General features: G+C 35.4%; 5 protein-coding genes and 2 long non-coding RNA genes across 21 annotated transcripts; 4 read left to right on the top strand and 3 right to left on the bottom strand.

The window, feature by feature from the left end:
• Positions 1-18681: 18681 nt before the first annotated feature.
• LOC127839035 (uncharacterized) lies at positions 18682-21137 on the top strand. Its single transcript, XR_008030122.1, has 3 exons — positions 18682-18714; positions 19921-20609; positions 20799-21137. It is a non-coding gene; the product is annotated as an uncharacterized LOC127839035 (long non-coding RNA).
• A 20109-nt stretch (positions 21138-41246) lies between these two features.
• On the top strand, positions 41247-80638 carry LOC127838912 (uncharacterized). The gene is made up of 11 exons (XM_052367007.1): positions 41247-41266; positions 54521-54687; positions 61064-61335; positions 62816-62908; positions 63867-64028; positions 64571-64730; positions 65483-65814; positions 72456-72595; positions 75307-76028; positions 76249-76449; positions 78395-80638. The coding sequence occupies exons 2-11, from the start codon at positions 54558-54560 to the stop codon at positions 78427-78429; spliced, it is 2247 nt and encodes a 748-aa protein (XP_052222967.1). The 5' UTR covers positions 41247-41266; positions 54521-54557; the 3' UTR covers positions 78430-80638.
• A 4778-nt stretch (positions 80639-85416) lies between these two features.
• Positions 85417-105637, top strand: LOC127838879 (uncharacterized). Of its 10 annotated transcripts, XM_052366952.1 has the most exons (13): positions 85680-85838; positions 85999-86087; positions 87034-87144; positions 91210-91466; positions 93199-93303; positions 93405-93572; positions 93707-93878; positions 95665-96005; positions 96150-96289; positions 96454-97133; positions 97334-97534; positions 99001-99115; positions 104203-105637. In XM_052366952.1, the coding sequence occupies exons 3-12, from the start codon at positions 87039-87041 to the stop codon at positions 99093-99095; spliced, it is 2265 nt and encodes a 754-aa protein (XP_052222912.1). In that variant the 5' UTR covers positions 85680-85838; positions 85999-86087; positions 87034-87038; the 3' UTR covers positions 99096-99115; positions 104203-105637. The 10 variants fall into 10 exon arrangements, with proteins under 10 accessions (XP_052222905.1, XP_052222885.1, XP_052222920.1 ...); XM_052366945.1 differs by lacking the exons at positions 85680-85838; positions 85999-86087 and adding an exon at positions 85417-85510; XM_052366925.1 differs by lacking the exons at positions 85680-85838; positions 85999-86087 and adding an exon at positions 85455-85641.
• Positions 105638-109613: 3976 nt separating this feature from the next.
• On the bottom strand, positions 109614-124173 carry LOC127838974 (coiled-coil domain-containing protein 92-like). Of its 3 annotated transcripts, XR_008030092.1 has the most exons (5): positions 124032-124169; positions 120362-120538; positions 117997-118044; positions 111376-113398; positions 109614-110937 (listed from the first exon to the last, which is right to left on the bottom strand). XR_008030092.1 is itself a non-coding variant. In XM_052367127.1 (4 exons), the coding sequence occupies exons 2-4, from the start codon at positions 120486-120488 to the stop codon at positions 112593-112595; spliced, it is 981 nt and encodes a 326-aa protein (XP_052223087.1). In that variant the 5' UTR covers positions 120489-120538; positions 124124-124173; the 3' UTR covers positions 109614-112592. The 3 variants fall into 3 exon arrangements, 2 of the variants coding, with proteins under 2 accessions (XP_052223087.1, XP_052223075.1); XM_052367127.1 differs by having other exon boundaries at positions 109614-113398; positions 124124-124173; XM_052367115.1 differs by having other exon boundaries at positions 109614-113398.
• A 240-nt stretch (positions 124174-124413) lies between these two features.
• LOC127838918 (E3 ubiquitin-protein ligase DTX4-like) lies at positions 124414-185021 on the top strand. The gene is made up of 9 exons (XM_052367063.1): positions 124414-124546; positions 150459-151368; positions 173045-173121; positions 173981-174058; positions 176285-176349; positions 176813-176959; positions 177626-177787; positions 179309-179398; positions 180806-185021. The coding sequence occupies exons 2-9, from the start codon at positions 150497-150499 to the stop codon at positions 181058-181060; spliced, it is 1746 nt and encodes a 581-aa protein (XP_052223023.1). The 5' UTR covers positions 124414-124546; positions 150459-150496; the 3' UTR covers positions 181061-185021.
• Positions 185022-195430: 10409 nt separating this feature from the next.
• LOC127839024 (uncharacterized) lies at positions 195431-200069 on the bottom strand. Its single transcript, XR_008030119.1, has 3 exons — positions 199858-200069; positions 197482-197597; positions 195431-197203 (listed from the first exon to the last, which is right to left on the bottom strand). It is a non-coding gene; the product is annotated as an uncharacterized LOC127839024 (long non-coding RNA).
• A 4949-nt stretch (positions 200070-205018) lies between these two features.
• Positions 205019-232782, bottom strand: LOC127838862 (uncharacterized). 4 transcript variants are annotated; one of them, XM_052366891.1, is made up of 8 exons: positions 232700-232782; positions 229568-230389; positions 225316-226196; positions 224052-224401; positions 220044-220113; positions 210774-211319; positions 209473-209606; positions 205019-208344 (listed from the first exon to the last, which is right to left on the bottom strand). In XM_052366891.1, exons 2-8 carry the CDS (start codon positions 229900-229902, stop codon positions 207424-207426), a joined length of 3237 nt encoding a protein of 1078 aa, XP_052222851.1. In that variant the 5' UTR covers positions 229903-230389; positions 232700-232782; the 3' UTR covers positions 205019-207423. The 4 variants fall into 4 exon arrangements, with proteins under 4 accessions (XP_052222851.1, XP_052222852.1, XP_052222846.1 ...); XM_052366892.1 differs by having other exon boundaries at positions 232695-232743; XM_052366886.1 differs by having other exon boundaries at positions 229568-232735.
• Between the last annotated feature and the right edge of the window lie 4064 nt (positions 232783-236846).

Genomic DNA, 236846 nt, shown 5'->3' with positions numbered 1-236846 from the left:
GTTGAAACTAAACTTCACATATATAATCCTGGGTTCAAAACTAACCTAGCATGAAAATTTAAATAGAATTAGATCAGTGAATGTTACTTAATGAACAGAAAATGATGACATGTAAACTATCCATTTTCTTAGGTTAAATGTACCTAAAAAATCGGCCACTTTTCAGTTTGATCTGCAGATAAAATTACAAAGCATTATCTTTTGACAAATGTCCTCAAATTCAGAGTATTAATCAATGTTTATACTATTAAAATGTTTGACTTGAAATTTAAATAAATGCGAAATTATTATACCAGTTACTCCCCCTACCTATTTTAATAAATATAAACAATGGGAAACTGCTAATTCATTAAAAAAAATATTTCTTTTGAATGTGTTTAATAAATTTTTTCAAACATAGCTAAAAAAGTAAACACATTTTGTTTGAAAAGTTGACTTCAGTTTTGATGATTAGTAAACGCTTATATATAATATTAAAACATGTAATCTAGTAATATTCTTATAAAGGGAGGTAATTCATATATTAAAAAATATATTTAGGTTCTGATTTTTATGTTTTGAATATAATTTTTTGTACAATTAATTGGTAAAACTTTAATTTAAGTTTATTAGATAAAATAAAAATAATTTTATCAAATATATTTGTTTCTTATATGAATATAATTGTTGAAACAAAATGATGACATCACTTTCCCCACGAGCCAAATATTTCCCGCTATATTTGTGACATTTTAACACAAACGTTTACAGTGATGTGGTTCTTACATTTGCAAAACATTGAGAGTAGGGATGGTTTTCATGTTGATTTTTCTAAATAAAAACAAAATATGTGCGTTAAGATCATGAAAATGATTTTACATAGGTGGCCGATTTTTTACGTACAGGCCGGAATTACGTACATGACCAGTAGGCCAATCTCCTCTCCCCTTGGCCAAATTTCCCCCCTACTTAAAGAATTAATTGCAACATGACTCTTGGCCATGCCCCTCGGCTAATTTTTCCACCCCTACATAAGAATTTATTTTAACAGGACTCTTTGCCATTTTTTCGTAAGTATAGACTCAGATATATGATCATGTAGAGGTAATTATACACTCAGAAATATGATCTTACAGACCTAAGTACAGACTCTGAAATATGACCTTGTAGACATAAGTATAAACTCGGAAATATGATCTTGAAGACTTACGTTAGCTAATTTGCATAATTAAACAATTTTTAAATGAGTTTAAAGTTGATATGTCTTATAGTTTTCAAGAAAAGTACTTAAAACTAAACAAGAGCTGTCCGTAAGACAACGCACTTAAATTTTTCGTGCTAGACTCTCGAATAAGAGCTTTGTCGGCAAAGGGCTTTACTCAATCGAATATAGTATGTGTTTTTAAAGGACTAGAGCAATATATTATTTGAATGCAGTTCAAAAGTATTTGGAGAAGTCGGTTATCTTTTAAGTCGAAAAGTCTGTTTTCTACATATCTAAGAGATGTAAATCCAAAATTAGGTGACCTACGACCTTGATAGTGGGTTAGCTTAATATGCAATTCTATTACAGTAGTTTAAGTTATTAGCTCTACTGGCCAGAGGCCAGCGGGGCTTATGTCATGGTCCTGTGTCCGTCGTGCGTGCGTCCGTGCATGCGTTAACTTTTTCTTTAAACATCTTCTTTTCCTAAACTACAAGTCCAATTCTGTTAAAACTTCTCACAAATGTTCCTGGGGTGAACCTCTTTCAAATTTGTTCAAATTATGTCCCTGGGGTCAAATTTGACTCCGCCCAGGGGATCACACAATTGAAAATTTGCTTATATAAGGCCTTTTTTGTGAAAACTTTCAAAATCTTTCGGTCCATAACCATTGAGCCTAGGGCTATCAAATTTGGTATGTATAGACATCTAATAGTCCTCTTCCAAATTTGCTCAATTCAAATTATGCCCCTGGGGTGAAATTTGACCCTGTCCTGGGGGTAACAAAAACTAACATATGCTTATATAAAGCCTATTTTGTGCAAACTTTTAAAAATCTTCATGTCCACAAACGTAGGGCCTAGGGCTACCAAATTCGGTATTTAGTGACATATAATAGTTCTCTACATAGTTTGTTCAAATTATGCCCCTGGGGTCAAATTTTACCCTGCCATGGGGGTCACAAAAATGAACATACGCTTAAATAAGACCTATTTTGTGCAAACTTTAAAAATCTGCTTGTCCATAACCGTATAGCATAGGATTACCAAATTTGGTATGTAGTGACATCTAATAGTCCTCTACCAAGTTTGTTCAAATTCAGTCCCTGGGATCAAATTTGACCGTCCCCCAGGGGTCACAAAATTGAACATTTGCTTTTATTGGGCCCATTTTGTGCAAACTTTAAAAATCTTCTTGTCCATAAACATTGGGCCTATTTCTACCAAATTTGGATGTATTAAAATCTTAAAGTTCTCTAACAAGTTTGTTTCAAATTATGCCCCTGGGGTCAAATTTGACCCTGCCCCGGGGGTCATGAAAATGAACATATGCTTAAATAAGGCCTATTTTGTGCAAACTTTAAAAATCTTCTTGTTCATAATTATAGAGCTTAGGGCTACTAAATTTGGTATGTAGTGACATCTAATTATATAAATAGTCCTCTACCAAATGTGTTCAAATTATTATCCTGGGCTCAAATTTGACCCTTCCCCGGGGGCCACAAAACTGAACATACGACATTTACCAGGGGAGATTACGGCGGCCGTGTGACTGTGACCAACAACAACAACATTTTGTAAACATGAGATAAAACCATGTCATTTAGTGCCATTTTAGATCAGATGGTGACTGCTTACAAAGCAATTGAAGTAAGAACATGTGTTATGCATGTTTTTCTTATAAACTGATAGAAGTCGGGTTTTCTTTAAAAATGTCGAAAGTGACCATATATCCGTATAAAAATATTTCGCATGACATGTTAATTTCATGTCTTTTTTGTAGTGTTTAAACCAGTTTAATAATATCTTATTGATTTAAAAAACACAACTTCCATGAACATAATTATTTCAAGAAAAGTCAATATATGATACTGCATGGTAAACTCAAACTTTGTATCCAAGAGAAGGTGTTGGAATTAATGAAGTGCAATGTTCTTAACTGTGGTATATGCTGCTTTTTAATTACTAATGATTCATTGTTCCATTTGTGAATCGTGACTCATGAATTGAGGATATGATTGTCAATTGCTCAACGATTTATTTATATTTCTGACCATTTTATAATTTCCTTAATATAAGTTATGAATTGATCTTAGAAGTCAAATGTATTACTTAATTAAGTACATTTATAAATATAAAGGAATAATCTTTAGATTATCATAATATTCTCAGGCCTTTTGGTCTTAGGGACGTGTGGGTTGTTCATTATATTTTGAGATGATTGTTTACAAAGAAAGATGCTACTATTGTAATTGTTATAAATGTGTGAAAGGCTATAAGAAGGAACCAGATTATTTACCCTTTACCAAACACTAACAGAATGTTACGGGTTTGTAGATGACGACTTTATAAATAATTGTGATAAAAGGAGAAATTGCTCAAGATGAGCAATTTCTCCTTTTATCACAATTATTTCTACCCTACCTGATCATTTCCTTCATATTCCATTACAATTTAATTGTCGTCTGCAACCTCTTTCAAATTGGGAACAGTCCAAAATGTGTCGTTTGGTAAAGGTTTAAGGCATTTTGATTCCTATGAGTCTTGTGAATCTGTTTCAAATCGAATGCTTAGATTTGATCTTCAGCATCTAAAAATATGTGAAGTAGAAAGAACGACAATATCTTTTGGAGAAATAAATGAACCTACGTTATAAGCAAAGGACCTGTGCGACAATTCCCGGGCTTATTAGTGTGTTTAGTTAACACCGTAGTAACAGTTTCCATGTATAAAAATGCTCACCCTAACAACTTTAAGCGCCCAGTGGGACGAGGGATAGAAAGAGAAAGTCACATGCTTGAGTACATTTCAACCTATGAGCATTGCACGCTTTTTTCGCATAAAAATAGTGGAGCGATATAGGGCCATCAAAGCCCTCTTGTTTTTTTTGTTTGTTTAAATTTTCCACTAAACAAAAGGATGCCAGCAAATGTTTGAGAGAATTTGTTTTTATTCAACAAAAAAATTACCTATCTACCGAACCTTGAAGGCAGATATATGATCGTATTTGTTCATTTCATTGATCCGTTAGACAGTTTAGATTCTGATGGATTACACTTATATAAGTTCATAAGGCGCTTATTGCATATTATAATTTCTTTGGGAGTATGTTTAAATTTGATTTTCCTATCCTGGTTGCTCAACTTATATAGAATTATCTGAACATGTGTATTAATTCTATCAAACGAATAATCTATGTGATTTATAGAAATTTCAAAATGCATTTACTATTTTTTTTACAAATATACATTATCAGTAATATATTTATGCCCCCCTTCGAAGAAGAGGGGGTATATTGCTTTGCTCATGTCTGTATGTCGGTCTGTCTGTCGGTATGTCGGTCGGTCCGTCCACCAGGTGGTTGTCAGATGATAACTCAAGAATGCTTGGGCCTAGGATCATGAAACTTCATTGGTACATTGATCATGACTCGCAGATGACCCCTATTGATTTTGAGGTCACTTGGTCAAAGGTCAAGGTCACAGGTGAAGGTCACAGTTACTGGAAATAGGCATTTTAAGGATTTAGCATGGTTCAAACAAGGGAAACAACTACCGTTTATGCATGTTCTTTTTGTTACAGCATTTGCCTCCCTTTAATTTATTTAAATTTTACCAAAATGTAAGGCTAACTGCATTTTTGTAATGCATTGTATCAATAAACATCGGGCAAAAATTAAATTAAGATTCCACCACCACCACCAACACCACCACCACCACCACCAACACCACCACCACCACCACCACCACCACCACCACCACCACCACCACCACCACCGTTGTTCACAGTGACAAAAAACGTATTCAGACAATGGCTGCTACTACAACTTATAGCCCATATGGGGGGCATGCATGTTTTACAAACAGCCCTTGTTCATTAGAAATCCCTTAGAAACCCATATTCGTAAAATTGTTATTGCTTCCCTTTGTCGATATTTCTATATGATGACCACAGGATATACTAGGAATAAATGGATATTGAAGCTCTACACTGGTTTAGTGCGTAGTCTATTTGTTTTGATTGTTAAAGTAATTGTAAAAAAGATAAAATGCATGTGTAAAAGTGGTCTTTGGAACAAAACAAAAAGGTAGGGGTGAAAACTGGCCAGGGGGTAAAATCGCTTAAAAGTAAATAAACAAGAGGGCCCTGAATCGCTCACCTTAAACTCCTTCTAGGGTGCAAACAAACTTTGTATGATTTGACTTAATTTGATAGTTGTAACCAAGCTTTTGCCTGCACATGACCAACTTCAATACTCAAGTAATGATTTGATAAAGATAGACATTGTGACCAATTTTTTTTATGAAGATCAGGAGGAAAATTTGACATCTAGAGAGTTAAAGAGTTTGAGCAACTCAATCAAATTCTGTTGTTAAAACTAATTTACAATATAGGGGGAAAAACTCGCCAGGGGGGAAAATTGGCCGAAAGGTGAATATTAAATGTAAAAGATAAATAAAATAAACGATAAGGGTTTGAGGCAGTTTTAGCAACTATCAATCAAATTTTGCTGTTAAAACTGCTTTTTCAAATTAGGGGGGGGGGAGGGGGGGGGGGGAAACTGGCAAGGGGGAAAACTGGCCGAAAGGTGAATAATAAATGTTAAAGATAAGTAAAATAACAGATAAGGGGGTGGAGGCAGTTTTAGCAACTCTCAATCAAATTCTGTTGTTAAAATTACTTTTACAATGTAGGGGTTGAAACTGGCCAGGGGGAAAAACTGACAAAAAGGTAAATAATAAATGTAAGAGATAAGTTAAATAAAAGATAAGAGGGTGGAGACAGTTTAAGCAACTCTCAATTAAATAATGTTGTTAAAACTGCTTTTACAAAGGTAGCAGGACAAAAACTTGCCTTGGGGAAAAAAACTTGCCGAAAGGTGAAGAATAAACGTAAACAATGAGTTAAATAAAAGATAAGGGGGTGGAGGCAGTTTTAGCAACGCTCAATCAATTTCTGTTGTTGAATAGCAAATATAAAAGATATGTAAAATAACAGATAAGTGGGTGGAGGCAGTTTTAGCAACTCTCAATTAAATTATGTTGTTAAAACTACTTTTACATTGAAAGGGGGGGGGGAGAACTGGCCAGGGGGAAACTGGATGAAAAGTGAATAATAAATGTTAAAGATAAGTAAATTAAAAGATAAGAGTGTGGAAGCAGTTTTAGCAACTCTCTTTCAAATTAAATTGTTAAAACTACTTTTACAAGGTGGGGGGAACTGGCCAGTGGACAAGTCCATTTTTCCCCGGGGAAAAAGTGGCAAGGAGGACTGGGCTTGGGCTCGCAAGTGGGACTGGGCTGGGGCTCGAACCCGCAATCCTCGGATTTTTAGTCTAGCTTTACAAATTGAGCTAGTCAGCCCATTTGTGCGTCATCAGACGTCGTGATAGGACAGGACGAGGAGGATGCTTCCTTCAAACAAAATTGCATCTTTAACATCTCAGTAATTATCATTCTGTCATCCTCTTTCAAAATTGAACAAATTGTTATGGTCTGATTCATATGTAGGTCACTAGAGCTGAGAAAAAAAAGTCGTCTTCTATCAAACTAGAAGGGTCAGGAGATTTATATTTTATGTGCAACATAAATTATGGTCCTCTACTATCTTTATTAAAATTATTTCGCTGGTGTAAAAACTGGCCATGTGCCAGGGGTCATATATGAGTTATATAGGCTTGTATAGTCATTTATTTAAAAATCTCTGATACTGCGAGTGTCAGGTGTTTAATATTTGGTGTGTATCTGTGAAACTGCAAGGGTCTAGCTTTCCAATATTTTGTGTGTAACACTGTATCAATGGACTTAGTTTCGTTCAACTCAGACCGCTGGGGTCAAAACTGGCAACGCCCCAGTGACAAAATGATTTATTCAGACTCTTCGAGTAAATAACTATGAAATTGCATAGTTAGAAGGTGTTATGTTTGCCGTGTATGATCGTAAACGGGTCCTTTACTAAGTTTGTTCAAATTATGCCTCTGCAGTCTAAACTGGCCAGGAATCAGGGATGACCTGATTTGTTGAGACTTGCATATTAAAAAACTTTAAAAATCAATAGAAGAAGAGATTAAATATTTGGTGTTACATCATGTAATGGTCCTCTACACAGTTTGTTAAAATCATGTGCCAGTGGTCATGTGATTAACTAAGACCCGCATAGTTTTAAATCTGTAAAACAACAAGGCTAATAGGTGTCATATTTGCCATGTACCATCAAATAGTGGTCCTCCACTGAGTTTCTTCAAATCATTCCACATGTTTTAAAACTGACCCTGTCTGGGATATGGGTGTGAGATGTTTTATATTGCATTACATGGCATTAATTAAATTATCCTATGAAAAAATAAACAATTCGCACAGCTTTGATATTTGGGATGTAACATAGATTGCGGCCCTTTACAAACATTGTTCAAATCATGTCCCTGCATTGGAAACTGATAACGCCCGATTACACAAGTGAGCATATAGAACCATCTTTGCCCTCTTTTTTATTTTTATTATAATGTTATTTCAATTCCGTGTTCAGCTAGTAATGGTCTGCTTTCCTGACGAACATATGCTATGGGGGGATAAATCACATAATTGTGGCATAGTCATTGACACACATAATCATAAACATACACAAGTCCTTTTCATTGTTCATAACGATTTATTTCTATTGATTTAATTTCAACACATTGCTTCCAATGTTCGTAAAATATTCTAATCTGTAATTTAAAAGTAATTGCCTATTAGCCCCATGACATTAACAACTTTTGTGACCGAACTGACCGGCCGTCTCTTGCTCTCTCTAACTACTACCCTCCCTCTACTGACGAACAGTGTATTAATATAAATTGGAACACCAAATGCTGACGTGTCGATTTCCGAAGGGATCTTGTATATGACCTAGACAAATAAGGAAGTATACTATTTCTATGAAATCATACAACATTCGATCTGCAGGTTTCATACCACAAGGCATGTTTAATTAACGTGATAAGCAAAGATTAATTAACTTGGTGTGGTATTCTGGTCGGTTTTGACGTTATTTATAATTACCATCTGTGCTGGTCATATGATATCGTTCTGAAGCATGTATTCGCTGATTCATTAATTAGCTGGTCTCTTTGTTTGTAAGATATTGCTTATAGTAGGAATTTTAGCCCATTGAATTTTTGTTGTTTACACTTTTCTAATGCGTATAATTTTTTGTATACTAATATTTAATATTATATTTAACTTGTTACGTCACATAATGTGATACACCTTTGTTCTTTTGATAAAATTGTCTCAGAAAGGTATTGGCTTTCGACCTGTGTGTAATGTTATTTTTAGTAATGATATATCGTTTCCGCACTGTCTGTCACTCTGTCAGTCATTTTTCACTTTTTAGTTTACACTCTCTAACTAAACCCGTTTTCATCATTGGCGACGTACTGAAGTGCGGCGACTCGTTTGTAATACGTTTTTTTTTCGCTTATGGGAGAAGTTATTTTACGGATCAATGTATATGTTTTTGTTGTCAGAATATCTTGCATAGTGGTGATTTTTTGTGTAATTATTGTAAATAAGTACTGCATTTGTGCCTATTACATGTACTACAACATTGATTGCGAATAATGCAAAGCTTATTCTTTAAATTAATAACTGATCACAGGGACTGGACAATAATAAAAGATCACAGGGACTGGACAAGTACGAGAACCGGTGAAACTTTCTGGTTTTGTATAAAAACAAAACATAATCAAAATAAATTTATTTTGTGGTTTTTCTAACAATAGCGCAGACTTTTGCTGTTCGAGTTTTGGTTAACGCGTATTTTCTTCAATTTTACAAGACGACAGCGATTACTCGGTTTATTGCTTTATTGATAGCCGTTACACTACAGTCACTTATCTTAGTTAGAAGGTGTTTTTTAAGCGGTGCCGTAGTGTAGTGGTTACACGCTCGCTTCACATGTGAGAGGCCCAAGGTTCGAGCCCCAGTAGAATCAAGTTGTTTTATTTGTGTTCTATGTTAACTTTTTGTTTTGATGTAGACATTTTAGTTTAAATATATATGCTGTTTTATTGTAACCATGTTTTGTTTTTATTATGCCCATGAAATATATGTGTGAGAGGGTGGGGGAGGGGGGTTCGTTAACACATTTAAACTTTTACAGTGTTTTCATATCAATAAATACTCAACCCCTTTCGTGCATGAGCAACGTAAGAATAAGTTCAGAATCATCCCCCCTTGAAGTTGAGAAAAATATGAAATTACGCTTACAAGATGAAGCAGATTTTTTTAAACCTACACAGTTCTGTTCCATTCATGAAAACTTCACACGGATGCCAGTCAAAAAGGAAACCAATCTAAATAAAAAGAACTATAAAATATTTGGGGGTTATAACACAAAATCATAGATAATGGTTATTTAGGGGTTATAACACTACATCATAGATAATGGTTATTTCGGGATTATAACACAAAATCATAGATAATGGTTATACTAGTATCTTTTTCTATTTTGTTTAAAATAATCGGCCAATATATTAATATTTACAGTAGACACAAGAAATATCTTTATAAAAGATATACGGCGTTGATTGTGGTTGGAGTTTGTGAAAGCTAAAGAGTTCAATGAATAAGATCAAGATTTATGAAAAAGAAAAAAAAAAGATCAAGGATAGCGAATGACTTTTTCTGTTCAGTTCTTAGCTGCATCACACGCAGTACGGGATGTTACGCGGAGTTTTCGCGGCTTATTTTACATTATTACATATTGCTGGTCATATTCCTATACTATACAAAACAGAAAACCCAAAGATGAATGGAAGTGAAATTAAAACAAATGAGTCAACCGGCCACACGCGAAGTATCCGTACATATTTTAAATATGTATTCGCGCGTTTTTCGAACAAACCTGTTTTAGTGGTTTGTCGGGCATTGCTATTTGATTCGATTATTATCAGTGTCGAGAATCATCGCGCTCATGCTTAATACATTAGTCAATATGGTGGAATAAGTCTTGTTAAATTAATCAAAAATAATATTTATCATGGTAATGTCGAAAACACATTAAGAATCTACTTTTGATATACCATAATTGTATCGCTGAATATCTTCATTTAACATATGTCTGGTCTAAAGAAAATTCCAGTTCACCTAGTTTACGCGATAGCGTCTATATTATATAACGATTATTTTACTGACCGCGAACTCAGGTCAGCCCATAAGGTAGTCGTGATCGAAGACACAGCAATGAATTGTAAATAAAACTCTGACATTCACAAACACTGGCCGCGAACTGACCCTGATACCTCGCGGGTTGAAATGCAATACATTTAAGTGAGGCCACGCTTCCACTGCTCTTTATACTTTAACATGTTAACATGTTGACAGGAATATGGAAGTAAGTACTAAATATGAGAACATAGCCTTTAAGTACAAACGCTCTTGCGCTGGAAATCCTCTGAAGATAAAAGGTGCACGCACAAACTGTATTGATGTCGAGAGTTGAGTGTAAAACTGTTCAATCTATTAAGCCTTTTCATTAGAATTACAGTTGCTTCATGAAGTTAAACAGTGTTACAAAGACGCGGACATGTCCTGGTGGTATACTCAAATCAGCCAATGGAATAAATGAAGTGTATTCATTCGTGTCTGGCCGCGGGAAATTGTATTTAAATTTTATTGGGCACTAACACAGGTCAGGTAAGGTCAAAAGTGACGTTAAACAGCTACGTCGACAAAAATCGTTCCATGTAACTTCATTGAGTGCCTTACACTGAAACTCCCGACGCCCTTTGATGCTTTGCATCAATACTTATCTTGTATCGTAAATCAACATTCTGGTATTCTGGTAATGGGGGCAATATAGGAGTCACTTTGTCGGTCGGTCAGTCTGTCTGTCCCGATAATTTCACTCGATCTTCACCAAACTTGGTCAGAAGTTGTATCTAGATGATGTCTAGGTCAAGTTTGAATATGGGTCATGCCGGATCAAAAACTAGGTCATGGGGTCACTTAGTGCGTTTAAAACGGAAAGTTTGTCCGGACCATAACTATGTCATTTATCGTTAGATTTCAAAATGACTTGATACATTTGTTCACAATCATAGGATTGTGTGTCATGCGAAAGAAGTACGTTGATATCTTCAAGGTCAAGGTCACACTTGTAGTTGCCCTTAAATGAGCTTGTCCAGGCCATTACTTTGTCATTTATTGTGAGTCTTAAAAATACTTTGAGTTTAAAGGTCAAATATGGCCATAAATGAGCTTTTACGGGCCATAACTATGTCGTTCATTGTGAGATTCTAAAATCATTTGGTACATTTGTTCACCATCATTGGATGGTGTGTCACGCGAATGAATTACGTCGATATCCGCAACGTCAATGTCACACTTTGAGTTCAAAGGTCAAAAATTGACATAAATGATAATGTCTGGTCCATAACTATGTCATTCATTGTGGGATTTAAAAATTACTCGGTTCGTTCGTTCACAATCATTGGATGGTGTGTCATGCGAAAGAATTACGTCGATATCTCCAAGGTCAAGGTCACACTTTGAGTTCAAAAGTCAAAAATGGCAATAAATGAGCATGTCCCGGCCATAACTTTGTGAATCATTGTGAGCTTTTAAAATGACTATGTACATTAATTTTGTTCATAATGTCAAGATTTATTTTTAGCTTGTCAAAAACGAACTTTGCAGCAATAACTATGCTTATTTTGATTTCAGATTTCCAAAACTATGTCTACCCAATATGTGGATTTGACACACATTTCCTTTGTTTCAGTTCAAAGTAACTTTACGTTTATATAAAATACATAGCGCTTTATGGAAATAGGAGCAGAAGTTTGATTCCATTATCTGCACTCGATTCATGATGGTGAAATACATGCGACTGAAGTTTTATGTAATTGCACTCAAAATTATGTAGCTACACTATTTATAGTTGGTTTTCACAAAATACCTATACTAATATTATATTTTAATGACAAAACACAGCCAGTATAGTTAATCAGTAGTTGCCACAACATGTGATTCATTTATAAATATGACATTATTCGATTAAAATGACTGTATTTGACATAAAACAGTCTATACGTCAATTATACTTTAACTCCCTTAATTAGATTTGCCTTTTTGTCAACTGCTTACGCATTTCATGATAGTAAGTTACTCGTGTAATTTGTAAATAAGTAGCTCAATACGTACTATTTCAAGAAGAGCCAATTATCACACCTAATATTGCAGGCACGGATTAACCGGGGGGGGGGGGGTGAGGGCACAAGGGGCACGTGCCCCCCCCCACCCCCCCCCCAGCGTATGAAGACAAAATTTTTATTTGTGTGTGTTTGTGAAACCAACTTGGCCAGATGTTCTGATTTCCCCGATTTCCGACAAAGGTAGTGCCTCCCCTCCCTGCTTTTTATCTTAACAACCTTACCGTCTACTATCCACAGGGGGCACATTTTAAACGTTAACACTCAATTATCACCGTAGCAAAAACAATTTGCGGCCGTAGATTTAAAGCGTCTAAATAACAGTGAGCGTCTGTCATTTACATTTAATAAGCGTCTGGTTGATCTTGAACGTTGTTTTGAAGGCAAGTATATCAATTAACAGTGTATTGTCATAACCATGGGGACGTTATATATGGAGACGTTTCTTGCGGTATATAATACAGCGTTTCACAGCATTGTCTTCATCACAATGAAGCGAAAGGCAACAACGCTGGATCGATTTTTTGGTCCATCCAAAAAACCAAAAAACACAGAGACAGACTCAAAGCCAAAGTTATTGAGCCTAAGGTGAGAAATTATTTAAAAAATATTTTGGTATTATAATCCGTTATTTGCGTGAAGTTTACTCAGTTTGTAAAATTTTTAACTCTAAAATATTGCAATAAAAGAACAAAAAGATTGAGTTTAAATTTATTAACAACTTTCTTCATACTGACAGTATGATAAATAAGACAATTCAATTAAATATGCATGTTCTGCTCTATATAAGCATTGTAGAAATAAATTTAATGACAGTAATTGAACTTTATTGAATATTTTATGCACTTTATGCACTGTACAATACACTGATCAGGCAGTATTTACGCATGAAATCTCCAGTTGTAAAGACACACCTCCGCATTGGACCAATGAAATCACTCGTGTGTTTAAAATGTCAGTTAGTTGAAATTATGTAAACAAAGGTTTCAAACGGCACTGGACAGTTAGTTTTGATGCATTATGTAACAGCAAGCACGGTTATAATGTTTTTTTCATACGTTTTAATGAATTATGGTATCGAGGTTCGTGAACTTTGTAGGGAAAATGCCCATTACTCCGTGAAGATTTCAGTCTTAAATACTGCCTGATCAGTGTCAACTGGGTCATACGAGTTGTTTTCGTGTTATTTCTTAAGAGTTGACCCAGCATTTGTAAAACTATTGCAAGACATATACATTTCCAGAAAGGACAATCATTTCTGCGTTGAATAAGACCGAGATCGTGAAAATCGCTGCACAATTGATAAAGTAGTGACTGTTCAAATCGATGTACCCCGTTTTCGGATGATTTCGAGTTGGATTCCTTGTTATATATATTTGATAGTGATATTTTTTTCAGAAAAGTTAATTTTTCGTTATAATATGATTATTAATCATTCAAAATGATGTTTTCACTAATTAATATCATAGCCACACGCTAACCACCTGTGAACTAGGCTTCAGATTTAATAACAATTTTGCCCACTTTCAAATTGCATCTTTATGTATTGATTAACATGTATTTCATTTCAAGTTAAGAAGCAAAGTGTGTGGTTTAATTTCACATAATACGTTTACTTTATTGTATAAATAACCGACGTGTGTTAATAACCGACGTGTGCATATGTTAAGACAAAGTTGTTATTCATATTCAAACCAATATTTTATTAAGGTGTTAAATATATATATGAAAATTGAAACGCCGGACAAATTAATATGATAAAAATTCGTGTAATCCTCTGGAAGTCATTTATTTTAGGCAACTAACCGTTTGCTTTTAAACACTTATTAAGGACAATGCATACGACACAATATTAAACATCCAGCAATAATTAAAGCTGGGGTCACCACCTTGCGAACTTTTAATGCAAATGTTTGATGTCAAAGAGGTTGAAATGCATGGAATGCCTCACACTTAGTTTAGATTGTATCACTAAACAATAAGTGTTAATAAGCATTAATTTAAATGAAAAAGTGATGAAAGGAATATTATCTTGATTTTATTGTTATTATTTACTCGATAAATGGTTAAATATACACAAGAGCAACATAATTAAAATTGTCTGGGGAACTTTTAAGAAACTTTTAATATTGGTTTTATTTTAAAATACCGGCGGTTGTATTGACTGCATTCCTGAAGCTTCACTATTGCTTGAAGGTATTTTGAAATTGACGAAAGGCGTTCAGGTTACAGTGGATATTGTTGTTTTTCTAGAGGATTCGATAATGCGTATACCAAAACTAGCTGTGGAGATTTTTGCATCGTATTCAAAACAGGAAAGCGACAGTATAAATGGGGAAATCAAGAAGCTATCTATTTAAGAACAAAGCCGGCTTTCATGGGATTGTTTTCGATATCTAGCAAGGTTATCATATATACGTGTATATGCCTCAGTTGAGTTTACAAAAAATAGAAGTGGTCAATAATAACAATAATACCTTTCAGTTTCTGTGTTCGTAATAGTATTTTTGATTAATATTTATATTTCAAAGTTATTTATCAATCATTGAACGATTTAATTGTATTCCTTTACAATTGCACAATAGGGTGAATCACCGGTGTACGAACACGAAATATCGTGTTACAATCTTCAATCAGCCATGACATCTTTGCTCCTCGCCTTATGTTCAGCCGTTGTCTTCGTTGTTTTCACCGATGAGGTTGTAATATTCTGTGTTTGATGATAAGTTGTGGTTTTATATAAAGCGCTTTACGTTGCTCCAGACTTGAGCCAAGATTCACTAAAGTTATGTAATGTTAACGTTGCAGTGTATACACGATCTTCGTGATGTAGTGGCCTCCGCAAGATTTGAAACAAAATTTGTAGTTTACAATAATAGTTCGAAAACATGCTTTCGACATACAGACGGCGTATGGAAATGCGCGGAGCTGACCGACGCGTCATTAGCCAATACAATTCAAATGGTTTTTGAGGTTAACATTAATGTTGTCGTCATTACACATTGCTTTAGTTTATATGATTGTGTTTACTTTTATGACACGAAATACTTTGTGATGTTGTATCAAAGGGAAGATTAATAGAAATCTTCGAGAAGATCGCGATGTTAGTGGAGAAATTTGTCCTTCGAAGTAGAAAGACATTCACTTGTTGCCCTCACCTGGTAGAACAAAGTATACGCGGAATTCTAAAAAATGAATATATGATGAGGGAAATAGCTTCTGTCGATTGCAAGCAAGGTAAGTTAATGACAATAGTTTGATTAGTTCAAAATGAAGACAATGTATCTTTATTTTACTCAGGGTAGGGGAGAATAAAGTCCCTTCCTAATTCGTCAGTTCGCAAGATGAACAATGGATTATTGTGAACGCTTATAATTATCTTACTCCATTTCCGCCCGGTAATCATTATGCCTGTCCGATTCTTTGCCCTTAAATGGGCCTTTTCACGTTTTTTGGTAAATTCACAAAATAAAAAAAGTGTTTTCAGATTCGCATATTTTCGTTTTAGTTCTGATATTTGTGAGGAGACAATAATACTGAAAATTTACGATGCTCTGAAATAGCCATTATATGCATCTTTTGACGATTAAAAAACCTGAAAAATTATAAAGCATTGCAACGCGAAATGACTGAATATTTTGGAGAGTTCTGTTGTCGTTATATCTTTTTTTACTACGAGGATTGCTTATATAAAGTATAAAATACATCCATCTCTACTAGCACGGATGGCCGAGTGGTCTTAGTGGTAAGACTATTACTCCAGGACTCCAGGGGTCAGTGGTTCGAGCCCTGTTGAGGGTCACTTTTTTATATTTTTTTTTATTTTATTCTTGATTTTTTGTGCTGGATCTTGTTAGATTCAATGTTTACATTGATCAATATAAAGCATTTAATGACAAACTTCAATACATGCAAAATCTGTGAAAAGGTCCCTTTAATTACTCGCATGATATTTGTCAAAGAGAATTTTCGTCTAGTTTAGCCAAATTGTTTCTCCGCTCTTTTTTATTATCCCCTGTTATAGGCGGAGGGATATTGTTTTGGCGCTGTCCGTCCGTCCGTCTTTCCGTCCGTCCGTCCGGAGCCATATCATGGAAGTATGAAGATCGATACGGATTTCATGGTGACAAGATGTGTTTTTTTCACAGCTCATGGTAATCGATTTTTGCTAGCGATGTAAACGTCAATTCTCGCTTGGATGGTATATGGTTTATTATTTAGCTACATGTAATTTAACGCGTAAACATTGAAAATGCGGTTGGTTTGAAAAAGGGCTAAAGTTGAAATTATGCTAGAAGACTTGTAAAATGTTGTGATTGTGATCGTTCCGATCAAAGTGATCTGTGATGTGCTAATGAAAGTGATTGCAGGGGATTGCGAGTGTTTGCGAGTGTTTTGCGGGTGATGGACCTTTTAAAGTCATCAGATTACGTTATGCTGGTATTTTGCAATTACTCGATCTATTAACAGCTTAGAGTTCTTGGATTCTTGTGGTTGAATACAGTGTCGTGATAAATCGGGCTATATCTTAGGCTATAATCAACAGGTATGATCTCTTTCTTTAAACAGTTAAACGTAAAGCCCTTGTGACTTATCGATTTCTAGTAAATGTCGAATTAACTTGAGACCCGAGATCGCACCAGGAACAGCAAGCTAGCGCTTGGTTCTCCTGATAACGAACTCATATACGATCATAAGCGGCCTAATTATATCCAGACCATCATGGAGTCACCAACTGCACCATCACTTAGTGAGTCGACTTTATCTCTGTCTGAAGAAGCCATTCAGAAAATATCTGACACCTTGGTAGCGACATTTCGTACCCATAAAGAATCAATCGTCGAGAATGTGATGTCGAGCATTATTGCCATATTCATCTCTGAAGGCCACTATTTGTCTATTTGAAACGAAACTAGACGAATTTGCTTCTTTCTGTTCATTTGAAGTTCTTTAAGCGACTTTGGTCGAATTAAGCAATACGATCAAAAACTCGACCAGGAATTCAAAACAAAAGTTTAGAGTCGGCACATGAAATTAGGATCGGGTTGGTTAGTGGAAACAGACAACTTTTTTAGATTGCATGAAGAGAACATGTACCAGATGCGTAGGTCAAAGGTCAAGTTACCAATTCAAAGTTCGATTTTTTTTCCAACTATTCCGACTATTCATCATGTATTTGTTTTTTTCCATGTATATAATCATAAGTTTTTTAATATAATGGCACAACTATGTTTTAATGTTTTGCCTTGTGTATGCGTCCTGAGTGTTGATTAAAGATCATACTTCATGAAAGAAAGTCTCAAAATTTGATTTTGCTTGTTTGGACTTTGAGTAACTTAACACAAGGATTTGCGTTACGGGCAAATTTACACTCCCAATCGTTATCATTGAACATCCAAAAATTCAGTCAGTTATGGAAGTCTCAAAGCTTTCCTAAAACAAGTGTAAAGACTTCTAATATAGCCTTGGGATTCCGAGCAGGCTCTGTTAAAATTCCCAGTTAACAATTTATCGCAGAAAACTTCAAAAGGTCAAAGTCCGGTGAACTCAAGTATTTTTTTCGAAAGAAAATGATGCTCTCCTTTAAACAATTGTTTTTGTCACCAAGAGAATGTACGCATTATGATGGAGATGCATAGGCAAAAGAATCATACCAAACTTAAAGCAGATTCGTGCGCGTCGAAATTGATTTTACTGGTCTTATTGGTAATACACACATTTAAACCCATGTACTGTTATGACGTAGCATGTGCTTTATCGTCCATATAATTTAGTAATTATACTATTTTCATCTTTTTACAGACGATGATGTGGAGGAACAGATTGAATGCTTAAAGCAAAATATGATAATTGTCATAAAGGAACAAATCAGGTGTACGTTGGTGGAAACGTTATTTGCAAAATATGGTATTCCACAAGCAGTAGTGCTATCATTGCTTGGCGATGGGCACTTCGAGCTTGGCGAAAGATTGTCAAAGCAACATTGGGATCTAAATTTTTCTGATCGGAAGAATATTGACCTTTATATCAAAAACTTATCGAACCACAGCAAAACATATGTCCTTCAATTTAATTCTGCGAAACTAATTGAAGACGTGGAAAACTATATACAAGTTATAATATGTTTCATAGTTTTAAGATGTTATCGTTACTATATAAGATTATGTATGTGATATTGGTTGAATTTAGTGGTAAATAGATGTAGAAAGCTACATTCTGATTTGTTAAAAATGCTTACAAGATATTCATATTATTTGTAGGTTAAAGCCAGTTCCTCTCTCGATAGTAATTTCGAAAATACCAAGACTGAGTGGAGAGTTACAACGACATATACTCGGGTAAATATGATCATGTTACCATTTCTAAATTTTTTCAGAAATGTGCCACTTTTTAGGGACTCTTACTAAAGCGCGTATATAACCCAATGCTATACTTTTGGTTCAATATTAACATTCTGAATGTCACTGTACATAGAAGGTATTGTGTAAATGTGTCGTACATGAGCATTGTTATTATAACGATGAGTAACTTGAAAGTGAGAAGAGATTACACAAGTCGAAATAGACTTAGATTTTTTGTTTTGGAACTGTATAATACCGACATTATTTTGATGACAGATAAACTTTGTATAGGCAATACAGTTAAATGAACATTTTCACGTTTGTATATTTAACAGTCACGTGTTCTATGATAAAGAACAGCTCACGTGTAGTGCTATTTGTTTCCGTTTACCATTAATTTGTTGCTAGACACGTTCGTCATCTTGTTTTTGTTTCTTTGCTGTACACATTGATGCGTGTATTGTATTTTATTGACCTGGAACGAATTCATTACCAGAGGTGTCAGACTCTTTCATTTAGAATTATTCAACATTTTGTCAGTTTTAAGTCCGGATATGAATCACAGCCATTCGAAACGCGTTAGAGTGATAAAAATTTCGCGGCGGATATTGTTTTATACTTCGGAAACTCTCCTTGACTCTGTTGTTCCATTTCAAAAAATCTGATAATGGTTTATAATTGTCATTTCTTAAAGCTCGTGACATTTGTAATCTGTTTCATATCTTTATTTGTTATTTTTTTACGTTTCATTATTTTTCTTACTTCATACAATGCGATCAAAGCGACTCCGTTTTGATCGTATCATCAGCGCTTTTGTGTTAGAACCGATGTTGTTTTTAAGGTCGATGATCCGGATTTGTTTTTATTCCATCTGTGTATACTTTTTTACTAAGACACACTCGAAACAAATAAAGGTTTGATTAAAGGTATTAATTCAAAGCAAAAATTAAGGCCGATACGATTTAATACTTGTGTATTTTTACTAATAGTATTTGCCTTAAAAATCTTCAAAATGCACGTTGTCTGTTTTGAATTGGTCCATCGGGAGTTTTATTTGTACCTATACCCATATTGCTAACGTTGAATTCAATTTGAAAGAAAAATAACATCTAAACTTAAAGATTGAAAATTGAATGTTCAAAAGTGATAATAAAAACGAAAGTGGCCGTTTGATAGTTTTGTCCAGTATACATCGTTTTGCAGGATTCCGGACGTGAACGGCTGTGGTCATGTGAATGGCAAGCTTACAATTATGGTTAACAAACTCGACGAAGCCGATGAAAGATACATACAGTACCTGCTTAGAACGTAGAACTATTTTCATGGATACACAATACGCAAAATATAGTCAGTCGTGCAAGCCGGATCAGATATCAGGAATGGGCATCACCTCCAAGTGCAGAGTTTTGGCAACCCAACTTGCTTTAGTTTGGGTTGTTTCGTCCATCTCAATTTTCGAGATGGACTGGTAATTGATGACGTGTATGCTATATCTTGTGGTCACTGTATTTAAACATGTGGGGATGTGGTTGTAGCGAGCTATCGTGGGGTAATGCATGACTTTGGCAAAGTAGAAAATCTCTTGCTCCATAAAAGTCATTTTCTGGACGTCGTTGCTATAAAAATATTAAAAACTCTGTTAAGAAAATGCAATTTTAACGTGAAACAACGTGACTATATTGAAACAGTGGCAACTTTAAAATACTATCAAAGGAATAATTACGACAGGTTAGAGGTGTACAAACATGGCCATGGAAGTGGCTTCACTACTGGCATTGTTGTAAGCTCTGATACTGTTATAAAGACCATTGGTGAACAAGAACAAGATAATTACAATGCCAATGACTTTATGTGCCAGATACTCGTGGAACCTAAAACTGACGAAACACAAGGTTGGAAAGAATGTCGTGTTCACTTTAATATACACATATGTTCAATTGCTATATTTCACTGGAAAATAAAGATTGATATTAGAACTTTCATTTAATGATATTTAGTGCAATTCTTTCCACAAATTTCAAAGAGAAACAAGATTAATACAAGTTAACACTTATATATGTCACATGTGTGTTTGGTATCAGGTTCGCCGTTCTCCAAGCAGGGTGACAGCGGTTCCATTATTTGCGTGTACGGGCCCCCGACCGACAGTGTGGAAGTACTGGCGCTACTTTGTGGAACTTTTGTGGATCGCGAAACGCAAGCGTATATATGCACATACGGAAGTCACTTTGTGACGCATATAAAAGAGTTTGAACGGCATTTCAATGTGAATGTTATATTAGGTTAGAACATATGACATACTTTACAACTAAATATGTCTGAATAAATTAAAATACTTTTACGTTTCTAAAGAAAGTAGTAAGTTGTCTTTTAGAATCTTCGTCTGATGTGATTATAGTCAAGCTATTTGAGTGCAACGCAATTTGTAATACTGAATACTTTCATCACTTAGTGTATTGTGATTTTCTGATTCGGTGCCCTCTACGCTGACAGTTGTATATCCTGCTAGTTTGCGTTGACCAGCCTGTACAACTGATATATCTTGGTGCATTTCAGTGATAGAATGATTTTTTATTAATCTGTACAATGATGACTGACACATGTTTAAATTATCATACTCAATGGTTGTGTTTTATTTTCTCTAGCCTTTGACTTTATGTCTTGTTTATAATGTAACAACAAAGTATGTTTTATAGTAAGCGCAGTATTGCTTATGTCCAGTTTTGCAAAGTTATTTCATCTTTCAGCGTCTCAACATGGGCGGAATTTTCAAAGAGGATCTGCATTTGACGAAGTGATATAATTTGATAAACTTCGAAGATATGAATATGCTCAATAAAATATATATAACACGTTCATGATTGGATTTCATAACAGTCACAGTTAACCGTCACGTGTAAATGCATATGAGTGCATTTGGCTCAAAATTTGATTTTAAATAACTTCTTATACGAAAGGTATTTAGGATATACTGTTCTTAACAATCCTGAAAAATGGTAAGATGTTTGAATAGTACTGTTTTTATGTGTATGTCGATCCAGTTAAAATGTATATTGTTATATTAAATCAGTTACATGTATTTTGTACAACAATATTTTAGAATACAGCTCGAACAGGCTCTATCACAGCATTAATCATGCATGAAGCGCACCATCTGAAAAAAGATCATTGGTCTGCCGAGTTGCTTTTGGAATTCTTAAATAGGGAAAATGGGCCCAAGACACGCATGATTTAAACTGTACAATGATCTTTTTTAACCTTTTACCTTTGAGTATGGCATAACCTTAATGATGGCGAACGCCACGAATTATTACTATAAGATGTTCGTTACGCTAGAGGAATCTTATCGTCAGATGCCCACGTTCGACCCATTCCGCTCCTCTCCATTTATCGACCGTGGGACATGACGAGCTCCTTTCACCGTTTTAGGGTGTGTAAAATCCAGTAATTTTATTGGATCCCTCACGCTTTCATGCGGATTTTTTTTACCAATGATAAAACTCGTTCTATAGAGACATCGGGTATGGTGTCAAAATAGCGTCGTCCTTAGAAATGGAATTTCTTCGTGCATGCGAACACTTTAAAATTGACAATTTAGACGACTTTCAGAGTATAATTGTTCCCTTTATTAATTCTACAACAAAACACACTTATTTTCTATGGCGGCCGCCATCATCCAGGCTAAGCATAGACACTTCCAAAGTGAAGAGTATTATTTTTGTAAACTGCGATTTCATTGGTCTTCTGAAAGGTTTCAGTTGAGGTCAAAACGGCGTGTATTGCTTATATTGTCCCACGGCTAATGCCCCTTACAGAAACAGAATGTTTGCTGCAGCTTTGCGGCAACTTTGCGGCAAACATTTTTGTTTGCGGGAAGGTTTGCAAGAACTTTGCAGGACTTTGCGGCAAACCGCAAAGTCTCTGCAAAGTTGCCGCAAGTTGCAAGAACTTTGCGGCTAGCCGCAAAGTTTGCAAGAAGTTAGCAAGAAACTTTTTCAAAATATTAGTGTTTCAGGAACTTTGCAAGAAACTTTAATTTAAAATATTGAAATTGCAGAAATTTTGCAAGAAACTTTGATATAATATTGATGTTGAAGGAACTTTGCCAGAAACTCCGGATTTTATGACAAAATGTATATTCCTTACATGTCAATATACGAATATGAACTGAGTTTGATCCTATCAATATTACTGTTGTAAAAACTCTTAACATTGGCTTACTATAGTAATAGTAGTTTTATAGTAAAATGGGCACTCTTTCAACAAAATGCATCAGAGATTTGCCTACTCTTGTCTGATTTAAATGTGAGGTCATGATTGAAAACAATTGCGCAACATTACAAACAATAAAATATGTCAATGTACTAAATCTTATTTCAAATAAAGTAGCATTAAGACATGAATGCAGAAGCTCTGGTGATTAGTATGATAGCTCTCCTTTTTATTTGAATAGTACGTAAAATTAAATAAGGAAATAATATAAAAACATTAATTGTATGGTTAAGTATGTAGAATCCCTTCCTTATTTTGAAGTTATTCGAAAGACGACAAAAGCACTGACAAAGGATGCTGGACGTTCGACTTCAGGTGTTTGACGAATACTAATTTTTTGTCGCCTCCAGTCAATAGAATTATATAGGCCATCGCATCATAATGTGCATAAAGTTTCCAGTTGAAAGATTTGATAGTTTTTGAGAATCCATCTAAGTTGAAAATGGCCATTAAAGTTATGTTTTAAGTCAAAACAAGGGTAGATAACTTTATGAATACAGGTCACAGGGTTACCAGCATGGACACTATGGAGTGGACAGATGTTCTGGGTCCAAGTTTGAAGTGGATATCTAGAATAGTTTTTTAATACAAAATTGTCTTAAAGAAAAACTTATCTAAATTTTGACCTCACACGTGCCACTGTATATTTCAACTTGTAACAGTGAACAATATACTAGTATATAATACTACAATTTTCTATCCTTATCCCAGATTTACAAGTTTCCTCTTTAGCCAAGAATCTTAACAATTCACGCTGACTCAGATTGAAGACAATAACGGCATTGTTTTTCTTACAAACCTTCCCGCTTTTTTTTTGGTTTGCTGCAAAGTTGCAGCAAAGTTGCCGCAAAGTTGCAGCAAACATTCTGTTTCTGTAAGGGATCTCTTCTGATCGGCACTTTACAGATTGTGAGCCAAATTTCAATGTGTATACATGTATAGATCCACGCAGGACTTAGCTGTTACTGGTTAAAATGTAGTTTGAAAGCAATGTTTGGACTTTTTAAAGTTAAAGTTTTAACAATATATCCTGAAATACTGACTTTGATGAACATTCTTAAACAATTAATGTGGAAATCAATATTTAGTGTGTTGTGTGTCAATACGTCTAAAGGAGTAATTCAGTGAGTTATGAAGTGGCCCTTTTGGAAATGCTTTGAACTATTAAACGGGTTTGTATTGTTTTTCTGGAATTGTTTTCTTATAATGCTAAGTTTAATTAAATTACATTGTACATGTATATATAATATTTTATGCACAAATAAAAGATTTTATGTCATTGTACGCCTTCTTAATTGATACTTGTGTGTAACCTCAGTGTGTGGTCACATGGGCTCTTTTGACCTATCTAATTCGGTCATAGCCATTGTGGCCCCTTTGTTCTTTTAGACTGTGACGAGGTAATCCAGTGTGGTCAAAATTAACAATTACGCTCTTAAGCGATACTTTCAAGGATTACTTTTAATCCGATATGTCGCCGTTCCATTCCGTTTATGTGAAGGACTATCTTTCGTTGTAAGAAGTCTTACACCAATGGTGTTATTCCGTGTGATATTTTTAATAATTTAAAGGGCCGTTGTAAGTGTACACATGATTATTAGTGCCGTGTGCAGAGAACCTTGTTGACGTTTATTACAGTCTACCGAAAAGGTATCCAAGATGGCGGCGCCCAGAGCGTTATAAGCGCATATCGTCAGTCACTTTTTCATGATGGTTGTTACCCTTCACCCCGGGGTCAGCTACGCGTCTTCCACAATAGCCGAGATGCAGTTGTCGCTGCCCTGTATCTGTCATACTGATTCAGTTCAGATAAGTGTCCAAATATCGTTTTAACATTTGTGCCCGACTTTAAGATCTAGCCGTTTACTAGCTAAGTTACATGTTTTTCTTCCTATTTAAGAATAACTTTCAATTCGGGCCAGCTCTAAATATCTTGTATATTTATTTATGTTCGCCTTATTTAATTTTTAGTTCAGCCTGGGCTTAAACTTTTTTAATAGTTACCACGAATTTGTATTATCAGTTTAGCTGGGGTTTCCACTGTCACAATAACAGATGTCATCATGTCTTTGCGAAATAAACCCTAGGTCGCCGTGGTGTAATGGATATGGTGTCCGCCTAGCGACCGGGAGGTCACGGGTTCGATCCCCACCGTGGGAGCGTTCTTTAAATCTCCCCCAATGACACCAAGTACTGGTTCAAGGCCCAGGAAACGGACTCGAGAGCCTTAGGCTTTCGATGCAATCGAGCAAAAATAAAAAGGTTTAAACTAAATAAACGATGAAATACCCTTTCATTAGGTCTATATTACCATACCTCATTTATATGTCACATCTGGTCAGTCTATTTGTCACTTGTAGTCACAATATTTCAAATAAGGTTAAACCCAAAGAGTGTCCGTAAAGGTGACAGGTGACCGGTAGCTGCGGAATCCGACAGCCGGAGCCAGAGTACAGAAATAACCATTCACGTATCCTTAAAGTTATTGAAAAACAGTGTCTTTATGTTGCCAAAAATTTGCTCATAATATCGTCAGAATTATTGTCTGTATACATATAACATTTGTGCAAATTATATGCAAGACATATGTATTTGTATCTCTCTCTAAAGCACACTGTCAAGGGTTATTGTAACTAAAAGCCTTGATCGTTATTAAATATACTATCATCTATTTGTCTTTATGTATTTAAGTCATGAAAAATGTGAATCATATTCTCAATCTTGAACTCGTGTGTTTACTGTATGAATTATAAAATAGCGGCTCTTATTATCATTTGATTATGTTTTCGACTCACAGTATATTTTAAAATAGGATTTTGGAGACAATTATTTATTATCTCCTCTTTTGCAATATTTATCTGTTATAAATTGTAATGTGTTATTACATTTTCAAGATTATACTAAATTTTAATGATTTTAATCATCTGTTTTGTATGCTGTTGGTGTTATAATATATGCACACTTTTAGTTGTCATTTCAGGCCATGCCTACCTCTCAACACCCCAATACATAGGACCTGTCCACTGGCTGGTACTTCCTGTACAAGTACTACAAAGGGGCGATAGGGCACGTTTCCAGCCCTTCCTATTGAACACAACATTAAGCCTCTAAGGACCCTAATTTACGTTTACCGCTAGAAACAGGAATGCACTCTTCAGAGCATTGTGTTTTATCAAGTGAACATAAGTTGTTAGTTCTCATTAAGTGCTTATAAGTTTTTAATGTTATGTTTGATTATATTTACATGTATCAGCTCACGCTGAAACTGATTTTATAGTTCTCTACGAAGTATGTTTATGCCTGATTTGAGTTATATAGTTCTCTACGAAGGCACTATTTTTATGCAGGCCTTGCATTATTTGTCAATATTCGGCCCGATTTTGCTTATACCTTTTAGGCTGATATTGTTGTTATAGTTCTCTACGGAGGAACTATGTTTATGCAGGCCTTACTTTTATTTTTCAATATTCGGCCTGACTTTGCTGATACCGTTCAGGCTGATATTGTTGTTATAGTTCTCTACGTAGGAACTATGTTTATGCAGGCCTTGCTTTTGTTTCCCAATATTCAGCCTGATTTTAGTTATACCGTTCAGGCTGATATTGTTGTTATAGTTCTCTACGAAGGAACTATGTTTATTCAGGCCTTGCTTATATTTTCCAATATTCAGCCTGATTTTATTTTGACCGTTTCAGGCCGATATTGATGTCATAGTTCTCTACGAAGGAACTATGTGTATGCAGGCCTTATTTATATTTTTCAATATTCAGGCTGAGTTTAGTTGGACCGTTCGGGCCGATATTGGTGTTATAGTTCTCTACGAAGGAACTATGTTTATGCAGGCTTTGCTATTATTTTTCAATATTCAGCCTGATGTTATTTAAACCGTTCAGGCATGTATTGATGTTATAATTCTTTACGAAAGAACTATGTTTATGCAGGCTGTGCTTATATTTTGCTATATTCATCCCGATTTTAGTTATTCCGTTCAAGCTGATATGGTTTTTATGGTTCTCTACGAAGGAACTATGTTTTATGCAGACCTTGCTTATAATTTTCAGTATTCGGCCTGATTTTAGTTATTCCGTTCAGGATCATATTGAGGTTATAGTTCTCTACGAAGGAGCTATTTTACTCGAGTTAGGTACCGGATCAGGTCTTGCTTGTACTTCTTACATGGTCTGCATGATTCAGTTATCGGGAGACGCCATGCATATATTTGTCTTTCATTACCGCCCAGTAAGGTTTACTCTACCCCTCCAAATAAACTTATTTTTATTTCTTATTACAATGTTTTTAACTTATTTGCCCTGTTTTTCTGATTGGTTTATGCCAATTTTACCGTATATGCCAATCTTTATGGGTCGTCTTTCTAACAGTTCGAGTGTCTACACATTTTTCCAATTGGTACTTGTTTAAATACCAATTCATTTGATTTATAACGTCAGTAAATTGCCTTCAATTACCATCTGTTAAACTTTTTGATGTATCACGTATGGTCACCAAACGAACTATAATCCTGACTGGGTCTCCTCAATGTTTGCTCCCTGGTGAAAACCATTACTTATATTTTCCATCATTATCCATTACTTCTTTTTACTTTGCTTACTCATAAGCGATGATCGTTAGCCTAGTTCTGTCACGTTTTTAATCACGAGGCTAACAAGTTCTACATATGTTTTGATTCAGGTTACATTGTACATACCCGAATTGTTCCACATGGTTATTTACACAGATATTCCTCGCGATTATTGGTACACCCATCAGGCGTTGGCATGAATCTTCGGCAGCCGTTTACAATACGTTTTCATAATCATTTCTATGCCAAAAATATATATAAAATATCTCCTATGTTGTCTGACGGTTTAGGGCCGCAGATCCATTGTTTTACTATTTTACTGCCTACTTTTATACCGGTACATTTTTTATTATTATTTTATTTTACATTTCGTTGCTTTGCTGTACATTTTATGTTTACCTGACGGTTTAAGGCTGCAGGTAATTTTTCACCTGTAGCAAGGTTAAGGCCAGTTTCTGTTGTGGATATCTCATATGTTGTCTGGCGGTTTAGGGCCGCAGATCTGGTGTTTTACTATATTATTTATTGCCTACTCTTTTACCGGTACATTATCTTAGTTAACTTGTGTTGCTTTGCTGTACACATTATGTTTACATGACAGTTAAAGGCTGCATGTAATTTTTCACCTATAAACAAGGCTGGTTTTTAAGGCAAGTATCTGTTGCTTATATCTCCTATGTTATCTGACGGTTAGGGGCCACAGATCCGGTGTTTATCCGGTGTTTTACTATATAAGTTATTGTCTACTTTTTTTACTGGTATATTGTCTTAGTTTACTTGTGTTGCTTTGCTGTTCAATTTATGTTTACCTGACAGTTTAAGGCTGCAGGTCATTGTTTCACCTGTAATCAAGGCTGGTTATTAAGGCCGGTATTTGTTGGTTATGTCTCCAATGTTGTATGACAGTTTGAGGCCGCAGATACATTGTTTTACTACATGATTGCTTACTCCTTTAAGGGTGAATTTTCTTATTTTACTTTTGTCGTTTTGCTGTACAAGTTATGTTTTCGGACAGTTTAAGGCTGCAGGTAGTCTTTCACCTTTTTTACTAGTGCTTTTACTTGTACAAATATTTATTGTTGTTGTTTTTTGTCTGACCACTTAAGGTCTCAGCTCCAATGATTTACTTATAGTCTGTCTTTGTCACTTTTGTTGACAATTATATTGTGCAGTTCTTTTAAACACTATTTTTTCCCGGCAGTGTTTTTCTTATAGAGCATTAGAGCTGTAACGATTCACTCATCATTTGATTCGATTCGATTTCGATACCAAATGGTCCGATTCGATTATTTTCGATTCGATTCAAATTAAACTATTTGTAGCTTATTTTGCAAACTATTTCATGTTTGGATTGTCCAGGGCATGAATTATTATGTTTGGTATTTGTTAGTAACTTATTAATTAATTATGTTGTACATTCAAAGTGTTTGATTTTTTAATAAAATTTAAAAACGCACATTGTTTTATAAGAAAAAAAATTATTGAACAAAATTCATTGTTGAGTTATTCTTAAATAACATAAAATGCACAATCTATCACATGTGTTTAACAGAAAAACAAAACAAACAAAAAACATGTAAGTATATAAACAACTTCCAGTTGACTTCTTAATAGAATGCACACAGTTAAGTAAACAAACCAACTAGCTGATTTCAACTTACGTCCACAAAACACGTTTTGCAAGTTGCCTTTGCATCAGAACATTCGCGAAACCCAAAATGTTTCAATACTTTTGATTTTAATTATGACGGTGCGTCTTTCAGCGTGGTTTAAGAAGCCATTTTACCGGCTGATGTAATGCTCTGCATGTTATTTATTCATTCATTGGATGCCATATTGGCTACTTACCAATCACAAGACGTATTACAAATGACAAGAAAGTTTAGACGACGGATTTGAAAAGTAAGGTTTAAAATGCGGATCAATCGGGATTGCAACGAATCGAATCGAAATTGGCCGTATTGGTATCGAAATCGAATCGGCGGCGTTGAACCGGTTTTTCGATGCATCGAACTGAATTGTTACAGCTCTGTAGAGCATACACTTCTATTAAAGTTATGCCTATTTTGAGTGATTGTTTAAGACCAATCCTATTGTTTTCAATTAAAAAATTTCACTCTGTTCTATGTTTTGTTACCAATCAACAGATGGATGGTTTAAGCCTAAGGCCTCTTTAAAAATCAAAGCTTATAATGTTTATCTGTCCTTAATTTTTACATTACCTGCCCTCTCGTAACGTTTCTTTTTTATCAATTCAGGGGCAGCTACCCCCTTTTTGAATTGCGGTCCTCTCCCGTACTCCATGGGCGGCGGGGTTCCCTTTCCGGTCCCCTTTTTGGCGTATTTTTACCACCCATTATGCCTTTCTGGAAAGAATCTGTTCTTATTTTTATCTACTTTATGGTATTTTATAAAAATGCCCCTTTTCAATCAACACTATGGTGTTTGTTCATTCCTTCAATATAAAGAAGCGAAACTCCAGCTGCTGGAGCAGTATTGAATTCTCATTATAAACAATTAGTTGGTCCTTTATTTAAGGCAAGTGACCGATTGCCCAAACAGTACAAAACAGCACAATACATCACAATACAAACCAACATAAACACAAAATATGAATAAAGCTGGGGTCACCGCCTTGGAACGGTCAATGCAAAGCATTGGGGGTTTAAACCGGTTATAGAGCGCTCAACCTCACACTTGACCAAGCAATGTTCATAATACATTTAAGTGTAAATAAAATTTAACGTCATAGCATTGTAACTCAAATTAAACAATAATAAAAGGGAATTAAAACGCATTCAAGTTAATTACAATTTAATTACTCAATGGTATTGAAGATACCAGAGCAACAGAGTTACAACTTTTTGACGAACGATCAAATGAAACTACAAACAAGTGTCAACTACATTCCTTCTTTATAGAAAAAGATTTAAGAATATAGCGCCATTAAGTTAATATTTCAGATAATCATCGGGCAAATACAGGAAGAAGCAGCAATAATGGGTGTAAACATTTCATATAACATTGTTTGGTTGTTTATGTGACTGCTAAAAAATAAAATTATAATAATTAAATAAAACAAGAAACGCCTATCAGAGAGAAAATATAAATAAAATTGAACGTTATAAACCCAATGACCTATGCATGTAGATTACAACTGGAAAGTTGATCGTATGACGTCAAAAAATCCATGTACCCAGGAACAGAGAAAGAGTTAGGACGTAATTGACAAGCGAAGACACAATGACGTGAACAAAATCCAGGGGCAGTACTGTAAAGTAATAATAAAACTATTAATGGGGGGCTACTGCAAAATTGAACTTCTAATAAAACAAGTTAGTTGATTAAATATTAAGAATCAAATGTATAAAAATGGTAATTCCATTAAAGCGACATTATTGGAATCAAACAGTATATAGGTGTTTATACAACTGACGACAGAAATTATTTGATGTACGATGTGAGTCCAAATGTAGTTTTCATGCAGATTTGTGCATACGACACAAAGACACAATTTTGTTCAATAGTGAAAAAATGCCTATAATATCACTAATGATTCCAAATTTTAAGAGAAGAAAGATATAGTGAATCGAAAACCATCAAACACGTGTTTTTAAGTACATAAGCCTCGTATCCTTTTGATAAAAACAATTGAATTAAATTGAACAGTTTAATAAGAACATTTGGTTTAACATATTTTAATTTGCGGACACGCTTCAAAACATCTCCATAAAATGATGGATGGGAAATTCCATTATTTAAATGCCATTTTAAAGAAACATTATATTTTGAAATTTAATCACCATACTTAGAGTAAAATTTAGCGAATTTACTTCTTAGGTTATGATACAAAAAGCCTTGTTTTAGCATTTTTTGTTAATATTAGATTTCGATCATTAAAATCTTTAATACATGAACATGCTCTGGCATAACGTACCAACTGCGAAATGTAAATACCATAGGAAGGTCCTTTAGGGATGTTGCCATTTAGGAACGGAAAATTCACAATTTCAAAATTAAAGTCGTCCCGTTTGTCGTATAAACTAGTTTTGATCAAATTATTATTAATAGTTAAATGTAAGTCTAAATACGCAGCGTCTGTATTGGATATACACGATCTATTTAAGACTAGTTCTTTTGGGTAGATTTTGTGAATATATTGTTCAAATAATGGATTATCTAAATTAAGTATGTCATCAATGTACCTACTAGTAAGGTTAAAACAATGAATCAAATCTACCTGCTTAGTTTTAGATAATTCTAACATAAATTCGCTTTCATAACAATATAAAAAAAGGTCAGCTATAAGTGGCGCACAATTAGTACCCATAGGAACGCCAATAATTTGTTTAAATATTTTACCATTAAATTCAACAAACAAGTTATCCAGAATGATGTAATTATCTAATATCTGATTAGTAAAAAAGCTGTTTTAGTGTTTAAAGCTAGATACAAACACTTCTCTCTAGCAAAAGTTTTTTCAATCAAAGAAACAAGTTTGGAGTTTATTAAAGCGTGAGGAAGCGTTGTATTTAGTGTAGAAAAATCATAAGTACTTACCTGTGACACCTTATATTTTTTCTTTTCAATTTTATCAATAACTTCTAAGGAGTTTTTTATTGACCAAAATAGGTTAATATTACTATTTTCATAAACTTTATTACAAAATTTAGCAATATGATATCTAACAGCACTCAATGCAGATGTAAGATACACTGATAATTGTTTGGTGGTACAAGACACTGAATTGGCGATAAAACGACTTTTATATGGCGTCTTATGTAATTTCGGTATCCAGTAAAGTGATGGCAATTTCTTGTCAGTAATATTGACTATTACATTTAATTTTTTGCATTGGGCAATATGGTCGGCAATAATTTCATTAGGTTGCTTATTGTACTCACAATATGATGTAGTTTGTGAAAGTTCTTGTGAAATAGTTTGAACATTAAACACTCGTCATATTATTATAACATTACTGTATTAGCAGCCTTATCAGCAGGAACTATACGAATTTAGATTTTAAGTCTTCAAGCAATTTACAGAGATTTTGTTTATTAACTTTAGGTGAATGTGGTAGGGCCAAAGGATTTGTATCATAAAAACATATTTTATTCATGGCCATACTAAATATTTTTATTACGCTGCGAACTAGAACCCTGCCGCATTGTACATCTAATGAAAGATGTTCGAAGTAAACTTAAAGTCATACGAGTCCGTCCGGTCTATGGCCTTTTCATTACCACAGAGGACAATACATAAATAAAAGTTTATGCACACATAAAAGATTTTATGTCATTGAACGCCTTCTTAATTGTTACTTGTGTGTAACCTCAGTGTGTGGTCACATGGGCTCTTTTGACCAATCTAATTCGGTCTTAGCCATTGTGGCCCCTTTGTTCTTTTAGACTATGACGTGGTAATCCAGTGTGGTCAAAATTAACAATAATGAAACAAATTATCTTTGCAGTAGGTCACATAAAAGACATAAAGTCAGTCAAAGGTATCTATATTACAAAACCAACATAGTTGTAACAATTCATTGCTTTATCAGTGACCAAATGAAATGGCGATGTAACAAATACGTAGATTTATTTATGAATAACTACATACTCTGCCAAGAAATGTTAAGCCCTTTTTTCACTTACATATATAAGGAAGCTATTGCTATCGCTTAAAAGGTGTAAAGCAAAAACTTAATATAATATAGTTTGTAACTTAATCAAAATTATAAAATAGTCAATCAAACATAAAACTTTTCTGTTTTAGTTTTATGTTTGGTGAAGCATTCATATGGCATTTCTAACATTTACAAAAGAAAGCTATAAATATTTGTATGCTTGCAATTTCATTTACAGAATATTCACCATGTGACAACTTTGCAAGAACTTTGCGGCATCTTTGCAAGAGCTTTGCGGCAACTTTGCAAGAACTTTGCGGCAAAGTTACCGCAAAGTCCCGTATGCAAATGAAGTTTGCGGAAACTTTGCAAGAACTTTGCGGCAACTCTGCACCAACTTTGCAAGAACTTTGCAGCAAAGTAACCGCAAACTCCGATATGCAAATAAAGTTTGCAGGAACATGGCAAGAATTTTGCGGCAAATTTGCAGCAAACTTTTACCATGTAAATTAAGGTTGCGGCAACTATGCTGCAAACCCATATGCAAATGAAGTTTGCGGCAAAGTTGCCGCAAAGCTCATCTGCATGGTAAAAGTGTGCAAGAAAGCATGTTTGGGCAACTTTGCTGCAACTTTGCTGCAAATTAGCAAGAATAGTTTGCAGGAGGCCTGTTTTTTTCGGTGAGGGGTGGAGAGTAACGGAATGAATTAGTACTTAGTGGGTGTCCGACGATGGAGGAATCTATTCGATACAACTTTTAAGTTATCAGTGTGCGATGTATCGCAAAGTTTACAACGTTTATTGATGTTTGTTAGACTAATTCAGACCTTATTCACCGAATGATTCATTCTCTACTGAAATATATATCTTAACATTTAGTATTAGTCAAGTAATTGACGAATTAGAAAACCTTTGTTTGCGCAGCTTTTTTGTTGGCAAAGATTTTCTGCACTAAGATTAAAGAAAATTAAAACTCAATGTACGTACATATATATTGAAAGGTCGCATCTGATAAATTACCTCGATGGCATTACAGTGTCGTTGCCAGATATACGTTTTAGCTCCGGCAATTTCAGGTGGTCCGGGCGGATGCCCCCTCCGAAATTTGTGTTTACCTAAGACATATCTGGTGTGTTTTGGAGGCCACTTGAACCTGGTGGTAACACAAACTAATTCTATTCATTTGCATAAGGTACAATTGGTTAAGTACTAAACACTGTTCTTTCGTACATGCATGTAAATGTACATTCTTTGCTCAAATTATGCATCAAAAAAGGAATTATGGATCGATCAAGCGGATCTAGGAGTACACTTCTACGTAGCCAACTTGAAGCGTGCAACCAGTTATCAATCATACAATAAAAACATTGTCTTAAATAAAAATCAATGTACAACCAATTAGATGCATTCCACAATAGCAGCGATTTCCTAAACGTGCCATATCGCCGCTCGGCGATCACGGTCATTAACTTCTTCATAGAATGTCGTAAGTTGACTTTGTACTTCCGGGTTTTTGCAAATGTTTGTCAGAGAGTCGTTTGTGCCAATTCGAATCAAGTCCCTAAAATGGATCTTGTTTATCTTTTTTACTTTCTGCCACGTCTGTGGGTGCTTATTTTTGACAACGCATATTTCAACGAGGTTATTGTGCACCGCAAATTCATTTGACGTCACCATTAAACGTGTTTTTTCATCAAGAGCCTTCGTAGCAAATGACACTGATGGTTTTCAACACGCAATGCTCTTTTGTATAGTAATGTCGTTATTTCAAAAACCATAATAGATAAGCATTTATACATTCAAGCAATATACAAAATCAAAAAATTAATTCAGACTCTAAAGCAACGCGGTTGGAACGCAAACAGGTCAGACTGACGATGGCGCGAAAGGTTTTCCGTGGAACAGCACAAATGATGACCGTTCGAGACTATACAGCGAACCATGTGTTTAAATATATATATTTGGTGGATTCTTGTCACAATCTAAATATTCAGTTCGTACTGCAGTGTCTGTGAGTTTGGTAAAGACTCTTTGGGAGACCCTAAAACGTTCATCATTCGTCCTTTGAAAATTCATGGCGTTTCTTGTGTGTTCCGTCTACGATATTTGTATTTCTTCTAAGGTTGCACTGCGTTCCTAGCGCGTTTCTAGACCGACCAGTTTTCACCATAAATTTTATGGTAAAGACAGAGTCCTGTTTTTACAAATGCATTAACAAAAGGTTGAATATTTTTGGCTGATATTAATATATTTTCTTGCTTTTTTCATGGTCATGGATGTTCACGTGAGAGTGTCAAGAGTGTCTCGATTTAGAAACAATTTATTGATTTTGCATCATTTTACATGTTTACGGACGTATTTTATTTCTTCTTTTTTTCGGTCTGCAAACTGTACAAACGTCCAACTTAGGGTGGCTACGACGCTGCATTATTTCATATGTTATGTGATAGACACTCGTTCTCGGAAAACTAGGCTTAATGCACGTGCGTAAAGTGTTATTCCAGACGAGCCTGTGCACTCCACACAGGCTTATCAGGGACGACACTTTCCGCTTTTATGGAAATTTTCGTTTGACGGAAGTCGCTTCTAAACGAAACTCTAGTTGAGGCGGAAAGTGTCGTCCCTCGTTGGCCTGTGCGCAGGGGCGTAGCCGGGCCGGGCCTACATTTTTTTGATACATGAAAAAAATAAAAATGCTTCAACTTCGAAAAACGCATTAAAATGTGAGGGGTGAGGGCTTAGAAATCTGCATTTCATACTGACATAATCCTCCGACAATGGATTCTGGTCGTGTTCAAACGACATATCTTCCAATTATCAACTCTACTTCTTTCTATGTGCATAGATTCTAGCTCGCTTCTTTTCACGTGACTTACTGTTACAAGTTTACATAGATCCAGAGGCGTATTTAGGTGGGGGGCTAGGGGGCTAAAGCCCCCCAGCTGGCTGGCTAGACACGATTTTTAATAAAAATGAGCCCCTTACAGTTTCAATCCACTTGTGTATTTCCTGTCATATGTCCCTAATTAAGCCATAAACGGCTGTCGATTTGTGTGATTAGCCCCCTGGCATGTGTACAGACGATCTAACCTTCGTCAGCTAAAATGCACGCTTCATTGACTGTAAGTAATAAACTGCGCTATTTGATTGGCTGAAGAAGATACATTCAACTAATGAAATTCATCCATACATTTAGCTATAGATAAATGTTTACAAATGGCTGCCGCATGAGACCAATCTCTTGCACGACGGTTACATTACATTCACCACTGTGTTGGGCTCAGAACGGACTATTGTTATGAAAGAGTCTCATTTATGTCATGATCATTCCAAGAGTTCATCATTGAGGTTACAGAATACTAAACAATCTCTTGCACGACGGTTACATTGCATTCACTGCATTAAAGAAAACCATCTCATACCATGATATCTTATATCAGTCTTAATTCATTATTATAAAATTGATATGATTTTTTTTATGTTAAGAAACCAACATACATACACACGTCGAAGCAATTCCTAACGTCACTCACAAAAAAATATGTTCAATTGTTTACATTTGTGAAGTGCGTGGAATGATTCCATCTGCGTAAATGGGCAATAAATTAGTTCCAAATAGTTGCATTAAAACTCGCAAGTTTTTGCACGATTTATCGTACATTTAAAAGTCATATTTCTTAATTTAACGCATTCGATCTTAAATATCCAATCAAATATACGTTGAATGCGTTTGTTCAGTTTTATCTATTTTATAGACAAAATGGAGGGCTGAGCCTTTCGCAGAGTTGTATGTGAGAGCAAGAAACGACAACTCTGCGTGGAGATTGGCATGAGACTTGTGAAAAACAATCTTTCAATTTGTAGCAATAAAAGAGTTAAGACGAACGCAATGGACAATCATTATTATTTTTTCGGTAATTTCTTTGATAAATTTAATTGGTATTAGCTCTTTAGAGTGATAATCCTTTTGAGTAACAAGTTATTGCCAGTGAAATTCAACTGCACACTTAATGAATGGCAATTATTTTTTTTGTTTTGATTTGGGTTTTTTTGCAAATCGGGCTAACTGCTTTGATGTTCATCCATAGTTTTTAAAAATTAAAAAAGACTCAAAAATGAAGAATTGCTTTGCTATATGAAACTAAATCATTTTCTTAAAGCGTGACAACATCGAGGCAGCAACACCCGAATTAAGCTACACAAGACACCTAACGACTCCCTTTGTTGACACTTTTGTGAACGAAATGGACACCCGATTCAGTTATGTGCAGACTAAGGCAGCCATGGGATTGAAGTTTATACCTGAACAAACGTGCTCCTCTCCTGTCAGTGCTAGTGACCTTGAATGGTTCAATGATGATCTCCCTTCCCCTCAGTCCCTCCCTGCCGAGTTGCACTTTATATGGCAGGCTAGGTGGAAAGGTGTACCCAACCCACCTACTTCCCTTCAGGGCTCTGATGCACGTTGTGATTCCCAGCTGTACCCCACCATTTACACTGTTTTGTCCATATCATGTGTGTTCCCTGTCACATCATGCGAGTGTGAAAGGAGTATCAGTGCCCAAGGACTTGTTAAGACAAAACTAAGATCATCAATGGGTCAGGACAGGTTGTCCGCTGTGTGCCTGCTTTCCATTCATAGGGATATGGACATAAACATTTTAATGTTGTACCTAAGTTGACCTAGTAGGATATCCAACAAGGCTAAATAGGAGGTCCACCCATCTTACACCGTTAAAAAAGTTATGGATAAAGATAATGTCTCCCACCACTTTAGTGGTTTGAGAGACATTTGATTTACCCCTGTGTGTCTGTCTGTCCGTGTGTCTGTCACGCTTGATGTGTGAACTCAAGTTCTTATTTGTTTCACATACACTTTTATCATGCAAAATGCTGATTAGATAGCAGGAAATCGCATCATTTCAAGGTGCCATTTAAAAAAAAAAATCAACGACGGAAGGGGACACCCCTCCCGGACCCTCCCCTGTTGAGCCCCCCCTCTAAAAAATTTCTGGATACGCCACTGAGATCTACATGTAGATATACTTGTCTCCCTTTCAACACTACAGTAAGTTGTAATTGATTATCGTTAGATTTTTAAGAAATATTCCTTTTGCTGTTTATGACCGCGGAAATTTAAAATGGAGCACTTGCCCCCGTATCCCGACCCATTGACTGAATCCGGATCGGCTCGGTCACTTGATGCCGCACAAAAACAAAATTTAGTTCTCTGACATTGAGATAAAACATTAAAATAAAAAAAAGGCCAAAGTCTTATATTTTGTTATCATATTATTTGTCTTGATATACTTTCAATCTCACCACAGGCGTTATAGGATTTAAAAAACAATCCGGGGGAGGACCCCCAGTTTTAATGTATCATAATCGGGCCTACAGCTCAAAAAATGCTACGCCCCTGGTGCGGACTGCATATGCTAATCTTGGAGACACTACGCATATGCATAAAGCCCAGTTTTCCCAGAACGAGGATTAATTTATAGCAAAAAGGCATTACAGCTTGCAATAACTTGTACATGTTCAAAGCAATGGTTTGATTTCGTTAGCAATTGAATTGGGTGGAAATTTGCTTTTCAAACAGGAAAAATACATTGATTTGTTTTAAACCTTCCCGATGACACAACTAATTGTTGCACATTTGTGTAAGAATAAATCTTCGCTTAATCGCACAACATTTCCAATTTTTTTACATAATGCATTTAAAAAAAACATACACTTGGAGACTTTTCTAACGTAACACTTTTCAAACTTGAATATCGCAGTAATGAGTTAAGATTTTGATTTAAAATTGCACATGTGCTCATTTGACCATATTCTGTGCAAGATTACGATCCAATCATTTATCCCTGACACTGGGGCGCCTTTGCAAGTGGGGTAGGTGTGATTTCATCTTTTTGCACGTGAAAATGGTGAATCGCGATATGATTCTTATTTTATTTCAATTTCTTCGTTTTACGTGGGTTAATACACAAGGAAAACATCAAATTAATTTAAAAATCGATATGTCTCGTATAAAATTGTATGAGCGCAACAGCGCACTCGGAATGCTGCAGGCTACCTTCCCCACTTGCTGAAGCATCCGCTCGTCACGGATAAATGATTTTATCGTTTGCTTGCACATACTGTAGTCAAATGATAATGTACATTTATAAATCAAAATATTTACTCATAAGTACATAACAGAGATATTTAAGTTTGAAAAATGCTGCTTTCGAAAAGTCACCAAGTGTAGTACAACGCTATATAATTCTTCCAATTAAATTTCAATTTCATCATTCTCGGTAGCTTGTAACACCAGAAAAACATAAAATTAATTAGAAAAACGATATGGCTCGTATGAGTATTCATTAGCGTAATGCTGCAAGCCGGTCGGTCATTAAGAAGTGTTAGTAAATGCCTTTTACTTATCACGTTATTATTTTACGATGTACGATTTTGAGAATTTTACTTTTTTTGAGATTTTATAAATTTGTTATGTTTGATTTTTTAATGTTGATCAATTTCATTGAAATTTACATGAAGTATTAGATATGTGTTGATCTAGTCTGAGTCCAAATTTCAACAAAATCCGTTTTTACATAAGGGAACTATACTGATTTGAATACGTGTTGCGTTAGAAAGTCTCCAAGTTTAGTATTTTATTGGACATACCGACCGATTGAAAGATATGAGGGCAGACAAAAAAGTAACGGACGGCCTGAGAGCAGATGGCGGGATTATTATAATAACCCTCTGCCAAAAGTAATTATTGGTTGAAATTTTGGTTCAAAAGACAATAGTTATGAATATCATGCCTGGCAAATACCCTTCCCATACCCACGCAAATTGAATGCACTGTGGTCAAACATGACCCCATAATTTAACACTTAAGAAAAAACTGGATTGAAGATGACTATCTAAATTAGGTTTTTTTTCGAGTCCGGTAGTGATTACCTCTATATTGCTCTCGGAAAATCCAACGGAAATCCAGTGAACGTGCGTGTGTTATGTACACACCTAAACATTATCACACTAACAAGCAAATAACTTTTCACAAATGATCAACATGTGCTGAAGTCGTGTCGCGAACTTTGTGTGTCCCTTCAAGGTCAATGTCATGCCTGAAAGTCAAAGGATCAAATATGGAAATTATACTGGGAAATTTTGAAATAATTTTCCATAACTGATTATCTTCTGAAAAAAAGCGTGTCACGTCGGAAAGTTTACACTTACAGGGCAAATTGACACTGAAAAAGCAATCATGAATTCACAGACACATGTTGTTTTCGTAATCAGGGATATGTGACGTACATTAACAGTTCCCAGTGTATGTCTAATATTAACCAGTAAATATCAATGAAACCAATTAATGCCATCCTTGAATGTGACAGTTTACTAATCCTCACCCTAACCACAACCCCTTGGAGCACTGCTTTGAAACATATATTTACACGAATTCACACATTCATTTGTTATAGTTGACATATGATTTATCTTTTTGTAAGTAATGGAGGACAGCAATAAGACTTACATGGAAGGACAAGTTTATGTTACGAGTGTAACTGGTATGAAGTTAGTGACATGTAACCTAACAGATAATCACGAGTCGAAATCGAAAGTAGAAAAATTTGGAATTTTAGCACTTTCTTGGATTTGTTTTGAGGGAAAAGCAAAAAAATCTTCTGAAATAGGTACACGTCGGCACTTTGCGTGGTATTTAATTTGAAAGTTTTCCAAATATGATTTCTGTAAATAGAATTTCACCATCCATTTAAATTACCCAATCTACCTAAATCTACCCATATCTACCGAAATCGACGATAATCTAAATAAATCTTTGTAAAAACAATTATTTTACATCATGTTTGTGTGATGGGCATAATTGGTTTGTTTCATGCTTCATCTTTACTCGTGACAATATGTAATTTCCTAATAAAATTACTTTAATAAATATAGGTTACACACCACTAACAAATTGATATCTGTTCTGGCCACCAGGACCCAATATAATATGATTATAGGTGCTACCTAATTTACGGGCAAAAGCTTTTTAGATGGTCGCCTAGGGACCGTCTAAGTTGGTAAGTCTAAAATTCAGGTCGATACGACTTAGCTACTAGGAGCCCAATATCGGCTTACTACGCGTATCCACGCGAGAAAGAGTTGTATAATTTATGCAAGAGGTTTGAGTTCATTCACAAATGGAAACATGATATTAATATCGTGTTAAATGCAATAGTTTTGAATGGTGCTTTTATAGAAAAGAATCCATAAACAATGATCGTATTGTACGTGTCGCGGAGGAGATTGTTTATGAATGAATAAAATAGTCCACTTTCTGCAGCGTCTTCATGACGTAGTATTTTTGCTCAGTCCATTCATAATATGAGGCTATTAATAGATGCCCCTGTCGATAAACAAAGGAAAGTCCACGGGCGATAACAACGCAATAGGTTACGCTCTCACATACACCTCAATGACGTAGTACAGGTCGTAAATTGAGGCTATCACTAAATAGATTCGGGAAAATGTTAATGCTTTTTTATATTTTCAATTTATAAAACGTTGACCATAAGTTCAACAATAACTTCAGTGATACGATAGACAAAAACAAAAAAATGTTTCATAATCACTAAACCCGAATATAACAAACAATTTATAATAATAATACGAATGACCTGTTTCGTAACCTCGTTCATGCTACTACAGCGGGTATTACTGGAAAACGTTCTTTGGTTCTCAACAGATGGCGGCGATCTTTTGTATTTACGGGTGCTAGCAACGCAATAGTAGAAGGTTAGTAGAAGGTTTAGCTTGTTTATATTCACAGTTCTCAATACATAGACAGTTGGATATGAGTTCATCAATTACTACAGGCATACTATAGGCAACCTCGAAAATGATTTATAATCGCTAAAACCGAAAACAACTAAATATATTATATTAAATATATTTATAACAATAAATATCTTTTAAAAATGTAGTCGGCGTATACGCTGACCTTGAAATAAAGTTTGCAATTTACTTTTCTAAATAAATAAATACAATTAAACAAAAGTTAAACTATTGTGTTGTGTTTTTCTCTTGTAAGTTGCATATTCACCGCATGAAATGTGTGTTAGCATTGTCAAACCACACATTAGTGTGAGTAGATAAAACATTATACTACTTCACATAGCACTTCATATGTGTCCTCATATGCCTTGTTATGAGTATCTTTCTTCACTATCGAAATATATCGTATGTTGATATTTGATTTAAACGCAGTCTTCTTTCGACACAGTTAAATCACACGTCAATAGTGCCGTCATGCGAAAATGGGTCTTATGTGTTTCGGCAAGCGTTTGTTAAACCCAACATGTGCTTTTGCGCAGTCAGGCCATAGGCGATGCTGTTTGCTATAAAATCACTCAATACAAAATGTATGTTATGTTTTCTCCTTACCAGAAGGAGAGATAGCTGAGTGGGCTATTTATATGATGGGCGCATATGGAATAAGACCCATTTTCGCATGACGAGGGTCGTTAAAAATCTCATTGCCAATTGAAAATGCCACATTTAAGAACAATGCGTTTTGATACAAAATTGAATTAAAAATAGCAAACTTGTTAATAATGGCAGCCTATCCACACATCAAGGAATGATTTCCAGACGTGCTGACCAAGTACAGCAAACATTTTGGTATGATAATTAAACAATTTTCTCTTATCGTGACACTATACTATTTCGCTAATGATTGTTTTCTCATCTTGGAGGCGAAAGTGAAATTCTGCGAGATGGATTGTAACGCGTAATTGTAACAGGGCCACAATTTGTGTCGTTTGAGCATACAGAGAGTAGTCCGGAATTCCTTACACTGAACAGTGCTACATCCTTTGAATTGAGCACATATGCAGTGATGTAGCAAAAATTCAGAGGTTGTATCTCGAATCAGCTTATTAAATATTTGAAAATATTCATGCGTGTCTGTTGGCGTTATGTAAAAGTCACTAAGTTGAAAACTGAGTAAAACTGCTACGCCTAAAAGTGCATTAGTGCTCTATACCTATGTTTATGTCAGCGTTGTTGACACCGTGTGAACTGCTCGGGTAACAAGTAAAGCATAAACAGCAATGTACATTTATTCTTCCATATACAAGATACGAAGATTATTGTATATTTTGAATTTGTATATGGTGTCAAAAATCAAAAGTTTTGTACACGGAACTTTCATTATGAATTTATATTCTTGGAGAGATAGTTATTTGATATTAGAAAAAATATTCTTTTAATATGATGGTGACTGCAAATTTTCTTTATATTAAGTTCTCATTACCATTTTCATCATACTTTCTATCATACATGCCATAATTTTTTAGGTCTAAAGCGGGACATTCCATAAAAATTGTCGGGACATTTGACCAAAAAGCGGGACACCTAAAACGATCTATCATTCCACCTTTACTGTAGTCAGTATAGTATAGTACTAACAAATACTCTTGATACTTTTATTCAAGACACAAAACATCTGATATGAAGAATGGAATCTAAAACATAACAATAACAGTTTTATAAAGTAATACAATAGCAAACAACGAGGATAATATTCATCTTTTATAGTACAAAATCTGGAACATTACGACAACAATACTCATTATATTAATTTCAATGGCAAACATTAACGCGAGGGAGGCTATCCAGTACACTGAAGTTACGGGTTACAGTAAACTATCTACCGAACAGTTACATCAGTTACACACGGAATGCGCGGCCGTACACATTTCCGAGGTAGGTTTTTGGTGCAAACCGTCTTTGTGTTCATTTTAACTCTCAACAACGCCTCAACCGTTTTTACACCAACAAAAACAAAAGGACAAAAGAAGTCTATGGATGCTTTACTCGAATTATTTTTCTCTAATGTTAATAATCATATTTTGTTTTCTTCTTATATATACAGATTAAACTGAATTGTGAATTGTCAGGCGCTGTATTGGGGTAGTGTCAAACTGTCATGAATAACAACACGTTGTTTTTATTACAATAACACAAGACAAGATGGGTACCACTTTTACTGTTTGTTGCGATGTTTTTTAAGCATGTATCCATGCGCAGTTTGTTACTTGTCAATTGTAGCGGCTTAATTGGAGTAGGGTCAAACTGTCATGCATAGCACCCCGTTGTTTTTAGCTTAATTGGAGTAGGGTCAAACTGTCATGCATAGCACCTCGTTGTTTTTATTACAATTACATCCAATTACACTAGACAGGATGGGTATCACTTATTGGACTGTTTGTTGCGATTTTGGTATATTGCACATTCGGATTATCCCGCCATTTATGAACTAAACATTGAATGTTAAAGACTCATTAATGACGCAGCGTTAATTTTACAAAACAATTGTTTTGTAAACCGTTTCCAACAAATACAAAAATAAACACAATTTCAACATTTATTTCATTATAATACAACTATCGATAGCAATAAGCGACCACTATCTTCAAGACCACCATGGTGTGAATGCCTGATGAAATCAATAATTAGCCGATAAATCGCAGATAAGGTGTCATAAACAACACTGGTACACACGATAAGTAGAATCGGATTGTTAATTGGGGGCAATAAAGGGATTAGCGGGAGTAAGTGTTAGCGAAACAGAGCTTGAATAGCGAATTTTATTGGGAACCTATAGACCTTACATCGTTTTTTACGAATGTCGGGACAAATCGTCTCATATCGGAACGGCGGGACAAAGGGCCCAAAAGCGGGACTGTCCCGCCGAGATCGGGACGTATGGCATGTATGTTTCTATGCTTTCAGAACGTCCAAAAAGCATGTTGTTTTTATTTTGTCTAAGTTATTTCTATGAAATAATAAGGATGATAAAAAGTGCACACAAAACTCGACCCGTGCGCTATGACTTACACTTTATAAAGTTGAATGGCGTGTGTTCATTTCAAACTTGCGATTGATTTTGAAAAATGAATTGCGTGTTAAATTATGCAATACCGAACATCTTCAGTGCCTTCAGCGCTTTGATTAAGTTTTTTGATAACCATGTATTTTTAATAATATATGGACTTTATTGTGTTCAAAATATTATAATTGTTTCAATAATAAAGTAATTCATCCAAAAACTCAATCTTAAAACAAGTAACATGTTCCTAGCTTTAAGATCTAGCATCTTATAATTTTGTGTTTTCTAGCTGCAGAAATTTAAAGCTGGTTCAGTGGCTGCGGTATAGTGGATATGGTATCTGCTTACTGGTTTAGTCACTGGGAGGTCTCTGTATTCACTATTGATCCCTTAAGTGTGAGCATTCTGTACATAACCCTTAAGACACTAAGTACTGGTCCTACCCAGGAAACAGTTTGTTTCATCAAATGTCTCAATTAAACTTAACAGCTTGCTAAAGCAGTTGATTTAAGCATACAGTACACTGATTTAACATAAGCAAAATCATGTGATGTGTCAATCAATTTTGATTGACAAATTTGAAGGGCTTTTTTTAATCCAATAAGTTTTAGACTGTCAAATTACACACACTAAGTATTGAAAGCCATATCTGGAGCTTTCGTTCGTATACTATGGACTTCATCAGCAGAATGATTTCTACCGTTGGGAAACGTTAACACCTCTAATTGTCTTTTTTTAATTATCAATGTATTATTATGTGGAAAAGCATGAAACGTACTTGTTTTGCAATTAAAATATTTAATAAATACAGGTATCTTGCAGAGTTCTTATTTTCTTTTGCAAACTATTTTCGAATAGTTTAAATTTTGTCGCCACTAAAAAGCTAGCCATTTTGCAGCAATTCTTAAATCACAGTCTTAACAACATACACATAGTTCTATAGTTACAATTTGAATGCAAATATTAGAATGCATAATGTTATATCATCCGTGTTTTTTTATTTAAAACATTCAAATAACACATGCAATAAAACATAGATAATCAGTTATCATATGAGCTTATTTATATGTCAGTCATTGCCTTTCTTGGCTAAGCCGCTAGCAGAAGCATGTAAATGATGTAAGTATATATACACATGTATATTCAGTACATATTTAAAAAGGTATATGGTATTGTGTGGAGATACAAAACACTTCACATAATTTATTTGCACATAAAATAATAGTTACACAATAAGTAATACTAGAACAATGTCATCAACCTACAGTACAAGAATATTTACGTATATGAAATTACAAAGTGATGTTATCTTTTGAAAAACTGTGGAATCAATGCAGTAACATTTTATTACCTTTCACAAAATAAACAATGCTGGTTTTGTACTCTAGCGCTGCGCATAAAACTTTTATCATGGAACAATAAGTAACAACCAATTTATTTATTACACAATGGAAAGGAAATCATGTTAATGGCATTATGCATTAACTAAACAAGCTTTTTTCTACTGTTTAGAATTACACTATTTTACTAAAATTATCACAACAGGTCAGGGATGGAAACTACAATTGGTTATCTTTAGTATTTTGGTTGCCCAGCTAGAGACTAACGAGCCCAGTATGATGTACATGTAGGTCGTGTGTATATAAGAATTTCTTTAAATAAAATGAAAGATAAGTAAACAACAACATTGCTTAATTGACAAACTTAAAATTCTGTGTATTATGTCCTAATATAAGCCTTAGTTAAATCATTTCATTGGCTTTGATAAATGAATTTTATTAAACAAATTATTAACTCACAGTCACTAATTTCATTAAATGTTTAAATGCACTGAATTGTTTCAAGCTTAAAAAGCAAGTTGCCCAGTCTGACTTTTAAATTTGAGTTGCCCAGGCCAAAATGCAGTGGCCCCGGACTCACGGGAAACCACTAATTTCCATCCCTGCAGGTACTTAGTGCTAAATTTGACATACTTGTGGTAAGTTTTGTATTACTAGTTTGACATTAATTGGCAGACACTTGTGGATATACAGACTAAATTTGCATGGGAACCTTCATATTTCTTCAGCATAATTGCCTTCAAATTGTTAATTTAACAACCCTCTGACCTTGTTTGCCCATCTGATCTTATAATGCCATAGCTGGTTTGTGTTTATAGATAGACATACAAAGGCTTTTCAAAGTTCTATAAAAGTTCACACATGTTCCATCCAAGTAAACCAACAGAACCAATAAATAAGATCACCACAGCTTATAATAACTGTGTGTATAGCTTGGACATTTTGATAGTTCAGGAATCCCTACTTTGTTGATTTCTGGAAACCCAAACTGTCAGTTTTGCTCTATAGAATGGCTTGTGTGAGACAGACGAAATGACACTGAATTAATAATCTTAATATAAATTGCTTTCTGAGAGCGAATTGAAAATGCGTCACTAATTCTGACAAGTATACTGTAGGGTGTCGTTATTGAAATACCGCGAGAATACTGGGAGAATATAGATGCCAAATTAAATGTTTATAACAAATTATTTTTTAACAAGCGTTTGTGATTTGTCAGGATAATAATAACAATAAGATATCGAAAAGCTCAACGCAAATAAATTCGAAAGACATCTGAGAATCGGGAAATATATTTAAGACGGGTTATGTTTACCCAAATTGTGTTTGGTAAAGACTGTCACTATATGTAGTGAACCAGTCTATGGCTTATATACCGACTGAAGACGAGTATTTAGATTGGTTACCTCCCCTTATCTATCGCATACTCTCTATATAGGGATCGGTACAGGCTAATTTTACCGGTCCAAATTTGGACCGGTTAACATATCGCTAGATTATACGAGGTTCAGGGGAAGTAATCCGTGTACCATTTCCAAACCGGAAACAAAACATTTCCCAAACTTTTTGACAGCTGACAGGTAAGAATAAAAGATCGTTATTATTGCGTATGATGATCGTATGGTTTTAAAAAACTGCGAAATACGAAAACAGTTGCCTTAGTGTCGACATTTTATTAGACGTTCATACGAAGTTGTTTAATATACAACATGAAAAGTGACGTCGATAGTATACATGACGTCGCGTGCATGTTAGCGGATAAACGTTAACGTCATGAATTCCCGACAGTAATAAACAACGTTCCGATTGGTTTTCGCGTTATCCAATTAAAATCGCCGATACATTAGCCTGTACCTGTTGTATATTATAGTCAACGGAGTCAACGGTTATATTCAACGGGGGACCAGTTAAGACGAGTATTCAGGAGAGATAATTGAGTAATGACTTAATTCTGGAACGGTCTATATGTAGCGAGAAAAACAAATAATGCGAGAATATTCAGCGCGATTATCTACACAATTATGATGTCATTTATATACTTTTTTCCTGAGGTATGTATTTACATGTGATTTAGCATATGTCAAAGTGTTTTTGATTTGTTCAATGTCATAAATAGCATCGCAAAAATATATGTCGCGTGGCAATTTTTTTTTAGATGCATCCCTAGGTCTATTTTTGTCTAAATTTCCATATGTATGAACGGTCAACGCCCGCTACGCTACGCAGGCTTTTGCCCGTATGATACCCAATATATTTTGGTGTAAAATCATTGTAGTATATGTAACTGTCCTTTAGATCAAACTTTTTCCACATTTTAAAGTTCACTTGTTTGTTGCAGTACTTCACATTTTCAACAATCAACTCGAACTGCCTGCCTATTCAACTAAACAAAATCATACCAAATCTAAACAAAATCTACACAAATCTGCACAGAAGTTATACAAATAATTATTTTACATCATGTTTGTGTGATGGGCACTATTGGTTTTTGTAATTCTTCATCTTTACTCTGCACGATATGTATAATTTCCCAATAAAAATCAAATATAGGTTACACACCACTTTACTTATTGATTTCTATTCTGGCTATCCAATAAACAGTGGTCATAAATGTTATCGCTGTAGTATATGTCCTTGTCCTTTAGATCAAACGTGTTTCACATTTTTATGTTCATTTGTTTGTTGCCGTACTCAACTGTTTCAACAATCAACTCGAAACTGCCTGCCTATTCAACTACCCAAATCTACCCAAATATTGCCAAATCTACCCAAAATTGACCCAAATCTACACAAAGCTTTTTAAAATAATTATTTTACATCATGTGTGTGTGATGGGCACTCTTGTTTTTTTAATACTTCATCTTAACTCGTGATTATATGTTATTTCCTAATAAAAAAATACTTAAATAAATATAGATTACGCACCTCTTACAAATTGATTTCTTTTCTTGCAACTGTGCTACCGAATAAATTGTGGTCATAAATGTTATCGTTGTAGTATATGTTATTGTCCTTCAGATCAAACTTGTTTCACTTTGTTATGTTTATTTGTTTGTTGCCCTAATCAACAGTTTAAACAATCAACTTGAAATGCCTGTTTTCAACTACCTAAATGTACCCAAAATTTACCAAATCTACCCAAAATTGCCCCAAATCTACACAAAGCTTGTAAAAATAATTATTTTACATCATGTTTGTGTGGTGGGCACTATTGTTGTTTGAATGCTTCATTTACTCGTGACAATATGTTATTTCCAAATTATTATTTTATAAATCAAATACATGTTTAATAAACACAATTGATTCTCCCTCTGCTTTTATAAGCAAAACGCAAAATAATAGATCACTTTGTAATGCTCAATAAAAGCTTGGAAGCATTAAGATGTGTTTTTTTCATTGTAACTTTAGTTGATATTAATTCTGTTGTTGTTTATAGTCCAAAGCACAGTGCCAGATTATTGAGCTTCTTGTTTAGAGACTGTGCGGCTTGTTTAAAGTTAATGATAGAATTCCATCATTTAAAATGTCGCTTTCATGAGAGTTTACATGATGATATAGGTTAACATTATTTTGGGTTTCTGCATTATCTCCTGCGTTATATACATTTTCAAAATCTGTTTTTCATTGTCTGTTTTTACATCACCGTTTTCTGTAACTGTAAGACAATTTAATAAATACTACATGTTATGATTTTAATGACTTAACGAGTGTTGGTTTGTAATTAAATTTGTTTAATAATTTGCTCTTAATTAAAACTCTTAAACGGTTGTGTTGCCATTGTTGATGACGTAAATTAGTTCGACTATAAGACGTATAATAATAATTTCTGATTACGCAAATATGACGCTAACTGATCATGATTTCAACAAAAGTGATAATCTTCATACAATTTATATTTCTATGCACTTGTTTACATGAGCAGTCAGTATTGCAAGTTGGTTTACAAAACATCAAGTAATCAGACCAAAGTCTCAATCGAGTGCCTTTAATAGTTTTTATACGCCCGTCTATGACGGGACGTATTATGGTATACCCCGCGTCTGTCCGTCCGTCCGTCTGTCCGTCCGTCCGTCTGTCCGTCCGTCCGTCCGTCTGTTAATGTCGTACGCTACGTCAAATATCCTTTGACAGATTTTCTTCAAATTTTAACACAATCTTAATATTGATAAACCCTGATCCCCTTTCGTTTTTGACGGAATTCTGAATTGTCGTTCCAGAGTTATGGGACTTTGTTCGTCAAAATTTCGTGATTTCATTGAATGTCCTACTGTAGCTCAAATATCCTTCGATGGATTTTTTTCAAATTTCAACACAATCTTAATATTGATAAACCCTGATCCCCTTTCGTTTTTGACGGAATTCTGAATTGTCGTTCCAGAGTTATGGGACTTTGTTCGTCAAAATTTCGTGATTTCATTGAATGTCCTACCGTAGCCGTCCGTCCGTCCGTCTGTTAATGTTGTACGCTACGTCAAATATCCTTTGACAGATTTTCTTCAAATTTTAACACAATCTTAATATTGATAAACCCTGATCCCCTTTCGTTTTTGACGGAATTCTGAATTGTCGTTCCAGAGTTATGGGACTTTGTTTGTCAAAATTTCGTGATTTCATTGAATGTCCTACTGTAGCTCAAATATCCTTCGATGGATTTTTTTTATTTTTTTTTAGTATCCCTGAAAAATTGAACAAGGTGAGCTTTTTTCTATTCCGATTGTACACTACCACTTACCCATCTACATTTCTCTTTTATTATTGGTCAAAATATCTATAACAGGTTTACTTCAACTCCATATCCTCTAAAGAAATGCATACATATACTCAAAAAAAGATATGGTATGAATGTCAAGGAGACGGCGCTCCATGCTCATGTACTTATAAAATAAACCATGTATTCAAATACAAATAAACTGAAGTAAAAAAATGATTCAAAGGGTTATTTATTACCTTACTACTTCATTGGCGAACGACGGGCGTATCATGCGCTCATGGCGCAGCTCCTCAGTTAATAAATGTGCCATTTATAGTGCTGCAACAATATACCGGTATATCGGTATATATCGCAATACGCAATCTGCATATTGTATTGCGATACGATTTTCATCATACCGGTACGAAAATTTTACAAAATTCATTCACATTTCGTCAAGAAAAGCCATCCGAAATAATGATAACAAGGTAAACAAAACAAAGCATTGTAAATTTTTTTTCTTCTTAAAAGTAACATTCTGAAAGTGTATTTTACGGAGTAGCGTTGTTACATCGGAGCATTCGTTCGATGCTTTTGAACAGATTATCGTTGAATTAATTGCGAACAGCTGTAAATGTTTCGTTCGATTCTGAATTGAGCATTATTAAATTTGTAATCCGAATTTCGAAAATACGCTTCCAAATTTTAATGCTTATGCGACAATAAGAAATTCTAGCGTCAAATTAAAAGTGCTTTATCCTTTGTCTCAATAAAAAGCGCGCGAAAATTATACAGACATGTAGAACGTCGCATGGAAAGTATGGGTGTATTTTGTGTTGTATAAAAATGGGAACATCACATCAGGTGAATTACGCGTGTTCAGTGGAAAAAAACGCCCCAGTTGGACGTTATTTCATCACATCTTTAAATAGTAACAAATGCCAAAATGTATTTGATACTTAAGAAAATTTGCAAATGTTTGTGTTTCTTGTTATTCTTGAGTACATTTAAAGTAAATATTTACCAGAATTTGCTTTAAAACTGGAATATACGGGATTATCGGGTAATTGGCAAGTTATAATTTTGGTACAAGTTAGCAATATATTGCGATATATTGCAATACGGGTTTTTGAACTGACAATATATTGCAATACGGTTTTTGGCGTATTGTTGCAGCACTAGCCATTTAGGTCTACGCTAAACGCCCCTACCCGCCCCGATCTCAAGTTAAATTTGTACGACTAAACCATACGAATGATACCAATTATCGAAACTTAATCCCTGTCTGTAACAACAAAGTGCTCGTTCGTTGCTGTATTAATGTGTTTATTGTCATGCAATTGATTCCCGTCATCATTGTGGCATGTTGTTTTATTGGCCGACATCGTTAATTGACATTAAGTATCGCGTTTAAGATTGAATTTGTACGATTAAGTCCATGAAAAATGAATTCATAAAAAAGTTTTATGTTATTTAATGGAAAAATTAGCTGGTAATCTGATTATTTCAGTACTTACATTTAACAGTTCGCTGTTGATAATGACACTGGGCAATTAGTACGCAGTTATTGACTTTTCTATGTTTTATGACGTTCCTTGATTGAGCTCTATCTTAGTTTTTTTAGACATGTATTGGTCTTTTTGACACAATTCTATCCCAAGCACAGGAAGCAATATATATTTGTCTCAAAATTTATGACAAAAGTAGCTTGAATTAGTTTGAATGGTGTGTATTTGGGTAGATTTGGGGAGATCATTTAGTAAGTGGTGTGCAACCTTTATTTGATTTAAAGTATTTTTATTGGGAAATTACACAATTGTCACGAGTAGAATGAAGCATTGAAATCAAAACAATAGTGCCCATCACACAAGCATTATGTAAAATAATTATTTTTAAAAGATATGTGTAGATTTAGGTAGATTTGGGAAGATTTGGGTAGATTTGCAGTGTTCGACACTAACTAATCTGAGTAAGTAGTCCAAGGACTCTAAACTTTTGACATTTAGGAGTCCAGACAGATTTCAAGGAGTCCAACAATTAAAACACTTTTTTTATATCATTTTCAGCTAAAAACACATGTCAATCCATGACATGTTAAATTTTAATTGCATGTTTGTTTTAAGATAGAAGTTGTAAGTGACTGTTGTTCAATATTTGTTATATCACATTGCAAAATATTTGACGCATTCCAGTAATATTTAAGTTAATAGTTTACTAAATTATTGTAAGATTTCAACATATACTATTTTCTATTATGCATTATGATTGCTTGTTTTAACCTCGAGGTTAGGTTTAAAAAAACATTCTTTGAGCCTTCTGTTTTGTTTGTGTCAAAGATAAGAAATCACATCGTAAGGTGTAACAACCCTTTATTTCTCATTGCTTTTTATATAGTCTTTATACTATTAAGTCTATTTCCAAGAACGTGGAAATTGGGAAACGCAATATACTAGTAATTCTAATTTTATTTTTATTTCATCATTTGGTTTTTACACTATGAAAACATGTTAAGACAATATTTTGCATGCAAAGCACAATCCACGAGGAATACACCATGTTGCCATCATCAGTCTCTTAACTTGCCACGATTTTATCATGGAGGAGTACACGGCAGGAACCGATTAGTGTGGTTGGTTTGACAATGCCTACAAACTGAATTAAACCACTGAAATCATCGATTGATAGTGACACGGGTTATTCACGCTCAAATAATTCACAGCCGGTCCGATCTTCAGTACCTTGGGGCCATAAAACGTACAATGTGTAAAAGAATTCCGTTATGAGGATTTTTATAGTAATGAGAAACTTTGGGGCAAAGCTAGTTTACTACAGCAAAAATATTTGTGGAAAAAAACCCGGGCCATGATCATTTCATAGTTTGCATGTTCCCCTATTACTTCTTGCACAGACAGTGACAGGGAACCAAAATAAATACTTTCGGGTTCTTTTGTTTTTGTCCATGTGTTCAAGCAGAATGATTTGTGTCACATTTTGAATCCACAAAAGTTTGGACATTTTGATCTTGCGAAACAAATAAGGAAATCAACTGATTTTTCTAAAATTCAAGGATTTTCAGATATGCAGGCCCAGTATTTAGGCTTTATGCATGCATAAGCTATTTCTCCATTTTAATTTTATTTCATGACAATTTGAGTCTAGTTTTGGAAAATATGGGCTGAATGCATGTGTGTTAAGTGTCAACCCATATTTACCTACACAGGCTTATTAGGGACGAAACGTTCTGCCTTGACTAGATTTTCGTTTATAACAGACTTCATTTAAACAAACAATTATATAAAGGCGGAAAGTTCTTCCCTTACTGCAAGGCTTATCTGAGATGACGCTTTACACACTTGCAGTAAGCCCAGTTTACCTAGGACTAGGCTCATTAATTATTTTATCCTTCATTCAGGGTAGATATTGTGGACAGCCTCCTTGGGTTATATTCCATGATGGCTCCCCCTGCAAGCTATCTAGATCTGGGAGAAAAATATATCTGCCCTTTATGGATGTTCAGGCGGTATGATTGCTTTCAACGACGTCTTCAAGACTTCCTCCCGAGATTTCAAAAGATTATAGGTAGTACAACTGCTTGTTTTTCACTGGTGCAAATTGACTGTTTACTGATCAGATACTAATTTTTACCCATTTGGAGTCCCTTTGAAAATCAAATTAAATTAATGTACTTTCTTAAGAGATCCAAGTTTTTAAGGCTTCATTGCCTTACCTAAGATACTGATGAGCAGCAAACAGCATTAAACCTGAACAACCTACGAGTTTATTGCATGCTGTTCTGGTTTTACATGTATGCTGGTTGCATACAGTAATTTTGACTTTTCTTCGGAAGGATTCACTTAAAGTGACATTCACCAAGACAAGAAAGATCTATAAAATGTTCTTGAAGGCTATTGCAATGAAGTGATCTTAATTGTTATTACTGCTGTATTCCTGTCATATGCAATTTTTAACAAACATAAGAAAAGCAAGTCTAATTTACATATTTAAGAACATTTTATCATCAATGAACATGTTAAATGTAATTTGTTTGTTTTGCTTCATTATCAACATTTTTAAACTCGAGCTTTAACACTGATTTATTCTTTTTCTTTGGCACAATTCTATTGTAAAATGTCTGCAAACAACACTTCCTTATCTCTGTTTTTTTACTGCAGATATAATGGTATTTAATTTAATTGTCGCACATGTTTTCAGGGTTATTAGGCCCAAGTGAGGTCCTGGCACAATTCCATAATTCTTACATGAAATTTAGCACTAGTATGACTCTTTTTGTTCTACAGAGAATTGTGATTAAGGTATTCCTATTTTTTTTCTCGATATCTATGGCTGAAAAAAAACTACACAAAATGTCATGTCTGTATGGTCGTCAATTAAGGCACTGATGAATACCTACAGGGCCTTCGTTTGGCCGTTTTTGGGGTCGAAATTCGACCCCATTCCCCCCTTAAAATAGTATACTTTTTCCCTCTATGACAGCTAAAAATTCCCCCCCTCCAAAATTTTTTTTTTTTTTTTTACTTTTATACCTATGTTGTCAGCTGGTATTGTGCTATAAACCTTTAAATAAATTTATGTAAATTACATTAAAATAGAGCAATGTTATTAATTTATTATATATATTAAGTGTTGAATGATTGGTGAAAAGATCTTGTAAAATTCCCCTTTTCGCCCAAAACGACGTGAAGTTCCCCCCACTAAGGGCCCCGGCCCTAATCCCCCAAAGTGTAGCAAGGGCCCTGACCCATAATTTTGTTTTGCTCATGTCGGTCTGTCCGTCAGTCCGTTTGTTGGTCCGTCCACCAGATGGTTTTCTGATGATAACTCAAGAACGCATAGGCCTAGGATCATGAATCTTCATAGGTACATTGATCATGACTGGCAGATGACCCCTATTGATTTTCTGGTCACTAGCTCAAAGGTCAAGGTCACAGTAACTCCAAATGGTAAAATGGTTTTCAGATGATAACTCAAGAAAGCTTAGGCCTAGGATCATGAAACTTCATTGACTCCAAATGGTAAAATGGTTTTCAGATGATAACTCAAGAACGCTTAGGCCTAGGATCATGAAACTTCATAAGTACATTGATCATGACTGGAAGATGACCCCTATTGATTTTCAGTTCACTAGGTCAAAGATCAAGGTCACAGTGACTCTAAATAATAAAATGGTTTTCGGATGATAACTCAAGAACGCTTAGGCCTAGGATCATGAAACATCATAGGTAGATTGGTCATGACTGACAGATGACCCCTCTTGAGAATTTCAGGTCACTAGGTCAAAGGTCAAGGTCACAGTGACTTAAAATAGTAAAATGGTTTCCAGATGATGATTCAAGAATGCTTACGCCAAGGATCATGAAACTTCATAGGTACATTGAACATGACTGGCAGATGACCCCTATTGATTTTCAGGTCACTAGGTCAAAGGTCAAGGTCACAGTGACTCGAAACAGTAAAATGGTTTCCGGATGATAACTCAAGAATGCTTACGCCTAGGATCATGAAACTTCATAGGAACATTGATCATGACTGGCAGATGACCCCTCTTGAGATTTTCAGGTCACTAGGTCAAAGGTCAAGGTCACAGTGACTTAAAATAGAAAAAATGGTTTCCGGATGGTGATTCAAGAATGCTTACGCCTAGGATCATGAAACTTCATAGGTACATTGAACATGACTGGCAGATGACCCCTATCGATTTTCAGGTCACTAGGTCAAAGGTCAAAGTCACAGTGACTCGAAACAGTAAAATGGTTTCCGGATGATAACTCAAGAATGCTTACGCCTAGGATCATGAAACTGTATAGGAACATTGATCATGACTGGCAGATGACCCCTATTGATTTTCAGGTCACTAGGTTAAAGGTCAAGGTCACAGTGACAAAAAAAACGTATTCACACAATGGCTGCCACTACAACTTACAGCCCATATGGGGGCCATGCATGTTTTACAAGCATCCCTTGTTACTTACAATTCAGCAAAATTGTGCTCTTTGTGAACTTTGATATTTTTAGCTCACCTGATTGCTCAGGTGAGCTTTTGTGACCGGTCTTTGTCCGTTGTCCGTCCGTCCGTCGGTCCGTTAACATTTGCTCGTAAACATGAAACTTGGTCAGAAGCTTTGTCCCAATGAAATCTCGGCCGAGTTTGTAACTTTGTCAAAATGTTTGTCTTAATGATATGTTGGTTGAGTTCAAAAGTGGTTTCGATCCATTGAGTTTTTCTAATTTGGCTATAGAGAAACCTTGTAAACACTCTAGAAGTCACAATTTTTTCCCAATCATCATGAAAGTTGGTCAAAACATTGGTTTGAATCGATATCTCGGAAGAGTTTGAAAATGGTCCAGATCGGTGAAAAAACATGGCCGCCAGTGGGCGGGGCATTTTTCACTCTATGTATATTGAGGCAGTTTTCCCTATTTGGCTATAGAGAAACCTTGTTAACACTCTAGAAGTCACAATTTTTGTCCAATCATCATGAAACTGGTCAAAACATTGGTTTTATTGATACCTCAGACGAGTTCGAAGATGTTCCAGATCGGTGAAAAAACATGGCCGCCAGTGGGCGGTGCATTTTTTTCTATATGTATATAGTGGCAGTTTTCCCTATTTGGCTATAGAGAAACCTTGTAGACACTCTAGAAGTCACAATTTTTGCCCAATCATCATGAAAGTTGGTCAAAACATTGGTTTTATTGATGTCTCGGAGGAGTTCGAAAATGGTCCGAATCGGTAAAAAAACATGGCCACCAGTGGGCGGGGCATTTTTCTCTATATGTATATAGTGAAAACATGTGAACACTGTAGAAGTCACATTTTCGGCCCAATGTTCATGAAATTTGCTCAGAAGATTTGTTTCCTTGATACAAGCGTTGATTGTCTTAATGATATGTTGGTTGAGTTCAAAAGTGGTTTCGATCCATTGAAAAACATGGCCGCCAGTGCGCGGGGCAGTTTTTCTAATTTGGCTATAGAGAAACCTTGTAAACACTCTAGAAGTCACAATTTTTTCCCAATCATCATGAAAGTTGGTCAAAACATTGGTTTGAATTGATATCTCGGACGAGTTTGAAAATGGTCCAGATCAGTGAAAAAACATGGCCGCCAGTGGGCGGGGCATTTTTCACTCTATGTATATTGTGGCAGTTTTCCCTATTTGGCTATAGAGAAACCTTGTTAACACTCTAGAAGTCACAATTTTTGTCCAATCATCATGAAACTGGTCAAAACATTGGTTTTATTGATACCTCAGACGAGTTCGAAGATGTTCCAGATCGGTGAAAAAACATGGCCGCCAGTGGGCGGTGCATTTTTTTCTATATGTATATAGTGGCAGTTTTCCCTATTTGGCTATAGAGAAACCTTGTAGACACTCTAGAAGTCACAATTTTTGCCCAATCATCATGAAAGTTGGTCAAAACATTGGTTTTATTGATGTCTCGGAGGAGTTCGAAAATGGTCCGAATCGGTAAAAAAACATGGCCACCAGTGGGCGGGGCATTTTTCTCTATATGTATATAGTGAAAACATGTGAACACTGTAGAAGTCACATTTTCGGCCCAATGTTCATGAAATTTGCTCAGAAGATTTGTTTCCTTGATACAAGCGTTGGGTTCTGGTTAGTTGAATAACATGGCTGCTGGGAGGGGGGGGGGGGGGGGGGGCAGTGTTCTAATATTTATATAGTAAAAAAAGCTTGTGAACACTCTAAAAGTCACATTATTTGCCCAATCATCATGACACTTGGTTGAAAGATTGATTTTATATATGACTCGCAGATGACCTCTATTGATTTTTAGGTCAAAGGTCAAGGTCACGGTGACCGAAAACAGTAAAATGGTTTCCGGATGATAACTCAAAAACGCTTATGCCTGTGATCATGAAACTTCATAGGTACATTGATCGTGACTCTCAGATGACCCCTATTGATTTTCAGGTCACAAGGTCAAAGTTCAAGGTCACGGTGACTCAACTTAAAAAAATGGTTTCTGTATGATAACTCAAGAACGCTTACGCCTTGAATCATGAAACTTCATAGGTACATTGATCATGACTTGCAGATGACCCTTATTGATTTTCAGGTCACTAGGTCAAAGGTTAAGGTCACAGTGACTAAAACAGTAAAATGGTTTACAGATGATAACTCAAGAACGCTTACATCTAGGATCATGAAACTGCATAGGTATATTGATCATGACTGGCAGATGACCCCTATTGATGTTCAATTCACTAGGTCAAGGGTCAAGGTCACAGTGACTCGACACAGTAAAATGGTTTTCGGATGATAACTCAAGGAAGCTTACGCCTAGGATCATCAGACTTCATAGGTACATTGATCATGACTGGCATGTGATCCCTATTAATTCTCAGGTCACTTGGTCAAAGGTCAAGGTCATGGTGACTCGACATCCGGATAATAACTCAAGAAGGCTTACGCGTAGGGTCGTGAAACTTCATAGGTACATTGATCATGACTCGCTGATGACCCCTATTGATTTTCAGGTCACTAGGTCAAAGGGCAAGATCATAGTGACAAAAAACGTATTCAGACAATGGCTGCCACTAAAACTGACAGCCCATATGGGGGCATGCATGCTTTACAAACAGCCCTTGTTATTTTTGTAAGCAATTAAGTTTGATGTTTGGAAGGGGGGTTAACTCAAAATATAGGTAACCAGGTCAAATCTTACAAAAACAATAACACTCCATATGCCAGAGTTTTGGTTCAATAATGATGAAACTTGACCAAGATGTTTGTCCGGACAATATCTAGGTCAAGTTTGACATTTGGTAAAGATTGAATGAACCGACTCCTCTCAGGTGAGCGAACTAGGACCATCTTGGCCCTCTTGTTTGTAAAGGAATTCCTGGAACAACTTCATATCTCAGTATCTACTAATTGGATATTGAATGGAAACTTCCTTCATATCTCCAGGGTAATTTGTTCAAGTCACCAACTAAGGCCCTTATATATAACTATTACATGCTACTCAGTGGAAATGCAGGTTAATTTTCTCATAAACTGTCACTGAAAATAAACTTAATCTTCAAATATGTCTTTGTGGTGAACATTTTATGTACATGTAAACTACAGAAAATGTGCATTATTGTATAAAAGTAGAACAATAAACGAAGATTCTGTCGTGTTAGAGAATTTAATTTAGCATAATATTTTATATTGCTTGCAGTGTTAACGAACAACAACCAAATAGTTAACATTGTGTTTTTAGCTCAACTAGAAAAAGCTTGTTAAAACTCTGAAGGCTCTTTTTCACAACATTTGGGCAGAATGTTTGTCTTAATCTCTCGATGAAGTTCGAAACTGGGTCATGTGGGGTAAAATACAAGGCAACTATGTTTAATTAAAGGAAAAGCTTCTCAACACTCTAGAGTCCTTATTTATTGCCATATCTTCTGGAAACTTGGTCAGATCAAATTTCCTTTTTGATATTTCTGGCGAGTTTGTAACGTTTCATTAGGTCAAAAACAAGGTCACTTGGTCAAATTAAAGAAAACTCTGGTTAACACTGCATAGGCAATATAGATTGCCAAAACTTCAAGAACCTTTGTCAGAACAGTTCTCCCATTTATATCTTTCCTGAGTTCAAAACTGGTTCTAGTCCATTAAAAAAGTCTTGCCAGTTGGCGGGTCAATTTTTAGTATATGGCTGCGGTGAAACCTTTTGAACTCTCTTGAAATCACATTCTTCATGAAAGTTAAACAAAACATTTGTTCTAGTGATATTATCTGACAAGTTCAAAAATGGTTTTGGAGTAACCTAAAGGTTAGAACTTAGAAGCCACATTTATTACGTAAACCATTCAAAAGGTTCTGAGAACTGTTCAATGTATTTTGGTCTCAGGTGAGCGACTAAGGGCTTTTAGCCCTGTTGTTCCTATGAATGGTTATTATAATTATATTGTGATATGTTTTAGAAAATGGTGGTCTGACAGAATCCTTCCTCAATGGGCCAGTGATGAAGAAAGATATAGAGCAGCATAGTCTAGAATTCAGCGACACTGTGTCAGTATATGTGCTTGGTCATGTTAACTCCCTGAGCCTTCCTGACAGTCTGTTAGTATCCAACACAAAAGAACCATCAGTCCCCTCCATGAAAGTGGACATCTCTGAGCCCATGGAGACAGATGAACCCATCTCCATAATATCTAATAACAGAAGGGTGGATTCATTGCCTAAGCTGTCACAGGTAAGGGACGAGGTTACTCTGTTTGATTTATAACTTGAATTTGTGAAATGCCATGGCTAAATTTTGGATTGCCATAGAAGCCTTAAATCCTTAAAATATTTACATAGTAGTTTCTTTTTAGCTTTGCTGAGCATTATATGCTCATGGTTCGCTTTTGTGATAGTTTTTTGTCCGTAGTTGAATATCTATGATGTGTTTTACCTTGTGAACACTCCAGAAGCCACATGAATTAATCAATCTTCCTGAAACTTGGTCAGAACATTTGTCTCAATTATATATTGGCTGTTTTAAAATTGGTCACTTGGGGTAAAAAAACTAGGTCAAATTGAAGTAAAAGCTTGCAAACACTGGAGGCTAAATTTAAGACTATGCATTATAACCAATAATAAAATAAAATAAATGTAAATATAAATCATATCACGGGAAGCTATTATCTGAATTTGATAAAATTGTGTAAGCACTATCCATATTGGGAGGGCATAAGCATCTTGGCTTTTGTTCCACTTCAGTGTGTTATAAGGGAGGTATTGCCCCTTTCATAATAATTTGTTTCCACACATTTAACCCAAACACCAGGAGGCATCCGTCAGTTTCAATGATATAATTGTTTCCTATAAATCTTAAGATGTAAATACTAAATAACTATCTGTTAAACTTACCTCATTCATATATAATTTTAAATAAAAACTGTTGGAAGTAATGTTTCATCATTTACCCTTGTTAACTCTTTACCTGTTATTTATTACATCCCATTCTTATTGTACGTCTGACAAGCTCCTATTCTGACTGTGTTCTGACAGGTTCCCATTCGTACTGTGATTCTGACCCGTTCACATTCTTTTTATGATTCTGACTGGATCCCATTCTTACTATGATTCTGGTGATTCTGACTGGTTCCTATTCTTACTAAGATTCTGACATGTTCCCATTCTTACTGTGATTCTGACTGGATCCCATTCTGACTGTGTTCTGACAGGTTGACATTCTTACTGGGATTCTGATAGGTCCCCATTCTGACAGAGATTCTGACAGGTTCCCATTTTTACTGTGATCTTGACCAGTTGCAATTCTGATTGTGATTCTGATTGGTTTATATTCTTACTGTGATTCTGACTGGCTCCCATTGTGACTGTGATTCTTGCTGGTTCACAATCATATTATGATTCTGACTGGTTCCCATTCTTACTGTGATTCCATCTGTTCCCATTCTAAGTGTGACTCTGACCTATTCATATTCTTACTGTGATTCTGACTGGTTCCATTCTGATTTTGATTCTTACTGGTTCCATTCTGACCTTCTATCATGCTGTGTGAATCTGACTGGTTCTATCATTCTAACTGGGATTTTCCATATTACCATCTTTCTGAATGTGATTTTTACCACTTCCATCATTCAGACTGTGATTTTGCCCATTTTCATCTTTCTGACTGGGAGTCAGAAAGGTTCCATCATTCTGACTGAGATTCTGACCGCTTCTAGGAGACGTCATCCTGGTCAGATTTCAAGGCAGCTATGTCCGGTGCCTCTTCATATAGAACATGCTTTGCAGTGTTTGGGATCTCAAATAAACAGGTAATTGCGGCTCTAATGAACAAAAATTCAATTTGCTGGTTTGGTAAACTTAGAATTATACCATGTTGTAAAAAGTAAACTCGGGGCCCGTATTTGTTTGTTGTCAACAAGTTCTATGGTTAATAATATTTTAAACTTTTGTAACTAGAAAACATTTCTTACAGATTTCTTACAGAAAACGTGATCTGAAATTTTCCCCCTAGTGCAACTTAAGTTTTCCTTGAGAGCTTTGTAAATATCGGCCCTGTTGTTTGAATAGTTTTGGGTTCTTTCTTATTAAAGAGTTCAATACAGGTTAAAGTTACAGCAGCTTTAAGTCAAGACAGGTTTAAGTGTAGATAGGTTTAAGTATGAAGACAGTTGTAAATAACACGAGAGTATTTTTTGTCAGTATGTTCTAACTTTTAAGGCTGTAATGACACGTGTAAAAGATTCCAAAAAACGTAAATAAAACATTGAAATTCAGTTATCATTTATGTTGGAACCTAGTATCTATGCTTCTTTGATAGTGTATCCTTATGCAAATATGCCTTAAAGTGTTAAATAATGTGCGGATTTGTGCTTTGTTTTTGATCCCATACAACCCAGCTATAGCATTGGTATTATATGTAAAATTCATATGCATTTCAGGAGTTTTTCACCTTATGTAAAAGTGATATATAAAAGGCGTCTTTCTACTATAAATTTTGTTTATAATCATGCAGTTTTTTCCTGAATCAAAGCTTACATCAGCCTTTCAATTTTTTCTTGAATCAGCTATATAGATCTATATGAGTGTTAATTTCCCCCCAAATCACGCAATAGGCTTAGGCGTAATGTCAATGAGAAGAGAAACCCCCCAGAATTCACTTCATTAGTTCTATGCCTTTGAACGTTGTGTCAACTGTAGACATTTGTAACCGTTGTGCCATGTGACTTGAATTAAGCATAAATTTACTATTTTCTTTTACATTGCTAGGAGGAAGAAGAGGCCATATCTTTATCAACACAACTGACAAGTTATCAGAGGAGAAATGTCCTCATCTTTAGCACTGAAGATCAAAAGTGTTATGAATTTCACAATGGTAGCCTTCAACCAACAGACCTGGCTTTGGCAGAAACAATTCAGAGAATGTTGGAGGTCTGCATGAAATATATGATGATTATATCACAAAAATTGAAGTTCTACTGTAGAAATGTTTTTAAAATAATATAAAAATTGTATATATATTTAAACCTATATTTTAGCCCAATGCATCGAAACGCCTCAAGCTTATTGAAAAGCTCTTGATTCCCTTTCCTGGGTAGAGCATAACGTGTATGGGGGACAACTAAAGAAGGCCCCCCCTTAATGGTGATTGAACCCCTGACCTCCTGATTGGTAGGCGGACACCATATCCATTACACCACCTAACCTTATTAAATCAATCTTTAATGGTTCAATACAGTTTAATACCAGCCATGCATTTTTCTATTGCATTTGGGTTTACAACACACAATTATCTCCAGTTATAAATTTTTAAAAACAAACTCAAGAGGAGTTTCTATTCTTGTGAGGCTATTAATACTATTCAAAGTTTGTGGTAATACGGTTTTACATTTTATATAAATTGATCAACGAAGTTGATAAGAAGTAGTTTTTTGCATCAAATCATACTGGTGTTGTGTGTATTATCCCTCTAGGTGAAGATCATGGCCTTGTTTGATAACATCGCTCAGTTCTTAAAAAAGTTTCGACTCAAGGAAGGGTGTCGTCCGGACGACCGGCTCTACTATGCTGTAGATTTAGGTCTTCGTAACAGCCTGATGGATGAGTACACGCTACTGGACATCATACCGTTAGGTTGGTATCAAAATGAACCTTGTTCTGGGAAAATCGAGCTTAATGCATGTGCTTAAATTGTCGTTCAACATTAGGAACCAAACTTTCCACGTTATGGATTTTTTTTATTAAAGAAAGCCTCTTCGAAACAAAAATAAAAGTTTTCCAGTTTTCCAAGAATGAAACACATATGATAATGACTGTACATGATTTTGATAGAAGAGTTAAATTGACAGGAACTTGTTGTCTTAATGATATATTCTATGATAGGTCTTAAACAGCCTGACATTAACTTATTTGGAGGCTCCAATCACTTGTTTTATACTTGAAAACAAATTTGACTTTTGGTTGCATAACAAAACATGTTAACATACTTATTTCATTGACATGAAGATCTGTTTTACCATGGTAATAAAAAATGATAATGCTAAGGGTATAGCATTGATTTTTTGCATGAAGGATGGCTTAGTGGACCTCTACAAATATTGTTTAAATTAAGGTCTTGGTGTAAATTCGACCCAGACCATTCATATGATTCTATGATTCTTGTCATCAGTTTTAGCCTTAGCAGAGTTGTAAAACCTACACCCATGTACATAATGCTTGATTTACTTTCATGTAAATCAAACAGCTTGTAGATTTTAAGTGTAGACCTCTACCAGTTTTGACAAATGGTTAAGGTTACATGGGAATGACATGTCAAATATCTGTTTACAAGTGCACTTATTGATGTCTTGGAAATATATATTTTCACAAACATGTCTTTTTTCCAGTAAAAGATGATTCAACTGAAGAAGAAATAAAGAATAAGCAAACTGAACTCGACCACAACCTCACCGAGTTTGTCAAAAGGAAAACAAAGTGTATACTAGTGCTGCATTTTGCCTCAGAGCATGGCATGTCTCAAGATATCGTCCTCGAATTCTTCAATGACGGGTATTTTGTGCTGGATTCGAAAATATCTGAAGTGTTAGAAGACGTCAGTAAACCCAGGTTAGAGGAGGTTAAAGAGAGAGGAGCAAATAGGTGGAAGTTTAGAGAATTTGTACAATCGTTTACATGGAAGGCCTCAAAGGACCTTGATAAAGCTCAAGAATATATACAGGTTAGTGTTCATTTTTAAGTGTAGAATATATACAGTCCTTAATTTCGAAGGCCTCTACTCAATTTTTGAATTGCTTGACTGATATCAGTGTCCCAGATAATTATTTGGGAAATAGGGTTTTCACCCATTGATTTTAAAAAATAGGGTGATTTCGGTCTTGAAATAGGGTGAAATGAGTTATCAAAATTCACACCTTAAAATTATTGCAAATCTTGGTCACTTCAACGTATCCATTCAGATTCAGATTACTTCTGTTGAAGCTGCAAATTTGTATTGATTCAATAAAACTGTAAACTATAATAATTAACTTTAATAAACTGATGTTTCATAACATCTTTAATTCTTGAAACTGTACATAATATAAACTTTAAATTATAAAAATCGATAACACGAATGATTTGTCACTTAATGGCTCTTGCTTTCTTGGTTCAAAAAGTTTGCGATCGACTGATATTTTGGCGCAAAAATCGCGAACGTTTTTCGACCTCTCTTAGACATTTTTATTTCGCATCGTTATAGAAACTGAAAGTACAGACGCTTTACAAATACATGCACAACGAGCGACGTATTAAATCAGATTAAAAACGCATGTATGTCGTAAATAACTTGGTCAGATGCTGTAATTAACTATGAAATCTAGTCCACAGAGCGTTTGAATAACTTTGACTGTTTTCCTGCTCCTTCATCCAGACGCTTGCTGAATAAAAGTGACGTCGCATTACGATAATAATTGCAAAGAGGATATACCGAAAATGAACAAAGAATTTTCGATTGAAGCAATTGTATAGTAAGCATCGAATTTAGGAATTCGCGTAAAAGTCAAATTGGTTGCGTTTTCAATACGCATGATATTGTATTTCTTTGCGTTTTTAAACATTTTAATAGGGTGAAAGACGCAGATACGCAGCTTATCTGGAGCACTGTGATATTGCTCAAACTTTCACAACTGAAGAATCTTTGTGTGTGGGTGAACGTAAAGGATGGAATTCAGCTGAATATTTGTTGTCTTTTTTTTCAACTAAATTATATACGAACAGAAAACTATGGTTGCCATTCCTCTTTAACCGGTTGATGAATTTTCTCGGAATTTCTTACTTGAACAATAACATTGATAAGATGATTGCCATAAAATGTGGATAAGGTTCATAATTGGACCTTAATGTGGACTCAGTTTTCTTAATTTTATAATTTAATATATCACCAATATTTGCATTCATTTTTAGCTCCACTGGCCAAAGGCCAGTGGGGCTTATGTCATGGTCCTGTGTCCATCATGTGTGCGTCCGTGCGTGCGTCCGTGCGTGCGTTAACTTTTTCTTTAAACATCTTCTTCTCCTAAACTACTGGTCCAAATCTGATGAAATTTCTCAGGAATGTTCCTGTGGTGAACCTCTTTCAAATTTGTTCAAATTATGCCCCTGGGATCAAATTTGACCCTGCCCCGGGGATTAAAAAAATTGAAAATTTGCTTATATAAGGCCTATTTTGTGCAAACTTTATAAATCTTCTTGTCCATAACCATTAGGCCTAGGGCTACCAAATTTGGTATGTATTGACAGCTTATAGTCCTCTACCAAGTTTGTTCAAATTATGCCCCTGGGGTCAAATTTGACCCTGCCCCAGGGGGGTCAAAAAATTGAACATTTGCTTATATAAGGCCTATTTTGTGCAAACTTTAAAAATCTTCTTGTCCATAACCATTGGGCCAAGGGCTACCAAATTTGGTATGTAGTGACATCTTATAGTCCTCTACCAAGTTTGTTCAAATTATGCCCCTGGGGTCAAATTTGACCCTGCCCCGTGGGGTCAAAAAATTGAACATTTGCTTATATAAGGCCTATTTTGTGCAAACTTTAAAAATCTTCTTGTCTGTAAACATTGGGCCTAGGGCTACCAAATTTGCTATGTAGTGACATCTTATAGTCCTCTACCGAGTTTGTTCAAATTATGCCCCTGGGGTCAAATTTGACCCTGCCCCGGGGGGTCAAAACATTGAACATTTGCTTATATAAGGCCTATTTTGTGCAAACTTTAAAAATCTTCTTGTCCATAACCGTATGGCATAGGGCTACCAAATTTGGTATGTAGTGACATCTTATTGTCCTCTACCAAGTTTGTTCAAATTATGCCCCTGGGGTCAAATTTAACCCTGCCCCGGGGGGTTAAAAAATTGAAAATTTGCTTATGTAAGGCCTATTTTCTGCAAACTTTAAAAAGCTTCTTGTCCATTACCATGTGGTCTAGGGCTACCAAATTTGCCATGTAGTGACATCTTATAGTCCTCTACCAAGTTTGTTCAAATTATGCCCCTGGGGTTAAATTTGACCCTGCCCCGGGGGGTTAAAAAATTGAAAATTTGCTTATATAAGGCCTATTTTGTGCAAACTTTAAAAATCTTCTTGTCAATAACCAATTGGCCTAGGGCTACCAAATTTGCTATATAGTGACATCTTATAGTCCTCTACCAAGCTTGTTCAAATTATGCCCCTGGGGTCAAATTTGACCCTGCCCCGGGGGTTTAAAAAATTGAAAATTTGCTTATATAAGGCCTATTTTGTGCAAACTTTAAAAATCTTCTTGCCCATAACCATTGGGCCTAGGGCTACCAAATTTTGTATGTAGTGACATCTTATAGTCCTATATCAAGTTTGTTCAAATTATGCCCCTGGGGTCAAATTTGACCCTGCCCCGGGGGGTCAAAAAATTGAACATTTGCTTATATAAGGCCTATTTTGTGAAAACTTTAAAAATCTTCTTGTCCATAACCATTGGGCCAAGGCTACCAAATTTGGTATGTAGTGACACCTTATAGTCTTCTACCAAGTTTGTTCAAATTATGCCCCTGGGGTCAAATTTGACCCTGCCCCAGGGGGTCAAAAAATTGAAAATTTGCTTATATAAGGCCTATTTTGTGAAAACATTAAAAAAGTTCTTGTCCATTACCATTGGGCCTAGGGCTACCAAATTTGGTATGTAGTGGCATCTAATAGTCCTCTACCAAGTTTGTTCAAACTATGCCCCTGGGGTCAAATTTGACCCTGCCCTGGGGGGTCAAAAAATAAAAAATTTGCTTATATAAGGCCTCTTTTGTGCAAACTTTAAAAATCTTCTTGTCCATAACCCTATGCCATAGGGCTACCAAATTTGGTATGTACTGACATCTTATAGTCCTCTACCAAGTTTGTTCAAATTAAGCCCCTGGGATCAAATTTGACCGTTCCCCAGGAGTCACAAAATTGAACATATGCTATATCGGGCCCATTTTGTGCAAACTATAAAAATCTTCTTGTCCATAACCATTGGGCCTATTTCTACCAAATTCGGTAGGTAGTGACATCTAATAGTTCTCTACTTAGTTTGTTCAAATTATGCCCCTAGGAACAAATTTGACCTTGTCCCAGTGGTTACAAAAATGAACATATGCTTAAATAAGGCCTTTTTTGTGCAAACTTTAAAAATCTTCTTGTTCTTAATTATAGAGCTTAGGGCTACTAAATTTGGTATGTAGTGATATCTTATAGTCCTCTACCAAATTTGTTCAAATTATTCCCCTGGGCTCAAATTTGACCTGGCCCCGGGGGTCACAAAACTGAACATATGACGTTTACCAGTGGAGATTACTGCGGCTGTTTGGCTGTGACCAACAACAACATCAACATCTTGTAAACATGAGATAAAACCCTGTCATTTAGTGCCATTTTAGGTCAGATGGTGACTGCTTACAAAGGCATTGAAGTAAGAACATGTGTTATGAATGTTTTTCTTATAAACTGAAAAAAGTCGGATTTTATTTAAATATGTCGAAAGTGACCATATATCCGGATGAAAATATTTTGGATGACATGTTAATTTCATGTCTTTTTTAGCTCATCTTTTTTTTGAAAAAAAATTATGAGCTATTGTCATCACCTTGGCGTCGGCGTCGGCGTCTGCGTCGGCGTCGGCGTCCGGTTAAGTTTTGCGTTTAGGTCCACTTTTCTCAGAAAGTATCAATGCTATTGCATTCAAACTTGGTACACTTACTTACTATCATGAGGGGACTGGGCAGGCAAAGTTAGATAACTCTGGCATGCATTTTGACTGAATTATGTGCCCTTTTTATACTTAGAAAATTGAAAATTTTGGTTAAGTTTTGTGTTTAGGTCCATTTTATTCCTTAAGTATCAAAGCTATTGTTTTCATACTTGCAACACTTTCTAACTATCATAAGGGGACTGTGCAGGCAAAGTAATGTAACTCTGACTGGCATTTTGACAGAATTATGTGCCCTTTTTATACTTAGAAAATTGAAAATTTGGTTATGTTTTGTGTTTAGGTCCACTTTATTCCTACAGTATCAAAGCTATTGCTTTCATACTTGCAACACTTATTAACTATCGTAAGGGGACTGTGCAGGCAAAGTTATGTAACTCTGACTGGCATTTGGACGGAATTATGGGCCCTTTATACTTAGAAAATTGAAAGTTTGGTTAAGTTTTGTGTTTTGGTCCACTTTACCCCTAAAGTATCATAGATATTGCTTTCATACTTGGAACACTCGCAAACTATCATAAGGGTACAGTAAAAGGACAAGTTGCATAACTCTGGATGTCATTTTTACGGAATTATGGCCCTTTTTTGACTTAAATTTTGTGTTTCGATCCACTTTACTTCTAAAGTATCAAGGCTATTGCTTTCAAACTTCAAATACTTTCATGCTATCATGAGGTTACTGTACCTGGCAAGTTGAATTTTACCTTGACCTTTGAATGACCTTTACTATCAAGTTCAATTTATTAATTAATTTTGCTAAAATTGCCATAACTTCTTTATTTATGATTAGATTTGATCGATACTTTGACAAAACTACTCTTACCTGACATACCACAATAGACTCCACCTAAACCATTGCCCGTGCCCCCCCTTCCCCCCCCCCTGAATCCCCCCCCTATTTTTTTTTTTTTTAAGATCATCTCACAAATGACCACCACACCCTCACACTATACCCCCCCACCACCCCACCCCCTCCCCAAATTTTTTTAAACGGTTAAAAAACAAAACTATTTTGATTATTTTATGTTTGAAATACCGTCTAACCATCGCACCCAAGAATCCCCCCCACCCCCCCTCCCCCCACCCGAATCCCCCCCCCCTAATTTTTTTTTTTTTTTTATAGATCATCTCACAAATTACCACCACACCCTCACACTATACCCCCCCCCATCCACCCCCCCCTTTTTTTTTGGAAACGGTTAAAAAACACAAATATTTATTTTTATTATTTTATGTTTGAAATACCGTCCAACCATCGCACCCAAGAATCCCCACCCCCCTCCCCCCCCACCCCCCCACCCCCCCCCCCCCCCCCCCCGATTTTTTTTTCCTTTTTTTCGCATTTTTGGAAGATAATGAAATAAATGTCCACACCCCCACACAATGCACCCCTCTTTACTCCACCCCTCCCTTCTTTGTGATTGAAAATGAGAGTCCCTTCACCTTTAAAAAGAAAATAGATGAGCGGTCTGCACCCGCAAGGCGGTGCTCTTGTTATAGTGTTAAAACCAGTTTAATAATATATTATTGATTTTAAAAACACAGCTTCCATGAACATAATTATTTCAAGGAAAGTCAATATATGATACTGCACGGTAAACTCAAACTTTGTATCGAAGAGAAGGTGTTGAAATTAATGAAGTGCAATGTCTTAACTATCGTATATGCTGCTTTTTAATAACTTATGATTAATTGTTCCATTTGTGAATCGTGACTGATCATGAATTGTTAAAATGATTGTCAATTGCTCAACAATCCATATATATTTCTGACCATTTTATAATTTTCTTAATATTAGTTATGAATTGATCTTAGAAGTCAAATGCATTACTTAATTAAATACATTCATAAATATAAAGAAATTATCTTTAGATTATCATAATATTCTCAGGCTTGTTGGTCTTAGGGATGTGTGGGTTGATGAGCAATTTCTCCTTTTATCACAATTATTTCTACCCTACATGATCATTTTCTTCATATTCCATTTTAATTCAATTGACGTCTGCAACCTCTTTCAAATTGGGAAAGTCCAAAATGTGTTGTTTGGTAAAGGGTACAGGAATTTTGATTCCTATGGGTCTTGTGAATCTGTTTCAAATCAAATGCGTAGATTTGATCTTCAGCATCTAAAAATATGTGAAATAGAAAGAACGACAATATATTTTGGAGAGATAAATGTACCTACGTTATAAGCAAAGGACCTGTGCAACAATTCCCAGGCTTTTTTGTCTGTTTAGTTAACACGGTAGTAACTTTTTCCATATATAAAAATGCTCATCCTTCCAACTTTAAGCGCCCAGTGGGACGAGGGATAGAAAGAGAAAGTCACAATTTGCTTAAGTACATTTCAACCCATGCTCATTACACGTTTTTTTCGCAAAGAAAAAACAGTGGAGCGATGCAGGGCCATCATGGCCCTCTTGTTAAAAATAATTACAGTTATTTATCAGTGTATGTAATATACACCCCTTTTTGTCTAGTTTTAAGTAGTTACATTTTCAGTTGTTTTAACAGTTTTCTCAAAAGCTGTTGTAGTTTTAAAAATATTTCGTTCTTTAATTGCTGGTTTGTGTACTCATTGGCGGATAAAATATGTTTTTTTTGTTTAGGACAAAGTCCAGTATTTCAAAAAAATGGGAAAGCTTGAGTTTGAGATGAATGGTATCCTGCAGTTGTCAAGTGTCCCCATAGAGACTGAGATTCCTGCCCTTCCTACCATCAGCCTGGAGTGCCAGTGCAAGATACTCGAGTATGTTATCATTTTAATTACGAGCTCAAAACATTAACCTATATTTAACATTTGTTTTCCGTGTTTTGTTATCACCTGATGACAACCTGCTCACGGTAAGCTTTGTGATACTCTTTTGTCCGTTATGCGTTGTGAAAATTTACATCGTGGACTTTCTAGAGGCCATCGAATTGTCCCTCTTCATGTAACTTTTTCAGAATATTTGTCCCGACAGTATCTTGACCGATTACGCAACTGGATCAAGTGAGATCTAACACTAGGTCCCTAGGTCACTTTTTTGGTCGAAACATTCGTTCTAATGAATTTTCAACTAAGTACAAAAGTGGTTCCGGTCCTTTGAACACATGGCAGCCATGGAGTGGGGCAGTTTTCTAGATATTGCTATAGTGAATCCTAGTCAACGCTCTTTAAGTCACGTTGTTTTGCACAATCTTCAATTAACTTGAACTTTTATTCTGTGATTTCTCGGCAGAGTTCGAAAACGGTTTTGGTCCATTGAAAAACATAGCCACCAGAGGGGATGGGGGCAGTTTTCCTTTTGTTGCTGTTTTTGTCCAATCTTCATGAAACTTGTCCAGAACATTGGTTCCAATGATATCTTGACTAGAAGATGGTTCAAGACCGTTGGAAAACATGGTCGTAATGAGATGTGGCAATTTTCGTTATATTTCTACTGTGAAATCATATGGCACTCTAGTAGTCACATTTTTTGTCCAATCTTTATATAACTAGTAAGAACATTTATTATAATGTTATCACGGCATAGTTAAAAAAGTTTCTGGTCTATTGCGGTGGATTAAAAATCATGGCTACAATTGGGTGGGGCACTGTGCCTTTTATGGTTATAGTGAAACATCGTGAACACTTTTGAAATCACTTTTTCAATCAGCGTAAAACTTTATCAATGCATTTGTTCTTATGATATATCAGCTGCGTTAAAAACTGGTTCCAGTGAAGAACAAGGTCGTACGACACATTTTATTATACAATCATTAAAAAAGCCGCTTATATTTTTTAGATACTGATTTTGTCGTGTAAGAAAGCTAGGGCCCTGGCTTTCTTGTGTGATAGACATATAATACCGTAATTACTCTAAGTATTCGGACACTCTAAGTTTTCGGACACCCCCTTTTTTAGCCAAAATAATTATTATTCGTGACATACGGGTTTTCGTCCATAATTAATGTATATTTACAGCGCTATTTTACAAGATTTCTGCCCTTTTTCCCCGTATCTGGGACCCTCCGATCATTGAATTTTAAAACTGGATAAGGTCATATAACATGGCATAGAATGTCCTGAGGCCAATGGACAATTACAATTACGATATTGGGTAGATTACCATGTATACCGGTAATAAACAATGGTTTCACCCAACATTATTTGAAATGATATCGTATTCAGGAAGCAGTATAGTTGTATTTTATAACGTTTTTATATACCATTTCAGGTAAGAGATTGCAAATAAGTGAAGTAATATTTAGTTTAAGCAGAAAAGGAGTGTGCAACACATTACAATTATTACACATTTATAAATTGGTTATATTTCAATATAATAATTGACAAACAGACATAACATATATGTCTGACAATTTTCGGACACTCGTTGTTTTTGAATATGTTTCGTATCTAACTTTTCTGGTACAAAAACAAAATTATTTTTATGTGTCCGAAAACTTAGAGTTATTACGGTAATTAGTTGGATTTTTTTTCTCTTACCCCTTATATAAAGCATTGATACATCTTTTGTTTAATTTGTTTATATAATCTGCTTAATATCCATTGAAACGTAATTATTTGTTCTATTATGTGTAGAACAAGTTTATTTAAACTACCTTACAGGTGACCTTTTGTAACGATTCGTTTTTTTCCTTAAACAAATCTTACTTATGAATATTTCTCAACCTGTTAATGTCCTGTCTCTAGTGAATATATCCCACATCATTTGTTCCACTGATATCTTGGACAAATTAAAAACCAGAACATGTGGTGCGAAAACAAGACCACTGGTTCAAGATTAAAATAATAGTTTGTTGCCTCTCTAGTTGTCGCATTTTGTCTTCTTGGTACATTCTGATGACATATGTTTCAACCTTAGACATGGCATGGAAACTGTGTTATGTGGTTGATAATATTGGTCATCTGGTTTTTAAAAAAACAATCATGAAACTTATTCAAAACATGTGTACAAGTGGTATTTGAATCAGTTAGAAACTGGGTAACCTTGAGTATAAAGAATATTTTTCAAAAGTCAGCTTTATATTATGATTAGTTTCTTCCTAAAATGCCGAGTGAACTAACATGCGTTCATATATATTAAGGCTTTAAGTATGATCAGTTAATAATGCATTACTCGGGTTGGAGTATTCTTATTAAGAAGATTTAAAACAATATGTTTGTTCTCTGTGCTATTTGTGTAAGTTTGATATAAATGTCTTTATATATATATAAAAATTTTTTTTTATTGATTAATGAAAGTTTAAAATTAGGACATTCAAGTCAAGAAATATGTTTATTCTTTATTATCATATAAATATTATGTTGGTACATCAACAGTTAATCGATGTGTATTTGCCTTACAAAACCCTGTTTTGAATACAAGTGAAAAACAGACATGCATATTAAGCATGAAGTTGTACTCAATTTATTCTTTAAATAAGTGGCATTGCTATGTTATTGAATTTCTTGAAAATTTTATGTTAATTTTACAGGATGGAAGAGATTTGGGCATGTGGTCATCTGTATGGAAAGTTGACACTCTTTGTTGACAAACCATTAAGCATCCCCAGCCAGACGGAAATCGAATTTCTCCTGAAAGAGTACAAATACACATATGGTTACATTTCTGTCGAATCATCCTCGGCAAAACAAGGAAAATGTTTTGGTCAAATTGCATGTGGCCACCTTTTGTGTGGTCAGAAACAAAATGCAAACGATCCACATAACAGCTATGTTAGCTTCTCATTGGGCTGTTTCGTAAACATTAAAAAATTAAACGAATCCGAAAACACAGACCTGTATGCAATTTCATGTGGACATTGTCTTCAAGACTGTATTGATGAAGTGTATGAAGGAGATAATAGAGCACACTTTGGACAGAAAACATATTTACTTAATAAATATCATTTTTATGATATTGCTGCCATTCAAGTCACCAAATCTGTAAGCGAAGAATGTACAGGTTTGCTTTACCAATCTGGCAGAATGAATGAGGTTCCATGGGGTATTTGGAGGAACAATCAACCTATTGTTGGTCAAGAAGTATACAAGTACGGAAGTAAAACTAATTATACTAGTGGTATTGTGGTCAGCACAGATACTATACTGAAGGATGTAGCCGAGAAAGAAAAACACGAGTGTGCAAAAAATGCTGCCGAAAAAAGTGCTTTATTATGTCAGATTCTTGTTCAGCCTAAAGAGGATGGAATCAATAGTGAGTTCATATAATACACACAATTGTTTATTTGTTGAGTAATAAAGACATAAGCGTTCGAACGGTTGCTATTTTTTGTGACCGAAAACACTTAAGATAATTGAAAAAGCATATACCTTTTAATGTACGTCTCTATAATGAGATACAGTTTAATTTCACCACTGGTGTACCAGTTTTGTAATTTGACACTTGTCTTATTCTATCAATTGATTATGTACAGGGGATGTGTTCTCGGACGAGGGAGACAGTGGATCTGTTATCTGCATGCAGGACCTCGACTCAAATGATGTGAAGGTGTTGGCGTTATTGATTGGTGCATACCAAAGTAAAGACGAAAATAAATATATCTGTTCATACGGCAGTTGTTTTGCAGCATTGATTGAAGAACTGGAAAAGGAGCATAAAATTGAAATAACACCAGGTATATGAAGTAATCCGTCCTTATGTGTTTTTGCAACGCCTCCTTAATTATTTGGTGGATCTCGCTCAAGCTTTCGCACTTGCACGACTTTCATCTGAAGATGATGTGTAATAAAGGAATTAAGGCTGAGACGATTTTTGACAGCATTATCGCCCTTCTTCTGTTTTACCTCTTTATAATATATAGTACCACAGTTGTGTGTGGTCAACTCCTCGCTAACGTTAGGGTGGATCTAGTCAAATGTTCACAGTTAAACGACCTTAATCTGTAGATTAAACAGGGTAGTTAGTAAAAGAAAGACATTTTGGCTCCGACCTATTTGGAAGAACTATGGCACTATGTCTGTTTTTTTTCTAAAGAATTATGTATTTTTAACTCACTAACTGTTGAGATTTTTATCCTACTCACCCCGGCGTTGGCGTTAGCGTGCAAATGTTAAAGTTTGCGTACTTCCCCAAATATTTCCTGTGTCCCTTGACATATTGCTTTCATATTTTGCATACTTGTTACCATCATGACCCCAACCTATAAACAAGAGCAGACAACTGTATCAAGCATTTTGACAGAATTATTACCTCTTTTATACTAAGAATATGCATATCATTGATAAATCTATGTTAAAGTTTGCGTACTACCCCAAATATTTCCTGTGTCCCTTGACATATTGCTTTCATATTTTGCATACTTGAAAACAATCATGACCCCAACCTATAAACAAGAGCAGACAACTGTATCAAGCATTTTGACAGAATTATTGCCCCTTTTATACTTAGAATATGCAAATTATTGATAAATCTATGTTAAAGTTTGCGTACTACCCCAAATATTTCCTGTGTCCCTTGACATATTGCTTTCATATTTTGCGTACTTGTTTACCAACATGACCCTAACATATAAACAAGAGCAGACAACTGTATCAAGCATTTTGACAGAATTATGGCCTCTTTTATACTTAGAATATGCATATTATTGATTAATCTATGTTAAAGTTTGACAAAACAACACTTACCTGACATACCACAATGCACTCCACCCAAACCACCCCCACGCTCCCCCCGAAACTGCCCTCTTCCCAACCCCCCTCCAAAAAAAATAAATTATTTTTTCTTATTTTTGAAAGATCATCTATTAATTGATCTCACACCCACATTATACCCCCCTCTCCCCCCACCCCCTATTTTTTTTTTCGTCTGATTTTTGAAAGATCATCTATTAACTGATCACACACCCACATTATACCCCCTCTCCATGATGGCTTACGTTATACTGTCAAACACTCGAATAGTCGAGCGCGCTATCCTTTGACAGCTCTTGTTATAAATTGTTTCAGTTGAGTGACCTTCATTTGTTGATAACTGCGACCAGGTTTTGCTAAATTATGGTCCTTTATCTGTTTGTTCACTGTAGAATATATAGTGGAGTTGTATGTGTCCAAACATGTGCTGTGCGGAATCAGTGTCTGTTATAAATTTCTAGTTTACCATTCGTTTTACATGACATTGTTACGGAATAGTTTTACCACGTTTAATGCACATATCGGATGTATGCCTGCATGAAACTTAGTCTATGATATGTTTTATCCGTTAGAGCTGAAACCTTCAGCATGCTATTTTCAGAGAAGTTAGATAACTGTATCATATGTCTTATAATAGTTGTTCGCATTTCCGAGGAATTAGTCTGGTAAATCATGGTGTATTTTGACATCCATATTCTCCTTATTAATATATGAGGTCCAATTTGGCGCCACGGGTGTGTATATAAGTATGGTCAAGGGTTCAGACTGTAGGTTATTTGCTTTTATAGATTGTCATTTTAGCATGCAAGTATATTGTATATATAAATTAGGTTTCAAAACAAGTTTTGTAGTATTACAGTAAGGTTAAGTGGTTTAGTTTAGGAAATACAAAGCTACCGCTATACAAGTGGCTGTGTGTATCTTTTTCAGCTTGCGGGTCTACGGCCAACAGACAGCAAACATAAAAAACTTTTCAGAACCATGAAAAGGAAAGGCTCTTTGTAATTAATAATGGAGATGTAAACACCTGTGGATTTGTCTGTTGTTGTTATCTTTACTAAGAATACATTTTTGTTTTTCTTGAGCATGATTACTCAATGTGAGCTATTGTAATCTCCCAATGCCGAGCGTTCGTCAGGATGCGAATTTGACGAGGCCACATTTTTCATCCAAACTTTTAAAACTTTTTCAGAATATGTATCTGTACAATGTCTTGGCCGAGATCGAATCTGGGTCACGTGTGTCTAAAAACTAGGTCTCCAGTTCAAATCTTAGAAACACATTGTTACCACTCTAGAGGCCACATTAATGATTCAACTTTAATGAAACCAGATCAGAATGTTTGTTTTGACAATATCAAACCCGAGTTTGTATCTGACTCACGTGCGTCGAAAACTGGGTCACTAGGTCAAAAGTTTAAAAACTTTGTAACCATTCTAGAAGCTACATTTATGACTATACTGTAATGAATCATGACTATAATGTGTATCTTGACTATATCTAGACCGAGTTTTAATCTAGTTTACGTTCGTCACTATATTAAATGTTCAATGGAAAATAACTTATTAGTTTAGATGCATCATTTATGACTCGATCTTGATGAACCTTGGTCAGAATGTTTATTGAGACACCATGTTAAAAGTCTGGGGGGTTTGAATAATAAAATTGCCATATTGACCTGGTGATGTTTTCCGGAAAAAGGGCATATTGGAACATCACAGATGAACACAGAGGGAGTCAGATTAACAGATAGAGTGCATGTATCACGAATTTCATTGAATGATGATGAATTACCCATCGGATGGAGACGGAATTGATGCCGTTCAACCCAACGGAGTTAATGTGTCATAAGTACTTGTTCTTTTTCTAGTGCGACATACCTATTAGAAACTAGTGATGAAAAGTTAGTTCTTGGTGAAAGAAATTTATCTTCGTAGAAATGTAACGTATTTCACCAGTTATTCGCAACAGCTCCAAACTATTTAATAAAGGTGTGATAAATCGAACAGGTACTGACTTGTTTTGATGCGATGAAGCTTTAAACGGCATCGCTTTTATATATGACATAATGATGAAAATGTATTTGGTTATAGCATATTTTAATTATTTTTTAAAATTGTAATGTGATAAATTGTTAGTTCTTATAATTGGTATATCGAACTGCTTGCATAATTGTTTGTACATATGCCCATCCATTTTCATATTATTCAACAATTAACTCGTTTTTGTTTGCTGGGCATCTACCGGTAATTACAGATATCAGAATCACAATAATTAGGGATCATTCATTGTGTACGTTTGGTGGGGCATTGCCCATTGGACACATAGCATGTGCAATTGTGCAAACTCGTTACAAAACATGCATTTCGGCGCTTATTTACTAGATACATGGTGTAGGGTTTGAAGCTTACCAATATGTTTAATTCATTTAAAACAAATAATAAATCGCCCATCTCATATGTTATTTTCCTTTTTTTGGGCAAGAGTCAAAAGTTTAACTAAAGTTGAAAATTGCTAAAAGTATAATACACAATTGAAACGAAATTTCCATTCAGGTAAAATTGTATTAATGAGATTTAAGCTAAATTTATATCCTGCGTTTGATTTTATGGACATTTACAATAATTGAATATTTTCCAATGAAAACTTTTAATTAACACTGGTCACTTGTATTTACTGGTGTGAAGAAGTTCACAGAGAACATACCTTCCATTTAAATCTTAGCTTCTAATCGTCATGAGCTGGACAACTCATTTTGACTGTCCATCAAGCGTTCTGTACAGAATTTAATTTATTCATTTTACAGGCTTAGCTTGTGTGGACACCGTTAACAATTGCCAACAATATTCCTCAAGTAAAACTGTAAACATTACTGTCTATTTTCCTTAGTGTTGTTTATCTTACGTGTCATACTTTTCATGCAATATTCTTCTTACCACCATAAGCTACACTAGCCCCTTTGCGGGCTGTCTATTACACTTTATATTTTCCTTAATAACGATATTTCTCCATGCAAACATCATGTCTGTGATATAAATGTTCTTTTGAATCCTATACAACATTACTTTGTACTAAATATGTTTTCTACAGCTTCTAGTTTGTAAAGATTTTTATCCGTTTGGTAATGTCATGGATAACGTCACTTAAATTTTGAATAAATTGTTTCAAACCTTTTGCAATGTTTCCACGTCCCTATTAGAGATTTGCCGTATGTACGCATAAAATCCAACACAGGATTATATACTGTATATATCCACAGACGCAAATAATCCACCTTAGGAATATTAGTACGCAGAAATGTCCACGTCCCTATTAGAGATATGCGTATGTACGCATACAATCCAACACAGGATTATTCACTGTATATATATACAGCCGCAAATAATCCACCGGAGGAATATCTGCGCATGTACGCAGAAAATTTCCACGTCCCTATTAGAGATTTGCCTATGTACGCATAAAATCCAACACAGGATTATTTACTGATTATATCGACGGACGCAAATTATCCACCGGAGGAATATCTGCGTATGTACGCAGAATTTTTCCACGTCCCTATTAGAGATTTGCGTATGCACACATAAAATCCAACACCGGATTATTTACTGTATATGTCGACAGACGCTTATCCTCCGGAGGAATATCTGCGTATGTACGCAGAATTTTTCCACGCCCCTATTGGAGATTTGCGTATGTACGCATAAAATCCAACACAGGATTATTTACTGTATACATATATCAACAGACGCAAATAATCCACCGCAGGATTTTCTACGCCCTGCGCAGAAAATCCGGGAGTGGAATACGTATATACCTGGATAAAAACAAAGTATAAGTATGATAACTTTAGCAAAGTATCAATTAAAAGATCATTCAGAATCGGTTGACAATGAATGGGAATTGTTTAATTCTGTTGTTTATTAAACATAGTACGAAAAGTTAAACATGGCAGGTTGGAATATAACTGTACTAAATTCCGGACATTCATTGCCACAAACAATTAAATGCAGTATTGTCATTATTTCATTACGAGAAAGCCTTCCATCCACTTTTTGTGTGGGATGGTGACGATGTTGAACAACATTTCCCTAAATGCGCAAATTCATACTTACATGATCGGGCTGTTAAAGAGTGTGACGTTGTGTAATATTTTATTAATTTTCGTTTGTAACAGAAAAAGAATAAACGTTATAGCTTTCTGCTCACTTACATGTTTTTCTATACTCGCTTCATCTGTTATATTTGTTTTGGCAACATTCTGTTAGATTCCGACAGTTCTTAAATTTTTTAATATTCTTGCATTTCCCAAAAATAGGTTATAATGTTTCTCATTATAAAAATATGTTCCTGTTTTTTTATTTCAATGTCGCGGAACATAATTTCTCATTTACTTTCGGGCAGTTTTTATCTAAAATAATTAATGGACCTTTTTTAATCAAAAAGAATCCACAATGTCAAAAAAGTATATACATGTATTTGCATATCTTGTATAACATGTTTGAACATTATTGCTGCTACATGATATCACCTTGTTTTATGATCATATAAATGTATTGATTATATGTCTTATTTTGAATATAAAAAAATATGGCTACTTATCAATGCTTCAATTGTTTAAATTATTTATTTCAGCGCAATTGCATCGAAAGCATAAGGCTTATTTAAACGATTTCGAGTATTTTGAAAGGTTAGAACTTGTATTTCGTTTCTTTGAGTGGATTCTAAAGAACACTCCCATGGTGAAGATCGAACCCGTGACTTCATTGTCGCCAGGCGGACACCATATCCACGACGCCTTTAAAAAAAATATGCTAAAACTTTCAATACCATGCTAAAACCATGATGCGGTTAATACAGTTTTAGCAATCGTATTTTTTTGCTATCGTTATGTATGTCGTGTGTGAGTAATCTGGATAATTTAGGCCTCAGTTGAATATTTTATCAAGGTAAATACTGTTAGCCATATGTATCCATGTTCCATTTCTGGAGACAATGCGACATATCCAAAAGTACTATAGTGAATAAAAAAATCTTATATCGACCTAATTTAGTCCGCCCTTATCAAAATCATTTATGAATGTTTTTGGTGATTTCTTATTAACCACTCAAAACTTATCTTAAAATTAGTCGATTATTTCTGCTAGTAGTTTAAATTGCGGATTTGGAAGGGCTGCAATGAGATGAAAGGATATAGGTAGAGCTAGCGTTTTATTTACTAGTAATTGGTTTAAGTATTCCTATTAACCAGATTGTTATGCCCCCGAAGGAGGGCATAGAGTGATCTGTCCGTCTGGCTGTCTGTCTTTCCGTCACACTTTGCATTTAGGTTTCTGCGTTTAGGTTTCGAAAAATGCTCATAACTTAATGTCCCTTCAGATAGCAACTTTATATTTGTCATGCAACATGTGTATCTCATGGAGCTGCACATTTTGAGTGGTGAAAGGTCAAGGTCATCCTTCAATGTAAAAAAACAAATCCAAGGGAAGTATTAAGGTTCAAAGGGAGATACTTATCTGTACCTGCCAAATGATAAAAACAATTATTAAATCAAAGCGGCGCAGTAGGGGGCATTGTGTTTCTGACAAACACATCTCTTGTTAATAATATTTTTATTCTGTTAATTCCGTCTATGAAATTCAGTTGTAGAAACGGCATCGTAAAACCTTGATGGTTCCGTTGTAATTTTCATTGCTTTTTTTGCTTTCATACCTATATTTAAGTCTATGAATATTGTGAAATATGAAAAATACATATATTTCATTGAGAGAGTATGCAGAGTCATCTATGAGTATTGACGCCGTCGTCCGCAAATCAAGAGTTTGTATCCAGTAGCATCAATATTTATGCCTCTTATTTAAAGATCTGACTGAACTTTTTGGCACAAAGTTTCAGCACAAGGTATAAAATACAGCAAATAAGCGGATTGTATTGTTCATTTACGTTGTAATTTCCTAAGTTGCCGTCGTCAATCTATCAGTTCAGTAATTCGATGATTATTATCCCACAACGAAATATAGGGAATGATTTGAACATTTAACATTTTACTACTTTATATTCACTTTTTTTAGCAGATAAATATAAAGTCGGATGCTTTATTTTACGCAGCATGTTAACCATCCACAGTTCTTGTTATTTGGCAATCATAAATCTAATCCGTTATATCCTATATTTCAAAGTGTTCATTAACAGAGGGGCGAACAAAATATTCCGTTGACGTAACTTTTCAAAAGACGAAAACACAATAACTCGTTGAACTGATGTGATTTTAGTGAATGCAATTTTGAACGGCATTTGTGTAACAGAAAACTTGCATGGGCCAAGTTAATGTTTCTGATATAATATTAAGTTAACTATGTATAATAAAATCAAATGTATTTTGCAAAATTATTAACTGATCTGACGTCAGATATAACAAAAAGAAAGGATCATCCCGCGTCAATTATAATCGAAAAGAAACTCGCGTGCACGGTTTTCAGTGGTATCTAAACTTTTTTCTGAATGTATATTTTACTTTTTTCCTAATAAAAACACGCTGTATTTAATGGATTTTTTTCTAAATTTATCAGGCCGGCATGCTCAGATGAAATGAAGCTTGAAGCAAATCTGAGGATAGCGGTGTTGACCCTCAGCCCACAGGTGGTTAGCGTGTGGCTATGATATTAATTAGTGAAAACATCATTTTGAATGATAAATAATCATATTATAACGAAAAATTAACTTTTCTGAAAAATATATTTCACTATCAAATATATATATAACAAGGTATGCAACTCAAAATCACCCCAAAACGGGGTGCATCGCTTTGTACAGCCATATCTTCATCAATTGTGCAGCGATTTTCACGATCTCGGTCTTATTCAACGCAGAAATGAATTTCCTTTCTGGAAATGTATATGTCTTGCAATATTTTTACAAATGCTGGGTCAACTTTTAAGAAATAACACGATACACAACACGCATGACCCAGTTGACAGTGATCATGCTGTCTTTATGAATGAAATCTCCAGTTGTAAAGACACACCTCCGCATTGGACCAATGAAATCACTCGTATGTTTAAAATGTCAGTTAGTTGAAATGTATGTAAACAAAGGTTTCAAACGGCGCTGGACAGTTAGTCTTGATGCAGAATGTAAAGACAAGAACGGTAATAATGTTTTTTCATACGTTTTATTGAATTATGGTATCGAACTGCATGAACTTTGTAGGGAAGTTGCCCTTTACTCCGTGAAGATTTCAGTCTAAAAGACAGCATGATCACTGTCAACTGGGTCATGCGAGTTGTGTATCGTGTTATTTCTTAAAAGTTGACCCAGCATTTGTAAAAATATTGCAAGACATATACATTTCCAGAAAGGAAATTCATTTCTGCGTTGAATAAGACCGAGATCGTGAAAATCGCTGCACAATTGATGAAGATATGGCTGTACAAAGCGATGCACCCCGTTTTGGGGTGATTTTGAGTTGCATACCTTGTTATATATATATTTGATAGTGAAATATTTTTTTTTAGAAAAGTTAATTTTTCGTTATAATATGATTATTTATCATTCAAAATGATGTTTTCACTAATTAATATCATAGCCACACGCTACCCACCTGTGCCTCAGCCCGGCAAACTAATATAATATCATGCATGGGAATTGTTCATAAAATATTCCCCCCACCCACCCAGCACCACTGATGTAAGAAGGCAGCTTTTAGTAATGGGCAAAAGTATATGCATTTACAAGCAATAAACCAGACAACTGAAGAAAAATGAACCCACCGCCGTGATATGAAAATACTGTTGAAAACGGCGAAAATAAATCATACTAAACAAACAGATCATTACAACGGGTGATTTATTAACGCTTACGAAAGTAATTGAAGTTTTTGTTTCTCGGGAATATTCATCCTAAAAAAACTACATTATTAACGCTCGGAGAATCCGAAAATCTATGTGTGGCTTGAACGGGGAGCCGTATTCACAGTTGGCTAGGAAGTGGTTTTATTGGTCAATTCTTCAACATAAATTGTTTGGAGTTATCGAGTTTCAGTCAACCATTGTATGTACGCGACAATAGTTCTATTTAGTGTGCTTTTTGTTTTGTATTGTTCAAACCATAGAGATATAAAATGGTCTAGTTACTTGTACGAATATATCGAAAACGAAACTACTAAACAGTATTTCTATATAGTGAGTATATTGTTGTTGTTTTTAAAGCCGTAGATAACGTTTCTCGTAAAGTGACGCGTATACGGAAAACGAAACTACGTTACACAAAACAAAACTAATAAAAAATATTTAAGTGTTTGAATCAGATTCGCGTATTGTTTTGAAAGCTTCCATTAATTTTCTTAAGATGATTAATATTCAAAATGATCTCAAATTAGGTTGTAGCCATAATTTTGATATCGGCCATTCTATTAGTCAGCAGTAAAATTACTATTTTCACAGTGATACGTGTCATTTTCTTTGTTGTAAGGTTTTGAATGGATTCAATTTAATATAACTGGAATTTTTATATTGGGATTTTGAATTCTTTTGTATTAGTGTTATAGTCGGTCGTTAAATAAAGAATATGCTTAGACAAGAAATCGAAATCGAAAGTAGAACTACTGTTTACCATTAAAACTGTATTGGTAACGATTTACTATTTTTAAATGATGATGCATATGTGATTGAAGTGAATTTGTGAATTTTAAAATTGACGATACATGCTCATGAAAAGTTGCATGTATATGCTTTACGTGATAAAATGTTTACAGGATTGAACACGAGTCGTTATTTATGGAAGCGTGCTTTGCCAACTGTAAATTCAATAATTAACCAAAACGCTCTTAATAACGACACAGTATCTCGAAAACGACTTTTAAGCTCATAATAACGTGTGCTCTTTTTATATAGTATGTCGTTATTAGGACATAATATCTCGTAATTTCGACTTAGTATCATGCAATTACGACGTTTTCTTTCATAATAACGACGTAGTTGTTCTTATTTATGACTTTTTGTGTCGTAATTTTGAATTTGTATCTCGTTATAACAGTTTCTTTTTAAAATCTTGTTACGACTGACAGTTTTACAGCCAATATATGAGTGCCCTTAAAACCCTATAATTTAATCTTCTAAATTGTAACTTTCGTATTTACTTAGGTTATTTTTTTTATGAACGTTACAATATACAAGCTTAAATTTAAAGGGTTTATTTAATAAGTAATGTGTAATGACCGACAGGCTTACAGACAGACGGACGGACGAAAACTTATAGTTCCATATGATTACGTGAAACTTTTATCTCGTATCCACGACTATTAATCTCCTTTTTGCGACTTTTTATCTCGTATTCACGACGTGTACATAAGTACACAGCAGAGAAAAACAGTCGTGAATACGAGATCAAAGTTGTCACTTTCCTGTTGTTTTTTTAATCTCTGGAACTCTTTTCGCTGATTAAAGTTTTTACTTGCGATGAATAATTAAACTTTTAATAATGTCAAATGATATGCCAGCATTGCATACACGCCTTTTAAGTATCAAAATACGTGTGTATTGTCACGTTTCGACCACTCATATTGATGTTTGCAGCTAAAATGGACGCGGGGATACACTTAAGATACCGAGCGGAGTGTTATCCCAGATACGAGTACTTCAAACGTCGCTTGAAAGAATTTGTGCCAAGACTGGAACGGATTATCAGTAAGACATTACACTATGTTTCCATTGCTTTTTATCTTAAAAAAACGTTTTTATTTCCAAATTCCCAATTCAAAACAAATAAGATATGGACATATTGTTGTTACTTTACTTATTATATCTTTTTATCACGATCGGTTTTCTCTTTTTTGGAATGATCGATTTTTATATGGCAGCTTAGTTAAACGAAAACGAGAATTTACATGGACTGAACTTAAATGAACAATCCCCTAATCCCGCAATTTATTAAAGTTATCAATATGGCTCATGCGTAAAGCGGTACCTCATGTATATTTTATTTAACGGTTTTACTATTATAAGCACTCTAACTTTTTTCATGCGCGTGTTAAGCACCCGTTAACTCTAACGGTAAACAATAGTTATTGAAAGATAATTATAAAAAGCTGATATTATTTTTGAAAATATGATATCATATCGGCTATTGATATGCCCTTTAAAACACGTTAAAGATGCCCTTTTATTGGCATGAAGAATGACATCGTTCAAAATATAATGATTTTTTATTGTCCGTTAATATGCTTATCCAATTCCTTATTATGCATTTATCAATCTAGACAATTACTTATTTAATTAAAACTTTTTGACGATGCTGCGAAGCATCGTCTAAGTTATCATATCATGAAAAAAATTCTTCATAATGGCAACCTATGTAAAAGACCGAGCCAGTCCGATTGAGATAGCTCGATTTTTCTAATCGGCATACCTCGCTGATTATCATTGATAAAGGTATAGGAAGCTCAGCTATAAATAGGACAGAATATTCTGGGAAAAGATTTAATAACAGTTTGAAAACGTTAATTTTAAATCAGTTATATTCAATCCATTATATGTTTATAGATCAATGAAACAACTATGCATTTTCTGTATTGTATTCGGCATTTGTCGTGATTCAGTAAATAAATTGCGAATTAAAACGTGTATAATTAACTTTCAACGCGATCATGAGTGTAAAGAAAACGAATTATTTCGAACCTGACATTTGTAAACGTTATAGCGACTATGGTTTATAAACAGCTTAATAGCCGTATCATATCTGTGATACTCGCTCTTCTGTGTGCTTTTTCATTTTGCATATTTTATAAACCTTTCAAACATAAATTACAGAGCCACAGCAGTGCACATACTTTGTTTGACAATTCATGCGTTTGTTGGATATTGTTTGCTGTTGTAAACACATATTAGGTCATTATCGCGGAGATTTAGTTAACCTTACCATGTGTTCATGGGCGAACTCACGTATTCAAGTGCTCTTACGACTATGTGCTCATACCCACTTTCGATCGGGAATCATCATGAAATTATTGCCGTACTTAACAAACAAACATGCCTAAGCTTATTGAATTAGAGAAAAAGAACAATAATCAAAAGAGAAAAAGTATATGTTCATGCACATTGGATTGTGAAATCACGTCCGTACACATAGCATCATTAACTTAGGAAAGAAAACAACGAAATATAAAGTTTGGTATGATATACATGTGAAATTAAAGAGCATGGTGTAATTAAAGAGCATGTCAAGTTTTGAATTTATATGCTGAAACGTAATGTTATAACCCACAAACGTTTTACTGTAACAGACAGTTTTTTAAGATAAGTGGTACAGAAAATACACTTCGAATACCTTTTTAAAGATATTTCTTGTTATATTTGATCGAGAATGTAACCCGCCTCCCAGTTTCGCTGAAATGATCAAGTTCCCCACGGGTACTACTTCCCCGTACCCCCAATATTTTTTTCGTACCCTACATTTTTCGTACCCAATTTTTTTCGTACCCATTTTTTTTTTCGTACCCAAATTTTTGCTCGTAACAAAATTTTTTTTCGTACCCAATTTTTTCCTACCCAAATTTTTTTCGTAACCAAATCTTTTTACGTACTTAATTTTTTTTTTGGCATTATTGTTGTACCCAAAATTTTCGTACCTATTTTTTTCCTACCCAAAATTTTCGTATCCGCATACACAATTGTGGTGATGTAGATAAACTTAAATAGATGCTTTTATATCAATCCTGTTCAAAAGCATCGTCACACCAGTACTGTCAGTACTTTGATTTTATTTAAGCTTTATTGTGCCCTATCGTTTACGTATTGATACACATATTGATGTACGTATATTGACAAAAAGCATGCGCAAGTTCGATAACAAGCAAAATATCAATCTCCATGTCACCGTCGTTAAGCGCCGCTGTAAGACTGTGCAAAGTTCATAAGTGTATCTAAGGGACCGGTTCAAAGATTTTCGTATTTTTTAACAATTTTTCATTAAATGAATATACTCACACAAGTGTTATATTTTGAATAGTTTTCAATAATAATAATCACGAGAAAAAAAGATAAAATAAAAAAATGAGCCAGTCCTTGGGTTCGAAGCGAGGATTTATGGAAGCAAAAGCTTTTCAGTCGACCACGCTTTTACTTTTGGTTGGTAGTTTGAACACAACGTTTTGCTGAATTTTCGAGGGATAACGTTTCAAACGCGTTATGTTTTAGATTTCGTTTGATGATTAACAATAAGATAACGTATATATTTGTTTACGTTTTTATTTTGACAGTACCGTTAATTTACTTGTTTGAATATAATGCATACATTATTTTTCTAATCTATGGCTTTTTTGGGAAGATTGTCCTTTTGCCAAACTGTGGAAAGTCCGTTTTAGCTAACATTTAGGATGTGCGCGTACGCCAAGCAATGTTTTACAGCATACGGAAAAAGTAACATAGCAGCATATCCATTTTATCAAAGTGACTTATTTTTGTTAAGATTTTTTTTATAAAAATGGTATGCTACAAATTAATCAAAATTTTATTTTTCCGAAACTGTCTTCGCATTATTATGCCCCCTTTTGAAGAAGAGGGGGTATCTTGTTTTTCTGGATGTCGGTCGGTCTGGCGGTCCGTCGGTCTGTAGGTCTGTTTGTAGACCCGTTCGTTTCCAATCCATAACTCGTCAACAAATTGACCGGTTGGCTTGAGACTTCACATATGCTCTGGCCTTTGACAGTAGATGATCCCTATTGAAATTAGGGTTAATAGTTTTAAGGTCAATGTCACTGTCACAATAGGTGTAAAAATGGTTTTCGATCAATAGCTCTTCAATCAATTGACCGATTGGCTTGATACTTCTTATCAAGGGGTGAACGGAAACTGTCGTATCTATTTCTTTTTTTAAAATGAGTTACAACAGTCTTCCGTTCACCCCTCGTTATGTAAATTGACCTTGGACAGAAGATGACCCCTGTTGAAATATTGTCCATTAGGAAAAGGTCAAGGTTATTGTCACAATAAGTGTGAAAATCGTTTCTGATCAATAACTCGTCAACGAATTGACCGATTGGCTTGATACTTTCCATGTACATTGGCCTTGGACAGTAGATGACCCCTATATAAATTGGGGTCACTAGGTCATAGTTCAAGGTCACTGTCACAATAAGTGGGAAAATCGTTTCCGATGAATATCTCGTAAAGGAAAAGACCGATTGACTTGATACTTCCCATGCGCATTGGCATTGGACAGTAGACCCTATTGATATTGGGGTCACTAGGTCAAAGTTCAAGGTCATTGTCTCAATAACTAGTAAAGTCATTTTTGATCAACTCGTCAACGAAGTGACCGATTAGGCTTATACTTCACATGTGGATTGGCCTTGGACAGTAGATGACCCCTATTGAAATTGGGGTCACTAGTTCAAAGACCTTTATTTTGGGGGAGGGGTGGGTGGGGGGTATATGTCTCTGACCGCGGAACTCTTGTTCGTTTAATAATACGTGTACGTTATATAAACATTAATTAAAGAGTCGAAGTAAATTTCCTTTCACACTTTTTGGGGCAATTTTAAACGGAGAGTGTGTAACGTGAAGTAAAGTGAGCATTTTTCAAATATTATCGTTGATAAGTATATTCAAAATTGACTGATAAATACAGCATGCTATAACAAGGTCTCGATCCAGCTGGTCAAGCTGCAGTTTTACTGTGTTTATAGTTAGGAAATTGTCTTTGTATATACATTTTATATACAATACTCTGTAAATGTATACTTATTCTTGAAGATGCCAGCAAATGTGCGGATTATATACACGAGGCGTCATCCTTGCTCGAGATGATTTTGCAAGAAGCAAAAAACGTCCAAGACACAGTAGATATTTTTGTGTTCCGAGAAGACGTGAATGTATGCACACCAGAGATTGCAGTGAAGTTTGATGTGACCCATTCAACACAGAATCGAGACAGCCATCAGCAACACGAAGACACCAAGATTATTTTGTCAAAACCGGAATTCGTTGGGATTTTTCCGCCATCAGCAATGGTATTTTAAGCTTAATTTAATTGAATAAGAGTGTTCAAAAATATGATACTACTAAAATATTTTTTTATGTTTCATAGTCAGGCGCTAGTACAACATTTTTGGTAACGGGGGCGAAACCATTACTAACCCATCAAACAAATAAACAACTGCACAAAAAATTTAATAGTAACGTTTTATACGAACGAACTCAAATTTTGCAAAATTGTATTACTTTCTACGTCTTTAAGATATTACTTTTATTGTTTTTATGCGAATCACACAATAAATCTGCCAGTTGCCAGTTTTTATCAGCAACACGTTTATTTGCTTTGGCGCAGGTGGCATTTTGCAAGAACTTGTTATTGTAAGTTTATTTAAAAAATCGCTCAACGAAAAGGTGCAGTTTGGCGAATTTAACTTACTGCAAAACATGCTTACAAGTAAATAACTAACAATTACTGTAAATTGATAGCGTGATTGAAACGGGAGACGGAAAACTACAACGGGCGAGGCATGGTCAGGGGTGATAACCCCAAAAAAGGGTTAAGGTAAGGGTTAGGGTTAGGGGTCGGGTTAGGGTTAGGGTTGGTTTTAGGCTAACCCAAACCCTAACCCGACCCCAAACACTAACCCAAACCCTAACCCTAACCCTCAAACCCCCCCTTGCGCAATACCATCCATGCCTCGCCCGTTGTAGTTTTCCGTCTCCCAGATTGAAACATAGGCGAACATCGGCAATTTTGAGGAGGGGTCGAACGCTGCCTCATTAATCTGAATCCACCTATGACGGCAGTAAATAATCAATACAGCTTATTTATAAGTATAATTATGCCCCCCTTCAAAGAAGAGGGGGTATATTGCTTTGCTCATGTCGGTCGGTCTGTCGGTCCGTCCACCAGGTGGTTGTCAGATGATAACTCAAGAACGCTTGGGCCTAGGATCATGAAACTTCATAGGTACATTGATCATGACTCGCAGATGACCCCTATTGATTTTGAGGTCACTAGGTCAAAGGTCAAGGTCACGGTGACCCGAAATAGTAAAATGGTTTCCGGAGAATAACTCAAGAACGCATACGCCTAGGATCATGAAACTTCATGGGTAGATTGATCATGACTTGCAGATGACACCTATTGATTTTGAGGTCATTAGGTCAAAGGTCAAGGTCACGGTGACCCGGAACAGTAAAATGGTTTCCGGATGATAACTCAAGAACGCATACGCCTAGGATCATGAAACTTCATGTGTAGATTGATCATGACTCGCAGATGACCCCTATTGATTTTGAGGTCACTAGGTCAAAGGTCAAGGTCACGGTGACCCGAAATAGTAAAATGGTTTTCGGATGATAACTCAAGAACGCATACGCCTAGGATCATGAAACTTCATGTGTAGATTGATCATGACTCACAGATGACCCCTATTGATTTTGAGGTCACAAGGTCAAAGGTCAAGGTCACGGTGACCCGAAATAGTAAAATGATTTTCGGATGATAACTCAATAACGCTTTTGCCTAGGATCATGACACTTCATAGGTACATTGATCGTGACTCGCAGATGACCCCTATTAATTTTCAGGTCACTAGGTCAAAGGTCAAGGTCACAGTGACAAAAATCGTATTCACACAATGGCTGCCACTACAACGGACAGCCCATATGGGGGACATGCATGTTTTACAAACAGCCCTTGTTATCTATTCATTTTATGAATAAATCTGTTTAATATTAATATTGACTTAATTTTACACATAGGACGACAGCCGTGTGGAAACAAAAGAAATCTCTTGGAGAAAGGATCAGTCTATGATGAAGGGATTTCCATGCGCTGTAGTTGTCTTCGTTTTCTCCACGGATAAGGTTTTGATAATTTTTTAGCTTCCTTGATTGGTTGACATTTGTTTTTGTAAAGTATCGCCATATGTTTCCTTTTTTCTTGAAAATTAAATGTATATTTTCAGTGTTTGCAAGATCTTAGCAATAACACACATTTTGCACAACATGACACGAATATCCTCGGGTATAATACTACAATGGAAACTTGTTATAGAACTACGGAAGGCATCTTACAAAGAATGACACATGAAGATACAAAGTCATTCGCTGAAAATATTCAGAGAGTTTTTGAGGTAACTCATCGATTTTTAGATCTAAAGGAGAATAATGTGTCTTGAAATTATATACAAATGCATAAAAATGCACGATAAGAAATATTAACCTTTCATACCGTTAAATAACAAGTAACTTGTTTGTGCCTTTGAAGGAAATAATCATTGACATCTTTCTGAAAATTGAGATATTGATCGACAAGTTTTCCCTTCGAGATGGCAAAACGTTGCCGTCCTCAATAGACGAACTTCTTGAGGAACGAATCCGTCGGATTCTCAGTAATCGTTTGATGATGCAGGAAATAGAAGGTAGCGATAAAGAACATGGTAAGTTCGTTTGTTAAGAGTATCCATCGTATATATGTTTAAATGTTGATGAGAAATTGTATCACAAATGAAAGATGTTCGCACTATCATGACACTGAAAATACAAGTACTGTATTTAAACTTATTTTACACTGGTTGAACCTAGCAAACTCATTCTATATGCATTTTGAAACATTTCAACAGAGCAGCTGCTAAGTCTATATGCCGTATAGCACAATAGGCTACAAGCTTTTTTCCAAAGATATCCAAAAATAGATGGGCGAGACGTTTAAAACCTAAAAATGTCAAACATGTTTACTTTAAATAAATCGCTGTACGTAACTACTTTTATTTAAACGATAGAAAAATGCGGAAAGCAGCCTATGAGAGTAAATGTCCAGGTTGGAGAAAACTATAAAGTTTGATATTTAATTTGTAAAACTAACTATTGAATAAAATTTTGACAGACAATTACAAATTTGTTCGGAAAATAGTGAACTAGAGAGGAAACGTAAAATAAATGACATAATGTGTCGCATCTGCTTTTGATACAATGTCACGCATTTGCACTCTGGAAATTGTGCGTCAAATGAACTTCCCTCCACTTGACATGTAATCATGCAACAAGTGCAACATTGATCACAAATTCAGTAATGTTCTTTGAATAGTCAATCAATGGTAAATGGACATTTTTGTATTTAAGAGCTCTGTGCAGGTATATATAAGTGTATACACGAAGTGTGTGAAAATATAGGTATATTGTAGGTGTTTTTAGGTTATTCTTATTTAAGGTAAGAGAAGTATTTGCAGACATATGTGGTTCATATTGGGTTGTTTATTCGCATAATCGTCAATAAATGCTTTTTGCAAAACACAATCATTATAAAAACAAATACGCAGTGAGATGAAGTTAGCTTATACGAAGATAAGGTGTATGCGATTCTGATGATTGATTATATTAGAAGTAATGTCTGGTGATTGACACGAATATAACAAAAAAGTGTAGTTAGCAACAGGAGTCAATGACATTAGAACAAACAGGAGAAAACAGGTTTTACCTCAATAGTTAATCTTATTCAGAAGAGCCACTCTAAAATGTTTGGCAGATGTTTTTTTAATGTGACACACATTCGGTTAAAGCTTAAGCTGGTAGTTTGGGAAATGGTGTGGAATAATGTTGGAGACAACCAAATGAAAACTAGTGTTTAATTGTTTGATTAAAAAACATTACTGTAATTTGTATATGTAACATTCTGTGGCCATCCGATGCAGCGAATCGGAACCATGTGTACATGTTTGGTAGAGGACCATCCACGGTAGCTCTGGATTCTATTGAATTAAGATTTGCCACCAACATAAGTCAAATAAACCCATCTTAAACGCGACTTCTATTATAAGCAGAGGCGACCATGTGCGCGGAACATTTCAAATAAGTTTAGGAAAGGACCAAAAAATTCATATTTGTGGTACAAGTATTTACAATCGTTATCATTGGCTTAGAAAACCAATAGTGTTCAGACATGTTTTGTATGTGATTAATGTTGACAGTGGTCGACAAATATAACCATAGTCTAGGCATGTTGATATATTTAGCTATGTCGACAATATTGTATGATTGTTCCTATTATATTTTATTCTCTAAACATGTATTAGCAGTATTTTAGCCCGATTTGTTAATGAAGAAATTCAGCTAATAGTTTAACAAAAACCAGGCGGGCGGGAAGCCGTAACGATGTAGTTTACTCTTTGTGATATGTTGCGCATACATTTATTATTCGATGTGTTCATTAAGATTGGCTACTTTCAGAGAGTTCCGTCTTTCCTGAAACAATTGATCAGAGTGAACCTCCAAAACGAACATTGATTGCAGTTGTGAAAATACAAACACGATGCACTCTTGTAGAAACCTTATCAATAAAGAATGGTTTATCACAAGCGGTGATCTTATCTTCGCTCGCAGAATTAAGATTTGACGATCAACTGGTCGTCATTTGTCGCAAAGTCTTCGTGCAAAAAGAAACAGAAGATTTTCTTAAAGACATTATATGCAAAACCGACAGATATCTTAAATGGAAAAGCAACAAGTTTGCTCAAACTTTCAAAACAAAATCCTCGAAATTGTTTGAAACTGCGGATAATTATATACAAGTAAGGTTATTACAATTCTCGTTTCCGTTGATTTTTATTAGTATTTATTGTTAATATTATATTGCATTTTACGTAGATCTATTAATGATGATACTACATAAGTGTGTGTTTAGAAACTTCGCTAATTAACAATTTTCTTTTTAGTCAAAGGTCGAGTTTATTCAGAAGTTGAACAGACTGAAATTTGAACTTCACGGGATCTTGCAAATGACTCCTGTTCATACAGGAACAGTTATACCAAAAATACCTAGCATGGATGTTCGTTTACAAAAAGAGATAATGCGGTAAATATTCTAAAGTAATTAGATTAAATTGTTGAACGAAACCTCTATTCATTATTTACACACGCGCATAAGTAGTAATCGGAAAGTGTATGTGTTCAGTGTTTGAAACCTTTTATATAAAAATAAAACCAAATGAAATATGCGTTCTTTTGTGTTTTTTACAGTGTCCCTAACGTGCAGTTTTGTGGTCATGTTTATGGCAAGCTCACGATTTACGTAACCGATCGCAAACGCGTCAATGAGAAAGACATATGGAATTTGTTACGAAAACACAATTACTTACACGGATACAAAATACAAGAAGTAGTATCAACGGTTCAAGCTGGATCAGATATAAGATGTGGGCATCACCTTCGAGTACGAGGTTTTGGAAACTGTACAGACTTTAGTTTAGGTTGTTTTGTCCATCTCGATTTTGGTGCCGGTGGGTCATTAGATGACGTTTATGCTATATCGTGTGGTCATTGTATTTGCAATGGTTGTTACACGGTTTTAGCGAGCTATCGCGGACACATGCATGAATTTGGAAAAGTAGATTGTTTGCTCGATAAAAGTCGTTATCTGGACATCGTTGCTATTAAAGTATCTACATCATTTACTAAAATATGTAACTTTAATTTTAAACAACCTCAACACGTTGAGACAGACGCACGATTAACATATTATCAAGGGACTAACTATGACAGGTTGGAGGTGTACAAATATGGTCATGGAAGTGGTTTAACTACAGGTATTGTTGTCAGTTCTGATACTGTTATAAAGACCGTGGATGATCAAGAAAATTATCATACCGATGACTTTATGTACCAGATTCTCGTGGAACCTATGACTGACGTAACGCAAGGTTAGGCAGAACGTCGCGTTCTCATCAATATAAACAACATATAAATTGTAGTATCTCAATTGCAAATACATGTATAGTTTGAGAATTTCCGTTGAATGATATGTCTTGCAATGATTTCCGTAATTTTCGAAGAGAAACATATTAATAGATATGCTTTAACATCAATATATGTTACATGTGTGTTTTATATCAAAACTCAGGTACGCCGTTCTCAAAGAAGGGTGACAGCGGTTCCATTATTTGTGTGTACGGGCCAGCGAATGACTGTGTGGAAGCACTAGCGCTACTTTGTGGATCTTTTGAAGATCGTGAAACGAAAGCGTATATCTGCACATATGGAAGTCACTTTGAGAGGCTTATAACCGAGTTTGGAAGGCAATGCCATATGAAAGTCACATTAGGTAAAATATTTTTTCTGTACAACCACATTGAAAAAACCCTTAAAAATTCGACATCTCGATTTTCGCTGGAGGATTAGTTCTGCCATTTTGTCGACTCCAACATAGGGGCACTTTAGAGACGACACGAGGTGGGCTGTCCAATGCATGTGGTGGTTACGTCTTTTATGGCATGTAAGCAGTCGGAAGCCGAAACACCTGTTCTAGTCTGGACAGAGAGATACGGTTTTTCTTTACATTTTTTGTTCCGAAAAGGCTTTTGATTACAAATGTTATTTCTTCTAGACTGGCTATGTTCACGTTTTGTTCTTTTTCGGCTCCCAGCTTTGCCATTCTGTCTGCCATATCATTCCCATGCATTCTTTGCACAGCGAGAGGGGATCCGCTTGAGTACAATTCTGAAGCATTTAAAGCGGGTATTTACGATCTTGTCAAATATTTATTAATTAATATAAAATGTGTAAAAACTTATTATACATATATTTCAATATAAACAAAAATTAAAGTAAAGAAGAACATATGTCGAAAAATGCGAAATAAGCCAGATATTTTATTCTGAAATCGAAAAAGGCTGTACAGTCGAATTCGCCAGCATGTATATCATGCATGTACGATGTGAATCTAAATTTAGTTTAACGGTTCTTTTTAATTTCCTGCAGCGATATCGATTCATACGACACACAAACACTCACTAAAAAGACGAATGCATCGGTTATTGTAGGAAAATATGTACGAATTATCTTCGTCACAATCGGCTCGGGTCGCTAATTTGTATTTGCTGCATTTTATGAAATTCGTCTTAAATGTATCACTTTTTCTTGCATAGTGTGTGTTATAATAACATATTTGTATCAATATATACAATTTAACACATATAAAAATCGTATATACCCGCTTTAATGTTTGGTGGTGTTGCTTCTGTTATGCGAAGCAGTTAATTTTGTTTTGAAAGTTTGAGGACTAACGAAGCATCTGTTAGGAAGACAACCTACTAACAACTATCTTGTATCTGCTAATAATGTTTGCAGCATGGAATTGTGCTTCCGCCTAAAGTCTGTACTTTATGTAGTGGATGCCTGTTGGTATTTCCTCTGTCTCAACTTTCCGCGTGGGTACTGCACGAATGCTCCGGCTTTACTAGTCTTGACTACATTTATTGTTGACCCATCTGTGTAGGCCCATGCTTTTTGTTGGAACCTTTATTCGAGCATATCCAGTGTAATAACTTTCTTGCTTGCGTTTATGTGTCAGTCTCTTTTGCAAATATGAGTACTATTGTACAGTTTACTTTGTGTTTTTTTTTAAGTTGTGCGGGTCTTTAGTACGGTTAAGATCTTTTCTAAGAATTGCTTTACTTTTTCGAAAAAAAAAACACGACCGTTTCCTTCTTTTTACTCCGAGGCTGTTCACTCTACATGTCCCGGCTTCATGATCTGCTTCATGTCTTTACATTATCTTCTTTTCTTTAGTCGAGAAATACCGTTTGTTCCCTTATTTGCACCTCACAACAAGAGCGATGATGCGAAAAGCCTGCTTCTGGATTCGTCTTGAGTATGCTGGTTAGACTGGGCAGCCCCATCTAGAGTAAGTTTCTCTCTGGATTTTTCCCCTGCCATCTATTCTGGGTTTTTAAAAATCTCATTCTCGTTTGACGGTAACCGCCAAGTCTATCTGCTAGAAGAGTATTGTTGTCATATGTCGACTTTGCAGACTGAAATGTGGGGGGAAGAGTGTAAAAAATGGTTGAGGATTTCTCCTGTACGTATTACGCATCTTTTTCTCAGCATTATAGATAGATAGATAGATAGATAGATAGATAGATAGATAGATAGATAGATAGATAGATAGATAGATATAGATAGATAGATAGATAGATAGATAGATAGATAGATAGATAGATAGATAGATAGATAGATAGATAGATAGATAGATAGATCGATAGATCGATAGATCGATAGATCGATAGATCGATAGAGATAGATAGATAGATAGATAGATAGATAGATAGATAGATAGATAGATAGATAGATAGATAGATAGATAGATAGATAGATAGATAGATAGATAGATAGATAGATAGATAGATAGATAGATAGATAGATAGATAGATTGAGCACTAAAATATCACAGATTTAATTGATATCATGAGGTATACATTTACATACCTTAATTACTTTTTACAATTTCACAGAAGCTTAAAACAAATTAGCTTAGAACAAACACATACATTGAGCACAACAATATCACAGCTTAAATTGACTTTATGAGGTTAAAATTTGAGATACATGTACACACTTTAATAAAATGTACATTTTTTACACAGTGGCTTAAAACAATTCAGCTTAAAGCAAACAACACATAAATTGAGCACAAAAATATCACAGAATAAAGTGACTAAATGAGATATAAATTTTAGGTACATTGACATAAGACTGATAACTTTTAGTTTATTTTAGTCTGATATAAAGACATGCACTGCCAGGAAAGCCCTTGAAAGTCTTGCGACTTATTTCCAAAGGGGTCCTTTACATTACTGCTTCTTATAGCACATAGACTAAAATTGCAGCCAGCTATAAACATATTAATTTTAAAGGGTTATAAAACTATTTTATAATGGTGTTAGCATATCTAAAGTTTGTGAAATGTATGTGCTTTCAACAATTTGAGCGAGCATTTCATTTCATAACCTCGTTAAAAAACAAAGACAGTGGATATCTAAGTACTTCAAAAAACAACAAACAACAAATAAAGACAGGGGATATTTTCTAAATACTTAAAAAAAACCAGTCGGCCATGCTCAACCCTAAAGGTACTTGTTAAGAAAATGTTTTTTGACTTCTTTTTTTAATTTGAAGTGACTATTTATACTTTAAATAGATTCTGGAAGAGCATTCCAGGTTAAAACACCATTATAATAAAAAGTTGAAGCTGTCGCTGAATTATGACAGGAACACAGAAATTACACTTGCTCTTTCTTGTGAAGTAGCTATGAGCATCTGATTTCTTAATAAAGTTATTTTTCATGTACCCAGGACATTTGTCATAATTTTGTTATGTACATGATTTAAACTCAGTTGTTTGACTCTATCATTAAGTTTTAACATTCTTAGTTTGTGAAAATCTGAGCAGGTAAGTGTGGTTCTTGGTAGAACATTTAAAATGAATCGCACAACCTTGTTTTGTGTAATTTGTAATTTAGACTTGAGTTTTCCCCCAAGTTATTATACCAGGCCGAACATGCATAATCAAATAAGCACTGAATTAATGATTAACATAGGGTTTTCCTGGTGTTAAAATCGAGTACACTGTTGTGTCTATACATGAACTTAAGTCTCGAATTGACCTTACTGCTGATGTCGTTTGCACATTTATTTCCTGACAGGGTGTTAACTAGAACATGACCCAAATATATCACCGATTGTTGAGACTTTATAGTTTGATTATTACATATGACTGAGAAATTTTCAACCTTTTTAATTTTCCGCTTACTTCCAAAAAGTATACATTCTGTTTAACCTATATGAAGAGACAACTTGTTGTCAACTAGCCAGTTATTGCAGTTTGCTAATTCACATCCTATTTTTTTTTACTTATGACTTTACATGCATTGTTTGCTTTCTCCCTGTTAAGTATAAGTGAAACCATTCTACAGATTAAACCCCCATGGTCATAAGTTTTTCACACAGTATAGTGTGATCTACTATGTCGAATGCTTTTTGTAAATCAATATAAAGAAGTGAAAGTCCAGCTGCTGGAGCAGTATTGAATTTTCATTAAAAACAATTAGTTGGTCCTTTATTTAAGGCAAGTGACCGATTGCCCAAACAGTACAAAACAGCACAATAAGCATGATAATGTCTGTGTATAACCCTTTAGCCGTTTGTGATTTGACGAAATCTGTTAAATCTGTGCATTAAATAATTTGCGGTTCTTGCATACTCTCCTTTAAGGCACCAGACCATTAAGGCTTCTTGTATTATTTATGCAGTTATGTTATGATGTCGTTGATGAACAGTAGGAATAGAGTGATCCAAAAATGTCCACCATGTGCAAACCCTTGTCGAAGCCCATACGTTTTGCTGATGAAGACCACCTACCGAAACACGGGCTCTCCTGTTGTGCATGTATTACTTGAACCACCGGTTTATGTTGCCTGGGATACCACTGCTGAAAAGCTCCGCCAATAGCCCGTCCTTCTACACTAGCAATGGTCGTCTGTATGATGAAGACAACAGCGGGCACTTTCTGGTCGTCTTCTGGTCTTCCATGATCATGAATCTTCATAAATCAGCTCGTTTTAGCGCCATCGTGCTCGTTGTCTTCAGGTACCACTGCATACGCCCTTTGAAAATTCGTTTTATGGTATTGCAGATGCTGCTTGTAAGCCTCATGGTTAGGTTGCTCAGCAATGTCTCCTTGTTCTCCCCTTTGTTAAGGGCAGGAATCATCCTGACTACGTATCATGATTGAGTTATCTGACCTTGCAAGCAACTAACATTCCAGGTTTCCAATAGATTCTGGAGAACTGTTGTACCGGGATGTTAGATAATTCAGTTCTTGATGTTGTCATGTATTTAATATTTCTTTTTCTTCAGTTGCTTGATATCTTTCTTCGTTTCTTCAAGTGGGATCTCTTGCGCCATTGCTTCATATGCGTTGTTTCTTTGATTATCTTTTTTATTTCTTCCCGTCGGTCTTGGTACTCAGGTGGTGCTCTCCTTTGCGGATACTTGAGCATGAGCATTTGCGGCTGCTCTGTATGTAAAGGCCCTTCCATCTGTATTCCAGAATGATCTTCTGAATCTTCAAAGCTTTGTTAAGTCTCTCTCAATGTCCAGTTTTGATATTTTTTCTCTCAGCTGTTTATTTACGCTCCAGCTTTATCTTTGCGTATTGTGCACTGCTTTCTTGTTGTTGTTTTTAGTCATTCTTTTCGCTGGAATGGCAGCCTGATGATGCCTTTGTTTAAGCTTTGCGTTATTAGGCCTTGCGTACGTTCGTTGTTCCGGATGGTAAAGGCTTCCCTTTTGGCTTCATTGTAATTCAATTTGTGTGTGGGAGGAGGAGAACAATTTGGGATGTTGCTGCAACTGAGATTAAGAACTAGTCAATTGTGACATCCTTCTAACTGCCGAAGCCCAACAGTTTAAGTGATATTTCTATGCACATACTCTGAACTCAGAGCCGAGTCAAAGTGGAAAAATGCTTGCCGCGGGAGGAGAATGCAGGATCAGTTGGGGCAGTTGACAAGTATTATGTAATGTTGATTGTAAATGGTGTCATATCCCAAACTCTGAGATTTGCTGTTGAAGTCGGCATCGATGACGAAGCCACTGTCATGAGTGTTGTCTAGTGATATCATATTCTCGTTGGTACCTGACCAGTTAAGTGAACAATTTTTGGCGGTGAACTGCGTGCGCATGTCATGGCATGTAGTTCTTCTGTTTGCTGGTGTTCATGTTTTCACTGAACAGGGTCGTTTCTCATCCCATCTTCTTTCCTTGGCGATCACTCCAAACACTTTGTACCCTAGTATATTGAAAGGCTTCTTCTCTTGCATGTGAGTTTCCTGTATGCAGCAGATGTTGATGATGAAGCAGAAAATTATCTGACTGTGTCCTTTATTTTTCCACTTCTTTTGCATGGCAGTACATGAATTTTATACTTGGTGTTCCTCTTCCTTTTTTTGTGTTACCCATCCCCTGGTTCTTCAAAACAACTGAAAGGCTCACCAGAAGCTGAATGTGGACTCTACATGCACCTGGGTTGTGGGATTTCACGGGGCTATCATCTTTTTAATTGTCTTCAACTTCAAATGTCATGTTTTGCCTGTTGTGTGGTACAATTGTATTTTTTTCGAGTCCGCTGTGCAGCCTGCTACCTCGTCTTTACGACTCGGTGTTTCTGTCAGGGTAACCTTACCATTAACTCATGGCCAAATAACCTCCCCTGTGAAAACATGGACCATGTGCTTTCAGAGATCCGTACCTAGAGGGAATAGCGCAACTCGCAGGCTGTTTTTGTGGTGGTATTTCCATTTTGCTTGATATTGCCAAGTTGTCATCCACCCCCTCCCCACACATAATTGTAGGAGCACCGCCAGTTGGTCGGGAGCTGTTTATGTTTCCGATAAGTCCTGTGTTATCTCACAGATAAGTCTATATCTAGAGGCTGCCCTCCTATCCGCCACATGGGGGTCCAAAGGATTGAGGATGGAGTCCCCACTACCTAATTTGGGGAAGCTTAGCCCAGCGAATTTTGATATTGATTATAGCCCCTTTAAATGGCAAAATAATGAAGAGGTGATCTACATAGATGCATGTTTATTTAACGTACATCAGAGTATTTCCTTTTAACATCATCCTCTGTGTTGTCCCAATATTTAACAGCAGCAAGAATTCTTATACTGATGAAACTGTACTTTCTACTTTAAAGTGCATTGCCCCTGCTATTATTTCGTGTTTTTTTCTCTGGTCTATACAACTTATAATATTTGGTGTAATTCAATGAAAAATTACACGTTTGAGAAACATTCGCAATAATTATTTATAATTGTTTAACTGTCAAATTAAATATGTATCTTTCTATTTCGTATAATATTACAACAGGGTATTTTTGTCGTAATATCAGAATTGCTAACGCCCTGTTATGCAATATTTTTTATATTTCAGCGCATGGAAGGGAATCAACAGAAGAACATACTGTTGACGAGGTGATCTAATCAGATTTACCTCGAAGAAATGAACATGCTGAGTATACAAAAATAATGTGCATTCTTCATTCCACCTCATACACGTCTCTGGTGGCCCACAACGTGTACATGCATTCGAGTGTGTTGCATTTTAGTGAATTTTCATACGAAAGCTATTAAGGATAAAACGGTGAAAACATGATAACATGTTTGATTTGTACTCTAGTTATGCTTATGTCGATGGCGTTACAATTTCGGTTTGATATAATTATATATTAAAAAAATAAGTTCTTCAAAAGCATAACGCTTTAAAATTAAAAATTGTGTTACTTTCAGTGTTCAAATCGTAATATACCCCTTCGTTATGACATAAAAGGGTATACTTAAATCACCATGTATCTGTCTGTCTGTAGAAACATTTTTTCTGCGGACGTTCCCCTTTACTGTTAAGCGTAAGTCATTTATTTACTGAGGTCATCTTGACTATTTGTTTAAAATATGCCCCTTGCTTACAAACTAGCCACACCCTCGGGTCACGTCGTATAGACTTGTTATAACTAGTCCAATATTGTTGAATCAGGCCTGGCCCAAAGAATCCTTTTGTATCAAATATTGGGAATGTTTCGTCGCTGTTGTGACAAGCTATTGTTTTGAACAGTAATTTTTACATTTTTTCCAGTATCCATTACTTTTAACTCTTAAACTGATTGAATAGAAACATGAATTGGCCTCGGAGATGACGAAGTGATCATTAACCAAAGTGACTAGAAGAACATGAAAGGCATTCAAACACAGTAATAGGCATTAATTGCATTATAATAAAATGAAAAAAAAAGATAAAAGATCTTAATTTGTTGAAATAATTGTTTAGAGTAATAAACCTTGATAATAACTTTGAACATTGTATTATAGAGTAACGTTTTTTTAAGACGAGAAACGACGATGAATCTAAATTCGTCAAATTCGAAATAACAAAAAACAGAAAAATTTGTATTGGATTAAAAGAAAATCTTGATCATTTTCTGTGATCGGGCGATACGTATATCTTATAAATATTTAGAGTTAACCGACAAGAATAAATTAACACTAATTCTAATTTCACATTAGAAAGCTCCACTGTTTGCATTTCAAAGCCATAAAGGTCAACAAGCGCTGGACTTCAGTGAGACTCTGTGTACATGTATTTGCTTTTTCTGCTAGGCATGAAAATAATTGATCCGAAAACTACTACAAAACTTGCTGATAATTATGCATTAAAAAATGTTTGTAAATATACCAGATGAAATATGTATAAAATCATACCTAATCAATGTAAACAAAGTATTCTCTGCGAAATGTTATACATCGAATGTGTTTTGGAATGTATACCTGTGTAATGGGTTAATTTCAAAACAAATATATGAGACGCTAACATACATGTTTTGTTTTTTATGAAGCAATGTTAACAATATGAGGGCTAAGATTGCCCTTATCCCTCTGGAAACAACTAATAAATTGGTTCTCCATTAGTCAGATAACCAACTTTATTTCTTAAGATTATTGACTGTGTTATAAAGTAAGTCATATATTAAATTCGTTCGTGATACACTCTGCTTTAGAACAAGTCAATTACTGTTAAATATTCAATTTTAAAATCGAAAGGTCAGGTAAGAAAAAAATCTTTTGAATTTATCACAAATACGCGAGTTAGATATATATGTCTTGTATGCATAGAAACAGACACAGCTTCTGTAATTCTGTTCTGATTTGGTATTACTTTGATATAATAGTAGTTTGAAAAAGTACTTTAAAGGAACTCTTTCCTTATGAATATAAATCTAGTTTACTGCCCATTTACCAAAAAATAACTGGAAATTAATGAAAATGGATGAATATAACGAGTTTCGTGTGGATAAGGCCTTATTTTTAAGCTTAATCAAAAATTACTTTTGCCGATTTATCTCTGATCTAGTCAAGATTTACATTCAAGTAAAACGGCTCTCTTAAAGTTTTCGAAGAAAAAGGGGCTATAACTCAAGTGTACGTGAATCAATATAGCTTATACGTGATATCCACGATTCGTCCAAGATACTACTGGGACAAATCTTCTGACCAAGTGTCATGAAGATCTGACAATAAAGGTGGCGTCTAGAGTTTTAACAAGGTTTCACCATAGCCATATAACGAAATATGCCCATCCCCTGGCTGCCATGTTTTTCAACCAACAGGAACCATTTTCAAACTTGTCCTAGATATTATTGGCACAAATCTGACAAAATGTAATGAAGATCGGGTGGTAAATGTGGCCTCTAGAGTGTTAACAAGGAAAATGTTGACGCCGGACAAAAGGCGAAAACAAAACCTCACAATGAGCAAATTGTGCTTAGGTGAGCTAAAACCTACTGTGCCACGCCAAACTGCAAAATACTCGGCAAAAGTAACTTTCATGGCAAATATGTCCCATAAATCAACCTAGGGTAGGGATGAGCAAAGACCGTATACAGGGTGTAGGATCACGTGACTTAGTGGGGTTTCCCCTTTCAACTTTAATGGATGTATACACGACGGTAAGTGGTGCTTTATTTCAAATAACTTTGTAAAAAATCTAAAGAATTTAAACTAGCGCATTAAAGACAGATTTTTATGCTGCTTATGACAATGTGAAATACATCGGATTACTTTATTTAATAAGCCTGTGTTCTTGTTAAAGAAAATTGGTATCTACTGCATTAATTGTACATGGTAATGCTTCTCGCAACGTGAAATTTTGTCAACGATTTCAGACGTATTCAATGATTTATTCTTATACCTTAAGATATCGACACAAACTGCAAGAAAAACGGTCTTATGCACTAAAGAATTTTGCAAATGTATTTAAATAAACTTCAGATATTTGCAAAAATAAAATTCTCAACGGTGTGTTTACATTCTGTCCAGCCCGTGTGTTAAACCGGGAAACCTCGTTGATTCTGCACCCTGTACAAGCCAGCGGCCTTCTAAGGACATTCAGAACATTTTGTATTTGTTCTCGCATACCAGTGTAAAATACGCAAACCTGATATCCTTTAAGGGAATTTGAGTATGATGATTATATCGTTTCATGAAATTTCACAGAATCAATTGCGTGGCGATGTGCCATGAGAAAGTTTATTTTCGTGCGAAACGTGTGCTTTTGTCTTTTGTTGATAACGTTTTCATTGAAACGTAAAAATGTTTCAGGCTAAACTTTTAAAATTGTTCATATTCATTAAATTTTAACATGAACGATCATACACATTACATATTTTTGTTCCGAATTAGTCGTCATTTGCAAGACTCTTTGGTGTATGTTTGCTCCAAAATGTGAATGCGCACGCTCAAAGTATATGCGATCATCGAAAATCATTTAAAATGAGATATGTTTGATATAAAACGTCAAGCTTTAAAATATGATAAAACCAAAATGAATATTATTTTGGGATTATGTCTTGTAAACAATATGTTTATTGTGTAACCAACGTCTCGCAACATCAATATTATGTAAATGACGCCAGCAATCTTACGCGTAAGTATAACAAACTCCTGATTCGTGCACCACATGCAACCTTGCTTTCATGGAATAAAATAATTATTAATTTTTATTATATATAAATTAAAATGTAGTACTCCTTTCACGTATTAAGAGAGCTGCAATGCTTCCTTTTGGAACGATTGTGAAGCTTTTTAAAGGCTTCCTCTTTTCATTTGTCCAGGATGTGTATATGTCACAACGTCAAGTATTTATTAACGAGAGATGAACTTCCCATCACCGGATAGTTAAAACACTTGCGCGTTGTAAGAGTCCGGTTTTACATTGGTTCAGGTGGCACATTATTATAGTCCGTGTATTGGTGATTGTAAGAATCTTTCACATTATATATACGACCAGTTTTATTCGAGTCATTCGTTTAACCTAGACATTCGGCGTTTGATGATACAGTTTGAAATATAAATAATAAATAAGGATGTTTAACTCGTTTGACAATTTTCAGCACTTGGAACCAATCGTTCTTAATTATGCAATAACAAGAGCTGTCACCATAGGATGACATATGCCCCCTATAAACGCTTTGATAGAAGTTATGAGCATTTTTCGAAACCTAAATACTAAATCCTTGAAATGCACTAAGTGACCCCGTGACCTAGTTTTTGACGCGGCATGACCCATATTCGAACTTGACCTAGATATTGTCTAGATACAACTTCTGACCAAGTTTGGTAAAGATCGGATGAAAACTATTCGAATTAGAGAGCAGACACAAAAAGTGTAACAGACAGACTAACGGACAGTGCGAAAACTATATACGCCCTTTTCTTCGACACTAAAGCCGTTTCATCCTCATAAAAAACACATGTATGAATATTGGGATGATTAGGAGTATCTTTAATGGATGGCATTTCTGTCGGACGGAACTCGCCATACATCGTCAACCCAAATCCAACTACCAGCTCAAGTTAGTTTTGTTAGCGGGGTTTCCTCCGGACATTCGGTTAATGCCACGCTGGGATACGTTGTAGGTCCTTATGAATGACCTCATTAACTTTGAAATACTCTTGTATTCAATCAAAAATGGCCTGCTCAGTTAACCCCCTGATGATGCACATGGAACCATTGGGCCACTCAAAGCTTTACCAATATTTGAAGTATTACTCATCCCAATAGTTGAAGACTTTTTAAACAACTTATTCCTGCGATTTTCACCACGCTGTAAAAAATGTTCCTATACATACTACTAAGGTTGCTGTTCCTTAAGATTTTCCATCCGAGTAGTTACTGTACAAACATTTGTGTACATTACGTACGATATACAACATGACAAACGAATGTTGACGGAAACGTTAATTTTGATGTTATATGTAAGCTCAACTATACACTCAAACTAAGGGTCATCTACTGTCCAAGGCCAATGCACATGAGAAGTATTAAACAAGTTGGTCAATTGGTTGACGAGTTATTGATCGGAAAAAGTTTTCACCCTTACTGTGATAGTAACCTTGACCTTTGACCTAGTGACCCCGATTTCAATAGGGGTCATCTACTGTCCAAGGCCAATCCACATGTAAAGTATCAAGCCAATCGGTAAATTCGTTGACGAGTTATTGATCGGAAACGAACTGGTCTACCTACAGACAGACTGACTGACTTCCAGCATCACACTTAGTGTGATTGTGACCTTGACCTTTGACCTAGTGACCCCAATGTCATTAAAGGTCATCTACTGTCCAAGGCCAATGCACATGTAAAGTATCAATCCAAAATGTAAATTTGTTGATGATTTATTTATCGGAAATGAACTGGTCTTCCGACAAACAGACCGACCGACATCCAGCAAAACAATATACCTCTTCTTCTTCGAAGAGGGGCATAAAAATGTCAATATTCAAACCGCAAAAAAATATTTAGTATTTTATTGTGCCCATTACAAAACATGGTAACATCACAGTTGATGTGGACCCGAACAATATTAATGATATGATAACAAAGCACGTCTTTAAGCAAAGGCAACTTTGTGCTTTAGCCTTTATGCATTTCTGTAGTATAAACAAAACCGAGAAGCAACATAACACGTAATCTCTACTTTAGCATATGTCAGCACATTTGGTAAGTATATTAGGAATGAAACCTAGTGCAGCCTCTCAGTGAAACAACATTTAGTTAATTTGGGATAAACAATAAATGGAATATTTCAAAATAAAGCATATCACAAAAGTAATGTTCTTGAACATGAGAAGATCTTACAGCAGTCTGTAAAACTTTAGTTTAATTACGATCAGGTAAACAAATAGGACAACAATAATTTCACTAAACTAATTTAAGCTGCACTCTGAGAAAACCGGGCTTAAAGCATATGCGTAAAGTATTGTCTAATATTATCCTGTGCAGTGTGCACTGGCTAATCAGGGATGTCCCTTTCCGCATTTATGATTTTTTTTTGTTAAAATGAAGTCTTTTCTAAATGAAAATCCAGTCTAGGCGGAACGTGTCTTCTATGATTGACCTGTGCAAAGTACACAGGCGAATCTGGAAAGACACTTTACACACATGCATTAAGCCCAGTTTTCCCAGAACGAGGCTTATTTGTTTTACTACATGACATGAGATCATCTCGAAGTGATAAATGGATAATGGTGACAGCATACGAGTGATAGAGCACACAAACAACACAACTTGAAAAACAATCATTATCACCATGAAAGCACGGTTTTAAAGTCAGTCAAGATCAGAATTGATGAACACAAATATTTAAGATAACTAGCTTTATTTGTTTCAACTTTTTTTCTAATTGTTTTATACCAGACAAGAAATCATAACACGATAATAATCCAAATAGCAAACCAATGCATAAGCAACAAGATGTGTTTGTGAAACACAATGTCCCCCTATATGACGATTGACCTTGAAGGATGACCTTGACCTTGACCCTTCACCACTCAAAATGTGCAGCTCCTTGAGATACACACGCATTTCAAATATAAAATTGCTAGCTTCAATATTGCAGAAGTGACATTACATGAGCAATTTTGACCACATATATTTGACCTTGAAGGATGACCTTTACCTTGACCTTTCACCACTCAAAATGTGAAGCTCCATGGAATACACATGCATGCCTAATATCAAGTTGCTATCTTCAATATTGCAAAAGTATTCATAAAATAAGCGATTTGGGCCACATATATTTGACCTCTGACCTTGAATGATGACCTTGACCTTGACCTTTCACCACTCAAAATGTGCAGCTCCATGAGATACACATGCATGCCAAATATCAAGTTGCTATCTTCAATATTGCATAAGTATTCATAAAATAAGCGATTTGGGCCACATATATTTGACCTCTGACCTTGAAGGATGACCTTGACCTTTCACCACTCAAAATGTGCAGCTCCATGAGATACACATGCATGTCAAATATGAAGTTGCTATCTTCAAAATTGCAAAAGTATTCATAAAATGAGCGATTTTGGCCACATATATTTGACCTCTGACCTTGAAGGATGACCTTGACCTTTCACCTCTCAAAATGTGCAGCTTCATGAGATACACATGCATGCCAAATATGAAGTTGCTATCTTCAAAATTGCAAAAGTATTCATAAAATGAGCGATTTTGGCCACATATATTTGACCTCTGACCTTGAAGGATGACCTTGACCTTTCACCACTCAAAATGTGCAGCTTCATGAGATACACATGCATGCCAAATATGAAGTTGCTATCTTCAATATAGCAAAAGTTATTGCAAAATGTTAAAGTTGGCGCAAACCAACCAACCAACAGACCAACCAACAGACAGGGCAAAAACAATGTCCCCCACTACTATAGTAGGGGACATAAAAACTTTGATTTGTTTGTCAGTATTGATTTTAACTTAAGATTTGCAAGTACATGTATGGCACTAATGCCTTGTTTGACCTGTCAGCTTGTACATTATACAGTTACCTTATATGCCATACTGTAAAACATGCTTAGCTCGTCATAATTTCAGCAAATAACTCCGCATTCATTTTACTTGGTTGTGATTCTATATATGAGCCTCTTATTGTGAAAACAGGGCTTAATGCATATGAAGGCACTTTACCCGCATGCTTTTTCTCAGATTGCCACTCATTATGATCTAGCAGTTCACACTTGTCCTAACTTGATTTGATCAGCCAATTAGGTCCAGTATTAAACAGTTTTTTTTTCATCGATCTTGTTTCTAAACACACTGTGAATTAAATCAATCGAAATCAGTTAAAGCAAGATAGAAAACAAAGACTACAATGCGATGATCAATGTCAATTGAATACAAGACCAACATAGGACAAAGAATATATGCCCTATAATTTTACTACCTTAACTTATTGGCCACAAGGTTAAGATGTCAGCAATGTTTTGTTTTACTTTATTCTATGAAGGTGAAATAAAATTTATGTTGTTCAGCTTTTGTGCATCACATCACAAATAAGTAGGTTACTATCACAAAGAGACAGCTGTTAAAATTCACAATATCACAGTCTGAAAAAAAATCAAGAACAAAGAGAATCTTATAAACATAGCACAAACACTTAATAAAAACATAATAGAATCTGTATAAAAATAAAACAAGTGAGAAAAATAGATGAAATGATAGGATGAACATAATCTGTATGTAGAATTACAGGGGGACTGAAAATAAAATTAACACATCTTTCAGTTTTATTTAAAACAAAAATATCATAAAGGAATAATGAAACCTTTAAAATACTTCTTAATATAATATGTAAAATCTTTCCAAGCAATCAAACAAGTATACACAGTTTTTTTCAAAAATAAGCCTCGGTCTGGAAAAACAGGGTTTTACTCACATGCATTAAGCCCCATTTTCCCAGACCAATGATTTGTTACTGCCTATCTGTACTCTGAGCTCCGGTGCTCCTTCCTCCGCTGATGTTTCCAGGCGGGGTCGGCGTGGGTCACTTGACCAATGGCAAGAGTTTCCACTTCCTGTACAGCGACGGAGGTGACAGACTTCTTGCTGCGTGACAGGGGCTGTGGCACGTTGTGAACACTGAGCTGTACAACCTCGACCGGTTCCCCAAACACGACCCGGCCGGACGAGGTGCGTATGGGGGGAAGTGGGTTTGACTGCTTGATCTGTACAACCTCCTCCTCCCCACCCCGCAGGAACGGCCTGGCAAGCTCCGCAGTGGGGGAATCAGACCTACTGGTGCTTCCAGAGCCAGCCCGAGCAGCGCCACCACTACTTCCCGGTCTGACGGGCGTTAGAATCGAGTCTTTACTAGAATTGTCAGTCAATGTCCGACGGATGTGAAACGCCCTCTTTGGGTTTGACCTGCTCTCCTTCGGAGGTACAGGGGCATGATTCACAGAGCTGTCTTTGTCTTTATGAGTGTCAGAAAGTTCCTGATTAGGCATCGGGTGAAACTTTGCTTTTTTGATTTTCAGAAGTTCATTTTGATAGTACGCACTACTGTTTGCTGTTGCGTCCAACTCGGCTCGGAGCTGTTCCAGTTCCCTGTTTTTGGCCCGTATTTCCTCGATGTGTTTCATCTTCTGCCTCTTGTACGTGTAGTCATTCTCCTTAATCAGACGGTCCTTCTTCTCCAGCTCCACCTCAAGCTCATGCTGCGTCTCGCGCTGCGCGTCCATCATTTTCTCCAGATGCTTGATGTGCTCCGTAACCTCAGGTGGAACTGCAGCACATGTGAGATATATATAGAATACATGCATAGACTGGACCAATATACCTTGTTAGATCATGTATGGGTATATAGTATACTGCAGCACACGTGGGATACATAGTATACATGCATAGACTGGACCAATATACATAGTTATAACATATAGGGGTATATTTTGTTTACAGTTACCTGCAGCACACGTGGGATACATATAGTATACAATAGACTGGACCAATATACATTGTTATAATGTATACGGGTATATTGTATACTGCAGCACACATGGGATTAATATAGTATAGACTGGACCAATATTTATTATTATTATATATATATTGTGCTAAGAAATTCTAGAAAATATATGAAATATAACTTTTAACAATAATATATGATAGTGTGCTATATTACAGAAAAGCATGCGCTGATAATATATGGGTTATAACTCCTGTTTGGTATTGTTTGATCACATGCTTAGGGTTTTTGCATGTAATTACACTGTTGTGGATATTTGTGATATCATCTTGACTCAAAAACGCAGATTTGTGATCTATTTAAATGACTTCAGTTTAACTCCTTAAATTGTATGAACCCAACATAGCAAGGAATGTACTTTGGTGAACTGACATTGTCAAAACACAACTATTGTGATTAAGATAGATACATGCAAAATCAATGTTTACAATACGAGATCAGTACAACTGAATAGTTTTCAGATTACAATTTCATTAGCAGTAATTAAGACAGAATATTTTGCTAAAGCATTTTTAATAAAATATTTAACAAGTTTGAAAATGGCATTAACATTTTATTTTTATTACAGATTTGCCCATTTAAACTTGTGTGAGCTCACTTGACTGCAAGTACACATGTCATACACAGATTGTTCAATTGTAGCCTTATTTTATAGAAAAGCAACAGAGCATTTTACATGTAATTGGGTCAATTTATGCTAATATGTGATGAAACTCAAGGTTCTACATGGTGGCTGCTTGAAGGTTTTTAATATAATTTTCGGTGAAGCAACACATGTTTTTGATCACCCGTACACTGGTTTAATTGTGTGGTCAGTGTGTCTTGACTTATATAAGGCCATTATGACATAAACCAGTGTGTCTTGACTTATATAAGGCCATTATGACCTAGACCATCAGCTTTCGTAGCAGGATTGTCAGTTGGCTGAAAGCTACAAAGGGTATTAATATTTGCCTGCTGATGTTTCTATGTGCATATTTTAACAAGAGGGCCTGAAAGGCCCAAAGTCGCTAACCTGAGATAACAAGATATTATTGGGACAAATCTTATGACCAAGTTTCACGAAGATCGGAAAATAAATGTCGCCTCTACAGTGTTAACAAGGTTTTACTATAGCCATCAGAGCTACAGATAAGCTTTTTAGGGTAATTCGGTAATACCCTTCAAAATAAGAATGAATTGGGTAATGGAAAACGTGATTGGGTATCCAAAAGTATGATACCCGCTCATATAAAAAAATAATTGGGTATTTGTACCAAAACAAACAAGAGAATTGGGTAATTGCATTAAAACATATATTTAGCTTCTCAAAACCTTACCTACATAAAGTCACTGTTATGTATTCAATTGCAGTATAGGTTGTTCCATCTTTCTGCTACCAGATTCAACAATCTGAAGCCAATGGAATTTCTCAACCCACTCATCGAATGTGTTTCTAATTGTTTTTGTTTCAATATGGGCCAGTACTTTTGTTTTGGAAACATAACACACCCCATCTAAGGGGGCTGGAATGGTGTTTGGATAGTATAATATAGTGTATTTTGACCGAAAATGCCAAAATCCAAAATTAAATATAATAATAGTAACACGGGTTTCAACTCATTTGTTTTATTTTCTGACAGCCATCAATCAGAGTCCGGTTGCATTGCCAAAATATAATACAAATAAACCACTTTGGCATTTAGACGTAGCGAAGACATAGCTCTATCAATAAACAATAACAACTGTTAGCACAAAGCACTGAAAATCTTATTTTGGAGAACTAGGGTTATGGTAAGGGTTACTATTATTATATTAAAAATTATTTTTGGGGCATTTTCGGTCTTAACACACGTTATTATACTTTCCCAACACCGTTCCAGCCCCCTGTTCATCCCATCAACAAGTTCATCTAAAATACTTCCGCAGATGTCCACGGAACAAAACATGGAGTTAATAATGTCCTTAACTATATCCTTTGCAATTGTTTTAGATTTAGATTTATTTAACACAACAAAGGAATCTATTTTGTTTTTTTGTATTTTTTGTGAAACTTTTCGTCTGCCTCGAGACGCCATTTTGTTTGACTCGCATATGTTATCATCTAAACCATTGGTAAATACGTTACCAGATAAAACAAGCGCTTGTCGATTAAGACTCGAGTCAAAACGGCCAAAACAAAACGGGATTTTTCATTACGCATAGAAGGCGGCTCGAATTGGGTATCGGCGATTTGTTTTGAGTACCGGTATGCAGAGATTTTGAAAAAAATTGCGTATCCACCTATTTTTGATTGCGTATTTACGCAAATACGCAGCTTATCTGTAGCTCTGATAGCCATATAAGGAAAAATGCCCCGCCCCCTGGCAGCCATGTTTTTCCACCAACCGGCATCATTTTTGAACTCATCCAAGATATTATCAAGATGAATCTTCTGACAAAGTTTCATGAAGATCGGACAGTAAATGTGGCCTCTAGAGTGTTAACAAGATTTTACAATAGCCAATTAGCCATATAAGGAAAAATGCCCCGCCCCTTGGAATCAAACATAATTATTTTCGAACTCATCCAAGATATCATTGAGACCAATCTTCTGACCAAATTTCATGATTGGACAATAAATGTGGCCTCTAGAGTGTTAACAAGGTTTTACTTTAGCCATATATAGCCATATAAGGAAAAATGCCCCGCCCCTAGTGGCCATGTTTTTAAAGCAACCAAAACCATTTTCGAACACATCCATGATATCATTGGGACAAATCTTCTGACCAAGTTTCATGATGATCGGAAAATAAATGTGACCTCTAGAGTGTTAACAAGGTTTTACTATAGCCATATAAGAAAAATAGCCCCGCCCCTGTGGTGGCCATGTTTTTCAACCAACTGGCATAATTTTTGAACTCGTCCAAGATATTATTGGGATGAATCTTCTAACCGAGTTTCATGAAGATCGGACTATAAATGTGGCCTCTAGAGTGTTAACAAGATTTTACTATTGCCTTATAAAGCCATATAAGGAAAAATGCCCCGCCCCTTGGCAGCCATGTTATTCAAGCAAACGTAACCATTTTTGAACTCATCCAAAATATCATTAAGACAAATCTTCTGACCATATTTCATCAAGATTGGACAATAAATGTGGCCTCTAGAGTGTTAACAAGGTTTCACTTTAGCCGTATTAGGAAAAATGCCCCACCCCCTGGCGGCCATGTTTTTCAACCAACCTGCATCATTTTCAAACTCGTCCAAGATATTATTAGGATGAATCTTCTGACCAACTTTCATGAAGATCAGACAATAAATGAGGCCTCTAGAGTGTTAACAAGATTTTACTATAGCCATATAAGGAAAAATGCCCCGCCCCTTGGCAGCCATGTTTTTCAAGCAAACGTAACCATTTTCAAACTCATCCAAGATATCATTGAAACCAATCTTCTGACCAAATTTCATGAAGATCTAGAAATAAATGTGGCCTCTAGAGTGCTAACAAGGTTTTTTTATTATAGCCATATAACTCATAAAATCATTATAATTATTGTCTTAACCCTAGTTATATCAATTTATTACATAATATTTTACTTTTACTGTGTTTTAATAGTTTAGCCGGTATTGTTTTATTGCTTAAGTTTCTTACAGCATTATTATTTATATCACACATATTTAGATCATTAATCCTTTAATTAATGCTGCATAATATTATCAATACCACTTATTTTTTATCAATATTATGTACATATATATGTTTCGTACAACGCCATTGAATATAATTATATAAATAGGCGTTTCATCAAAATAGCAAGTTTCAAGCAAGTTTCAAGTTTATAAGGAAAAATGCCCTGCCCCCTGGCGGCCATGTTTTTCAACCAACCGGCATCATTTTCGAACTCGTCCAAGATAATATTGGGATGAATCTTCTGACCAAGTTTCATGAAGATCAGACAATAAATGTGGCCTCTAGAGTGTTAACAAGATTTTACTATAGCCATTATAGTCATATAAGGAAAAATGCCCCTCCCCTTGGCAGCCATGTTTTTCAAGCAAATGTAACCATTTTTGAACTCATCCAAGATATCATTGAAACCAATCTTATGACCAAATTTCCTGAAGATTGGAAATAAATGTGGCCTCTAGAGAGTGAACAAGGCAAATGTTGACGTCACACAACGGACAACGCACGACGGACAAAAGGCGATCACAAAAGCTCACCATGAGCACTTTGTGCTCAGGTGAGCTAAAAAAAGAACTTCTGGTGTGTTCAAGTAGGGGTTAAAAGTGCCTCAAATAGGGATGCTCCTGAAGAAACACTATTGGGGGAAGGTACTGCATTATCAATTCAGAATACAATTGTATCAAAACAAGGAAAACTTTGCCTTTTATACCTCCATCATTCACATCTAGCCCTGCCATATTCAACTCGAACGTCAAATCTGAAATGTAAGCAAATTGACTTAACTTAAGGCCTTGTGAACGGTTAAAATAAACATACTATAATGTAATCTATGAGAGATCATTACCTGCCTGTTATATTCCAAATGGATAAAACCGATCAATACGATTAAATTATGCAACAAGAGGACCTGAAAGGCCCAAAGTCGCTCACCTAAGATTCAAAGTAACTGACCTGTTCTGTGCAGCCCAAGATGTCATTAGAACAATATGTTTTTACCAACTTTCATGATAAGTGAACAACCTGGCAGCCACGTTTTTCAACAGACCAGAACCATTTTCATACACATCCAAGATATCATTAAAACAAATATACTGACAAAGTTTCATGAAGATTCATAAGTCCATATAAGGAAAAATGCCCCACCCACTAGTGGCCATGTTTTTCAAGCAACTGGAACCACTTTCGAACTTTTCCAAAATATCATTGGGACAAATCTTCTGACAAAGTTTCATGATGATCGTACAATAAATATGGCTTCTAGAGTGTTAACAAGGTTTAACTATAGCTATATGCGGAAAAATGCCACGCCCCCTTGGCAGCCATGTTTTTCCACCAACCAGAACCATTTTCGAACTCATCCAAGATATCATTGGGACAAATCATCTGACCAAGTTTCATGATGCTCGGACAATTAATGTGGCCTCTAGAGTGTTAACAAGGTTTTACTAAAGCATGATATATAGCCATATTAGGAAAAATTCCCCGCCCCCTGGTGGCCATGTTTTTTAAGCAACCGAAACCATATTCGAACTCATCCAAGATATCATTAGGACAAATCTTCTGACCAAGTTTCATGAAGATCGGAAAATAAATGTGGCCTCTAGAGTGTTAACAAGGTTTTACTATAGCCATATAAGGAAAAATGCCCCGCCCCCTGGCAGCCATGTTTTTCAACCACTTAGCATCATTTTTGAACTCGTCCAAGATATTATGTGGGTGAATCTTCTGACCAACTTTCATGAAGATCGGACAATAAATGTGGCCTCTAGAGTGTTAACAAGATTTTACTATAGCCATATAAGGAAAAATGCCCCGCCCCTTAGCGGCCATGTTTTTCAAGCAAACGTAAGCATTTTCAATCTCATCCAAGACATTATTGAGACCAATCTTCCGACCAAATTTCATGAAGATTGGACAATAAATGTGGCCTCTAGAGTGTTAACAAGGTTTTACAATAGCCATTGAGGAAAACTGCCCCGCCCCCTGGCGGCCATGTTTTTTCACCGATCTGGACCATTTTCGAACTCGTCCGAGATATCAATGAAACCAATGTTTTGACTAAGCTTCATGATGATTGGGCAAAAATTGTGACTTCTAGAGTGTTCACAAGGTTTCTCTATAGCCATATAAGAAATACTGCCCCGACCCCTGGCAGCCATGTTTTTCAACTGACCGGAACCAATTTTGAACTCAACCAACATATCATTTAGACAAACATTTTGACAAAGTTACATGAAGATTGGGCATCAAATGTGAATCTACAGTGTTCACAAGTTTGTTTGTTTTTTTACCTAGTGAACTAGTTTTTGACCCAGCATGACCCAGTTTCGAACTCAGTCGAGGTATCAATGGGACAAATGTTCTGACCAAATTTCAGGAAGATCAGACAATAAATGTGGCCTCTAGAGAGTTCACAAGGCAAAATGTTGACGACGCACGACGGACAAAAAGTGATCACAAAAGCTCACCATGATCACGTTGTGCTCAGGTGAGCTAAAAACAACAACAATAGAATGTTCATGTTTTCATTTAAATACGACATAACTGATTTATAAGAAATTAAGTGTTGCAGTCTCACAAAAAGATTGCCCTACACTGCCTTGCGCGATTATCTGCAGTTTAAGTACCGGGTACAAGGTGAAATTATCCAAGATTGCAAAGTACCAAAAAGGAATCACTATCTGATAATCAGCGTGAATTTACAGTGTATGTGCATACAGAAACGTGTTCCATGGCACTCTGCTTGCTGGGTACCAGAACAAAGATGCCAGTAGAACATGGATCGTGACAAGGGATATGAGCCTTGATCAGGGACAATGGGGCACAGCTTATGCACGTTCATAAAGTGCAATCCCAGATTGGCTAGTGCAGTTTGCACAAGCTAATGCAGGACGACATTTTTCGCTTTTATTGTATTTTTTGTTTAAAGAAAGTATCTTCTTAGTAGTAATCAAGTTAAGGCGTAAAGTGACATCCCTGATTAGCCTGAGCAGACTGCACAGGCTAATCTGGGACACTAGTCCCCAAATGCATGTAACCCTATTTTCAAGAGCAAGGCGTTTATCAAAACCAACCTGAGCATTTTTTCTGCAGTGTTTGTATTTCCTCATGGAGGGCCTTCAGTGTGGCTGCATGCTGCTGCTGCATAAACAGGATGGATACCTCCAGGTTACGTTTGTGGATTGCCTCTTGCATCGACATGGTGACCGTGATTTTGACTTAGTCTGAATCCACTGGTGTTTTTTTTACATCTGTTAAAAGGCAATATCACATTAAGAACAGAGATGTATTTGTATTGCAAAAAAAATCTTTTCTTTTTAAGAAAACAATGCACAAAACGTCAAAAGGTCATAACGAGACTGTTTATAATTATTAACAAGAGAGCCAAACTGTCATAAGAGACGCCCGTTTAAAGGTTTTGCAAAGTGTGAACCATGAATTGCATATATGAAGTATGAAAAAAAAAAGTAAATAAAATGCCGACTGTCAATTTCCTCAAAATCGTGGAAAGCACGAACGAAAACCGGCGATACAAGTGTAGCATGATATCACAACTAATGGACTAGGGTAAAAGACACAATGGTGATTGTTTTAAATGCACTATGTGACCCTGTAAGAACAACTTCTGACAAAATTTGGTGAAGATCGGATGAAAACTACATTAATAAAAGAGTGGACACCATGCTAAATAATTGAAATGCATTAAGTGACCCAGTGACCTTGTTTTTGACCCAGCATGACCCATATTCCAACTTGACCTAGATATTGTCTAGATACAACTTTTGACCAAGTTTGGTGAAGATTGGATGAAAGCTACTTCAATTAGAGAGTGGACACCATGCTAAATCCTTGAAATGCACTAAGTGACCCTGTGATCTAGTTTTTGACCCGGCATGACCCATATTCGAACTTGACCTAGATATTGTCTACATACAACTTCTGAACAAGTTTGGAGAAGATCAGGTGAAAACTACTTCAAGTAGAGAGCAGACACCATGCTAAATTCTTGAAATGCACTTAGTGACCCCTTGACCTAGTTTTTAACCCGGCAATACCCATATTAAAACTTACCCTAGATATTGTCAAGATACAACTTCTGACCAAGTTTGGTGGCATGTGACCAAGATTTGAACTATGCCAGACGATTAACATTCTGACCGAGTCTCATAAAGAATGAGTCATACATGTAAATCAAACCTCTTCAGGAATAACAGGGTTTCTATCAAATTAAACCTGGTGACCTAGGCTATTTTTTGGATGCATGTGACTCAGAGTCAAACTGAACCTTGCTATTGTCAAGATAAACATTCTGATTAAAGTTTCATTCAGATTGGGTCATAAATGTGACCGCTACATTGATAACAAGGTTTTTTAAAGATTTATTTTGTTAAATTAGTTTTTGGATGCACATAACACAGATTCCAACGAGGCTTAGATATTGTCATGACAAGCATTCTGACCAAATCTCATCATTATGGTGACATAATATCTGTATTTTACAATGTATTCAAGGCCACAGGTGGAAGTAACGTACCTTGGATAGTATTTTTTTAGGAGCCCAATATATTCAAATAAATATATAAAATCATGGTTAATGAGAAAAAAAATTGACAAAGAGCCATGAAAAAAAAATACCCACCCTCTGATATTGCAGGGCTTTTCATCTGGAAATTGGGAAGAAGCCCTAGCCTTGCAAATTGGGAAATTTAAGCGCGATAAATGGCCATTTTGGGAAAAAACTTTTAAAGCATTTCATCACAGGTAAATCATTTAATCAATTTTAAACAGTCACAATAATGGTTTGAACTTTATTTTTGTTATGAATTAATGACCTGGAAATGTTCTTTTCAAAGATTGGCCAGCTATATTTTCAAACAGATAAACTTTTGATCTTCTTTAGAGTCCAGGAGCTTTCGTTTCTTAACTGATTTTAGGTAATATTTACCATTATGTGACATTTTCAAACTAAAAATTCAGCGATGACACTGGTGACCTCCCTTGCGGCCCTCGTGCAAAAACCGACAATAAAACCCGTACTACGCAATATTCTGTTCTAGACTGGTACACAAATACAATTAAAATTCGGCTTAGCGGTAGTGGGGAAATACCTGAACTGAACTGGTAGCGAAAAAATCGATACCAGACAACAATTACGCAAAATAAACCTTCATCTTTGTTTATCGCTCGTGGAAGCTTTCAATGAAATTACAATCATCTACAAGACCAGTAAAACTATACCGAATAGTAACTTGGCTACAAAACACTATCCGCTGTGTTTATTTTTTTGATTTTCAGGGAAATTTCAATCGTTTTTTTTGGGAAGTCTTTCAGCCAGAGTTGGGAAAAAATAAGGCTTTTTAGAATTGGGAAGGAGCCGAATATCGGCCTCTGTTATATAAGGATGAAAAGCCCTGTATTGGAATCATAACAAGGTCATTAACTAGACTTTATTATAGACCTGTCTTCGCGGGCCGCAAAAATGTAAAAAATAGCTTTAATCCAAAGCATCCCTTGATCCTCCTATGGGCAATTGGACAACCTTTCCAAAAAAGTTAACTTCAAAAATATCTGTCCAGCCGTTAACTCACAGTCAGTCGAAAACCGAGCAATATTTCGAGTCCGTTTGTCAACCCGAATAAATCTTCTACAGACTTTCAAACAATATTTTTGATTTTTCTCCCCTTATTCGATAGCTCGCGTCCTATTCATTTAAAACAACGAGGCGTGTCACATAATGCATGCATATGAACCACTTACCCCTAAAAACTAATTCCAAAATGTTATTTATTTTCTTTGCAACAACTGTTTTAACTCTAAAATTGATTTACTTGAAAACGAAAGTAGCCATCGCTCTTGAACCCGGCTTGCCGGTGAATTACACTGACAGAGCCAGGCACATAAATATCCAATCAACAACAACAACTATGTTTTAATAAAAGTAAATAAATGAAAAATACTTATCATTCTGATTGTTTTGGAATTAGTTTTTAGGGGTAAGTGGTTGCATATGCATGCATTATGTGACACGCCTCGTTGTTTTAAATGAATAGGACGCAAGCTATCGAATAAGGGGAGAAAAGTCAAAAATATTGTTTGAAAGTCTGTAGAAGATTTATTCGGGTTGACAAACGGACTCGAAATATTGCTCGGTTTTCGACTGACTGTGCCTTAATGGCTGGACATATATTTTTGAAGTTAACTTTTTTGGAAAGGTTGTCCAATTACCCATAGGAGGATCAAGGGATGCTTTGGATTAAAGCTATTTTTGACATTATTGCGGCCCGCGAAGACAGGTCTATAATAGAGTCTAGTTAATGACCTTGTTATGATTCCAATATCAGAGGGTGGGTATTTTTTTCATGGCTCTTTGTCAATTTTGTTCTCATCAAACATGATTTAATATATTTATTTCAATATATTGGGCTCCTAAAAAAATACTATCCAAGGTACGTTACTTCCACCTGTGTTCAAAGCATGTATACCGCTGTTGGTATCATTACATAACAAATGGTGCGTCAAAAACATTGAGCTATTGCACCAACCTCAGTTAATTTATGAAACACTTAATCACTAAAACGAGTGCGAACAACTCATTCAATGAGGTTTCATTTTCATTGTTGTTTTCTCATGTAAGACTCAAGAGCATATACCCCACCCACTTATTTCCATGATATATTTCAAAACACAGCAATCTCTGTTGCGTTTTAGACATATATTTGAAAGGACATATGAATGGCAACTTACCATATAAATATTAAGGTAACATTGCACGTGTTTTGCAGAGGGGACCATGATTTTAAACGAAGGAAGCGAAGAAAATGCTGAACATTTCTTACTTTCTCCAGTAAAGTTTCCCCTCACAACAAGAATGCTAATGCCCCATGGGAGGAAATGGGTCAACATATTTTTTTTAATTTGTAAAAGAAAAGCTCTAAATTGTTCATTATCATTTATATTTTTTATTTTTAATATAAATAAAGTATTTAGAATTGAAGTTGTATTTAAAAATCAAAAAGAAAAACTACATCTCGCAATTAATGAGATGTAAACAAATAAAAACAAAATGGCGACCAGTTCAGTGGTTGTTTGGGAATGGCAGAATGAATATGGACAGTGGCGACCGTATAGTCCTGAAATTTGTAAATATTTGGAGTCAAATAAACAGTCGAATAGTAACCTACCACTGGGTGTTGTTGACCATCGTCTATCTTCCTATACAGTTGAATTAAATACGTCTACGCAGACACGTCTAGGAACAGGTATACATCAAATCGAATATAGACTAGTTTTACCTTGATTTACCTTGATTTACCTTGATCTTCGGGCCGTAATATTAGACAAAGTCTATCGTGGCCCCTCTTCTTTAAAATGTTATACGCGACATAGTGCGCTACACAGTTGATTTAAATTTTTTCTTATTCCAGTTCTCTTTGTTCAAATTCGATTTGAACACATTCAGGGATGTTGAAGAGACAGTTTCTTCTGAAAGGGCATTCCACATGTTCACTGTCCTAGCTCCAAATGAATTTAGCTTTACATTATGATGACACTTTTTTTTTAATGAATTTTAGGTGATGACCTCTCAAGTCCCCTTGAGCCAAGTTAAATATATTGCTCCATTTTAGGTCGTCCAATCCGTAAATAGACTTATACAGAGTAATCATATCACTCCTATCTCTTCGGTACTCCAGAGTTGGTAGACCAAGGAATTTTAATCTTTCTTCATATGGGAGGGTAGAACATGCAGGAACCAGTCGTGTAGCTCTCCTCTGAACATCCTCAATCTTTTTAATGTCCTTTTTAAGATATGGCGACCAAACATTTGATCCATATTCAAGAATAGGCCTAACTTATGATTTATAGAGAGGAAGCAACATTTCCGTTTCCATGTATTCGAAAGATCTGTGAATAAGTCCTAGTATTCTCTGTGCCTTAGAAGTAATGTTTGATATGTGCTCTCCAAAATGTAAATTTTCATTGAAAGTCACTCCAAGGTCCTTCTCAGATTGTGCCGAGTCCAGGTGTATGAAATTTCCATCTTTATCGAGCATTGAATACCTATGCCTTTCATTAGTAGATCCTATATGCATGACTTTGCATTTTTTGGCATTGAAAGAAAGCTTCCATTTCGAACTCCAGTCACACAGGTTGTCCAGATCTTGCTGCAATTCATCACATTGAGTAGTGGTATTAACATTTGAGTAAATCTTGGTATCATCCGCAAAAATTTTGACTATTCCATTGACAACATCTGGCAGGTCATTTATAAAGCAAATTAGTAGGGTGCTGATGTTTCGGTAAATGACAAGTTCGGTAAATTGATCTATATAGTAAATGCCGTGGAGCATACATGCCAGACGTCCCGATCTCGGCGGGACAGTCCCGCTGTTGGGCCCTTTGTCCCGGCGTCCCGATATGATATGAATTGTCCCTACATTCGTAAAAAACGATGTAAGGTCTTTAGGTTTCCAATAAAATTCGCTATTCAAGCTCTGTTTCTCTAACACTTACCACCGCTAATCCCTTTATTGCCCCCAATTAACAATCCGATTCTACTTCTCGTGTGTACCAGTGTTGTTTATGACAACTTATCAGCGATTTATCGGCTAATTATTGATTTTATCAGGCATTCACATCGTACAGAAATAAATGCCGCCTGCGTTTGTATTTCATGTTCCAATCAAGTACAAATATAATATTATCCTGTGTATTATGCAACCCAAAGTTATAAAACCTATCAAAACACCGATTTTGTACATCAAACAAATTGAATGCTGAACAATACAAATTTATGTTTCTCACAAATTACCTTTCATTTTCGATGGATTTTCAGAAAGTAGTTTGTACATATTGCATCAATCTAAATTTAGAGTTAATTGACAATTGGTTGAATAAAATAGTGCTCGATGCGCTCTTATCGTGTCACACGCTTTACATAGGTTCAAGGGGATATCCCTGCACCAATTGGATGTCAAATCGAGGCAAACGGGGTCACCCCACATTTCAGTTCATGGAGTGTGTTTACTTCTGGAAAATGGAGAACGTATGCGTTCACGAAATTCTTAACACACATTTATCATCAATATTGGGCAGAAATTAAGAGTTTTTGTAAGTAATATACTGACTAAAGAAAAGGTGAAATGATTGATCGTTTTAGGTGTCCCGCTTTTTGGTCAAATGTCCCGACAATTTTTAAGGAAAGTCCCGATTTGGACCTGAAAAATTCTGGCATGTATGCCGTTGAGGGTTTGGTAAATTGGTTTTTATAGAGGTGGTATACCTACAACGAGGTGTTAATGACACCTATTATTGGCTTACAATAACATCAGGAGCATTTATTTGCAAACTGTGGATTAATTTTGAGTTGATTAATTTATGCTTTGCCTACGGTAAAGATTTAAGGGGAATGAATGAGCTACCTCTGAAAAACGAATTCTGCTAGGAAATTGTAGGTAAATTTACGATTTAAATAACGCAATACTGTTTTTTTTAAATAATTGGTGCTTTTATTTAAATAACATAATAGTAATAATAAATAATGATTTATGGTGGAATCAATGTAAGATCTTCAATTAAGTTTAATGCTATTTAAAAAAGGTTCTTGTAAAATATTGTAGACATGATTTAATAAAAATGATTTCAGTTTAAATATAAAGCGCAATAGTATTTTAGACCACCGATAAACACTCAATTTCTCAATATATAAACATTAGGTAGTTTGCCAACATAATGAATATGTTGCCCAGCTCTTGCCACGTGGAGGCCACCTATTGTAAGAGCCAAATGTTGAATTTTATATTACATGTTTTATTATTTCTTTCTGGTTGAGAAAGAAAAACAATATATAAAATCTAATACGTGTACGTAATTTATAAAAAGTAATATAATGATACGCGTTATGTTTTATAATTTTGCTAAGTGCGCGTGCCATTGAACGTTGAGTTAAGCGAATAGATACACATAATTTAAAACTGATAAAAATGACATCTAACACAACGCCAGCAGAATGAATACACTGTGTAATAGCAAGCTGCTGTGATGATCACTATCTTATCAGCTTAATACACAGGCACCTGGCTACTGTATTTGAACAAAATGGGTTTTACGGCCAAAATAACTGATATCATTTTTTGCCTGAACAAATCCGTTGAATAAAAAAAAATAACTGATTGACTTTGTAATCCGTTTTATTTACCATATATTATAAATAACACGCCGGGTATGCGGATACTTTGCAGAGCTCCAGATGAAAATTTGGTTAAATTCTTAGTTACACCCTATTTTAAAAATTAATTCTTATTTTCCCCCCTATTTATAAAATTAATTCTTAACAATATATTACCAAATAATTTTGAGTGCTTTAGATTCGCAGTCATTTACGCATGAGCATATAAGTTCATCAATTATTGACGAACCCATGCTTTGGGTATTTGAATCTAATTGAAAAAAATGCATGCAGCGAGGACTTTTGACACTGAAATGGCTTTTTTGCCTTCCACGCTTTAATACACCGCTTCAGTCGGTTATTTAGATTTTTTCTGTAAAACGGTCACTCACACTTCGGCTTTATATACGTCATAATGGCCTTTTGGTAGCCGTTAAAGTCATATCAAAAACTATATTAAACATTTAATTTTAATGGCATTTTGAATAGGTATACAGTATATTACTTGTGTATAAAAATTACGATAAGTGTAAGTAAAAAGGTACAATAAACAGTAATTACTCGCCTGCAAATCTAGGAGAACAGAATCGAGACCGTTTGGCCTTTCGACCGTTATTAGGTGTGGCTCTTCCTCACAGCAAACGCTTGAGTGACGTTGATTTAAAATTGTAGTTTTAATTGAGCGCCTAGACGAGCCAGAACCGGGATGAAATGTTTACCATACATAATTTGCTACTGTAAGTTTTACGCACATTCAAAAATTTCGATTTCGTGTTTTATTTTTTTAATGCGTAACTTTACGCAAAGATTTTAAATCTAAATCATTATTTAAGAAATTTAATTCGTTTTTACGCCTTTACGCATGTTATCTGGAGCACTGACTTTGATAACAGATGGCACTTCGATAACAGATAATAACAAAAGCCACGCGCGAGAGTTGAGTTCTTCATTTTTTTCATGTATGTTCTGTTCATTTGGTTTTCGGACACGTATAATTGTTTGGTCGATTAATGGTATAGAATTTCGTATTGCGGAGCAAGAAAGTCGTGAAAAAGAACAGTGGATTACAAATAAGTAGTGCTGCAACAATATACCGGTTTATCGGTATATATGGCAATACGCAATACGCATATTGTATTGCGATACGATTTTCATCATACCGGTACGAACATTTTACAAAAATTCATTCACATTTCGTCCAGAAAAGCCATTCGAAATAATGATAACAAGGTAAACAAAACAAAGCAGTGTAAAAAAAAAATTCCATAAAAATAGCATTCTGATAGTGTATTATACGGAGTAGCGTTGTTACATCGGAGCATCCGTTCGATGCATTTGAACAGATTATCTTTGAATTAATTGCGCACAGCTGTAAATGTTTTGTAAGATTCTGAATTGAGCATTATTAAATTTGTATTCCGAATTTCGGAATTACGCTTCCAAATGTTAATGCTAATGCGACAATAAAAAATTCTAGCGTCAAATAAAAAGTGCTTTATCCTTTATCTCAATAAAAAGCGCGCGAATTATACAGACATGTAGAACGTGGCATAGAAAATATGGGTGTATTTTGTGTTGTATAAAAACGGAAACATCACATCAGGTGAATTACGAGTGTTCAGTGGAAAAAACGCCCCGGTTGGACGTTATTTCATCACATCTTTAAATAGTAACGAATGCCAAAATGTATTTGATACTTAAGAAAATTTGCCAATGTTTGTGTTTCTTGTTATTCTTGAGCACATTTATAGTAAATATATACCAGAATTTGCTTTAAAACTGGAATATACGGGATTATCGGGAAATTGGCAAGTTATAATTTTGGTACAAGTTAGCAATATATTGCGATATATTGCAATACCGGTATTTGAACTGACAATATATTGCAATAAGGTTTTTGGTGTATTGTTGCAGCACTATAAAAAAGACATAAAATTTCATCGATAATCGTCATGAATTCGATGATCAGTACGTATTTCAACAAAATAAAAATACTTGGAAATAAATCAAGAACGTGCCAACTAATCGAAATAAAGGATTAATATGTCCATTAATGTTACAACATGTTAAATTTTAGTTGAATAACGTATTTGAGGAAATTCAAATGTTTAAGAGTCGGATGCCAAATTTTCATGGACACTTCTTTTACCGGTCATCTCAAAGACAATGACACTTCGATTCCAGATAACTCAACACTTTTTACCAGATATAACACACTCTATTTAGTGAATCAGAAATGCACAATTCGCTGTGGAATACTGCTACATGTATAGTAAGCAGACAATAAATAAAAATTTATGTACCGATGTTAATTTAAAACGAATTACCGAAACATGTTCTTATCCCTTTGGGATATGATAATAAAAGGGAAAGAGGAGTGTAAAGGGAAGTGCTTTCTATAAGTAGAGCTCAATATAAAGGGATATTTCCATTCTCTTTTAAAGTTTGTGGCTACCCATTAGTATCGACTTCATGATGCGATTCCAATGAGCACCAATGGCAAAGGATTTTATGAGGTGTATTAATGGCCGCTTTAAGATCCCTTGCTCCCCTTATCTAGAGTCCTGCTATAAGTTCAATTGAACGCAGTCGTGTTGATCCACATGATCCGTTGCATTTCAATTCTCTTAATCTCAATTTACCACTTAAAAACACAAGTTTATTATTTAGACAATTATTTTTGGTCGTTACTTGAAATATATTACTACAGAAATAAGCATTTGAATCTTATTTAAAATGTGCACTTATAATATTAATTATATAAATGAATAATAATAAGATTTTTGAAAACGAACGCCATTGGTTATATTTTCATGTGTATGTAATTACGTTATGCATAGATTCCCAATGTGATTCGTACTTTAAAATGTTTGGTAAGAATAGCAATAATATACATAAATGCATTTTAGGTAGAAGATAAAACTCGGTTATCAGAGTGCCCAGTTTGCTGAAAGTCTCTGTTATCCGAAGTGCCCTATATCGGTAATCAAAGTATCCGCAACTTCATGAATACCACCTAATAAAACATGCTCTATCTTTGTTTATATTTAATTGAATTTTACCAAAATTTCAGTATTTGAAGCACGGTGATTACTCTACATGCTGGAATATCAAACAATTTCTTGCAATAATTCTAAGTAGTTTTATTTTGTTGGAATGTTTACTGTTCATCCAGTTTATGCTGTTTTCCGACCGAATTTACTATATTTTGGGGAAAAATCTACCATCATTCCGTGATGTTTTTTTTGCAATAGAAAAGGATACACAATTTATAAACTCGACCATCCGCCTTGTCTAAAAAACTAATCTTTATGATATAACTTAAAAAAAAACTGATGAATTTACCTCTCGCGCGTGGCTTTTGTTGTTATCTGGTATCGAAGTGCCATATGTTATCAAAGTATCCGCATACCCAGCGTGAATAAGCAACAAGTAAAACATGGATACAATAAATATACTTGTATATATAGGACATATTTGAATATTTCATGTCATTTTTAAAAAAATGAGGGCGTAGTCACATATTAATAAGATACATTTATGACACAGTACAATATTAAAACGACATATAGTATCATTCAGAGTTTCCGCATACCGATTTAATTTAATTTCATTTCTAATAAAAATGAGATACATTTATGACAAAGTACAATTTAATGTGACATTTCAACAATATCAGTCATTCACATTGTTCAAAATTCGTCGTCGTCAAGCATGTGGTGGACCGCCGTGGATGGTCTCAGGGCATTGATATGGCTGATGATCCTCAGTAGATCAGTGGAGTCAGCTTCTCCTCTTCGTAGTCATCCCGTGCACGAGAAGTGACCTCAATATTGCAGAAAATACATGGATGTTCAGCCATGATTGTATGATACAGTAAAAAAAAAATCACCTGCATATATACACACTTTAACAATTGAGCAACAACACTTACCTTAGTTACTCGATAACCCGTGAAAACCTTCTCTTCATCCTCTCTTTGATTTCTTATTTGAAAATGACCATGATAATTTTATAATTACCCAATTACATAATAATTTTATTTTTACCACAAGTAAACATCCTTTGATGTCACCACCAGTATTTTTTTGTAAACATGATTAAAGAGGGAAAAATTTTGTTTATTTCACAGTTTGAAAGTTACTGGTCGTGTATGTAAAACTCGGCCACCATGCAGTGTTAAAGCATGTTCACGATCTAAACATACATATTTAAATTATTTTAAGAATAATACCTTATGTGCTGACCTGATTGTAGGAAAATGAAGCGAGAAATTTATTTATATAAGAAACAAATATATTTTATATTAGTATTTTAAACCACCGAAAATTTCTCATTATATTAACATGAGGTAGTTTGCCAACATAATGAATATGTTGCCCAGCTCTTGCCACGTGGAGGCCACCTCTTGTAAGAGCTACATTATTATTTTTTTATCTGATACGCTTCAATTAAGGTTTTTTCAACTAATTATTTAAAAAACATATATTAAAAACAAAACAATCATGACCTAAAGATAAACTTTTAATATATAATTTACCTCCTTTGATTAGAATATTAATAGGTTGCAAGCCTGGATAATTAATATTAACACTTTGCAAACATCTCTTAATTGATAAAATCAACTCCGTACATTTAAATAGATAATTTAATTAGTGCCAAACAACTCAATTAATGTACACGCTTATCGACAAAAGGTGCGATAATCCCTATTTATACCAATTTACCGAAACCTCCACGGCATTTACTATATAAATCAATTAACCGAACTTGTCATGTACCGAAACCTCCATAACTCTTCTAGTATAGTCATCTCGTACCAGTTGTTTTGTAATTTAAAAAAAAGTATTATCATACGTTTCCATGTCAAGTGTTATTGTTGTATTTGCGCCTTGTGTTACATTCTGGCTGATACATTTGTCAATCTGTTTATTGATGAATTTTCAAACAGACAGACGTGACAGAATGACAAATATCAGATAGAGGGTGCAGGATCACGTGACTTTGTAGGGTTCCCAAAAAAACATAAATGGATGAAAACACACCGTATGACCACTTGTTCTTAAGAATTTAAACTGGTGCATAAAAGACAGATTTTTATGCTGCTTATGACAATGTGAAAAACATCCGAATTACTTTATTTAATAAGCATGTGTTCTTTTTTAAAAAAATACTGCACTCAATCATGTATATGGTTAGGCAGTGGCTAGTCGTACAGCCCCGTACGGCTAGACAATAGGCTAGCCGTAAAGCTCTGTGTACGTATAGCCTTTGCTATGGAGATTGTCAAGCCGTACGGCTTATAAATGATAGAATTGTCATTCAGTGCTGTTAATCAGTAATACGTTTGTTTAAGCTCATAAAACAAATTCTTTATCTGTTACGGCTTCCTTTCATGTAATACGGTTGCTTATTTGAATGTTTTAATTAGTTGACGTTCCTAAGTAAGGTGCAGGGTTGCCATATTGACCAGTGAATTGAGTATTGACCGGGTCGGCAGTCAATACCCGGTTAAAACCGGTCATTACTGGTCAATACTGGTCGTTTGAAAGTTGTATCATTTAAACATCACAAAGGAGCTATTTTATATTAAATCAATAATTATTCTGTTTTTGATAAACTTTTTATGTCCCCCACTATAGTAGTGGGGGACATATTGTTTTTTGCCCTGTCTGTCTGTTGGTCTGTCTGTCTGTTTGCGCCAACTTTAACATTTTGCAATAACTTTTGCTATATTGAAGATAGCAACTTCATATTTGGCATGCATGTGTATCTCATGAAGCTGCACATTTTGAGTGGTGAAAGGTCAAGGTCAAGGTCATCCTTCAAGGTCAGAGGTCAAATATATGTGGCCAAAATCGCTCATTTTATGAATACTTTTGCAATATTGAAGATAGCAACTTGATATTTGGCATGCATGTGTATCTCATGGAGCTGCACATTTTGAATAGTGAAAGGTCAAGGTCATCCTTCAAGGTCAGAGGTCAATTATATGTGGCCAAAATCGCTCATTTTATGAATACTTTTGCAATATTGAAGATAGCAACTTGATATTTGGCATGCATGTGCATCTCATGGAGCTGCTCATTTTGAGTGGTGAAAGGTCAAGGTCAAGGTCATCCTTCAAGGTCAGAGGTCAAATATATGTGGCCCAAATCGCTTATTTTATGAATACTTTTGCAATATTGAAGATAGCAACTTGATATTTGGCATGCATGTGTATCTCATGGAGCTGCACATTTTGAGTGGTGAAAGGTCAAGGTCATCCTTCACAAGGTCAAGGTCATCCTACAATGTCAAACATCATATAGGGGGACATTGTGTTTTTTTAAGTTATTTATTGTAAAAAAATATTTAAAGCTGTAAAAATTACCTCTTTAATTATTTATGGAAACGGCCTCAAATACATATTAAGGACTAAAGCAATATCTTTATCTCAGTGTATCACGTCTGTTACTAAAGTATTATTACATGTACTATTGTAGTAACAGTATTTCACTTATCTATTGATATATCTATTTGATAAGCAGATGGACAAACAGAACTCTTGTGTTTTCTAGGGTCATAAATCTGGCCCCTAAGCCTTAATTGGTAATAAAATGCATGCAGTGTTATGTCTCTGATATTGACAATGAAGCAAATCTGCCCTTAGGCTATTTCATATCACTCACACAAAAGGAGATTACTTGCTATTAATTAAATAGTTAATTCTAACTTGTCTCCTTTCTGTATGAAGAGGGTTTTTTCCCTTTCATATTTAAAGGTTCTATTGGTATTCAAATGAATAAGCAATCAAAGTTCTTGATTTTTACAACAAATAATGTTTTCCAACTGTGGGTCTACTGTAGACTCTTCTTTTCAATTATTTTTAGCTCACCTGAGCTGTGCTCATGGTGAACTTTTGTGATCGCCTTTTGTCCGTCGTCCGTTGTGCGGCGTCAACATTTGCCTTGTGAACACTCCAGAGGCCACATTTATTGCCTGATCTTCATGAAACTTTTTCTGAACATTTGTCCCATTGATACCTCCACTAAGTTCGAAACTGGGTCATGCTGGGTCAAAAACTAGGTCACAAGGTCAAAAAAAGAAAAACCTTGTGAACACTGTAGAAGTCACATTTGATGCCCAATCTTCATGTAAATTTGTCAAAATGTTTGTCTAAATGATATGTTGGTTGAGTTAAAAAATGGGTCAGGTCCGATGAAAAACATGGCCGCCAGGGGGCTGGGCAGTATTCCTTACATGGCTATAGAGAAACCTTTTGAACACTCTAGAAGTCACAATTTTTGCCAAATCATCATGAAACTTGGTCAAAACATTGGTTTCATTGATATCTCGGACGAGTTTGAAAATGGTCCAGATCGGTGAAAAAACATGGCCGCCAGGGGGGCGGGGCACTTTTCTCTATATGTATATACTGAAAACATGTGAACACTCTAGAAGTCACATTTTTGGTCCAATCTTCATGAAATTTGGTCAGAGCATGTGTTTTCTGGATATGACGGTTGAGTTCGAAAATGGTCCAGATCGGTGGAAAAAACATGGCCGCCAGGGGGTGGGGCAGTGTTCTCTTTATGTACATAGTGAAAGCATTTGAACAGTCTAGTTGTGATAAGCCATAATGTTAAAGAAAGATAACCTGTACATACTTTCTAATAGTTAACCAATAGTTAACTCCCTTGTATAAATCTGGGACTTCTTTCATAAAATGTGGTGTACATATAGACAGTAGTTTGCATGCAATTTAATAAACCTATGTCATAAAATAACTGTACATGTACTTGTGCACTGTAGAGCCTTATCTTTGATATTTACTGATAAGCCAAGTTAACCTACTGTGTTTTGGTGTATTTAGCAGACAACTGTGTATATGCTATGAAACTGTTTCCATGGCAACCTTGTTATTTGGCATTTTCTAAATTAGAGAGACTCTTTTGATTGAAATAACTTTTGTAAATTTTTCTTATTTTTTACATTTGAGTCACTGGAGTTTTCCACTCTCCATAAATTGTGTTCTTTAGATTAAGTTAGACTTATTTTATAAACAAAATTTTTGAAGCAACTTCTAGACTAATAGTAACTAATATTTATATTAGTTTTTTTGACAGATTGTGAACTTCTTTTTACATTCATTAAGGAATTTGCTGTATTTGTTTATTTTTAACGATGCATAGATTCTTTAGACTAAAGTTAGTTATTTTCATTAAAGCTGCTTTGGTTTTCACTTATAGATTAATTCTTTGAGTGTATTCAGGCGTATCTGACTGGACGCCTTTAGTTAATTGAATTTCAACCAGTAAGTGTGTTAGAAATAAGTGTTCTTTAATTAGACTCGATAAATATTTCCGTATTACATAAGTGCTCACACAGTAACATAACTTGTAACCGTCCCGAGACCGGTTCACTTGCGTAAGCGAACGAGACCGCACTACTACAGTTGTTTATAGTAAAACATTGTGAATACTTTTAGTCACATTTTTAGTTCAATCAGAATGACACTTGTTGATCTTCACACATGGTGACAATCTTTATGAGCATAATATTTTTTGCTCATGGTGAACTTTTGTGATCACCTTTTGTCAATTGTCTGTCTTCCGTTGTGCGTCATGAATATTTGCCTTGTTAACACTGTAGAGGCCACATTTATTGTTGGATCTTGGTGAAACTTTTTCAGAAGATTTGTCCCAATAATATCTTGGACGAGTTCAAAAATGGTTCCAGTCTGTTGAAAAACATTTCTGCCATGGGGCCATTTGTTGTTCATTCTTCATGAAACTTGGTTAGAACATTTGTTCTATTGATATCTTGGTCTGCAAAGAACAGGTCATTTCTTTTTTTCTCAGGTGAGCGACTTTGGGTTTCAGGCCCTCTTGTTTCTTTTAATAATTATTTCTTATCATGTTTTTCATTTTTATATCAATGGAAAATAAAAGTTTTTTTGACTATTTTGTTTAAAAAGTATTTAAAGAAATCTATGCAAGAATACATGACAAGTAAGGGTCGTGTCAAAAGGGTTCCATTTTAGGCCTTATAATCAATTTTGGGTGCCCCAACCTGTATAGGTGAGAAGACTGTGAGGACAGTGGGGCATGAAGAATAACTCATACACAGTAATTGACAGGTTCTTGTTGAATCAAGCACAGAATTATTTGAGCATTCATAATTCATTAGAATTGAACAAAAAGTTCAATCGACCAGAAAAATCCAATGGTCCAACTTTGACTTATTTGACATTTTTTGAGAGATTTGCCTACAAATTGCATGAACGGGTATACAATATCGGATATTAATAGCTTGAGACATTATTGGCAACATGTCTGTTTAATTTATTGTTATCAATATTGTTTAATTAGGCATGAAATATTAATCAAAATTGAGGGTAAAGTTCAATCGACCAGTATTGACCACTTTGGGAGTATTGACCAGGGCGATTTTAACCGGTAAAAACCGCTGGTTAAAACTGGGGGCGGTCGATTGGTGCTAACCCTGGTAAGTGTGAAAAACTGTTTTAATGAGTTGCGGCATCGATATTATGAAATTCAATGACGGCTGGCGTCAAAGGTAGTTCTCACAAAATGAGTTAAACAAATAATTTAATTATCTTTTAGACAATTGATAAATATCAATATATCAGTTCACTGAAAATGGCCGTGTCTTTAACTGTTGGGAAAAAATTATGGTGCATTAATAAGCAAAAATGAATTGTACCAGCGTTCAAATTGTGTACAGTTTTACAAACATAGTTCAAGGAAAATTGCGGCTGCTAAAAGCAGATGCCCTAAGAAAACTTTCAATGAAAATCTTAAAGTGTCGGAAATAACCCGGTACATACAGTTGTATTCATGGAGGGAAGAACTTCAAATCAGAAGTCAAGCGAAATCAGAGGTAAATAGGATAGCAATCGCATTATTGATATTCCTTTATTCTGTTAACTTAAACACATTATTTAGTAGCTGAAATAAATTATTTGCTGAGTGTGGTCATAGTCATTAAAGTCCGACTGCATTGAGAAAATGTAGACATTAGTTATGCAGATTTATTTATGAAAGTTGCTCCCCTTGAATAGTTGCCTGTTTGAAGTTTAAAAAGTATCAAATCAACATATTTTCATGAATATGAAGACATTCTTTTATTTTAATGAAACATGTTATTGATGTGTTATTATACGCCCGTCTATGACGGGACGTATTATGGTATACCCCGCGTCTGTCCGTCCGTCTGTTAATGTCGTACGCTACGTCAAATATCCTTTGACAGATTTTCTTCAAATTTTAACACAATCTTAATATTGATAAACCCTGATCCCCTTTCGTTTTTGACGGAATTCTGAATTGTCGTTCCAGAGTTATGGGACTTTGTTCGTCAAAATTTCGTGATTTCATTGAATGTCCTACTGTAGCTCAAATATCCTTCGATGGATTTTTTTCAAATTTCAACACAATCTTAATATTGATAAACCCTGATCCCCTTTCGTTTTTGACGGAATTCTGAATTGTCGTTCCAGAGTTATGGGACTTTGTTCGTCAAAATTTCGTGATTTCATTGAATGTCCTACTGTAGCTCAAATATCCTTCGATGGATTTTTTTCAAATTTCAACACAATCTTAATATTGATAAACCCTGATCCCCTTTCGTTTTTGACGGAATTCTGAATTGTCGTTCCAGAGTTATGGGACTTTGTTCGTCAAAATTTCGTGATTTCATTGAATGTCCTACTGTAGCTCAAATATCCTTCGATGGATTTTTTTTTTTTTTTTTTAGTATCCCTGAAAAATTGAACAAGGTGAGCTTTTTTCTATTCCGATTGTACACTACCACTTACCCATATACATTTCTCTTTTATTATTGGTCAAAATATCTATAACAGGTTTACTTCAACTCCATATCCTCTAAAGAAATGCATACATATACTCAAAAAAAGATATGGTATGAATGTCAAGGAGACGGCGCTCCATGCTCATGTACTTATAAAATAAACCATGTATTCAAATACAAATAAACTGAAGTAAAAAAATGATTCAAAGGGTTATTTATTACCTTACTACTTCATTGGCGAACGACGGGCGTACCATGCGCTCATGGCGCAGCTGTTTATTTTTAAATAATTTGTGTGAAGTGATATAAATGACAAATACATTTATAGATTTTTTCCTCCGTAATAGGTGTATTCCACTACGACCCAATGCCCCACGATTTGTCCGGATTTCCAATATTTTGAGGTCGGGGACATTCGTAGCTCAATCGTCGAAGGTCCTATCTCATTTGTAGCGAGTCGTGGGTTGGTAGTAAGTAATTCCTGCAACTCGTTAGCTCCTGAAAAATCGCGGCCAGATTTTAAACGTGTTTAAAATTTGGCCAGGACCTCCAAGACTGAATTTAATCGCAGTTGACTCGTAACTGCGTCGTAGTGCGTTCTTGGGCGTTATAATGGAATCGTAGGTAATTCGTGACTCAATCGGGAAATCGGTGATCACGTGATCTGTCTACGAATCTGCTACGACTTTGTCAAGACTCTCAAGAGTTCACCCCAAGTGAGTTGGGAGCCCGCGAAGATTCCCACGATTTAGATCAAGACTCTCCCGAGTGAGTTGCGAGCCCGCTAAGATTCTCGTGATTTATATCAATATCAATAGATTTTGGCGTCTAATTCATGGGTGCGTTCGGTGAGTTCCTAGCTTAGTTGTGACCGGTCTGCATCATTCATAGTACAGTCGCAGTAGATTCTTTCACATTGTAGTGAAGTCGGGACCCTATTCGCAAGACTTCAACCAAACCCCACAAGTCTTCTTTACTCAATCGTAACAGTGTCATTACTGAATCGTAGACCGTCACGAGTCTTCCCGATTCAATAAATGTGATAAATCGTAGCAAATCGTGGGCTTGTTTTCGTAGTGGAATAACCCATAAGCTATTTAGCTTTTAGTATTTTGTAGTTTTATATAAACAGGTTTTTGTCATACTTTGTTTTCCTATAATTTTGTGCGCAAAAGGATTTTCCATTTTATCCATTTTACATTGTATGCAACGGGATCTTCATTAATTGTCGTATGACAAATTATTCAATTCTTACAGTCTTTACGCTAAATATTTATGCCAAATAGCCCTTCGTGCTTATCAGATGGAATTTTGAATAGCCTGAAGACATGTTCAATAGCCCGGAGAGGTCAATTTTAATGTTATGACTTTTTTGGCCAAGAACACCAAAATAGTTATTAACAATCAGAAAATCTACTTCCATTTGTAAAAACAGACGCATGTGATTACAGTAATAAAGGGTATTCTGTTTCCTTTTGAAATGCATTTTATACTAATGCACCAGATAATTATGCTGTTTATTGTAACTTTATTATTACACATGTTCTCATTCAATGATTCCATTAATCAGTTTGACCGGTGTTAGGTTTTATTTTAAAGCAGATTGATTATTATCGTATTATTACTAGAACAATTGCCAGTGAATTTCTGAATTGTCGGCATGTGGCTTCAGAACAAAAGGCCACTGGGTGTGTTAATTGCCCAATCTACGAAATGACAATGTCTGCTTCTTTAATTTACTCCCGATGTTTTGATAAGCACGTGAAAAGTATTGTATATTTGTAAACAGGTTTTAAGTAGCAAAGAAGGTCATGTAGCAGAACGAGATTACAGAACAAACTTAAGTACTACACTTATTAATAATTAGTTGAAAAAACGTCTTCTAATACGCAAGAATAATTGATTAAAACACATGAAAATCTAACTGTAATAAGGATCAATTTGTTTTTAACCCAATGCGCGTACAATATCCCTTACAGACTCTTTTATTTTTATTGAAAATTACTTCGTCCATTGTTCATGAATTATAAATGCATTTTCGGAAAACGCTTCTTAATTTTAAATACGCTTCTAGATTGGTCATTATTTTAAAACATTACGATGTGCCCGATGCTCGAACATCCCAGAACGTGATCTACGCATGTTCAGTTTGAATAACCTCATCTCGATTGGGCGTCAATTGCATCATTACTTTAAATAGCAACATACCCGGATATTTACACGAAAGTTTAGAAAAATGGGGGCTGCATGTGGTCATGCAATTCTTTACAACATATAACGTCATTTTAGGCATTTAAAAAGCGAATTTAATCGTGCCTGTTAAAAACGCATATAAATCAGGTTATTGATATGACGCTCTAATATTTAATCAACCGGTCGGGCTATTTTATAAGCATTTAGAATCGACCGAACGGCCCAAGAATCGACTCGGGCTTCGGGCTTATAGACGAATCCGAAGACTGAATTCTTAATAATTAATAATTCTGTCCGTTCTTTGATTATCGGTCATTATGTGAACTGAGGTGAAACATGCGGTTGATTAAGTCTGATAGAGAAATATTTGTTTGCTGTTATTTTTCTTTTAACTGTTTTTGTTCATTTGTTTATTGATTCTATTTTATTATTATTTGTTTATGTATTTAATATTTCTGAAACTTCATACATAAAATGCATGATGTGAATTCAAAATGGAAAATGTGCTCACAAAATAAGTTGTGCTTTGGGAAACCTGGGCTTAAAGCAAGTGCGCAAACTGCTTTTAATTTGATATATTGTTATAATTAAATAAACTGCACAATTGCTTACATAAAATTAAGCGTGTTTCTAACATTACACAATAAATATTTAAGATTTCGTTAATTGAAATTAATTATGTAAATTACGATTAATTAAAATTATTAAATAACTAATAAGATAAAAATTGAGATAATAAGTATTTCATGAAATTGTAATTTTGATTGAATTACATTTCACCGAAGCCCGTGTTCGATAGTGCGCTTTAAAAATCATTCTGTAAGGCTAAACAAAATGCCCAGTGAGACAAACCCTAGAGCCGTACGGCTAGCCTATTGTCTAGATGTACGGGGCCATGCGGTTATGCTTCACAGATCGCCAGACAACTCACCCCAAAGCCTAATCGCACCAAGACAACTCGCCCCAAAATATGGTCTACTCGCCCCAAATTTGTTGGACAACTCGCCCCAATCGAAAGACAACTCACCCAAATCGAACGACAACGCAACAAATTATTTTGTTATATATAGAATACTCTTTGTGGGAAAAAATGTATTATATAACAATTTTGACTTTAAAAGGAATGCTGAATACACAAAACAAATAATATATGGGGAAAACAAAAAACTAGAAGTTTGTTATATTCATAATTTATAACTATTGCATACTCAAGATACTAACATTTTGTAATTAAAACAAACAAAGCATCAAGTACGGTAAATTAAATGAAATAAAAAACATTTATAAAGAGAATGGTTTCAATGCCATGTAGGAAAAATATTTTAATGATTTTAATAATTTCAAACACAATATTAATAAACAGCAAGCATTGCATAGACAAGGCTCCATATTATCAATCATAATAAAGATACAGCATTACAAACACACATGAATGTTATAATGAGCTAGCATTGAAAAGACAATTCAAAATATTATCAAACATTTAAAACATTTATAATAATTAAAAAGCATTACTAACACACAGGATGTAATGAGCCATGATTTCTAACATGTCATTCGCGTTCAAACACAAGGGTTCAAACATTTCTAATAATGAGAAACAATTACAAATGAGCATTGATTTATAACACTTCATGCAATTAAGCAATTTTCACACAATCAAATATTGAAATCTCAGGCATTTTGTCCGTAAATTCCACTGCACTTCCTAAGTACATTTGTAGGCCATTTGCAGATGATTCTCCCTTCGTAGGCTTCCCAAAGCTTGAGGATTCTTCGGTGGAGAGACGTCTCCTTCCTGCGCTGTCGCCTGCATTATTTTCCTTTGTAAAAAGTCATCAGTAAGATAAACATTTAATAAAATTCCTCCAATATGAAATATCTTTATTGCTTAAAAATCTATTTTACTATTTAATATCTGACATTTTTACCTTTGACATTTGTATGCCCCCAAAGGAGGGTATATAGTGATCGCACTGTCTATCTGTCTGTCTGTCCGTCTGTCTTTCCGTCACACTTTTGTGGTTTAGGTTTGGAAAGATTCTCATAACTGTTGCTTCAGATGTAACCTTCATATTTGGTATGCATGTGTATATGGACAAGGCCTTTTCATACGCACACAAATTTGACCCCTTTGACCTTGAACTCAGGGCCCGCGTTTAGGTTTCGAAATCTGCGTTTAGGTTTCGAAATCTGCGTTAAGGTTTCGAAAAAAGCATTTTTTTGGGACATATGTATTGCGATGGAGACAGCTCTTGTTTCCTTAGGCCTAGGATCATGAAACTTCATAGGTACATTGATCATGACTGGCAGATGACCCCTATTGATTTTCAGGTCACAAGGTCAAAGGTGCTGCCACTACAACTGACAGCCCATATGGGGGGCATGCATGTTTTACAAACAGCCCTTGTTAAAAGCAATCTGATATGTAAACAATTAATTAATTACAAAGTTTTACTATATGAACTGAAAAAATAACAGCATACAACTACATTTCCGTTACAATAATTAAGAATATAATACATCAAACTTAACAAATCTTTCATTAGCAAAATATTTCAAGATAAAATATATATGAAACAAAATTGGGGCGAGTTGTCTTTTGGTTGGGGCAAGTTGTCCAATATATTTGGGGCGAGTTGACTATTTTTTGGGGGCGAGTTGTCTTGGTGCGAGTTGGCTTTGGGGCGAGTTGTCTGGCGCCCATGCTTCACACAACATGAAATTTTGTCACTGATTTCAGATGTATTCAAGGATTTATTCTTATACATTAAGATATCGACACAAACTGCAAGAAAAACTCTCGTTTATGCACTAAATATTTTTGCAAATATATTTCAATAACTTGAGATTTTTGCAAAAATAACGTTCTTAATGGTGTGTTTACATTCTGTCCAGCCCGTGTGTATGCGCTTTAAAACCCTGTTGATTCTGCACCCTTATATATATATGGTAGGTTCTTGTGGAGTAGTGGGTTCTTTTTGAGTTGTGGTTATAGAGATGGTGTGAAATAATGTGATTGATTGTTCCCACATGATGCAGTCGTTATGGAAAAACATTTTGACACACTCGCCATCCATCCCTTTTGCTGATCAAAAATGCGACAAAAGAGGTCAATATTCTAATTAATTAGAACTCAATACTTTGTTATCAAATATTTCCTCTTATATATTGTCCATATAGTGTTCCTTAGTATCACAAACTCATTTATTTATGACTATTTTCCATACTACATCATCTGTTAACATTATGATCACAAGAAATTAACCTCCCCTGCAATGTCAGTTTTAAAGGGGCCGTCCAACAGATTTTGGCATGTATTGAAGCTGGTCATTAAATGCTTTAAATACTTTATATTGATAAATTTAAACATTTGAACTATAAATCTCCAATAAAAAAAAACAAGAAAACAATTTAAAAAAAAGGAAAAAAAGTAACCCTCAACAGGGCTCGAAACACTGACCCCTGGATTCCTGGAGTTCTGGAGTAAAAAGCCTCCCGCTAGACCACTCGACCATCCACGCTAATATACAGAGCGGATGTATTGTTTAGCTATATAAGCACTCCTCATAGTTTCCCAAAATATCGAATCGAGTCCAGTGTTTTTTTAGCTCACCTGATTGCTCAGGTGAGCTTTTGTGACCGGTCTTTGTCAGTCTTCCGTCCGTCCGTCCGTCGTCCACATTTGGTTTGTAAACACTCTAGAGGCCACATTTCATGTCGTATCTTCATGAATCTTGGTCATGTAACTTTGTCAAAATGTTTTTCTAAATGATATCTTGGTCGAGTTCAAAAGTGGTTCCGGTCCGTTGAATAACATGGCCGCCAGTTGGCGGGGCAGTATTCTTGACATGTCTTGACATGGCTATAGAGAAACCTTGTAAACACTCTAGAAGTCACAATTTTTGCCCAATCATCATGAAAGTTGGTCCAGATCAGTGAAAAAAACATGGCTGCCAGTAGGAGGGGCATTTGGTCAGAACATTTGTTTCCTTGATATGAGAGTTGAGTTCGAAAATGGTTCCAGTCAGTTAAAAAACATGGCTGCCGGGGGGCAGTTTTCCTTATTTTGCTATAGAAAAACCTTGTAAACACTCTAGAAGTCACAATTTTTGCCCAATCATCATGAAATTGGTCAAAACATTGGTTTTATTGATATCTCGGACTAGTTCGAAAATGGTCCAGATAGGTGAAAAAACATGGCCGCCAGTGGGCGGTGCATTTTTCTCTATATGTATATATTGATAACATGTGAACACTCTAAAAGTCACATTTTTGGCCCAATTTTCATTAAATTTGGTCAGAACATTTTTTCCTTTTTATAAGAGTTAAGTTTGAAAATGGTTCCGGTCTGTTGAATAACATGGCTGCTTGGGGGGGCAGTTTTCCTTATTTGGCTATATAGAAACCTTATAAACAGTCTAGAAGTCACAATTTTTGCCAAATCATCATGAAAGTTGGTCAAAACATTGGTTTTATTGATATCTTGGATGAGTTCGAAAATGGTCCAGATCGGTGAAAAAACATGGCCGCCAGTGGGCGGGGCATTTTTCTCTACATGTATATAGTGAAACATGTGAACACTCTAGAAGTCACATTTATGGCCCAATTTTCATGAAATTTGGTCAGAACATTTGTTACTTTGATATGAGAGTTGAGTTCGAAAATGGTTCCGGTCAGTTGAATAACATGGCTGCCGGGGGGGGGGGGGCAGTTTTCTTATATTTATATAGTAAAAAAAGCTTGTGAACACTCTAGAAATCACATTTTTTTCCCATTTTTTCCCAATCATCATGAAACTTGGTACAAAGATTGGTTTAATATATATAACATAATTAATGCCATAATTATTGCCCTTAGATTGTCTAAATTTTCATTATATTATACAAAATCCTTGTAAACACTCTAGAGGTCACAATTTTGTTTCAGATTTTATGAATCTTGGTCATAATATTTATTTTTGTAAGCAAAGTTTGATGTTTAATGGTAAGGGGGGGTCAACTCAAAATATAGGTCACCAGGTCAAATCTTACAAAAACAAAAACACTCCATATGCCAGAGTTTTGGTTCAATAATGATGAAACTTGACCAGGATGTTTGTCTGGACAATATCTAGGTCAAGTTTGACGTTAGGTAAAGATTGAATGAACCGACTCCTCTCACGTGAGCGAACTAGGGCCATCTTGGCCCTCTTGTTTTCATTCAAAATCGGTCCGGTAACCGGACCCATTCCCAATGGAAAAAAGTATATATTTTTCCCAAATGGGAGCTTAAAATTCCCAATGGAAGGTTTAAAAAAAAAAAAAAAAAAAAAAATTTTTTTTTTTTTTTTTGTAGATCTCAATATTTTGTTCATCTATCATCCATATGAGATAAACCTTAGTAAATATAATACTGAACACACTTGTATCCTCAATTTTTAAGCATTTGTTAGCAAAACAACAACAACACTAATTTCCCAATTTTAGTAAAAATGCCGCAAATTTTCCCAGTCCAAAGGGACCCGGCCCCATTCCCAAAATGGTAAAAAAAAACACTGGCGCCGATACGACGCTTTATCTGTTGGACGGCCCCTTTAAGGCTTTTTATAGTATGCAAATCTTGAAATTGGAATAGCAAATCTGAATCCATGGCTAAACAAGAACCTATTTTAAAGATGGAGGTTTGACACTTTCAACACAATCTATTATTTATTATTACCGTATTACAGACAATAAACAGTTGAAAAAAAGCCACAAAATATAAAGACCAAAATGTTAATAATTATGTTTATAATGATTCATAGTCATATATTTATAAAATATTTGTTATGTAACATCTTTATGAAAATTACCCACCAATCAACAAGCATATACATGTAGATACTTATCAGAAGACAGAAGCGGTTCAGTTTTTTTGTTCTGGCGGGTGTATTTGTTGTTCTTCAATTGACATGACGCTGCCTGTCAATCAAGTTCTTATCGAAGAACTGATCTACCAATCAGCGATCGATTAATCGGGCGCGTTAGTTAGCAACGAACTGTCCGCCATTTTCTAGACAAGCTATGTATAGGTTCACTTTTACTATAGCGAGTTTCTTTTGTTTTCCTCTTAAAAAAAGTAGATTAAAAATGGTTAAACGGTGTCAATGGGGACTATGTAACTCGGACAATCGATATCCTAAAAGATTAGTTGGTGACATTTAATTTATATCGTTTCCAAAGCCGAAAAGAGATCTTGAGAAGTGTAAGAAATGTATAAATGCATGCGGTCGTCACCACGAACAGCTGAACGTCAACACTGTCAATATGTTATCGATCTGATTATCACATAATATTTCAAAAACGGTGTGAATAGGTTTTATGTAACTCTGACGTTCGGTATCCATAAGTTAGATTAATTAAAAATATACCATTTCAAACGTGGAAATGCGGTCTTGACAAGAGCAAGTGGAAGCTTCAAAGTGTAGAATTACTGAGATCACCCTTATGGAGCATTTATTTATTTAAAAAACTGGAAATGTTATGTTAGAAATAACTACGCATTATTAAGTATGAATTATATCACGTGTGCTTGTAGAATAATAGAGAAGATTGGTACCAACTTTAAGTAACTTTACGAAATCCCCGTTATAAATTGAGTTTTGTGACGGTTTGCTACCTGCTGAGCCACGTGATTAAGTGGGCGGAGCGATCATAGATAAGGCGTCATGTCAATTATGCCAACATGACAGAATGATATGGCAGAAATAAGCCATCAAAGAATCCAGATATTATACTAGTACCGTAATAACTCTAATTTTTCAGATACTCTAAATTTTTGACACCCTGGTTTTAAGCCAAAATTTTAGTGATTCTTAGTTTTCATCCATAATTAACGAATCTAAATTTTTGAAAGTTTATTTTTTAATTCTATTTTTCCAGAATTCTGCACTGTTTTACTTACATTTTGTATCTGATCACCTGCCAATTTTGAGTTTTTACAACCGGATTCAATCCTGATAGCCGAATGCCCGTAGGCAATGGACCATTACATTTGCGTTATGAGGTAAATAAGTACAGTATGTTTACTGGTAATAAACAATGGTTTCACCCAACAGTTTATAGTGAAACACATATAAAAGTAATTTAGACTGTACCGTGTGGTATTTTACAAGCACGTGCTATTATTCATTGAAACAATCGATGTTTTACACATTTCATAACCATCCAATTGTAAATGCAATACTTTACATTTTTAAACACTTGTTTTTCTTTTTCTTAAAGTTTTGGACAGTTGAAGTTTCTGTATTTTTTAAATATTTTTTTATCTATTTTTTGTGACACATTTAAAAAATTGTATTTGTGTCAGAAAACTAAGAGTAACTACTGTTTGTCAATTATGCATAATCCTTAAAACTTGGCATTCAAAATACATATGTCTGTACAGGATAAATAATAACAGTTTGGAAGATGAGGTTCCGGAAAGAAACCAATTTATATTTGTATGCAATTGCAAATTATTTTCAGCTACAACAGGGTCTTCCCCAGGCCATTTAAGCACCCCTTGCCGGGGCGCTTGAATTTCGAAATCAGAGTCCCCGGGGCGCTTGAAATTTTCCGATCAGTGTATTCTTCAGTAAAAGAAAGTGGAGATTGTCCAAAAAAATCAAGGTTTCCCTAGCAGTGTATCAATATTCCCTGTTTTAAAAAAGCACTCGGTACCTACTTTCACAAGTAATCGCCATAAACACCACATGGGGTAATGGATAATCCACTGATAAGAGAATAGCATGACGCGCGTATCGATTATTCTAGCCACATTACACGGTCATTAAATGCTGACAATGATGTATCTGGTAACTTTCCAGTCGTCAAACTGTGAAGTTCATCGTCCAATCGGTTACGCGAATGCTTATGAGGGCGGGGTTAATTATCGACCATTATTTTTGATTGACGTCGGGCAAGAAGGAAGAGTTTATCGCAGCTTGATTAGCAAGAAGTTGTACCATTTGAGTAATATAAAACCGGTAATTAGTACAGTACAGAACATTAAAGACGGTTTCGGGCATCATCATCACACCTTTTTACTGTAAACAAGTGTTACCTATGACTCATAATTAATACGAGAAATTAATTGCAAGTGGTAAACAATTAATTATTTTAGCGAGTAAGTTGTGCAAATGACTCCCAGTTACAATTATGTGATAACAATTAATTTAATTCCAGTACATGTATATTTCAACATGTCCATTTATAGAACTGATTCACCTCGTTTTCTGACATTTATTCGACACGTAATGCGCTTTAACAAATTTTCGTTGAATTAATTACGCACACTTGTAAATGTTTCGTCCGAAAATCGATAGTTAGAAGACTGATGATGGCAACCGGCCGTGATCCTCGTGGATAACGTGAATTTCACGCATAATTCCGTCAAAACATTTATTCGACTCGTAATGTGTGTAAACAAATTAACGTTGAATTTATAACGCAACGGTTAATATTTGTTGAAATCTCAAATGGGAATAATTAAATTTGTAATCCGAAACCCATTACCGTAAGTCGATGTTAACGCGTTTTTAATCCGAAACACACTTCCGAATGTAAATGTTACCGCAACGTTAAATATTTTTGCTTCAAATTAGCAGTGCAAATTTATTTTGTGTCGAATCTTTTTCTCAATTAAAAAGAGCGCGAAAATTATGCAGCATGTACAACGTCGCGTCTTTTGCATACAAATGGCGTGTATTGAGCGTTTTAACAAGCACACAACAGGTCAGGGGATTGACGCAATTCAGAGGCAATATTTCATCAAATCTATAAATAGTCACTTAAAAAATGGCAAGGTTTGTGTTAAAGAAATAACTGAAAGCCTTTATCGTAAATATTTACCAGAAAGAGATTGATAAAAACGTAATAAACGGGATTATCGGGTAATAAATAGAAACTTGAAAAATAGTAAGTATACAGTCGGGTTGAAACGGATGTATTGGGGAATCGGTCGAGTCGGGATTTTACTATCTGTGTGGAAAAGTTTTAAAACAATTAAACAATATAAAAAAAAATATTTTTAAATGACTGGGGGATTTTTTTGAAGAGTCATAGCGCACCAAATGACGTCTTTTGACGCTGTTTTTTTTTTTTTAGTTATAACGCACCACAGAACGTGAATTGACACGTTAAATTAAAAAAAATCAATGTAGGGAGGGGACACCCCTCCCGAACCCACCCCCGGGGCGCCTGAACAAATTCCTGGGGAAGGCACTGTACAAGTATAGTCAAAAACTCATTCATGAACAAATGACACTTAGTCTGGTATTTCTGACAGTCATCTCTCTCACTCTAAGGTTTAATAATACATGTACATGTATCTGAACCCCAAAAGCATGGCTTCTTGTTATTGGTGCATCGTTCCTTTTAAATCTTTATTAAATTTCGTGAACACTACCTGTTAAGAAAGAGTCTCAGGTGAGCGTCATATCATGGCTTTTTCCCTGCTGGTCTTCTTTTCTCTGTAATTGTTTGTCTATTGTTTGTCCGTTTAATATCTGGCTATAAACATGTCATAATTAATGTATGTAAACCATATGTAAATACTTAGTAAGTTACATTTATCTGTATATAAATAACACTTGACTACTGTATGTTTTGTATAACAATTACTTATTATAAAAAAAGATTCACTAGTCTACAATGTACATGCAGTCGTTTATATATTGCATAATTGTGTAATATAAAAAATACAATAATTCAGCCTCTCTCTGCAAAAATGGGGTTTAATGCTTGCATGTAAAATGTTGTCCCAGATATTGTTCCACTTTTATTTTCTTTCTCTTTTAAAGGAAGTCTCTTCTTATTGAAAATCCATTTTAGGCGGAAAGTGTCGTCCCTCATTAGCCTGTGCCGAGTGCACAGACCACGCTTAACTCACATGCATAAAGACCAGTTCTCTCAGGACCCGGCTCATATAAGTGAATTTAATAGTTAAGTTTGGTGTTTACCAATGTACCAATGAGGCAAGTTACATGTATGTTCCAGGTACACAGCGACCTGTGAGAAGGACGTTGTTGTCAAGCATGTCAGCGTTGGGACAGGGCTGTATCTGGCAGTGGGAGGGTGACCAGCCCGGCACCTGGAACGACTTTGATGTGGAGCAGTCGGAGTACATCGAAACCTGCTTTCGAACAAACTCCAGATCACAAGTTGACTTTCAAAAGAAATTCCGGTTGCCATACATAATAGATTTGGCGGCACAGACTCAGACTAGGACTCACACAGGACGTGTACGGACGATCAGACGCTGGTTCCTTACCTCTCAGTATCCCACTGAGGTGCAACAGTTGAGTTCCGGAGTAAAGACTCGCAGTATGTCACCCCGACCTGGGCATTCTGCCAGCAAACAGTTTAAATCTACAGCAACAGCAACCCTTACTGGTGCCAGTAACTCCACGACTTTCATGACTTCCACGGCTCCTTCAACACACCTCAACACACATCATGTCTACAGCAGAACACATAACTCTGTCCCTGTTAGTTACACCAATGGTATTGGGAGCTCTGCATCCCTGGGTGTGTCTAGTACGTCAGGCACTCTCCCTCAAGTAAACAGTTCTGTACAGATTGCTCTCCCTCAAGTAAACAGTTCCGTACAGAGTGCTCTCCCTCAAGTAAACAGTTCTGTACAAAGTGTTTTGCCTGGTCCATTGACTAGGAGTAGAGTGTTCATGCACAGTCAAACTTTTGGGGCCGGGGCTGGAGCCTTTAACTCAGTTGGTGGTCCCCATCTCCAGACAGGAAGTTCTCAACTCCAGCACATCGGAGGTCCACACTCCTACCAGCACCCCAGTCTGTCGTCTACTGGTCCTGCAGGTGCACCATTCCAGTTGGGGTCAGCGGGGTCCAGCTTTTCTGGCCTGTTTGGAGGAGCGATGCCAACGTTCATGACCAGGTATTCAGCTGAACTGTTCACTTGATTCTATGTATCGTGCTTGTTCATGGTCATAATGTTATATTAAAAAATGTGTTTTTAAAATAGATTGCATAATGAAGTTTTTTTTGACAACCTCTCCTCTTTAAACCCTTTACACAGGAATGATCATTGGGTGAATCTTTTTCAAATTTGTTCAAATTGATTGGTCCATAAAATATGTGGGTCATCAGGGGTAAAAATAAATTAAAAAATATATAAATAAAAAAATTCTAAAAGCACAAGGGTAAGGGCTTTAATATAAGGCATGTAACATCGTCTAATGGTCCTAGGCGTGTAACATCGTCTAATGGTCCTAGGTGTGTAACATCGTCTAATGGTCCTCTTCTCTTATATTAGGCATGTAACATCGTCTAATGGTCCTCTTCTCTTATATTAGGCGTGTAACATCATCTAATGGTCCTCTTCTCTTTTTGTTTAAATCATGCCACTGGGGTCAAAACTGGCCAGGCATCAGCAGTCATGTGATTTGTATAGACTAATGTAGCAAAACAACTAAAAAATCTCTTTAACAAGAAGAACAAGAGGTGTAATATTTGGCTTCTGAAATTGTGTGTTAGTCTTCTACCAAGGTTATTCAAATTATGCCTCTAGTTTTCAAACTGGCCCCACCCTTGAGCTTGGGCTGATTGATAGAGTATATCATCACTGTTCAAGAGTGTAAATAAACATAATTGTCAACATCTAGTAGCATGGACTGCATTCAGGTGATTTATATGTTATATTAAAATTGCTGATTTTAGGATATACAAATTTACAATCCTCAGGGCTTTTTATGCCCCCTTTCGAAGAAAAGGGGGTATTGACTTTTCGCACTGTCCGTCAGTCTGTCACACTTTTTGTGTCCGCTCTCTAATTATCACCACGCTTTTTAAAAGCTTGGAGATATTGTGGTGATCTCCGCCGTCCGTCCGTCCAGGCCACTACATGTGTATCTCCTTCTACACTATAAGCACTAGAACTTACACACATGGTAGCTATGAGCATATGTGCGACCCTGCACTATTTGAAATTTTGATCTGACCCCTGGGTCAAAAGTTATTGGGGGTTGGGGTGGGGCCAGGTCAGAGATTTTCACTCATTTTTTTATGTTATTTTGTTATTTTACATTAACTAATTCATTTCTACACCGATTTACTTCAAATTGATACTGAACATCTCTTTTGACAATACGGTCAATCTCAACTATGCATGGCCCCATTACCAACCCTGGGGCGCCCCGCCCATATAGACCACGCCCACCCAAAATTGCCTTTTATTATAACTTCTTCATTTCTACACCGATTTACTTCAAATTGATACTGAACATCTCTTATGACAATAGGGTCAATCTCAGCTATGCATGGCCCCATTACCAACCCTGGGGCGCCCTCGCCCACATAGACCACGCCCACCCAAAATTGCCTTTTATTATAACTTTTTCATTTCTACACCGATTTACTTCAAATTGATACTGAACATCTCTTATGACAATACGGTCAATCTCAGCTATGCATGGCCCCATTACCAACCCTGGGGCGCCCTCGCCCACATAGACCATGCCCACCCAAAATTGCCTTTTACTATAAATTCTTCATTTCTACACTGATTTACTTCAAATTGATACTGAACATATCTTATGACAATATGGTCAATCTCAACTATGCATGGCCCCATTATCAACCCTGGGCCCCCCCCCTCCTGGGTCAAACATGTGGCGTGGGGATAGACGTTGGCCTCTGCCGCGCCATTTCTAGTTCGAATAGTTTTCATACAATCTTTACCAAACTTGGTCAGAAGTTGTATCTAGACAATATCTAGGTCAAGTTTGAATATGGGTCATGCCGGGTAAAAAACTAGGTCACGGGGTCACTTTGTGCATTTCAATAACTTCTATCAAAGCATTTATTGGGGGCATATGTCATCCTATGGAGACAGCTCTTGTTTTCAGCTTTTTGGGAAGATAGCCCATGGCTTTGAAATTGGGAATTTTATTGGCATTTTCAAGAAGTTGGGAAAATGAATTGGGATTTAAAACTACATGAATGAATTCAGCATCTAATTTTTTAATCACAAACACCACCATGATCAACAGTTTTCCACATTATAAGCTCACACAAAGTCTTCAGTCTCATCAGGCACCATTTTATTAGGAGGCACTTCATCTTCTTCTGAAGAACTACTGCTTTCAACATGTTGAATATCAGTCAGCACTTTGCTTTCGGAAATCAACGATGACTATGCAAAAGTCACTTGTTATTAAATTACTGTCATTCTCAATTGAAGGAGTTTGAATGGGAAGACTTGTACTTCTGACGATGTTTGTTTATTTTATGACACTTGCTTAAAAAAATCAACAGTTTTCGTTTTGCCGCAAGGGTTTTCATGCTTAGGAATCTTTTTCTCAATATATTTCGAATTGCGCAACATCTTTGTTTTTCATTCAACCGAATCACAAAACGCTTGAATTTCATCGCAAATATAATAAGCCCCTGAACAACAAAGAGAATATCAAGCACACGAATAATGCCGACGTTATCAAAATCGAGGTATAGTAAAACCCGTACTAGACCAGATCGGACTACGCTTTTTAAAAAAGGGAAACAGCCTATGTCATTATCGTTTTTTCCCAAATTGGGAAGTTTTTAGCAAATTTTGGGAAAAAAGTATACTTTTTGCAATTGGGAATATAGCCGAATTTCGGGCCAAAAAAAGCCCTGATTCTTATTTTAACACATTAACTAATGTTTTCAACTTTTACCACTCTTGTAATAAATGAAGCTAATGTACATGTAACATGTGAGAAACTCTTTTTAATATTGATCATACCATTTCCCTGGTTACTTCCTTTGACCACAATTTTTTTAACAATAGTTCAGCTTACTTGAGTGTATAATTTGTGTGTTATTATGCCCCCCTTCGAAGAAGAGGGGGTATATTGCTTTGCTCATGTCGGTCGGTCGGTCGGTAGGTCGGTAGGTCGGTCGGTCCGTCCACCAGGTGGTTTTGGGATGATAACTCAAGAACGCTTGGGGCTAGGATCATGAAACTTCATAGGTACATTGATCATGACTCGCAGATGATCCCTATTGATTTTGAGGTCACTAGGTCGAAGGTCAAGGTCACAGGTGAAGGTCACAGGTGAAGGTCACAGTTACTGGAAATAGGCATTATAAATTTATAAGGATTTAGCATGGTTCAAACAAGGGAAACAACTACGGTTTATGCATGTTCTTTTTATTACAGATTTGCCTCCCTTTAATTCATTCAAAATCTCATTTTACAGAAGAGATTCCAAATCTGACCTGTAAATGAGCCCCATATTTACTGCCAGTGCTAGGTTACCTTTTCCCATTTGATCATTCTTAAGTATTGGTATTGTTATACTGCTGCTGCTACTGCTACTACTACTACTACTACTACTACTACTACTACTACTACTACTACTACTACTACTACTACTACAACTACTACTACTACTACTTCTACTACTACTACTACTACTACTACTACTACTACTACACCACCACCACCACCATCACCACCACCACCACCACCACCACCACTTCTACTACTATTTTTACTACTACTACTACTACTACTACTACTACTACTACTACTACTACTACTACTACTACTACTACTTCAACTACTACTACTACTTCTACTACTACTACTACTACTACTACTACTACTACTACTACTACTACTACTTCTACTACTACTACTACTACTACTACTACTACTACTACTATTTCTACTACTACTACTACTACTACTACTACTACTACTACTACTACTACTACTACTACTACACCACCACCACCACCACCACCACTTCCACCACCGTTCACAGTGACAAAAAACGTATTCACACAAAAGCTCCTACTACAACTTATAGCCCATATAGGTCGGCATGCATGTTTTACAAACAGCCCTTGTTAACAAAGCGTAGTCCTATCCAGTCTTGTACGCGTTTAAGACTATACCTTGATTTGGATAACTTCGGCATTATTTGTGTGCACGATATTCTCCGTGTTGTTCAGAGCGCTTATTATGTTTGCGATGAAATTCAAGCGTTTTGAGAATTGCCTCATGGAAATCAAATATGTTGCGCAATTCGAAATATTACGTGAAAAAGATTCATAAGCAAAGCCCTGGTGGCAAAATTAAAACTGTTGGTTTTGTTATGCGAGCGTCATTAAATATTAAAACAAACATCGTCAAAAAGTACAAGTCTTCCCCTTGAAACTCCTTCCATTGTTAATGATAGTAATTTAATAGCAAGTGACTCTTTTGCATTGTCATCGTTGATTTCGGAAAGCAAAGTGCTGACTGATATTCAACATGTTGAAAGCAGTAGTTATTCAGAATAGGATTAAGGGCCTCCTAATGAAATGGTGCCTGATGTGACTGAAGACTTTGTGTGAGCCTATTATGTGGAAAACTGTTGATCATGGTGGTGTTTGTGATTAAAGATGCTGACCTCATTCATGTACTTTTAAATCCCAATTTATTTTCCAAATTTCTTGAAAATGCCGATAAAATTCCCAATTTCAAAGCCATGGGCTATCTTCCCAAAAAGCTGAAAAAAGCCCTGTATGGTGACAGCTGTTGTTTGTTTTGTTTTTATACGTTTGAATTATTTTTCACGATGCTCGAAGCAGCTCGTCTAAGTTATCATACCATGAAAAAATTCTTCACAATGGCGAGCTATGTAAAAGACCGAGCCAGTCCGATTGAGATAGCTCGATTTTTCTAATCGGCATACCTCGCTGATTATCATTGATAAAGGTAAAGGAAGGTCAGCTATAAATAGGACAGCATATTTAATAAAGATTTAATAATAGTTTGAAAACATTAATTTTAAATCAGTTATATTCAATCCATTATATGTTTATAGACCAATGAAACAACTATGCATTTTTTGCTCACCTAATTGCTCAGGTGAGCTTTTGTGACCGGTCTTTGTCCGTCGTCTGTCGGTCCGTCCACATTTGTTTTTAAACACTCTAGAAGCCACATTTATTGTCTGATCTTCATGAAACTTGGTCAGAAGCTTTGTCCCAATGAAATCTCGGTCGAGTTCGAAACTGGGTCATGCCGGGTCAAAAACTAGGTCACTAGGTCAAAAAAAAGGAAGAAACTTGTAAACACTGTAGAAGTCTTATTTCATGCCCAATCTTCATGCAACATTGTCAAAATGTTTGTCTTAATGATATGTTGGTTGAGTTCAAAAGTGGTTCCGGTCTGTTGAAAAACATGGCTGCCAGTGGGCAGGGCAGTTTTCCTTATTTGGCTATAAAGAAACCTTGTAAACACTCCAGAAGTCACAATTTTTTCCCATTCATCATGAAAGTTTGTCAAAACATTGGTTTTATTGATTTCTAGGACGAGTACGAAAATGGTCCAGATCGGTGAAAAAACATGGCCGCCAGTGGGCGGGGCATTTTTCTCTATATCAATATTGTGAAAACATGTGAACACTCTAGATCTGACCTGTAAATGAGCCCCATATTTACTGCCAGTGCTAGGTTACCTTTTCCCATTTGATCATTCTTAAGTATTGGTATTGTAATGCTGCTACTGCTGCTGCTACTGCTACTGCTACTGCTACTACTACTACTACTACTACTACTACTACTACTACTACTACTACTACTACTACTACTACTACTATTACTACTACTACTACTACTACTTCTACTACTACTACTACTACTACTACTACTACTACTACTACAACTACTACTACTACTACTTCTACTACTACTACTACTACTACTACTACTTCTACTACTACTACTACTACTACTACTACTACTACTACTACTACTACTACTACTACTACTATTACTACTACTACTACTACTACTACTACTACTACTACTACTACTACTACTACACCACCACCACCACCACCACCACCACCACCACCACCACCACCACCACCACCGTTCACAGTGACAAAAAACTTATTCACACAATGGTTGCTACTACTACTTATAGCCCATATAGGGGGGCATGCATGTTTTACAAACAGCCCTTGTTGTTATAGAGGTTCAATAAATTGTATGTTCCTTTTGGAAGGAGGGGGCATATACATGTAGCACTTACACTGACGGTCTGGTCTGTATGTCTACATGTATGTGAAATTTCCTGTCCTAGGATCAAAACTGGCTACGCCTTTGGGGTCAAATAATTTATATAGACTTATAAAATAAACAACTTCAAAAGTTTTCTTCTCTGAAACTCACAAGTCAGAAATGTAATATTTGGAGTGGTACTTGGTAGCATTGTATAATTTTCCTCAACTAACTTTGTTAGCTCTTCTGAGCACATTCAAATGTAGTGCTCATGGGGAACTTTTAGGATACTGTATTGTTTGTGATCCGTCAGCCTGTGTTTGGGTAAACTTTTCTTCAAACAACATCTCATCCTGAACTGAAGATTTTAATGAAACTTGACAGGAATGATCCTTGGATGACTCTTGCAAAATGAAAAAAAGAATCTCAGAAAGCACCCTACTAATGAGTTTACCTAATATTTGGGGTGTAACATCGTCTTGGGAGTCTATTAACTGGGGGTTTTCAGCACTGTCTGCACCTCTGAAAAACGGAGGCATTCCCAAAGAAAATGGACCTGTGCCCAAGCCGATATTATTAAAAAACATCCCAATTTCTAAAAAAACAAAACAAAAAAAAAATGTTTTGAAAGAAGTGTCTTATGACTTATGATTATAAAACTTATCCAAAATGGCCGGGAAAACCCCTGTTGTGTCAATATTTGTTGATAGAAAATCCCAATTTGGTCCTTTTTGTTGATAAAAATTTCCAAAATTTGCCACTTCTATTGATTAAAAGATCCCAATTTAACCAGACATCTTTACCCAAACTGGCTGGAAAAAACCCTGATTAAGTTTGTTCAAATCATTCGCCCGTGGTTAAAACGTGACAAGCCCCAGGGTCACGTTATTTTATAAAGACCATGCTTCAGGGGTTACATGATTTGTACAGACTTAGATAGTAAATAACTTAAAAAATATGCCCTGAAACAGCTAGGATTAGAGGTTTAATATTTGGTGTGTAGCATGATATGGTGGTTCTCTACAACGTTTGTTCCTATTAAGTACTGGAGTCAAAATTAGTCTGGCCTTACGGGTTACTTGTTATCCTTATACATGTATGTATACAGCGCTCAACATTTACAGTTGTCCTATTGCCCCTGGCAAGTAAAAGTTGGGTCCGGGCAAGTTATTTTATAATCTAGTTGTCCGCCCAGGCAAGTGCAAAAAAGAACAAAGAGCAAAGACTTTAACTAGACTTTAATTGCTGTAATCATTTTGTTATATGTGCAAAAATAAAAAAGGTTTTGTGGTGTATCATTTTGATCTTTATTAAAAAATATGAGGTCTACAGTTAATGTGAATTCATGTTTGGGCAAGTGGCTTTACGTTTAGGACAAGTAGATTTACTAAATACTGGTTTTTAGGTTAATGTTGAGCCCTGATATATTATAATGAAATCTTAAAAAATCTTCATCTCGTAAACTGCAACTTCCGGTTAATATTTGGTGTGTAACATCATACATTGGTTCTCCACCAAGCATGTTTAAATCATGCCCATGGATTTGACATTGACCTTGCCCAAGAGGTTACTTGTTTTCATTGCATATTGTACATGTATACAGTAAAAGTTTATAAAATTGTCTTCACTGAAACCTCAAGACTCAAAGGTTTGTTATTTTGGATGTAACATTTTACATGTAGAGTGGTCCTTTGCTAAGTTTGTTCAAATCATACCCCTGGGATCAAAACTGGCTACGCTGTGTGGGGGCAAATGATTTATGTAGGCTTATATTGTAAATAACTTCAAAATTTTTGGGAACTGTATCTGTCAGGGTTTCAATATTTGATATACAGTACAGCCAACGCGGAACAAACGTATTTCGCGATCCGCGGCGGCAAGGCGAAACGAGTCGATGCCGCGTCAGTCCTTGAAGCTGCGTCAGTATGCGGCGACAAGTCGCATTTCGCCGCAAAGCTTCGCATCTGTACGCTGAGGCATGCCGCGATCCGCGACATGATGCCGAGTCGATGCGCATCATGAAATAAAAAATCTTTTAAAAATTATTAGTTACATGTAGTTAACAAATTTTGAAAGAACAATTATAATAAGAATTAAAATCATAATAAATTTATTGTGCGCGGATTGTATTCAGGGGTTTTTCAGCACTGTCTGCGTCTCGGGAAACGGAGGCATTCCCAAAATAAACGGACCCGTTCCCAATGGAATTTTGATTGCATTTTTCCCAATTCCAAAAAAGAAAATCTTCCAAAATCGTATAAAGTAAACATAATTTATATCGAAAGAGTGACTTCCCTTCATGCGCGACGTAATAAAGCCTTAGTGACACAGATTTTTTGGAGTATTTGCCAGATGCATTTACTCTCAGCCATGACGTTCGAACTGTTCCGCATTATACAAGAGTATATAGAGCCGCACAATACACATTCTATACCATATCTGTAGACGCTTATTTTCAATCATGGCTTCGCACAATAGTAAATATTACATTAAAAAAACACAAAAAATAGACGCTAAAGGATGTGTAACAATATCATCGATGTTTTCGAAACGCTCAGAATCTTCCGCAATTACTGCCGCGAGTTACCCTGAACAGACAGGCTTGGACGATACGGAGCAAAATGTAACAGCAACAGAAGTAATGCCAGGGCCGTCAATCACAAAATCGGCAACTAAAAGCTCAGAGCCTTGTAAGAAAGTTGTAGTTCAATCGTCATTTAATACATTAAAGTATGAAATGAAATACCCATGGCTCTATTTTAGCTCGGCCAAAAATGTTGCTGTAACTTGTGTTTGGGCAGTGTTTGTTTTGCATGTGTTTATATAAAGAAAATTGTTTAAACCACAGACTTATTTAAGCATGATTAATTCAATTTTTTTTCCCAAAATCAGCCGTTTCACGAAACAAAAATTCCCAAAATGGGCAATTTTGTCGATAAAAATTTCCCAATTTGGTCAGACTCCTTTTCCCAAAGTAGGCAGAAAAACCCCTGGTATTAGCATATACATGTAAGCAAAGTTAATGTGTCTGGGCAATTAAGTTTGTTTCCCGCGCGTAGTGTATGTATTTCACACATAAACAAGGTCATGTAATTATGTTTTCGCACATACAAGTGGTCAAGGCTCCAGCATATGGTGGATTTATAAATTAATTGCATGTTGATTTTGCTATTATTTTTAAGCTGAGTTGTTTTGTTAATTATCAGCTTATTATAACTATTGTTTGAATATGTGTAAATAAACACGTTTTATTTTGTTCATATTATACAGGCAAAATCGCTACTAATTACCCGATAATCCCGTATATTCCAGTTTTAAAGCAAATGCTGGTAAATATTTACGATACACAAACATTCTCCATATTTCCTTAAGTATCAAATACATTTTGGCATTTGTTACTATTTAAAGAGATGATGAAATAACGTCTAATTGGGGCGTTTTTTTTCCACTGAACACGCGATTTATGCCTGATGTTCATGTATTTATACAACACAAAATACACCCACACTTTTCAAACTATGTTCTACATGTCTGCATAATTTTCGCGCGCTTTTTATGAAACAAAGGATATTTTAGCACTGTTTATTTGACGCTAGAATTTGCCAAAGGTCACGTTAGCATTAACATTCGGAAGTGTGTTTCGGATTACAAATTTAATAATGATAGTTTGATAATCGAACGAAACATTAACAGTTGTGCGTAATTAATTTAACGATAATTTGTTAAAGCGCATAACGTGTCATATCGCTTATTAAAATGTGAAAATAATAATTATGAAACCAGCGTGAATCTTGGTTTCTGCGCTACACATACATGTATGTACATGTAGGTGGATATCTTTTCACTCCATCATATGTACGCGGCGGATTTACTCGGCGAAAGTACGCAAGGTTAATACAGACTAGGCGTCGTTGCGCGGATCGATGCCGAGTGCCACGGCGATACGCGGCGTGAACACACGATTCGGCCGACGCGTACTAATAATCTGGCCGTGGCATAGCCGCGGATTATGTTTGTGCCGCGTTGGCTGTACTGTATGTACATGTAACAAAATGAAAATTGTATTGCTTACCTTAAATAAGGTGATTTCAATTATTCCCATGGGGTTTTAGCCCCAAGGGTAACTGGATTTAGAGACTTGCATAGTAAATTAATTAAAATTCTTTTTCTCTAAAACAGCAAGGGGTCTATTGTTAGGCATGCAATAGTTTATGTTGGTCTTATACCAATCTTTTTCAAATTATGCCAGTGGAGTATAACTAACCAAGCTGCAGGTCCCACATGATTTATATAGACTTGAATAGTAAAGCAAATAATTTCAAAAATGTTATTATCTGAAACTATGAGAGTAATGCGTTAATGTTCTGTATGCGACATCATATTTTGGTCCTCTTATAAGATTTTTCAAATCATGCCCCTGGCTAAAAAATGGCAGAATCCTATTTGTTCTATATTTATATTAATGATGAAACATTTAAGTTGTTCTTATACTTTCTCAGACCAAATACAATCTGTTTCTTTGAGAGTAAAGAACAAAGGTAAATGCCTCAGGTGAGCAGTCTAGAGCCTCTTGGCCATCATGTTTTATATTTTAGTATAATGTTAAATATGATGGAAATATTTATGCCCCCGAAGGAGGGCATGTAGTGATCAGGCTCTCTGTCCGTCTGTCCGTCACACTTTGCGTTTAGGTTTTAAAAAATGCTCATAACTTCTACGTCCCTTTAGATAAAGCCTTCATATTTGGTATGCATGTGTACATTTGTATATTGACAAGGCCTTTCAATACTAACACAAATTTTTACCCCTGTGACCTTGACCTTAAACTTACATGTAGGGTCCGCGTTTAGGTTTCGAAATCTGCCTTTAGGTTTCAAAAAATGCTCATAACTTCTATGTCCCTTGAGATATAACCTTCATATTTGGTATGCATGTGTATATGGACAAGGCCTTTCCATACGCACAAAAATTTGTACCCCTGTGACCTTGACCTTGAACTTAGGGTCTGTGTTTAGGTTTTGAAATCTGCATTTAGGTTTCGAAAAATGCTTATAACATCTATGTCCCTTGAGATAAAGCCTTCATATTTGGTATGCATGTGTATATGGACAAGGCCTTTCCATACGCACACAAATTTTTACCCCTGTGACCTTGACCTTGAACTTAGGGTCCGCGTTTAGGTTTCGAAATCTGCGTTTAGGTTTCGAAAAATGCTCATAACTTCTATGTCCCTTGAGATATAACCTTCATATTTGATATGCATGTGTATATGGACAAGGCCTTTCCATGCACACACACTTTTTTACCCCTGTGACCTTGACCTTGAACTTAGGGTTTGCGTTTAGGTTTCGAAATCTGTGTTTAGGTTTCAAAAAATGCTATAACTTCTATCAAAGCGTTTATAGGGGGCATATGTCATCCTATGGCAGGGCTTTTTTAGGCCCGATTTTATAGCCGAAATTTGGCTATATTCCCAATTGCAAAAATTATACTTTTTTCCCAAAATTTTATAAAAAATTCCCAATTGGGAAATAAACCCGCTAATGACATCAGCTGTTTCGCTTTTTATGGCCCCCTTCGAAGAAGAGGGGGTATATTGCTTTGCTCATGTTGGTCGGTCGGTCGGTCGGTTGGTCGGTCGGTCCGTCCACCAGGTGGTTTTCGGATGATAACTCAAGAACGCTTGGGGCTAGGATCATGAAACTTCATAGGTACATTGATCATGACTCGCAGATGATCCCTATTGATTTTGAGGTCACTAGGTCAAAGGTCACAGGTTAAGGTCACAGTTACTGGAAATAGGCATTATAAATTTATAAGGATTTAGCATGGTTCAAACAAGGGAAACAACTACGGTTTATGCATGTTCTTTTTATTACAGATTTGCCTCCCTTTAATTCATTCAAAATCTCATTTTACAGCAGAGATTCCAAATCTGACCTGTAAATGAGCCCCATATTTACTGCCAGTGCTAGGTTACCTTTTCCCATTTGATCATTCTTAAGTATTGGTATTGTTATACTGCTGCTGCTACTGCTTCTACTACTACTACTACTACTACTACTACTACTACTACTACTACTACTACTACTACTACTTCTACTTCTACTACTACTACTACTACTACTACTACTACTACTACTACTACTACTACACCACCACCACCACCACCATCACCACCACCACCACCACCACCACCACTTCTACTACTATTTTTACTACTACTACTACTACTACTACTACTACTACTACTACTACTACTACTACTACGACTACTTCAACTACTACTACTACTTCTACTACTACTACTACTACTACTACTACTACTACTACTACTTCTACTACTACTACTACTACTACTACTACTACTACTACTACTATTACTACTACTACTACTACTACTACTACTACTACTACTACTACTACTACTACTACTACACCACCACCACCACCACCACCACCACCACCACCGTTCACAGTGACAAAAAACGTATTCACACAATAGCTGCTACTACAACTTATAGCCCATATAGGGGGGCATGCATGTTTTACAAACAGCCCTTGTTAACAAAGCGTAGTCCTATCCAGTCTTGTACGCGTTTAAGACTATACCTTGATTTGGATAACTTCGGCATTATTTGTGTGCACGATATTCTCCGTGTTGTTCAGGCGCTTATTATGTTTGCGATGAAATTCAAGCGTTTTGAGAATTGCCTCATGGAAATCAAATATGTTGCGCAATTCGAAATATTACGTGAAAAAGATTCATAAGCAAAGCCCTGGTGGCAAAATTAAAACTGTTGGTTTTGTTATGCGAGCGTCATTAAATATTAAAACAAACATCGTCAAAAAGTACAAGTCTTCCCCTTGAAACTCCTTCCATTGTTAATGATAGTAATTTAATAGCAAGTGACTCTTTTGCATTGTCATCGTTGATTTCGGAAAGCAAAGTGCTGACTGATATTCAACATGTTGAAAGCAGTAGTTATTCAGAATAGGATTAAGGGCCTCCTAATGAAATGGTGCCTGATGTGACTGAAGACTTTGTGTGAGCCTATTATGTGGAAAACTGTTGATCATGGTGGTGTTTGTGATTAAAGATGCTGACCTCATTCATGTACTTTTAAATCCCAATTTATTTTCCAAATTTCTTGAAAATGCCGATAAAATTCCCAATTTCAAAGCCATGGGCTATCTTCCCAAAAAGCTGAAAAAAGCCCTGTATGGTGACAGCTGTTGTTTGTTTTGTTTTTATACGTTTGAATTATTTTTGACGATGCTCGAAGCAGCTCGTCTTAGTTATCATACCATGAAAAAATTCTTCACAATGGCGAGCTATGTAAAAGACCGAGCCAGTCCGATTGAGATAGCTCGATTTTTCTAATCGGCATACCTCGCTGATTATCATTGATAAAGGTAAAGGAAGGTCAGCTATAAATAGGACAGCATATTTAATAAAGATTTAATAATAGTTTGAAAACATTAATTTTAAATCAGTTATATTCAATCCATTATATGTTTATAGACCAATGAAACAACTATGCATTTTTTGCTCACCTGATTGCTCAGGTGAGCTTTTGTGACCGGTCTTTGTCCGTCGTCTGTCGGTCCGTCCACACTTGTTTTTAAACACTCTAGAAGCCACATTTATTGTCTGATCTTCATGAAACTTGGTCAGAAGCTTTGTCCCAATGAAATCTCGGTCGAGTTCGAAACTGGGTCATGCCGGGTCAAAAACTAGGTCACTAGGTCAAAAAAAAGGAAGAAACTTGTAAACACTGTAGAAGTCTTATTTCATGCCCAATCTTCATGCAACATTGTCAAAATGTTTGTCTTAATGATATGTTGGTTGAGTTCAAAAGTGGTTCCGGTCTGTTGAAAAACATGGCTGCCAGTGGGCAGGGCAGTTTTCCTTATTTGGCTATAAAGAAACCTTGTAAACACTCCAGAAGTCTAAATTTTTTCCCAATCATCATGAAAGTTTGTCAAAACATTGGTTTTATTGATTTCTAGGATGAGTACGAAAATGGTCCAGATCGGTGAAAAAACATGGCCGCCAGTGGGCGGGGCATTTTTCTCTATATGAATATTGTGAAAACATGTGAACACTCTAGAAGTCACATTTTTGGCCCAATTTTCATGAAATTTGGACAGAACATTTGTTTCCTTGATACATGTATGAGAGTTGAGTTCGAAAATGGTTCCAGTCCGCTGAAAAACATGGTTGCCAGGGGGACAAGCAGTTTTCCTTATATTTATATAGTAAAAAGGCTTGTAAACAATCATGAATTAAGATAATGTAACATGCGAGACAACTCTTCTAAATATTGCATTTAAGTTTACAGTAGTTACTCCCCTTTTTACTATGAATGTTTTCATAATAATACAGTGTATTTTCTAGAGGGCACATTTCTTTTCTGATCTTCATGAAACTTGGTCAAAAGCTTAGTCCCAATGATATCTCGGTCGAGTTTGAAACTGGGTCATGCCAGGTCAAAAACTAGGTCACTTGGTCAAAAAAAAGAAAAACCTTGTAAACACTGTAGAAGTCACATTTCATGCCCAATCTTCATGAAACTTTGTCAAAATGTTTGTCTTTATGATATGTTGGTTGAGTTCAAAAGTGGTTCTGGTCTGTTGAAAAACATGGCCGCCAGTGGGCGGGGCAGTTTTCATGCTCCCCAAAAATGTATTTTGGGGGGAGCATATAGATGCCGCTTTGTCTGTCCATCCATCCGTCCGTGCACAATTTTTGTCCGGGCTATTTCTCAGCAACTAATGACCGGAATTCAATGAAACTTTATGGGAAGCTTCACTACCAAGAGGAGATGTGCATATTATCAGCGGGTTCTGGTCAGATGATTTTTCACAGAGTTATGGCCCTTTGAAATTTTCCATTAACTGTACATATAGTGCAATTCTTGTCCGGGCTATTTCTCAGCAACTAACGACCGGAATTCAATGAAACTTTATGGGACGCTTCACTACCAAGAGGAGATGTGCATATTATCAGCGGGTTCTGGTCTGATGATTTTTCACAGAGTTATGGCCCTTTGAAATTTTCTATAAAAAAATTATTGTCCCCCCAACTACTGTGCCCTCAAGATGTTTCCTTTTATCTGAATATATAGTGCAATATTGTGACAAAAGAACCTTTGGGGAGCATCACCCATCTCCGACGGTTTCTTGTCCTTATTTGGCTATAGAGATACCTTGTAAACACTCTAGAGGCCACATATTTTGTCCAATCTTCATGAAACTTGGTCTGAAGATTTGTCCTAATGATATCTGGATGGAGTTGGAAACTGGGTAATGCTGGGTCAAAAACTAGGTCACTAGGTCAAAAAAAACAACCCTTGTAAACACTGTAGAAGTCACATTTTATGCCCAATCTTCGTGTTACTTTGTCAAAATGTTTGTCTTAAAGATATGTTGGTTGAGTTCAAAAGTGGTTCTGGTCTGTTGAAAAACATGGTCGCCAGTGGGCGGGGCAGTTTTCCTTATTTGGCAATAGAGAAACCTTGTAAACACACTAGAAATCACAGTTTTTGCCCAATCATCATGAAAGTTGGTCAAAACATTGGTTTTATTGATATCTCGGACGAGTTCGTAAATGGTCCAGATCGGTAAAAAACATGGCCGCCAGTGGGCGGGGCATTTTTCTCTATATGTATATAGTGAAAACATGTGAACACTCTAGAAGTCACATTTTTGGCCCAATTTTCATGAAATTTGGTCAGAACATTTGTTTCCTTAATACGAGAGTTGAGTTTTAAAATGGTTCCGGTCAGTTGAATAACATGGCTAATGGGGGGGCAGCTTTCTTATATATATATATATATATATATATATATATATATATAATATATATATCAGGGATCATATTTTCCAGCAACATCAATCGGTCTGGATTTAAATGGGGAAAAAGTGTCCGAAAATTTTTATCCGAAATTATGACAAATTACGTTAAAATATATACCATTGATTTTGCCATTCATGAAAAGGGTATAATAATGTACAAGTTAAATTGCCTTAAGCATTTTTTTTAACGGAACATACGAGTTTTTTCAATTGGTTTTATCACTAGCTATTTAATTGTTGTTTCGGTAACTGTTTTATCTGACTTTTCATTAATAATCTGTGTAAGTCTATACCGATGTTTTAAATCATTGTCGACTCGATAATAGCTTACACACATGCATTGAATCTAACAAATGTCTGTGCGTAGGTTGGCTACTGGCAATAATAAAACCAAATAGTTGAAAAACAATTCGTGTACATTATAGTTTGTTGTCGAATAAACCACGGCCGATAGTTAAGATGCGTAGGGATTAAATCACGAGTGCGAAACACGAGTGATTAAAAACCACGCATCTTAATTTCCGGTCGTGGGTTATTCAACAACAAACAATAAAGGACACGAATTATTTCGATTCTTTCACGATTTTTACTTAAGATTTATACAATGTATATTATTTTTCTTGTGTACTATTTTATGTGAAGTCCCGGCCATAAAAATTACTTTCGGCTGTTCTGTCAATCAAAACCGCAACTTTCATTAATTTATTGCCGGATTATTACGCTGGTGGAAAATGTATAGGCATGTATTGTTTAGTTACAGCGCGTGCTTTCAGTGTATAAGGTCCGCCCACAATTATTGCACAATATCCGATTTTCTTCTTTGTTTATATGAAAGTTTACTGACTGTATCATGCATGAAATGCACAATTTCCACAAGGATAACATCGAGGTTTTAATCTCCGAAGTAAAACTGTCCACGATTTTATCGTGGACGAGCACACATTATGAACGGATTAGTGTGCTAGGTATAAGCCAGTGAAATTATCGATTGATATTGACACTGGGTTATTCACACTTGACTGATACACAACCGCGCGAATCTTCGTTGTTTGGGGTCATATGCTGAAACTAGTTGGCTGAGGTGCAATAGACTGGTCCTGACCAGTTTAGAGACTGCAGTGAATGGTTTATCACACCTAATCGAGATAAGAATGTAATTTATAGGGTATGCTAGCATGTGCACTGCGTAATCGATTTCATGACATGGGAATTTTAGCAAACAGAATCGGACCGACTCTTTGGGATTTTCAATCGGTCTTTCATGACCCCAATCGGTCTAGGACCGACAAAACCGAAAAAATATGATCCCTGATATATATATATATATATATATATATATATATTTATAGTAAAAAAAGCTTGTGAACACTCTAGAAGTCACATTTTTTGCCCAATCATCATGAAACTTGGTGAAATTATTGGGTTTATATATATCTCAGATGAGTTTGCAAATGGTCCCAATCGGTAAAAAAACATGGCCGCCAGGGGAGGCCGGCAGTTTTCCTTATGTGACTTTAGAGAAACCCTGTGATCGAACACTATAGAAGTCTCATTTTTTGCCAAATCATCGTGAAACTTAGTCAATACATTGGTTTTATTGATTTCTCGGACAAGTTGGAAAATGGCTCAGATCAGTGAAACACACTATTTAGCTCACCTGATTGCTCAGGTGAGGTTTTAGAATTGGTCTTTGTCCGCCGTCCATTCTTCCACATTTGGTTTGTAAACACTCTAGCATTCACACTTCTCAAGCATTCTTTATGAAAGTTGCTGAAAGATCTCGGTCAAGTTTGATAATGAGCAAAATCACATAATTAATGCCATAATTATTGCCCTTAGATTGTCCAAGTTTTAATAATATTATACAAAATCCTTGTAAACACTGACTAGAGGTCACAATTTTGTTTCAGATTTTATGAATCTTGGTCAGAATATTTATTTTTGTAAGCAAAGTTTGATGTTTGGTAAGGGGGGTCAACTCAAAATATAGGTCACCAGGTAAAATCTTACAAAAACAAAAGCAATCCATACGCCAGAGTTTTGGTTCAATAATAATGAAACTTGACCAGGATGTTTGTCTAGACAATATCTAGGTCAAGTTGGACGTTTGGTAAAGATTAAATGAATCGACTCCTCTCAGGTGAGCGAACTAGGGCCATCTTGGCCCTCTTTTCTGTATTGTATTTGACATTTGTCGTGATTTTGTAAATAAATTGCGAATGAAAACGTGTATAATTAACGTTTAACGTGATCATGAGTGTAAAGAAAACAAATTATTTCAAACCTGCCATTTGTAAATGTTATAGCGAATATGGTATATAAACAACATAATAGCCGTACGATATCTATGAAACTCACTTGTATGCGTGCTTTCTCATTTTGCATATTTAATAAACTTTTCAAACAGAAATTACAGAGCCACATCAGTGCACATACTATGTTTGATAATTCATTTGTTTGTTGGATATTGTTTGATGTTTTCAATGCATATTAGGTCATATCGCGGGGATTTATTTAACCTTACCATGTGTTCATGGGCGAACTCACGTATTCAAGTCAGCTCTTACTTCTATGTGCTCATACCTACTTTTGGGAATCATCACAAAAGTATTGACGTACTTATCGAACAATCATGCCTAAGCTTATTGAATTCGAGAAAAAACAATAATCAAAAGAGAAAAAATTATAAGTTCATACACATGGGCATGTGAAATAACATCTGTACACAATTATCTTTAACTTAGGAAAGGAAACATCGAAATATAAAGTTGGTATGATATACTTGTGAAATTAAAGAGCAAGGTGTAATTAAAGAGCATGTCAAGTTTTGAATATATCTGCTGAAACGTAATGTTATAACCCACAAATGTTTTACTGTAACAGAACATTTTTTAAGATAAGTGGTACAGAAAATACACTTCGAATATTTTTTTAAAGATATTTCTTGTTATATTTGATGAAGAATGTAACCCCCCTCCCAGATTCGCTGAATTGGTCAAGTTCCCCATGGGTACTACTTCCCTGTACCCCCAAATGTTTTTTCGTACCCAAATTTATTTTCCAACCCAATTTTTTTCCTACCCCTTTTTTTTTCGTAACCAAATTTTTGTTCGTACCCAATTTTTTTTTGCATAATTTTTGTACCCAAAATTTTCGTACACATTTTTTTTCTTACCCAAAATTATCGTACCCACATACACAATTGTGGTGATGTAGATAAACTTAAATTGATGCTTTTATATCCATCCTTTTCAAAAGCATCGTCACACCAGTACTGTCAGTACATTGATTACATTAATTTTATGCCATTGCTGCAGTTTTTCCACTGACTTATTGACATCTCAAACTATGAATATGTAACTAATGCAACAAATGTTAAAGCTTTTATTTTGTTGTTGTTCTTCAACCAATAACTTTAACATCTTCACCACAGTTGCCTATAAAGGTCATGAAATGGTTTACTTTATTTATGACCGTCATTCTGTTTTTAAAACACATGTTAAAAAAAGGTTTGAAGTAACCACAATAGCTTGATAATTATGATTTAACACAAGTGTACTGTAATACAACATGTCAGAAAATTGAGAGTCATTAATTACAAGTGACAATGTGGATGTCCAAAAACATGGAGTCACCAAAAAAGAACTTTTGGCTAACAACAAGGATATCAAATAATTAAGAGAATTAAATATATATCTACTAAAATACTGTTTGCTACAATGAAATTTAAATCCCCTTTTAATGTATTGATATTTAAAGATGACATTCAGTAACAATGCTGGAACACAGACTTTAACACTTAAATATTTAGTTTCCTCATTATGTTTACCAGGATTTTATTAGCAAGAATTACATGTACCTTTATTGTGTTACAAAAGCTGTGTTATGGTGGAAATAATGAAGAAAGTGCAATCATTGTTCTACAGGCTTTTCAGGTTGGTTTATTGTTGTTTTGAAAATATGTAATTTTTACACAATTAGTACCTTAGTTAATAATCGTATAATATTGCTATAGTACTTGTAGACTGGAGAGGTGTAACTCATTATTGTGCTTAGGTTATTTAAAGACTTTTATTGTAACATATGTGTTAATTTTAATTTGGGGCAAAGAAAATGCTTTTAAAAACATTTATTTTAACATTTTACATTAGGAGCACATTAAAGTGTAATCTCTGTTGAAGTGATATATGGATGATTGACCACATCCTTTCTCACACAAACACTTAGATCTAATAATCTTGTAAGAAACATCTCATCAACTTAGTTTTAAAACCATCTGTCCTAATTTGACCCAATTTATAACGGGTTACTTTTGTTTTGGTCTTATATTGTGAACTATTATACTTAATTTTTCATGTATTTGCATAGTTTAATGAGTCCAAGCAAGTTTACTGAAGCAGCTATCTTGAAATCAAGCTCAGTAAAATTCAATACAATGTGTATAATGAGGTCTCCCCCTATGGGCCTTGGAGAGTAAATGTATTTGACACTTTTTGCCTTAACTTGATTTTTGCTAACAAGAGAGTTCCATATAGAAAAATACAATAAAAGTGGAAAGTGTCATCCCTGATTAGCCTGTGTGGACTGCACAGGCTTATCTGGGACGTCACTTTACGCAGATGCATTAAGCCCCATTTTCCTAGAGCCAGGCTTACCTCTGTGTTTTGTTGTAACCAGCTTATAGTCGAGTATGATCCACAAGTTGAACGAGATCTTCCTGTTTTTGCTGTATGTCTGTTATCATATGGTTCAGCATTGTGTGATTAAATTTCATCATTTAAGGCATGGATTTAAGAGTATGGAAGTTTGCGACACTCTTTTGTTTAGACTGCATCTCAGATTGTTTTAAACCTTTAATTGGCTCAAAAGCAAAGTGACAATGACTATATGTAACCAGCATAAAACCAGGACAGCATGCAAGTTACGCCAAGTCTGTTTAGGATTTATGCTGTTTTCTGCTCAATTGTTTTGACAGAAACTTGAATCAATAAAGAGTCTAAAATTTTATTTTATTTTCTTAGGTCTACAAATGGGTCAGGATGCAAATCTGACTTGTAAAGGGTTAAGACTGCATCTCAGATTGTTCCGGAAATAATAGTGCACTTAATCCTATATTGGATTACCAGGAAAAAGCAATTTGAAGTCTATTGTTCTGTTAAAAAGTCATGTTTTCGTTTAACAGGAAGTATATTGTATATGACTCAGTTAGAGAGGGAACTCATGATTTGTAGATTTTAGACATTTACTTGTCAGATGCTTTTGTTCCCTGCCAAACTCACATTCCAGTTTTGAAGTTTGTTTTGCAATTAGTTGTAAAGGCCATCAATACCTGTACCTTAATTATTTAATGTTGATTGCGCCCTCTGTGTGCTGAATATTTGGGCCAATATTTTGTGGCAAGTATCTTTATTGCTATCAGGAATAAATACATGTAGTACTTTTTGACTATACATGTAAGAAGCTTTTGTATTGCTGCTTTCCTGTTTTTCTGTGCAACTGCTATAATAAGAGTCACAACAGGAACCAGGACATGAGCCTTTCCCCTTCTATGGTAGATATCGTTGAAAGGAAATTTCTTCATAGGAAAAATTCATTTTGTGCAGAAAGTGTCGTCTCTGATTAGCCTGCGTTGACGACACTTTATGCACATGCATTTGGTTCTGTTATACAAGAGAGAGGCTCATATATACATGTGTATATTTTTTTTTCAGGAATCATCAATCCACCTACACGGCCCAATTTAGTAGTGCTGGCGTCTCCCTTATTAGACCCACCGTCAGCTCATCAGGTACTGTTGAAGCTGTATGATCCAGGCGTACAGTGTGTGAAGTGTGTGCAGTCCGCACAGAAACTCCTGTTGTTGATAATTACAGTAGACATATTTAGCACAAGATCGTGTTGGAATGACCAAAATCCAATATCTGCTCACATGTACATGTAGTATATAATAAAGCTTAAGATGTATATACTGAGCTACCTGTAATTGTGTAGTTTTATGCCCTAAAAATCTACTGATGCCAACAGGCATGTAGTGATTGACTTGTCACTTAGTTTTTCCGACCGTCTAGACGTCCGTCCGTCTGCACAAGCTATACACAATCATCTCGTCTGAACTCATTTTTACTTTGATATTGGCCAACTTTTGGATTAAGACCAATTCATTAAGTCAAAATGCTAGTATTACCAAAACTGATGCGTTTGTCTATCATCATTGCCACTTGCTACAAAGCCTTGATACACGCATGGATGTTGACTTTGGACATTATCAACACATCCTCATCCCCTGACCTAAATTTGATCTTGACATAGATTTATTCAAGGTCCAAATTCTTGATTAACCCATAATGATAGATTTGTTTAAGATCAATACCTTTGATATTTGAATGGATGTTATCAATGAACAATCTCAACACACCAACATCCCCTCATCTCGTTATTACCTTGACCTTGACCTTCTAATACTTACTAAAATGTTTTGAAACTTCAATTCTACTCTCAGCACACACACATAATCTGACCTAAATTTGACCTTGACATCAATCTACTTTTGTAATAATTCAAATTTGCTAATGAATTAAAACTGACAAGGCTTCCACCAAACGCATACATGTATGTTTATTGAATGCAGCATCTTGTGTGCTTTTCAGGTGGAGGTTTTCAGCAGGCGTTAAGTCTTCCATACAGCGGCAAGATCCCCAACTACACTGAGTCTTCACAATCCCACAGTAAGTCAAGCAATTTCATGCCAAGGTCATGCATGGAGATTGCTTAATATTGTAAAACTATTGTGGCAAGGTCACAATATTGACTAATGTTAGTCACTTTATGAAAACCGTGTATTATAAGGCCATTAGGCAAGACAGCTTTATTGCAACCAGTATATTTTGACATATTGGAATAATGCTGAAACTAGAACTGGATTTCTTTTATAGGTGTTTGAATGTATCATAAAAGCACTTGTAAGAAAGAAATAGTTACATGGTTCATAACGCATTAAACAATTGAGACGGTTGACTAAAGTGTTGTCTGTATAGCCATCTTCTGTGTATCTCCATTGTGTGTTTGAGACTCCACTATATATTTGGCTCCGTTGACTCAACTGTAGTCCTGTAGTCCCATATACTATTATGTGTATTGGCTCCATAGACTCCACTATGTATTGGCTCCATAGACTCCACTGTGCTTATTGTTTCATAGACTGCACTATGCATATGGCTCCATAGACTCCACTGTGTATGGGCTCCCTAGACTCAACTGTGTATGGGCTCCATAGACTCAACTCTGTATGTGATACATAGACTATACCGCAAATGGGGTCCACAAATATCGAAATAGACGCATAGTTTTGAAATATGTGCATCCACTCGGACACATTGCTGAAACGAATCCGTTAACGCATACGCGAATCAGGATAGTGTGTTGTGATATTTTCTAGAGTCCCCGGATGAAAACCTGCTTTAACTTTTTGTAACTTAGTCATTAATAATACAGAAAAAATGCCTCCAAAATAAGGTGTTGAAGCTCAATCCAAAACAAACAACTCTAAACTTTAATAACGGTAGGTCAACGGCTCGCAATTCGGACGTAAACAATAATATTATCAAGCTCGCAATTCGGATGTTAACAATAATATTATCATCGAATTGAATCAAGTTGAAATGTTGTAACAGGTTACATTCATGTAACAGATAATGTTATAACCTATGTGAAGGCAAACAAGATAGTGATAACCCTTAATTTGCTTTTTTGGTTTCAACATGTTTTTGAGATTATTACAAGTAAGTTTAATGCAAAATATAGTAATTGAGCTAGTGTGATTTAGACTCATTTTCTTCACTACTTGGTATCTTTCAAAATTTTGGACCCATTCTTTTTCAAGGTGGACTCATTAATATTGGCCTGGGACTCATTGGTCTAAAATCTGCGAGTTCAGGGACCCATAGATAGTAAATTCGAGTTTATTCCCTGGCTCCATAGCCTCCACTGTATATTAACTCAATAGATTTCACTGTGTATGGGCTCCATAGACTCCATTGTTTATTGGCACTATAGACTCCACTATGTATTGGCTCCATAGACTCCATTATGTGTTGGCTGTATATACTCCACTGTGTATTTGCTTCATTGACTGCATTGTGCATTTGTTCATAGAGTTTACTGTGTGCATGGGCTCTATAGACTCTTTTTTGTGCTTGGCTCCAGACTCCACTGTGTTGTGGCTCCATAGACTCCACTGTGTATTAGCTCCATAGACTCCACTGTGTATGGGCTCCATAGATTTGACTGTGTATGGGCTTCATAGACTCGACTGTGTCTGGGCTTTATAGACTCCACTTTGTATGAGCCCCATAGATTCTAATGTATATGGCATGATATACTCCACTTTATATTGGCTCCGTAGATTCCACTGTGTATTTGCTCCATAGATTCCACTGTGTATTTGGCTCCATAGACTTCACTGTTTTGCTCCATAGGTTACACTGTGTATTGGCTCCATAGACTCCATTGTGTATTGTCTCCATAGACTCCACTGTGTATTGGCTCCATAGACTCCATTGTATACTTGCTTCATAGACTCTACTGTGTATTTGTTTCTTGGACTCCGGTGTGTATATGACCCGAAGACTCCAATGTGTATGTGATACTTGGACTCCACTGTGTGTTTGCTCCATAGACTCATTGTGTATTTCTTGCAAAGACTCCAGTGTGTATTTGTTCCTTAGATCCTGCAGTGTACTTGTTTTATAGACTACATTATGTATTTGCTCCATAGACTCCATTGTGTATTTGCTCCATAGACTGCATTGTGTATTTGTTCCATAGACTCCATTGTGTATTAGCTCCATAGACTGTTGTGTATTTGCTACATAGACTCCACTGTGCATTGGCTCTATAGACTGCACTTTGTATTTGGCTTCATAGACTCAACTCTGTATTTTCGTGTGTTTCAGCTAAATCTGCAGAGGAAATACTGAGCTGCTATGTGACTGAGCTAGGGGCCTGTCCCCAGAATGAGGTAGATAACACTTGTTTCCTGAGTGAAATATTTGATGTAGTCAGAACCAATGAGACATTCAGGATGATTGCCTACAGTGTTTTGCTTCTCTTATCTTCCAACATGAATAAAGAAGTATTAGATTAAACATATTTCTTAAACCTTGATTGCATCAAAAGCCTAAGGCTTATTTAAACGATATTGAGACTGTTTCATGGGTAGAACCAGTACTTGATGTCTATGAGATATAAAGAAAGCTCCCAAAGTGGGAATCAAATCCAGTGACCACCCTGTGGCTAGGTGGACACCATACCACTTTGCTAGGAGGAATAAAGATGCATAGCCTTTTTGACAGAATATAGGTTGTGACCATTGCAGTAATGTTGTAACAAATTGTTCACATACAAAATTGCATGGATGAGCTGCATAATGAATGTCATCGCAATAATTATGTTCAATGTAACAATGTGTATTCTAATTTCAGGACTGTTGCATCTGTTTTGAGAAGTTGGCTGAAGCATCCGGCCATGGCAAGGGCACGTCAGAGGACCACGTGGTCTACCAACTGGAGAGGTGCAGTCACATGTACCACAAGCTGTGCCTGCTTGCTCTATATGAGAGTGGACAGAAGGTGAAGTCCTACATGTTTAAAGATGAGATTTGATAAGTTTAGAATTTTAGCAACATTAAAAGCCCAGGTTTGTGCACGCTGGAGAAAACAGATTTAGTCTTCATTTTGTATCTGTGTTGATCCCTTTTATTTGCTGATTAGCAGGTTGTAAAGCTTGTACTTGCGCTTGGATTATATGTTGAAATAAAATGGTGTTTCAAGAAGGCCATAATTATGGGAAATCCAAGCTGGATAGTCAGTGGTCACACTGCAATGTCAAAGACTAAATAGTGCTCTTGGAAAATGGGGCTTAATGCATGTGTGTAAACTGTAAAGTTTCGTCCCAAATTAGTCTGTGCAGTCTGCACAAGCTAATAAGGTACAACACTTTCTGCCTAGACTAGATTTTGGTTTAGAAGAGAATTCCTTTTAACAAATAATTAATGAAAGCAGACTTCAATGAGCTCATCTGGGAATAACCTTTACACTTGTGCATTAAGCCCTGTTTTTCCACAGTGCAGCTTAAATGTAATATTATACTGCTATGAGGCTCTCCAATCTTTTCATAAATAAGTTTTTTTGAAGGCCTGATGGTCTTATCTTTTTATTATAAAAGTTTGACTCTACTTATAAGGAATCTGAGATGGGATAAGCATGATTGTGAACTTTTTCTGTCTCATATTTCAGAAAGGCAGCCTGCAGTGTCCAGCATGCAAGACAATCTACGGAGAGATGACAGGAAACTGTCCCGACGGGGAGATGGAATACCGACTGATCAACCGGGCCCTGCCTGGCAACGAGGGGGCTAAGACCATAGAGATTGTGTACAACGTGTTTGAAGGAGTACAGGTATGAGGGCACTTAGACAATAGAGATTGTGTACAACGTGTTGGAAGGAGTACAGGTACATGTATGAGGGGGCTAAGAAAATAGAGATTTTGTACAACATGTTTGAAGGAGTACAGGTATGAGGGCACTTAGACAATAGAGATTGTGTACAACATGTTTGAAGGACTACAGGTATGAGGGCACTAAGACAATAGAGATTGTGCACAACGTGTTTGAAGGAGTACAGGTATGAGGGGGCTTAGACAATAGAGATTGTGCACAATATGTTTAAAGGAGTACAGGTATGAGGGGGCCAAGACAATAGAGATTGTGCACAACGTGTTTGAAGGAGTACAGGTATGAGGGCACTAAGACAATAGAGATTGTGCACAACGTTTTTGAAGGAGTACAGGTATGAGGGCACTTAGACAATAGAGATTGTGTACAACGTTTTTGAAGGAGTACAGGTACATGTATGAGGGGGCTAAGACAATAGAGATTGTGCACAACGTGTTAGAAGGAGTACAGGTACATGTATGAGGGGGCTAAGACAATAGAGATTGTTCACAACGTGTTAGAAGGAGTACAGGTACATGTATGAGGGGGCTAAGACAATAGAGATTGTGTACAACGTTTTTGAAGGAGAACAGGTACATGTATGAGGGTGCTAAGACAATAGAGATTGTTCACGTGTTAGAAGGGTACAGGTACATGTATGAGGGGGCTAAGACAATAGAATTGTGCACAACGTGTTTGAATGAGTACAGGTATGAGGGGGCTAAGACAATAGAATTGTGCACAACGTGTTTGAAGGAGTACAGGTATGAGGGGGCTAAGACGATAGAGATTGTGCAAAACGTGTTTGAAGGAGTACAGGTATGAGGGCACTAAGACAATAGAGATTGTGTACAACATGTTTGAATGAGTACAGGTCCATGTATGAGGGGACTAAGACAATAGAGATTGTGTACAACGTGTTTGAAGGAGTACAGGTATGAAATAATGGTGCATCACAATATGCAAGATACCAAAGTCAGTAATACCTCTTGACACATGCTTAGTGTTGCCTTCCCACTATGAATAGCAGATTTAAGTGATACAAATTTATCTTTATCTAAAATTGTTTTAAACATGTATAAATTGCAAAAGAGGAAATTAAATAGTGTTTAAAACCATGTAATACTGATTTGTATGAATTTTGTAGTAACATGTTGAAAACGTTTAACAAATCTTAAGTGTTTTATTTCATTTTGACTGTTCTCGTTTATTTATATTTGCTTGTTCTGTCTCGTATGGGGTTCACTGCAGTACAAGTACTATTATAAGCTTAACTCTAGGAACATGTGGTTAAATGCATTTGCTTTAAGTGTTTTCCCAGAGAAGCCTTTGCAATCCACACAGGCTAATAAAGAAATAAACTTTTGGCCAAAATTGTTGGCATTGATTAGCCTGTGCATACTGCACAGGCTAATCTGGGACTTCACTTTATGCAAATGCTTTTAGTCCAATTTTTCCATAATGAGATTCATCTATCATTTGCAGGGTGCCAATCATCCCAACCCAGGCCACCCTTTCTACCTGCAGGGCTTCCCACGGGTTGGCTACTTGCCAGACTGTGACAAGGGCAGAAAGGTGGGAACAATTGTCTTAACATTATTGATATGAGTGGCACTTTTGGGAAACTGGGCTTGATACATGTGCTTAAAGTGTCAGGGACAACACTTTGCCTAGGCTTGATTTTTGTTTAGATTAGGCTTGATTTTTGTTTAGATTATTGTTCCTTTTAACGAAAAGTGAAGTGTCCTCCCTGATTAGCCTTTGCATATGCATAAAGTGTTGTCCCAGATAAGCCTATCAGTCCACACAGCCTAATCAGGAATGACACTTCGCCTAAACATGTTTTTTACATGGATGAATATTCCTTTAAGCAAAAAATTCCATAAAAGTGGAGTGTCTTCACTGAGTAGACTATGCAGCCTGTTAAGGCCAATCTGGGTCGACACATTTTGCTTTAAGCACTATTTTCCCAGAGCAAGGCTGATACAATGACCAATCCCTGAATATTGTTCTAAATTCATTATTGACAACATCCCATGCAGGCATTCTGTGAAATGAAACAACGTGTGTTACATTTTAGTACTTTGTCGTCCGTTTTTGAATGCCAAAACACTTGATAAAAACAGATTATGTTTTTGAGTTGCATTTTGTAAGAGCATATACAATTCATGAAAAGCTGTGTGGAAAAGGTTCTGTGTCATTAATATCGCATAACATGAGAACTATTTTGGTCTAATACTATGATGTAAAAACCTGAATGTTTGTCTTATACATTATTTGTATAGAAATACATGGACAATAAAAAATACTGATATCAGTTCAATTAATAATTTTTATTGTAAACATTTGCCAAATTTGCTTTTGTATTCTATCTATTCTCAAAAGTATTATACATACATTGTTAGCCATGGTCCATTTCATGAGCATGTTTTGATCAATGTTTTGTGAAAACTGGGATTAATGCATGTGCATAAAGTTTCATCCCAGATTAGCCTGTGCAGTCACCACAGGCTAATCAGGGACAACACTGTCAGCTTAAACTTGATTTTCGCGAAGAATAATTTTCGTTTAATCAAGAAATACCATAAAAGCAGAAAGTTCTGTCAATGATAAGCCTGTGCAGACTGCACAGGCTTATCTGAGACAACATTTAACTCACATGCCAGTTTTCCCTGAACAAGGCTCATTTTATGACAGGCATGTATGAGTCCCGTTCTGAGAAAACTTGGCATAATGCATGTGTGTAAAGTGTTGTCCCAGATTAGCTTGTGCAATCTGTGCAGGCTAATCAGGGACGACACTTTCCGCTATTATGACATTTTTCGTTTAAATGAAGTCTCTTCTTAGCAAAAATCCAATTAAGGTGGAAAGTGTCGTCCCTGATTAGCCTGTGCAGACTGCACAGGCTAATCTGGGACGACACTTTACACACATGCATTATGCCCAGTTTTCTCAGAACAAGACTTGAATGTTCTTGTTCAGGTTCTTCAGCTGCTGATTGTTGCCTGGAAACGACGCCTGACATTCACCATCGGCAGATCAGCGACAACAAACCGTGACAACTGTGTCACATGGAATGAGATCCACCACAAGTCTGAGTGTCAAGGCAACCACAACGGGCATGGCTTCCCGGACCCCAAGTATCTGGACAATGTGCTGGGAGAGTTGGCAGTGCATGGAGTCACAGAGAAGGACCTTGGAACTGTGGGCGGGCCAGGCAGGGGTCTAGGGGTGTGAACAGGGGACTGTTATGTGTGAACTACGGACCTCAGTGTTTACTAGAAATCCTGCGGATGTGAGTGTGAACAAGCAGTTGTAACAACAGATGGCAACTGTGAAGACTTCTGTGAAGTTATTAATCTCTGTAAGGGGACTGAACAGCAGTCGTAATAGTGCAATAGTTTTGTCATCTATACTTGTTCCCAGTGTTCTTGATATTTTGACTCTGTATTCTAGCTGCTGGACACAGTCCTGGGCCCGTATTCGCCAAACAGGTCTTAGACTTAAGACTAAGAATATGCTTGACAGAATATTTGATAATTTCTTTAATTTTGAATAAAACTTGTCATTTACTGCCTCTCTTTACATCATTCTTCATTAAGAACATTTAGTGAAAACCTTTTTATCAACAGTGGAAGCCGGAATAAATTCAAACGATGGACGTATTTTTCTTGCATCTAATTCTATTTTTTATACTTAGATCTAAGAATGGGTTGGTGAATAAGGGCCCTGGCTCCTGGCCTGTAGCACAATATTTGTCAGAAACAGCACTGTTTACTTTCAAAACACTGTTTACTTCCAAGACATTGTTTACTTCGAAGACATTGTTTACTTCAAAGACATTGTTTACTTTCTAGACATTGTTTACTTTCAAGACATTGTTTACTTTGAAGACATTGTTTACTTTCAAGACATTGTTTACTTTCAAGACATTGTTTACTTCCAAGACTCTGTTTACTTTGAAGACATTGTTTACTTTCAAGACATTGTTTATTTTGAAGACACTGACTGTTTACTTTCAAGACAATGTTGTTTTTTTCAAGTTATTGTTTACTTTCAAGACATTGTTTACTTTGAAGACATAGTTTACTTTCAAGCCATTGTTTACTGTGAAGACATTGTTTACTTGCGAGACACTGTTTACTTTGAAGACATTGTTTACTTTGAAGACATTGTTTACTTTGAAGACATTGTTTACTTCCAAGACATTTTTTTTACAGTTTATTGCCTTATTATTTGTTTTCTTGTTCTTGTTTTCTACCAGCTAACTTGCTGCATGACTTTATGAATTGCAAAAACAAAGTTTGTTCTGCCTTTTTGTTTTTCTGAGGTTTTATGACTAAGTATTAAGGTAAATTGATTGGATAAAGCAAACATGTTCTATAAATTAGCAACGGAAAAAAACATCACAACTCGTTAAAGAGATCCAGATTTAACTGACATATTAAGTGGTAACTTGTGTTAGCTAAATGTTTGACTGGATTTTGTTATATTGGTCAGAGGTTTTAAGTCCTATTTAAAGCTGCTTTTCTGTTGCAGACCACGCCAAAATTAACAGTAACAAATACTCTTTAAAAGAACCACTAACTGGGCCTGACCAAATGATCAGTTTTTAACATATTCATAAGATGTAGTAATCTATGTTATCATTAAATGTTGAGAGAAATTTGCTGTTTTTGCTATTGATCAAATATTGTTCAAAATGTGTACCAGTGTGTGGATTACTTGCTTACTATTTATGTTATGTAAAACACTCTAAAATATTTGTCTCTAAAACTGTAAGGCGCAGAGGTTTGATATTTGGCATGTTTCATTGTATGGTGGTCTGCTACCAACATTTTTCAAATCATTGCACATGGTTAAAGATGGCCCATGCTTCTTACATAAAGTTAGGGAATACTCTAAATATTTGTTTCTTTCTAACCTCAAGGCTCATATAGTGGTAACATATAGTGGTAACATAAAAGGGAATTCCTCCACCAAGTTTGTTCAAATCATATCTCTGTTGTCTACATTGGCCCATCCAAGTTTTAAGCTCATCTATTTTTTTAAAAAAATATATGAGCTATTGGCATCACCTTGGCGTCGGCGTCTGTGTTGGTGTCTGCTTCGGCGTCCGGTAAAGTTTTGTGTTTAAGTCCACTTTTCTCATAAAGTATCAAAGCTATTGCATTCAAACTTGGTACACTTACTTACTATCATGAGGGGACTTGGCAGTTAAAGTTAGATAACTCTGGCATGCATTTTGACAGAATTATGTGCCCTTTTTATATTTAGAAAATTGAAAATATGGTTAAGTTTTGTGTTTAGGTCCACTTTATTCCTAAAGTATCAAAGCTATTGCTTTCATACTTGCGACACTTACTATCATAAGGGGACTGTGCAGGCAAAGTTATGTAACTCTGACTGGCATTTTGACAGAATTATAGCCGCTTTATACTTAGAAAATTGAAAAATTCGTTAAGTTTTGTGTTTTGGTCCACTTTACTCCTAAAGTATCATAGCTATTGCTTTCAGACTTGGAACACTCGCAAACTATTATAAGAGGACTGTATAGGACAAGTTGCATAACTCTTGTTGTCATTTAGACGGAATTATGGCCATTTTTTGACTTAGTAACTTTGAATATATGGTTAAATTTTGTGTTTACATCCACTTTACTTCTTAAGTATCAAGGCTATTGCTTTCAAACTTCAAATACTCTCATACTATCATGAGGGTACTGTACCTAGCAAGTTGAATTTTACCTTGACCTTTGAATGACCTTGACTCTCAAGGTCAAACAATTAAATTTTGCTAAAATTGCCATGACTTCGTTATTTATGATCAGATTTTATTGATAATTTGACAAAACAACTCTTACCTGACATACTACAATAGATTCCACCCAAACCATCCTCCATGCCCCCCCCCCACAAAAGTAATTGATATTTGTTTGTTTTTTTGAAAGATCATCTTATAAATGACCACACCCTCTCACTGTACCCCCTCCCTCTCTCCCCCCCAAAAAAAAATAAAATAATTTTTTTTATACGCCCGTATAAAATACGGGACGTATTATGTGAAACCCCTTGGCGGGCGGGCGGGCGGCGGGCGGAAGGCATCACTTTGTCCGGACTCTAATTCAAATTGTATTCATCCGATCTTCACCAAACTTGGTCAGCAGTTGCATCTAGTTGATATCTAGGCCAAGTTCGAATATGGGTCATGCCGGGTCAAAAACTAGGTCATAGGGTCAATAAGTGCATTTTCAAAGGGGCCACTTTGTCCGGACTCTATTTCAAATTGTATTCATCCGATCTTCACCAAACTTGGTCAGCAGTTGCATCTAGTTGATATATAGGCCAAGTTCGAATATGGGTCATGCCGGGTCAAAAACTAGGTCATAGGGTCAATTAGTGCATTTTCAACGGCGCCACTTTGTCCGGACTCTAATTCAAATTGTATTCATCCGATCTTCACCAAACTTGGTCAGTAGTTGCATCTAGTTGATATCTAGGTCAAGTCCGAATATGGGTCATGCTGGGTCAAAAACTAGGTCAAAGGGTCAATTAGTGCATTTTACTTTGTCCGGACTCTAATTCAAATTGTATAAATCTTATCTTCACCAAACTTGGTCAGTAGTTGCATCTAGTTGATATCTAGGCCAAGTTCGAATATGGGTCATGCCAGGTAAAAACTAGGTCATAGGGTCAATTAGTCCATTTTCAACAGCGCCACTTTGTCCGGACTCTTATTCAAATTGTATTCATCCGATCTTTACCAAACTTGGTCAGTAGTTGCATCTAGTTGATATCTAGGTCAAGTTCGAATATGGGTCATGTCGGGTCAAGAACTAGGTCATAGGGTCAATTAGTGCATTTTCAACGGCGCCACTTTGTCCGGACTCTAATTCAAATTGTATTCATCCGAAACTTTTAAACAACTTTTTATCCTGCGTCAAAGTGGTATGGGGGTATAAGTCACATTCAGTGACAAAGCTCTAGTTCAAGTTGAATTCACCAAACTTGGTCAGAGGTAGTATATAGATTATATATCAGTCAGGTCTGATTGGAGACATGCAACCGATTAACACATGCAATATTTTTATGCAATATTTTTATCCAGTTTTATTTTGCGATATTTTCATCGGGTTTATTTTTTTCGCGATTTTTGAAACGAGTTATTTTTAACAACATGTTTATTGGTAAGTTTCATTTTTCCTTCAATCTAATCATGATTTCCACAGGTACATGAGTTTTTCACTGTGCATGGGTACTATAGAAAGGCAACTGTTTATCATTGTCATCAACCTAAAATCAATTTTTTAAATTGATTTTATGCTTATACACAAGGAAATTTTCAATTCTTTCTCATATCATCGAAAGAAATGCAGCATTTCGTCAACTTTATCGTTACTATGTCTTAAAGTATATTTTTAAACAGTCATCTTTCTAAACAATGCAGCTTCAGATGATGTCAGTTCAGAATGTATTCTTGTATATCTCAGTGTATACTATTGCATGCTGAATGGAATATATTTTCTAGCTTTTATTAGTATGCGTTTGTGTGTAATTGCTTCTAATTTCAGTACCACTGTAACTTACCTGAACTCTGCATTGTTCCATGACATACCTCCTAGAGCATTCTCTAACTGTACCTAACACATTCTGCTCAATTTCAAAGAAAAAGATGAAACACAAAATTTCACTTTGAATAATGTCATATTTTTTCTTCCTGATAGCCATAGTAGTAGTTAGAGAGTGCGTGGTGTACCCGGTTAACACTGTAGCACATCCACATTGCTAGTTCTTCATTAATCATCACATGTATTCCCATACCTAACCACTTTCAGCGCTTCCCACATTGTTAGTACTTCATTAATCATCACATGTATTCCCATACCTAACCACTTATAGCGCTTCCAAATCTTTGATGTTGTCTTGTTCCCCATGTAAAAGTAGTTTTAACAACAGAATTTGATTGAGAGTCAATGCTAAAACTGCCTGTTAAGTTATATTTTCATGTGAATTTTAAGTTATAGACAGTTCTTCCAAAAGGTTGCTTAAAATTAGAGTTTCATCAAATAGCTTTCCTAAGCATGACATTTTAGAAGTTGTTTCCACAAATAACAGGACAAACTTCAATTTGTACCATTAGATACAAGCAAGAGTGGCCAAGGGGAGAAAAAATAACTGAGAGTAATATTGCATTAAGATATCTTAATTAGTGAAGGGGAGAAAAAATGGCCAAGTTTGTTTTGTACCGTCTACTACAAAGTAGCTGCAACATATAGGGATCACTTCTCTGTCTGTCTCTCTGTCACGACCGCAACACCTTTGTCCGGACATATTTTTAAAAGTACTAAAGATATTTTAACCCGATTTGACATTTGACCTTAATTACCTTTTTATTAACTTGATACTTGTATTGTTCTATCAAGCACATCTGCACTGAGGGAGCGAAATGCTCAAGGGGAGAATAAATGGCCAAGAGTCATGTTGCAATTAATTCTTTAAGTATGGGGGGGGGGGTAGATTGGCCTGGGACATTTTTCTCTGGGGGAGAGTCATGTATGTTAAAATAAATTATTATGTGGGGGGGGGGGGGGAATTGGCAGAGAGGAGAAAAAAAGGCCCAGAGTCATGTTAAAATAAATAATTATGTAGGGGGGGGGGGGGAATTTGCAGAGGGGAGAAAAAATGGCCAAGAGAGTCATGTTAAATCTTAAGTTAGGGGGGGGGGGATTGGCAGAGGGGAGAAATAATGGCCCAGAGTAATGTTAAAATAAATTCTCATGTGGGGGGGGGGGGGGGGGGGGAATTGGCGGAGGGGAGAAAAAATGGCCAATAGTTATGTTGCAATTAATTCTTCAAGTAATGGGGAAAATTTTTGGCCAAGGGGGAGAAAGATTGGCTTGGGACATTTTTTCCCCGGGGAAAAACTGGCCAGGGGAAAAAATGGACCGCTACACCGGGTCAAAAACTAGATTACGAGGTCACTTCAAGCATTTAGCATGGTGTCCGCTCTCTAATTGAAGTAGTTTTCATCTGATCTTCACCAAATTTGGTCAGAAGTTGTGTCTAGATGATATGTAGGTCAAGTTCAAATATAGGTCATGGTAAATTTATCAAGTTGTCCAAAACCTTCAAACGGGCGTATCTTGTGACAGTTTGGCACTCTTGTTAGTCTTTGAAACATGGTTAAAAAACAAAAATATTAGTGTTTAATATTTTATTGTCCTACCCCACCCCTCCATCTTTTTTGATTGAAGTATTAAGATAGTTCCCTTTACCTTTAAAAAGAAAAATAGATGAGCAGTCTGCACCCGCAAGGCGGTGCTCTTGTTTTATTAAATCATGACACATGACCACCAGGAGGCTAGGCAGTTTTACTTTTATGGCTATAGTGAAACCGTTTGAAAATGTAGAATTTACATTTGAACCCCAATCATGACTAAACTTGCTTGGAACATTTTGTTTTGGTTTTGTTCTAAAATTATTACTGAAAACTCTCAAAAGCAGCTGCAGTGAAGGACAGTTCAGTTCCTTTGGCTGTCAAACTAGCGACTGAGGCTCTTTAGCCCTCTTGTTTATTCATTTACGAATAAAGGTCTGTTGATTGATTGATTTTTACTTCATACATAAAATGTTTAATTGTCAGCCTGTTACCCTAAAAGTTTAACTACATCCAATATATGTTTTTCAGCATTTCACAAGTTTAGATTGTTTATTTGTTCTCATAATTTATTACAGTATGTCTGCGATTGAAAAAGGATTGAAGATGTGGAGTACATTTTTTGGTGGATTGTCTGGTTACTTTTGTGCATTTTGTGATACATTTTATATTTACCAGATTTATGGACATAAATCATACCAACTATTTCTTGTTTTTTTTCTTGTGTTATGAATGAAAATATCCTGTTGAAAGTGCTGTCACTGTCAGTGATAAATTCCCCGAAAGTATTGTGTTTATACAAAAGTGAGATCTTGTCCAGAAATCAAACTCGATTTATTTATCAATTGCAAAACAGAAAATTAACTAATAACAAAGCTACACAAAAGAGGAGATATTTATAGAAAAGAACAGAATAGTTTATTTTTTACTTCGGCATATAAAGCTATTCGTCATTCACATACATGTACAATAACAACATGCGTTTGAAGTTAATAAAAAACATATAACACTAAAAATGTTTTCGTCAGAATGTCACATGGATGAGGTTAATACATTGTGGCCACACACTGTTAAGTCGAGTTGAATAATTGTAACAACTATGGGAGTAGATGTATTCTGTACGTATTTTCTTTGTAAAAATACAATTATTTTATACGACATATACATGAAATTTGCTCTTATTTTCAAACATACAAAACTAAACATGGCTAGTTTCCTAACACTATTTTGTTTGAGCTATTCAGAAGGTCGATCAACTTGGAACATATTTTGGCCGTCCCTATAATACTTTGGATTAGATTAATTTATTAATTAGATCAGCATAATATTGGCATTTAAGAACAGACTGATATTATTCCTCGATGTCATTGCATAACACACCTTTGTGTTCATCTCTCACAGTGTTCTGATTTCTTCCGTTTGAACACGTAATTTATGATGCGAACATAATTCAGCAATAATGTTCCTAAGCGTTTTATTTTCAATAATATCAAGATTTATCATTCAAAAACTGGTTTAAGTTTCTTTTCCATTACTTATTATTTGCATTTGTTTGCGTTCAATTTCTTATCTCAGTAAGAGTGCAATGTGTATTAGAATTTCCCTGTTTTAAAGTTTATACTTTCAAAAATATTTAACGATTATGATTTTACAATTACATTTTACAAAATGTGCGATGAATGGGCTGAATGTTATGCGCCTTGATAAAACCTGAAACTTCGCAAGTATAGTTTAAAATAGATTGACCTCATTAGTCAGATAAAGTGAACATATTTAAGTACTTAAAACTATGCAATGCTCAGGTGAATTTCGGACTAGAATGACGTATTGTGTTAAACGTAACTCAATGAAATGAACCTTACCAGTTCATTTGGAGGTGTTACGAAATCTTTGATCTGGTGTGTTCAACAGCAAGATGTAGATATAAATAAATAGATTGATATAATAAAAGAATACTCAACTTCCCTTAAGGTTAGATATGGTTTTGTGTAAAATTCATAAATACCTCTATGATCACACGTGGCTTGTATATTTACACTGTGGTAGTACTTCCGATAGGCATACTGCTTCTCGTGTTCATGAGGAGCAAAGATTCGAACATAAGTTCCGTCAATTGCTGCAGTGATTGATGGAAACCAAGCGATTTTAAGAAATCATTTTTTAATGATTGATTTCTGTTTGCCCATCATCGGGAATTTCTTTTTCGGTCTTCCAGGTCACACAGTTTGTAATCAATTTTGTAAAGACGCTGGATATGTTGGCAATGTCAACCCCAATGGTATCCCGTATTAATTGCAAAAAGTTTCCGGAAGCAAACCGTCTCAGAGTTATCAATATTTGCTGCCTCGGTGTCAAGGGTTTATTCCGTCTAGTTGGTATCTCAAGTCTATGTCCTATCAGTATTTCTTTGGAAAGGGCCCTTTAGATTGGTAATTTTAAGACTAAAGGAAACGCTATATTATGTTATTTATATTATGCTTAAACGTGAGTTGATGAAAAAGCTGGGACAAAATACAAAAATGCCTCATTTAGTCATTTGTTCTTAATAAAGCATTTATTGAGAGGGGATTTGTTTGAAGTCATTATGAATTAAATTAAACATGTACATCGGTGAATGTGCTGTAAGCGCTATCGTTGCAATTGTTGAAATCATAAATCTGTACACAATTATTTGTTTTAAATTGTTTTATATAAAGCATTTTTTTTTTAGAAGATGGAATGTTTGGAGTAAATTCCTTGACTGAGGAGAACACGTATAGGTAAAAGGGCCGATATTTGGCGGATCTCAAAGAAATAAAAATGCCTGCTATAGATCAAACTATTTAATGGATTAATTAAATATATTCGATTAAAATTCTCGATTAGACCGGTATGCTTAAAAACAGCAGAGTGGGGAAGCGTTGCGCAAAAGACCTAGGTAATACACTAGATTAAATGGGCATATTTATGGGGTTTTTTTCCACAAAATAAAGACTTGTCAATAAAAAAGCATATTTCCACTTTTAACACATTATAATATAAAACTAGGAAAACACTAAGTCTTCTTTAGTATGCATCCACAATAATCTTATTATTCTTCTTCCGAATACACTGTTGATGTACAGAGGACACTTTTGCAAGCCAGGGACTTAAACATTGTATGCAGAAGAAATAGAACTTTAGCCAAACATTGAACCAGAACTGACATCCTTCTTGCCTTGGTGGAAGTGACTGGTTGGAATAGTTACCTACTGAGTAATGGGAATATAATTTGAGCCAGGCACTGGACCGGTATGGAGGTCCCTCGTGTCTAGGTGGAAGCGACAGAGGTTGTAATAGTTGTCTAGTAAGTAGTGAGAATAGACCTAGACTGGCTTGAGCCAGACACTGGACCTGTACTTATTTACAAACTGCCAAGATGAAAGTTATTGGTTGAAATAGTTGTCTAGTGATTTTTTTGGAATATTATTCGAGCCAGACAATTGACTTGTACGGAACTCCCTCCTGTCAAGGTGGAAGTGACAGTGGTTGGAACATGTGCAAAGTGAACATCAGGGATGTAATTCAAGCCAGACAGTGAACCTCTTCTGACTTCCCTCCTGTTGAGGCGGAACATCAGGGATGTAATTCAAGCCTGACAGTGGACCTCTACTGACTTCCCTCCTGTTTAGGCGGAAGTGAATGTGCCTGGGATAGTTGTCAAGTCAATAATTAAAAGACAAGTCTTGTCAGGTAAGATTGATATCAACAATAGCTACAGCCTCCAGTGACATCATTGAGCCCAAGCAAAGATTGCGTGCTCAACTTGGGTTCAAGTTGTTGCATATGTGCTATTGTGATCAGTCATTATTTGCTGTCAAATGTTTGTAGCCGGTCATTTTTTGGTAAAATATTTTTCCTTTGACATCTTCCTTGGATTCAAAGGAAAGAAGTAAAAAAATCTAAACACAATAGAGAAGGAATCCATATTTGATACTGTGTGTTTGAAATTTGTGTCAAATATTGTATTTTTACTTTTAGACACTTACTCATTGCAGTCAATAGCAATTTGGTATAAAAATTATATAGCCATTATCAAGCCTTATTAAGCTTGTTATTTATCACTTGTAGTAATTTAAGCAAATTATTGTGAGCAAATGTGTGAAATGTTCATGTCTTTACAAGTATATGGAGTTTGTATACCAGTTTCATAAAGACATAAGTACTTCTAAAATTCCACGGAGTGAATGGAAAACCTTGATTTAACTATAAATACCAGGGTAAACTGAAAAGTTTGTTAAACATATAATATTGAGTTGTTATACCTCCACAAACGAAGTTTAGGGGGGTATATAGGAGTGAGCTTGTCTGTCTGTCGGTCCGTATTCAGTGTCCGCTCTCTATTTCAAGTTGTTTTCATCCGATCTTCACCAAACTTGGTCAGAAGTTGTATCTAGGTCAAGTTCGAATATGGGTCATGCCGGGTCAAAAACTAGGTCACTTAGTGCGTTTTAAACATTGAGCATGTTGTCCGCTCTCTAATTCAAGTAGTTTTCATCCAATCTTCACCAAACTTGGTCAGAAGTTGTATCTAGATGATGTCTAGTTCAAGTTTTAATATTGATCATGCCGGTTCAAAAACTAGGTCATGGGGTCACTTAGTGCGTTTTACACATTCAGCATGTTGTCCGATCTCTAATTCAAGAAGTTTTCTTCCAATCTTCTCCAAACTTGGTCAGAAGTTGTATCCACATGATGTCTAGGTCGAGTTTGAATATGGGTCATGCCGGGTCAAAAACTAGGTCACGGGGTCACTTAGTGCGTTTAAAACATTCAGCATTTTGTCTGCTCTCTAATTCAAGCAGTTTTCATCCAATCTTCACCAAACTTGGTCATTCAAGTTGTATCTAGTTTACCTTGGACTGATATTATAAATTACCTAACTCCCATTTCCAATAGTAAAATATTGTAACCAATCTCTGAATATGTTTAATATGCCCTTAGGTTGGTGACATTTTTATCTCGATCAGACTAGAATATTTAATGCACCATTTGTCTGGTCTAAAAATAGAAATATTCTATTCAAATTCTTATGTTATGTATATGTTATCACAACCCAACAATTGATAAGCTCATGCATACTACTAGTATAATCATTTTGTTAAAACTTATCAGAATTTGTATATTATAAACAGTTATAAGAGAAAAATGTTTGTCTTCCCTATTTTGTGATTGAATTACATTTTTTAAACTTGATTAAGCTCCTTTGTAATTCTTTTCTCAGGAGAAATAATAGCATACTCTGTCACATAATCTTATTTTATTTTTTATAATGTCTTGCTATACTATTTGCTCCTTACAAATTGGCTGATGGTATTCATGAATGTATGATTATTTGAATTACATTATATATGGATGTTTCTTATTAGCTTTTGTTGTCACGAGCTACCATTAAATATAAAAAGCCCCCATGGTAACAGTGGTTCATGAATATAGGTAATTACAGGTTCCTGCCTCATTGTGTTGGATTTCTATTCATTTATATCTCTTCTGAAATTGATCCTGGGTCACACAGGGTAAGAATATTATTTTTAATGATATCTTGGCCTAGTTCTTATATTCTCGATACAATGCAAAATCTGATCAAAACAATTCTGCTTCCTAGGGTCAAATGTGAGCAGTCTGTGGCCTTAAGCCCGCGTTTTCATGTTTTATTCAAATATTTTTTATTTTTTAAAACTTTAAACTGCTGCTTGCTTGCTTACATATACTGTCACTAACTATTCGGAATGTGAACAACAGACGTTTTAGCCTGCATTGTTTAGAATTGTTTTAAAGCATTGTTTACTGCAGGAGAACACAAAGTGCTCGATGGTGTGCTATTTTGATCCGGGGTCATCTGATGAGTGTAGTTAACCTTTGATTCTTTATAACTCTAGAAGCCACATGTTTCATCCAGTGTTAATGAAACTTTGTCAGAATGTTTATCTGGACAATATTTAGGCTAAAATCTCATCTGAGTCATGCGCTTCAAAAACAATGTCGCCAGGCCAAATCTTATTTACAAAAAACGTGTTTCCAAACTGTTAAAAACATTTGTGACAAAATCTTGATGAAACTTGGTCTGAAAGTTTATCTTGAAATTTTCTAGGCTGAATCTGGGTCACATGTGTCTAAAAACTAGGTCATCAGCTCAAACTTTTAAACACATTGTCATAACTCTAGAAGCCAACTTAAGAAATCTAGATGACTCAATATAAACGAACTGAACATAATTTTAACCTTGTCAATATCAAGGCTGAATTTGAATATGGGTCTAATTCGTCAAACAAAAAGGTTACCAGATTAAATAGTGCAAAAAATCTAGTTACATTCTAGAAGCCACATTTAGAACTCTACCTCGATGAAAGATGGTAGGAATATTTATGTTGACATTATCGAGAAGCAGTCCTAATCTTGATCATGTGGGTTCTAAAACTAGGTGACCATATAAAATTTAACAAAACTGGTTGTCACTCGTCAATTATTGGTATACGTAAACTAAGGCCCTCATTTCATGGCCCTCAATATTGTTTGGGTTATTAAACTGCGTGCAATACATGGTACAGTACAGGTACATGGATTTGAAAAAGCTATATCGAAACTTAACTCAACCGGTAAGATTCTGACCACAAATAATTAAAGTTGCGTTGAAAAATGATGCTATGTAAAAAATATCTGTCATAAGCATAATCATCTTCAGCATAATTATCCTTGTTATTGAGTGGTTATTGTTGTCATCATAATCATTGTAATCACCATCATCATCATCACCAGATTACCAATTATGAAATCTAAGATTGGTATAAATGTGTTGCATTTAATTGACCAATAATTAGTTATTGAAACTTTTTTTTTAATAAAATGCTATTTAATAATAAATGAAAGAATATAAAAAAATAAAAATTGAATGAATAAATAAACTTTTTAATGTACACGTAGCAACAAAAGTGGGGTTCATTTCATTGAAGATAAGTTCTGTATTATGCATCCCATAAAAAATATTATTTATTAAATAAGCGTACATTAGTACTATATGAAAGTTGCAAGTACATAGGGCAATATTTTATTTCACTTCAATTATTTTGTGTAGTAATTTAACATAGTTTCAGGTAGTTTTACATTATTTGGTAATTTAATATTGTTTTATAATTGCTATTCCCTGACTAGAAAATATGGTTACTTTTTTTATAAAAGGCCATTGTATCAAAATTGATAGTTGTACTTAAAGTATAAGAAATTTACCTAATGCCAATTGAACACTGACCCCATCTTTGAAGTGTCATTCTTGTAACCACAATATATTTTCTAAAATGGTACATACAAATAGACCTTTCATTCTCAGCTGCCATAATCCCTCTGGAAAACATTTATGTTCTATTGTATAGTCTTAAAAAGATTTAAAGTAAATTAAAAGTACTTATTGAAAATATTGCCTTATTACTGTCCATTTATGAAAATCTTTTATGAATACTTGTTATTGTTATTTAAAGGTCCTTTTTTTTCTCAATTACTTTTATAGTAAATAAATTATACTGTAATTTTACAAATTGCATATCTAAAAAATTACTTATATAAAAATATCGGCATTTAATTATTATATATAAGCGAAAAACTGAAATGCAGTGTGTGTTAGTATTGAGTCTGTATTATTTAATGTTCAAAAAATAATATAACATTTAAGATATTGTTTGGTAACCTTTCACAGCAAAGAGCGTTTTCACCACAAAATCTAATGTTGCACAATTTCAGATTATTATGAAAATTCTGTGTTTTTTTGGGGGGGGAATTGGTTAGATTTTTTTCTGATTTGTTGTACTTGTTATATGAGGAAAGAAAATGTTGCTGCTCGAATACTTTGAGGCAGCTACTGTCCCACGGTGCCTATACCACGTGACTTTTTAAGATCTGTGTGGGGACTAAAATGTCAACAAAAGCGCGACGAAGGTAAGATTTGTATGGATATTTTTTTAATATGTCACCATTTTCAATGGGATAAAGTGGAGAGCCCGCTCATTCATGATAGCTTTCTATAGGTATCATGATTTTTTAAACAAATAAGTATTTTTTCAGTAAAGTGCAACTGCGCGTTTGAACGGTTAGAAAAAGGTAGGATCAGTGTGGGGACATTATTTTATTTTGATACAGAAACATCACCTCTGGTGCAATTAATCAATAAACGTTATGGGCGGATCTTACACTATATTATTTTGCATTCATGTTCAGGTTTATGTTATATGTTTACGAAACACAATTCAAGAAAAATATTCTTACAGTAATATGATCTGTGTGGTAAACGTGTTTAGAAGGATCTGTGTGGTATCCGTCTTTCTACAATTCACGGATAAATTTAAATAATGACGACAAAATATTTTTTTTTATTTAATTTCAATAATTTCAATACAACAATTACTACTACTACTATTACTACTTCTATTACAACTATTCGTAACAGTAGTAGTAGTAGTAGTAGTAGTAGTAGTAGTAGTAGTAGTAGTAGTAGTAGTAGTAGTAGTAGTAGTACATGTAGTAGTAGTAGTAGTAGTAGAAGTAGTAGTAGTAGTAGTAGTAGTAGTAGTAGTAGTAGAAGAAGAAGTAATAGTAGTAGTAGTAGATCTATTATTATCATTAAAAAATGATTCTTTTCAGTAATGACATATTTGACACTAGTGAGCGGAAAGGGATAAGGGAAGAAAAAAGAGGAAACAGTTTCACGAGACAGAAATGCTATACAGAAGGGGACACTAGGAGTAAGTTGGGTGCGGGCGAGACGAAGCGATAGCCTGACAGAAACTGTTGCCAACAATAAGAATGGGGATAGACGAACACAATTGAAAATTTAATTCGAACACAAATTCTGCAATAGAGATTGTGTCAAATATTACACAGGTTGACAAAAAGCAAAGGCATGTTCTTTCCTGAGAAATATGTCTGTTTTAAAATCAAATGTGAAATAAAAACTGATAAAACTGAATCCACCAGACGTATTGGTTTATCATGGATTTCAAAGTGCCTTGCATCATTGTGAAGAAACTTTAAACGACCAAACAAATCATACATTTTCGACATTATTTTCTATTTTGTTGTTATTTAAAGTTGAAAAATAACCGGCACGATTTACTAAAAACAAAATAATGGTCATTGTAGAAACATATATATATATTATATATGTGTGTGTTTGTGTGTGTTATTTTCATTTATGGAATTCATATTGTAGAATTAGTTTATTACATAGTATAGATATTTACAATCATGCGCCATGTGTTTGTATAATGTCATGTTATAAATTATGACATTGTATTCAGTGTAACAAGTGTATGCTTATATTTAGTGTTAATTATTTTGAAGAGAATATAAAAAGTAAATGAATAACTTATATTAAATGAATATATATGTACGATTCTCCTCTTGTGTTGTGGTGGGATGCAGCTGTGAAGAATGTCAAGACGTATTTCGAATAAATTAAGGAGTATTGCATTGTATACTCAACCTCATCGCCTACATTGTTTATTGTCAATTACCACGGCCTAGAATAAGTATAAGCAGGCAGTTAATAATGTAAAGCAATCGTGAAAATCACTACTTTTTAGAAACCCTGGCTGCTTATGATTATCAAACTAGCTTCAGACAGCGGTATTTAAAATTGAAATCAACGAAAAAACATCGCCAAACGTTAATCAAGTTATAGTTAATAAAGAATCACAGATTAGATAATACAAATCACAGATGCGATTCATAAATGAATAACGTAAATCTAACTTATTGCACAATTATTTGACAATAATTTCAAAAGAAACACACAAACGAACTTAACGAAACACAAAAACTAATCAAATTCGGATAACTTTAAAAAAATATTGAAAAGGAGAGTTAAAATAAAACAACGAATAAAATAACGTAAAACGATACTCAAGTTACACAGACAAACTGTAAACTATTATGATTATTAATCAGTATTCATGGATTTATGTGAAGTGCTCACGTGTCGAGAGAGATTTGTTTTGCGACTGTGCGTTTGAAACACTCCTCATATATGTAATACTTGTCAGGCATGTGGGGCTTGTCGTGCTCTTTGAGGTCAATCTCACTGCCAAGCCACACTGGTAACAGTTCGACAATCCCTCTTTTTTGCACTTTTCTCTCGAGCCACGGGTAGGTAGGTACTTGTCCGAAAAGCTCCTGCCGCACTGTACACACATCATGGGGTCCTTCGTTCTTTGAAGCCTTCTAAGATTGAAGGCATCGTAAGAAGAAAAAAAGCTATTTTAATCACGTGACATTTTAATGCGTAAACTCGCTATTTCAAAAATGTTAGAATCAGAAGACACGCGTTCGTTATTTTTTTAATTACCAACGATTTGACGATTATTGAGATATTTCAAAATGTATTATAACCTGAGAGATGAGATATATTGTATATTTGTACTGTTTCACGAAAATCCGTTCATCTGTTTGTTAGTATAACTGTATAAAAATGTAACTATTTTTAAGGTATTTCATCATACCTGAAATGCTTTCCCACAGCAGTAATAGTTTCCAGAGTTAGCGTATCTCCTAATGTGGCGCAATAATCCAGCTCTGGTCTTCAACATTTTTCCGCATTCGGAGCATTGGGCCATACCTTAAAGCAAATATAATATTCAAAATAATATATAGAATACATTATTTCACGTGACAGTAGTGTTTGGTGCCAAAATAAAAATGGAATTTAATACAATAACATAAAGTGTACACCTATTTAAGGTATGCATGGCATTGTCATCAATTTAAGATGCTCCAGCGTAAGATTTTAATTTTATGATGGGGATTGTATAGCATGCCTGTATATCATAATTATGTATTAGTTCAACAAGCGGTGCAAGCGTAGTGTATAGCCATTATGTGTTTTACTTGCTATCGCATTTAAAAATCCAGTTTGGCTACATTGTTGACAAGCATTTTTTTAGCAACTGAATAGAACTGAAAAACTTATTAACAGTTTACCACACAGATCCTTCTAAAAACGTATACCACACAGATCATATTACTGTAAGAATATTTACCTTGAATTTTGTTTCGTAAATATATAATAGAAACCTGAAAATGAATGCAAAATGATATAGTGTAAGCTCCGCCCATTAAGTTTATTGCTTTATTTCACCAGAAGTGATGTTTCTGTGTCAAAATAAAATAATGTCCCCACACTGATCCTACCTTTTTCTTACCGTACAAACGCGCGGTTGCACTTTACTGAAAAAAATACTTATTTGTTTTATAAAATCATGATACCTATACAAAACTCTCGTGAATGAGCGGGCTCCACACTTTATCCCATTGAAAATGGTGACATATTAAAAACAAGAAATATCTTTAAAAAAGATATACGGCGTAAATAGTTTAATGAATGAGATCAAGGATAGCGAATGTCTTTTTCTGTGCAGTTCTTAGCTGCATCACACGCAGTACGGGATGTTACGGGGAGTTTTCGCGGCTTATTTTACATTATAACATATTGCTGGTCATAAACCTATAGATACAAAACAGAAAACCAAAAGAAGAATGGAAGTGAAATTTAAACATATGAGTCAACCGGCCACACGAGAAGTATCCGTATTTATAGGCGCGTTCTTCGAACAAACCTGTTTTAGTGGTTTGTCGGGCATTGCTATTTGATTCGATTATTAACAGTATCAATTATCATCGTGCTAATGCTTAAAGTGATATTATGGGCATTTTGCACTGTTGAATTGAGCTGAAAAGAATTAACAGGTCAAAATAGTTAGTTAAAATGTGGTTACTGATTAATTATCTGCAACTCACCTTGCTACCAGTTGTTTATAAAAATATATTTTATATTCGATATTCTTACGTGACCCACCCAGTCCTGTAAGCTGAAATGATCCGTAAAACAATTTCGTGTCTTTGTGTCGTATGAACAAATCTGCACTAAAACTAAATTTAGGTTCAACTCGTAAACGCATGATCAGTTGTCAAACGAAAGTACGGTTGATATTCAAATGCATTATTTTTCTCTTTCTGGTATATTGTTTTAGTATGATGATGCTGCATTAATTAATATAAGTGTATATTAAGTAGAAACATCAAAAATAATCAACGGTTGCGATAGACACCTATAAACTGTTACATGCTCATAATATCACTTTAGTACATTAGGCAATATGGACGAATAATTATTGTTAAATTTATCAACAATAATATTTATCATTGTATTGTTGAAAACACATTAAGAATCTATTATTTACATACTATAATTATATTGCTGAATATCTTCATTTAACATATTTCTGGTCTAAAGAAAATTCCAGGTCACCTAGTTCACGGATAGCGTCTTTATTATATAACGATTATTTTACTGGCCGCCAACTCCGGTGATGACCTGTATATAAACTCTGAATGTCCGCGAATTGACCCGATATACCTCGCGGGTTGAAATGCAATGCTTTAAAGTGAGGCCTCGCTTCCATTGCTCTTTATACTTTTACATGTTAACATGTTGACAGGAATAAGGAAGTAAGTACTAAATATGAGAACATAGCCTTTTAAGTATAAACGCTCTTGCGCTGGTAATACTCTGAAAATAAAAGGTGTACGCACAAACTGTATTGATGTCGAGAATTGAGTGTAAAACTGTTCTATCTATTAAGCCTTTTCATTCGAGATAAAATTGTTTCATACAGTAAAACAGTGTTACAAAGACGCGGATATGTTTCCAATGTTCTGGTGGTATACTCAAATCAGCCAATGGAATAAATGAAGTGTATTCATTCGTACCTAGCCGCGGGAAATTTTATTGGAATTTTATTGGACACTTACAAAGGTCAGGCTAAGGTGAAAAGCTGGCTTATGCAGCTTACGCCGAAAAATATCCATAAAAATCTTACCTTCGTCGCGCTTTTGTTGACATTTTAGTCCCCACACAGATCTTAAAAAGTCACGTGGTATAGGCACCGTGTGTCCTTGTTCGTTTTTAGCATTCTATACATTGATGACGTCACTACGTTATTGTCAGTAAGACCGGTGTGTACACAATGCGTTTTTAGTGTACCGCTTGCACAGAACGCTCCTATACAGCATATACAGAACGCCGCATAAAAGCCGTCCTTTCGTAATTTTAAACAATTCGTAATGCAAACTTAAAAATGGCTGCAAACGAATGTTCTTGTCCCGCATTTACATAGCTTTTCAGCGTTCGCATGAACTGCATATTGGTAGTAATGAATGGCTTACGAAAGTGTTACCAATAAATTAAAAATAGTATAAAAACTATTGAAACGCGCTGAGAACCGCTTTAAGATGTTTAAAATGAAAACCACGATAAAAGCAGCCTTTTTGCGAGTCATCTTCGATTAATTGCCAAACACACAGTTTACTAATTTTATATGATATTTAATTTCTGGTTTGCTTCGGCGCCAGACCTTAGGTCCAAATGTGATAAAATGCATTGTCTATTTGAGATTGAAAGGGAAATTATGCTGTGCTTCAATATTGTTTTCATGAAGTTTAGGCCCTTTGATTATGAATACGGCGTTACAAAAAATTAGTGTCTGCACAAATACCCCAGAAACTTAATAATGATACACTTATGATAAAACTGATCACAGTTTCCTGTAAGGGTGGATCTGTGCATATTGTTTGGTCGGTCTTCTACAATTTTTATTTAGCTATATAAAAATTCTTCATTAAACTTATTACATTTCTGTGCAAAATGTCTAGCAAGTCAAAGAAATGTTTTAGCATTCTAACTCTTATGGAGACATATTATCATGTTTTTTCCGGCCAGTTGATCTTTCATCGATATATTGCTCATTTTCTTTCACGCACTCATACAATAAACCCATAGATTAACTAATCGCATTATTGGTGAGCATCGATAACATTACTCATATTCTCGTTTTTCTATATGATATGGACAGTAAGAAACAATTAATACATAATATTGTATAATAATTGGAATGAATCCCTTTTCTTAAATACTATCCCTGTTGAGCTTCATTTTCCACATTTGTTTTTCGTACCCGCATTAGAATTGTAATAATGAAATACAAATATATTTTCATTCAATGTTCCATTACACGATTATTCACTCGTTTATTGATATCGAATGCGCCTGATATTCTTAGTTGTGCTTGTTTGATATTATTTATAAACTTTTACTTTACTTAAGATGTTTTTTTTTTATTTCACGCCATGAACTTAATCAATTACATAATCGAACAGTTGTTGAACAAGACCAAACCTGCGTCCCAATCACACTTTGATGTTGACATTATGGATATCTTGATTTGTTAAATTATGTTGAGTAGCAAAAATCTTAATATTGTCGTTTTATACGTAATATTTGTTTTGAAAATATTTCTAAATTGCAGACTGACATGAATAATAGATCTAAGTATTTTAGTATTTTCATTTAACGATATATCGTTCATTAGCATTAACAAGAATAATACATAATGAAGCGTGTGACGTGTTCATAGTCTTAACAACACCATTTTGAATTATTGAAACAAAGAAATTGTAAAATTAAAAAAAAACTTTTAATTGACTATTTTTTATGATCAAATTAATATTGCAATGATTCAATACTCACCCTCTACATACTGCAGAAGGAAGTTTTAAGTACCAAGTCATGCCATCACACTTCATTCACTGCTTGAGAACCTTTTAAACAATGAATATATTTGAAAGCTGTTCTATTGACAGTGAGAAGTGTTCAATCAAAACTAAGTGATGTCGGAAGCATATACAAAACCTGAACAATACCATCATTGTGATTATTCACTCGAATACGTATTTTTGTTTTATCCTATGAAACCCTCTGTCTAGTCAACACGTACGTTTGTTTTCAGAAGATTTAATGTGTACACTTAATATTTGAACACAGTTTTAAAACAAAACTCCACAAGATGTTATGCGCAGTAATTTTAGTTGTCTTTATGGATTGGTTATGTTTTCCCCCCACCTCCACGAAAAAAGTACTTGTATATCACTGCAAACACAGGTGTAAACACTATATTTAAATGCTTGTAATATCTCGACATAAGAAGTTAATTCAATGTGTTCCAAATTATAGAAACATTGCAATTGCTTTAACAGGTTCAGCATTCACCTGCATATTGCAGGATCGTAATAAAATATGCATTTAGCAATTTTTAGTATAGCAAATAGTTGCCCATGTTTGAATCAAATAACAATCATAACGTTAAAAAATGTGATGCTTTCAACTGGTGGGCTTCAATGGGCTCTTTCCTTCTCATGATACAGAACAAGGATACAAAGATCTTAGTGACATTACAAGCCAAGTGAAGGAATGATTTTGTTGCTGACAACTAACTCTGAATAAGGCTGATAAATAATAGTCCTGTTTCTAGTTTTTTTACCTTGTTTAACTTTTGAGACCAATATTGAGAGTTATTCAAAACATTTGTTGAACTACTTGATTATATAGTTCTGAACATTAAATGATATAAAGCATGGTCAGCAGTCTTTTAAATATCCTTAAGAATTTAGCACTGCTGCATCAAATAGAGACCTAATGGGTAATTTCTTAAAACAATATATGTCGAAATGTGACTTATACCCGCAACTCGCTTTGTGAGCTATTTTAATGTGAATGTGTCGATTACTGGGCAGTATCGTATACTGGGATTGAACAAACGTTTACACTCTATGGAGTTTATATATTGGAAATTTCAATAAAATTACTTGAGATATGTTGAAGACGTTCGCTTCACAAAATATTGACCAAATACTGACAAACCAATGGAATCCAATATACCACCTTGTAGGAATACATTTATGACTAAAACAGTTGTTTATTTTAAGTAACGCGACACCATTTAATATTTTATATTGACTACTTAATGTTTGATGCCAACCCTTAACTGTTTTTGTATTTTATGTTGCGTGTTTTATCAATTAATTGCTACATTTAATTATATTCTTAAAATAATATATAATATAAACCCTAAAGAAAGAAATGTTGCCAAGAAACGTGGAAGATTTGCGGCATTGAACACACTTATTAAAGAGGAAAAGAACGTGCACAAAGTAAAAAAAAAAAGGTCATGAAAAACGTTTTAATGCTTTACCTGCCGCTGTTTTGTGAGATATTAGCAGAATCTTTTTAGCCGGATGATATTTCAGGCATATGTGAGAATGTACTACACATCTTTTATCTGGTATTGAAGATATAAACATTTAATTAATAATTTCACTGTACAGAGGAATGTCACTTTACTAGTATTTTTCCGCCATTGAACTAAATAATTTTTTATTGCATATTCTAATTACTAATTTTGTTGACAAAGTTTTAATACTGCCATGGTCAAAAATGTATTATAAGTGTATTATGCCAAAGATTCATAAGAATCTATTTTAAAATTGCTGAATCATTGAATTTGAAAATGACAACAAGATTCAGCCCCCCTCCCCCTCATCGGAAGTCTTGTCAGTATCGTATAAATACAACAAATAAGTAAGTCTTAGTCCAAATTTGGTTAATGGCAAGGTCAACGCGTGGTCAGATGATGTAGGAGAGTTCTAATTGTTGGATGGAAGTATCAAAGTTTTCCAGTAAGTAGTATTGATGTTAACGGAAAAGTCAATTTTGGTAAATGAAGAATAATGACTTTATGAATAATTCCCAAAACGTTCAATGTCAAGATCAAAATAAGGTCAGTAAAGGTGAGTTGTGAGTGATCTTTGGTACTATCCATGCAAATACGTAAGCTTTTAAGCAAGCAGTATTGATGTTAGACAAAATGTCTCATTTAATGCTAAACCAGAATTCGGACGATTTGAAAGTAGGTTAGTGTCAAGGTCAAAATGAGGTCAAGTGATGTGAGTGTATTGATAACGTATAAAGAATCATACATGTGATATTTATGTGAGACGAAACTAATAGTTTTGGGTTTACCATGAATTTGAACATTCTGGATTAGGCTCAATTCAAAATTAAGTCACGTAAACAAAGAATTCGGCCTTTCTGAAAATAAGTCAATGTTAAGGTCAAAATGAGGTCAGGTGATGTGGGTGTGGTGAGAGTGCCCAAATATAATATGCATGAAAGTATTGAAGATTTCTAGCGAGATGTACGTGAAGTGTCATATAGGGTTTACCTAGAACGGATATACTAACGGAATAACTGACAGGCAAATCACTATAAGCCTCTCGGCATCATGTACTCTTACATGCATATATCAAAAGACCTTATTTTGTAGCGGTAACTCTTTTGTATTGCATGAATAACATACGCAAAGTAAACACATATACATAATGCATACACTATGTTGATACAGTGAACAAATAAATAAATATATATGTATTTTTTCAAATATTTGTTTACAAAAAAGATTGATAATGTATGCATACATGTATATCTAATATACTTATTAAAAATAATTAACACAACAGTATTCATAAGATATAATGATAACATAAAACTATTCCAATATCTTTAATTAACCACTGTTATTGTGTATATCGTTTACAGAATACATATTTTACAACGGCAATGTTTTGTGTGAACATTCCCATATTCTTTGATAATATAAATGTAAATTATTTATATGTAAATTTCACTTAAACTATAAGCCATGATAGTATGTATGTGTGTGTATCTACATATAAAATGTATATTGTATGTTTTTTATTCTCATAAGGGGAAAATATTATAAATATAAAAAAAAATTCAATTATAAAATGGAGGCCAATGAATTTAATGAAATAATGTTATAATTCAGTGATAGTAAGCCCATTATATACAAACAATGTATGTTTTCTTTTTGTGTCGCTTCTGTAATAACGGTGAATCGTGGAGTTTAGTCTATCTTGTCATTTTTGGAATCTAGTCCAACAAAATGAAGACGCCTACATATTTTGGAAATACCATACCGTCCTGATTTACAAGAAAACATCATACTAAAAATGCCTTATATTAAGAATGCGTGCCTCAAATTTTGATCCCATGTGGATTGATCTTTGTAGATCTTTGTAAATTAACAAATATCAAGTCTGGACATAGTGGAATCAACAAAAAGGAGGTTCCACTTTTGAAGTATTTTATTTCTGGTTTACTACATTTGCAGTAGACGATTTAAACATTTAACAAGCGCTCGTCGGTCTGAGACAGATACTCCCATTGACACCGGATTTAATCTTATAATGTAAGAGTCACAGTTACCTTGACGTTTGAACTAGTGACCCCAATTTCAATAGGGATCCTCTACTATGCAAGGCCAATACACATGTTAAGTATCAAGCCAATCGGTAAATTCGTTGACGAGTTATTGATCGGGAACGATTTACACACTTATTGTGACAGTGACCTAGTGACCTCAATTCCAATAGGGGTCATTTACTGTCCAAGGCCAATGTACATGGGAAGTATCAAGCCAATCGGTTAATCAGTTGACGAGTTATTGATTGGAAACAATTTTACACTTAGTGTGACAGTGACCTTGATCTTTGGCCTAGTGACCCCATTTTCAAAAAAGTCCATCTACTGCCCAACGCAAATGAATATGGGAAGTATCAAGTAAATCGGAACCTCCGTTCACAAGTTATTGATTAGAAACAATTTTTACTCTTAATGTTACAGTGACCTTGACTTGACCTAGTGACCCTAATTTCAATAGGTGCCATCTACTGGCAAAGGCCAATGTACATGGTAAATATCAAGCCAATTGGTCAATCCGTTCACAAGTTATTGATCGGAAACAATTTGCACTCTCAGTGTGACAACTATTGACCTTTGACATAGTGACCCCCTATTGCAATATGAATCATCTACTGGCAAAGGCTAATGCACAAGGGAAGTATCAAGCCAATTTGTCAATCCGTTCATAGGTTATTGATCGGAAACGAACTGGTCTACAGACAGACAGACCGACAGAACTCCACCAAAACAATATACCACCTCTTCTTCGAAGGGGAGGGGCATACTTATGACAATTAATGATACAAACAAAATGATGTTTATCTCTTTTATAAAACTACGAATATGATTACAAGGAAGATAAGTGTCTCGTTTAAGATCTATTTAAAACTCAGCAATTGAAGTTGTAGTGTGTCTTTTGAAAAGCTAAACAGGATATAAATCAAGGCAGACAAAACTAAACAATTTAATTTGCAACTTTTGTATAACAAATCAACATTTGTTTAAATCCAAACCTGCTTAAACGAATAAACAACGACATAATGTTAAAAATTGAATATTGAAAAATCTAAAATTTACAAAATTGGAATCGAAAAACATCTTTTGAATATAATTTTCAAAATAAAGATAAATAACACAAGTTTAATTGGATTTTTTTCGTAATTTACCAAATATGCGGTTGACCGTATCTATTCAGGTATGCATACAACTTATAGGAAAGCTAAGGCATATACAAATGTTTCCTATTGATTCGCAGATAAAATATTCATATGTGAGCAGAAACGGTTCTATTGACATTAACTGCCATGTATTTTAACTACTTTTTCATGACTTACTTTGATGAATTATGACCAAACATAAATTAACTCATAGTATTAAAGGTATTCAAAACGATTTAATTTAACAAATATATAACGATTTAATTTAAATAAAAATGAAGTTCCTAGTCAGGCTGGTGAGAAAAATGATTGGGAATTATCTCCAAATTAAGTTTGAATTATTAAATCACGTGTCATTTAATAATTTAATGTGTAGCAAATAATTGGCACGATCACACTCATGGCATAAACAAGTAGTATGCGTAGAAATACTGGTTAAACAAGAGTTCAGAGAAATCAACTTGATGACAGCCTGACTGTAATTTTAAATAAGCGAAACAAAATATGTCAATCTTAAAGGGTTGGAAGCAGTAATCAGAATAAATACGCGAAGCTTGATCATCCGTTGTGTTGGGTATTCACCTTGTATGTCTTAATTCAATTAAAGGTAAACGATTTTTTCCACTTGCGTTGAATAAGCCAGATCTTTAAATAATCAGGTTTCAGACCGACATCGAGGGTTATTGTCCGAAGCTAATCAATACAGTCAAAACTATTTCGATTATATTTACCGTGATGTGAAAGATATGTACGCAATCGAAAAAAACATCAACTTCTACATACATGAAGCGTATTGTCCTCTATTAAACATACAGTTACACATATTGATAAACGAACATTTTACCGTGCATTCATAGATTTTCATTAAAAATGTGGTGCTGTATATAGACACGGGTAAAAACTGTCGGTTTTCTTTTATATGAGAATTGATATGGCTTATTTAATTATAAATATTAGCTAGTCGTTTACCAGATACACATTCACGGAGTCACGATTGCAATGGTTATGAGCTGTACGAGAATATAACACAAACTAATTGTGCAATAAGCTTTTGTTATTCTAATTTACTTAATTTCAATGGTATCATTCAGCTAGTCAGCGTTTGTAATTCGAATGTTAGCAGTTCAAAACATTTATTCATGTGGGCTTGCATGATCATTGCACAGACTGAATTTGGAGAAATAATATTTTTCTAATAGTTTGAATGCTTCATTAAGACTAACCGCAACATACGTTGCTCTTCCACTAGATTTTTCAATTTTTCCTTGGATCATTGCAAGAGCATACAATGTCCGTTCCCTGTTATCAGTGGCACATACCATTGCGCCGCTGTCACCTTCTTTGCAGAACGACTCACCCTCGTTGCGATCATGAATTGTTATCAACAAGCCATTCCGCGTGTTCAAATCGACAGAAGCGATTGTTCCTAAACCCAGAGGCGTTGATGCTCCCCATATATATACTTGATCTCCTGCGAAAATTGGTTCTTCCGTAGAACGTAGTTTGCCATACATCTGCACTCCTATCTCTGTTTTGAATCGACTGTCACATTGGTTTATAACATCTTCATTAATGTCGACAGGAATAATATCCACCAAAGGGTCATCGTGAATGTTGTTAATTTTTCCAATGTTCAATGATCCAATATTATTACACGCATATACGCTCTCACACCCGAATGCTGGTGCTAGGTGTCGTGAGATAAGAGCAACAAGCTTTCCATTTGTGTTTTGTGGCAGTGTGCTGCTTTGAATAGACGTTGTTGCTAAGCTGCAATAAGAATTCGTAGTCGTTTCGGGAAATTTCAGCGCAAATCCTCCCAATGTTGCAAAGTGTCTAGTTACTCGTTCATTTGAAACTTTGTCCCCACTGGAAACGAGAGGTGTAAGTTTTCCATGTATAAAAATAGCTTTGACGTTTTTATTTTGAAGATACAGGTTTACTCTATTTATTGTCGCATTCTTTTCCTCTGTGTTTTCAATAATGACTTCAAGTTGCCCAATGTTCTTAGAGCATCCAACAACCCCTTCTGTTTCAAGAAGACCTTTGATGACCTGCAATAGCATTAATGAATAAATGTACTGTAATGCGTGTAATGCCTAAAGTAATCTGAAGTGAAATCAAGCACACTTTACCATATTTGAATTATTTGTGTTCACAAAATGTGACTAAAAACCCCAGCAACACAAGTTAAGCAGCAATTCCCACGGTTATGTAAATGGGTTAATAACTTAGGAACATGTGTGTGAAAAATGTGCCCAGCAATCTGCACTTCATGGTAATGAATACTGTTGAGTTTTAATTTAAATATCTTGAAAAGTGTAGTTGTTCAATTAACATAATGTATTCTTCTACCATAACATGTCTCAGTTAACAGGCTCATAACACATGACCGTGTTGATAACTGGGCATGAATTGTGCTTCTTGCACATCTGCACTTTATGGTGATTTCATACTTCAAGTTTCAATTAAACAGCTTGATAAATTGCTCCAGAAACTAAGACTATTATATGCATAAACACGGGCAATATCAAGGACACATAACTCAGGAACGTGTGGGTCATTGGGCATGAACATGTTTTCTTGCACATAAACAGTTTATGATGATGAAAAAGTTCTGGTTTCTATTTAAAAGCTTGAAATATAGAGTAAAAAGTTCGCTCAACAAATTTGAACTTGATATTTTCCATATAATGACTAAGTTCAAGGTTTCATAGCTCGCACGTGTATATCACTTGGCATACACATGGGTATCTTACACATCTGTACTTAATGGTGATGACACATTTCAAGTTTCAATTTAATAGCTGGAGAAATGTAGAACAAACTTGTGCAATAAGCTAAGAAACTTATACATAAAAAATGATTAAATCGGAACAGAACGTGTGAGTAACTGGGCACCGAAAAAGATTCTTGAACATGTACACTTGACGTTCATTACATTTTGTTCATAACAAAATACAATTCATTTGCTCCTACAATTTAGATAGTAGTTCGCTACATGAACTTATTTTAAGCGAATGACAAATCGACAAACCAACAAATCAATCGACCGCGTGCCTCTTATATACACCCTTACACACTATGTTTGCGGGTGAATCAGAACACGTTTTCTATATTACACAATACAATTTTTACACAAATCAAGTTTAAAGAACACTAATTATTAATTGTCTGCATACTTCATCCATATGTGTCGGGTATGAATACGAAATCTCTGGAAGGGCCGGTATTTCAGGTGTGGGTACTTCACTTCTTTTGTACGCAGTTCTTGCATAATTATAAATACTTTGTAATGTACTTTCTTGCTCAATATCTGGAAATAATTTACAACAAACATTAAACACAAAAATCTAAACAATTTACATAATAATAATTCAGAAAAAACAACAACTACCAGAAATAGGAATTACCAATGACATAATTTCTCGTGAATGTGAATTATAAGGCGTTCCATGTAAATCGAATACAAACGAATTGATAGACGCTTACAATTCAAACAATTTAGTATGTCCTATAAATAAGCACTAAGTTCTGCAATTTGAACGACAAATATAGATTCGTATTTTCGTCCGTTTTCAACTAATATCATAACACACATTTTACACATTAAACGGAAACCACAGATACAAATCCCATATCTGACTGGGTGTATCGGTAAGATAATTTTATATAGACTTTTTATTTAGAAAGTCTTATTTCAATAACGATCTTTCCAAGTGACCTGTATATTAAATACGGTAATAAGTATGTTCTTCAAATTAAACGTCATTTATTTACAACTCACTTGGCCCTTGGCAGCCGAGAAAAAGGCCGATCAAAAGGCCGATCAATTATTATGTTCACTGATGCATTCAACCGGAAGTATGGGGCGCTTTAATTATGAGAAAGTTTGTATGTATTTACATTCGAACATAAACATGTCCAAGTTATCGGTACAGGCAAGAATACATCCGTATAAAGTATACTGGATTCTTTAAACCTCAATATTTGTTTTATCTTATATTATAGTGTTAAAGGGCTGTGCAAAAGTGACACTGGTAAACACGTATGCTCAGTTATTTTAAGGGGTCCCATTCATAGAGGTTTTGAACTTCATTTCTGATCTTGATCATGAACCTACGCGTTATACCTTTTTATTTATTTAAGAATCGCTCGTTATTTAAGGCAGTTATGTTCCGCTCACAAACTCTTCATCTATATATATGATAACTCAACCTTACATTTTACCTTGAACCTAAGGACCTTCAATGGTTATTCGATAAACTGTGTAAAAACTAAAACATTTTTGCCACATTAAACTAAATTTTCAGTGAGCAAAATAAGTTCTGTTCCAGATTCAAAGTGTGACATTAGAAATAAACATATTTGGATTTAAGTGCAATTATATTTCTCGGTGATTAAGATACATCGCTGTACGTGATTATGACTGTGAAATGTATTCACCTATATTTTAAAAGCAGAGGTTTGTCGGCAAGCTCACCTGACAAATCAGTTGATGAACCATATTTGTTAATACATTTTTCCACCAGGTTCTTTAACACTGCAAATATGGCTCTTTCTAGAAGATCATCTGCAGTTACAAATGTGTCTGATATTGTCGTCATGCTTTGAAAGACGCCCCATTCTGGTGCAATGTATGTTGTATCTGTTGCCTCGTTAACCAAAAGCACACATAAGCCATTTATCTCTTTATTTAGGCTGCTTATCCAATTTTTTATTTTGACATAGCGTTCCTTGTCAACAGCCACCAAAGCAGGGAAGGAAATATTTTGCTTTTGCCGGCTAAATATTTTTACATGACTTAACTGCATTGGTTTTGTGTAAGATGCCTTGATATTGTCCATTAAAATAGACGTGGTGTAGAGCTGAATACATCTTTGAAATACAATTTCGCTCTCGGTTTCATTAAAAACGGGGTCGTCAAATATGCATTTTCCTCTGGTTACAATGCCCTGCAGAGCTCCACATCCATGTCTGAACGCTGGGAATAAGGCACTTCCACATTCTGCCATGACGTCAATGTTAACTGCAATAAATAACAATATTTCATCATATGTTTAAATTGAAACATCTATTATATTTATTCTTCTCATCATGTGCAACACAAACAGAACATGGTTTGATTTAAGGATCATATAGAGTTCAAGCTAGAATAAAATAACAAGAGGAACAACTGAAATAAAAGTCAAAAACACATACTCCCGTGTCATACCAGGATAACTGCATCACCATATGGAAGCCAAGTATTTTTTTGTGGAAAATGTATCTCGCCAGAGAAAGGTCAATAAAAATGAACACAAATCTTGAGTAAGTTGCAAGAGTAGTATTCAACATGTAATTTTTTGGTTGCTCACATGTGTCTATTAAATTACACAATAAAAACTGACCCACACTTTTGCAGTAATGTCTTAAACAGACTTTCTAACTCGGGGGAACGTCTGACTTCCAAAGTGTTATAAAAGTCTTACAAGTTGACGTACTGACCTAGATTTGACCCCACGTGACCGAGTTTAGAACTCAGCTAAAATATAATATAGACTACATTTAATGTTAACTGTTCTGAACAATTTACAAAAAGAATGGCAAAAAGTGTGGCCACTAGAATATTATAATATGTCTACGAAAAAGACAATTTGAAAAGCTTCCTATGATGACAAAAACTGATTATATGTTTACCTATTGAGTTAAACAGTACTTTGATTTATTATTCATAAAATACAGACATGCTGGCAAATGTTTTGTTGCCAGATGCTGCAATCAATTTTGAGAACAAAACTTTGAAAAAAGTACTATATGACACATACTATTTAATTTGCCTTTGATACTAATTTTTTTCAATCACAGAACCATGTATATGCAAATATGTAAACCTTAGATTTATTTATGGAGATTAATGCTACTGGAACAACCCAATACGCCAGTAGGTTAACTCTCCGGCTTAAGAGGCTTTCTATGCAAAATTCAATAGGTTTTATGTGAATTATCTATAAAACAAATGAAGATATTACGTTCAGCTCCTGGCATAACATTCATATAAGATGAAAGGTCAAGTAAGATTCAAATGAAGTAGTTTTTGTTGTTTTAGTGCTTTTGGCGCTTTGCGCTTTTCTGAAAAAAAATTGAAGAAATGTGAGTATTTAATTTGAGTCATTTACTATCAATAGCAATGTGGTTTTTTTCATCTTTCTGAATCAATCACAAGTTTAATCTTCATCACCAGCACCATCATTGTCATGTATTGTAATGTAAGGGACACAACTCGTATTGTCTTGTTAAAGCATGCAGTCATGAGTTACTTGTATTGAGGTTTATATATATGTGAATCTATGAATAAAGCCAGTTGTGAGTTACCCACCGACAAGTTCAGAGTTATTACATGGTGTCAGAAATCTATTAAAAATCGGCGCAATCAGGCGATTGCATGACAATTGTACGTTGCAAATCTGTTGTTAAAGGTTCATTTTATACAACAGCGAAATGGCTTCGAAGGGAATCAGGCCATTACCGGAATTTAACCCGTCAGAAAGTGCATCAAGTTGGGAAGACTTCAAACGGGACTTCATAATTCATTTGGACGCGCTAGGTCTGGACGACAAGCCTGGAAAAAGAAAGGTTGGTGTCCTACTTGCCAACATGGGGAGAGAGTGCGTAAAAATTTACGATTCGTTCGCGTGGGCGCCGGAAGTTGTTGCCAATCAGGATGCTGGATCGCGGCAGTGCCAGCCGAGTGCCAGCCGAGGATAGATACCATCTAGAAACAGTTTTCACAAAATTTGACAGACATTTCGTGCATAATTACCGTAACATCAAAAGACGAGTTCCTCAACACAAAGCGTGGTAACCTGTCAATAATGGATTACATTTCGGAATTAAAAAGAAAGGCCGAGCACTGTCAATATGGGGAACAAAAAGAAGGGTTAATATGTGACATGATCATTAATGGCGTGAATGACACAAAGTGTAGTGAAAAGCTAATGGAGATACCGGTTACACAACTTACCATCGAACGTGTCGTGCAGGTTTGTAGGCAAATAGAATTGACCACATCTCACATCAAATCACTGGGCGAAAGCCATCACGTAAACATCGCTAGAACGCATCAAAACCCTCATAAGCAACAAAAATACTGTGCCAAGTGTTGCAGATAACATGAAGTAAGGAAATGTTCCGCCTATCAAAAACAGTGTGACAATTGCGGTGAGTTTGGCCATTTCAAGGCATCCAAATTATGTCCTGCAGTCGGTGGGGCATCGCATCAACAAAAGGGGATATCACACAGAGGGGACACGTGGCTATGGACGTAGACTGTGTCATCGCGGAAGTGATCGGGGAATCCACCGTGGATATCGGGGCCGTGGAGGTCAACGACATGTCAACTACACAGAAGCCCAGGAAGACCAGGTCGAGGAAATGTTTAACCAGTTTGAACATGCGGATGTGAACGACGTATTTATCGCAACATCAAGATAATCATGAATGGTCCGCTAACTTGAAAATAGGGTGTAAAACGGTAAAACTTGAAATCGACAGTGGCGCAATGTGCAGTGTCATGTCATTTGGAACAGCGAAGCTATTTAAAAAGGTTGCACCAATCACAAGGAGTGATGTTATTATTAGCGGTGTCAATGGGCCAGCTAGTGAAGGCGCAAGGAATGATTACATTGCTGTGCGAGCATAAAAATATCAAGCGTTCAGTTAATTTCCAGATTATGAACACTCCAAGAGGCATAAACTTGCTTGGAAAGGATGATTCAGTTGATTTTGGGCTGATCATGAGAATACACACCGCAAGACTTGAAACAGAATCTATCATTGAGAAATATAGTGACGTCCTTGGGCAAGAGATTGGGTGTATACCGGGCGAGTACGAGATTAAAATCGATAAGTCAATAGAACCAGTAGTTCATGCACCAAGACCGGTTCCAGTCGCGATTCGTGAACAATTGCAAGCTGAACTAAAACCCTTAGAGAATGCAACATTATTGCTAATGTAACAGAACCTACGCAATGGGTCAGTAGTTTGGTGTGCGTAAGGAAGAAAAACGGAAGAGTGCGAATATGCATTGACCCCACAGATTTAAACCGCGCAATCCGATGAGAACATTATCCAATGAACAGTTTTGATGATGTTGCCACAAGATTGAATGGGGGTAAATACTTTACAACGCTAGACGCAAATATGGGATATTACCAAATAAAATTAACTGAAGAGAGCTCGAAGCTCACAGCGTTTAATACTCCGTTCGGCAGGTACCGATACCTGCGGATGCCGATGGGCGTGAAGTGTTTGAGTGAAGTGTTACAAGGTCCATGGAACATAAATTTGGTAACATTGACGGGGTAGAAATAATTGTTGACGACATTTTGATTCATGGTAGAACACTGGAAGAACATAACAGGCGTTTGGAAACGGTGCTTCAAAAGGCACGTTCAATTAATCTGAAGATAAATAAGAAAAAGTGTATGTTTGCCAAGCCGGAAGTGGACTATGTAGGTCACAAACTGACTGGAGACGGAATTAAACCGACAGATCAAAGAGTGAAGGCGATAGCAGACATGAGAGAGTCAGAAAGCTTCAGTGAGCTGGAAACTGTGTTAGGCATGTTATCGTATGTGTCTAAGTTCATCCCAAATCTCAGTGAGTTTAATGCACCACTGCGCGATATGAAAAGGCTAGAAACGTGGAGCTGGGGTGACGAAGCGAAGCGCGCGTTCAATAAAATAAAAGAAGCTATTGTTTCAACAAAAGTACTTCAGTACTACGACTGGAAAAAAACCTGTCACACTCACAGTAGACGCATCAATGAGAGGCCTGGGAGCCGCGATAATCCAACAGGACCGTGTTATGGCATATGCGTCACGTGCGCTCACACCGACAGAGCAACGGTACGCTCAGATCGAAAAAGAAATGCTAGCCGTTGTATATGGCTGTGAAAAATTCCACAAACTGCTATATGGCCGAGATACTTTCCTAGTGGAATCTGATCACAAACCGTTGGAGTCGATTCTAAAGAAAGAAATACATAAAGCTCCGCTAAGGATTCAACGAATGATTTTGAAGCTTCAACCGTATGACTTCAACCTCGTGCACACAAGCGGCAAGGACATGGGTCTAGCAGACTGCCTCAGCAGATGACCGTTAGAAAATCAAGATGGGAAAACTATCGATGAAGAGTTGATGGTTTTGAAGCTCGACACGCTGTCGTGTTCAAACCATGACAAAATTGCACGCGCAACACAAGCGGATGAACAATTCCAAGTACTGGCAAAGGTTATCATTCGAGGATGGTCAGAAACGAAGTGCGAAGTTCCAGTTGAAGCCGTTCCATTTTGGGATTACCGCGATGAAATATCCATCTACAATGGAGTTCTGTACCGAGGGGAACGCGTGTGTATCCCGAAAGAAATGAGAACAGAAACGTTGAAAGCGATACATAAGTCGCATATAGGGGTAGTGAACTGTAAAAAGAGGGCGAGAGAGTTAGTATTTTGGCCCGGCATGAACACACAAATTGAAGATCTTGTTGGCAAGTGTAGTGCGTGTTTAATGCATCGCAAGATGAGCCAAAAGTAGCCAATGATCATCCAACCAGTACCTGAGCTACCCTGGAGCAAAGTCGGAATGGACTTATGCGAACTAGAGGGTAACAATTACCTAATCATTGTAGACTACTTCTCCAACTTCATTGAAATAGCACCATTCCATTGCAAAGAGACTCTCGAACGAGCACCATCTTAAAACACATCAAGCAAAACGTGGCTCGTTATGGAATCATGGACTCAATCATCTCGGACAACGGTCAACAGTTCACCAGTGATGAATTCCGAGAATTCATCAAAAAATATGGAATCACCCATATAACGTCGTCGCCTTTGCACCAACAAACAAACGGCCTTGCTGAAAAGGCTGTACAAACCGTGAAAAATATAATTAAAAAGTGTAGCGAAACAGGGGACGACATCTACTTAGCCCTGTTAGAACTAAGAAACACACCACGCGATAACATCGGATCACCGATGCAACGTTTGATGGGTCGACGCGCAAAAACACTAATACCTTTGAAACAAACATTGCAACAACCAGAAACAACCAGTGAAAATGTCGCACCGAAGTTGTAAGAATTTCGTGAAAAGCGAAAATTCTACTACGACCAACACGCGAAGAGCAAGGACAATCTTCAGCCAGGGGACGCAGTAAGAATTAAAACCCCATCTGGCTGGAAACCGGCAGAGTAGGTGAAACCGTCCGAATACCCGCGATCACATATCGTTAAAAGAAGCCTTTTCACAGATTTTTGCATTTTTTAACTTATTCATTAAATGCTTTATATTGATAAATGTAAACATTGGATCGTAAAAGCTCCAGAAAAAAATCAAGAATAAAATTAAAAAAAGGAAAAGAACATTGCCCGGAGCAGGTTTCGAACCAGTAACCCCTGGAGTCTTGCCAGAGTCCTGAAGTAAAAACGCTTTAGCCTACTGAGCTATTCCGCCGAGTACACATACTTCACGTATTTTATACCTTATATAAGCAATGTTCGTAGTTATACAAAATTTAACGACAAAAACAGAACTCTCCAAATTATTCAATCGTTTCGCGTTGCAACGCTTTATAATTTTTAGGTTTTATAATTGTCAAAAGATGCATATAATGGCTATATTAAAGCATGGTAAATGTTCAGTATTACTGTTTCCTCACAAATATCATAACTAACACGAAAATTTGCGAATCTGAAACAACTTTTTTCAATTTTGTCAATTTACCAAAGCGTGAAAAGATCCCTTTAAGACAGGCGAATCGGGGCGCGAATATCGCCGAAACACGGACATGCTAATGAAAACCAAGGAAAAACCACACATTATCACCACAAACAATGACGAGTACATACCGGCACCCACAGCGCCAACAGAGACGGTAGCAGAACAACAACCACTCCAAATCACGAAAACAGTGCTAGTGCGAGATCAAGGGAAACTCGAGACAAACCGGGGAAAGAGAGTGTACAAGACACTGTTAGAAAGAAAACGAGGTAAGGAAGAGAAGTTCACAAACCGATACGATTAAATGACTATGTGTAAGATGTGAAGTGCAAAACATGTGTCATATGACTGCCTTATTGTAGTGCAAATTAAACTTATTAATAAACTGTTCAATAACTATCATTCGGTAATATTGGTATTTGTATAAGTAAGATGTATTGTGGTAGTAAATGCATAATGTTCTTGAAACTGTACTATCATAACGAGCAAGGAACAGTTTGTACACATTTATTTTTATCATATCAAACTCTTGGTAAATTTTTAAAGATTCAGTGCCTTCAGCGCTTTGATTTTTCTCCAAACAACAAAATGTTTATGAAATTTTCACAAAAAATCCAATACTTAATTATTGTTGGGTGTATCTACGTTCTAGTTTGTTTTGGGTGTAAACACAGTTTGTTATCATATCCCAGCCGAAACCCGACATTTACTGTATCTGGCATTTTTCATTTTGTCCTGAACAATTTACTATTTAACACTCAGAGGTTTACAGAAATTCCCACTATGATTTTATAAAAAGAACAGTTTATAATGTGTTACTACAGGTTATGTTATTTGCTTTCTTTCATAAACCTATTCGCATATGTAACGATAGAGTAGTTGATGTTTTTATAATTTAAAAAAAAAACAAGAAAGAAAAGGGGATGTCATGTATTGTTATGTAAGGGACACAACTCGTATTGTCTTGTTAAAGCATGCAGTCATGAGTTACTTGTATTAAGGTTTATATATATGTGAATCTATGAATAAAGCCAGTTGTGAGTTACCCACCGACGAGTTCAGAGTTATTACAATCATGGTCATCATTAGTATCACCGTAATCCATCGAGAACGAGTTGCATATTTGCCAAAGTTACAATCTTAACTAAAATATTGCATAGCAGCTATATGTTTGAAAATAACGAAAACTATTTTTAAACTTACGTAAGATATAATTAGACAAATATGAGAAAGTTTCACGAGGATTGGGCGGAAACTGCGACTTCAAGAGAGTTTATACAGTTACAAAATATGCTTATGAGTAAAAACTTCCCAACCCCAAGGCTGCCATGTTTTGCTTCGGACAGGAGCTATAGTTGGAATGGGCCCAGAAAACATTAGAACAAATCTGAGCGAATGTCATACAAATTGGACTTAAATGTAACTTATAGACTGTGGACAATCTTTTACTAAATACATATTTAGAAAACTGCCCCTCCCCAAGGTTGCCATGTTTTTCAACGATCGCGAAATATGGTCGTTTTCGTTTTGCTGAGATATCATTAGAAGAAATGTTCTGACCATTTCATGTACATAAGACGACACATGTAAATTGTAAAGAATTAACCAGAGTTTACTAAAGAAATAACAGCAAAACTGCCAAAACCCCTAGCGGCCATGTTTTTCAACGAAACGGAACAATTTTCGAATTCATCTCAGATATCATTAGAGCAAATGTGACTTCTAGAATGTTAAAAAGGATTCATTAAAAGCCATTAAAGGGAAAGGACCATACCTCAAAGGGGCCATGTTTATTGACGAAACGGTACAATTTTGTTCAACTCAGCCTAGTTATTATAAGAACAAATGTTCTTTCCGGGTTTCATAAAGAGCGAAGCATAAAGATTATTCTCGAAATCAGTCGAGATATCATAAGAAAAAAAATTTCTTACAAAGTTTCATAAAAATCGGACTAGAAATGTGACTTCTAAAGCGTTTATAAGATTTCACTATATTCTTTCAGGAAAACTGCCAACTCCTGTCGGGAATAGTTTGCCTTGGACCAAACCATTTTCAAACGAGGCAGAGATATCATAACCAAAAATATTCTTACCAAGTTTCATGAAGATGTGACTATAATGTTTCTTCTAGAGTACTAATAAGTTTACAATACACGCGTATAAGGAAAACTTCCCCTACCTCCTGGTGTTTATGTTTTTCAACAGCCCGTAACCTTAGTTTGATTGGGCATAGAGATCATAAAAAGAAATCGTCTGAGCAAGTTTAATGAACATTTGACTCAAATGTGACTTCTAGACTGTTAACAAGCTTTCACTACTACACAAACTAAAACAACTGCACCGCACCCAGGTGACCACGTTTGTCAACGATACTATTTTCTATTGCATCCGAAATATCATTAGAATAATGACCTTTTCCAGGTTTATAAAGATAGGACTAACATGCTATTTCTGGAGTGTTAACAAGGTTTTACTATAGCCATTTAAGGAAATCTGCCCCACCCCTGGTATGTTTTTTAAACAATCCGAATCAATTGTAGTCGATGCGTATTGCTTCTCCGCAATACGCTCTTAATTTCTGATATTGATTATTAAACTTAGTTAAATAACTCTTGAGGATTAAAAAAAACGTCTCGCAAATGCTGATACTATCTTTATAATAATAATAATAATAATAATAAAATTATCATATGATTTTCAAAATACTTTTGATATAGTAAGAATCTGGACATTCATTTACATACATTATGCAATGTAATTATAAAACACATTAAACCATTTACCGTTGATTCGAGCATGTAATCAAAGAGGAGAATCATAACAAGTAAAAAGAAACTTCGATAAACAATGCAACGCATATCCTATGCGAAGAACGTTGAATTGCTTGTGTGATTATATTGGAGAATACCAGTGAAAACCATTCATACGTACACGTACTTAAGAATGCACAGGTCTGTAGCATATTTTAAAAATCAAAATGGAATACTTACGCTGGTCGAACAATCTTCTAAAGTCTCCTTGGGTTGACACATGCTTTGAACTAGTCTCTTTATTTGGTTCCTGAGAGAAATGAAATTAACGTGGTATAGATTCAAAAGAGACCACACATGTATGCACTATTCAAACAAGTCTTATAACAAGGCTTTATTTTTCACAAACATATTTTTAGCCGCTAGATTTGAGAGTATGAATATATTTAATAAGGAGTTTCCCAATTGAATAATGTATTGGAAAGTAACGGAACAAACACCACAAATTTATATTGAGGTTCTTTATTTTGATGAATGAAGCGCAAAATACATAAACATATATCATGCAAAACATGTGTGCCAAGTTATTTCTAAAACCTTTAAAGCTATTCGGTCTTTTCAAAACTAAGGGCGAACAAGAGTTGTCTTCCATTCGGGTAGGTATCGGGTATAGTTCTTCTTGAATGCTCAGAGTTCTTCTTGAGTTAGATTACAATTTCAGGCATTCGCGGAATAGAGGAGCTGATTGTTGATATTTACATTGGTGTGGTCCGGTAACATAAATATTCAATGTCAATCTGCTCAAATTAATCATTCAAATTTAAGATTCAAATCATGGTGTAATATGTCAACAAATTATGCCATATTAAACCAAATTTAATTAGTTTATAACCCTATTAATACTAAACAAAATGTTCGTAATAATTTTGCTTGCCATGTACATGGTGTACTACTCCTACAAATACGAGATTTATGAACATCGACATATAAGATGTCGGTACACCTACCCGGTTGGCTTCCAATCTTGCCTGCTTATAGTTATAGCTCTAATCCATGCGGTTTTCGTAGCATGATTACTTGGCAATTTGTGCAGCGTTACAGGCTTGCCGTATCTGCCAACTTTTCCCAACAATTTTGACATTCAGGCATACAACAATAGAATTTTCCCATTGTTTACTTTTTGTGCCGTGTTCTTTTAACAGCCTGGAAGTGTGCGATACCTACCCGAATGGGAGACTACTCTAATGCTACTAAGTTTGATTCGGTTCACAACTGTGTAAAATAAACCTGATCGAGAATTCATTTAGGTAACGCGGTCAGACAAGATTCACGACGAAAAAATCTGTTTTATATACCGGAGTCTTACGGTCAAATGCCATAAGAAACAGAAGCCATTTTTCACATGTTTAAAGAGGATGTCAATTCGAGGTGCGACTGCCTTAGATATAATAAATAACGCCCTCTGTGGGTAAACAAATGATAAGGCAGTGAGGTTGGTTTAACTAGAATAATTACGGAGAGATTGTGAAAATAAATAATAAGAATGTTAAAACATTTGATAATTATCACTTGTTAAATGATCGCTAATTTGTACTCTACAACGTTAATGTTGTAATTACGTGATTAAATGTGGATTGGAAAATAACATTTGTGTGACAATTCTATCCTTCTAGAAAGATATCAGTGACTTATTTTGAATGATTTGATATGTCGAGATTGATTTTAATTGATCTCTCCCACGGCTCCTTTATCTGCTGAGCTCGCAGTATCTACTTGTTTGAATTGGGACGAGGTGCCCATGTAAGCCCCTGTCGACCAGTCATTCTGTGACAACAAGGACAAACTACCCATATTTTGTAATCATGCTTCATCTGTAGTAAATTGACTGATCAATGTGATTTTCAATAATTGCACCAGCAAGACTGTGAATACGAGGACACATTGCCGTCTTTCAATTACTTAACTTAAATACGAATTGACTGGCAACTTGCTTATGTATAGTCCTTATCCTTGAGGTATCTATTGATATTACCACCCTTCAACTGTTACAAAAACATTGTTCTTAAACGATTCAATATAAAGAAGTGAAACTCCAGCTGCTGGAGCAAGTCCGGATAATGTTAAAGATTTAAAGCATGTTCACGCAAATCAGATTATAAGTCCATCTACCATTGTAAAACTCAAATACATGACTTAATCATTTAACCATCTTCAGTTACATTTGGTAATAAAACAGCTCTGGATTGCATAATGTTTTCTATTTAAAAATAGTATACATGTTGTTTATATATATTCTTCTTATTGTACTGTAATGTGTACTACAATAGAAACAATTTTGAAGGAGACCATTATTAGATAAGGATCTGAAAAAGAAAACTTTTTGATACATGGTCATGACATTTCCTTGGATCTAGAGTTTGACGATTTAAAATTACAAAATGACAGTTACATAAACTTGTCACCTTGTGTTGTGTGATATATGAACGATCGGACACGGTCTATCAATTCAAACCTTTCTTTTAAACGATATCAAGACTTTTGTCTTGGTGAGCATAATTTCAAATTTAATAGTTTTGCAATAATAATGAATCATGGTACGAATAAACTTAACTATTCTGAGCATGTGAATTGCAGACGAATAAACAACGTTGTACAATTCAAATTATTTCCCCAAACAGAAAGTATATGTACTAATTAAAACCTTAAATAAGGTATGGGGGATAACTAAGTTAAAAAGTTTATGTATTTGCGACGATAAAGCTGCCTATACAAGATTAAATGGGTCACTTGTAAACAAATAAAACGTGCAAATGGATTGATTTCAATAACATTTACTGACACACCATGTATATTTGATTAATTATCAGGAAGATTAATATTAATTAGATATTCATGTCTAACTTGGATTATCACATTGTGATTTTCTGGAAAAATAAATATACTGATTTGAAGTAAACGTAATATTTAATGAGAGTAATTCAGTAAAATTATAAATTGGGTTTGTTGTTCAAGATTTATAAACAAACACAACTTCAATATAACCATATCACAGCATTTCTTTAATGGGTGCTACCATCCAAAGACAGAAGCAACATTACCCTGTATTAAACGTTTTTATTTTAGACCAAATTACAAACTAAACTAATACAACTCGTGGCCGCTATGTTTTAAAAATCGCCTGAACCATTGTTGAACTCAATTGAAATATCTAAGAACAAACAATTAGAGGAAGTTTCATAAAGGCTGGGTAAAAGAAAGTGACTTAAACTATAAATTTATGAGTGGTAACAAACTTTGTCTTTCATTTTATTTATTGACCTTTAGTTTTTATTACTTCACGAAACACATTTACATACTCGGCAAAGATATTATAAGCACAAATCTCCTGACCAAGTTTCTTGAAGATCGGAGTCATGTGATTTCTAGAGTGATAACAGCGTTTAACAAAAGCAATATACAATATGTTATTAAAACTGCCCCGCACCCTGTCGACCGTGGTTTTCAATAGACTGGAAACAGTTTCGAGGTGTTTACATGGGTTTACTATAGCCTTATAAACTGCCCGTCCTCTTACTATAGCCATATAAGTCAAACACCCATTTCTCATTGGCGTCCATATTTTTTTCATCGTATCTATTTTAGAACTCTGGAGCGTTAACAAGCTTGTTGATAATTTAACCTAGTGAACTAGTTTTTGACCTTACTTGACCCATTTTCAAACTCGGCCAAAACATATTTTATAAAAAATCTCATGAAGATCGGAAAATACATGTGGCCTATAGAGAGTTAAAAAGGTAAATGTTGACGACGCACGATGCATAAAGCACGACGAACAACGGGCAAAGGCGATCATAAAAGCTCAATATGAGCGTATTGTACAATGATTCAAACTGCTTCTATTGATGATGAGTGAGAAACCTAATGCAAGAAGAATTTGAAGAAGGTGACAAATTAAAATTGCTGACAGACCATTTTTTGTAACGCCAGAAAAAAAAATTGTGTAGTTAAAAAAAATGTTATTATTTAAATATGTATTTTTAAATCTGTTTACAATGGTGAATGTCAGACAATATGTGAAAACAATGCGGTTATGCACAAACTCTGAAATGCGGAGAAAAGGTGGTTCATTACATAAAACTTGAATTAAACACAATTGCGAAAAAAGGGAAATAGAACATTCCATTTTTAAATAACTGTTAATATAATAACATAAATGCGAAACATAAGTTTATGAAAAAGTATACAAACCACTTTGAACACCATAATGTTTTCGTCTTTAAACTGTCCCACTAGGATGGAAGATGTGGTGCTGCTGTAGCAGACTGACATTGGACTCTTTACTCCATCTCTATCCCGTGTAACCAGAGTGGCAAGCTTCCTCGTCCCCTCACACTCCACCTGTATTATTGTGTTTGACGCCCATCCACAGACCAGCACCTGGCCTGCAGGGGTCACATGTACACCACGTGGCTGTATAAGTTCTGGGTCTGTGTATATAGCCAGGACTGTTCCGTCTCTGGCAAGGGTGAGGAGCTTGTCATGGGACCAGTTTGTGATGTACAGCTTGTCACCTGTGGGACTTACAGCACAACTCCGTACTGTGAAAAAGAGACACGTACAGATATTTAACGCTAAATAATCTTTAAAAAATTGACTGTAGTGATATCGTACTTCATATTTGTAGTTATAAATAAGCATTTGCATAACTTAATATATGCATAAAATCAAGAAATAATATTTTAGTGTGAAATAAAGATTCTGTATCGGTTTTTAGTGTACACGTCGGACAATACATGTTGAAATTCAACTATTGAGTTAGAAGTTAAGTGTAACATAATTGCACAGATAGATAGATATACAAAATACAATAAATATGTACATGACTGTGTCAGCTGATGTAACTATAAGCAAAAATTGCATATTTATTGCAAATGTATACATGATAACAATGAATTCACATATTAATGAAGTGGACAGGACATATATAGTTAATAAATGTACATACAAATGTACATGTAATACATGAACATACAAACACGATGATTGTGGTCCTTTATTTTACTGTTTTTCAGGGTTTCATAACAGCCAATATTAAACTTTTCTACAATTTGTACTTTCTTAGCCATTTACAGCAAGGAATCAATAATTATAATTTGATACATACCTTTTAATAATTCGTCAAATTAAACAACAATAATTTAACGATAATTCTTTTGATAAAGATTATGAAACAATATTTATTGATAAAACATATTGTATAAGCAGTGTTTTTTTATCCAACAATATAAAGACGAGAACCGAAAGTGTATCGCTCAAATGAGATCACTTTCTATTCATTGAAATGCAATTCAGTGGCAGCCACAACATTTCATTTATTTTTATGAAGCAATAATAGTGGACATTTTTTCTTGCTGTGAATAAAATTATTGAAGCATACACAGTTTAAAAATATGAACTGTACAACTATGTAATACAAATTCCTATATCATGATAAGTCCACAATAATTCTTACCTGTGATACCTTCTGATATATCCTCATACAATCTGCAGATCTTTTTACCACTCAGGGAGTACTTAAACAGTGTATTATGGGAGCAGATAAACAGGTCGCCCTGATGGTGGGCAATACCTGTACATATATGCCGTAATTGAAGTTTTCTGCCTAGAAAAAGCTGGCCCTGGTTTACTGTGATGAACTGGACCTCATTATTCACAGCCACTGCCCCCTCACTGGGTGTGATCTGACAAATACCCTGTGGTTTTTGAGTCACCCTACAGTGACTCACCACCTGGTACTGCTGATTTAGCAGCTTGACCTTCTTATTATCTTGGTCTGCAAGCAGGACTTGTCCGTCGGAGAGAACACAGCAGTCCACGATATAACACTTGAGTGAATCATTTGGTATTCTCACATTATGAACAGTCTTTCCCTGAACAGTAAACATCTTGCCTGACTTTCCCAGCACAGTGAATGAATGATGTAATGCGAGCTCACATTTTATGCTGGCTATAAGACAGAGCTCCTTATTATCCCCAATTTTCTGAATCGATTCATATAATTGTGATAATTCGTTCTGAAGACCGATGCATTTATGAATATAACTTGAAATAGAACATTTTATGCTTATAACTTCATCTTTCATTTCTTTCAGGTCCTTCTCAGTACTATCATCACGTGCACCAATAGAAGTATTAATATTCAGAGACAAGTCTTGCATCACAAACCCTTCATTTTCAGTGAATGATGTATCCAATGACTGCATAGCGGCCTCCTGACATTTCTGCAAGCTCTCGATTTCTTCAAGAATAGTTTCAAGTTTTGTTGAAAGTCCCTGCAGGTCTGTGGACATTGTGCTGGTCAACTCCGAAATGGGTGTAACTTTATTGCACTGGCTTAAAGAAACACAAAAACTAATGTAATAAAATACCAAGAAACAGAAACTTCTACTACTACAAATGCTGTTACTACTATAGCTACTACTACTAATAATACTGATTATAATAATATAAATGAAGATGATGATGATGACGATTATCACGATGACGATGACGACAACAACGACGACGACAACGACGACGACGGCGGCGATGACGACGATGACGACGACGACGACAATGGTGATGATGATAATAATGATGATGATGGTAAAAAGGCATTTTAATTCGAAATATATCAGGAAAGATTGAACAATATTTTGTTTCAAATGAAGATAATTAAAATTTTAATGTAATTCAAAACGGAACGTGCAATGCTAATATTTCAAATTTTATTAAAATTTTGCGAGTTGACCCAACTAACGACAGCTCAAGTTGGTATGTTTATTATCAAAATTCTGATTAAATTTCATCAAGATTGATCATAGAGTGAAAACAAATCTATTCGTTTTTTACACGTCATCCAGATTCGACATTAACATTCTTACCAAGCTTCATAAAGATCAAGTGACAAAAACAATATTAGGGTTCACTTGCTAACATCAAGTGACATTGACCATGTTTGAATATAAGGTCATACCCGTAGCAAGGGGTGGGGTGCGTTGGGTGCGTTCGCACCCAATCTTTTTGGATGAGTAAACCAATTGTACTCTAGGTTGCACCCAACTTTATTGGACGCAAAAACGGAAATTTATTTTTTCCAGGAACCCAGTGAGTCTTCGTATTTAAGCGTTAAAATAATGTTGTATTCAATATGCAACCGATAGGATTCCATATAATTAATTTTTCGATTAAGTCATTTCCATGATAGTGCGTGATTTTTATTTACAAGTTTTAACCGTAGAATTGTTGAAATCATTAGAAGTAGTGAAAGCAAAAGTTTAGAAGATCTAAGAAGCCGGTCCCCGCAAAATGGAATTGGAATCTTTGTAACAAATAGATATTTGTTTTCTGTATAATGCAAAATTATGAACCTGGCATTCTAATCCGTATACAATCGTGAGTTGAAATCCCAGTCCAATAACCTTTTTAGAAAATTATCTAAATGGCTGGAAAAACAATTTGATTGACTTGAATAAATAAATAATCTTATAAACAAGAAAATATATTTTAGGTGATTTTTTTTAATGACAAGAAAACAAATCATTGTTACAAAGCAATGTAGCTTTTTTTCTATTTACCAACACTTAATGGCATCTGTTCTGCTCCACATACAGAACTTTCCTTAATGTTTTAATTATGTCAAACTTCACACTATGAATTTCCTACTCTTAAATAGTTGTTTTAATGAATTCAAAACGTTATATGATCAGCTGGTCATTAACGTTTAATTTTCATCAACTGTGACGGATCTTGAGCATATAATGGGCAAATAAGTACATCTTTTTGCTTCAACGTCCTGGTATACATTGTTTAGGACTTTGAGACCATAGGGCCAGTAGTTTGTGGTTATAGGGTCTTAATGAAGCCTAAAGTGTTCGTATGTTTCCGAAATTCGTTTTGAAAAAGATAACTTATTTGTTAAAAATAGTTATAAAAAAAAAATAAGTAACCAATTATACAATTTTGATTTCTTTTTAGAATTGATGCACATTAGAGAAGACCAGTTTTGTTAATGAGTGTTTGCTGTACAATACACTATTAGCACGTTTTGAGCAATGCTAGGCCTCTGGTACTATCCATAGTAGCAGACAAATAATTGTTTTGTAAAAAAGTAAAATATTTCCATTTAATTTGCTCGATTTATGAATGGTAGAATGTAAGAATGGTAAAACACACCAATTTTATCAAGATTCCAATGAATATTGATATTTTATACCGTTATTATAAGTATATATTATATACTTATTGTTGATTTCACATTCTAAACATTTTTGTTGCATAGGTAAACAAAGTGTGTGCGCGCATACTAGTGTCAGGTTAAACACCGTATAAAATGATGTATTCCCGTGACTGATCGAAAAAGGTGGTTATTGAAAAAACGTGGTGGGGAATACATGTCCCTGAGTATGGTCAATGAAAGTGAATTTTCAAATAAAATGCTCTATAACTTTAGTATCTGAATACATTTTAAAAAATGACCAGAATGCAGGAGTTTACGTTTCAACATCCCCTCCCGCACATACTCCCTTCTCCACTTCGTTGCTCCATAACAATCGTCTATGACAAAAATTCGCACCCCCCTTTTCAAAACCCTGGCTACGGGCCTGAAGGTATATATGTAATAGGCTTCATTACAATCGCTGAATTTGTGTTAGAGTTATTTGAAAGAGAAATTGCACGCTCATGAAAGATTGACGTTTTAAGAATTATTTAAGGTTATTTGCACTGGTTTCAAAAACGTGTAAAACAATGTCCATCATTTTCCATGAGTCATCCTTTCTATGAGATTGCAGAAAAAAAAATACATTGTTCAATTATTAGTCATAGTGATATTGACTTTGGTTCAATACAAAAGTGTAGTCTCGAGACAAGGTATCTCCATATTAGTTCGGATTCAACAAGATGGCCATGCTATCCTTACCTCAGCCCTGACATAAATTCAAAGATACTAACAGTTGAACAATTAATAGGTTAATACAGTTTTTGACCTCTCTTGATCCATAGTCTAAGTTTCAACAAGACTGATTAAATTTTGCTTCTAGAGAGGAAACATGTTGTTTTTTAGATTTGACGTGGTGACCTAGTATTTAGACTCATCTTACCCAGATTCACATTTTGCTTGATAGTGTGAAGATTAGTATTTTAAAAGTTTCAACAAGTTTGAGTCATTAATGGTGCCCCTAAAGCGGTGAAGATGAAAATTCTTTAGAAGTTACAACCAGTGTTATCCGCATGAAGCGGACGGTAACGATTTGGACAACTTTTAAAGATGGTCACCCTAGGATCATCCCTGTGGGCTGGAACGTATTATTTTGCGTTCCTCCCCGCAAACAAGTATGAGCAGTTTTAATTGCGACTCGCAAAATTATAATATTTTCCTGTCGAAAGAGCCATTTTAAAAAGAGTATCCACTACATAATGCCAGCAAAAGATGTTTCACGCTGCGTGCTCTTGTGCAATACAGTTGTTTACTCAATAAATTCCCATATTATCCAGAATAATCATAAGTTCATATTTCAAAAGCGAAATCTGGGTAAAATTAAGATTACATGTTTTTAACAATATATAAACAAACATTCACCATTTCTCGAATAAAGCTCAGGTGAGCTTAAGTTTATGTTATTTGAAATAAATAAATACATAAGTAATGTTGTTTGAAATTGTGAAACTTGCATGAATTGATATCTGAAATTTTAATATAAAAAAATTATACATGTATAAGGTACCTGTGTAATGATAGAAAACAATCAGAACAGCACAGCTGACTATGGTCATCACAAAACTGTTGGAGTGTTTTATCATCATGCAGTTCACATTTCCTGAGAAAATCCACCACCTTCGTCGAAACTGGCCATTTTTTAATATCTCCTCTTCCATGTGTCGTATGTTTTGAGGACATCTCACTATGGTGGATAGCACATTTTTTACAATAAAACTGCACACATGTCTCACAATAAATGTTTGCAGATTCCTGAAGATTTTGCTCTGTACAAGATTTGCACCAAAAGTCTTCAACCGTACGCGAACGTTTTGCAATCGCAGTCATAAAACCTGTCGCCATTGTGTTATTTCGCGCATAAAGTAAAACACTTGCGTTTAAAAAGTTAACGTTTATTTCTGTTAAAAAAAATCTATGAAACAAAAGCTTATAGCTAGTTTAAACTTTTAATCAACCCCAGTAGTTCAAATTAAAACTGAAATAAATTCAAACACAAATCAAGTTTAAGCCCAAGATCATCAAAATAAATGTGTTATTCATTATTGAACAATGGCTATCCGTAAGATAGATATTGTTTCTATTACAAATCCATTTTAACAAGTGTGATGCATCGACTAAGTCCGGAATCCTCCGTAACATAATCTCGTGACTTGATACATCCAACGCAATATCTGTCTCGTGTTATAAGGCTGTATACGACGCGCGTTGAACTATTGCCAAATTGTCGAAAAGTTATGAAAAGAGCACTGTAAACGTTAATTGTCCTGCACTTTGACCAAGTATACATATAGTTTACTTTTCCAATATAAGTCCACGATAATCATCGACACTGTTGAAAATGAATTCATGGTGTTAACAAAATAATAAAAACGAAAGTAAAACCTTATTTATCACATTTCGCGATGTAAAACATTTAATATTTATTCAAATTGAGGAAGAGAATCGAACCATGACAATGTAGTATTTATGCAATACAGACTATCAATGCTGATGGTAGTCTTGGCTAACAAGACCCGAGTTGAGAGGTTATATATAAAACTTGCTTGACTGTTAATTGTAAATAATAGCTAGTATACTTGTATTTTGTTTGTTTTCATTTCCGTGTATAGATTTGTACAAAACACGAACATATTCAATATTAAAAGATTTTCATAAGTTAACATTTTGTGTAGTACTATTATTTATTTATTAATAAAGCAATCATAAGCATTAAAATATATTATCTACTATAATTTGTTATTTATTCATTAGTTTTAAGTATTGTCTATTCAGCATTATTCAATATAATGTTGCTACAAAAATGAAAATTTGGCAAATGATTCTTGCGATGTACCAAATAAGTCTAAACACATATATTTTAAATAATGTATTCCCCTGCATGTATGAGTGATAACCTCTTGTTCTAGAGTAGTATTGACATGTTCCCTTTTACAGGTGAACTGTATAATGAAAGACCGATGGGCATCAAGTCCTCTCTTAAATGATACCTCATGTGGCTCATACTAAAGACAAGAACACAATCAGTGAGATAACTACAGTGTGTTAACACCACTTGATTGTGAAAATCTGGCTGCCTACGCATATGTTTTAATAAATATAAACAAAACGGCCATGGGCCCTATGGGGCTCACCTAAGACTCGAAGGAACTGAACTATTCTAAGAAGATGGAATTCAAAAGAATTAAATAAGTATACGAATATTAATTTTTCATTTCAAGGTAAATCTTTTACCGAGGTCTCTTAATTGAAAATCTTGGCCAAGATATAATTATTAAAATGTTCTGAGAAAGTTTCATGATTATTGAACTATAAATGTGACTTCTAGACTGTTAACAAGATTTCACTACAGCTACATAAGGATAACTGCCGCGTCTTCTGGTGGCAATGTTTTTTTAACGGACTGGAACCATTTAAAATTCTACCGAGATATAAATGAAACAATTATTGTAACAAATGTCATGATATTTCGACTAGAAATTGAATTCTACAGTGTTTATAAAGTTTTTCTTAAACTAGTGACCTAGTTTTTTACCCTTCATGACCCAGTTTAAAAACAGACGAGATATTATTCGGACAAATCTTCTGGCCACGTTTTATGACTGAACTGAAAAAATGTGACTTCTTAAGTCAACACGATTACGCTATAGCCATATAAGGAGATTTCCCCCGCCCCCTGGCGGCCGTGTTTTTCAACAGACCAGAACCATTTTCAAAGTCGGCCCAGATATCATTGGAACAAATGTTCTTGACAAGGTTTTAATAAAGATCTAGTGACCAAGTTCATAATCACACGCCACCAAGTTTAAGCCTTGGCAAAGATATCGTACGGACAAATCTTTTGACTAAGTGTTATAAAGATCTGATGATAATTGTGGACTTAAGAGTGTTAAAAGGTAAATTTGGACGGCGCACGACGAACGACTAACGACGGACAAAAGGCGATCACAAGAACGCACTATGAGCACACTGTGATCTGGTGATTTTAAAAAGACTTTATCAAGATATATAAATTATGAAATTTACGAACAAACATTAATAATACAAAGGTTGATTTTCCAAGGATGGACTTTGACAATATCACTGTGTTTTCAGCTTCTCGGTTTTTTTATCTTTAAATAAAATCCTAAGTAATGTTGTATAAACATACACGTTTTTATTTCTGGGATTACAAGTATATGTCTTATAATTCATTTTGATCAATCAATAATAGTTAAAGTAATAGATCTATAAAGCGTCTGATTTGATCACGACTATCGCAGCCAATAATTACTATTAAAATAGCTAAAATCACTATCACAGTAGTTCGAGAACAGTAATCAGTAAACATCTGCATCCAACTTCTCTTCACATATCAAACAAATAAAATCCTTAACTTCATCACAGCCTTTGGCGAGGAAAGGAATAGAAAAGGCTTACACTTCGATAAAAAAAAAACTAAATTTAAAAAACTTATAGCCATATAAATTGTTAATTGCACTGTATCTCTGTAAATACAGATAAATAGTCCAGAAAAAACAACACAATTTAAATGTAATTCTATTTAAACAGTCAAACAATCACAAATTCCGTAAAAAAGCAAATATTAATCTCAAACATTTAAGCTATCGTGTAATTCGATCTGAACAGAAACTGACTCAACCGTGAAATGGCGTTCTTTATAGCAGTAAAGAGTTAAATTATGTTATACGTCGTGTTGGGCTACACGAGTATTGATCAAATTACATTTTAAACTGGGGCGACGACGATTCGAATATGAATAATAGATAACGTTAAAAGCACGACCCAAAGCAGTAGAGTGTAGTGCGTATTGATTGATACATGAACTAAAATTAAAGCACAATAGATAAAGCATGTTTATAGTGAGAGGACACTATATAACTGTCTGTTTATATTTAAAAAAATAGTTATTTTTGCTAAAACAGTGAACTGTGTGTTAGTGTTATATTCAATAATTTAAATAAACATTGTTCTTTTTTTCTTATTATCAACACATCATGGCAAAAAAAAACACTTTTTTCTTATTATCAACACATCATGGCATGTTAAATATTAAAGCGAGCTAATACGATTTTTATATGTGTTGAATTGTAATATATTGATAAAAATATGTTACAATAACACAAAATAGGCAAGAAAAATTGTACACGAATTTCATAAAATGCAGCCAAAACAAATTAGCGCCCGAGCCGATTGTGACGAAGATATTTCGTACATATTTTCCAACCATAACAGAAGCATTCGTCTTTTTATTAGGATCGGGGTTAGTTTTCGTGTGTCGTATTAATAGATATCGTTGCAGGAAATTAAAATGATCCGTAAAACAAAATTGTGTCTTTGTGTCGTATGAACGAATCTGCACTAAAACTAAATTTAGATTCACATCATATATGCATGATATACATGCTGGCGAATTCGACTGCACAGACATTTTCGATTTCAGAATTAAATATCTGGCTTATTTCGCATTTTTCGACACAAATATATGTATAATAAGTTTTTTACACATTTTATATAAATTCATAAATATTTGACAAAATCGTATAATCTCGCTTTAAGTCATCGTCGCAATCGTACTCAATATTACCCCAGGAAACCCGATACCTTGCGGGTCGTGTAATACCAAAGGGGACAGTGCTGTGCATTTTGGCATGAACTTACATAGGGTAAGTAAATTGGAAAAATTAAATTTTTCAAAGTCAAATTTGAAACAACTGTGTATTAACATTGATAACAAAGGTATCTGCCTACATGTAGAAAAAATCCTGACAAATTTTCTTAAAAAATGAGCGAAATGTGGCTCCCTGAAGTAGAAGATCGGGCAAAACGGGCCATGTTCAGGCATTTAGGGGAGAAAAAGCTGCTTTAATTTGCAAGCCACTACCATTATTAAAGGATTTATACAAACTTTCACATGTCTGCCATAACCTCTCAGCAGGATTTCTCCAGAAAATTATTTATTGTGGAGAAATTTGCGTTTTTAATGACCATGTTGGGAAAACATTGATACCATCTGGGGAAGACCAGGAAACCATATACGGGCAGTGACTTTATAATTCTTTTTCGTGACAAAAAAACCTAATTTTCAGCCACTTTAGTGCGATTTCTTTGCTTTGTAGAGGCCTATAGTAAGTGTATGTGGGCACATATGCATACAAATGTACTTTTAATGCTTTTTAATACATTCAATGATATTATTTTGCTTTCATGTTACCCAGTCTCCTTGGGCTTTTACATGTGTCTGACTTTTCTAACAAGCAACCAAACAATTCGACATCAAAGCGTTTTTTAGATAAAGTTCGGAAACTAAATGGTATACGGACCGACCGATATCCGACCCAAAGACGCACAGGTGCAATTTCCAAGATAAATGTAGACGATAATCAAAAATCGTCCTGGCAAGCATGTTACCTGTCATGTCATGTCAGGTGATTTTTCAACATGTGATCGTTCGTGTTATGCGTTAAATTGAATCATATCAACATTTGTACCTGTTATGTAAGATTATTGAAATAGTATCTGAATTTATCTTTAGTTGCTCTCATATCTAGAACATCGGATGATTAAATCAATCGAACTTTGCCCTGACACTTGATATAATGACAAAGTTTGCACACACAAAAATCCCTGTCAGCGTGTAATATTATTAAGCATGCATGTTCAATCTTTTGGTTCATTTGCAATTTGAAAAATGGCGAGAATGCGAGAACGCGATGGCGAGAATGCGATGATACGATGGCGACAGTACGATATGACTATCGCATTGTCGCCATCGTACTATCGCACTGTCGCCATCGTATTGTCGCGTTCTCGCATTCTCGCCATCGCGTTCTCGCCATCGTATTGTCGCACTGTCGTCATCGTATTGTCGCATTGGTGTAACCACGATGGCCATAACGGTATTCCGTAATATCGTGCGTCGCGCGTCGTATCGTGCGTCGAGCAAGTGTCGCGTGTCGACCTTGGGAATTTGAGGTCGACAGGTGACATTTGCTGGATACAGAGTCGAGTGTCATATCGCATGTCGCGCGTCGTATCGTGTGTCGCTCAAATGTCGAGTGTCGCGCTCGAAGGTCGACATGCGACAATTAAATTCGACATTCATCGCGACGCACGATATGACATTCGACAATTCAGTCGACAGTCAAGATTTTCTACAATATTTTTTTCTAAAACCCAGCGCGATATGCGACACTCAAATCTTGATTGTCGCATGTCGACTTTAAATGTCGAGTGTCATATCGTGCTTGAATGTCGTGCGTCAACCTCGAAGGTCGACACGCGACAATCAACTTGGCACTATCCGGATTCCGTAGTTGATTGAACTATCTATCCTTTTCACATATTTAATTGTGCAATTTAGCTATTCTATATGGAAACTGTAATTCTGATTATCAATGCTTAAGTTAACAATATGAACTAAGCAATATGAACTTTTTCGGGCCCGAATGCATTCGTTTATAATCGATATAGCACATGGTATGCATACGTGAATGTAGTTTATGATCGTTGAATGTAAATATGATATGTTTCATACGTTTATGAATCAACACAAATTCTCAACTGCAGCATAGTCGTGGCATATTTATTTGTGAAAATTTGTGAAACTTGCGTGTCCTTGCAAGCGAAGCTGGAATTTACAATATGTAGAGTGAAAATTAAAATATGTTTGTATTTTTCGACCAAGAATACATTATACAAAATTGTTCAAATCTTTCATTTTCGTTCCGTCGTTATTTTTCTTAAATTATTTTTAAAATGACGTACGACTAAGAAATTGGTATATTTCTGGTTTCTGAAGTGAGATAACAACACTTGTGTGTTGAAATTTTCTTTAATCCACGTGTTACAACTCTTTCAGTATCATAAATGCACATATACATACTATACATGTATTACTTTTATGTGTAAATATATACCAAATAAGTATTGATTTATCAATAATTATGTTAATAAGCGTGAAACTTTTATAAAATGGTTATGAAAAATAGGTAAACAATATTGAAGGTTGGAAACTTGGAATGTCTAAGAATACTATTTTTCGGTACATTTTTCTTGCGCTTTGGTTTATTCGGAATACTGATGCAATACGAAATATGCGAAGAAAAAGATAAAACATGTCGTATTAGAGTTCTTAAACCTTAAGAATACGTTTCTTGTGAATAATTATTAATGTTATTTTTGTAAATGTATAAATAAATCAAAACAGGCAATATTCCCAAATACCATGCATTTTTAAGAATTATACTCGCTCATAATTTTCTATTACGCAGAACGAGTTTTTTTTTCATATTGTGTCATCTTAGAAACAGATCGTTATGAAAAAAGGGGACGGTTCAGGACAGTTAAAAAATGCTAATCTGTTAGGCGCAATGTAACAAACTATTTCAAAACAACAGTGCTCCCGCCGTATTGTTCTAGTCCTTTGCCTTGTTGAACGAATTGTCTAATCTTGTAACTAAGGATTTATACTTTACCAACAATTTGAACAAATTAATCATTGGAATTATTAATTGTTTAATTACAAAGCATTATTATTAATGCTGTTTATTCATTTTGAGCTTGTTTCGAGGTGTAATAGTTGTTTTTTAAGTAAAAACAGGTGCGCTCTGTATTCGTACCGACAGCCTATATTTCGGACAGCGTTGTCGTCAGTGCGACGTCACAATAAAAGCCGGGACTATGGAAGCAGCGGCCCAGCGTCAGGTCGGGCTACCGTAACCTCGTGAAGAGGCCAGTAGGACCTGTAAATAAACTCTGAAACACACACAGCAGCGGCCCAGTCTCGG

The sequence above is a fragment of the Dreissena polymorpha genome, chromosome 1 (assembly GCF_020536995.1).
Source record: "Dreissena polymorpha isolate Duluth1 chromosome 1, UMN_Dpol_1.0, whole genome shotgun sequence".
Classification (NCBI taxonomy): domain Eukaryota; kingdom Metazoa; phylum Mollusca; class Bivalvia; order Myida; family Dreissenidae; genus Dreissena; species Dreissena polymorpha.
This window is presented reverse-complemented; position numbering and strand designations above follow the sequence as displayed.

Coding starts and splice junctions, on each gene's coding strand:
- LOC127838912 (XM_052367007.1), top strand. CDS start 54,558: ATGATGGCTCCCCCTGCAAGCTATCTAGATCTGGGAGAAAAATATATC. Junction 64,731..65,482: donor ACTGGACATCATACCGTTAG/GTTGGTATCAAA, acceptor TCTTTTTTCCAG/TAAAAGATGATTCAACTGAA. Junction 76,029..76,248: donor TAAAGAGGATGGAATCAATA/GTGAGTTCATAT, acceptor GATTATGTACAG/GGGATGTGTTCTCGGACGAG.
- LOC127838879 (XM_052366916.1), top strand. CDS start 86,236: ATGGAAGCGTGCTTTGCCAACT. Junction 93,879..95,664: donor AGGTAGCGATAAAGAACATG/GTAAGTTCGTTT, acceptor GGCTACTTTCAG/AGAGTTCCGTCTTTCCTGAA. Junction 96,290..96,453: donor TTACAAAAAGAGATAATGCG/GTAAATATTCTA, acceptor TGTTTTTTACAG/TGTCCCTAACGTGCAGTTTT.
- LOC127838974 (XM_052367127.1), bottom strand. CDS start 120,488: ATGTCGATGCAAGAGGCAATCCACAAACGTAACCTGGAGGTATCCATC. Junction 118,045..120,361: donor ACTGCAGAAAAAATGCTCAG/GTTGGTTTTGAT, acceptor CTTACATTTCAG/ATTTGACGTTCGAGTTGAAT. Junction 113,399..117,996: donor GCTAGATGTGAATGATGGAG/GTATAAAAGGCA, acceptor CATGTGCTGCAG/TTCCACCTGAGGTTACGGAG.
- LOC127838918 (XM_052367063.1), top strand. CDS start 150,497: ATGTCAGCGTTGGGACAGGGCTGTATCTGGCAGTGGGAGGGTGACCAG. Junction 173,122..173,980: donor ACCCACCGTCAGCTCATCAG/GTACTGTTGAAG, acceptor TGTGCTTTTCAG/GTGGAGGTTTTCAGCAGGCG. Junction 176,350..176,812: donor GGGCCTGTCCCCAGAATGAG/GTAGATAACACT, acceptor TTCTAATTTCAG/GACTGTTGCATCTGTTTTGA.
- LOC127838862 (XM_052366891.1), bottom strand. CDS start 229,902: ATGGCGACAGGTTTTATGACTGCGATTGCAAAACGTTCGCGTACGGTT. Junction 226,197..229,567: donor TGTTTTCTATCATTACACAG/GTACCTTATACA, acceptor TGTTTCTTTAAG/CCAGTGCAATAAAGTTACAC. Junction 224,402..225,315: donor TATATCAGAAGGTATCACAG/GTAAGAATTATT, acceptor TCTTTTTCACAG/TACGGAGTTGTGCTGTAAGT.